The sequence below is a fragment of the Falco peregrinus genome, chromosome 2 (genome assembly GCF_023634155.1).
Source record: "Falco peregrinus isolate bFalPer1 chromosome 2, bFalPer1.pri, whole genome shotgun sequence".
Taxonomy (NCBI): Eukaryota; Metazoa; Chordata; class Aves; order Falconiformes; family Falconidae; genus Falco; species Falco peregrinus.
Window position 1 is genome coordinate 104,647,560 of NC_073722.1, and position 235,831 is coordinate 104,883,390.

Genomic DNA, 235,831 nt, shown 5'->3' on the forward strand with positions numbered 1-235,831 from the left:
AAAAAAACCCCGCCGAGGGTCCCTGTACCCCATGGCAAGTGTTCAGCTGTCCCATGGGATGTTCTGGCCACGTTCCCAGTGGCTGCAATGGCATAGGGCTGCTGACACCTTCGGGACCCCCAGCATCTTGGGTTTACGTGTTTGTTTTGGCATTGGCTAAACCACCACCAAGGTATTTTTCAGGGAGACGTGTTGCCACAGCAACCGGGGATGGAAATGCTGCTTCTGTGGGGTGAGTACCACCGAAAACATCTGTCTGTACCGGGGCGTCGCAGCGCGGGACGGGCACGGAGTGGAGCCAGCCCTGCTGGGAAGGAGCGAAGAGAGGTCAAGGACAAGTTAAAATTGGAAAGAAAACTGAACATGCTGTTTCATAGGACCTTGCTTGCTCTCATCTGCCAATTTTTTTCCACCCCTCCTTCCCATCGCCAGCAGGGCAGCGTGAGTATCTCTTCCAGCTGGTGGGGGCAAGGGGGTCCGTGACAGCCAAAATTTCTGGGAAGAGCCACCAACTTTCAGGGGTTCTTGGCAACTCTGACCATAGCAGGTCTCCTTTACACCCGCCGTCATATTTTAAATCTCCTTGCCGCCATGTTATTCCTCCCCATCCCCAGATCTGCAGCGTGCTGCACATTTTTGTGCTGAAATTCAGAGCTCTGTGCTGGAAGCTGCCAAGCATGAGTCTGGATTGTGTAATGAGCTACTTCTATTATTTTTATAATTCTCTCCCCCCCCCCCCCCCCCCCCCCCCCCCCCCCCCCGCCCCGAGAAGTTTTTAGAAAAGCAATGTCTGAGCGCTTGGAGAGACCTGGTAGCTTTTAACGCCTACCACAGCTTTGCTTTCCTGGGTGCAGGTGGGCTCGACCCCGCTGCAGAGGCTTTCAGACCACCCTCTTGGTGCCCCAGCAGCTCCTCCAGCCTCTGGGTCATTGTCCCAGCTTGAAGCAAAGATGCGCTCACATTTCCAAATGTCTCCCTTAAACCACCATTTTTTGCATTTTTCTCTCAACAGCCCCAAGCAGAGGTCAAGTTCATTTAATGGGTAGAGGGAAGGAGTTGCTTTTGCAGCCATGGATGGAGTCCTGTGCTAACCCTGTGCAGCGCTGCCAGGGATGCCCTTGGTGTCTGACCCAGCTGGAGCTGAAGGAGATGCTCACTAAGGCCAAGCCTGGTGCTGGGGACCAGGCAGGTGCTGGCTGACCCAGGATTGCATTTGGGAAAGCTGGTCCTGGGGCTTTGCAAGCCTGGACACACAGAGGCATTAGGACCTCATGTCTCTGCTTCGGTTTTCTTCTCCCATGGGCAGCGCAGCTAGATGGGCTCATTTTCCTTATCTCTACCTGGTATTGTCCTGCTCCACCCTGCCTGGTCCCATGTTTGCATGCTGCTCAGGTCAAGCCCAGCTCAGTGCTTTCTGTGCCTGGGCAAACCCAGCCTCGATGCCCAGCACCTGCTACAGCCCTGCTCAAGCTGCCACCGCTCCCCCAGCAGCAGCCACAGTCTTTGCACCTCGTTCCCCCAGGGTCTCATGCTTGCTCTGCTTGAAAGCAGCATGCAAAAGTCAGAGGAGACAACTGAGAGCTTATCAACAGCATCATACAACTTTGGGTCTGCAGGAACACAAGATAAAAACACCCCCAGGGTCACAGCTGCTGTGCAAGTGTCTGTGCAGCAGGTCATGGGCACTTCTCTGGGCTACACCTTAAACAATACACTTCTAAACCCCTCTTTCCACTAATTCTTTTTTTTATTATTATTTTTATTTTTAGGCATTACAGTAATGTATTTATGATTGCAGCAGAGTATTGCAAACAGAAAGCAAGCCCTGACGTCACACTGGGACAGCCCAGCACCTGAGCCGCAGCAGAAGCCATCACAGCCCTGTGAACTCAGCATCTCCCAGCAGGCAACTGCCCTGTCTGGGCAGGTAATTTAACAATTTAACAACCCAGGTAGAGCACTTCCCCACGACAGCCACCTGGCAGAGATGGGGAGGTATGCTAGCAGCTCACGTGGGTTATCACTGGAGAAGCAGCACCGCAGCTGGGGGGGAGCAGGATGCAGGTCCGGCAGGCGGCCAGGCACACTGGCCAGCTGGCACTGCTCGCACAGCCCTCGTCGCTGTTGTGGAGCCAGGTAGATTAGCCCAAAGCTATAAAATTCCCTGTTATAAAGTCATTTAAAGAGTGGCAAACCCAGGGCTGGTGTAGGCATGGGAGAGGAGTGAGCGATGGTGGTGTGCAAGCCCACGAGGGTTTGGGCTCTGATTTTTTTTCAAACATTTGGGTGACATGGCTAAGGTGGTGCCCATGCTGGGTGCTGACAGCAGCCAGGAGAAGACCCAGGCCCCTTGGGTGCTCCCATGCTGGGGTCCCCTGCTCCCCACATCACCCCGGATGCGTCCATGAGGTCCGGCCCCACTCGCCAACTGCAACGTGGCTCCAAGAGATACTAAAATGGGAGATGCGTATTATCTCCCCATGGAAAGTATTTTAGCTAAATCCATGCTATAACCATTTTATTGACTCCAAGTACCAGAGAGAAGGTTGGAAGTGACTCTTTTACAAGTCATTTTGCTGTTAAATTTAGCTGTCCTATTTTCATTATCCCCATGGCTTTGGCAAGGGTGAGTAGCCTTCCCTAAAAGGCCTCGTTTCATACAGTAAGTTATTTGCTTCTCTCCTGACAGATATCTAAGCTTATAAGGTTTTTCTGCTCTGCTCAATAGCAGTATCAGCCTTCAATCTTATATGATTAGCATCAGCATTTCATGTTTGCTTTTGGCTCCCCGTCTGACAGCTTTCCATGTTGCTGAGGACTGGGGCGTTGGGATGGTGTCACGTCACTTGTAACGTGGGATCATCTGATTTTGATTCCCAGGCTTCATGGTAAGAGCAAAAGATTTGGATAAATGGTTCATCCGCTTTTTTCCCCCATTTTCCCTATTGCCCAGCAAAGATAATTGATTTGTTCCACTCATTTCGTGGTTGTCAGGTCTGTAAAATATTGAGTCGAAAGGTCAACATGATGCCAAGCAATGGGCAATTGAATGTGAGAGGTGGTGATGTTAAAAGTTCTGGAGAGGGAAGATTTATCCCAGCAGGTTAAAATTTTCCATATTTTCAAAATAATTTCCCCTGCAGAGAGCGACCTTGTCCCAGGCTCGGTGGCTGCAGAGAGCCAGCCCCTCTTCCCAGGTCACGGAGGCAGCAGATGAACCAGGGCTCACGGGATGGAGCCTGTCCTTGCGGGGAGTGCTGAAGCTGCTGGGCTCTGGGCTTTTTGGGGAAAACATCCTCTGTTTCCCCCAGCAACAATCCTCCCCAGCCCCAGCGCTCCCCAACAGAGCTGCCCGGGGGGGTGCAGCGCAGGTCCGGGGTCCCCCATCCACAGCCTCTGCGCCTTCCCCAGCAATGAGTCATCCCCACTACCCCCCAGCTTCCCCCTGCAGTGATGCTGACACCCAAATTTCAGTCTGGCACGTACAAATCCAGCCCCTTTCTCAGCGATATTCACTTAAGCAGCGTCTGCACTGCCCTGCCGAGCATCCCTCCGGTGACCCTGGCAGGGCGGCCGGCCCCGCTCACAGCCATGGCTTTCAGGAAATGCTGGAAATGCTGAAAATGCTTCGACGTGCGCCCAGCCCAGCCCTGTGCAAGCACTGGGAACCAGCCAAGCCCCAGCTGGGCGGCCTCGCCATGGGAGGGGGCCAAGCCCGGCGCCCGGCTGCCCTGTGGATTGGCTCCGAATTGCTGGGCTGGGGGTTCTGCGCCCGCAGCCTCCCCCCTTCCCAACCCTTTTTCTGGGGCAGCCTTTGGGGGACAGAGGAGGACATGGGTTAGGGACACGAATGGGAGACCCACAGCCTGAGGTGGCTGCTGGAGTGGGAAAGATGATACCCCAACCCCAGTTCCTAAAATCGTCTCCCGGGACCCCCACCATCTCCTCCATCCCACCATTGCCCCCAGGATACCTAGTGGTCCCTGCTCACCCTGAGCCCTGCCCGCAGCCCCTCTGTCCCCAGGGAAGGTCCCTGCCTGGGCGAGGGTACATCCCTCACGGGCAGGCAGCTCCGTCCTGGTGGCACGTGGGCTTGGCAGCGGGGTGGCCCTGCACCCTCCGCACCCCGTCCCACCCCCGGACCATGTAGGGCACCGGCTGCTCCTCGTCCAGAGCTTATAGGAAGAGGAAAACCTCGTCCCCACGCAGAGGAGGAAACCCGACAGCCCAGATGTGCACAGAGCAACAAAGCCGATAGCATTTTTATTTTCTTTTTTTTTTTTTTTTCCCCCTCCTCTCTGCAAACAGAGGAGTTGCTTGAGCTGCAGCGGGCACAGCCCAACCCACGGCGCGGCGAGCGGCAAGGCCGGCGGGAGGCTGCGGCACAGCCCTGGCGCAGCCATGGGGCAGAAGTGCATGGAGAAGGTGTCCTCCTTCCTCTTCGAGTATGATACCCCCAGGATGGTGCTGGTGAGGAACAAGAAGGTGGGACTGACCTTCCGGCTGATCCAGCTCATCGTCCTGGCATACATCATCGGGTAAGGCTCCCCGGCACCTGCTTTCCCCCAAATTAATGCTGTGCCACCGGGTTCAAAAGCAACGGAGATGAAGGGGCTCCTTTATCACCTATATCCCAATGCAGGGGTGGTTATCGCTGGTGCCATCGCATCTCCCTGGCCATGGCCACATGCAGCTCAGTGTCCCACCGTGGGTCTTCCAGATGGCTGCTTGGTCCCCACATGCTCCCCAGCAGCGGCTGCGTGTGCAGGCTGGAGGCTCATCCCTGCCCAGCCCCACTCTGCACGCCGAGGCCCCGTCTCCTCACTGAGCTGCATCCAAATCCCAATCGAGCTGCTGGACGGTGGCCTGAGAATCTGTTGTTATTTTTATTTTCATTTATATTAAATAAGAGGCAGCTGGGGCCAGCACTGTGATTTGTGAGACCCAAGCGGCTCAAGACAGGACCATAAATCTCCCCCATCCACCACCCCGCCGGGGAGGCAGGGCCAGCCCAGCGGCTGGGGCCAGGACGGAGCCTTGCTCCAAATCCCTGCTTTGCTTTGCTTATGGGAGGCAGCTCTAAGAGCAGCCACGGTGCAAGAACAGCTGCTTAAAAAAGGCAGTGAGTGGAGGCAGGCGGGCGCAGAGCCGTGCGAGGATGCATGTCCTCGGGTGCCCTGGGGCTGCTGCTCCTGCCACAGGGATTGGGTCCCTGTCCCCTCACTGTGGGATGATGTGCCATGCGATGGGATGCCATGCTCGATAAAAATCTTCGCTGTGCCCCCATAGTTGCTGTGGGCTCAGCCCTCAAGACAGACTGGCACCCTTCCATCAGTAAAGGTCCCAGGGCAAGAGGTCTGCAGGGAGAGAGGGTGTCTGGCCATGAATTGGAAAAACTGGGTGTTTTTGGAGTGCGGGGAGCCCAAAGCCTAAAGGAGAGGCAGTAGCTCCCAGGGCTCGGTGAAAGAAAGTAGCTGTGGGGAGCAGCAGTGCTCAGCCCTGCTTTTAGCACAGATCCCCTGGAAAGGGGGGAGAACTTCCCAGGCAGTCACTGTGGGACCCCCACATCGCACCCACCCACCTCACCAGCACTTTGGATCACCAGGGTAATCCTCACTCCCAAACTGCTGCTGAGCCAAGGTCTCAAAGGATGCTCTGTTGCAAAAGGCTTTGCACCGGCCCAGACTGGTGTTACTGGGAGCAGCACTGGCTCTACTAAGGGCTGAGCCCATGAAGCCCCAGGGCTCCAGCAAACCCAGGTAGGGGCGGTTGCTCCTGTGGATGGGGATCTGGCAGAAATGGTTGCCCAGGGCGGGACTTTCTAGGAAATGTGGCTTAAGCAACCCAGCTAAACGGAACAGGCAGCCAGGAGGCAGCAAAAAGAAAACCAGCTTGGAGGTCAGTGGCAGAGGGGAGGAAGTTGGCAGAAAGTTGCTGTAATTCCTAAGTTTTTACTGGTTTGGTGGGGTAGGGCTCCGCTAGCCGGGGGCTGCCTGTGAATGCAGCTGCCCATAGCCCCACCAACCACTGGCATCCCCTGGCTGCCTGCAGCACTGCCTGCGCTCCCCTGCCTGCACTGAGCCATGCCGGAGATTTTGTCTTCTTTGAAAGCAAGTTTGGCAAACAGATATTTATTTTATTTACAATTACCCCAGCTTTGGTCCCCCTTGGGGCAGCAGGCATGGGATGCTCATGAGGATGCATGCCAATGCGTGGCTGTGCTGGAGGGATGTGTGGCAGTGCCATCAGTGCAGAGGAGGGATATGGGACTGATGTCACCAAGAGACCCTTCTCACCCTTGGGGAGCCGCTCTTTCTGCTGATAATGCTGAGATAAGGCGGTATCGCTGCTGGCTGGGTGATGCCAGGCGCTTCTCAGCTGAACTTTGCTTTCTGGCTTTTGTTTCCTGAGAACACCACCACGTGCGAGGGGGCCGCGGGCTGAGCTGCAGGATGAGGTCAGCTTGGTGGCTTGGTGACTCTGCCACAGTGGGGAGCAACACCAGGGGACTTTCAGCACCCAGGCAGGGCTCGAGGGGGCATTTACAGCATGATGATGAGATGACACCTCGTTTGCCATGACCATGGCTCAGTGGCAGGGTGGGGGCTGCAACCTGTCCTGCCAAGGGGAGGCTGTGTCACAGTGGGGGGCTCTGTGTGCCCACAGTCACCTCTGCCAGGGTGGGATGAGGTGGCCATGGCAGAGGCTGCTCTGGAGGCAGATTTAGGGAAAGACTCCACCGTGGTGCTAGCCAGCTCACAGCCTCCTGCAGCTACAGCGGGGAAGATGCCCAGCGTAACCAGTGTAACCCAGTATGGTCCTCTGCCTTGTAGGAGGTTGGAGCTGGGGGTCTTAGCCGGGGTGGCAGCAGTGCTGAATTTCTCCTCCTGTCCCCAGGTACTGGGGCAGATGCCACCCCCGAGGTCCCCTCACCCCCTGTCCCGGGATGCTGATGGGGCTGCAAGCCAAAGTCCACCATCCTCACGAGGTTCCCATAATGTCCATCACCCCTAGGGCAGACCTCTGGACAGCACCTGGGGTTCCCCCATTTTCCCCTGTGCCCATCAGTCTGGTGCCCGAGGATGAGCTGACACCACAGGCTGTCCCACAGGCAGTGTGCTCCTTCTGTCACAGCCAGCAGGACCGGTGCCTGTGGCAGCAGGGACAAAAACCAGATCACTCCTTTTTTAGTGCCGGGAATGCTCCGTGCCGCCAAGAGCGTTACCCGAAATGGTTGCTCACCCATGTTTATAGTCTTCCTGAGTCAGAGTTAATCCAGCGACAGCTTGTTTATGCCATAGGTTAAATAGTGTCAGTGCCCTAATGGCTGCGCAATGGGCTGGGAAATGCAGGGAGAGCCCCATGCCAGCCACAGCAGCGTCCCCAACCCTGCTCCTGCAGCCCACTTGCCCCCATGTGCATGGGTGGGTGGGTTAGGGGGGGTTCCTTTTGTCCTGACAGCTGATTTTCCCCATGTGTTGGGGTGCAGATGGGCTCCTCAGCACAGGCTTTCTGTGGGACTAACCATGACATGGTGTCCCTGTGGTGGAAAGCAGGTTGCTTCTGCCACAAAGGTTCCTTTTGCTGGGTGGGGAACAGTGGCCCTGGACATGAGCCATGTCCAGGCATACCCCTGCCTTGGCCCTGGAGGCACTGATTTTTGGACAGTGCCTATGAAGGGGGTCAGGAGGGTCTGGGTGGGTCACTGAGTCCAGCAAGCTGCCAACCCACCATAACCTTTAATCCCAAATGGCCAACGGCCACCCTGCACCACCTGCCTTCACACACTGACCACCACAAAATGCATCCCTGTCCCCAGAATAAATCATCCCACCATTGGAAGCCAGGTCCCACAGGTCCCACATGCCTCGAGCAAAGGGTAGGAAAGTTCAGCCACGTGTCCCTTATCCAGCTGGAGAAAATTTGGCAAACAAGCCCCCAGGTGATACTTGGTAGAAGACAGTGATGTGCTGGGACCTGGGCTCCTGGGGATGAGCCTCAGTGGCCGTGCTCACTCCACCACCTTTCCCTATCCAGGTGGGTTTTCCTCTATGAGAAGGGCTACCAGTCTCAGGACAGCATCGTCAGCTCGGTCTCGGTGAAGCTGAAAGGCCTGACGCTGACCAACGAAAGTGTCATGGGCCCTCACATCTGGGATGTGGTGGATTATGTTTTTCCACCCCAGGTAAGGAGGCATGGTGGGTGGGTTAGGGGGGGTTCCTTTTGTCCTGACAGCTGATTTTCCCCACGTGTTGGGGTGCAGATGGGCTCCTCAGCATAGGCTTTCCGTGGGGCTAACCATGACATGGTGTCCCTGTGGTGGAAAGCAGGTTGCTTCTGCCACAAACCTCTGCCCACATATCGCCCCTGGGGAGCATTTAGTGCTTGGGACTCACCACGGTTGATGGGGCACGCTTGAGGCTGCATCCAAAAGGATCAAGGCTCCTCCGGTGCCTCTGGACAAGCATCTTAGCAAAGGGGTCCCCCACTGTCTCTGGTGCTGGTGGCACTGCAGGTCCCCAGGGCCACTCCCAGCTTCCCAAGCTGTGATGAAGGATAGTGGATGACCCAAAATTAGAGAGAAAGGTGCCGTCTCCCTGCGCATGCCCCGGTGGTTTGGGTACCCTACACATTGCCCCAGGGAAAGGCTCCTCGCAGAGACTCCATCAGAAAACACGGTGCTGGCTGTGAGCTTGTTGGCTCTGTCTCCACAGGGGGACAACTCGTTTGTGGTGATGACCAACTTCATTGTCACCCCTGGACAGAAACAAGGCAACTGCCCGGAGGTAAACACACTGGCTTCCTTCAGCAGCCTCAGCTTCTGTAATTTAGGGGGGGTTGTGGTGGTGGCACTGGGGAGGGAGCTGCTGGCGTGGGGAGGTTTGATAAAAGCCTGAGCCTGGTCCCGTACTGTCATTCATGACTTGCGAGCACTACGTGAAAGCTGTTGTTCTGCTGAAAAACAGCCGCTATCCATTTAAGTTTTCTTCTTTCTGAGATGATCGAGCAGAGCAGACTCAAGGCTTAAATAAAAGCATCTGCCTGGAGTTCAAAAAAGAAAATCCCCCTTTTTTCTGCTTAATCTGGGCATCCTTGGTTGGGAAGCGGTGTACAGATACGGCTCTGCCTTCAGCTGAGCGGCATTGCCCCTGAGGACAGTGCTGCCAGGCGAGGCAGGAGGGACAGAGGGACCGAAACAGCAGGGTGTGATGCTGAGGGGCGGCTGCCTGCTCTCCCCAAACAGCTGCCGGACGCGGGGCTCTGCACACGGGACAGTGACTGCAGCCAAGGGAAGTACAGCCGCCAGGGACAAGGTACGGCACGCGGCCCCGAGGGGCTGGCACTGGCGTTTCTGGTGGGACATGCTGAGCACAGCGTGCTCTGGCAAAGCGGCGTGGCTGGGGTGCCTGGCAGGGGGACCCGCTTCTGACCACCAGTTTGGGACAAGCCTCTGACATGCCGGGTGAGGGTCTCACCTGGGCTGGTCCTGCTTGCTTGTTCTGAAAGGTACCTGAGCTGCAAAAAGCTCTGCAGACAAAAGGTTAATCAAGACCAAACCATTTCCCCACTTTGCTATCCTTCTAACAGCTCGGCCTTTTCTGAGGTGTATTTTAGCAAGAAAAATGCCCAGTTGCTCCCCTGTACGATAGTGCAAGAGAAACCACCGCCCCACGCCGAGAGGCCACAATTAATTCCTCTTGTTACAAAGGGGCACCAAAGCCCTGAGTATTTTGTGTCTTGGATGTCTGCAGCATGGCTGAAGTTCCAACCACATCCCACCCATCCCAGTGTGAGGCTGGGTTTTCCCGGTGTCCAGGAGCGTGAGCAGCTGTCTCTCTTCTCCACAGGGCTCATGACAGGCAAGTGTGTGCATTTCAATAGCTCTGTGAAGACCTGCGAGATCTTTGGCTGGTGCCCCGTTGAAGTTGATGACCACATTCCCAAGTAAGGAGTGATGTGGTTGCTGACTTTTTCCAGCCCGATCCCATCCCAGCAAGCGCAGAGCAGATCAAGCCAGGGCTCTGCAGGATGCTGCCAGGACAGCCTGGGTCAATTCAGACCCTGTGGCTGTACATGCTGCCCACTGTTCCCAGGGGGTTTGTGCCTATCCTGACGTGGTTTTCCTCCCAACCTTGCCAGCAGCTCACCCCATGTCTGCTGGGTGCTCTGTGCACGGACTAGCAGCTCCCATCCATCCCGTTTGCCTTCAGAGTAAAGTTGTGCTCTGCCTGTGAGATGTTCTCCATCTCCAACCTCCATGGCCACTGTGAAGCATATCCTGGTAGATGCAAAGTCCTTGTCTTCCTTGCCTCCCCTCCTCGCCGGGCAGCCGCAGGGACAGCCAAGATCCATCAAGGAGCCCAGGGAAGCATGCAGAACCTTGAGCTCTCTTCCAGCCACCTCACTGTGCTTTTGGGGTTTCTTAACTGAAATCCCAGCTCCTAACTGCCTGTCTGTCCCCTAACAGGCACTTCCATCCTTCCTTGGGACTTTTCTGAACCTTGTTGGGATCTTTCATGCAGAAGGGAAGGGATGAGATCATCAGTTTTTCTGGGTCCTACTTGACCCAGTTTGGATGAATCCCCACCAAACGGGGCTTTCCCTAGAGGCCAGAGAGCCAAGGGATGGACACATGTCAACACTTGTGTTTTTCAGCCCTGCCCTGTTGTCAGAAGCAGAGAAGTTCACCTTGTTCATCAAGAACAGCATCACCTTCCCCAGGTTCAAGGTGTCCAGGTAAGGGGACATCTGGGGGGATGGCTTCTGCTCGGTTCCCCCAACCGTGTCCCTCAGGGAGGCCACGGGTGTAGCTGGATGCTTGATATCGAGGATGCTATTCCTCACCAGTGAGACCAGCGCTACTTTAACTGCTGCACTGATCACCAGATCAGCTTATGGGAGCCGAGACATTTCCCTCCCAAATCTGTCCCACCTCAGCAGGTACAGGAAAGGTTTCTGGGATTCGTGTTCCCTGAGTTACCCTCTCACGATGCATGTGAAAATACAGTTTCTCTGATTCTTCATTTTCCTTCTCCCTTTTCCTCCCTGAAGAGAACAATAAAATACGAAATGGCCCAGTGGGGTGTGAGCAGCCAGGACAAAGCCTGGTGCCCAAAAATGAGCAGAGGCCCCTCTTAACATCACGGTTCTCGCTTGCTTCTGCAACAGGGTGTAGGGTCGCCCCCTTCCAGGCAGCTGCCTGAAGGCGCACACCTAAGAGGATTTGCGATGACACTGATTATATATCTGATTTGGAACAAATTAACGGAAGCTCTTTGTGCTGAAGGTGGCTGATTCCTCCCTCTAAGCCGATCGCATCCCTGCGCTGCAGCCAAGGTTAAAGGCCCTGGCAGCCGGCACGCTTGGCAAAGCCTCGAGCCGACCTTGCGCTGCACCCCGAGAGGTGGCAGGGAGAGGGGATCCCCCACCAGCAGCATGGAGGGCTCCAGCGGGGGCGAGGGCAGGCAGGAGAGGGGACGTGGTGGAGGAGAGCAGGTCCCGGGAGGTGGGGTGGGCCAGGCTGGGTGCTGCTGCAGGGGCTGAGCCAGGGCTGGATGGGGTCATGGGGGAGCTTCCTGCCTTTGATCACTGCTGCTAATGAACTGCTGAGCATAAATTATGGGATGGGGTTGAGCAAGGCACAACTTTTAGGTCATTTGGGTCAGGGAGGCTTCACAGAAAGACTATTTTTAGGCAAAAGAGCAGAGCAGGGTGGAAGGCAAAATGCTGTCCTTTCCTTTTCACCCTTTCTGGAGGAGATAGCAAATCCAGATAATTCTAACAGCTGTGGGATGCACGATCCATGAACTTTCCCAGATGAAAACTGTTGGTGCACAGAGTTGGTGCCTGGCAGAGCCCATAGATGAGCTGAGATGTGGAGAGGAGAGGCAGCTGGGAGGGATGGTGGAGGCCATGGGAAGGTTTCCAAAGCTGAGGAAGGAGAGAGGGGGCTGCTGGAAGATGTGAGGCCAGGCAGACATGTGCTGCGTTTGGGCAGCAGGCAAAGCAGCAAACCCAAAGCAGAGGTGGAGATCATTTGCAAGAAAGAAAACAGCAGAGGCTTCCTCCGTAGGAGGAGGTTCAAGGGAAATGAGTAGCTGATGAGGTGGGAGAGCTGGAGGAAAGGACCCACTCTCCACGCATGAGGTCTGATGAGCATGTGGAGCAGGAGGAGGTGGCCCTGGCCTTTGACATGACCTGGCTTTGAGCAATAGGTTGGACCAGAGACATCCAGAGGTCCTTTCCCCACACAAATTATTGGGTTATTCAGACTCCTTCTCACTGTCTTTTCATTCACAGGCGCAACTTGGTGGAGAGTGTTACCAAACAGTACCTGAAGAAATGCACCTATCACAAAGTCACCGATTCCTTATGCCCCGTGTTTGACCTGGGCTACATAGTGAAGGAATCGGGTCAGAATTTTACCTTCCTGGCTGTTAAGGTACTTTAATTTCAAATTATGTTCCTTGCTGACGTGTTGAGGGGGACGCTGACAGAGCTATCATCCCCAAGCTGTTGAGACACGAGGGATCTGCTTTCTCAAGGACTTGAGAGGCAGTGTCAGAATTAGCTCTTGAAGATTATGAATCTCCTTGGACGTGGCCTAATATTTAAGCCTTTCTTGGAAACTCCCCTGTAAGATTGACAAGACTCGTCTCGCTGGCAGGAAATCCAGGGTTCAGTTTGTTTTAATTTGGGCAATGAATAACTAGAGCTGTGTGGCCAAATCCCGTCCAATTGAGCTTGGAAACCTTGGCTGGATGGTCAAGTATTAGTCATCGCACAATGTGAGCTGCAGCATCTCCCCAGGCTCAGAAAGGCAGCTTTGCCCAGCGCTTCTCGGGGTGGTATGCAAGAATATCAGCTATTTATGCACTGTGGAGCCTTAAGCTAACTTTGCTAGGCAACAAATCAAATCAGAGGCTTGCATATATTTAAAGTGCAAAAAGACGAGCCTCTGGGGCACAGCTGGTTACAACCTGGAGCGAGCTCGGGAGGGACTGCTTCATTTCCCAACAGGTGGCCACTTCTCTTAGAGGTTTTCTTCTGATTTTCATGGGTTCGTTTCACTCTCCTCTATGACCGTGTTAAATTGTCCTTGATTTTCCCTGTGACGTTAATGGTTTGATGGCAGGAAAGGCAAATTTCATGGGCAAGCTCAGGCTGTCCTACAAGGGCTGGGGGTAGGGGTGGGGATCTGCAGGGAGCACTGTTTCTCAGGACCATGCCTTGGCCACGGGGTGCTGACCAGGAACAAGAGGGCATGAATTTAGTTGTGTATCCAACATTTAGGGCAGAAGCATGTACCTCCACATAGGGTGATGTATAGGGCACAAAGCTGAGGCTGCCCAGGAGGGCTGAAGCAGTGGTGGGGTCCATGTACCCTGGAGAGCCAGGACACCTCGTAGCATCGAGAAAGGCCATGTATGAGGAGGGAAAGCGTTTCTCCGTGCGGGCCAGGTCCTAGAAGGGCTAACCTCATGACCCCCCTCTCGGTTGCAGGGAGGAGTGGTGGGCATCACCATAGACTGGAACTGCGACCTCGACTGGCCCGTCCGGTACTGCAAACCCATTTACCAGTTCCATGGCCTTTACAATGATGACAGTAATGTTTCACCGGGCTTCAACTTCAGGTAAGGAGACCCCTGTTAACTCTCCAGGCAGAATTCAGAGGTGACACCTTTCAGGATTCCACAGCACTCAAGAGGTGGTGGAAGATCGGGGACCGTTCTCTGGCTACCTTTGCAGTGCCAGACAGCAGTGCTGTCTTTAGAATGGCAAGAGAAAAGTGATAACCTGTCTCTTGGCCTCAGAATTACCCCATTGGCTTTCCCTGTACATGTCCTCCCCCTCGCAGACTCTCCCACTCAGCTGAGATCTCACGAAGCCTCTTGAAAGACTGGAGATGGTGCAGGGTCATCTCACGTGTTCCCATGCTTCGAAACATTCAGCCACAGCATGGCATTTAGGCATAAGCTGCTGCTGTAGCTGCTGCTCTTTGTGAAGCTGCCACTAGTGCTGCACTAATATCCACTGTCACTTGGGTCATCAGGTACCAGCACTGGCAGGAGCTTTAACTCCAACTGGCAGGAGGGAAACTGAGGCACAGAGGGCAGAGGTGCCAACAAGCAGGCTCCTTTGGGGGGGTTAAGGAGAAGGTCAGGAGCAGCCAGTGCATCCTCAGATCTTCACCCTGCTCTGCAGCCCACTAAGATGCCAATGCCCTCAGGTTGCAGGGGGCTGTTAGACACCCTGGCAGGCCACTAACGCTCACCATCCAATTCGACAGATACGCCAAATACTACAAAGAAGATGGGATGGACAAGAGGACGCTCTACAAGGTGTTTGGAATCCGGTTTGACATTTTGGTGAATGGCAAGGTAAGGGTTCACTGGGTTCGCCCCTGGATCCCCAGGACAGTAATGCCATGTCCTCAGGAAGGTGCCAGCTCTGTAACGCAGCACCAGGGTCTCATGGGGCCAGGAAAACCAGTGTGAGTGGTTTCCTGGGGTGGTGGCCCGCTTACCGCAGCCCTTCGGAAGGGCCAGTGAGGGGAACACAGAGGGGAAGCCCGTTTTACAGGTCACGTCAATCAGCTGCAGTTTGATCAGTGGTTTTGTCCCAGAAAACATCATGATGGGTTGGGGGGAACTGTGGAAACTCAGAGCCTTTTACTGATATTTCCAAAAGCTCCACATTTGTACCTTTTTATTTTGTCTTTTTCTTCCCACTGGGAGAGAAGGCTTTCCTTGTTGTGTTCCCACTGGGGACATTTAAAGGGTATACTTTTTTTTTTTTAAATTAAAAATACAGGAAGCAAAATAATTTCAATTTGTGTCAGCCCAAAATTAACCTACCACATTTTTCTGTTTGACCAATGAGTTTAAAACCAGCTCTTACTCAGCTCCTGTTTCTCTCCGTGCTGTGGTTGTGGTTTGGGTTGCTGCAAGGCACTTTAGCTGAGCTCCACCTACAGCTACGGCACCCTTTCCCCCCCCACCCCCCACCCTGGGCTGATTGTAACATATCACCTATTTTCTCCGATTTTATTCAGGCAGGCAAATTTGACATCATCCCGACCATGACCACAATCGGCTCTGGAATTGGTATTTTTGGAGTGGTAAGTTCAGATATTTCCAGCCTTTGTATGGAGACTCTCAAATTATTCTCCTTGCCTGTGACATCTGTGGGGAAGTATCCCTGAGCTGCAGTGAAATGCTGGCTCCCGCTTAGGCAACAGGGGATGGGCTAAAGTGGGGAAGGAGATGCTCTCCTGCCTCGCAAGCTTAGGGAAGTGGATTCCTGCTGGCCACTGGCTGATGTGAATTCTGCTAACGGGAGCTACTGCCCTGTGAGCCAGGGGAAGGCAGGACCATGCCTTGGTACCTCGATAGTTTCAAGTTAGAGCTGGTGTGGAGGGGGCTTTGGAGGTGATGGGCAGTATTTTGTGCATGACAGAAAACCAGCATCCTATTCGGTTGTGATCATTAAAGACTTTGGCGTGACCCGAAGGGTGCTGTGCTCTGCATATACCTAAAGTGGAAATGCTTAATTTCTATTGACTTAAATTGCCCAGTATTGAACCCGGTACATTTCACATATGTCCTAAATGGATATTTGGGAACTCTACGCTCTTTAGCTGCTACCACGTTGTGGGTTGAAACAGAAGTGACCCTAATTTGTGGGGCAAACTGGAACAAGCTGGAAGTACGAGGTGGCACAGGTGAGCTGGGAGGGCAGCCCCAACCCTACCTGCACTTTGATTTAAGGCCTCTGTCCTCTGCGACCTGCTCCTGCTGCATTTTCTCCAAGGACGGGACTATTACAAGCAGAAGAAATTCAAATATGCAGAACAAGAGCCTGTAAGTATCAGCGAGTCCCTCCCCTGCGGAGGCTCTTGCGGGTGAGTGAGTGTGGCTGTGTGTGTGAGTAATGACGCTGTAACACAAACATTTGTATCGAGGAGCAACCAGGCGCCTTCTGAGCTAGTGGGAATCCTGAGCCTTTGGGACTGTCAGAGACTGGGATCCATGTATCTGCTCTCCAAAATTAGAGACCTTCTGTGTGACTCGCTGTTAATAGCTTTATTCTCTCCCTTTATCTGCTGATATTCCAGTATCTGGTAACACTTGCATTGCTTTAAGGGAAGCAGGGGCGGACTAGTGCTTTAGAAAACTGGAAAGTGTCCCCTTTTCTGAGGACATCTCCATGACCATGGGATGTTTCGTGGCATTGCATAGGACACAAAAACAGCTGCCCTCAAATTAATCTGAAAATATGCTTATACATCGGAGGTTAGAAGTTGCTGTTTGACCACATTTTTCCTTGGCATTAGAAAGGGGCAGGTCTGTAAAAGAATCATCGTTTTCTCTTGTTTAACCCCCAGTCGAAGTCACATAAGAAGGAAAAGGAGCTGGACAACACACAGTGAGAGGTGAGTCGTGTTTCCCCAGACGCTGCTAGCATGTGGCTTGGGGTTATCCCAAGGCCCCCGGGAAGGCAACAGGGCTCCAGGGAATAGAGGAGATCTGAGTTGTAGGCTGTAATGTCCAACCTGGAGTAAGTGTTTCCCAAGGCAAGCAAGTGCACACAGCAGCACTGGGCATGAGATGTGGAATTGATATCGCATCTTCAATGGCAGCATCACTTGGAGAGGGGCAGTGGGGAGCAAGACACCAGAAATCACCATGCACCTCTCTCTCTTGGCAGAATCCACACTGACCAACAAACCTACACACTCTTCCTTCTCCTCCTCTCCTAAAACATGGTCGTCATCCCCTGTCACCACCCTGCGCCAGCCCCAAGGCCAGTGGGAGCAGCGTCCAACACCAGCTCATGGGAACATGCTGCCCTGCAGCCAGGGCAGGGGCCGGCTGGCCCGGCACCCTGCCTCTGGTGGGACACGCTTCAACACCACGGGTGGGTTACACTAGGGGACCCTCAGGGCCCTCCAGCAGCCCTGCTGCAGGCCACGGGGGTCTGCAGCCTTTGCAGGCACTTCTGAAGTGCTCCCGTTGCACCCTGCCCGGTGTGCTGGGGCTGTGCTGAGGCATCCCGCACCCGAAGCCTTGGGGAGAGCATCGCTGCCTCTCCTTCCCCGGCTGCACCCTTGGACAGCTGCAAATTGAGGAGAGCAGGAGGGAAGGAGAGCTGGCAAGAACCATACCCAGTCCCTCAGCATGGGGTAAAACCGGTTATTTTGTAAGGATGTATTTTATTAAAAAAAAAAATAAACCTTTAGTTTTTCTACTACATCCCTTTGCAGTGCCCATGCTTGCCGCGTGGTGCAGGTGTCGGCACTGGGGGTGGGGGGGGTGCATGCAAAGCAATTCTGTGAGTCGGCCAGGGCATGGAGCCTTCTGCAACGGGCTGAGCACAGGCTCCCGGGGGCTCTGCCTTCCCCTGCAAGGCCCCTGGGCCTCCGGCCACGAGCAGGGGCTGTTATCAGGGTTGTCACTCGGGTTTCCGCCTCAGCCAGGCGGGCTGACAGCGAGCGCTGGCACCCTGCCGGCCATCATGACCGGCTGCCTTGTGCCAGCTCGGCCTCCCGCTGCCCACGTCGGCCAGCATTAGCTGGTCAGAACCGACCTTCTCAGCGATAGCCTCACAAAGCAGCTCTTTGCACCCAGCAACGAATCTTCCCCTCTCCGCGAGAAGATTTGCACTTCTCACTCGTGCAGTTGGGCATCATGAGCTACGGCCAAGCCCCACATGGCTACCAGCAGCCCCTGCCCTGTGCTGCTGGCTCTGTTCATTCTCCAGGATGCATCAGGATTCTCTCTCTGAGCATTGTTTTACACCCCTTGGAGGAAATTTTGCCTTGGTCACTTCAAAACTGGATACCAGCTGCTGAGGGAAAGGCAGTGAAGAAGCTACAGGGGTTGCTCTGCCTGTGGCTGCAAGGCTGCTGGCTGCGGTGGGAGCGTGAGCAAGCAGCCTGCAGGACGGACGTGCGGCGGTGGGCTCGTAGGGACATGGCAGCATGTGCCACAAACTGTTGCAGGTGATATTTGGTCACAAGCTCAACAAACGTTTCAAGCCATACATTCCCCATGGGGAGGTTATTTGGTCTCGGAAGGATGCCTCAGCTTTCACAGGAAGGGGTGCTTTTTGTAAGATTATCCATTTGGCTGATTTTTTTCACGATGCTGACCGCTGTTAGGAGAGATGCTGGGTGCTTATATTAGAGATGCAGCGATGAGGGTGAGGAAAAGCTCCCCAGTCTCTGGAGGGGTTAGTGCCTCCTTAGAGGGCACTGAGGGCATGGGGCTGGTGGCATCCCCAGGCAGCCGGTGTCTTCTGCAGCGCTCATTGAGGCGAAGCACCGCACAGTCGCTGTCTTGTGCAACGGTGCAGCCCTCCAGCAAGCTGCAACCAGCAGAGGGGACTGGGAGACCATTTCACACAGGCATGCCTGAGGAAAATTGTCGTCAAACAAAGCCTTCAGGTAACCTTTTGCACCCACTTAAACTGGGTCAATCTCCAGTCATAACTTAAAATAACCGGTGCAAGGCTGCAGGTAGAGCAGGGGGGTGTTTCTGGCTGCTTAATATTTCAAGCTGCTTGTAAGGCAAAGCCCCTATTCTTTCCTAGGAAGTATTTAAAGGCAGAATAGGAAATTAGGGAAAATGCTACTTGTAAATGATCCCCTGTAGTTGCTATTCAAAACCTCTGAGCTGGGATTCCTGAAAGTCCCAAGACTGCTTTAAAAACCATTGGAGGATTTATCCTCATCTCCTTGCTTGTTTTTAAAAATGCACAATCTTTGGGGATCCTTTTGTTTGCTTTTCATTCACTAACCGTTTCTGCAAACGGCGGAATGTGATATTGTAATTTGAATTCTTTCACCAAAACAAGCTCCTTCTCTAAGGTAGGGCCCCCAGGACCCGTGGTTTTCAGGTGGGTGCCACGCAGAGCAATAGCTGTCTGGGGGAAACTGAGCATGTGTCTGATTTTTTTAAGTTACACAGATCCTCTCTGTGGTATGAAAAGGCAGGGAAAGCCCATGGCAATTGTTTTGGTCTCTCCTCTTGGCAGAGGGCTGGAGCTGGTGTTCAGGGGTGGCAGAGCGAAGAGGAAGGACTGCTCAGCCCCCTGGGGAAGCCTTGGTTGGTGTGGGTGCCCTGTTTCTGCACTGCAGCTCCCAGCTCCTTCTCCCAGTGCCTTGCGGTTCGCTGAAATTCATGCAAAATTACTGAACGCAGGGTAGTACACAGCAGTTAGAAGTCTGCCTATCTAAAGCACTGAAAAAGGGAAATAGTGACCGCTTGAAGATTTGCCCTTAAGGGCAAAAGAGAAAGGCTGGCTGCACCCTGCAGTGCACTAGTGCTGCTAGTGAGCTTGTTGCGCGGAGGGCTTTCAGCCCAAGTGCCCATGGGGAGGTGTGGGTGACCATCAGGACCACACTCCTGGTCCTTTGGGTTTGACCTGACCTTGCTGTGAGGGTTAGGGAAGAATTTTCTGTGCTTGCCATGGGTTGTGGCCAGAAAGCGCCTGTATTTGAAGCTGTAACAAATGCGGACAGTGTACCCTGCTGCTCTCTGACCTCTGAGCAGTGAGCCAAAGTGTCACAGAAACCCAAAGGGATTTAGTCATTGTGCAAAGACCCCTTCAATGACAGTTGGCTGTGTTGCTTCCTAGTTACGCTGTGGCAACTGAGGGTTGTCAGGTTGTTGGGTTTTTTAACTCCTTGTTTAGTTGCGTTTTGGATTTTACATGGTTATTTAGCTAATAGGAAAACACTAATAGAAAAGGAACCTTCAGCAAATCAAACATTGCCTCCAGTCCTTTCAGCCAGAAAACACAACAGAAAGAATATATCTTCTCCAGCTAATCCCAAATCACTACAAACAGCACTAACAAGCCTTTATGTGTGATGTTGTCAGTATAGTCCTCTAAGGGCCTTACAGAGGCCTCCTGCACCGATCATGGGGGTTAGATAAAGAGCGTGAGCCCTGAGTGCAGTGTTACTATTCCCGTTTTACAGAAAGGGAAACCAAGGCACCAGCAAATAATTTCTGAATGCCTATGCGAATGTGGTGAACAGATTCTGCTTCTGACCAGTTGTTATCTGTGAAGGTTACCAGGTTGGACCTGGTACAAATATATCTTTTCATCCCCTGAGGTGTGGTTACTCTGAGAGAAATCAAGTGGCACAGATATTCCAGCAGAGCAATTGCAGAAAAATTATTCAGCAATAATTATGCTGGTTAGTAATACTGCAGAGATGAGGAATTATATTTCAACCTCTGCAGAGCTGGCAACATTTAATCATTATGTTTGCGCACAATTCCCAGCACAATGAGGCCCTGATTTCCACCTGGTGTTTCCAGACACTATAACAATGCAAATTAAAAATGAATAACACTAAAGAAAGAGAGAGCTCCTATGCTGTGCAATCTCTCCTATCTACAAGCCCACTCGTTCTTTCTCTGACACAGCAGACTCTCTTTTATTTTTAACCCAATCTTCCACTTAGGGCATTCTTGGATTTTTCCCTAAAAAAAGCATCTGCCTTTCTGGTTACACTAATTCCCTTTTTCTTTTGATGTGGGAGCATGTTTTCAGTCGGATAAATCCTCTGGCTGGCACATGGTGAAGTGCTGACATTTACATCCTCCCAGCCTCTAAAGGATGCTTTTATTTCCTTCTGTCCCAAAGATGTGCATTCTCAGGCCAGATTGTGCTGGGTGGCAAAAGGACCCTCTGTCATGAGAGCGCTAGACATTTGCAGCTCAGCCTGCAGCCATAGTCCCGGTGACAGTATGGCTGTTACAGTTCATTTTTGCTGCTGCCAGCTCTGTATTAATTATGTCAGGCTATTTTCTTTTCCTTTCTTTGGTGAAGTGCTCTCTCCTGTTATCTATTTCTAATTGCTTTATTGCCTTATTCTAGAAAGCGTAAAAGTCAAAGTGTCCAAATGGATTCTGAATATAGCAACAGCACAGTCAACCGATGGGCTTTTTAACAGGGGTAAGTCAGGATCATTTCAGTTAACAGAGCTTTGCCTCCTGGTACCAAGCACAGATCCTGCTCAGCTTTATGGCACCACAAAGAGATTTGCCCCAAGCTGTCCTTAAAAGAAATGATGGCTTCAAGTCTTTTTTTTAATCTAAACATATTTGTGAAATGCCTGGGGAAATGTAAAGTCTCCCTCTCGTGACTGTAGTAACTCAAGGTTAAACACCCTCCCAGTCCTTGCACCCAGAAAACACACGAGAAATAACAGTAACCAACCAACTGCACCCGACTGCTATCAAACAGAAATACCAAAGTCTTGTTCTAATGTTATAGCCCTCATATCTAAGCTTCAGAGAGACGTTATTTGGGACTGTTTTTGCACTGGTCATCGCTGCTACACACCTGTGTATTATGAAAAGGGAAACTGAGGCACGTGATTGTTTTGTTCTGTTTTCTGGAAGAAATAGCAGCTTCTGACTGAGACTAGCTAACCAGGTTATTTCATTAGGCCAAGTGCTAGCAGACTTTGCCAGAGGCGATACTTTCAAACCCTGATGCTGGTGCTAAAACCGTGCTTCAGACGTCACTGGTGATTTAAACTGCCTGATGCTAACGGAGACAGGTCTTTAGGGGACAATCCTCAGCACTTTCCAAACAGCATCTTCAAGCCAAACATGAATCAGCCCACATGACTTCTGGAACGCTTGAAAATACTTCTCAGCAGTAGTTATGGCAAGAGGAGCAGAAGGCTGAAAGTTTTCCTCATTGCTCAAGAGAAGCTAAGCTGTCCCTGCATGAGCAAGGCCCTGCTTGGTCAAATTGACAGCCCTTGTGAAACAGGTCAGTGTTTTACCTTCTGTGTGTTACGGTCTTTCAGAGCATCTCTCGTGCCCCACAGCCACAAGAGCACGGTCTCTCCATGGGCACAGCCACATTCCTGGGTGCTGAGCACTTATACCTGGGCATCCAAGAAGGAGGTTGGTGGGGCTCTAACTGCTCAGGGCTGGGAGGAGGGTTTGCTTTTGCTCATAGCCATGTCTTACTTTCCTTGAGAGTCCATCAGGACCAACAGACAGCCCAGGAGCTCAGGCTGGTGGGTGTCTTGAGATGATATCTCATCGGTGATTGCAGATGAGCAGCCTTGAGATGATATCTAATCAGTGATCATTAGGTAATATCTGGCGCTGCTGGAAGGAGGCAAAAGCTTTGGAAGCATGAACTCCAGGTGATAAGGCTCTCTGCTGACCTGTTACAATCCTAGAATCATTTATGTTGGAAAAGACCTTTAAGACTGAATCCAACCATTAACCCAGCACTGCCAAGTCTGCCACTAAATCATGTCCCTAAGTGCCACATCTACATGTCTTTTAAATACCTCCAGGGGTGGTGACTCAAGCACATCCCTGGGCAGCCTGTTCCAGCACTTGACAACCCTTTCGGTGAAGAAATTTTTCCTAATATCCAATCTAAGCCTCCCCTGGCACAACTGGAGGCTGTTTCCTCTTGTCCTACCGGTTGTTAGTTGGGAGAAGAGACCAACCCCCACCTCGCTACAACCTCCTTTCAGGTAGTTGTAGAGAGTGAGAAGGTCCCCCCTCAGCCTCGTTTTCTCCAGGCTGACACCCCCAGTGCCCTCAGCTGTTCCTGGTCAGACTTGTGCTCCAGCCCCTTCCCCAGCTCCGTTGCCCTTCTCTGGATATACAGAGGAACCAGGGAACTGCCAGAGAAAGACCAGCCAAATCCTTGCTCCTAAAAGCCCTGGGGTTTAGCCAAATGAAGCTCCACTGCCACGAGCAGAGACCAAATGTGGGCTGGAAGGGAGAGGTCCCATAAAACCCGGGCAGCATGAGATGCTGGAAACCTTTTGTGCCAAGCTTTGGTGTTGAAAATAAACCCTAGCATTTCCTTGCCTTCTTAGTTCTGTCAGAAAGGCTTTCTGCATGGAAAGAGAAATGAAGAAGTATTTCCAGCTGCTGGTGATTGGTCCAAGGGTGGAAAGATGCTGCCCCAAACACCCTCCTTCAGAAACCATGGGCCCTCAATACTTTATATTTTTGTTTCGGTTTAGGTGCTCTAGCTGCCGCAGGAAGGAATTTTGTATACCTGAAGTGCAAACCTGAACCAAATAATATTTAAGAGACATGAAAACATGGAAAAAACTGTCACAATTGTGAACAAAATATGCTCAAGGAGACTGACAAATTGCCAATGGTAAAACCCAGAAAATGCGTTTTCACACTAAAACATGGCAGGCTCTGTTACCCTCCCGCTGTTTTATGTCACACTGCTGTTCACCTGGTCCAAGAGCCCTTCTCTGCCCCAGTGTTTCCTGTTCATGAAGATCTTCTCTGCTGGATTTTCTCTGTGGCAAGCTGAAAGAACAATCCTTTCCATCTTTCTAACAGGGATCATTTCACTGAATGTAGTAACTCTTTAATAGTCAAGTTTAGAACCACACAAGTGCTGGAATTTTAGTTTGCTAATGATAAAACCACTTTGTTTGTTTGTTTGTTTTCTTCCTTGCAAAATAAATAAGGGGACAGAGCATGTTGTGATCATATAATTGGATCCATTATTTTTTACCAATTCAAAGATTAACTGTAGGCAAATAAGGTCTCAAAGATTTCAAGCTAAATTCAAAACATTTCAGTTCAAAGCATTTTTGACTGAAAACTGGCAAGTGGAATGGACAAATAGTTTAGGTGGAAGTGAAAGGGCGTTAGCCTTGGATAAACCTGTTCATCCGTAGAGAGCTGCTCAGCTGCCTGTGACTGGCCAGGGTGACAAAGCACATTTCTGCAGCAAACATTAAGACTTGGTTGCACATGGTAAATTGCAGTATGGTATGTCTGACTACAAGACACATACCCACAGAATGAGTAAGTGAAAAAGTTCACAGTCTTTGCAAGGCTTACAAAATGACTTTGGTATTTTAATGATTAGTGTCTCTTAATTACATTTTGATACTTCTCTAAACACAGTGACAACCTGAGCAAGGCTTTTTGGGATGGGAGACAAAGTTGGTAGCAAAGCACAAGCTGCATTATTAATATGTTGAGTTGTTTTGAGATATGAAACCCATGGTAAGAAATTAATTTGTTTCCAAAGCGGAGGACTATTTCAGGACCATTGGAAGGAGGCACAGGCATTTCTACCCACTTGTTCTCACAGCGGGAAGGAGCGGCAGTCTGCAGTGGGTTGAGTCAGGACATGGATTTAATCCAACTCTTGCTCTTCTGCTAAAGGCAAGATCCCCTGGTGGCGACCTGACCACCAGTGGGGAGCCCAGTGAAGCCCGGCTGCAAGTCACTTGTCACAAAATGGACATCCTCACAAATCCCACAGGAAACACACTTCACAGCTGGGTGCAGGGCTGCAGTGGGAACCCCTTGACCCAGGGGCACGGTCAACCGTGAGCCAAGTAGGTAAAAGAGAGCTGGAGGGAAAAATAAAGCCAAAGCATGAGTCATAAAACATGGCGGGCATCTGCTTGTAGGACTTCCTCGAGTGATGGCAGTGGGATTAGTTGACGTGCAGCTTTTCTCCCTATTGCTGTAACACTTCAGAAAATGCTTGTGCACATGGTCAGGGTTGACTGTAGAGCCAGAGCCTGGCTGAGGGGACACCTGGCCACACTGAGGGTGCACGGGGACCCCTGGGCAAGCACCCGCAGAACAAGGCCGCCTGCCCCAGGAGATGCGCTCTCACGGCCTCCTTGGAGTCAGGGCACCATGAAACCACCTGCCCCCACTGCCTGATCGCCCACAGCCCAGGCAGCAGCCACCTTGTTACCTGTCCCCCCACCGCTGGTCTCCCCCCTGCCCGCCCCCACATCCCTCGCCTGGTGCAACCCCCTGGGCCCAGCAGCGCCTCGGCTCCCTGCCGTGCCAGCACCACTTTGCCTGGTTATATTGCCAAAAATCCCGGTGTTTTCACCCAAAAGCCCGCCCTTAGCCCAGGTGTGCTTCTGCTTGGGCACCATCCAGCCGCACACCCCCGAAAAAGGGGGTTTTTGCCTCAGAACCCGCGGCCGCGCCCGCCCAGCGCCGCCTCTCCCTCACAGCGCCCGCCGGGCAGCGACCGACTGCCGCCGTGCGGGCCCGGGGAGGCGCGGCCGCCGCCAGCCAATGGGAGCGGGCGCGCGGGGCGGCTATTTAAAGCCGGGGGGGGGGAGGGAGGGCTCAGCCGCCGCGCGGCCAATGGGAGGGGCAGGCGGCCGGGGCGGCGCACGCTGATAGGGCGCGGGCCGGGCAGTTTCGCCGGGCGCCGCAAACAGTGGCACGTTGGAGCCGGCGGTGCCGGGCGCAGGTGAGTGGCAGTGGCGGGCGCGGGGTGGCGGGTTCGAGTCCCCTCGGCCTCTCTCGGCGCCCCCTCCCTTCTGAGGGGCCGCCTAGGCCGCGCTGCCCGCCCCGCGGGTCTCCCGCTTTCAGCCCTGCCGGGGCTGGCGGCACCTCCCCGGCCTGGGGCAGGTGCCGCTGCCGTGCGGCCGCGCACACGCGGGTTCACCCCGTGGGCAGCGCCCCGGCGGGGGCGCACGGCGGGTGGGCTCCGGAGGCGTGCGGCGGCCGAGGGCCGGCTGCCGGGGCGGGCGCGTTCGGGCAGCTGCCTCGTCCCCTGGGCTGCGGGAGCGGCGAGGCCCCAAAGTAAATGGGGGCGGGGGACGGACAGACCTAAAACCGGGGGTCCTGAGCGGGCTGCCCGTCGCAGCAGTCGTGTCTGTCCCTTTTCTAGCGGGGGAGCGGGGGCAGAGGGGGCGGTAGGCGGTGTGGGGTGCGCCGTGAGGGTTGCCGCTGGCTCCGAGCCAGGCTGGGGCCCGGGGGGCCGGGCCGGGCTGGGGCGGGGGGGCCTTTACCCGGGTCAGCGCTGTCCTGTCCTGGGGGCCGCGCTGGGGCGGGGGGGCCTTTACCCGGGTCAGCGCTGTCCTGTCCTGGGGGCCGGGCTGGGGCGGGGGGGCCTTTACCCGGGTCAGCGCTGTCCTCCCCTTTGCACCAGCCCGGCCCGAGGGGGGCTCAGCTCCCCTGCCCCGCTTACCTTGCCAGGGAGGGAAAACAAACTGCGGCTTCCACAGGCCTGTGTGCTGTGAGCAAGGAAAACTGCTGATCCTGCAGGGATATCGCTTTCTTCAGCTCCTCTGATGAAGCTAAAATTACCGTTCTGTTGTAGCTGTAACTTAATGGAGCAGGTTTTGTTTAATAGACTGTTGCTCTGCTATTTACAATACTCTGTGGTTCCAAGTCAAGCTTACGGTGCCGCTTCCCACAACGCGTTAACCTCCTCCCTGCGAGGCATCTCTGGCAGCTTCAATTAGTTCTGGTGTTTGACATGGGATGGCTTTGAAGTGTTGCTTTTGACTGGATAAGGCAAGCAGAGAGCCGTTATCTTGGTTGCTTGAAGAGAAAAAGCAAAGCCAGTGCGATGGGGCTGTGCTCCAACACATCCCTGCGCATGGCACAGCTCGCTGTGCTGTGCCCCGTGCTTGGGCTGGGGTGCGTGGTATGCATAGGATTAATCTCCAGGCACAGCAATAAAATGCTTTCCTGGGCTTGCTCCCATGGCTTTTGCCTGGAGAAGGCCAGATCTTAGCAACCAGGAGTGTAAGCACCAGCCTGTTTTTCCAGCGAGGAGTTCAGGCATGTTATTGCTCAATACGGTATGAAGGCTGGGCTTTAAGTCACAGTAGGTGCTGGCTGCTGATAGCTTTCTTTTTTTGAGGTTCACTGGTATGAAGTGCCTTCAATCTGGAGCTGTCTCCAGCTATTTCTTCTCCATGCTTTTGGGATGTATCTTGTGGGTTGGAGTGGGATGTGTGGGGGTGCGTACCCTCCCAGGACAGCTGCTGGCCCAGAGAGGGTGGGCAGAGCAGCTCACCCAGCCTCTTCTGGAGCAGAGCTGCAAGGGGACCTCGCCTGCCCAGCGTTGTCCCGAGGGACAGTGAGATGCCCCCATCACTTCACACAGCCTCTTGGTGCTTGACGTCTGCCATGGCCTTCAAAGCCTGTGCTGCTGGGGCACCTGTGCCCCTTCATTAGGATGTTCATTAAACACTAAAGGCTTTTGCCTGATGAAATTCATTGTCCTTGCACTAACCAGCCTTTCAAGGCTCAGCTTCCTTTTGCTGGGAAGGGACCGTGGGATTTCTGTCCCCTTACGGGCTCTCATGGGGTGGCTACAACGGGAATCTCTTCAGCCTGCAGCAGAGATGCTTGGAAGGACGGCATGGCAGCGTTCTGTTTGCTGGAGGAAGAAGCACTGTTGAGGTAACGGTCACCGCAGGCACTTCTGTGGTTTGGACCTCAGCTGCGTTTGAAGAAGTGCCACTATGCTGAGTGTGTCACTGTACCTCAGACAAGGGTCTGCTCGCCAGAGTACAGCATCTCTTCTTGCTGGTGTTTGTTCCCTGAAGTTACCTGAAGGGTGTATTTAACCCAGTTGTTTGTGCCAGCCTCTCTTGAGGACAGCCGTGTCTGAAAACCAAGCCTGCAAGTGTCACTGCTGACCTTAGGAGAGCCTTGACAGGGTCATTGCTACCCAGGAGCAGGGGAAGGAGAAACCTCTTTTGTAAGAGGCTTCAGAAAAAAGCTGGGGTGCTGGCTGGCCTCTGTGGGCTATCAGCAGGGTGGTTTGGCTCTCCAGAGGACCTGTCTGCCTGGCTGAGGGGCAGAGAGGATAAATCTGATGCAAATCCGGGCAAGCAGAGTTGGGGGGGGGGGGGGGGGGGAAGGGCATGTGTTGGTGGGGAGCTCAGTGTGAGAATTCTGCCTGTGCTGGAGTTGTGGAAGGCAGTTTGTCTGACAACATCTGAAATCAATATGTGCAATTACTCTGCCTTGGGAAGATGCCTGGAGAGAGCATACCCGTTACTGCCCTGAAGTGCAGGTGGGTGATGAGCAGGTGGCATGTCCATGGGTCTGTTCAGCAGCTCAAAGCACCAGCACACACTGGCTGCAGGGAGAGGCAGGCTCTGCTCATTTGTAGGTTTTTTACCCACCTCTAATTTGGGTAAACGTGTACAGAAGCAACTGTTGACATAACTCTAATTTGGGGTGGGGGGAGACTTCTTCCTGCACAGCTTCTGGCAGATGCCTGCTGGTACCTAGCCCTGCTGCTGAGGTTTGGCAGTTGGAGAAGATGGGCAGCTGAGCCTGTCCCTTTGCTGAGAACCAGTGAGGAGGCAGGTTACCCCTTTGTCTTTTGGACAAAGCTGCCAGTGTAAAAGCGAAGTATAGAGTTGGTATGAGATAAAATCTTATTGCCTTGTGCCTTAAGAGGTAGGGAAGCAGACACATCTGGGGAAAACTAGGTACACAGTAACCCCTGTCAAAATTCTTCCTCTTACGTCTTTCTCTTCATGGTTTCTCTTCTGATCTTCAGTCCTTTATTTTTTGGCACAGGATCTTACTTGCTTTAAGAAGCAAGCATCCGACATGCAGGGAGGTGACCCAGTCATCAGAAGATACGTGGTTGGAGAAATGAATGTGGGTAGCTGGCTGTAAAAGTGGTGGGGATGATTGACGTGTACAGAAGCAACTGTTGACATAACACAGTCGTCATGGCAGATCTGAGGGTTGGTTAGTGATGTTTGTGATAGATAAAGCATCAAAGCATTGGGTGAAGCAGATAAATGACTTTTATCAAATAATGTCATGTTGTCAAGCATGTTTTAATTAAGACAGCTGTTAAGCCTAGCATGGTTGGAGAAAAATGTCTGAAGCCTTCTAAAGAAGAAATTCTGCTAATGGATAAATTGGGATAGAATACTAATGTAAAAGATAATGGTGGAAAGAAGCTGCAGTAACTTTCATGGATGCGTGGGAGAGTGGCTGCTGATTTGTGGTGGTGGGTGAGGTGTAAGTGTACATGCCTGTTGCCAGCTTTTCAGAAGTTCAGATGTTTCTCAGGCTTGTGAAGCTGACCGCAAGTGGTGGCTTTAAGGACTGAGTCCCTAATCACAGAAAACCATGCTCTGTTAGGGACATCAGCAACAGGCCAGGATGCTGCAGATCCCTTTGGAGGTTGTTGCAGTATTTTTGAGAAATGGAGTTCCCCAGGTCCTGGGTGACCAGCAAGTGTAGTGTGCCTCTGGCCCAGAGCTGCCTGCCTTTGGTCTTGGTCTGGGTGAGAAGTGGCACCTGGTGACAGGCACGGGGAAGAAGGGATGAAACCAGAGATGTGATGAAGCAGGGAGGTCCTCTGTGGGTTCCCAGAGAAGGCTTGTGCCTTACTTGAAGGGTTGCTTTGAATTAGCAAGTGTAGCTTTTTTTTTTTTTTCCTGGAATCAAACATCAGGGTTATGAAAAAATCCATCTGGAAATCAGACTCAACCTTTCCTATATTTCTGGTTTTCATCCTATATTTCTGGTTTTCAGCTACTGTGTTGCTTTCCAGTCTAGTTTTTAACCTATACAAATGCAGTCATTTTATAGAGCTCCTAATTAATGGTGGGGTGCAGTCAAGCACTGTGTAACTTGCAGTTCTAACTTGCTTAAGAATTTGCAGTCTGGATTTCTTGGTCACTTTTCCTGCTGGGCTAAGTCTTTAGAAATATATTCCTGTTCCGTTGCAGTCTTCAGTTTTATTGTTGACATAAGTGATATGAACAGAAACAGGGAGAAGCATAAATACTTGTCATTAGTGTCACATACATGACATCAGAGAATTTTGTTTTTTTTTAAATTCCTTTCATGTGCTGGTGTCCCTTGATGGGGAAGTTTTCCTGAAAGGTCAAAACCTTTTGGGGACACGGCTTCTCAGTGGGCTGAGGCTTGCAGCTGGAAGGGAAGGCTGTCCCATGGCAGCTGGGAGCTTCTGAGCCCAGAAACCTGCTGGTTTAGGGAATGAAACCTGGCTATAGATGAACCCTTCTATTTTATTTCTTGGTGGCACCAGCACAGGAGCTGAGTCATGCCTTGTGGATAAAGGTGTGGTTTGTTGAGGACTTGTTTCTTTTGGGTTGCTGCCCTGGGCAGGCATTATTTTAGGGTGAGTACCTCTGAAATAGTTGTTCTTTTTGCCAGAAGCCATGTGGGATTAATTTAGCCTGTTTGTCTCTGGGGTGGTTTCAATGTTTCTGCAGATTGGTGGCTGTGTTCAGGGAAGGCTGTGAAATGTTGCGATTAATTCTTCAGTATTGTGCAGAGTTTATGGTGAAATTGTTAGCTGGTTAAGAGTGACTGCTCTAATTATGCTGGTGTGAGTGTAAACAGCAAGGCTGTGATGTGCTACTGTCTGTTGGAGCAGCACTTGAATATGTGTCTTGCTGAGATACGGGCATCCTTCCCCTTTTTCCTGTTCCCTTGCTGGACTCTCTGCAGAGTAGCCATATGTATGTCCTGGACAAGAAGAAAGCCATGGAAATCCAGCCTTCCTTTCTGCTGATGCTGAGTGACAACTGCTTCCCTAAAGTCAGCAGAGCCAAACTCATTACCTCGTGTTTTTTTTTGCTACCATTTGCAATTCACTGTCTCTGGTAGTTTCTTCTCACTGCAGTATAAGTGAGGAGGACTGTGTCCCATCCTTTTGAGCTGGCAGCGGAGCCTGATGTTTTGATGAGAGTCCTTGTTGCAGAGCAGAGGGGTCTGCATTAAGCCACCAAAAACAGAGCTGTGTGCCGTGGTGGGAGGAAGAGCAGCTCCCTGAAACCTGCAGTTCCTCTGCAATATCCCGTGGTGGTTTCCATGGTGTGCTGATTGTTTTTTTGCAGCCAGGTGGCTCCATAATTGTGTGACCTTGTGAGGACAAAGCATTAATGACCCATTTTGGATGGATGTTAGGTCCCTGTTCCCATGGGGAAACTGTGCAGGGCAAGACTCCTGACTTTGCACAGCTGTGCAGGTAACACTTTCTTCAACTTCAGAGGGGAAAAAACTCCACCTTGCCTCTGGTATTCTCACTTTACATGGATCTCTAGTATGGCTGTTGAACTCTAAGTATGCTCTGTAGAAGCAAGTCCTGCAGACCCACAAGGCTTTCAAATGGAGAGGGATGATTTGGTATGTAGGCTGCTACATTAACATGAAGATTTGTTCAGTTGTTTCCTCTGGCTACAGATTTCCTTGGTAACCTGGAGCTCCAGTTCACAGATAGACCCAAACATTGAGTGCTTAGCATAGCTGTTAAACCAGGAGCAGACACGAGAGGCTCAGCTGGAGTGGGAAAAGGAAAATTAAAGAAGCCCAGGCTGAATAACACCTTCTGAGGGTGCGTTAGTGTTGATTTGTGACTGTGGTGAAAGTGTGAATCAGTTGTACCAAGGGGTGTGAGATCATCATGCCCTAGTGACCTGGCCTTTATTGCTTGCATTTGACAGTTTGCTGCTGTATTGGAGCAGTGTTCTGTGGTGAGATGCTGCTGTCCTGGTGGCTTGTGTTTCTCAGCTGTCCCTCTGCTGCAGAGATTGCTCACAATTTTATCTTGCAGTTTTGAGTGCAGCTGTTCTGGTTTTGGCTGGGATAGAGCTAAGTTTTTTGCCTGGTGTACGTATTAACTCAGAATATTTTGCTGTTGGTCCCTTGTAGTCATGAGAGACTTTATCATAGGTTTCTGTCTTTTCTTCCCCACCTTCCACTCTAGACAGTAGTTCGAGTTTCTATTCTATATAATAAAGCAAGTCCTAAAACCACAAAAGAGCTGCTGAGGGTAGGATTTTATATATAGAAGTAGCATGGGCACAGCCTCATGAAGCCCACAGTTGCAGGCTGTCGGATCTAATGGATAAAACTGAAGGAACTGGGCAGCAGCGGGGGGAAAAAAAGTGCCAGCACTGCTTTGCAGAGTGCTGTGCATGCATACCTACCTGAGGCTGGCTGTAATTACCATAATTACCAGCTCCCATGCTGCTGCATCGAGCTCTGTCAAGTTACTCTCAACTAGCTCCTGCCTTTGTGCTTCCTCGCCATGGTACTGGCAACACGCAGGCATTGCTGGAGCTTTCCTCCTGCCTCTGGACCTCCTCATGTGCTAGAAAAAGCTGGTGGTCTAAGTCTGATCTGCTGCTCTGATGTGGGCTCTCGGAGAGAAATTGGGATGCTCAAAGGAAGCCCTGCTAGAAGATCTGTAGCTGTTGCTTCATGCTGGGTGTCTGCTGCCCTCCCTTTCCTTTGTCCAACCCCAGCACCTGGTGCCTTGCTCGTCTGTGGACAAGAAACTGGAAGATGTGTGAGCTGCCTCCTTGCTGGGAGTCTGGGATGGAGGTCATCTGAGGATGAATCACAATGCCATTAGGGAAGGAGGCTTCCTTGCTGCAGCATGTGAAAAGTGATTGATGGTAGCATGAAAGGAAGAGGATGGATTTGCCCCTCAAGGGAGCTGAGTGTTGCCTTGGAAAGGTGTATTCTGCTTCTTCAGAGCTTCCCTCCCCGTCTTTTATGAATGGTTACAGATCAGTGTGGAAGAACTGGGAGGGAAGGAGAGAGAACCGGGTTTGGATACTGGTGATATAGAAGGTGGTACCCCCATGCCAAAGAAATCAAAATCATTGGAAGGCAGTAGGATCCTGGTGCAGTGTTCCTGTGACAATTATAGTACGCATGCATAAGCTAACCACTTAGACAAGTCAAGTCTTGATTTTGGTACTTCCTAACACCCGCTACTACTGACGGTGTCTGGGTAGTGCTGTTCTGTGGTATTGTTTGTGCTGGAACCAAGGGTTTCAGTCTGCTTGTGCCGATGCTGTGCCTGCCTCAAGTGGTAGTATGAGGACAGAAGATTCACCCCCTGACCTCTTGGCTGATGAGATGCTATGGTGCTGAAGTCCAGGCTGACCCTTCTGTAGCTGTCAGGTAGCTGAACTGGCAAAGGTTAATGGTATCTGAGGCTCCCAGGTACAAAACGGACCTGAGATGAGGGTTTTTTTGCCTGGTTCTGTCAGCACCGCATCCTCAGGCGGAGAGGCATGGAGCAGTGGGTGATGGCTGGGTGCACCTTGTCAGGCCAGCCCTGGCTGGCTGCAGAGGGACCAGGAATGTGTGTGTGCTGCTGCCATGGGGCTGGGCTGGGGGTTACTGCGTGTGCAGGGTGGGATCTGCTGGAATGGTGAGAATGAGGTCATCTGTCTCAGCTTGCCTAATGGGCACAGCACTGGCAGGGGGACGGCTGGGGAAGTGTGGAGGAAAGAGGCAGAAGGAAGGGTTTTTTGGAAACTTGAGAGGGCTTATAGCTCCTTGACAGTGCTGTCAGATCAGTGCAATGCCTTCACGGGTGTGATGCTTTGTCTGCCTTTGTTCTGTAGTAGTGGTCATGAACTTCGGTGCTTTCAGCTGGCAAATCGGGCCACGTTACTACTATGCATTTACATGTTCAAGAGATCAGGCGTCTCTTCCAACATGTTTCCATACTCTAATCAGGCTTCTGCTTTTTCCTTTCTCATACAGTATTGATGTGAGCAGTGCTTATAATCTGCCTTGAAGCAATAGTAAAAAGGCATGGTTTATTCATAGCAGTTGCTGGGAGTCCATTACTTAATGCCAAATAGATTGATTTAAGTCAGACTGCAGAACGGAACTGGCATTTTTTGTTAATTTTCATTTTGCTGTTTCCAAGGAGTCAAAAAGTGGCTGCGCTTCACCCAAATGCCACTGTATGCCTGCCGTTCGGAATGATTATCACAGCAGCAAAAGAGCAATATAAGATTATGCCCCACCTGTGGGAATCTGTTCTTCTGCGGCATGTCCTGAAAAAATGGGCAACACCATTATGGCTTTCCTCATGCTCCTCCAAACATCTGTCTGCTGGTGGCATTTTTTCTTGCCTTAAGAGGATAAACCTCATGGCAGGGACCAGTGTTTTCTCCGTACAGCATCAGGCACAGGCGATAACTGCATCTGAAATACCACAGCAATAGAAAATAAGCCTCCAGATCTGAGTCAAAGAACTGCAGGTGCTCTGGGGATGCAAGGCCAAAGGGCTGGTTGTTCGTCTACGATTTGACTCCAGAGTAGCATGTTGCTGTGTCGCCTTTGGTTCGGTGCCTGCCCAGCTTCCCTGTCCCCTCATTCCTCATGAGGTCCCTGGCCCTCAGGGCTGAGGCTGCTCGCCCTTGTCACAGTGTGTGTGCCAGCCTCCTGCTAACAGCACGGCTGTGATGCCAAGGTATTCTTGAATTTCTGCTGTGATCTGTGTAGAAACACCTGGATGCATTGAGGGTGTGTTGGGGTTACTGCGAGGTGCTAAGAGCCTCACTCCACTAAGGCTTTGTGGAGGAGAGTTTCCAGAGTATTTAATATTCCATGCTCTTTAGGTATGAATAAATATTTCCTTGGCCTGAAATGTTCTCTGCTGTGAAATCCATTCCAGTCTTTTTGTCTAAGACAATCGGTCTCATTCCTTCCCTCTCTTCTCCCATGCCCCAACTTTTATTAAGCTAGAAATACATTGACACTTCACCGTCAAACTGGTTTCTAGCACATTAGGGAGCTCTGCAGAGCATCTTTGCAAGTTGTCAGTGTAGCTGCGTGGAAGAGAAGAGGAAGATGGTTCAGAGGTGTGGATCTCTTGGGGAATCTGATCTTCCTAGCTGATGGCTTTCTGCAAAATCATCTGTCCATGTGTATCTTTTCCTCTCTAAAGGAAGGGTGTGGAATCAGGGAGTCAATGAAGAAAGATGTTTCATCGTTGTGCTTTAATACATTTATTTTGGCAGTGCTCCCTCCTGTTGCGAGTCTCTGTCCCACCATGCAAGTGTGCTTGTTTTGAGCTTCTTTGGAGCTGTCTGTTCTGCTGTCATGACCTGTGGATCACTTGGTGCCTCTTCTAGTTTCTTGGCAAGAAGCCTGTGGCTCATACTAAACCCTTTCCTGCTCCACTCCCCCGGAGGCTGAGCTGTCTAACGCTCTCGTAAGAGTTTTTTGGTTCACCTATGGGATTTCTGCAGTCCCCTGATTTGGTGGCAGGAGGCCTGAGCCAAGCCTGTGTGTTTTTTCAGGAGCAGGTACAGGTGACCGCACTGTTCAGGATGGACCCAGCTCCTGCCAGCAGCTGAAGGCAGCTTGCTTGGACCTGGACAGCCAATATCTTGAAGCGAAGTCATCCCAGCTACTCCTCACTTGCTGATATTGGGAAGCACCATTTCCAGCAGCAACGGGACTGTTCCAAAGTCCTTGACCTCTTCTGCAGCTGTGGTACCTCCCAAGCAGTGCCGGCAGTTGGGAACTCTGGTGTCCAGGCTGAGGCACTTGCAGTCAGTCAGCAAATGGCATGTCCGCTTTCCCGATGGCTTCCAGCCTCACAGGGCCTGGCTCCTCCTGCCCTGGCCAAGCACTCCTGTGGAGATTCACCAGAGCCAAAGGCTTTCTGGGGATCGGCTGAGTGGCTCCTGGAGGCAGGAAGAAGCCAAGAGCTGGAGCACAGGCTGCTGAGCAGGATGGGGTGTCAAGAAGCTTGCCCAAAAGGGGCTCTGGAGATGCTCTGAGGTTGCCGTTAAGTCAGAACAGCCACAGCAATCCTCAGTTGGGACCCTGACCTGCAAAAGCTGGAACCTTAAAGATGTGATGGGGAAAGGAGTGAAGTGCCCCTCCATCGTGGTGAAGACCAGGGCTATATGGTGGTGGGAATCCACATCCTCCTTGCCTTGTTCATGTGCAAAGCTGGGGCTGTTGGGAACGTGGTACAGCTGCTGCAGTGGCTGTCACCATGACCAGCTGAAACTGGCCAAGGAGTAATTGTGACACCAGCAAAATCCCAGAAGTAGACCAGTCTTCTGATTGCTGGATCACTTATTTAGAAATAGAGCTGGGTGCTCTCTGGGCTTGTCTGTGGGAGGTGGCTGCCTTTGACCACGTGTAAACCACAGCCTTGCCTTCATACTGAAACTGCCACAAGCTGCGATCCTGGTGGAAGGGATGTCCAAAGTGTCTGTGGGCTTTGGACATCCCTTCACTTTAAACTCCTCTGAAAACTGCAGCAACACCACCACCACCTCCCAGGCATCTGGGGGTGATGAAAGGAGGTTCCTGGCGTTACAACCAGATGGACTGAAGGTGCTTCTTTGTGTGTAAAGCTGGAAGTTGTGCTTGCCATGCCTCCTCTCGGGTGCTGGGGAGCAGCTGCTCCTTCCCCTGGTGCTGGGCAGGTCCTGCATCCAGCTCTGCCATGTATTAAGCCCAACGTGCCCTGATTAGGGTGGGCAGAGTCTCTCTGCTGTCAAACTGTTTGTTCTGGCTATAAATTTGTCTGCTTGGAAACCTGTCATCTTCCAGCCTTTCAAGCCCACCTCCCAGAGAGCACGGGAATTGTAAGTATTGAGACATATAATAAGAATGATGTAATTAAAATCCTTGATTTTGTTTTTTCTTGTTTGAGGGTTTTTTTTTAATGCCTTTGATTTAAAGGGTGGTAGTAGCTAATTGGATTCTGGGCCAGGCTTGCATAGGCAGCTGGGGGGAAGGGACTGCAAATGAGCCCAGCCAGGAAATTGCACATTTAAATATAGTTCTTGGTAGGGTCAGCAAAACACCCAAGGGAAAAATTAAGTATAAAATTTCTGCTGTAATGTGTTCATTTAGCTGCAGACATTGTCTTAAGGGAAAAGAATAGGAAACATGGGAGTGAGGGGAGCAAACTGAAGGGTAAGTGTCCCTCCAGCAGTGCATTTGTGTACCACTGCAGGTCTGTCCCAGGCAATAGTATCCTTCAGCTAACCCAGAGGGCAGGATTTAAAGAAGTAAGTAAATTAAAAAAAAAAAAAATAGTAAACCATTGGCCAACTTAAAGAAGAAACCACCGAAGGAATTTCTGGCTTTGAGGGGGGGTTGGTGATTTCGCTGGATGATGAAAATCCATAGCTCACTTAACACTGGGGCTGCCATTGTTGTTAGCAGCTTTGACATGGATCACCTGGGTCACTGTTCATCAGGTGCTGGCGAGACAGGACCACCCACCACCTTGTTTGCACTCTTTGGGTTAATGGGGGACCACTTGCCCTGTGAGGCTGCTGCGTTCTTCCTGAATGGGTGGGTGGGATGCTGCTTCCACTCCCATGGGTACTGACTGGTTTCCCTGAACTGGTGTACTGGGAAGGTGACTGGAGTCAGCGACAGGAGGTGGATTCAGCCTGAAAAAAGTGAAACATTGGATTTGTCCCTTTAAAAATCTGCAGCCTTGTGTTTTTAGTGTTAGGACCTGTGGCCCTTTCAGCAGAGGGACAAGATAGTTGTCCTCACTGTGGACATGAGCGAGGAAAGCAGTGTGTAAAGCAGCCAAAGCCCAAGATGCAGGGCAGAACATCTGGAGTAACCCCTGGCTGAAAGCCAGCACTGCTCTTGAGTTTGACTAATGTGGACATTGGTTTTCCAGCCCTGTTTGTCCCTTGATTCCCGCATGGCTGGTGGCATGTGCACCAGAGCTTGCCTGCTCCTGGGTGGCACGTTAAGAACAGCCTGAATTAGTCCTCAGCAACTTTAATTCCTCCTTAAGGCCAAGATAAAGAAATACTGCTGGTGATGGGAGATGCGGAAGAGCTGCTTGGTTTGTGTTTCCCAGGACCTTGGACCCAGCCCTCAGTTCTCTCCCTTTTCGTTTTGGCTGTCTCCCCAGAGGAAGGCCACGTGCTCGAGAGGCAGAGCTTGTCAGGAATAAGGCTTGGTGCTACATCCCTGCCCTCTCCAGAGGGCTGCAGCATCCTTGGCTGTTGCGTCTAGCTGGAATAAGATTTCACCAAAGCTGCGCACCCATGAAGGGACCCCAAAACCTGGAAGATAAATTAAAGAAGGCATTAAGGAAGGAGCAAAATGTCTTTTTTTTTTTTTTTTTTTAAATCTAGGCATGCCATTCAACTACTGAATGGTCAGTATGTCACAGATGCTGTTATATTATATGAGCATTTTGAAAAACCACAGCTCAAATGATAACCCTGGGTCATTTGGTAGGGTTTTCCTTTGCTTCCATTTCCTTGCTTTTCCTTTTCCAACATAGCAGGCTTGTTTGTGCAGGTGCCAGCTGGGGCTGGACTTTCAAGGGAGTTCTGCACTGGCCTTTTGGGGGTGATTTCTTAAGCTTTCTTTTTAATGCCTGCTTTGATTAGAAGTTGTTTGAGCCAAAGCTTGCTTTTCAGTGCGCCTTAGAGCATTTATAGCGAGGCAGTTAGCTCTATATTAATTGGTGCTGTTGCCAGGCTATTGAAAGGTTGTAATAACCTGGCAAAATTTTCAACTGTTGGTCTAGGCTCTCTGCCTGGATGTCAGGGGAAGCTAATTACAGTGCGAACCAAGGAGAACAGGCTGGCCTGAAGGAAATTAAGGTTTTCCAAGGGCCCCGGTGTAGCCTGTGTCAAATCACAGCTGCATCAACCTCTAAATTTCTTCTTCCTTCAGTTAAATTACCACCAAGTGATTTCTTGCAAGTGTAACCACCTTTTATACCAAGAGAATGAATACTGGCTGTTTTCTCTAAATCCAAATAACAGAGGTTGGGCTGGGATTGCAGAAGCAAATAGAGGACAGCTGCTTCCCTTGCCCTTCCTTTCCTTCTTGCTCTGTTACACTGTACAGAGTATTTGTGGCAGCTTCTTGCTGACCCTGTGTTGGGGTCTACCATGGGGCAGTGAGTGTGTCCTCTCTGGCACTGAGAGGGGTGTTAGGGGTGCCTGAACCTCCCCGTGTGGCCAGCAGGTACGGCATATATCCTGCTTTCTCTGCAGTGCTTGTCACATCGCAGAGCTTAATTCCTTCCAGTGCTCTGGAGGCTGAAAAAATAAATAGCATCAAAATGTGGTAGACAAGTTCAGGGATGCTCTCTTGGGGCTCCCTGAGTGACTGCTTGAAGCTGGGAAGTGCTGTCAGGAGGGCAAACTCTAATTTTTTTTTTCTGATTATCATTACTATTTTTAAGCTCTTAATTTTGCGCCAGCCACCCCTCCAAGCATCCAGTACTGGCCCCTGTTGGAGACAGAAATCAGGGCAAGGTGGATGCACGGCCTGACTCAGTGTGGCTTTTCCTATAAATGATCTGGCTTGTTTTCTAGAAGCTCTTGACCTACATCTTGGGTTTAGTGCTGGTTCAGGAAGGAAGAGCCCTCACGGGTCCATACTGCACGCGAATGTGGATTTTCATCGTTATCTCTTGCAGCTCTTTCTCAAGACTGGGGGTTTTGGTGTCAGTTGGGGCCAGGAGGTGGGACTAGAACCATGTATGTCAGAGCTTGCTATAAAAAAAAAAAACAAAAAAAAAAAACTAACTTGGCTTCCTTCTGACACCAGACCCTGTGCAAAAGGCAAGCCAGACATCTGCTGTATATCTCTGTCTGCCAGTCCTGTCTCCCACCCTGCCACCTTGGCCACCCAGCTTCTGGAGCCTTTGTCCTCCTGGACTCTTAAGTGTCTTGCAGTGATTAAGGCTTCAAAGATTTGTTACAAATTTTTTTGGAAATGGATGGCTGGGTAGAGGAGGGAAGATGTTACGGTGAGGGAGAGGTGAGGCGCTCCAGTTGTGAGTTCTGCTCATACCAGGAAAAGGTGACAATGCTGCTTCTGTCATCTCCAGGCTCTTTCCTGCCATCCTTCCAGTGACATTTGTCTCCTTTGCCTGCCTGCAATACTTCATCCTGAAGGATCCTTGTCCTGTGGCTGAGGCTGAGCAGGGACTGCTCTGGTTTGGGGCAGGGCTGCTGGTGGGGGGCAGTGCTGGTCAAAGCTTTGGATGTTTTGGAGGAGCGGTGGGGCAGCGATGCTGGGACATGTGGAAATGGAGCCTTAGAACTGCTGCATGTTCTCTGTAATGGCGCAGAGAGCTTGGGGAGACTGGCGTGTTGGGGGCCCAAGGTGCAAGTAGCTTTGATGACAACTTAGTACAGAAACCTGAACCCTAAGAAGTCACCTTAGAAGCCTTCACAGGACTGCCAGCGAGGTCAGCTTGCATGGTGCCGCATGGCCGTGCCGTTGCTACACCAGTTCAGTTGGTGTTAGTTTTCATTCTCTAGGATGGCCCATCTTGAACTGTGGTCCTGAGCTTTTCTGAGACCGTTTTTCCCTTTAAAAGTACAGATGGGGAGTAAATCTGGGACGGAGAAATCCCTGAAAGATAGATAATCCTCCAGTCTTCAGCTGGACATGGTTCCCCGGTGCCGTGGTGTTCTTTTTAATGCGTTGTCATCCTCCAGCTGTCCCTGGGCAGGCAGTGCGGAGCCTCTGTGGCACAGAGGGAGGAAGATGGGAGGAAGAGGCTGTGTTTTGAGGTCAGGGTGGACTGAACTGTGTCAGATCCAGGCACAAAATTACCTGTATGTCTTGGGTCACAAACCGCGGAGGGAGTCAGTGGGATGTTTGCATGTGGGTAAGGAGTGGGCAAATGCAGTCGGACTTGGGTGCTGGCTAATAAAGAGTGTAGCACAGAAAATAAAATCCTCAGAGGAGATTTAATAACTGGGGAGAATAATTGTAAAGTACTTCAGAATATTAACCAATGGCTGAATGTGTCTAATTAGCTTAATGAAGCTGTGTGGTTGGGTTCTTTTTTAATCAAACAGATGGGCAAAACATTATGCACCAAAAAATGAGATCTGAATACAATGAGCACATTTAATTAGCAAATAAAAGACAGAGAAAGAGTTTGTTTTTCAACTTGAGAAGTGAGAGATTCTTCTTCACTGAAGGCTCAAGAAGAGCCTCAAACATCACAGTTTCAGGTTGTAGGGATTATTTCTTATATTTTGGGTGTGGGGGATGGAGACAGCCTGGCTGCACCTGCGGGGAGGTGAGCGGGCGCGGGTGGCAATGGTGCTGTCCCAGCCCGGTGCTGTGGCGCGGAGCAATCTGTGGCTGCTTGTCTCCGGATGGGTTCCCAAGGGCAGGCTCAGCAGCAGTAATGCTGCTTAACCCCCTGCTCCGAAGCCTTTTATCTAAGCATTTATACGCGAACACCTCTGTTTTGCAGAAGGGGAAAGCGAGGAAGCAGTAGCTTGAGGTTAAGCAGGATCTAAGTTCGGTGTTGAATATGTGGTGCTGAGCAAGGTGCCCTCAGTGTTCAGGACACCTGCGGAGCGCTTCCCCGATGGTCTGCGCTTACGTTGGCCGTGCCTGGAGTTCCTGCAGCTACCTGCCTGCTGCTGCTGGCCCCAGTCGATGGGATCGACTCCTGCCACTGCTGTCACTGCCCTTGCTGCAGTGGCGGCTCCCATCCCTGTTGGTGCCCGGTACAACACGCATGCACTGCTGTAATCTGTCTGACCAGCTCTGCTGTGCCATGGGAACCTGGTGCAAATCAGTGCCTTACCTCTCCAGATGGGAGACTCCTTTCCATAGGAACCTCAAGTGCTTATGTAGGTGTGTAATGTAGATCCATAGTATCTCGGAGTCTTGCCAAGGCTGGGAGCGTTTGCTTCAGTCTAATGTTATAAGCTGAACAAACCATTTTGATATTAAGCCTATAATAATAACACCTTGTAGCTAAAGAGTGTGTTTTTCCCCATTGGTGGATTACTCAGCTCTGTTCTTTTGAGGCAGTGTTTAATAAAAGCAGAGACTTTCCCAGACGCTGTTTAATTAAACAGCTCAGAGATCTCTTCCGCTTCATTTCAATGCTGTGACGGTGCTGCTCTATGGTTTCATCTCTGGGGCTGTTAGAGATGGAGCTTATGCTGTGCCAGCCTGGAGGCCAGGCAGGTCGCTGCCTCCTGCCCAGCGTGCCCATCCTGGGGGCGTTGTGCATCCAGGGTCCCCCAGGCTCCAGCTACTCTTCAGTCTGGTGGGGAACGTGGTGCTGGGGCTGAGCCACGTGGCCGGTTCCAGTGGCAGCTCAACTAACGCGCTTGACATTGCAACTAACATTTGGGGTCCTAATTTCTACCTGCTTCCTTTTTTTGTTGCTAATGTAGGTGTAGGAGCATTTTGATCCTGATGGCTTGGTTACAAACAATTAGCTACAAAGTGAAGACATTAATTTGAAGCCTCCTTATTTTTGTCTTTGGAGGGATCTGTGAGCAGATGGTGATATGCTCTGGTTTTGCTTATTATTGCAGATTATTTGCCAGATAATTTTTCTGACTAATCCTTTGGCCTCTAGACTGTTGAAAATCCTGGAGTCGGATTTCTAATAAAAACACTTGTGTTTGCAAATTTTAAAATCTGTTCCTGTGCCTGCTTGCTCGTGTCGTGGTGAGCAGGAGACTTTTCTCTGGGTGGCAGATGCCCTCTGCTCCACGGGAAAGGGGCATCTCCTAAAGCAGAACCTCCTGCCCAGTGGTAAGGATGGGAGGTAGCACCTTCGTGCCTGGTTTGGGGTTTATTTTATTTTAAAGCATGGTATGGCTGACTGCTTAACCTCAGCATCTGCTGAGGTCGCCATGCTCTGTCCTGTGGCACGGTGCAGAGGCAGTCCTGCTGACCCAGAGCTGGCGTTTTGTGCAGGTGATGCTGCATAACTTCACTTGCACAGAGCAGCAGCTGGGTGATTTGCTAGTATGTAGCTGGGCAGGACACTGGTAGCAGCGCTGATGGGGGTGCTGCAGCCGCCAGCACAGCTCTCCCTCTGCTGAAAGGCAGCTGTGATTTATTTCTTTTATGTTTATTATTATTATTTCCCCTTCATCTCTTGCCACCTCTCCCCTTTTTTTAAAAAAAAAAATATTCTCTTGGATATCTCTGGAGAGAGAGCTGGCTCTGGTAACTGCTTGACTGATTTATTCTAGTGTTTTAACATTTACTGGATTTACATAACAGCCAAACAATCTGTTTCAAGAGTTTAATATAAACCCAACTCTAGTGAGTCACATCCATGTTAGCAATAATGCAAAGAGAGGCAGCTGGGGGAGTGAGGAGATGACTTTTTCTGGGTTTCTTCATGGGAATATCTGGCTGCCTGAAATATCTCTGACACCTCGTAGCTGAGTGATGCTGCCAGTTCTCCTCTGCCATCAGGGATTTGTTCTGAAACTTTGAAAGAGCAATGGGTGCGTCGCATCAGTGCTCACATCGCTGCTCCTGGCCGAGCTTGGTGGCCTTTCCAGAGCTTCCCAGGCATTGCTGCATGGCCCTGATGCTCTGCAGCCTCGTGCGGTGTTGGGTACCTTTACCTGGTGCGTGCATGTTGGAAAGAGAGGGGAGCTATGAGAGCTGCAAGGTAAACCTATAGTGATTTGCTGCTTGTGTTTTCAATTAAAAACCCACGAAGCCTTTGTGCCAGAGCTTTGGGAGCCAGGTGCTGGTGGTAGGCAGATCAGCACAACACCAGGTGGGATGCTGATGGTACCAGCACATCCTCCTGGGATCTGGTGACCTGGTTTTGTGGCCAGAGTGGGTTTGAGCCCAGCCAGGTGAGAGCTGTCCCTGTTGAGCCACAGCGAGACAGCAGAGCTGTTGGGATCTCCCTGCCCAGGCATGAGCCGGCTGAACAGGGCTCGTGCCTTGGGGACAGCAGCAGTGAAATCCATCAAGATGATTGATAGCAGGGCTTTCCCAAACTGTGGTGGGGAACCTGCTGCATCAGGTCCTGTCCAGGCAGAGTAATTTTGGGACTTCCTCAGTCATCTTGTACGGTTGTATGAGTGTAGCAAATCTCTGGAGCAACTCTGCCGTGGGCAGCCTGCCCCTCCCCCCGCCCTGCTCCCGAGGCTCTGTTGCCTCTGGGGGGTGGGGGCTGTGATGTGGTCAAACAAAATGGGTCTCCAGCTTGAGCTGTCATTTGCAAAGCTCCCAAGCAAGAGGCAGCAGGAATGGAGCCGGCAGGTTTGCATTTGCATTGCTGCCTGGGTTAGGGGTTGGCTGCTCAGCTAAGCAAGTGCTTCTCTTGCTGCAGCTTGCTTATTTGAATTCTTGTCTTCAGAATGGAAAATAAATGCTGGCTGATGACATCCATTATAGCACTAATTTTAGAGCATGCCAAACACTAGGAAATGGTTTGCAATCTTCAGTCTCATTTCTCCTTTATTTCCCCCCTCCATTTGTGAGAACCGCCTTTGTCATTCTTCTAAATGCCCAGTGATGTCCTGCTTACTGGTGCTTCGGGCATCAGCCCTCTTTTCTGATGACTCTTCGTTCAGCCACTTGACACTGGTGCACAGAAGCTCTTTCTGGGGCCTCAGGCAGCCCGTGGGCACGCTGGCCTGATGCAGTCAGTGAGCGCTCGGCCAGCTGGTGCGAGATGCCAGCAAAGTCCCCTTCAAGGCTGGGGGGAGCAGGGGTAGAAGCATCAGAGTGGAATTTCTTATTCTTGGGCACCTGGGGCTTTATAAATCTTTCCAGCCCCACCCCAGCCTGCTTTCTTGGTGAGCAAGAGGGAAAATATGAATTTCCCTCTGGTCTGCTGAGGAGTTCAGGAAGCAGTCCCAAAGCTTCAGTGTTTGTCCTTGGCACTAATGCAAACCTGAGTGGTTGCTAAAGAGGATGGAGCAGGCGGTGAGTTAAGAATCAAAATGCTTGGCTAGTGCCGGAGGAAACAGCAGTGCACAAAATCTAGATTTTTTTATTATTATTTTTTTTTTAAACATGATTCCTTTTCATCAGCTGGAAGCTCGCACTGGTCTGAGAAGAGCCTGGGTGCCTAACTTGGTTGTCTTCTATGAAACCTTCAGGATGGCTGCAGACACCAGTGCTCCCTTCAGCACTGCTCCTGGCTTGCCGTGTTCAGCAGAGTCTGACTGAGCTCTGGATTAAAGTTGGTGGCAAAAGTCCAATAGTTTCACCCCATGCAGTTTTCAGAGGCTCTCTGGAATACGTGGGTCATGGCTTTGGCAACCAGACATCCCTGATGGCAGCTGCTGTGACCATTAGCAAACAGATTGCTGAAAGATGTGGTGCCTGACCTGGTCGGGGGCTTTGAAAATCTTCACTCGCCTGCCCCCAGCTCCCTTACCCTTCTCTCCTCTGGACAGCCCAGCCTGCTGGCAGCCAGCAGTGGCTGTATCTTGCAAAAAGAGCTGCCGCTTGGCCTGGCTTCTTGTGCTGGTGAGTGGTAAGAGGTCCCTACTCCCGGCAATTACCATTTCATGCTTCCCCGGGCGCGCTCTGCGCCCTGCGGCTGCTCAGGGTGTCAGCCCGTGGGAATTCGACAGGCAAATGTCTTCGTAGTCGGCCTTTGTGAACATGACTGAGATAAACCCTTTACTGAACTAAATGTGGTAACAGCTAATCCCTTGGAAACAGTCACCTGGGCCCTGTGCGACGAAAAGAGGCTTTGCTGCTCTGATTAACAGCACTGGCAAGAACATTAACTCACTTTTCTTTGGAAATGAAAAGCACCTCTCCAGGAGAGTTTAAAGGATTAGGCACCAGCTGGAATATTAAGGTAGGTGGGGGGTTTTTTGCACCTTCCTTCTAAATGTGTAGCTTAAAAACCTGTTCAGCCCTGATGGGATGGGTGATGACGGCTGAGCATCGCTGTGCTGTGGTAGAGAAGAGACTTGCCGCGGTGCAGAGACCAGCGTCACCCGACAGGCTTCTCTGAGGAGACGGCAGCGGTGAGCAGCTTTTGGCACCCTTTGCCCACACTGGGGTGTCTTTCGTGACACCAGGGCTCAGTGGTGTAAATTAACCCCTGTCGGACTGGCCACTCCCCATCTGAAGGGTAAAGCTCATTCAAGCCTTGCTAAAAGCCAAATGATACTGACGCTTTCCAGCCCCTTCTTTAGCAAATGCCCAAGGCATTCCAGCTGTTTTGACAACTCCACTTTCCTTTCTGGGAGGAGATTTGCACTGGTTTCTTTATTTTATTTTTTTTTTTTAAACACAACACTTGGTTTCAAAAGCCTGAACTAGAAATTCCATCTCAGTTAAAAGCAAAGCTCTTGTATTTCAGTGAAGGCTGCTTGGGCTGTATTTTTCAGGCCAGGCTTTTATCTTGGTGCTGGTTTCCATGAGGCTGCATGCCCAAGCTCTGCCCTGGCAGGGGTGCAGCTTGGTCAGCAAGCATCACGTGTGATGCTTGCTGATGAAGGCTGCTGCCCAGCAGCCTGCCTGGCTGAAGGGGTTCAAACGGGTGTATAACATTTGTTATAGAATAATGTAAGTTTGAGAAAAGATGAAACACTTGGATTAAGTATTCGTTGTTCAGAGCAAGTTTGAGTGCTCAAAATGCTCCCAAAATCCTGTTACCTTTCAACCTGTCTTTCTCCTACTGAATTTTCTATTTTAAGTAAATAGCACAGAATTAGCTCAGACAGGAAGAAGATACAAGTGTCACTGTCCAAGGCATGCTTTACTGGTTAGGTATTTATGGGAGACATCCAGGAAATGATCAAACACTTGAAAGTGCATGTATTATTCACTGTTGTAGCTGATTAGTTACCACTTGAAACCTTTGGTTGGTTTTACGGCTCTGTATGCTCTTCACCAAGCAATGTATATGTTGGCATTTGTCCCAGTTAAAAGTTGCCGGAGATGGAAGTGCCGCAACTGAGTTATGAAATTGGGAGTTAGAGCAGTGGAAGGTGACAGCGTGGCAGTTGGTGTGAGCACCGGTGGAAGTGAGAGGTCTGCAGGTGGATGGGACAGTGAGATGCTCAGTGATGGCTCAGGCCTCCCAGCACTGGGGTGAGGAGCTGCTGGCCCCGTTTTGTGGAAGAGCAGCGAGGTGAGGTCAATGTGTCTGGCTCTGTGTGATGAAGTGATGACAGTCAGGAGTAAAACTTGGCTTGCAAGCTTTGGGTTGCCAGCAGGACCTTGGACTCCCTGCTTCTACAACAGTGATTCCTCCTCTGGACTGGAATGGAAAAGTGCACAGTAACTGCTTGAAAAAAAGAAGATGACTCTTACCTGTCTCAGATGTGCAACTGGTTCTGAATCTATGAGCATGCAGGGCATGCTAGCTTCTCATCCTCCCTGGACCCATCGTTAGATGTTGCTATAGGTAAGACCATGCAGCAGCATCTCTCTTTCTGCCCAGGTTCCTGAGCTGTGACTGGAAAATCTAATTCCCATGAAGCCCACCTGGAGCACTGGGTGAGCAAAGCAGCGATCCCATCCAGCAGTTCTTCCCTAAGCAATACGCATACTCAAGCATTTGCTTAGCTTCAGCAAGACCTAAGCAAACAAAGTATGTGTAGAGATCATTATTTAGTTCTAATCTGCACATCTGGAGGAAAAATTTAAAATCACAGTGGAAGGCATGGTGGGACTCCCTCTGCCTTCAACAAAGTAGATGCAATGCTCAATTGCAGCGGGGGGGCTCCGCTTTGCCTTGCTGTCACTAGTGTCACTAGAGAAGGTCCTTCCCTCCAACCTTGGCTGGTCCCTGCAGGGATGTGCTCGTTTAACCCTTCTGCAAAAAAAGTTTGCAGAATGCTGCAATCAGAAAAGTGCCTTGATCAAATGACTCCTCTGTGGGAGAGGAGTGAGGGGGCCTGGAGAGCAATGGAGGAGTCATAAGAGAGATGTAGGAAAATGCTTTTTATGGAATGAATAATTTTTGGTGCAGAGGCGGCAAAGTCATATTTAATTCTAATTCAGGGATTTTTTGGGAGCGCATGATTGATGCCCGACGAGGGGCGCAGGATGTTGTTTCTCGGCAGGCTGTCATTCCCACGCTCCATTTACCTGTCAGCGCTCCTGTGGAGACTTTTTTTCTCTTTGGATGCCGTTAACCCACTTCCCACAAACACATCCCTGCAGCCTCTCCCAGGAGCCGGCAGCCCATGAGGGGCCCCGTCCGGTCCCCGCAGCTGCAGGGAACTGCTTTGGGGCTGTGCTTTGTCGTGTTCTCGGCCGTCCCTTTGCCGCGCAGGCGAGCAGGAGCCTTCCTGCCATCCCTCTATCGGTGCCTTGTTGCCCATGGGCCAGGCACAGCACGGTGGCCGATGCCCCGTCGGCTCTGGGCTTGCTTGCCAGCACAGCACAGTTCTATCCACCTTGCATACGGTCACCCCTAGCTCTCCTCTCCCTGCCATGGCTGTCATCTCCCTAGGGAAGGACTGGCTCTTGTACGTGGGTTGGTGCCTGGTGTGCAGCAGCAGGTCCCTGCTGGGTCCAGGGAGGTGATGCTGGCGCCGGGGCTCCTTTCTCTCCCACGCTGGCTTTGCTTGGGAGAGCAGGGACTGGTAGCCCTACCCTTATAAAAAGGGCCATTAACAGTTTTGTTTTGCTGCAGTATAAATTTCAGCCAGACTCTTCCTCATGTCCCTGTCCCCTTAATTAAAAGCATGTATGTTAAATGCTGTGAGCCCGAGAGGAGTCTCATTGCAAAGTAAACGGAGAGCGGAGAGCGTGGGACTTAAGTGAGCCTATTGTTCCCGCTGTACAGGGTTTATGCTAATAACAACAGCGGAGATTGAACCCAATCCCTGATGAGCTTTCCCAGAGTCTGATTAATCTGTTTAACAATGGATCTGGGTTTTTGTTTTGATCTTGTTCATGAGAGTTAGATTTTTGTCCCTTTCAGAGTAGCTGTGGATCATGTAAGCACAGCAGTATTGCTTTGCTAATTGGCATCAGGTTTATCTGTATCTATTATGTTAAGGGTTTGTAAGAGCACCCGTCACCATGGCATCAGAAGGCTTCCTATGCCAAAAATGCTTGATAAAAACATACATATACGTGTGCACACCCTTTTTTGGGGGGGTCTGTTGGAAAGTGCGAAGACATTCTGCTGGAAGATCATGGTTTTGCATAATTGTATTCCCCAAATAGTTAGCTTTGCAAATAGCTCTTGTCTGCTCATGCTGGTATTATGGCTCTGGTCCACATGCCATTGAAGAGAGAGACAACTTTCCAACGAGCTTTGGACCAGACCCTGTACAAGCATAATTTTGCATTTCTGTTGTTTATGGTTCATACTGTGGGGATGGGGATGGTGCCCTAAAATAACAGAGTCAGCGAAAGACCCTGACTCAAAAACTTAACTGTCTAAAGGTCAAGATGCAGCAAGAAGAGGAGAGAAGGCTGGGAAAGCAGGGGAAAGAGTAAAAATTTTTAGCCAGTGAGATTAGTGTCTCCCCGGGGCAGGCCACAAATGCTCTGGCTGGCTCTGACTTTTTGAAAAACAGGCAGCAGTACAGGGAAGCAAGATATTTAAAGTGAAGATGCAGATGTTGAAGGTAACAGGATTTAAAGGCTGTGTGACACAAAATACAATGTGGTGTAGAGCCGGAGGAGCCAAGCTACACAACGTGCACTCAGAGAAATGTTCCACTATTTATAACAAAGCTTCTTTCTTGATTTCGCCTCTTCTTAAATGCGCTCAGTGATTGCTTTTCACATATGAATGCTTGTAAAAACGGAGCTCCCTAAGCAGACATGAGATGTTTATATGAGTTAATGACTTCGGAGAACTCCGGTTGTTTAAGAAGAATGGTGATGGAGTTGCCTTGATCGCAGTCAGCAGTCCTCCACGGAGCAGGTACAGTGCTGGCGGCAGGGCAGCGCGGTGGTGGCTGCGCGCACATCCATCCTTGGGCAGCTTTGTCATTACTGACTTTACTGATGTCCTTACTGCAGGGTGGGAGGGAGTCTTCCCGGGGGCTGAGAAATCCACGTGAAGTGTGTAACCTCTCTGGGATTCGTGCTGTCATGGAGCAGAGGGGTGAGTGAAATCTCGCCAGCAATTTCCAGTTGGAGCAGGGTGAAACCCTTAGCCTGAAACCAGGGATTTGTCATGGGTGGGTCTTTATAAAGCATTTTATTCTGTGTGTTCTCCTAGTGCTTCTTTGCTCCCTGCAGTCCCCTTTGAATTCAGCTGCCAGGAGACAGAGCTGCATTAGTGTGTTGCTGGTTACGTCGGGAGCAGACCTGCCTTGCCCACAGGTTGGACGCAGACAGCTGAGCGAGTATTTCCAGGCGTGAGACTGTCCTTACACCTCTGCAGCAGGCTCCTAGAGAAAGGGATTAAGGATAACAGTAAGCTCCTTTCTGCCTCCCTCTCTCTTTCCCCAAGGTACAGCTATTTGTCTGCTGAAGGGACCTGTCTGTCTTTGGGTTTGCTTTTCACTGGTGCCAGAGGTGTAAGCTGGAAGCGCTGCAGCAGTGTGCTGGTCTGTAATCCGTGAGCAGCTAGCTTGTGCTGGCTGGGAGAGCTGGAGGTGGCCGGTGAAGTCTTGCTGTCTTGGACAGAGACAGGCACATGGAGCGATTATCCCAACAGGGAGCAGACCTTTCATGACGTTGTAGCTGTAGCAGGAGAGCTGGTAATTACCCTTTATATTGAAGGGTGCCTTTAGTGTGGGAGAGGGGACGTATTTGCATCAGCGTGAAGCGGATTCACAGTGGAGCTGCTGTGCACTCTGCTTGAAGGCCGTTGGGTTTTCCTCCCTCCTGGAGACCTGGTTTGTACATCTGATAGGATTGCCGTGGAGAGCAGTAGATGATGAGGCGCTGGTGGGATCTGAGCTGTTCGCTTACATTTGTGTGCCTGTGTGTCCCTGAAGGTGCGCAAGTGCATGTGCCACCCTGGCAGCTGCTGGGCTGTGGTCACAGCTGAGCTGTCGGGCCCAGGGACCTCTGCCTGAACCCTTCGGAGGTGTGTGTCAACCCACCTGCAGCTTTAGCAGCATGTGCTGTAATGATGCTGAAAAGCGGCTTATCCTTTGCTAATCTTGTACCTGCACCCGCAGGCAGCTGTTATCATGAGCCTGTGTGGAGTTTTTCAGCGCTTTTTTTATCCTTCTCATCAATGCTGGCAGCTTCTGCTTTGTGGTAATTTTGACTTGAGTTGTAACATCCAGGTGTTTCTGGGCTGTTTCTTTGGGTGTAAGCCTCTCTCTCCATCCTCAGGCCAGCAAGTTGCCTGGGATCTCTTCCCTTCTGCTGCCAGAAATGGCTCATTGTCCACGTTAGATGATTTTGGTGGTGAAGCTGAAGCTCTTGGAGGGAAGCAGGGTGTGAAAGGTGGCCGGGAGGCATAGGCAGACATGGGCTAATGTTTCAGCTGAGGAAGGTCACTGCCACACTCAAGCACAGCACCTCTGGAGCCAAGGCTGACTATCTTTATGGGATAAAGTCTCGTTATCTGACCTCAGTTTGCAAGAGGATGAGTTGTGGTCACTGAATTTGGCACAAAGGGGTGTAAGGCAACTGTTCACACCTTTAGGCCAGCACAGGTGAATTGCAAATTCACTCCTTGATAAGAAATTGCTATTCTTTTATATTTGTTTGTATAAAGGCAGATGCTCACAGGGCTGACCTGTTAGATAAAAACCCTGGCTGTGTTCTCCTGCGAGTCTGTTGAAATATTCAGAAAACCTAAAAACTGTGGAAATTCAATACCAAGACATTGGTTGTAGTGTGATGCCAGCGGTACAGTGCAGACCAATTTAAATTCTGCAGTTATTCCACTTATAAGTGTATTCATTGTGCTGCGCTGATGGAACATGGAGCAATTAGCAGCCCCACAGAACAGCTGTGCACGGGGCTGTAAAACAGATTGAACAGACTTCTGGGGATGCCCAGGCTGTTTGTTGGGTGCATTACTGCTGCTTTGCTGGTGGCTGCCCCGATGGAGCACGGGGTGCCAGGAGCCTTCGGAGGAGACACTGCACCTGCTGACTGGTGTCCTCACCTGGATTTTAGGAAGAGGGCAGAGGGACATCTGCTGTAGACCTGCTGTTGGATCTTAAGCTAGCAGTTCAAAGGCATCAAGGTATCTGTTGGGGTCTGTAAGAAGGATTTATGGGAATTACACCTGCTCCTCAGTGCTCTATTTCCCTGCCGGTGAATGTATCCCACAGGATGGTTGTGAAGGTGAGTGTGTCTGTTTTGCGAGGTGCTTGTATCCAGAATGGAGAGATATTTAAGAACCGTAAGTGGTTTAACTTAATGCTTTTTCAGCGTCGTATAGGAGCTTTTGTGAGAGTAATAGAAGGATGTTGCAAGAGTTTGGCTGCAGTTCTGGCACCTGCCAGCGCAGAGCCCCTGCCCATCCCTGCTGCTGGGAGCAGGGCTTGTGCTTGCATTTGCAGTGTGCAGAGCGGTTGGTGCCAGCGACGTGCACACACTTAACCCACGTGTTAGCCGAGGTTGGAGGCGTTTTCAAAACACTTTAAATGCAAACTCACGACACGGTTTTCCTCTGCTGTTTCAGCACAGGGCTTCCCAGTGGTGTTCTGTCATCTTAGCGTGACAAGATGAGCGGCAATTACACTGGCATAGGAAATGGGAGCCCCTTCCTGACCTTGGAGTGCTGCTGCATTGACATATAAAATGGTCAAGTGATTTAGGTAGTGAGATGGTTTGGGTATGGTGATGGATTGAATGAGACTTCTAGAGCCAATGTGCTTACTCATCAGATGACTCGCGTCTTAGTCACTTCTAGAATAAGTGCTTCTCTTTCTGGGTGCTTCCAGAATGGCATGGGTAGAGGGGAGCTTAAAATTTCCACCTCCCCCTTTGATAATTTTTTAAAAAATTTCTTAAAAAAGAATGATTGTGGGAGGGAAGTCAAATCAAGGCCTTCGGAAAGAACGTGATGGGATGGTTTATCGGACAGAAGAGGAAACAGTTCTATACGACAAGTAAGGTGCATCCCAAAAGCTGAGTCTGAATTCTACAGCGCTGTGAAACTTCAATTAATTTTGCTGTTTGTTTTCTGGTCAGGCAGAGTGATCTCATGCTTCAAACCAGACTTCTCAAGCCTTGTTCTCAGGTTACTTCAGTGAGTCCATGCTGTGGGTAGCTGCGAGTCTGAAGCCTATTCCAAATTCCTGTGCCACCAGCAGTATGTAAAAGCATCCTAGATGGAAGCTGGCCCCTGAAACGATCTCAAGATTGCTGTGCAAATAAACCCCTGCTGTTGTCAACTTTTATTTATATGTAATTATATTTTTCCATTACCAAAATATTGGAGAAGTCGACTTAAACCAGACTGTTTAGAAACGTGCATATGTTTAAGCAAGTGAATAGCATGTCTGGGAACCTGGGAGAGAATGAAAAATTGCCTTGTAATCCACTCTAAGCTTTATATAGCAAATAAACTGTGGAGTGTTTTTTTCTTTCTAATCTCATAGTCATCCTGCAATAAATATAATGTGGGCTGTTCCTGATCTAACAGAGTTCCTGATGAATCAGTTGAGCTTAGAGTGGCACAGTGTGATCTCTGCTGCTTATTTGACCTGTGTGGCTGGGTGGCAGCTGGAGTGGGAGAACCATGCAGGGAGTGACACGGGGTGTTGCTGCTGGCTTAGGCATAGGTTTTGTGAAACTGGATGTGGTTAAACTCCTGCTGGTGCTTCAAGTGTTGAAAATGGGGATGCAGTGGCTGTCAAGAACAGGTCTGTAAGCACGACTCCAGTGCAGGCGTTTTGATTTGTGGCAGGAATGCTGACGGTAGTGTTGCTATAAAGAATGATGGTGATGTTAGGTCTACTCTTACAATGGTGTATTCAATTATAGGAAGAGTACAAAGGCGCGTGAAGGAGCCAGAGGTCGGGAATCAGAAATTTGGGATTCTCTTACCAAGCGTTGCTGTGCTAAGTGACTGTGAGCGAGAGTGTCTCTTCCAAACTCCTCTCTGTAAATGTTCTTTCGACCTTTGGTGAATAGGCACCATCTGTCAGACACGGGTAGGTCGTGGCAGGTGACAGATACTATGTAAATGAGAATTTCCCACTGAAATGTATCAGGCTACAATTTCAAAAACAGGAAGCTGAAGAATAGGGTTTTATCGTTAAACTGAACTGGTGAAAGGGAAGTCAAAAATAGTTTTCTTACAAGTGTCCTTTGTCAGGTACTAGAGAATAATTCACAGGCTTGTAGGTTATAAGGTGCCTCTAATTGTCTATGCTAGGTCTCCTGGGTCACAAGCCGGGAGGACTTTACAAGCAGTCCCTTTTGGAGAATTCAAGTCCAGAGGAATTTATCACTACCTTAAGAAGTTTTCCAGCTTTTTGCCTCTTTTAATTACAGAAGAAGTTTCTTTGTGTTCTCTGTTTTAAAATGTAACTACTTTACGAGATTGTTGGTAAACCTCAAAGGCAAAAGAATTATGCTAATACATGATAATAATAAGAAAAGGCAAATGTTAGCGATTTGGTGGTGTTACTGCACAGAAAACCTTCCACATCAGGTTAGTTCATGGGCTGAGAATGCAGATGAAGCTGCCTCCGAGTGGGTTTGTACTAATGCTCAGTGTTTGGTTGATGATATTGGGTGTTTCTGGGATCCCTTTCCACGTGAGTGTGTGTGTGTGCCTCCCAGATACCAGCAAGCAATTAGGAAAGCACGGGAGATTACCATGCTCCCTGCACCCCCATGTGCATCTCATGGGCTCCGGTGGCCACAGAGGGGACAGCCACGGTGGTTCAGGGATGGAGAGGGACAAAGCAAGAGGAACTGCGTCCAAGTGTGGTGCTGGAGCATCTTCAGCCTATGGTGGGAGCAGCAATTTTTGGAAGACTCAGTCTGAGTGTAGCCCATCTCCCCAACCGGTGAGACCTTCCTACAGCCCTCTGCAACTCCACACTGGATTGTGTCCTCGCTCCCTGTGCTCGTGTGCTGCAGGCAGCTGCAAACTTGCCTGGATGGAACCCAGCCCTGCCTCCGTGGTACATGTGGTGCCCCAGGGCTGGTGGGGAGGGCTGGTACCAGGGCAGTGGAGCTGCGGTGCTTTCTCCTCGTCGCCATGCGGTAGGACGCAGAGCTCAAGGTGGCTGTTTGTGTGTTGCAGCTGGCACGGGTGGAAGGAAGAAAGCTGGGTAGAGGTGGGACCCCGTCTAAGAGAAGGGATGCAATGGGAATTATTTCTGATGCTTCCTTGACATGAGCCCTGCTAGCCTAAGAAAGAGCTGTAGATGGAAACGTGGATGAAAATGCTGTCATCCTGCTTCCCTCCTGGGAAAGGAGCCCTGGGATGGCTCCACTGTAATTGGGCAGCTCTTATGTTTAGACACGTGTGAAACACATTCACCCAGACACTCACATATGAGTATTTCCACATTTTTGAAGCTTTGATTTTCAGTGTTGTTCACACTTCAGCACATGAATGTTGGCCCTTCTGATGTCCTGAGACCGTAAAGTTCAAGTATGTGCTTAAGTGTTTTGCTGGAGTAGAGCCGACGTCTCCGTTGCAGAGAGAAGCAGCGTGTTGGGAAACTTGGGGGCTGCATACAGGCTAATTGTTCTGACATGCATCCTGGAAGGTGCTGAGCACCCTGGCTGGGAGCCAGCAAGGCTTTTAAACACTTGCTTTGCTTATTTTTTCACATTGTTAGAGTTTCCTCCTTTGATTTCTTTTCCCCTGGCAAGGAGGGAAGGATACCTGAGTAGCCAGAGCAGTGTAATTCATCTGCCAGCAATCCCCTGACCCATACCGAGGGATGCCTCACGGGACAGGGGAGGGCTGGTGGGGGCAGGTAGTGCTACCCATGCCCAAGCCAACTGGCTTCATATTTTCTCTTCTGCATTCTCCTGCTGGGCAGGGATGCATACCAGGCTGCATGAGCAATGCTCAACCTAGATTTGTAAACCGCATCCCATCTTTCCACATGTCTTTGCTATTAAGCTGCACAGATGATATTTCCTCCCTCCCTTTTCCTCTTTGACTGTGTTTGCCTTTCTCTTGCCTTGAAAATTTTGGCGGCGAACTGCCAAATTCAGGTTGGACTTGGAAGTGGCATCGTCTGCAGTGGAGCCCAGGGCAGGGTGGAGAGGAGCCTAAAAATCCTCTGCAAGTTGATGGCTTCTGACTGCTCTCAGGTTTGCCAGGCGTTGTTCTCTGGGCTTGCCAGCTGCATGCAGGAGGAAGGTGCTACAGCCCTAGTCAGAGACTGGGAAGGAAGCTCTGATTCTGCAAAGAGATGGCTCTGTGAGCGCTGCTGTCGATACCAGCTGTGTCCCCTCTCTGTTCCCTCTGTCCCTATGTCTTCAGCCCAGGCAGCTCCTCCTGCAGCTCAGCATGCCACGCTGGGGCATGTGAAGCAAGACTAAAATCCTGTGTTGCCATCATAAACTGCACCTCCCTCAGCGAGGGACATCTTGCCAGCAGATTTACTTCCCATTCTGCTCCTGTAACTGCTGACTTGGTGGCCAGAAAGACGCCTTTCTCTGCTCCCCTTGCTGCTCTACAGAAGAGACAGCTGTTGGGTGGGTTTGCGTCATTTCTAACACTTCCAAAAGGGTCCAGCTGGTTGAGAACAATGCACAGGAGTTGTCCTGGGCCACAGAGAGCAGGGGGGCTGCTTTGGTGTCCCAGGGTAGGCAGGCACCCCAACGGTGGCTGCTGCTCAGCCCCAGGCTCACTGTGCACCACAGCCGGAATGGCTGGGGTGCAACCAGGGTGCCCCAGGGGGGCATTTTCACATTGCTTTTCCAAGTAAAGCTGCACCTAGAAACTTTTGTTGGCCCTTTGGTGCTGCGAAGGCTTTTTCGTGCTCTGACAAATGCTGATGTTATCGCTAGCCTAAATTTTTGGAATAGCACTGCAGTGACTCAAAAGAGCAGCTTTCTCCCCAGCGGCCTTTCCCAGGAGACTGGCTGCATAATCTCCAGTCATTGACCTTGGAGCTTTGAAAAGTGCAGTTTGGCTTAAAGTGCTAAAGCTTAAGGCTTCAAAGGAATTGGGAAGCCTGCTACCCTTTCCATTTCCAGGCAGCATGGGTTACGTGTGCACAGACAGGCGTAATCACAGGGGTGGTTTAGCTGGGTCTGACCCCAGCGGGAGCTGTTGCTCATCCCCGGGAGCCTGTTCCCTCTGTACACAGAGCCTCTCTGCCGCTGCCTTTGATTTTGTGCAGGTCAACTGAGGCAGTGTTTTCCAGTCCTGGGGTTTCTAAAGATGGGAGTTATCCGTGTGGAAATACAGCAAATACTTTGACCTCAGAATCTGAAGTCTGTTTGTCTTTTCCTTACAGCGTTCCCTGCTTTCTGTCCTGCCCTCTCTAGTTCTGTGCTTTGCCTTGTGCCTTGGGGTGCGCAGGCTGGCAGAGCTGTGAAGACCTTCAGCCCATGGGCACTCAGAGATGGGTGCTGGATCGTTTCCCTCGTTAAAACTCTTTGCAGTGATCACCTTGAATAGAAATCTCTACCCGTATTTGAACCGCTGGGAAGAAGAAAGCCCGCTGTGTTCTGTGCTGTACATTTTTATTGTAGATTGCCAATCTTGGAACAGCTGGAAAAGTAAAGTCTTTCCGGCATTTTAAAAACATCAATTTCACTGCAGCTGGCTTACAGAATGAAGCAACTTGATGTATCATCTGAAATACCTTCTGAAAGCTTTTAGCAGCTGAAAGCTTTTTCTTTATCTGGGAGGAAGATAAACCTCTAAGATGGACATGTTTAAATGTGAACTTGTTCTGCCTGGTGGCTTGTTCGGTTTCTCGTGGCTGTTTTTTAAACACAAACTTCAGTGCTGGTCTGCGCTGTGAGATTTGAGGCTGTCAAAGGTATTTGATGCCGTGTTACTTTGCTGTGTTGAGGATTTATATGTGTGCTTTCCCAGACCCCACTTTGCTGCTCCTGAGCTACACCAGCCTTGTTCTGCAGTGATTTGCTTTTCTGTCATTGAATTCTTACATGCAGCAATAGGAAACCTGAGCATCCGTGAGCACCTCAAAGGCAGAGTGAACCGTGGCAGTTGGTACGGAAGGTGCTAAAGGGTCCAGAAGAGGAGGTGGGCAGGACTGAGAAGTTTACTGGTGAATTAAATAAACTGGAGAGGAGGGAAAGAAGTGGCCTGGAAGCATGCAGGCTTGTCTGCTGGGTGCTGAAGTGCCGCTGTGGGCTGAGGCACTGCTGCTGAAGCAGCCTGTCTGCACAACTTCAGGTTGCTTCTTCCCTCCTCCTTAATTTATTTACTAGTGTATATCATGGGCTCCGCTGAGGAAGCAGGATGCTGCTCAGGCTCATGGGGCCCTGCTGCAGAATATATTCCAGAAATTTGGGAATGTGAGTAGGAAAACAGCCGCAGGCTCTGGGCTGAGCTGGCAGCATTCATGGTTGGGAAACCTCTGGGTTCCCTGTGTAGGTTTGGTGCAGAGTGCTGAAAGCAACGCCACTTAACCTGTTTTTTATAAGACTTCTGTAAATTCACCCTGGGAGGAGGAGGAGGGTGGTGTGTCTTCCTCTCTGCTACTCCCCTCTGCAGCTTTTGAGTCTTGATGGGCAGAGGAGGAGCCCTCAGAAGCGTGAGGTTCCAGCCTGTGTGCTGGACATTGGCAGCGATAGGGATGGCCCTGGAGGAAGGCTGGAGGAGGTCAGCTTCACATGTGTAAGTGACTGATGGGAGAAGGCTGGAGGAAAGATGGAAGCAGATTTGTCTCAGTGGTGCCACTGAACAGACAAGAGGCAATGGGCACAAACTGGAATAGAGAAAACTCCATTTAAAAAAGAAAAAAACCCACTTGTTTCACTTTTTTTTTTCTTGTCACTGCATAGCAGGCAGCTGAATGGAGGCTGCCATCCTTGAATAAAATTTCCCTTGGGAAGGGAGCAGGCGGGCTGTTCCTCGTGGTCCATGGAAGGTGGGCGCAGCTGTATGCCATGTGTGGCCCTTGTGGTCCTTGGGGCTTCTGGTCTTTAGTTTCACATGTGCAAGCACCTACCGCAGGCTCCTGGTTGCACTCTGGTGCAGGAGGGACCACATAGCTCCACCAAGGAGCAATCCCAGATGATCAGCCGTTACTTTACGCTTGTTTTTCTATTCTTCAGGGGCACAGGCTGGTGTGTGAGTGCTGGTTTGCCTGGTTGGCAGGCTCCCCTGCTTTTCTGGAGCCTTTGCTGCAGGCTGGGCTTATCAGACTTAAACCCCAGTCCTTACACTAATAGCAGCGGGCAGATGCCCTGTGCTGTGTCTGTTCATGCAGGTCTGTGCATGTGCTCACTGCTGTGCATTGTGGGTGTGGTTCTTTTTCTCTTATATTCTCTTACATTCTCTTTTCTTTCTCTCCATGCCACAAGAGACGCTTTCTGTAGGCTGCTTGCTGGTGCCAAGACATGTCCCGCTTCGCCACGTCACCTTCAAGTGACTGTGCAGCAATTGCAGTGCTTTAGAACCAGGTTTGATTGGAGTGCTCGGTTCTGCTCCCATGAGATTGGAGGGAATTTGGCCGTGGTGGAGGGTTAGACCTTGCCCTTGCAGACTGATCTGCTGTTCAGGTCCTCTTGATTTCTTTGGTTTTGGTTTGTTCATACTGTACTGTCTTCTATGCCAGTTTTGAGGTATCATTACAGATTGGCTCATCTGAGACAATTTGCCTTAGAACAACTGAAAAACCTTTTTTCTTTAACCTGCCGTTTACCTCGCCATGGTGCAGACTTTTGAAAAGTCATTGCAATGAAGACCCTAAATATTAAAGACTGTAATTCTGAAGTAGGTAGTTTGCTCATGAATCAATGGAGTCTGGCCTACTGCCTTCCTTGTTAGTATTTTACAGATACTCTTAAGCTTTTCAAACTTCAGGTAATCTGACATATTCTCCGTTATTTTTTTGAAGCACTCCCTCGCCCACTGTTTAAATGCCACCTCCAGCAAGCTGTGCTCCCTGCTGCTGCTGGCCCCTCTCCTGGGAATCATGCTGCCTCTCAGCTCAGCAAGTGACAGCAACCATGATCCTTCTTCCTCCTCTTTCTCCTCCTCTGTCCTCTTTCTCCTCCTCCTCCCTGCTCAGGTTCAGCCCCAGGAGTCTCCTCTCTCCACTGCACAGATTCTGCACTGACCCTGCGAGGAACCTCCCTGTGTGAGTTGATGTTGCCCATGCCCACCTGTGCAACCTCCAGCTCTATCAGTACGTACTCATACATGGGGGTCAGAAGGCTGTTTTCCCACTGGATTATGAAGTTCAGCTTTCCCTGTGCATGGTGCAAGATGTATTTGGGGTATTTCCTGCACTTTTAATGGGTATTGGAAGAGGAGGTTGGGGTAGGTAGGCTCTGAGGTCTGAGTCAGCATCGGCTGAGTGCCAAATGGGAACACGCACAGAGTAGCTTTGGAAATGGGGTTCTCCTGGGTTTTTGCTCTCTTCTGCCATCAAACTGAGTGATTCAGATGTTGTCCAGTCTGTGTATGCATATTAACAAGCTCAATTCCTTCTTACTGCTTTCCCTAGTGTCAGTTGGAGGTAGGGCAGACAATCTGGTATGGCTAGGGACGTGCTGGGATGTCCTCTGCGTGGTCATGTAGCAGGACTGGGCTCGGTGTGTTCTGCCCACGCTGATCTCCTCCATCCTTCATTGCTGCAGTGTCAGGGCTGATGTCAGGCTGGCACAGGGGCTGCAGTCCTTCCCCCACAACACTTTTGCATCCTTTGTCACAAGGGCAGATGGGATTTGTTATAACCTGAGCTCAAGTTGTCTGCAGGGACAGTGTGGATGTGTGGAGCTGGGTGTTGGGATATGCTGGGTTTGTGGGATGTTGCAGAGATGATGAGTTGAGGCGCTTCACATCGTTGCTGGAAAAATATGTGGGATATTTGGGCGAAGTGCCTCTCACTGACCACTCCTCATGCTTTCCTGACTGTAACTTGCAAAATAAAACCACTTACGATGCTCATATACTGATAAACAGCTTTAAAAGATTAAAGCAGAGTTGAATATGGTCCATTATCAGGGTCTCATGCCCACAAGTCTTGCTGAGCCTCTGTCTGCTATAAAACATGGGTTTATACCATATAGAATGGTTTGCCTTGGAAGGGACCTTAAAGACCATCCAGTTCCAACTCCACTGCCATGGGCAGGGACCCCTTCCACCAGCCCAGGCTGCTCCCAGCCCTGTCCAGCCTGGCCTTGGGCACTGCCAGGGATGGGGCGTCCATCCAGCTGCTCTGGGCAGCCTGGGCCAGCGCCTCACCACCTGCACAGTGAAGGATTTTCTCCTAATATCTAAAACACAGCAGCCAAACCTAAGTAGTTTGTAGCCAGGGCTTGAGTACAAAGGAGCACAACTCCTTCGATGTATTGGTGTCATCCTCACCAAAGCTGTGGTTAAAATGTGCCAACATAGCTGTACCCAGTCAAAAAATGTTCTGGCAGGGCTCCTGTGTCACCAGCGTGATCTGGAGCCTTTGATGTTAATGTCACTCTCGCTTAGATAGATTTGGCACTCCTCAATGTTTTCTTGTTACAGGAATTTCCTTAAGTAGAAACTTTTTCTTCAGAGTAATTTTTGGTTGATTATTGCTTATATATGCAATTAGCGTAATTGCATCTGATTATGCAGATTTATTTAATCATATAATTAGAACAGGGCGGGATGAAATATAATGCAGTTGGGAAATCTTTTGTAAAACTTCCTGAGCTCGGTACTCAGTGCGCAAGGTGGTTGTTACCTCTTGCACTGTAGGTTGGTAGACTGGCAATGCAGTTCAGCATCCTGGCTAGTTTCAAAACATATTTAAAACATGCTGTTAATAGCTCTTAAAATTGTTTACATGGCCTTCGTGGTGTGAAGGCATGTAACTTTTTATTTTTCACGTGGTAATAACAGGAGCAGGCTGCTGAGCTCAGCCCCGCTGTCCCACACCTTACGCCCAGGGATTCGAAAGCATCGGACCGGAGCCCTGGATCCTGTCCTCAGCTGGGATCTCTCATGGGGAAGAGAGGGAAAGCAGGACAAGCACGGAGCGGTGCACCTCGGGGTGCTCATCCTCTGTAGCTCAGAGGCTGAACTGGCCATGAAATCCATTTTGAAAACACCCTGCCTTGCTAAGGACTAAGGAGGTGAGAGAGACAGTGCATTTTCCAGATTGTGGTCTGGAGAGGTTTGTTGTTGTTCCGGAAAGCTGGCAGGAGTGTGGGCCTCGACCCGCTTTTCAAATTCCTCATGCCGTGCTTGAATTGCAAAAAAAAAAATAATACTGTTCTTTGTCACTCAGCGGTTACTTTAAAAGCTGTGCTAGGAGCTTCACAGGAGTAATCAAAGCGCCTCGCGTTTATGATCTAATTTTCAGCTGTGGCACAACAGCCAGGCTCACTGCCAAGAAGTGTGGAGAGAAGAAGGGAAAGGACTGAGATGATTGCAGCAGAATCGAGTGATTTCTCAGTGAGACACGATTATCTGTGCTCTGAAACAAGAGCCTCATAAGCCGCAGGATAAAGCAAACATGTGGCATGTGTGCGTAAAGCACAAACAATATATTCTTATTTATTCTTTGGGATGTGTTAACATCTCCTGCTTTGAGTCAGGAATCGGTACAAAAAGTGATTATCATCTTCCCGGCGAGAACAGAGTCCAACTGGCTGGTCTGGTGTGCATCTGTCATGGTGGTCCCTGGGGGGATTTGCTTTCTTTAGGGCTTCACAGAGCTGCAACTTGTTCTTTGCCACTGGGTTTGGGTGCCTTTTGGCCACTGGGTGTCTGAAAGTGCTTTGCAGGGATGCCTGGGAGCCCGTGCGCTTCTCTGGGGCTGGATTGCTGGCAGCAGCAGTGGGAGCAGAGCTGGGGGGCAGGCACCTCACTGGCAGACCCCCTGCTCGGTGTACTGGCGGGGGGCAGAGCTGAGATGAAGGCCAGCACGCTCTGAAGTGAATTGCTGCAGGAAAAAATGAATCCACCGGCTGCTCTCCCACCGCAGCAATGGGACTCATCAGTGGCTGGCTCCTTACACCTGAAGAGCCGTGTGTTGCAGACCAGTTTGTGCTTCTGGCAGCTCAGATGCTGCTCTGGTGTGTGGCTGTGGGGTGTAAGCCCCCCTTAAGCTTCTCCAGACCAAAGGTGTCGGAGGGAGCTGGCTGGGCTCCAGACAGGTGCTTCCCCCATCTCGAAGAAGTTGATGGGGTCAGGGTGGGGTGTGTGGAAATACCTTCCCTGTGTCAGGGCAGCGGACTGATGCTGAGCCACCAGGGCTGTCCTGCAGAGCCAGCTGCAGATCCAGGAGCGTGGGAGAAGCTCCAGGATGGAAATAGTCACGGGCTGTATTTCTTGGGGTGGGGAGAGAGCTCGGGCTTTGGAAGGGACTTGCTGACCTCATATTTCAAAGATGTCATTCGAGGAGCTGTTCAGGACTTGGCAACCCAGCCCAGGACTTGCTGCTTCTCTCCTTAAAGGGAGTTTCTGGTGCCGGCTGACAGCAGTCAGAACAGATTCTTCATTGGGGCAGCGTCTGATGGAAACACACCACAAGCACCAGGTGATACGAGGTGGGGCTGGACGTGCAGCCCAGCTCTGCCCACAGGCAGGGCTGAGCTCCTGGGCGGGGGGCTGACCTGAGCTGAAGGATGCTGGTGATGGAGATGACATCCCCTCCGCAGGCAGCCTGCCCTGGTACATGGCTAGCTGTGCCATTCAGAAAACTGGGGCTGATTCCTGACCTTGCCAGCGTGTATTGAAGTGGCAGAGTAAAGCCTTCTGTGACCTTTGGGACCTCTCTTTGTGGGTCTTGCGTGGTCAAGAGGCACCTAATGGATGTTGCCTTCAGACAGGGTCTCAGTGTGACACCCCTGCTGGTCCCCACGCTGGCACGGAGGGTGCCATCCACAGATGTTTGAAGAAGTCTCCAACTCTGAGCAGCAGCAGAATTGCTGCTTGCATGCTATCCGTGCAAATGCTCGTTACGGCTATTATTCAGCGTGACTTATTTTACTGCAAAGGCACTTGATGCCTCCGCGCAGAGCAGGTATGTCCTCAGGGACAGAAAGGGGAAGTGGGAGGAGGTGGGCTGGGGGCAGCGTCGTCCCTCTTAACTGGGGAACTGCGGCAGAGGAAGCTGCAAAGTCACTTTTCTGGGTAGCCTGTAGCAAAATCGGAAAATGAAACTGGATTTGCAGAAGGCCAGGACCTTTTCACCTCCCCGTCCTTGCTCATAGGAACACTTCTAGTGAGCCAAATGGATGGACCAAGCAGTAAACTAGATATACAATTTTTTATTTTTCAAACAACGCTTTGAAATGCTTTGAGGAGCAAACATAATTGCATTCACTCATCTCCCGCTCCCACGTACAATACAGATTTTTTCTAGAACTGTATTCCTTTCAAAAGGGTGTTTTTTGTACCGTGCTGTGCCCAGTGCCTGTCTGGGAAACCTGTGCAGCAATTTGATAAATCTATTGTGAAAACCACCGTTGAAGTGGCAGTCTGCATGCAGCAGAGGAATAGCTACAGTGAAAAAAGGTAAATAAGATAGGTGTAAGTAAATTAATTTTGCTCATATAAGCTTGTTTGCAGCTTTAGTTCACGTCTGCAGCATAATCCTGGGATCTGCAGCAGGTGTTTGGAGTTGGGGGGGATCAGGCTGGTGACCGCATGAAGAGCATCAGACCCAAAGCTGTGGAGGTGCTCACAGAAGGTCGCGGTGGTGTCTCTGTTGTGCTGGGATTTCCCATCACAGCAAGGTGCAGTTGTGTTACAGCCTGCCAAACTGCAAATCCACCATCGATTTTTGCCTCTCAGAAATAAATAGTTGCCTTTTATACTGAGTTTTATGCACAGTAAGACTGATTTGCTTGTTCAGAAACCATTGCTTTCCAATATGCTTCTGGAGGATTTATCAGTGAAAAGGAATCCTTCAGAACAGCAGGACCTGAAACAAAGCCCAGGTCTCAGATGAACAATGATTTTAAGTCTTGCTGGATTTTTTTTTTTAGCATATTTTAGCAGCACTGTATTTGTTGTGATGCTGCACGGGTCTATTTGTTTTGATTGGATGAACTGATTTCTGGGGTTTATCTTCAGTTTATCTATTTAAATGGTCAATTAGCTGAAGATTTATTTTGCAGCCTGAGCTGTGGGTTGGAGCTGTGCAAGCGTGCTTCTGCTTTTGAGAGGGGGACAGCCTGGGGTGCCTGGTCTGGGCAGTGAGGAGCCGTGCAGGTGGCTAACCCGAGCATCGCTGTCTGCTGGGACCTGGCGGCTGTTCCCAGCACTCCTGGCTTTTTTTCCCTGTTGGCTGAGCAGTGCCAGGCACCCAAGTGTTCTCCATCCAGGTGGGTGATTTGTGGGCTAAGGTGGGCAGGCGCTGTCCTCCCCTCGCTCCCGCGTGTGGGCAGACCTCAGGGCAGGAGCAGGGAAGAAGGCAGGGGAGCTGCGGACCTCAGCTCTGGCTTGATTTTCTTCTTGACGCTCCCCAGGAGCGACATGAGCTCTGACTGTCCAGAAGCTAAAGCTGCTGCAAGGAAAGGCCTGGGGTTTGTTTCTCTGTAGGCAGAAGAGCAAAGCCAGGCTTTTAAGGCAGGGTGGAATCAGAGGTTTCCTCTTAACCCTCGTGCAAGCTGGATTAAATGGTGAAAGCATTTTTACTCCCTTCGTTTTAAAGCAGTTTTCCTGATTGAAGGAAACATGCAGGCTGGAGTGCAACCCCCCCAGCAGGCGAGGGCTGACGGTGAGGATGCTGAGTGGGGATGCTTCCCTGGTGCAGAGCAGCCCTGGGAAGCCACAGGGCTGGGGGCTGGTCTGTGCTTCCCAGCGGCCGAGGCGCTGACCTTCACCCAAGGCTGAGCACACAGGCATCTCACAAGGAATAAAAATCCTGGGAAACGTGCTGTTCCCCACAGGCTCTGGAGTGCCAGGAAAGCCTCACCAGAGAGAGCAGGGTGGCCACAAGGCTGCCGGTTGCCCTGACCTGATGCTCCCAGAATCTTTCCAAGTGCAAACCTCGCATGAGCGTTTTGCAAACAGCAGACCCTCTGTGGGCTGCCTGCAAATCTGTTCCAAAGGACGGGATCATCGCTGAGCCGCTGCAGGGCTGCAGCTGGCTTTCTAGCTTGAAAAAAAAAAAGGGGGGGGGGGGGAGCAGGGGGGGTTTAGCTGGGGGGAGGCTTGTGCTGGTTTGCCCGTGGGTTTGCGGGACCACGTGCCTATGTGCTTGGCCGAACCCTGCGCCCCTTCCCTTGCTGCCACGAGCCGCCCCCCGGCGCTTGCCTCCTGGCTCTGAAAGGGATTTGTGCTTTGGGATTGAAGGGTTTAAATATAGTTTTAATAGAAGCTTTTAAAGCTGATCTCACCGTTTCATTACTGTTTTGAGCGAGTGACATTTTCTGTTAATTTGTTTCCAATGAGCCCGCAGAAAAGGCAGGAGGAGGGGGGAAGATGCTACTCAGGTGGGGAAGGAGGCTGTGGGAAGGGATGCGTTAGATCTGGATGTTTCCCTTTCATGACATTGAATGCCCAGCGTGTCCCCCCGGTGACTGGCACGCTACCTAGGGTGAAGCCTCCCATCCAGATCTTTTTTCCTTATGGATATAAAAGATGGCTTGAGCTCGGCTGCTGCGCTTCAGCGGGGGACGTGGGCTGCCGCCTCTCTCTGCGGCAGAGTTCAGCTGTGGCAGGTTTAACTGAGCATTGCTGGGCGGCTTTGAGCCAGGCTCAGCCTCTGCTCCGTGCCCTCGAGGGGTGTCCCCTGGGTTCCCAGGGTGATGCTGGAGGGGACCATTTCAACTCACTCACCCCCAGCCTTCCTCATGTAAATTAAAGGTAGCTAGCGTGAAAACAGGGCGATGCAAGCATCACCGGGCTTGCGGGGATTGTTATGCACAACCTGCTTCGCATGCAGAAAACCAGAGGCTGCAATATTTCGGAGTGAAGCCTACCCTGGTCCTCACTAGATGCAGTCCAGGATTGCTGGGAATAAAACAAAGTTCTCCCCCGCTGTCCCCAGGAACGGGGCAGAGGGATGAGGTGGTGTGTCCTGCAGCACCACATCTTCAGAGGTGATGAAGGGGGTGACGGCCGTGTGTCGCAGAGGAATATTTTCTAATCTGGACTGTGCTGGGAAGACTGAAATCTGGTTTAAACTGAGACTGAAATTAGCATCCAGGAAACAGCAATTTTTATTCAGCAGTTTTTGCTTTGTATTGCGTTTTTGTTCTGTAGGGCTTTTCCAAGGGAAAAGCTGATTCCCACATGCTGGTAATCATTTAAGTGTGGTTGGTTATAGCTCAATATAGCTTTTATACAGGGTGGGAAGCAAAGATGCCCTTTTGCACACAAGCTGCCACTGGAGGGGGGGGCCGGGGTGACCCTGGAACCAGACTTGCTTTTAAATTTTGCCTTTGCTGTTGCCTACCTTGCAAATAATCGAGAGCGTGGAAGTCACCAGCTGTGGCTTGGCTTCTAGTCTGTTCTGTGACACCCTCCAAGGTCCTACAGGGCAACAGAGAGACTACTGTGGAGCCCGAAACGGCTGTGGGTTTGTTGTGTGCGTTGGGTTTGGATATGTACCAGAAGCTCTTGGGCTACAATAAATTCAAGAGGTCAGAAGTTTGACCCTTTACCCTTGGCTTGTTAAGAAGCTATATTACCTTTAATGTAAGCTCTGGTTGACCGGCGGTCTAGCTGCAGGAGGAGAAGTTCTCTTGAGCTGTGTCACTTGTTGCACATCAGATAAAACCTAGTTTTTATCACTTTCAGATCTAGCTCGATGCTTGGGTTTGCCTGTCCTTCTGAGCGTTTGCAGTTTGTTTACAGCCTGCCAGTGGTTTGCCTTCATTTTTTCTTTTAATGTTGGAAGAAGCCAAAGATGGGTGTCTTGGTCATATTTATGCTGAGTGAATGTTATTATTCAGTTTCCTTCTGTTTGTATCTCCTTTTAGCTACTTCATGGAGAGACTCCTTTGTGCCACATGCTGTCTGTGAGCGCTAGTGTCACAGCTATCTGCAGTGCCATCTGAGACCATACGAGCTGGCCGCAGCGATGGGGGACTCTGCAATGAATGCCGTGGATGGAGGCAGAGAGACGTGCTGCAAAGACACGCAGACGGAACTGGCAGAGCGGGTAGCAGCCATCGATGTGGCTGTTGGCCCAGACAGAAGTGGCCGAAATGGTGAAGACCCCAGGGAAGAAAACGACACGGTCTTTTCTGATAACATAAAAGACATCCAAAGAAATGGAGTCAACAGTGATGTGGGAGTGAATGAATTTCTGCCTTCCCAACAGTCAGAAGATGCTCACTGGAGACACGTTCCCAAGAGACCTCTCACTAGACCAGTCCTTTCAAGTAGGAAGTTGTCTCTTCAGGAGAGATCATCAGGAGGTTATTTGGCTTCTACCAACGCTCCAGGTTGTGGTCTTTATGCCACAGGGCCATCGCCACGTATAATGAGGAGACCAACGATAGAATCCAATCGGGTCTCCATATCAGATTCTGAGGTAGGCATGTTCTCCCTTGGAGTTGGGGTGTTGAGGTAAGGTAAGTCTTTCTTAACTGGCAATGGCGGTCTTCAGCTTTTTGGAGCAGTGGGTCTGAAAGCACTGGTTTTTCTAAGGGAAAAAAAAAATAATCCCTGAAACCAGGGGTGCTATTAGTTTGGAATGGCTGAACGCCTTGGCATCCACCCCCCAGACCTCTGCTGGGTCCTGACATGGGGCCCCTCCAGCCCTCGCCTGCCTGCGATAGTCCTGTTCGGGGGCCAGGACCGATGCTGTGTGGCGGGGGCATGCAGAAGGGCTGCCAGGCTGTGCAGAGAGCTGCAGCCCAATTGCTTTGCTCTCGTGTCCCTGCTGTACGTGCCCTTTGGGAGTTTATCAGTCACAGCAGCTTTGCTGATGGCATTTTATGGATTTAAGCTTCTGGAGATTATGTATCTCCTATTGTGTTTTGCCGTTATTGAGGGCATGATTTAATTTTATAAAGAGCTTAAATGCACTGGTGTTTCGTACTCCCGTCAGGATTTTCCTTTGTCTTTAAAGTACTTGTAAGGGCAGCGGTAACCGCGGGCTGTGACCCTCCTGTCCTTCCAAGAAGTGTCTCTGGGTGGCTGTGGTGGCTCCCGCCCTCTGTCCTGCGGCTCATCTCCTGGTACCAGAGCTGGGCTCAGACTTGTCCCAGCATGTCCCCCACGCTGCAGTGGTCAAGTGGCCCGATGGAAGCAGCTGCTGGTTGCAGATCCCTGTGCTGTGCCATCATGGGGGGCACAGGGACCAGACAGAGGCTGCTCAGACCCCGCTGCCCAGTGTCCTGCTAGAGATGTTGAGCCCGTGGAGAAGGGGCATGCAGCAGGGCTTGCTTTGGAAGCCAGGCATGATGGAGGTAGCGTAAAAGGGGTGTTTCTTGGAGCCAAAATGTTTTGTAAAGTGTTACTGGCTGGGGGAAGGTTTTTAAGTGGGGAATGGGCTGTCTGGAGTACTGGGGAGGGAGCATCATCTTGGCACTGGGAGCTGGTTTGGGAAAACACACAGATTCGCACCTGAATTATCCCGCAAGCCCAGACTGTGCCTTCTCCTGAGACTTTTATCTATTTGTGGAGGAAACCCAAGTTTTCTACGCCTTGCTGTTTTTCTCCAGACTGAATTTGTTTCACAGTCGTATTTGTCTTTTGTTTCTGCTCCTGGGGAACAGAGCAGGGCAGGGCAGAGGGGTGGGCGATGTCTGTGGGTGCCACAACTCCACGGTCTCGCTCGGAGGTGCCGTAACAGACAGGAGGCAGTGTGCTGGAGGGAGGAGCGGCAGAGGCATGGACGGGCTGGCCTTACCCTGCAGGGAGAGGCATCTCCTGCCCTGGTGCTGCAGGAGGTGAGCCCAGGTTCATCTTGTGACTATGAGCCTTGTTCTGGTGAGGGATAAGCCACTTCCATGGGTGGTTTTGGTCTCTTTTTCCTATAGAACTAGCAGTACAGAGATGCTCACCCATGAATTTCACCTCTGCTGCTGTGCCTGAGCACTGAAGCGCAACAGACGCAGTAGCCAGGAGCTCAGGAGCAGTTCCAGTCTGACCCTGTCTCACCCAGTTGATGGAGAACATGTTGCTGAGCATGGCTCTGCCGGTGCCACTGTGCCAGCATACTGCCCTCGGGCACCCTGGGGCTCCCAGACACGATGCCTAAATCCCACTGTGCTCCTGCCCTGTGTTGTAGGGGACCCAAGTCACTGGAGTTTAGACTTTTGCCATGTGGCTCCAAGTGACCTGGAGCTTAACATCTGTGTGGCTTAGTGTTTCCCTCCTGAAAAGTGGGTGTTTTCCCCTCGCACACCTGAGAGGATGGGTGCTGTGCAGGAGCAAATCAGCCGTTGTCCTCTGGGAAGGTTTGTAAGACACGTTGGCTGTGAGATGGGTTGTGGCATCCCCATCTGATAAGAGGGTATCTGCAGAAGGCACGCTGCGGAGATCGCAGCTTCTTTGGCAGCAGCCATATGCTTTTCTAAGGGAGATGGGGAGGGAAAGGAGCCAGTTCCTGGAAGCGGACGTGCCTGGTGTGGCAGCTCTCCCATCCTGCAGTACTCGGTGCCAGGCTTGTCTGGAACCTGTTTCGAAGTAACTGCGGTCGAGCACGACTAGCACATTCCCATCTGCAAGCCAATGCAAAATACTCCGTCCTCTTCCACAGCACCTGCAGCCTGGGGAGCAGTAGTTCCTGCCCTGGGGGTGGGAGATGCTTAGTTCCAAACGCAGATGCGAAGCTTCCCACCCCCCACCCCATTTTGCCTGCTCCTGCAGCAGTTCTTTACACGCAGTACTGTGTTTTGAGTGGTCACTTTGATGTAACTATTTAGAGCCCTGCTCTAGGGCAGCCCAGATGCTTAACAAAGCTGGGCTCATTGGAAACCATTATTCATACTAATGGGGAGACATGGCAGGGGGAGGGGGAAGAAGGGGTCTAGGCGAGAGCTGTGTGTGTTCGGAGGGGGCTGCTCACCCTTGCAGCTCTGCTCCTGGGAGCCGTTCTTCCTCTTCCCAGCTTATAGGGACAGTATCAGTGTCCTGTAAGGGATAGCAAAAGGTCTGGGAAGATGCGTGCATGTTTATAGGATAAAGTTTGAGGCTGGCCACCAAATAATGAGAAATAAGTGTTAGGTGTGTGGCAGCAAGGTGAGCGTGCAGCGCAGTGCGCAGCCCGACTCCAGCGTCCTGCGTGTGACCTGCCAGTTGCTACCAAGTGGTTGTTGCAGGGTTGTTGTGTTCCTGGCTGTGAGAGGCACTGCCAGTCCAAATCCAGGCTGTACCAGGAATCCAGAAGAGAAATGGAGAGCAGATTTTCATGCTGTTTTGTTTTGGGTTTTTTTTTTACATGCATTTGCTCAGTACATTTGCTGTAAGCAATTAGTCTTCCCTGCCCACATACAAAGCTCTGCTGAGCAGAACTAGGAGGTAGGATTTATGGGGGACTCCATGTTGAGGCTTTTGGTGCTGGGGGGGATAAAATAACCCTGTTATTTTATAGAGAGAAAGACAATCATGGTATACTTAGCAGCAGCTGCTTTTGTGTCTTCTGTTGAATCAGTTTGGTGTGCAGACCCTAATGAGCAGGGAGGCTGGTACTCTGACAAGGTCCAGCTCAGCCACTGCGGCGTTGCCCCTGGTCTCCATGGAGGTTACTCTGACACCGTCTGTACTTGAGTCCATGCCTCTCACCTGCTTAAAGGCATTTTGCAGTTGCTCCTTTCTCCTTGCGTTGAGGATGGGGCATCACCAGTCAGTGCCTTTCAGGTGGCAGGACATCCATCACTGTGGCTCATGGCTGCTGCCCGAGGGAGCTACAGTCTGTGCAAAAATGAAGTTCACGAGCGTTCGGGCTTTATCAGTGGCCCACGTGCAGGTGCTGTCCATCAGTAGCAGAGACGGATGGCACAGCTGCATATCAAAATTCCCTGTGTTGTGCCGATAGCCATCTAGGATTGAGGCTGCTTTCCCTCCCCAGTGATAGCAGGAGCGGCAGCTCACTGCCTTGCTGTCAGCGGTTCTGTATCCTTAACTGATCTGGGGAAATAATGGGGAGATGGGATACGGGCTATGGCAGAGGTGAATTTTCTGTTGTTCTCTGCTGAATTACGGAAGAACCGTGTGTTCAGTTAAAGAGATGCTGCTGAGCTTTTTAATGCTGGTTTCGTACTTGTTCGCAGGCTGGGAGGAATTCTTGCATTCAGGGATCAGAGGGCCAAGAGCCGAAGCCGTGCCTGTGGTGCTGTGGAGGGTTCACCCGGTGCTGGGAGCAGGCGGGGAATGATGCTGTCCTGTCCCCGGGACCGATCCTGCAGGCACCTGCCTTCAGAGCGGCGGTTCTTGGGTTTCTTGTTGAGGAAGATGGTGGCTCCTGGGCTGGCAGGGCTGCAGCAGAGCTGAGGGCTTGTTGTCTTGCACAGAGGCAGTTCCTCATCAGCCCTTAGCTAATTGCCCTGGGACAAAGAGCTGGCAGCTGCTGGTGTCTTGCAGCCACTGCTGACAAGTCTTCATCTGCAGGATCAGCTCTGCAGGAGAAGTAACCCGTTCTGCTCTCCTGACAGCGTTGCTGTGTACTTAATTAATCTGATCTGCCGTATCTCTGTTAAATCTGATCTGTAATTTTAAAAATTTCCTGCCTGTTCCCTTCCTTCTTAGATTATTCATGGATTATGGCCTGGAAGGTGCCTTCAGTGCTACCTTCTCCAGCAGGAGTGCCTACCAGGCTGGTGGGATTTCTGCTGCCCATCAGTGCTTCACTCGAACAGGGGAATGGCATTACCTTTAGCTGTGGCACAGAAGTGATTAAGCTGAAGCTATTAAGGGTATTTAACTCTGCAGAGCTGAGACACAGGCTCCAGCGTTTCAGTCCCTGGCCCACACTGATGTGAGGTTCCCAGCTCCTGCTCGGTGCTGACAGCACAGAGAGGAGAGGGTTTTCCTGGGGCTGCTAAAAGCAGCTTCTGCTTTGCTGCACAGATGATGCGCTGGTGCTTGTATGTACTAGGGCAAGACTCCCAATGAACACGTTTGTACAGACTGATGGTCATCTTGTCACTTGACAGAGCTTGTCCCACCTAAAATGGCAGGGTTTGTGTCTGCCAAAGGTGGTGCTGCTTGTTGGAAAGTGGCATTTGAAAATGCAATGCTGTTTTTGGGGTTTTTTTTATTCTGCCATCCCAAACCAACCTTTTTAGGTAGGCAAGAAAAGTCTTACTTGGACAGTTAAAGCTAGGAAGAGCTGCTTCTAGCTAGTAAGAGCTAGAAGGATAAATGATGTTTTTTTCCAGGCTTGCTCCCCAGACCTGCCAGCACGGTTAATTGCTTTATAATTTCTCTTCTCCAGTCTCTTCTGGCTGAATCGTCCTTTTTCACATGTTCCTTTTCCCTCCCTACATCCACCCACCCCTTGGCATCCCGGTTCCTGTAGCCCCAGTGCCTGCATGCTCTCCCCATCCCTTGGGACCAGCAGGCAGGCGTCCCAGCTGCCCGGACAGGCGCTGTTGTGGCACTCAGCGAGGCCATGTGTGCTTCAGCAGGAGTGGAGAAGATGAGTCAAGCCAGCGCGTTCTCCCTCCTTGGTGCTGCTGCTGGCCCAAGTGTGCAGGGAGGAGGACGAGCTGACAAAGGGAATTTTCCTACGCTCGATGTCCATGGCTTATTCCAGAGGCACAGAAAATAAATCACCACTTTGCCCTTTCTTTCCTTGGCTTTTCGCATCTTTATTGTAGGTCTCCTGCTTGGCTGGCCAACTGGTTGGAAGCAACTGATGTCAAGAGCTGGAAGAGGCAGTGCTTTGGCACCGGGCTGATCTGGGTTTTGTGCTCCTCCAGTCTCTGGGAGCTGCCTGGTTTTCTTCATAAGGTCATAATTTCCTTGCAGTCCATGAAGGTAAAGCCAGGTGGGACCAGGGCAGTGGCAGGGATGGAGCTTCTGCACAGCGTGGGCTGGAGACCTTCCCCTTCCAGCCCACGAGTCCCCCAAACCAATTTCTTCTAGAGGTCTTGCTGCGGTGCTCAGATGAGAGCTCTCTTGAAAAGATCAAAGATAGGTGGAAAACATTTTTTTCAAAGACAAATATCCCACAGGCATTGCTAATTTCTTTTCCTTGGATTAATTAACCTTGATGAGAAGTTACATTTCCAATTTGTTGAACGGGGAGGTTAGAGAGCAGGAGAAAGCCCAAAGCAGCAGCTGTGGCGGGAGGGGCTGGAAGGGGGCTGCCTTCATCCCACCGGTCCCAGCCCCCTCCTGTTATGGCCCCTCTCCCGGTGGTACCCCAGGGACCCGGTGGGTGCATGGCCTCCTGCATCCAGCTGCAGGGTCTTGGGTGGGTGAGCCCGGACGGCCGTGCTCACTGTTGCACTTTCTGCCCAGCCGTGGCCAGTGCTCCTTGCAGCAGCCACTCGTGGTGCTGCACTTTCTGTTTTGCATCTGTTTCTGGATGATGTTTAAAAATCTGTTTATTTTTCATACCTCCGTGAGCTCTGGGCTTCCTGTGTGTCCTTCTCTGTCCCTGAACTGTTTTCTAATTTGCATTCATTGCTGCCCCTAATGCCCCTTTTTCTGGTTTTTATTTTAATTTTGTCTGGGTTTAGAACTGCTTTCACTTCCTCTTCCAGACAGGATGAGTTGCAACCAGTGTAGTCTCCATTACTGGCTTTTAGTTCCCAGTTTTCTTTCCTGTGCCTCTCTTTAAATATCTCTGAATTGTTGAAACATATAATTCTTTTCAGATTGGTGAATTTGGCTTCTTTTAGGGGGCAAAATTCTCCATTATATATGCATGTACATATGTAGTCTGATTGTTTTCAGAAATGTCTGTCTTTGAAAACCAGTTCTGGCTCTTCCTTCCCATTCCTGTGTCCCCTTGGACCGCAGAGGCTCAGTTCTCGATGTCTCGGGGTTGCTGTCACCCAGTGATGGGAGCAGTGGGTTTATGGAATTGAGCCTGGGCTCTGGACTTCAGTGTGCTTTATGAATTTTTGGATCCATTTTTGTTTTCTGTGGCGTTGATTTCCCCCTCTCTTCAGTAGTACCTTGGACTTGGTAACAAATGGGGCATCTTGGTTTTTTTGAGGCAGAACAATTATTGCACGCTTGGACAGGCACACCGGTCACATTTGCTGATAGCTTTTCATTAAAGGTTCTCATTAAGGTTCTTGCTCTGTTCGTATTTATCAGCAGTTGCAAATGCATTGACGTGATGAAATCAAGAAGATCGTGCAATGTTATCTTTAAGCAACACTTGGCCCAGAGGTAGGTGTTTTTCTCCGATAAAGGAACAGTACAATTATCCTGCTTCCTGCAGGAGAACCAAATAACATAATAACAGCCCTGACCGGCTGCAGCAACGTGTGGCGGGAGTCGCTTCAGCTGGGAATTATGGGCTTTCTGCAAGGAGAGACAAAGGCAGAAAGCACCTATAACCTGCTTTGATTTTTGGGGCATTGGGCTCAAGTGCTCAAAGCACCGCAGAAGCTGAGAGTGCTTCTCACCAGTAATTAATTACCTGAGTGGAGAGCAATGGAGGCACGGACCAGGTAGGGATGTGGTGACAGCGAGTGTAGACTCTGGGAGGCTGTGCTGCAGACCCTGTCACCGCCTTTCCCTCGGACCCTCTCTGGGTGTTCCCATCCCAGTATTTATCCCTCCCTTTCAAAAAACCATCCCCCAAAGGCGGGTGTCTTGGCGTCGCTCACAAGCTCCATTCAGCAGCAGTGAAGACCAGAGGGATGCTTCAGGTGATCGGATCCGGGGTGGGATAAGAGCAGTAATTTCGAACCAGAGGTGAGAGGGGTGGTGGGAAGGTGATGGTCGGGGTCAAAGGCATTGGTGCCTCGGACACGGACAAGGCATGGTCCCTCCTCAGCTGCACTAAATGCTTTGTAAAGGGGTTTGCCCAGCTGGATGAGCTACATCCCGCACAAAGGACTCTGCTCCTTCAGGAAAGAGGGAAAAAGTGCTGCTGAGGCTTCCTCGACACTGTGCTGGCAAGAAGCCGTGGCAAATGTGATGCTTTGGAGTTGCCACCTTGGCTTGAAACAAGGTACTGAGTCCAGACCAGAGCATCTGTAGCTATGTGTAGAAGGCTGTATTTACTTGTGTGAGTAATCCCTGCTTGGGGGAGGAGGCCTGGTGACCAGGTCCTGTTATGGCAAGCTTGCTGGTGTGAAGAGCAGGAGGTACCAAGGTGGCTGGAGGCTGGCTCAGAGGGGTGGTCACTTTTGCCACCTGTCTCAGCCGCTCTGGTGAGCATTTCCCCATCTCTGCCGTTTTGCACAGCACAAGGCGAAGCTGAGCACAGGGGAACACCGGGCAGGACACCACAACAGAAAGCTGCTCCTGCATAGCTGGTGAGAGTCACCACCGTGCAAAGCACAGCATCACGCTGGGGGGTGGATCTGCTGGCGCAGTGCTTGCAAGGGAATCCATCCTCCATGTGTCTGTACCCGGGGTTCCTGCTTGCTGCCCACCCTCCTTTGGGGAGGGGAGTCCTTTCTACAAAATTCAATGGGATTTTTCTTTTCCATGTATTTCAGTGGCCTTGGGCTTTACATCTTGGCTTTTGCAGGGTCATGCTCTCTCCTTTCTTGTTGCTTCCAGTTCTGATGGATTGCTTTTTGATTTTTGGAAAGATATGTGGTTTGCTAGCAGCAGTTAAAACACTGCTGTGGCTCCATTACTCACAATTGGCTTGTCTTCCCTGTTAGGGTGGTGGAAAAAAACCTTCTTTCACTGGAAAAAAGATGTAAGATTTAAGTCATTCCTTGTATTCCTGACAAGCCATTGCTTGCAAGCTTAAAAAGTCATCAGTTCCCTGTTCCTTTATTCTCCTTCACTGTGACCATCACTGGACTTAGGAGTGTTTTCTGTTGGTGATGGTGAAAAGTCAAAATTATCATCTACCCCATCAGTGCTCTAATGCGTCCTGTGAGGGGGGTGGGAGCATTGCTTTCCGTGGGGATGCTGCATGGCACCAGGGCTGTGACACCCCCAGTTCTTACAAACGGATGGAAGGTGTCCGGCACCACTTTGCTGTCCCGGTGCTGCTTCTGTAGATTTCAGGGCTATTTTGAGGTTTATGGGAAGGCTAATCTACCTGTCTGCGAATTTTTATATCAGCTTTGTTCCCAAAGGAGTGCCCGGTGCAGAGGCTGGAAGCAAATGTCCAGCTTGCTTTAGTGCTTGGCAGCCCTGGAGGAGAAATACTGTGTTCAAAACTGCTGGGTGGGGAAGGGGGTCCCATCGAAGGCTCAGCCCATACCATGTGCTGTGGTTGGGAGCTCCCCCCTTGCCTCACCCCCCTGAGTCTGGGGCTCTCCCCTCCCCTGCAATGCAGTTGAGTGCTGTGCATTTAGCCAGGACCACGTGCATCCCACGCTCCTGCTGCCAGCGCCGCAGAGTTCTCCGCAGGAGTGCCCTTGATGCTTTGCCAGGAGCTCTGTGCTGCAGCCAGGTGGGTGCTGCCCTCCCGCAGCCCCCATGGCGGTGGCCACCAGCAGGTCCCCCCCTGGTAGCCGCAGGGAGAGCTCGGTGCAGGCAGTGCAGGCTGCTCCCCCTGTGCCCATCGCCTGCAGCCCCCCGTGCTCCTGCGGCGTCCGGGATTGGCTTCTTGTGGTGGCGGAGGGCAGAGGGCTCAGCTCCAAGGGGAATGGAGACGTGGAGGTTTTGCTGCTGCTGTGGCAGTGTTTTCCTTTAGGTGGTACAGCACTGAAGGAGGGTGGCTTTAACATCAGGCGACTGCCTGGCTCTTCTGTTCCACCTCGCTTTCCAGCGGTCACTGCCTGGGGCCAGCATCACTCCCTGCAGCACTCTTGGTCCATGGAGTAACTCAGCACCCCATCGTTGCACCCTCGTCACAGCTTGCTGGGGGTCTGCATCCACCACCTTCCCATTCCTTGGGATTTCAGTGCTAGGGAGAGCTTGCAAACAGAGATCAGACCTGCCTAGGGGTAAGTTATTTTAGCAAATACCGTATCAGCCTAAAGGGAATCCATTACTGTTTGTGTTGCACAGCGAAGCAGCATGGCTGGATCCAGGTGAAGGCTCCTCAGGGTGCAGCCACAGCCGTGCACGGCCCGCAGGGGGTCCCTGGCTTTGCCAGGGTGCTGGGAAGGGCAGGGGCTCGTGCTGTGACCCTGGGGGGGTGGGAGCCTTGGGGAGCTGGGGGCGGCTCTTTCTCTGCTTGGTGCTGAGCACAGTTCAGTATAGACGGTTAATGCAGAGAGCCCAGAGGCTGCTGGCAGGGTCACGGGGCTGAATCTGGAGCGATGCCGGGGATTCAGGCTGGAGGGACCAGCTCACCGGAGTCAGAATTCAGCCCGAACTGCTTTGTGCTGAGCTGTCAAAAAAAACCCCACCAAAACCAGCAAGCAGTGCTTATTGTGTAACATACCAGTTTAAATAAGATTTAGTCTTTCATTATTCAGCACTCTGCCTCTACTTGATATTAATTCAAACTCAGTCATTTCTTTAAACCAATACTCTAATTATGTTCTCCTTTTGATCCACAGGACTGCGTGCAATTAAACCAGTACAAGCTGCAGAGCGAAATAGGCAAGGTAGGTTCCTGGAGCCTGGGTTTGGCACGAGCAGAATGCATGCACACGAGGACAGGTGGAAAGACTGTGCCAGCCCAGGAGATCTTACTGGCCAAGACTCCTTGTAACTGTTGTTTGTTTTGGGGTTGTTTTTTGTTCGAGATTTTTTTCCTTATTAGTTTGAGAAAGTTTTGTTCAAGGTCAAAGTGGAGCTACTTCCCCTGAATTCTAAATTTCTTTTCCTTTCCTCTGAAGGTGGTGATGCTGGCTCCCTTCCAGGGTGTTTGCTTGCCAAATGTAACACCGAGAGCCTTTGCTGCATTAATACAACCCAACAAGGAAAGAAAACCAAAAAAAAAAAAAAAGACCAGGGCAGGTGTTTGATCCCCATCAGCACTACTTTAAGTTTTTAGGTCCGTGAATGAAATGCTGGTTTAATTCCAGTCAGCATTTAAAAGCTGCAGAATGATTCAGAAGAGATTCTTCCAAAGTTATTTAGAGTTCTGGGCTGGTGAGCGGTTCAGACACCTGCCCGCTTGGCCGTCTGCCACCACTGCAGATGGGTCCACGGTGCTGCCTGGAAGCTGCACCTACCTTTGCAGTCAGAACATGGCAGCCAGGAGGGACTGCAGCCTGAGCTGCAGAGACCTGCACTGCAAAATTTGTTAGCCCAAAGTCCTCTCCAGAGCGAGAGGCCGTGGGAGGAGGCACCCTTGCTGCTTGTGCTTGGCTGCTGGGCAGCGTGCAAGGCTGGAGACACCACCACCGGTGGTACAGCAGATGTCATCTGAAAGCCACCCACCGCTTCAGACCCACTCATGGCTTTGACATTGGCTTAAGTAGGTTTAAGGAGAGCGTGAAGCCTTCTCTCTAGTGGGTTTGCCCCTGCCTTCTCCTTCCCTGCCGGTCACAGCGAGCACGTAGGCACCCTGAGGCTGGTAGAGGGTCTGCTGGACCTGCTGTGCTTCTGGATCAGCCAGGTGGCTGGTCAGTCTCCTTTGAGACCAGGACCCTCTTTCCAGCTCTCAGGGAAGTCAAGAGAAATGTTTTGAAGGCTCTAGTGTTCATCCCACTCATTTATTCAGCAGGCATCTGTCGGGGATGGTACCTAGCCATGGTGTCGTGTCTTGCTTGCATAAAATGTATCATGTTAACACAGAACTGTGGGGAAAATAGGGATTTGGATGGAGTTTGGCTTCAGGCTGTCACTGGAGCTGTGAGTACAGCAGCAATTCAGGTCTGCATCCCTGGGAAAGCAGGCAGTGGGTCTGCACTGAGGTCCTGTATGCTATCGGGAGATGGAGAGGGTTTGTGCTGAAAATGGTCTTGTGCAGAAGTGCAGGAAAGGTGTTCATGCAGAGTTTTGAAACTTGCACAAAGAAAGTGTGCTTGAAAATTGTTCTCTGCTCCCCGCTCACGTTTAAGACAGACATGGTGGCTTTGGCTCAGGGCTAATGCTCAGCTCCTCCAGACTCTCTTAATCCTCAAGCACCCCGTGGCTCCAACAGAGCTGCCAAAATGTGCGACCTCACTTTGGGGTCACATCACTGCAGGCTTTGCTCAGGGGGAAGGCACAGCCTGGGGCCTCGAAGATTTATTTTTTTTTTTTTTTTTTGGGGGGGGGGGGGGGTTGTTTTGTTGGGGTTTTTTTCCCTCCCCCTCCCTGTGTAAGGCCTCAGTGTGCCAGCCTGCAGCAAGGAGATGAGATGAAGCTGCTGAACTGACTGTGCAATTTGTGTTTATTTTTAGGGTTCCTATGGTGTTGTGAAACTGGCCTACAATGAGAACGATGACAAGTATTACGTAAGTGTCCCTCTCCTCCGCTCCTCACTGCTGCTGCTGCTCCTCATCTCCCTTTGCCCCCCCTCCCTTCTGAGCACCAGGTCCCCTCTGCCTGGCTGCTTTTAGCACATGCATTTCTGATTTGGGTGGCATGCAAGGAACCAAATCTCCCTGCTGGGCATGGAGCTGCTGCCTGCATGCCTGCTGGCGTGCAGCCCCGAACAGGAGGGGAGTCAGGTGGGCTGCCTTATCCAGCAGGCGGGGATCTGGGAGGCAGGCTGCAGAAGCGTCTTGCTGATTTGTCTTGACATTTTCCAGCTATGAAGCAGGTCACCTGAAAGTAGAGGCGTGTGGGTGGTGGTATTTAGCACCTGCCCTTGCATGGGAAGATTGGCCTGGTACGAGCAGGCATGTTTTGTAAGGAAAAGGGGGCATCTATCAGAAAGATGCTGGGCAGTGCCTGGCTCCCCTGCATCTTACCCCCTGGCAGGATGCCTCCCTCTGCACCAAACGGGACCTCGCTGTCAGGGTGCAGGGCAGAAGGCAAACCTCAGCTTTTAAATCCTTTGCTGAGCTGAAGCCAGAGTTGGAAGGTTTCAGATTCAAAAAGGCTGCTGACACTGAAGGCTCCTTCTCTCTTCCTCCCCTTTCAGAGGCAGGTAAATCCTAACCATCCCAGCCAGAATTCCTGCAAAATCTGTCTGCAGGTGTGCCCGTGTCCCTGAGCTTGGAGCTTGCCCAATGGTTTCGCTCAGGCTGAGAGCAGCAGCTGGTCGGCTGGCAAAAGGAAAACTGCCTTGCTGTGTGTGGCTGTGCCTGAGGCTTGTAAAAACAACTTTCAGCAGGTTCTGGTGGATCCCAGGGCAGGAATCTGGTGAGCAGAGCTGGGTGGTTGCAGCGCTGTTGAACCTGAACCCCGGCTGCCCTCGACTCAGCCCACCCAGTCCAGCCCTGTGCTTCAGCTGCTGCTCCGCTGCCCTTGGTGAGAGCGGTCCTGCCTTCACTGCCACCGTGTGTGTGGCCTCATGTGGGTGTCAGTGGGGCCATCGGGGCACCCAGGCAGACTTGTGTGCTGCTCCCTGTGCCAGTGCACGCAGCTGTTGGGCTTGGTACAAAGGGGAATAAGAATGAGCTGTGGGGGTGTCGAACATGTTGGTTCCCCGCTGCTCCCCAGCCAGCCTGTCCTCCATTACCCTTGGATTTACAAGCACTATACGGGGTTGGAGGCGTCGGGTGGGAACTGTATGCCTGTTAGTACTCGTTAGCCCTCCCATGCTTCCAGCAGCCATGAAATTGCAGGAGAAATGTCTTGAAATGAAGGATGGAAGAGATGAGACAAAAATCTGGATGCAATGCCCTGGAGCTGGCCAAGCAAAGGAACCACAAGTCTTTCCATCTCCCGTCCTTTCCAAGCTGACTCACCCACCACCCCAGCGCGGCTGCTGTTTCCAATGCTCCCTTGCCCTGCTGCCCTTCGAATCCTCCCTCCCGTGCCCTGCAGGCTGGGTTTGCTCCACAGGGCGCAATGATGCTTCCCTGACCCTCCTGTCCCACCCGTGTGGGCAGTGCCAGCACCAGGGACACACGATGGGAATGCATTGCATCACATTTATTTCCAGCTGAAAATATTTTTGCATTCAAAAATACATTAATTTTTTTTTTTTTTACCTTTTGGCGCTGCTTTTTTGCTGTGGGAATCCTGACACGGTGCCGGGGGATGCCCAGGGCGGTTGTCACAGCTCGGCCCGAGAGAGCTGGGTTTCAGTTAGCATTGCCTGCTGCGTTCTTGTCCACGTTTTGGATGTGGATTAACACCATGGATGTAGGTTTAGCTGGTCAAATCAAAGCCAAAAGTGAAAGCCCGTGTCCAGGTTAGCCTGGTGTGTGTTAGTTAATCCCCACTTAATCTCCATTTCTTTTTCTAATCTTAGCAAACACTTTAAAGCTACTGCAGCCTGCAAGCGGCTCCCGTGCCTGGGCAGTGTTTCAGCCTCGCTACCTGAAGAGGGATGGGGCGTGCAGACCCCCTTACCACCACCAGTGTTGCAGGGGACGTGATCCTTGGTTTGCCCTCATCCTCCTTTTGGGGAGGGGATTGAGCCTGGGATCCTGGGAGGTGTGTGGAACGCTACCGCGGGGAGAGATGGCACCAGAGCCAGAGCATCGGCGCGGTGGGTGTCAGCATGGAGGAGAGGAGGGGGCATGGTGGAGACACCTCCACTTTTCCGAGATGTTAAAGCAGCCCAGGAGCTGGCAGACCTTTTAAAACTTCAGAGAAATAGTAGCTAATTGCAAAACTGTCTGGTGATTGCTTAAGTCCCCACGTGCCCTCCCAGCGCTGAGATAACTTCCCTGCTGCTCTGCTGATCCCTCCTCTCCAAGGCTGTGTCGTCTTAGACCCCCGAGGTCCGACCCCCCAGGGAGGATGCCTAATGCAACTGCCTGTTACCAGCAGTTGGTAGAAGATTCTGGTAGTCGGGGAGGGTCTTTTCTGCGTGTTTATTTCCCCCCCCAAGTTTAGCTCTGGAGGGTTCTAGCATGAGGCCAGGGTGTTGCTGCCTGCTTTGTTTTCTTTAAGCTAGCGTGCTGCAATAAAAAGCAGCAAAACTTTAAAGAAAGCGGAAAATTTTTATTTTGAAGTATAATTCAGAGTGTGGCTCCTGATTCTTGCTGAGGCATGGGGCCCTTTGCTAGCTCTCTTTGGAAAGGAAGAGTTTATAGGTACCAGGAACTGAATCTAGCTCCTGTCAAAACAAAAGGAAAGATTTCTATGGCTTTAATGAGTTTTGGATCTGACCTAGAATTAGGAAAAACTCTCAAGGAAAAAAAGCTGATCACCACATTGAAGAAAAATGTAGATGCCTTGTGTTTACTTTGTGTGGTTTTTTACCTTCCATTAAAGATGAGAGAGAGCTTCCAAGAGCTTTATCCTTCGTTTCTGCGAACAACTGCAGTGCGAGGAGGGCTCGGAAAGGTGCTGACTTGCATCAGCAGATGCAGGGAATGTATTAGACCTAGGAAACTGAACTTTCAGCACCAAGTATGTGACCCACTGCTGCCTCCGAGGAGGAGATCCCGTGAGGGTGAGGAGCTGGCTCCCAGAACAGAGGTCCGTGCCACTGCGCTCAGTCCTGGCTGCCGCTGGCCATGTGTAGCTGTTACAGCAGCGTTTGTGGGGCTCTGCTGAGGAGCCTTTTACAGCTGGAAAGGTTTCAGTGTCTCAGTTTGCAGGAGGTGCCTTTGACAGTGACTAGGGAAAAAAAGAAGAAAAGCCAAGCTCTGTGAAAAAGCAGCAAATAAAAAGCAAAGGCAAATGTGCCCAGGCAGAGATCTGGTTTGGAGTCAATTGCTGATGGAATTTGATTCTGTGATGCCTCAGGTCATGTCGTCTTCCTATTTTCCATCTCTAAATCAGCTTGCGAAGAAAAGTGGTTATGATGTACATTTGTTGTGCTACTTCTGGACAAAAGCAATAGTGTTGTAGGTTGTCAGTGTGTGTCTTTTTTTTTTTTTTCCCCAATTTTTTTTAATCTGGTTTCCTAAGAAACAAGATTTGTGTGCTTATGCTCTCTGCCTGTTTTTACCTACCAACCTGAGCACGGAGGGCTTTTTTCTACCAACTCTGAATGCTGGGGAGAAATTCCTTCCAGATTTATGAAAAGAGGGCTGAGCAAAGTGCTGCTGCTGAGGAGCAAGTGGCCAGCAGCAAGCCTGGAACTTCCTAGCCCCTGGAGGCCCCACCTGGTCTTCCAGAACTTCCAGGTGGGAAGGGAAGGCACAGCTCCTGTGTTTCTCATCCCCCAGTTCACATAACAGCTACTGAACTGCCAGCTACGCTCCAGCGTGGCAAGGACCGAGGAACCAGCCTCTGATTTCCTTTAGCAGCCCGTGCTGCTCCACAGTGGGGTTGTGAGGAGCTGGGACAACTGGGATAAGAGCAGGAGCCTCCAGCAGGTGGGCACGGCTGCGCTGGGAAGGCATCCCTGCTGTGGTGTCACAGCGTGGATGGGAGCAGCCTGTCGATGTCATTCTGCTGCCGCCAGGACAAAGGGCGGACAAAAGGTGATGAAAGCAGGAGCAGGATTTTAGGGCCGTTGCAGCTAAGCCTGGCTGGCTGAGGGTTTTCTTGCAGTGCGTGGCACTCCTCTCTCCCAGCAGAGCTTCCCCCTGAGCCGCTTCATCTGAGGGGTGTCGGACAGGACAGGTGAGGAAGGGCTGGAAGTGCCCTCCTGTCTGCTTGGCATTCCTGCAGGGTGCCATCACTCACTAGCCAAGGATGTGGGTGGTTAGTAGCATCCTCTGTGCAACATCCCACTCCCCTGGGAGCTGCAGGTAGGGTCTGCCCTTGCAACGCAAGTCTCTGTCGGCAAATAAAATGATATTCCAAGTGCTGTGAAAGCGTCATGAAGGACAAGGGATGAGTTCCATTGGCTCCATCCATTTTTGTCACCCTTCCCTCCCACAACTAATGGCCGTTTTGCTGTTGTCATTACCAACAGCAGGATGCAGGTTCAAGGTCCTGCTGTTGTGGAAGCTGCTGTCCCGGGCATCCCTCCTCTCTGTAAACCTGGCATCTCCTTTCCCTTGGGCAGCTTCCCAGTGGTTTCCAGCTGCAAGGTTGCTAGGAGAGAAGTAAACTTGGATAATAAACATGCCTCAGAGAAAAGGGCACGATTTCAGCTGCCTTTCAAAGGAAAGGGTCAGGACTCATGCCCATGCGTGAATAGTCGGAAGGAAGGTGGGTGCAGGGGCTTGTGTGGGGGAAATCTTCTGTAGGCTCCCTTTTTTCCTGAGGAAGCCAAAGCAAGGCTTACCAGCGCAAAGGGAAAATCCCCTGGCTTGGCTCTGTGCTGGTTCTTTATCAGAAAGGCATTATCTGGCTAATTAGTTCTGCCTGTGAGTACAAATGTCTTTGGCTCTTTCATGCAAGTGAGCCTGGAAGGAGAGGTTTGCTGAAGCATCCCTGTGTTGCTCCCGCATTATGCACAGGTACAACTCCGCCAGGAAGCCTTGTCCTGCCAGCTCGCGCTGGGATTGCCGTCAGCCTTCGCCGCCGTCTGCTCTTGCCTCTGCTCTTGTGATAATTAAGTGGCTGTGGCCCGTTGCGCGCTGAAATTTGCTCTTCATCCTCTGTTTGCGTTTGAAAGCGCGGTGGGACGGGTCCTCTCTCCTGATCCAGCCCTGCTGGTGTAGCAGCAGATACTGGTGCTTTGAAGCCGTTCCAGGCATATCCCGGTGCTCCTGGCACAGCAGGAGGGGTGGTTTACAGCCACCTTGCCTGCCATACGCTAGCTGCCACCCATCGCCCCGTCACCCCTTGTAGCATCCTTCAAGGAGTTCGGGTGCCAGCAGCAGCTCTTGTTCCCTCTGTTTCTGTCCCCCAAGAGCTTTTCTTGTCTCTGCTATTGCTCCATTCCGAACCTTGCTGCTGCCTCCAGCCCCTGCCCAGAGCCAGCACGTTGCATCTCTTTCTTCTTCTAAAGCTCGTTGCCATGAGGCAGGGAGGACTCAAGGTGGGATGGGAGCAAGAGGAGCCTTCTCCTCCCGGGCTGGCGATGGTTGAAAGAAAAATAGGTGTGCTGTGTACCAATTCCTTTGATTATTTTTTTTTTTTCCCTCTTTAAATTTTCATTATATATATAGAAAAAAAGCAGGCAGTGTAGGAAGTCCTCCAGGCTTGGTCCTGGCCATCCTTGGAGGTGGTTGTGCACATCTTGGATCCTCTTTCAGCAGACCAGGAATCATTTGGCTAGCTGTACTGGACGCAGCACTGTGCTAAGCAAAAGATAAGCACTTCTGCGTCTCTCTCAACATTGTTGTTTCCAACAGTTGGCTGGGGAGCTGTCAGGCAGGATTGAGAACTACAGTGTCTCATCTCAATTACACGGGTGCAAATCCAGAGGATTTCACTGGATCAGTACCAAAAATAACAATCTTGTCAACGAGCCGTGAACCTGGCTGTAGCGGGAGCACTGGCGGGAGGCGGGGATCCTGGGGTGTGTGGTGGCATTGCCTCCAGGAAAAACAGCCTGGGAAGGAGCTTGCTGAAATGTTTTTGGTGACCTGTTCCTGGTGTATGTATTAAAAACAGGTAGCGTGCAGAGAGCCAGCCTCCATGGTATTAATGCAAAATTCCTTGGCATTTGACTGTGTCCTGCAGGAGTCCTTGGTTAATTATATGTCACAGGGGTGACTCCAGCATGAATTACAGATTTGGATGCTTAATGAATAGGAGTAACTACCTATTCTAGGGGAAGGAGCCAGTGACCATCCCATCTCCTGGGAGCATAGACTATTTTTCTAAGCAAATTGTCCCATGAGCTGGTTTCTTATGAAGTATTTATCTGTTGGGCCACTCAGGGCTGTTTGAGTGACCCTCAAAGGGTTATTAATGCACCGAGCAGATGGAGGCGCAGAGACAGTTTATTAAATTCAGCTTGCCTTTTGCCACTGTGCTAATGCCAATTGCATGGCAGAAAAAATAACCCTGACCCCCTCAGCTGCCTGGGTTCGCAGCGGTCCCAGCGTGCCACCAGGTATGAGAAGGGAGGGAAGCCACCAGTAAAATCCTGCTTCCCTCCCTGCACCTTCGCCGTGCTCCTGCACGGGGCTGGCCTCGCCGTTCCTGATGGTGCAGGGACAGGTGTTCAGCAGCTTGCTTATGGTCTTGGGCATGGTGCTGGGTCACACTGTGGGTGCTCTCTATTGCTCTGGCAGCGTGGAAGAGGTTTATGGGGCAAAAATAGTCTCAGGGAATACAAAAAGCCTCCCTGGGTGGCGCAGAGCTGGTGGAAGGGCTGTGTCCTCACCCTGTTCCAGGTCTGCGGTGTCAGCTGCGAGGGTGTTAGCTGTACGCCTGTGAGATCCCAACTTTTTTGCTTCCTAGAGCCTCTGGCAAAGCAAAACGTAAGGTGGAGCAGCCTTGAAGTGGCTCTGACTTGTGGCATGCCGCAGCAGCAGGTACATGAAGGTCAGCTAGAGGAACCCCCCTCTTCCCTCAAGCTCTTGCCCCAAATGCGGAACTTGGGCTCCTTTTTCTTTGTCTCATTTAAAATAAATCAAACCCATTTATTTTTTTCCTGGGAAAAGAGGAATGAAACAGATGGTTAGCAGTGCTTTTAGCAAAGCCTGTATCAACGTGTATCTCTGCTGTGGCTACCACTGACCAGGAGACTTCTTCCCTAGGTTGAGGAGCAGCCCTGAGCCAGCCCCTGATGCCCAGCATACTCTCAGGTCACAGCAATGAGCACTTTGGCTCTTGTTCAGTTTTAACACTGCTTTTTCTTCTCCTTTCAGGCTATGAAAGTCCTCTCCAAAAAGAAGCTCTTGAAGCAGTATGGATTTCCACGTGGGTATCTCACGTTTAGAGGTCTGCCCATTGTCCTCGGTCAGGCAAATATCTCTGTAGAAACGTTGTCTGCAAGGGCTGCAGAACTTGGCCTCATTTGTAAGCTGCCCAAGTAGCTGGGGGCTGGTTAAAATGCAGCGGATAGTGAAAGGGTGGGCACAACCGCAGGGAACTCCAACGAACTTGGTAATTAGGTTCCTGGCTTTGATTTTCTGAGTCTCTTTGAAGTGCTGACCCTTCCGTGTTTACCATCTGTGAAGCCTAATTAAGTGCTGGAAGTTAGGCAAGGTGGACCCCCTCCTCCCAGGGGCTCTTCTACCCCCTCAGGTAGCACCTGGCCCCAGTGGCTGGGCCACTGGGCTGGGAGGAGCTGGTCTGAATGGGGCTTGGAAATCTCAGTTCACCAGCACCTGGTACGCAGGAGTGAGCAGCCATTGCCCCCTCTGCAGATACCTCCGGCTGTTCGGGAAGATCTCATTACCTTGTTATCGTGCTTGCAGGTCGTCCTCCTCCCAGAGGGTCGAAAGCATCCTCCGGAGAGCAGCCAAAGCCCATGGCACCGCTGGACAGGGTCTATCAGGAAATAGCCATCTTAAAGAAACTGGACCATGTCAACATTGTTAAGCTGATAGAGGTGAGCCGCTTCGTCCACCCCGAGCTAGACTGAAACAAGTTGGATTTGTATTGCAGCAAGAGGCTCTTTCTTCAGCCACCCCTATTTCAGCCAAAATTGTTTTAAAGTAGTTAAGAAATGTAGAAATTTAGGCTGGTGAATCCAAGCAAGATCGTACTGATTACGTGTGACAAAGTGACATGCTTACCCTAGGCTTTGGGCTGGTGCCCAGGAGAAGGCGGCTAGCTGTGCCGATGGAAACAGCAACAAGCTTTGAGCAGTGAAACATGCGTAGACAAACCTGGGAAGGTGCACTAGTGCAAGACTTCAGTGCTGTTCTCATTGTTGCCTGAGGTCAGAATAGGACATGCAGTACCTTTATTAGTAAGCTGTTTCTCCAAACACAGGCAGAAGCCCAGATTTTCCTGGAGACAGGAAAATCCGTGCCCTTCAAAGCCCCTCTCTCTGGGAACCTTGAAGTATTAGCCTAAGTCATCCTCAATGCTTTGCTGCTCAGCACAGTGTACAGGGAGCAGTAAAATATTACTTGATTTAAAATCTCTTTGTTTTCCTGCTGTTTTTTCTCCTTTCCCCTTTTCTCTCTGTTATCCATTACAGGTCCTTGACGATCCTGCAGAGGACAACTTGTACATGGGTATGTGACTCGTATACACGAACAGAACCATCTGGGCTTAGACCTAGCGATGCAAGTAACACGTACCGGGGCTCGGGGTCGATGCCTGGAGGAAACGTGTCCCAGCTTCAGCAGACTTGTTTTTTTTCTGAAAAGTGAAATGCCTGTAGAGGCAGCTGGGATGGAAGGGCCCCTTGCAGTAGGGTAAGGCAACTGGGGGTCTTAGTACAGCTGTGCACATCTTGCCATGGGGACACTAAAAAGACACGATGGCGGCTCTGCCCTCCCCTGTGTGTGTGTCGGTGCTGGGGCCAGGAGAGAAGGGAAGGGTGAGGGATGGGTTCTCCTCTTCCTGGTGCGAGGTTGGTTTCTCCAGACTTATGTAGGCTGTGGATAGTGGTAGAGACTCTGGGAAGCAGCATCGTCTCAGGGTGTCCCCTCTGATGCCTATGGAGACACGGAGCAGCCTGCCAAGCCTCGGGAGCTCCTAAGGGAGCAGCGCTGCTGCCTTTGGCCTCTGAACCCAGACCCTGCCGCGGGGGGCTCGGGTGAGGGATTCCCACCCATTCCGTCTTCCTCTGCCCCCAGCCCTGGAGGTGCCAGCCACAGGCTGACCCCCAGTCAGGCAAAACCTGGAGGGACAGGCCAGGGAGGCACTGAGGTGCCCTCTGAGGTGGCCCAGAGGAGTGGGATGTGTGACCCTGTTACATCTGTTTCCCAGTCAGATAGGCTCCAAGGCTGCTTCTCATGAAATAATTATGGGATGCTTTTGAAGCTGCCTGTGCAAGGGGCCTCTGCTTAGCAAACAAAGCTATTTGCCTTTGAAAGGCCACTTTTTCCCTTTCTGCTGAAGCTGCAGGGGCATTCTGGCAGCATCGTAAAGCGGCAGCCCAGGCAGGGGCAGGTGCGGTGCCGAGGGTGGCTGGGGCTGATGATTAAAGGCCTGAACCCCTGGGGATGGAGAGGAGGGGGAGAGGTGAGGGAGGAAGCTTTTTTGTTGAATGAAAATAAATGCATGAGGAAGTCAAAGCTGCAGAAAAGAAAAAGAAAAAAAACCCCAACCCAACAAAACCAAACCCAAGTTCTTGCTGTGGAACAAGATAAGGGTCCAGAAATGGCAGCGACAGCAGCAGGGCAAGTGGCACGTCTCCTGGTCCCACTGGGACCTTGGGGAGGGTGCACTGGGCAGCAAGCAGTGGCTGCATCCCGGTTGTCCATGCCCCATCACCTCTTTGCTGTGCCTGGGATCTCGTGAGCGGGTCTGGCAGAGTGACGCAGGCAAACCAAGCTTCTGCCTTTGCAGTTCCCTCGGCAGCAAGGGGATGCTGTAGGTGCTCAGGACTGAGCCTGTGGGTTTCCTCCTCCTGCTGCTGACCCAGCTGATGATGAACTGCACCTTTCTCCTTTGAAAAATGCCCCCGCTACAAAGCAAAACCAAAGAAAGTGGCGTTTGCTCTTTGCTAATCACTGCTGGGGTGAAGGACTGCTGTGAGCTCTGCTGCACACTCACAGGGAAGGAAGCAGGGGGTGGAAGGTGCCGATGGAAACCAAACGACCTGCAATGGCGCAGGGTGGTTGAGTAACGAAACGCTGCCACAAACTGCAGCTTCTTCCGCCTGGAGAGCAAGGAGCGGCAGTGCAGGCTGGCTTGGCGCGTTGGTACCTTCAGCTGGTCTAGCAGCACAGCTGTAAGCAGGGCTGCTGGTGCTCTGGGGAGGGCGATTTGCTTGCATTTCTTGGGGGGTGCAAGAAGTCCCTTAGCAGTTCATGAGGAAAGAGCTCTCCCGCTAGACAGAGGCAGATCCTTCTCCTGTTTGCAGACCAGGTCAGACAGGACCAGAAAAACACATTGCCACTAACCCCCTAATCAGACACAAAACCTCCTGTACTTTACAAACCTCAACTCACACCAAGAAATCTGCTCCAATTGCTCCTGCCCGGGAGCGTTTACCTCTGACAGCCATGTAGCTACGTTGCTGATTGACACAGCAGAAATGGAGCAGTGTGTTCTTACAGCATCTCGCTCGCTATCAGCCATTTAGCAGAAATATCCTGCCAAACACCCTCCCTGAAGGTACTGAATAAGATGGGTCTCAAAGCAGCAAGGGCTGAACACCGGGAGCAGCAGAAATATGGTTGATAAATAAGCACCCGCTGCCTCTCTGCGTGGAGCTGGCGGGAGGTAGGGATATTTGTCTTGGAAGAAATGAATATTTTCATTTTGCATCCTCTAGTGTCCTTGTCATGGGTGAGGGAAGAGAAGCGAGTGGAGATAAATTGATTTTGCAGGTGTGGGAATATATGTGGGTTTGTAGGTGCTACAAAATTGATAAGCCCGGTCCCCTTTTCTGATTCATTTATGGTGTGATTTCCTTTTCTTGCAGTGTTTGACCTCCTGAGGAAAGGGTAAGTAGCCCTCCTGGGATCCCTTGTGTTGAAAATTTGTGTGTTCATCATCGGCTTCCTAGGTGAAATGGAGGGTTGATGTGTACAGTGGGGCAAGCGCGGAGGCAGCAGCATCCAGCGCTGGTACAGCCCAGAATGATGTGGTGAATAGTGATGGGCCGGGAGGGCACATCTGGGTGCCAGGCTGTGATCCAGAAAACAAACTTGGTGCCAATTCCCCATCACATGCCTGGAAGAAAAGGTTTTGGTAGCATTACCCTGCTGGGGTGACAGCTCTGGCAGAAGGGGTGCGGGGTTGCATCAGTGTTCGCTTGCCACCCGCTGCCTTGTTTTGCCCCTAGCGCTAACATATCGTGGGAGGCTGGTTTGTTGGCACATTTTTCTGTAGCAGGAGAAGTGATGAGGTGGTGGGAGAATCCTCAGTGCTTTTTGCTACACCTGTGCTGATTCTGCACCTCTGCGGAGTCACAGCGCGGCCAGGAGACCTGTGCCCAGGATGGGGGAGATTCCCAAAGGGCTTATTTATCTCTCTGGCCGCACCAGCAAGCCTCTTGCAGGCTGCCAGCTCCAACAGGTTGGTGAGAGGCTCCCCAGTCTCCCTGGTGACCAGGCTGATGACTATCCTGTAGGAGAGGGGGAGGGAAAAATAAAACCCACCCTCTTGTCATCAGCTGTGGCCAGGGAACATGCAGCGCAGCCTGCCTGCCTCTAGCAGGAGGCAATTAGACTCCATTAGTGGCTCTGTCAGTCCTGCCGGCTGGTTTCAGCCGCAGAGAGATGTGCCTGAAGAGGGAGGCAGAAAAAATGCAAACGGGAGCTGAAGGTCATCAATCAAGTGGGCAGCAAGGGAGAAGTGTTGCAGGAAGGCTTTGCTGCTGGGTGCTGAGGCCACAGAGCCTGGCTTTGGCAAAGGGCTGTTCCCCGCCAGGGTTTGGCTTGCAAGGACAGTGCCTTGGGAACGATCATTGAAATCCAGCTCAAGTCAGTGGGCGTATGTCCAAATGCAAGGTCAAGCTGCTGAGCACAAGCAGGATTAACCCCCAGCGCAGTGAAGTCCTTGGCTCCTGCCATTCATCCGCTGGGGAACAGGAGGTGCTGAGTGGCTCCTGCATCCTCTTTGCCCTCAGCTTTCAGCAGGCACAGGCAGAAGAGGAGCTTTTAGAGGAGACTGCATCTCTCAGCAATGCCGGCATACAAAAGAAAGGAGAGGACAAGCCGACCAGGTAACCTTGGCTGTTCACAGCTGAATGGCTGAGTGCCAGTGGTGGCTGAACCCTGAACAGTTAAAGAGGTTTTCGAGCAGTTTAGCACAATGCACTGGAAATATGCCCACTCAACCTTTAAGCCACTGGTTCATCTCTAGATTCTGCGTTGGTTTAGACAAGCTGCACGCTGATGTTGCTTCAGGACTGAGCCCCAGCAGGCATGATGTCCAGTGCACAGCAATGGGCACTCTGTCCCTGCTGCTGCTGGGCACCTGCTGGTGATGCTGGTGTTCGCAGCCATGAGCAGCTTTAGCAAGAAACTGAAGGCCAAACCCAGTTTGGTTCTTTCTCTGTATTTTTTCCCATTAGGGCTCTCAGCGTTTGCCTGATTTTGTGCAGACAGAAGCAGTTAATCATGGTGATGAGGGGTGGCTCACGCTGGCTCAGGGACTGCGCAAAGCCACCTGTCAGTGCTAGCCAAGCTCACTGACCTCAGCGTCACCGTGTCCAGAAAGGATGGCTATGCCTCCCTCCTGTGTCACAGCACCCAGGACCTCTCGGGAGCCTGGCCCTCACGCTGGGGATGTGGTGATGGAGAACATGAAACTCCTCCAGCAAGGAGCGTTGCTGCCATTCTGCAAGGTGCTGAGTCCCTCTCCTTCTTCCTTACAGCCCTGTCATGGAGGTACCGAGTGACCAGCCCTTCAGTGAGGAGCAGGCTCGGCTCTACTTCCGAGACATCGTCTTGGGCATCGAGTACTGTGAGTACCCCCAGCACTGGCGTGCGTTGGCCTCCTGCTCAGCTGGGGAGAAGCCTCTCGGCTCTGGTGGGCTGTCAGCTGAGCCAGCAGGTCCCCCCTCATGGCACGGGGTGGGCTTTGCAGGTGGCGGGGGCCCCACTGGGCTTAGCTGTAACCAGGCAGTGTCACAGATGCTGGGAGCAGGTGTTCCTCAGAAAGGATGTTAGGAAAACAGCAGCTTCCCTTTTCTCTTCCACTTGCTTCTTGCCGAGGAGCGTCCCTGAAGGCAATAGCAGAGCCAGCAAGTGGGTGTTTGCAGTGACACGAGCGGTCGGCTCCAACTGGGACAAATCCCTGTCTCTAGCTTAGCAGGGCCAGCGCCAGCTGTGGGGAGAGCTGGGGAGCAGCACAGGGAGGGTGCCCGTCCTCCGCACCCTCTGCGCTGTCACGGGTGACTCCTCGTGGCTCAGGGCTCCAGTGTGTTCCCAGGCTCTGGCCGGAGACTGCAGCAGTGGGGTTCCTCTTCTTCGTAGCCCATTTGATCATTGTCGCCTTATTCTGGTAAGTCTTCTGCCACAACTGAGGCCAGATGCTTTGCTGAGCACCTGCCCTGACGAGCACAAGGAAGCCCTGACGGGTCTGTAAATGATGGCAGGGAATTTTCTGGCCCCTCTGGAGTTGACGTGGTCCTGCTGGCATGACGGGTAGAAGAAGAGGAGGGGTCCCTGAACCGAAGCCACAGGGTAGAGCGGTCTGTGTGCTGGTATGTTGTGAGCGTGAGCCCTGTGGAGCATTGAGGACTGGGTGCCGTTTGCCCTGGTGGACCCTTAGCAGAGCTGGTGTGTCCATGTAAGCTTCTGCTCTCCGCAGCGAGGGATGTCTGGCCGTCAGGTGGTGCATTTTGCTCGCTGCTGATCTGCAGTCCTTGTGCTGCTGGCTTTGTGGCTGGGCTTCTCTTCTGACCCTTGCCAGCAGGTTGTCCTCCTGGTAGAGGAGAATCAAATTCTGCTGTCCTCCTGGTAGACAGCCTTCCCTAGAGTTTCGCCATCTCATCGTTGACTGCTGTCTCTGCACACTGATGCACTAAAGAACCGACCATGGCTGGGCAGCTGAATGTGAGGACGAAGAGTCAATAGAGCTCTTGCAGAGGGAACTCCTGCCTCACAGATCTGTTATCTCTATTTTCCAGAGAAGACAACAAACGTGTAGATAAGGTGATCCTGTTAGTACATTGTATTTTGATTACCAAACAGCTTTTGATTAGGTTCATTAACAGTAGCTCATAAGTCCCTTCGGTTGGGTGGCCTTTTGTGGATTAATAGCTAGACAATCAGGAAAGTAGGAATCCAGCTTTCGCAATGGAGCAAAGTCACGGGTGTGGTTAAACAGGAATCCATAATGCGGCCTGGATTGTTCAATATATTCCTAAATGATGTGAAAAAGGTAGAGTACAATAAGGGTGATGACATCTAGTTATTCAGGATAGTCATTGAGATGGGTGATGACATCTAGTTATTCAGGATAGTCGTTGTCAGAACCAACTGCGAAGGCTGGCAGGAAGATGCTGTGATCGCAAGTGATGGCATGGTAAAATGGGAGATAAAAATCCATGTTGCTGACTGCAGGGTAATGCATGAGGGGGACAAACACTAAAAATCTGTACATCGTGATGGGCTCTCAATCAGCTGTTCTCACTCGAGCTTGGTTCCTAATAGTTCTCTTGAAAATGCCAGCCCACTGGTGATGTTCAACAAAACTAACAAGATTTGGGGAATTAGGGGGAATGAAACAGACAAGAAAACAGAAATCCAGTTATTTGGATCTGTAAGAGCTCCTAGGTATAGGCAAGGAGTACCTTGAATGTTTTGTGTGACTCGGCTCAGCCTGTCTTAGAAAGAGCCCTCTAGAGCTGGAAAAGGCCCGAGAAGGATGGTCAGGCTGGTCCTGGAACATCTTCTGTACAGAGATGGAACATCTTTTGTGCAGAGAGAAGACCAAAGCTCTTAAGATTTGAAAATTATCATGGGAAGGGGTGATATGACAGAGGCTTATAAAATCTCAGTGTCGGGGAAGTGATGAACAGGGAAGGAATCTGCTCTGTCTCTAGAAACACAAGAACTGCAAATAAAAATAATCAGGGAGCCAGTTTAAACCAGAAGGAATTACCCTTTCATGTAGCGTGTGAAATTCAGTGTTAAGGGAGCTAGGAGGTGCCGGAACCAAACAGGCTCCAAGCGAGGAGACGGATCTGTAGAAGAAAAGTCCATCAAGGACAACAAAATATGAGGACACGGGCAGAGTTTGCCATTGAGCTCCCCGAAGCAGGGAGCGTGGCTGCCAGGGGTGTCCCATCTTTCTGCTTGATGCTTTTCCCCAAGCTATTGCCCCTGGCAGGAGATGGGGTGCCGGGGCAGGTAGGTCTCTGGTTTGGCTTCTCTTCCATCCTTGCCTGTCCTTCAGCAGCTTGTCTGCATTGTCCTTGTGGTTGTGGCTGTGCTGAGCTGTCAGCAGAGGCAGCTGCGCTACGCCGGGTTCTCGGGACGGATCTAGGTTATCTGGGCATCTTGGGCTTGGCAACCTTCTATAAACCTGGCTGGCTTTGGCAGTGCCAACGCACGGGTTTGGTGGCAGATCCGAAGTCAGGGTGGCCAGGAGAGGGAGGGACGAGGATCGTCATCCCCAGTCAATGAGCAGTGCAAAGTGTGAAACGTCAGACGTGCAAGATGGAGCTGTGTCACCCTCCCTGCTCGCTCCAAGGTGAGATGTTTCCAGCTGTTTCAACCTTAGGAAATAAATACCTGCAGCTTTCACAAACTCGAGGGAATTGTTTCAAATGTGCTTACAAAAAGCCAAGGTGTAGGCACATCAAACTCAAAAGTAACGTTTCGTGCTGCTGTCATGCCACGTCTGCCTTAATTTTGCCCCTCTCTGGTGGCTCCTGCAAGCTCAGCAGCTCCTTGGAGCCAGAGCAAGCCCCTTGCTTCTATAAGGCTTTTGTTGAAGACTCATCTGGATTCAGCAGAGAACAAGTCTCTGAGCACACTGCTGAAGCAGAGGGAGGTGGTTTGCAGCACCCTGGTCCATCTCTGCATTGAATGCAGCATCACCTCATTTTTTGGCTAAAACCCGTCGCTGGGAATAAAATCTTTGCAAGTCTGTGACAGTCCAGAAGCTTCCAGGTAGTGCCCAAATCAGTCGGGTCACCCCTGGAAGTTGGTGGGAAATCCATACATGAAGGGGAAGCTCGAGACTGTTTTTCAGCAGTTTGAAGGGCGAAGACTGCAGGTTTTTATTTTCTCATTAGCATTCATATTACAGCAGAATTTGTATGCCTCAGCTGGGAGGAGATCCCAGCTCTGCTGCGCTGGATGCTGCTGGCATAACAGTTCCTGCTCGGAGAAAACTTTGACTTTAGAAGATAGTAAAACATTAAAAAAAAAAATAGTAGTAAAATTTGGGTAGTCCTAGGCAGAGGGAGTGAAATTGGGCAATAAACTATAGGATGCCCAAGTATGCCCAGCAAGAGGAACAATAGGATGCTTTATTTTGGGGTATTGAGTAACCACTTATTTTATTAGCAAATGAAAGTTAAAAATGGTCTTCTCGGAACTGCTGGGTAAATGCATGGCAATTATTATGTAATTAAAAGGAAAAGCGCACTGTTTGTGCATGCTGAAGGAAAAGTGTTGCCAGGCAATCTAGAGATTGCAAGGTAATTTTAATGTAAGCGTACATAATTGTTATGCAATTTGGGAGTCTCAATAACCATGCAGATGGTTGCAGCTCTCAGTCAGCACGGCAGCAAATGCAGCATTGCTGGGTAGGTTTTATTAAATTAGAAGTTGCAAACAATTCCTGTCAGAGCCTGCAAGGCATTAATCCAGGCCAGCGTGCTGTCCTTGGTGCAAAGGGTCTGCAGTGACCGGGAAGGGCTGCAGGAGCCCAGCAGGTGGGACACGTGGGCTGGCCTCCTCGATTACCGGTGGGACACGCGGGCTGGCCTCGGTTACCAGTGGTGGCCTGTGGTCCATGGCCGCTGTGTGTCTGTCTGTAGGGACTGGACTTGACTGGTTATCCATGATGCGTGCCTGGGATGGGGACCTCCTGCAGGAGGGCTGGCTCTGGGGAGAAGCATTTGGAGGAAGGCAGGGCTCGGTGCGAGGAGAGCAGAAGGATCCTGTGCCGGGTGGGAAGCCTGCTTAGGCAGGGGGGGATGCCCTGGGGGCAGCTGAGAGCTCCCCATCCAGGCAGTGGCACGGTCAGCTGCTTCTGGCTGGGCTTCTGGGTTTCATACATTTAATACTGGGAAGTACGCACAGTCCCAACCTCATTCACTGAACGGTGAAGAAACGGAGGCAGGTTCAAGGTGTGAGAGCCGGGGAGGTCTGCGCATGGTAGAGCATCCCTTCCTCTGGCCCCCGACCTGCTGGGAAAATATTTTGAGCTTAAGCGTGGTGGTATCACGGGTTCACATGCTCTGGGTTTGTGTGCCTGTCTCAGACCGGGGGCTCTATTGTGCTGACTGTGTCAGGAGTTATTTACACACATGCAAACTTTAATTCCCGTCCTCATGAAATGGGCCCTATGAAGGAAAGTGTTTTTGCTCCCGCTGGCAAGATTTCCCCAGTACTGAGGGCATTGCACGTGTGCACCAGGGAGCCAGGCTGTTGTCTCTGTGCTCGAAGTACCGCTGGAGTGGTAATTTCAGAACATGCTTAAGTACTTTGGATGGAAAAGTTCTGCTGGATTATTTGTGTCATTAACTAAAGCATGTGCTTAAGCGTCTCTGAACTGGGGATATGTGCAATTACCTCCCTTTCCACTTGTAACTTCCCTCTCATAGTGCTTATGCGGGGTTATTTAAGGTTCAGTCTTCCTTCTAGTAAGGCAAACGTTGCTTTCTCAGTGATGCTCAGCAGAAGTAGATGTGGTGGATAGCGAGGAGTCACCGAAGGACTTAGCTGCCGCAGGAGGAGTCAATCCTGGAAGCTGGGAGGTGACTGTGGTGATGCCCCAGGGTCAGCCCAGGGTGCCTGGCAGTGGGACCCACGAGCAGTGCCAGCCAGATGGGTGCCCAGCCGCTCACCCTGCACCCTGGGAGCAGTGGCCCAGACATTTCCTCAGCCAAAGGTTGTGTCTTTGTAGTTAACAGCCTGTGATACTGTTACATTCGTTTGTTCGTTTGCTTTTTGAAGTTGTGTGTAAATCCTCAATGTCTGCTACCCCTGCTCTTCCTAACTCTCTTCCCAACTCTCTCTCTCTTCCCTACTCCTGTTATGCTGTGGGAAGCAGTTCCCATTGGGGGTTCAGGTTGATCCTGCAGGTCTCGGGTGATGCCAGCAGTGACTTGGGAACAATCCTGCCCACTCTGCACCACCCCTGGTTTACAGACCTCTGTCACACCTTCGCAGGCAGCTTTCCGAGGCTGCAGAGTGCTTGTCTGTGCCAAGTGTCCTTTCACCCCTTCGACCATCTGTTAGAAAAAGTCCTGGAGCCCCCCAAGCCTTGTTAATTAGGGGCACAACTGTGTTTCAGAGTTGTTTTGTACAGTAAATGTGGCTGAAACGGCTGCAGGCATTAGCATATCCCTCCCTGCGACAAAGCCTACGAAGGACAAAGGTGGATGAAGGACTTTGCTGGGCAAAGGCAGATATTCTGCTGGTTTACTCCAGATATCCTGGATGGGGTGATACCCAAATACAGGTTTGACTTCTTAAAGGCAGTAAAATTTCCGTCTGGATCGACTCAGTGGTGACTCACGTTTAATAACTGCATGGTAAATAGGTTCGAGTGATGGTGAATTTGGTGTCATCCCAGTTTGTTTTGGCAGATGAACAGTGGAAACCAGTACCTCAAACTCCTCTCCAGTGGCAGGAGATGGACATGGGAGCCACAGGAGAGGTGGTGAAGGAGAAGTGCACTGCATCAAAAGACAGGAGGGATATGCCAGGCAGGTATCCCAGTCTGGTTTTAGGACTGGGACATTTAGTAAGAGCCTAAGAGTAAGAGTGAGCAGATGGGAGGTGTGTGTAAGCAGGTAGCCTGGCTGTGATGCTACCCGGGGCAGACGGCACGGAACGCGCACACAGGCTTGACCCAGGGGAAAACCCTGCTGACTTGCACAGTCCAGACGAAGCACAGCAGCTGCCCCTTCTGCTGTTGAGCTGCAAGCTCGGTATTTTATCTGGCTCAGGAGAAGCTGAAACAGTTGCTATCAGTGTGGCTGAAAGGAAGAAAAAACATGGTTTCCTGTGTTCTCTGTAGAAAATGCCTAATTTCCCTCCTGTGACTGTGCCTAATGACACTAAGGGTGGCAGTTCTGGCCCCTCTGCAGAGCATGCTTGTCTCAGCTGAGCTATTGGGTTGAGGGGAGGGTCGTGACAAGTGGCTAAAGCTGTTGGGATGTCACCTTTCCAGCAGCAGGTCTCTGCAGGGCACCTGTAGGGATGCCTGCGATGCTCCAGAGCCCTGCGCGCTCAGCCTGGAGCAGTAACAAAGTACCTGATGTGCAGATCAAGGCTGGCTTTTCTGAGATAAGACTCAATCTACTTGATCATCAATATGTGAGTGTAGTTTCCATTATCTTAAAAGGAAAATCAAGCAAATATATCAACGTCTGAGTCAACACAGGCTTGTCTCTTCTGAAGGATATCTACTGCAATGTAAGCTGGGGTAGGTGCGGTGAAGCATCAGTGGTGTAGATGGGTTTGATCTGGTTTGGCTCTGCTCAGAGGTGAGTTCCTTGGACCTCATGTTGGTGTGGGCCAGCAGAGCTGGAACTCTACTGTTCCTAGCAAACTACTTGATCCACCTGTGCCTCCATTCCCATGTGGGAAACAGGGACCTGCTCCTTCTCTGCTCCTGCCTCTTGCCTGCACAAGTTCCGAGCTCCTCGAAATGGAGCGTGTTGATGTGACACTGCAGCCACCACTGCTGAGTGCTGGGTGTTATAAGTGACACCACCAGGAGAAGAGGGACTGGCTTGCCTGGCTTGTGTTTTATCACATTCAGACAAGCTCTCTTCAGATGCTTAGAAAACCAAACAAAAAACCTTTCATGTAGCTACAAGTGTTGCTGATACTGATCGATGAGGACTTTTGTCTAAGAGAGAGTTAATGAGCTGGTGGAGCAGATCAGAGAGATGTGTTAGAGCCTCTGAAGGAAGATCAGGCACTTTGACTTTTGTTGTTTGAAGCAGTTCCACCAGTGCTTGTGCTCGGGGTTAGAAGCAGCCCATGGCACAGACTGTGCAGGTGGTTTGGGCAGCGCTCGCTGCACGTCCCTGCTCCTCACCTTCCCAGCACGTCCCTTGACTTGACGTGTGTGTCACTGGCAGCAAGCTCTGCGTGTCCTCTGTGACCAGTGATACACGGTGTGCTCGTGTGGGTTGGAGCACAGCGGTAGAAGGGCAGCCTTTGGCCTCACCTTCCTCTTCTCCGTTGCTTCCTACCAGCAGCATCCCACCCCTACTGCTTCTGCCAGGAGCAGGCAGTCAGCTGGGCGCTGGAGATGGAGCCCGAACGGGAGCTGAACCCTTCCGAAGGGCTGTGTATCGGGATCCCCCTTTGTAAAACCCTCGCTTAAGCAACGTACTCGAGTAGCAGAGGTTTGGTGGATGCAGCAAGAGAGCTGCAAAGTAGCGAAACAGAGCTGAGAAGATCAGAGCTGGGATCCTTGCCCCTGCTGCTACACCAAACCCTGCAAGGAGCTGAGCATGGGAGGAAAGGTGTTCCCCTTGCACTGCCCGCTACATCCCTGTCCTCCGGCTCTCAGCGGAGCGTTGTGGGCAAGGACAGAGGTTTAAACATCCAGTTTGAGCTCTGGATGGTGGTGCAGCCGTTTCCTTGGGAGGGTGTTAAATCATTTCTTCGCTAGAGGGGGGATGTGAGAGTAATACTAAGCAGACTCTGCAGTAGCATCGTCTGGATTGCTTTTGCCCTTGAATGGGAATGGGATTCTGGTTTTAATCAAGGATAATTCAACATTGGCCTCAGTAAATAGCAGGATGTGTCAGCGCGTTGAGAAATTTTATATGTATAATTTTTAAATGAGCTTTTAGCAAGTTGGTACTAACCTGCTGGAGCTCAAAGGTTTCCAGAAGGGAATGCAGTGAAAAGCACCTTTTTTTAAAGGACCAAGCACTTCTGTGTCTGCTCCTTCTTGGTCTTCACTGGCTGTTCATCTAGTCAGACAGTTCCCAGGCGTTTGCTTCTGAATGAAAAGGAAAATTTGTTTAGCCTCTGAGTAGCCTGCGGCATCTAGAAATGAGGAGCATTTGTGAGATGAGTTGCATGTTCTGAAAAAAGCTGCCTTGTCCCACTGAAGGCACCCAAGGGACTGATGAGAAAGAAATGATGTGCTCAGTGGGGCTTTGCTGAGGAGCAGCAATGGAGCAGGGAGACAGGGTGGCAGGAGCCCTGCAGAGAGCACAGGCAGGGCTGGATGCAGCAGAGATCCTCCCCAAAACCTGCTCCTTTCTCCAGCCCCATCTACTGTACCACAGCTACTGGGGGGTCACCCCTGCCTGGACACTGCTCCAAGATATGAATGCTGCAGGATTTTTAAGCCACAGCACAGTTTAAAGCCGTGATGCTCCGGGACCCTGTACCTCCCAGAGGGGCTGGGGTGCACTCCGGGCAACGTGCATGCGAACAGCAGCGATGATGCTTGGGGTGCTGACTTTCTGCAAGAGCTTCATTTTGTCATTGAAGTCATTTGGCTCTATTGCAAGCTCAGTTCTGCAGGGATGCTGACCCCCATTCAGAGGCACGTAAGCCTGTGCTTTCTTTTCATACCATTCCCACATCACCTGATGGCTTTTCATGGAGACGATGGTCAGTGGGTTGCCAAAGCAGGGTCCTAAATGGCCGTGTTTAGTGACCTGGAAGTACAAACCAGCTGCTTGTTCCCTGGACAGTCAGCACCCAGAGTGTTGGCAGGCACCGAGTACCACCAGAGGCTTGGAGGCACCAAGTGCCACCAGGCAGCTGTGACAGTCTCTTGGCGTGAAAGACATGCTGTCTTATTGTCTAGGGCCAAGGATGAGAAACCATGTTTGTGCTGCGGATGGCGGGGAGAAGTGGGTGCAGGCTGCCTGAAACTGCCGATAGGATGCGGGTCATCCATGTGTGCCACCGGAGAGGTGTTCAGAGTCCATCCTGGGACAAGGTCTGCCCTAAAGACCAGCGGCACAGTCACAGGCAGCTTTTCAGGAATTTTCAGGAAGCTGCGGGTGCTTTTTTCTGCCCCTGTTGTGAAGGTGGAAAGCAGGAGGACAGGCAGCCCCAGCACGGCTCACCCCACATCCCTATTGCTCGGAGAAACTTGGGATGACCCTGGTTTGGACATAAATACTCCAACTATTGTATCTGTGCTGCTAATACCAACTGAATTAAAATACATTGTGATGAAGAAACAGAACAAAACCCTGAAAAGCCAGATTTTCGAGGAGACCTTTTATTTTGGGTAGCTGTTCCATCTGGGCTCAAATTTGAACAGCCCAGTACAAGTTCATCCCAGCTGCTCTAGGCAGGGGGTGCAACATTACCTGCTAGAGGCTCTGTCTGAAACTGGGAAGGAGATAGTCCTTTCCCAGTTGTTGCTCACACCCTGAGCACTCTGAATCCTCCAATGAGGTTGTAACTCTGGACCACGTAGCATCAGCCTTCAGCAGGCTTTTCATAGGTGCCTGCTCTCCATGCCCAAAGTCAGGGCACAGCCCAGAGTTTTAGGAATGATTTCCCTTGTTTCTGAGCACCTCGGGGCTCTAGGGCTCCACTTAGTCCAACTTCACGTGTGCCTGCTCAAGCTTTCTAACACAAGCGGTGATGAAAACGTAATAAATGGGCCCTCAGCTGTCCTGCCCGCTTGGTTCACAGGGTGGCTGTGAGGTTTAGCAAACAAGTATTTTGTTAGCAAAGCTAATGTGCTTTGGGATCTTCGCCTAGATGCTCCAGAAATCCATGGGATTGATGCAAATATGCCTGAAATAGTTACCTTTCCACTGCAGTGACAGATGGGTCCCCTAAAACCGAATTTAACAGAGCGCTGCAGAATCAGACTTTCTTCTAAGGGCTCTGTAATAATTTACGTTGCCTTATTTTCACTATGAAGAGGTATCGATCCCTTCTTTGAATCCGGTCTGTCAGCACAGAAAGTGCAGAGGATCTTCGAGCCCAGGGGAATTGTTCCAGCAAGCTTTGAGAGCACAAACCTCTTCTCTGAGAGCACAGTCCTTTCCAGGGAAAAGCTACGCATGGCACTATTTTGTCAGGTTGCTGAAGCGGCTTCAGCGAAGTGCTCTGCTTTGTCCAGCTCAGCATCAATGTTAACAGGTACATTCCCATCGGAACGGGTGATTTTTAGCTGTTGATGTCACCCTTGCGTGTGGTGGTGGGGAGCTGGGAAGGGAGCACCGATGGGATGGTCCTTCCTAAGGCTGCGTGCATCCAGCAGCCGCGTCCCCGTGGCTGGGTGGTGTGGGTCTGAGGGCAGGCTCGACAGGGCTGATGTCTGCCTGCTTTGTGACTCTTTCTGGCATGGCACAAGTGAAAAACCCAACGCCTTGCCATGGCCGGTCTCTTTGAGGATGCAGAGTAGCTGGAAGTTCCCTCGAAGGCGCAGACTCAACTTAGGGGTCCCAGCTGCCCCATTAAGGGGAGGTCATGTTAACCCATTAAGGGTTGGTTTAAAATTCCCAAATGCTCATGGAGCAAGTTTAGGTGCAGCGATACAGATAGTGATTTCGCTTATGTTTTTTAAAGCACATTTGAGGGTTTGCTTCAGGTGTTACAAGTGTTTTTCCTTCTCTTCTGTGCCTGCCGCAGCCCTGCTCCTGTTGTTAGCGGTGGTGTCGCAACATGTCCTTAATCCCAAGGACAGGACGAGGGTTTTGTTTCTGGGACCTCTAGTCCTGGCTTCCAGAGACATTGAATAGCGATCCTAACAAAGGTGCCTTCCTGCCTGCTGCTCTTACATCTGGAGAGGGAAGAAACTTGCTCCCAGGTGCTTCAGGCTGATGAAATTAGAGGGTTAATTTGTGCTGGTGATTGTGTTTGATTGAGGCTGTCACCTGCTCCCCTTGGGTGGCTCAGTGAGTTGTGTGCTCCTTGGCGGTGTCCCTTCTGTACAGTTATTAGCAGTCTGGAGGGTGTTGTTAGTGACAGGCTTTATGCCTGCGATGCTCAGCCATCCCTCTGGAGTTCTGCAGGGATAACACCATCTTTTCCTTTGAGTGTTGTGCTGGAAATGTAGATCACGCTGGTTTAACAAGTATCTTTCCTGCAGGAGGCTGTCCCCGGGCTCCTTTCGGAGCGTGTGGCAGTGATGCTCGTGTCACTGCAGGCACATCCTGCCACTTGGCCAGTCAGCCTTCGGCCAGCCCTGCTGAAATCATTGTTCCCTGCCCTTCTCCCTGCAACGCCTTATCTGCAAATGGTCTGAACTTGCCGCAGAAGTTGGTAATTTGGAAAGTTTTTCTGAGCTTAGTCGTGTTGGTGTCCTGCAAATAAGCTTGCTTGCTGCAGCTCTCAAACAAGCCAGGTTTTTACCTCTTGCCTACAAGAAGACTTGGCAATGATTTGGGGGAATCTTTTATTCTTTCTGCAGTCCTGTGTTGTACTGAACTGCACCAGTGGTGAGGCACAGCGCAGGAGAGGATCGGGCTGTGCATTGTGAAACCTGTTTTGGATGGCTGTGCAGGGGAGTGCGCCCACAGCAGCTGGAAGACTGGGACCTTAGGAACTGTGTTTCTTCAGAGCACGAAAGGGATTTCAGGTTGCCTTCATCAGATTAGCAGCTCCACACCAAATCATTTCTGGTTAGACGGGAGCTCTTGCTGTTAGAATTTTTCCTTGTTCATTTACACCAGGTGGTGCTCAACGTGCTGTTCCTGTCCCCCATCCTTCTCCCTTCATGGCTGTTGCCTCTGCACAAGGCAGCTGGGTAGGGAGGAGGATTTGCAGACAGCAAGAAGCCTGTTGAGCCAGCTGGCACAAGGCTTTCATTGCTGTCACCCAAACAGCACGGCAAAGCAGCACGGCGCGTGGGCTGGGCACTGCTCCCAGCGCTGCCGGTCCTGACCTGGCCGGCCACTTCCCTCCACACCCATCTCCTTCCCATTCCGGTTTATGTTTTAAAGCAGGTGCCAGGTTTGCAGAAGCACCTGGTTGACATTGCATGGCATAGGCCTGGGATACGGGCTCGCTTCTGCAAGTGCAACCTGTGCTCCTCCGCCCTGCAGGCACTTGTGCTGATTCTCTCCTCTGAGCTGTTGAGGTCAGGCGATCACTGGCCCTCACGATCATGTCAAGCACGTGGATGTTCTGGTCTGGGAAACGCAGATGTGCATTGATCCAAGTGTTTGATGGCTTTGAGTTTTGCAAAGGATGTGGTTTTGATTTTTTTGGTTCAACAGTCATATTGCTGCTCTGCGTAACGGGTACCCTGCCCTGCTGGGTACCAGGCTGAGATGGGTGCTGAGCAAACACAGGGCATCTGGCAAACTGCCCGCATTTTCACTCTACCTTCGTCAGATTGCGCAAAGGCAGGGCATGTGTTTTATGAAATAAAGAGTTATTTGACCAGGGAATTGGTTTGTGGTTTCGGTTTGGGTTGTTTTGTTTTCCCATATGGAAGAAATAATAAAAAGCCTGGAGTACCTGCTTGCCTAGTGTAACCCCCTCGGTTTTCACAGGCTTAGCTCCAGAGAGCTACTTGTATAGCCCACGTATATTTGGAGGGTGTATATTTTTTAGAGGCATTGGAAATCTTAGCCCTGTGGTATCAGGCATGAGAGCAGACACCTGCTTGATAGGCAGCTCATCATCTCCTGAAGGGAAACTTCACTCCCCCCCATCCCTTTTCTTTTTTTTTTTTTTTTTTTTTCTTCCTATATTACCATAATGAAATGTCAGCTTGCCACCAGATTTGCTGCAGAGCAGATGTGTCCTCGTAATTGCTGTTGCTGCAGGGTTTTCGGTGTTTATCCTGACTGTCTGGCTGGGCTGTTGCAGCATTAACGGGCTCACATCGCAGCGTGGCCATGCAGTTGCTGTGCATCTGGAAGGAGATGGAAGCACCGGTGCTCTCCAGCAAGTTTTTGTCTGCTGGACCACCAGATCAGCTCTTTAATGTGCCAAGGACAGCATTCCCTGACAGTCCTTTAAATATCAGGAGAGGTCCTTTGAAGGAAAAGTATCTGCAAGCGTGACTTCCCCTCCCCAGACACAGCCTGCTGGAAGGTTGGCTTGAAACGAGCAGAGCAGTGATGTGAAGTTTGTTCCTTCTTGGTCCTAAGACACAAACTGGGATGCTCCGTAGGGCAGGCTGCCGTTGGGGCAACGTGTTGACCAGGTTTGTAAAGCAGGAAAGGGTTAGAGCAGCATTTTCTTCCACCCCATTGCCTATTTCCTGGGAGATGTGAAAAGTGCTCGTGGGGAGGTATAAAAACCAACATGCTCCGTTTGCAAGAAGGCAATGTGAAAATAGTGGTTGGGGCTGGGGGAGGAGGGAGGCTGGGGGGGTCCCTTCACCTGGGAAGGGCAGGAAAGACTTAGAGGATTTCCTCTCCTGTGCAGTGAAGTCTCTTGATTTTCTAAAGTTCTGCTTTTGGGGTCATTTTGTGTTCAGAAAGTTGGTTTTTTGACTTTTACATTTGGTCTCCAAGTTTCTGAGACGTCAGCCACTTTCCTACAGCCTCCTGCTTCACTCGGTGGCCCAGAAATGGCCACACTGCTTCCCAGGTGGCTTGTAACGAGAGGGCTTTTGTCATCGCTGTTTTCAGTGCATCTCAGCCTCCAACCTCTTTGCAAGGATTTATTTTCATTTTTGATGTATGAGCTCTTCAGCCGGTGCCCGCAGCTGGCCTTGTGGCGCCGGGACAGAGCTGGAGTCTTTGCTGCAGCCCCATGGAGTGACGGGTCATGCCCAGGAGGGTTCTGAAGGACCACAGCTCTGGGTGTGAGAGTGGCTGGAGTGGCTGGTGGCTTTGTGTGGTGGGGGGCTTGGGGTGATGCAAAGCCAGATGAGGTGGTTTCTCTATTTGTGGGCTCCGTTGTGAAGCATGGCTAGAAGGAGACTGCCTTTTTTTTTTTTGGGGGGGGGAGGGGGGCTGGCACCAGCCAGCTGGTGATTGCTCCCTGGTCAGAAGCATCTTTTGAGTTGGGAACACCCACTGATTCCGAGCTGTTGGCTGGAGCTGGCACTCAGCTGCTAGTTGCCTAAATCCCCCCTCTTGGATCTGTTTTGTTCTGCCCCTTTTGATTAGCTTTGTAGCTAATGCGAAATAAACCCATGAAAAATGAACCTTTTTATTTGGATCCTGTAAACTTTTAATACAGCGAGTTCCCTGACCCATCAGCTGGTCCGATGAGGCCAAGCAAACCTGCAGGATTTTCACAATTTTCTTCTCTAGCAGCTCTGCTCGGTGGGGCGGCTGCTGGGTTTGTGTCTGTTCTGTGCATAATTCCTGGGGACTGATGTGTTTCTGAGCATCGTGCTCTGGTGTACGTCCCAGTGAGGCGCTGCAGAGAAATGGTTATAGGAACTGGCACTTCGACTGTGCTATGCTGCATATCCAGCAGCAGCTTTAAGTGGGGTGCCTGAGCTTGTACCTTTGTTTTCATCCTCTTGGAAGGGTTTCCCCTGGTTGCCATGACAGACCATGCTCCTGGTTTTGTGGTTTTTTTTGTAGTGCACTACCAGAAGATCATTCACCGGGACATCAAGCCTTCCAACTTGCTCTTAGGAGATGACGGGCACGTCAAAATCGCTGATTTTGGAGTCAGCAATCAATTTGAAGGGAACGATGCCCAGCTTTCCAGCACGGCAGGGACACCAGCCTTCATGGCACCAGAGGCCATTTCAGACACTGGCAAAAGTTTCAGTGGAAAGGTAGGTCTTTGCTGATGGCTGATGCCTCCTGGGACCCCCAGCATGGCACAAAGGGCAGCACCACACCTGCATCCTTTGTATGTTGCCCACCCAGGGATTGCAGTGCAAATCAGGGTTGTTATTAAGTAAAACTGAAGCTCTGATTTTGTGTTCAGTCCAGGCAAAACCCTGGATGTTTTTGCAGGCAGACGGACTTTGCTGCAGATCCCTGGCCAGGCGGGAGCCGTGTTAGAGCCCTTCCTCTGCTCCAAGGGAAAGGAGGAATCTCTTATGGTTCCCTTCCAAAATAATTGAGGCACAGAGGGCTGCTGGGCACCAAGGTTGTATCCTGATCCCTTGGAAGTGAGTGGCGCTGCAGAGGGCTGTAATGCAGACATGGAGATAGGGCCTGATGGGCGTCGCGGGGGGGGGGGGGGGGGTCGGGGTCGGGTGGTGCCTGGAAGAATTTGAGATTCAGCTTTGAGTGGTGCAATCTCCTGCAAGAAGGGGCTGCTGGCTAGTCCCTGCACTCCACAGCAAGGACAAGGAAAGCAACATCTGGCCCAGCACGGTCCTCGTTCCCCAGGTGTGCTACAGATGCCTTTAGGAACCCAACTTCAGAGAGACTCTACGCAGTAAAATAGAAAACATTAAACGCGTACAAATAACGGTCTGTGAATCAGTGGGGAAATTCAGCTCATTCAGATCATCTCTGCGTTGTATCTCATTTACTGCCTGTACATGCTTTCTTTCAGGCACTTGACGTATGGGCCATGGGAATTACGCTGTACTGCTTTGTTTACGGGAAGGTAAGCTGGCTTGTCGATGCTGGAGCCTCTGCCTGCCTGGCTTTTGACTCGTTCCTTTCCAAAATAAAGGCAAATATTAGAAACAAAGATCTCCTGCAAGCTCCTGTTTTCCTAAATCACCATGCAGATGGGAAGGGGCTGACGTTGTGATCTGTGGAAAGGAGAGTTTCTAGAGCTGGTAGCTGTATACAGAGCTGTTCGTTCTACAAACCCAGAGCAGCATCAGCAGCACCACCAGCAGCAGTTTGCTGGGAGGTTATCCACATTGCCTCTATTTAGAAACAAGCCAGAGAGAGCATGGAGAGAGGCATAGGTTTGTGATCCCAAGCGACTGCAGCGCTTTGGCAAACCAGATTGCAGAGAGCTCTGTCTGCCAAAGCCAAGTGGGGCCAGATGGAGCCCCTTTGGCAGAGCCAGCTCTCCAGAGCTGCCTTCTGCAAACGCCATGTCTTGTCGTGGCTTTTCCCTCTCCTGTGGCCAGAAGCCCCCCATCCCAGCCACTCTCTCCCAGGACAAGCAGTACAGCAGGTACATGTGGTCCGTGTGTGCAGGTATGTTAGCTGAACCTCCTGTGCAAGCACGGACCGCTGCAGGTCCCACCACACAAGCATAAAGCATCCAGCTGAGGGGTAAGAAGTGGCTGGCGGGGGTGGCAGAGGCAGAACTATCTCCGTTGCTGGGGTGATATTGCTGAGCTGTGTCAGGATGGAAGGTATTCTCTGACCTGTGTCTATAATGATGTCTCATTTGGGCCAAATCCTCAAGTGAAAGGGTATAACCTTGATTTTTATATTGTGATGTAACCTCATGGTGATGTAACCTCTATGGCAAGCACTGGAGGAAGGAAAGAGGGGGGATATAAAGCCAAGCTCAGGAATATGTTTATCTATTCCATGTGACCCTATGCAGTAAATATTGTACCTTTTGTTCCTATTTTATATTTCATAACTTCATTTGGCCAGGCAGGCTGAGACAGGGCCCACCAGCAGCCCACTAAAACAAGCATAGATGCTCCAGTGTTGATGCAGATGTTTGTAGGGGCTGTGGATATGCTGCTCCTGCATCCCCTGCTGCTGCCCTGCCAGGTGGGAAGAGCCAGAATCTAGGTCTAAATGAATCCAGTGTAAAAAGTTGTGCTGGAGGAAAACACGCTTTGAATCTAGATATCTGAATTCAAAGTGGAAATCCAAGCATTTTTAGAGTAATACTGAGCTCCAAATGATGCTTGTCACACAGAGACGTGAACGCAGTGATACACGGCAGCTGGTGTCTGTGTCTTCATTTTCCAGGCAGAAGTGGAGCAAAGAAAAGGAAAACGAGAAGCTCGTGGTCACCTGGGAGGGTAGATGGAGGGGCTATCCCCATCCAATTATGTATTACTTAAAATCCCTCTGCTGTTCCGCATTTATTTTTTAATAAGGAACAAGTTAATTTATTGTGTGTAGGGATATTTTATTTATTTCCATCTCTGTGTAAAATGGAGAGAGTCTGCTGTTAGATGCATGATAAATGTCTAAGCAGTGCTGGGGTCTCTGACAACTGAAAAATCTTTTGTTTGTTTTGCAGTGCCCTTTTATAGATGAATATATTCTGGGTCTTCATAACAGGATCAAGAACAAGCCTGTAGAGTTCCCAGAAGAGTAAGTAAACTTTATTCAGCTACTGTAAGATAAAGGTCCGTATGCAGCGTTACTCCCTGTGCAGCGTAAGTGCCAGTAGGTCACAGCGGAGGGACGGACAAGGGGGGTGAGGTGCTTTGCCTTCTCCTGGGTCCTTCACGTGCGTTTTGTGCTGCTGATGTTGTCGAGGCGTTACAGCTGCCTCTGCTGCTCTTGTGTCCATGTTGTGCAGACACGGACTGAAGGAAATGGCTCTTGAAATCATGGGAAGTGAAAGGGTTTCGGTATGGGTCTCACGTTCTGCCCCAGCTAACTTGATCCCGGGGGTGCTGGATGCATGGTTTGGCTGGGGTTCTGTGTTTCTCCCTGTGCGGTAGCTATCAGAATGATTCAGTGTATTTGTTTTCAAAAGCAATGGTTTATAGACCTCAGGCTCAGTCTAAATAAACACACGCTGCTTCTGTGGACTTGCCTTGGAGCTGGGGGAAGTGTTTGATGGAAGGATGCTTGTCCTGAGGTACACAGCCACAGCACCCCCACTCCTCTGCCTCACCCAACACGCTCCAGGAAGATACGGGTTTGTCTCGTGTGCCGGCAGACTGGAGCCATTTATGGAAAAAACCAGAAATGAATGTACCCATTTGATACTGAGAGGCTGCCACCCACCCTGCTCTGGTCAGGGAAGGAAACCCATGTCGTCCAAGCCAGAGCTGTTGGTGGGGACGGCTGGGCTGGGCTAGCGGGGGTGACCAGGAGATGGTCACGCTCAGCGTGTGCTCGGGCTCTGCGCTGCGCCACTGTGCCTTTCCCCTCCTGTACTAGCCGCTCCTTGGCATTCCCTTCATTCGCAAGCCTCACGTGACTCTCTGTTGGTGATTAATTATTCTTCTCCTGGTTGCTCATCAGGTGAAGTAGCCAAAGCTGGACTCTTATTTTCCTTCCTGAATCAGCACAGTAGTCAGGCAAAGCATTTGTGACCTTCTGGACCCAGTTGCTCATTCTAATAAAAACAGAGAGATAAAATGACTTGATTTAGAACAAGCACGGATAAATTAAAACTCTAATGAAAGGCCCATCTGGTATTAGGGAGGAAGGGAGGGATGTGGTCAGGCAGCCTGCGATACATCCATGTATCCACCATCGATTACATTAATTTTTGTGAGATGCTGGCTGAATTTTTGGGCACCTACAGCAAAGGGCTGCGCCTCTGCCTTGGCAGGCCCAGGCTTCCTCCTGAGCCTGCAGAAAGCACGGGGTGCTCGGGCTGTCCTATTTTAGAGATGTGCTTCAGATGGGATGACTCATGTCCCAGGCTCCGTGGGCTGCATTAATCACCTCTCCATTCCCATTCCCACTCTGCAGTGCAGCCGCTGCAGATAGCTCGGGCAGAGCCACCTCCGCTCCGGCTGCTGGAGCCCGCGCTGGGGACGGTGTGGAGCACACAGACCAAGGACCCGCGGCCACAAGCTCAGACCACTTGTTAGATGGCAAACACGGTCCCCGGGCGTGGGTCTGGAGCAGTTCTGGCAAGCCAGCCCCATGCTGGGGGTGAGGTGGTACAGCTAGCCAGGCTCCAGGCATGAAGGGCACGAAGGCTGGTTGTGCTGCGTGACTGCGTTCCCACCGGCTGCTCTGTGGGCAGGGCAGGACTTTGTCTTGACAGCACTGCAGCAAAAAAGGAAAAAAAAAAAAAAAAGAAAAAATTGTTTATGTATCCCTGGCAGCCTTCTCCCTGCTTCCCTGCTTGCTTGGGTCCTGGCAAGATGCCCACCCTCTCAGCCATCATATGTTTGGGTTAGCAGTCAGCTTACAAGGGACGGTTCCCATCTGGCTCCGCTGTAGGTTATTAACATTTAATGGGCTAACTGGGTTGTGCTGAGAACCTTTGCTTCATTCAGACATTTCCTTCAGCGACCGTTCCGCCAGCGTGATTTATTTGGATTTCTTGGTGACCTGCTCTCCCAGTCTAAAAAAAGCTGCACCCTTGGTTAGGGTGCTGGAGGAGCAGACAGTTACTGGGTGTTGACGGCTGTCTAAGCTACATCTATTTGTTAGGTGAAGGCAGCAGCAGAGATGCACATAAAACTGGAATTCACTGGAGCGGATCCACCGTGACCTCCCACAGAATTAGCACCTCACTACAGTTAAGATTATTTTGGTTTCAATTTATTTCACCATGGCTACAAAAGACACATTCCTGTTGGCAGACAGTCCATGGAAACTCGTTGCCTGTTTCCTGACAACCTTTAGGACAGAGATGGAGCTGACTGTACCGGCGTCGTTGTCCCTTCCCTTCCCTTAGAGACGCTGGGATAAATATTTATCGCTCTGGAGTTCTCATTCATGTCAGTGAGTCCTTGGCATGACAGGAGGTAAATGGGATTAGCTCACACCCTGACGATGCTGGCATGACTAGAAAGCAAGCTGGAGAAGTTTCTGTCCAGACATGTGTTAGGAGAGCCAGAAGTTTCCCTCCTGGTGGACAACTGAAGTCCAGGACAGTGTTCTGCAGGCACCCTGTAAAATGATCTGTGGTGCTGGCAACCCTCCCCAACGGGTGCTGAGCTCCACGATGCTTGGTATTTTCCTGAGAGCTGTTACAGGACTATGACTGTGAGAAAGTCCAGATAGCACGGGCTTTTCAGAGGAAGAACGCTGTGGGGTACAGCATGCCCCCTGGCAGAAGGGAGAGAGGACAAGCAGAGACGGGGTGATGCGATCTGTTACCTGGCCACAACCCCCCCGACGCTTTGTGACCCTGCTTACTGGGCTTTGCCTTATAGCATTAAGCCTGTGCTGTGCAGAAATCCATCTGGTGCCCAGAAATGTTTGGTGGTTATCCTTTCCCTCTCTTGTATTTTAAATAAAGCTGTCACCAGTTTGGCACAGGTCTGATGTTAAAGTATTTTAAAAACACCATCTCGCCTGCAGCTCAGTGTGGTCCCGCCGTAGAATTCTGTTCATTCTGATCTGCTGAATGTGCTGTCGCTCCCCAGAGCTGTTCTTCTGAGCCTGGAGCTCATCTTGAGAGCAGCACGGTTCTTCCCATTCCCACCTAAACCATCACTGGGAAGCGGGACGCCTCCAAGGACTCATCCTGCCATTCCCCTGGTCCGGACCATATTCCCTGCATACTGCAGAGCCTTGGTGCAACTCCACAAGTGTTCAGACTTTAAACTGAAGCCATTTTCTGTCCCTTCCCACCGAACAAGCAGTATTTCCTTGTGGTTAAGGATCCCCTAACCGACGTCCACACAAAGCATTCCTAAATTATTAAACTGCAGCTCCAGTTTTTGTCAAACTACACTATCCCTTACTGTGATGTGGTCTTCATTTAGGATTATGATAGTTTCTGCCCTCCTCTGCTTGGGAGGGGTGCAGAGGTGGGCACAGCACCTGGTCCTCATCGGTGCTTCCAGTCTGAAATCCAGCCCTGCTGGGCTGTGACAGTTTATGCCACCCAACTCCATCTCCCATCACAGCTCCTCAAAAGCCACTTGTGATGCAGGCTTTCACTACAATTCTGTTACACGCTGGCATTTTATTTCAATATTTTTATTATTTCAAAATTTTGGTGGTACAGATGAAGTCTGTTTAAAAGATGTTGCCGGTATCATTAGCAGCAGAAGTCATGGAAGCCTTTGGGCCAGAGGGACAGACCGCAGGACCAAGGGTTCCGTGTGGATAGAGTGGCTTCAGGCACTCTGGTGTTTAGATCTTGGAAAGAGCGTTCAAAAATTAAATGTGTTTCTCTTAGTCACATCTGTGATTTTCCTCCTTTTGTTACACCAAAGCTGAGCTATCCAGGTAGGAAATCCCGAGTTTCCGAACGGGTCCGCATTGGTGGCAGCGATGTAATTAGGGCAGCCTGCAGGCTTGGCTGGGAACCTGAATGCCACATGGGGATGTTGTGTCCAGCTCGTGATGCGGATTTGGCAGATCAGGTTGTGCCCTTCCTTATCACAGACACACCGCCAGTCCTGCTCAGCACCACTTGGTTGTCCCAGAATCTGCCCTCTGAAATTCCCCTGAGAGCTGTCTGTAGAAGTGCCCTTAGATCCATTCCCCTGATCCCTGGTCCTGCATTTTGAGCATGTGTGGTGGGCAGAGGGGGATAACCAAACCCTGCAGCCGTGACCGCGGGGCCTGTGGAGGGACCGAGCCAGCCAGCCCTTTCTTCTCAAGCCAGGTTTGTAGAGAAAATGTCTTCTGAGGGGAGCAGGACCTGCACCTGGTCCCCTTGCTAACTGTGTGCTGCTCTTTTCTTTACTCAGAACACAGATAAGTGACGAGCTCAAGGAGCTGATCCTACGCATGCTGGATAAAAATCCAGAAACAAGGATAACTGTCCCCAGAATTAAGGTAAATTGGACGTTGGTATTATAGTCTTTTGTCTCCTCTGCTTTTGTTCTTCCTTTGGTACCTTCTAACGAGGCAGAGCTGTTCCCAGTGTTTGTTTTGGGAGCTTTCTCTGGCATGCAACCTCAGAAGGGGAGAGCGCGCGTTTTGCGGCATGTAACAGCTCCGTCGCTGCTGCTTGCTTGGGGAGTATCGACAAGAGCTTTCTTGTTTCCTTATTTAAATTGAAATTACTCAAAAGCTGGCTGATTCTCAGTGAATTTCCAGGAGAATCAGCGTTGCCGTGGGCACTGCTAGCTGCAGGACCTGCGCTGTCAGGGAGGGACCTGTGGTCAGCAGCCTCGAGGCAGCACGTTGGTTTCTAGCAGTGTTACGTGGGAGATGCTTATTAACAGGAAAAACAAATGGGCCTGGTAGAACATCATGCTTTGTAGGGTTTGGCTTCATTCTGGTTTTGCCAGGGCTTTCTGTCCTCCTGTCGACCCGGACCTGCTGGAGAATCTCAGCATCTCTGCAGAGGTCCATCAGCATCCTCTGCAGGGCACACAGCTCTTGTGCGCTTTGTCTCAGGCCACCACCAGCACTTTTGCCACTGAAGCAAATGAACTCCAAGAAAGAATGGGACATCCCTTTCCCTCCCTGCCAGGAAGCCACAGCCAGCGATGGTGGGAAGCCCCTCAGAGCTGAACATAAGGGACTTCACGAGGCAGCTGTTGGTGACTGTGGGGTGACGCCACCATGGCTGAAGGCCCTGGCCGGAGGAATCCAACCTAGAGAGGGCAGGCGAGCCCGACACAGCCCACGGGGATGGTAGGCTCCCTCTGTACCGGTATTCACAGACAAACCCCGAGGAGCTGCTTTGCCCTGCAGAGCATGTAGCAGGGCTCCAGCCTCAGCTTCTTGCACAGGCAGATGTTTCAAAGTGGTCACTCCAGGCTGCTGCTGCCACCTCCTCCCAGGGTTCCCTCCCTTTCTGTTTTCCCCTGTTTTCACACTCCTCTTTCTTTTTCACGTCCCTTACTTGTAAGATAAAATCCTGACGTGGCTGCCAACATCCTCCTGCTGGCAAGCATTAGCTCAACGCTGCCTCTCCTATGTGATTGTTTCCCCTTGATAAATCTCTGATGTCTACTTTGAAGATAAATGTGGCAAAAGCTGGAAGAGGGAAGTAAAATTATAGAAGGGGGTTAGGCTGGACAAATATCTTAACTGCTCCATCCAGCTGGCTTTGGAATTGTTGTTCACCATCAAAACAAATGAAGCAGATCGTTTCCTATGAGGAACGTGAACAAATGGCTGGACAGCATCCTTGCCTAGCTGAAATGTTGACAAGCCCCAGGTAGGCTGGAGGGTTTAGTGCCCTCATTTCGCTTACGGCTGGATGTGGTGACATGCCTTGGAAAAGTTATTACAAGCGTGATTAACGATCTTTGGAAAACACACCTTAATTAAGTGCTGTAAAACAGCTCGTCACTTAGCCCTTGGAGAACACTCTGGACACCTGCATCCAGCTGGAGTGGCAGTAGGCAGTGAGCATCCACCCTAATTAAACTCCTCGTCCTGGAGGGTGAAGCAGGCGTTTCTAAAGGCAGCACCCATCAGCTATCTCCCTGACAAACATCCCACCCCGGGTGTGGGTAGCAGAGACCCTCGCCCCCTCCTGCCCTCAGCTGCCTTCCCCAGCGGCAGTGGGGAGGGGTGGTGGGAAGCTGCCTGCTCTCTCCTTCATGGGTACAGAGAGGTTTACGTGGTGCCCAGGTGGATTATTTTGCTATTTCCAGAGGCAGGAGGCTGTTGCAGAAGCATGAAGCCTTGACGAGCGCTCCGTTTTACACAACTAAACCCTCATTTGTGCAGATGCATAAATGATCTTGACTCTCCCCGGCAGCAAGCACCTGTAACCCTAGATGAAGTGTATGCATAGGAGAGAAAAAAAAAAAAAAGATGAAAATGCTCAGGATAACTCAGATTTCCAAAACGTTTCAGATTTGGTTCAGAGGGTGTCGGTTCCTCCAAGATGCCGGTGGGTGCGACAGCACCAGGCACTGGGGGATGCTGTCTGGCCAGGCACCAGATTGCACCAATTTCCAAGGGATGAAGCACGTTGCTGAAAGTGGAAAATGGAGCAGTACCGGCACTTACCCCTGTCATCGGTCCTGCGCTCCCATTTCTCTCCCATCGCCAGCACCACAGCCCCTGCCCTCTCTGTGCTCCTCCCCACACAGGTGCATCCGTGGCTGACCAGGGGCGGCCAGGAGCCTCTCCCACTGGAGGAGGAGCACTGTACCGTGGTGGAGGTGACAGAGGAGGAGGTGAAGAACTCGGTGAAGACAATCCCGAGCTTGCCAGCTGTGGTAGGTATAAACCACAGCCACATCTTCTGCATGGGTTGGGAGCGTGGTACTTTGCTGAAGCCTTCAGCTAGTGAAGGAGGTTTGGAGAGGGTCCACATGTGTTCCTGGCATGAAAAGCTTGGCTTTTCAACCCAGTGTGAACTTTTTGTGTCTCTGAGCACTACAGCAGCCTGGTTCTGCTGGGCCTGACCCTGTGAGCAGTTCTGTTTATATCGTAGCTGCTCTCCTAGGAGCTGCAGGGTTTGGCATCCACCCCCAAAGTGTCTGGCATCAGACATCCCAGAACACCAGAAGCATCCCAAGTGTGGTTTGTTTCACTAACCTAGAGAGGTTATGAGGCACCTGATTTGGATGCTCAATGAAGGCTCCAGACCTGGAGGTGACCTCGCCAGAGAAGCAGGGAGAGGACATCAGCCACAGAACATATAGCTGGCACTTGCTATATATTGTGGGGGGAGCACAAGTGGGTGTTGGGGGCTCTCTCAGCAGCTTGCCTGTAGCCAGCTGGAGATCTCCTACGGGCAATTATTACGATGTAGGTGCCTTTGGGGGATTCCTCATGGGGAGAGAGTGCTGAGCACAACAAGGACCCATTTGCACAGCTCTTGCGGTGTGATGTTAACATGGGCCCTCGCCCCAACAGCCGGCTGGGGGAGGTAAAACCAGCCTTTCCCCTGGATAGCAGGACCTGCCTGGGAGGATGGCCCGAGAGAGCTCCGGTCCCTCCTCCTCATGGGCTTGGACTACCATGGGTGGCAGGCAGTGGTCAGCAGCATCTGCTTGGCCTCTTGCTGGTGATGGTGTGCCAGGGGTCTGAGCTCGCCACCTGAGGGAATGCTGTTGTGGCTGCCTGGAAGTCCAAGAGGTTCCTTCAGTTGGTGCTGTCACCGTGATGCTGTCAAATGTCTGCTGAATTATTGAAGGACCTGTTGTCAGACTGCTGTGAAATAGCGTCAAGGAGCCAGCCAGTCCTGCTGTTCTCACCGGTCTGTTTTTCTTCTTCCAAGATCCTAGTGAAGGCCATGCTAAGGAAACGCTCCTTTGGAAATCCATTCGAGGTTCAGGCGAGGCGGGAGGAGAGATCCATGTCTGCTCCAGGGAACTTGCTGATGTATGTATGTATGGCCTTGCCTGGCTCAGAGCAAAGGCGTGTGGGGAGGGCGAAGGATGCGGTTGGCAAATAATTTTTTTTTAGCATTTGAGGACAAAACTCCCTTCTAAATCAACCACTGAAGATAAAATCTACCTCCGGTCCTCTAGGATTAAATTACAATGCATTAAAGCAGCCTAAAAAGTCTTCTTATAGATGCAGTTCTCTCTGTAAGATGGGTTTGGTCTAAACGCATGTAAGGTGCTAAACTTGGGTTGGGTTTTACCTGTGATTAAAGATCCGTTAGAGATTGGTGAACTAAAATAAGTTTACTTGCAGGCTAGTCTAGATATGTATTGGAGGGTTTAATTCTCAACAGATAAGGTGCCAGATGAGCAGTTTGCAGGTTTTACAATGTCAAAAATAGGATGATGTGGTTTGTCTGTGGTCTGGGACCCAAGTCGAGGCAGAGACAGCCCGGAGGCACGTGGGCAGGCAGTGGAGAACACTTTGACATTGCTTTTTCATTTGAGAAAACATACGGTATTTTTTCACACTTCCAGTGAAATAGCACATTGCAACAGGCTGTTTTGGAGGCTGGGTACAAATGGCTGTATTGGGATTAAAAACGGAATAGACAAATGACTGACTGACTGATCTAATGTTGATGAATCGAATTCGTCAACAATTTTTAAGCGCAGTGGTCTTGGATGTACAGGAGTGGGGGGAGGATTCCTTTCTCCTTTACTTGGTTCTTACTCTTTCTCCCTCATTTTTGTTACTGGTCCTTTTTGGAGCCAGGATTCTGGGCCATCACCCTCCTAAGTAACAGCTGGACCATCAGCCTGACTTGGGACAATTATCTTCGTGTTCTCACCCCACAGGATCTGTAAGGCTGCAGTTCGCAACGCAACTGTGTTGTCCTAAAACGTTCCTTTTCCACCCAAAATCCCAGTACCGTGCCTAGCAGACTCCCGTGAGGGTGTGCTAAGTCTCTGTGCGCCTCTGATGATGCAAATAGAGTCTGGCTGTCACGGGTGTGCGGGGATTTCAGGGCACAGCTCAATTAAGGATGATAATGCTTTAGGGCCCAGCTGTGTATTGGAGACTTCAGCAAAGGCTTTACCTTGGAGTCCAGGACCAGTTAGTGTTAGACACTGGTTTAACATTTAAACACCGCGCACGCGAGCGCTGCTGCGGGGATGTATCTGAAGAGCGCGGCAGTCACAGCTCCCATGCCAGCTTAGCACCAGGGGTTTGTTCTCATTTGTTTCCCTTGGCTCATTGCCTTCCAAATTAGTGCTAATTTGACACACATCCCTCCCTTTATCTTTGCTGTCGTTCCTGGCCACTGCGTTGCTCTAGGATGGTGGAACTTTTACTAATTTTGAAGAAAAATTTATTGTGAGGTTCCCACTGTCTGGGACAGCTAATTCAGAGCAAAGCAGGATTTCTTCTTTATAAACCCTGCCTCAATTGATATTTTAAGGTGGTCACTTCTTCTGTTAGCCTGAACCTGTTTCCAACTCCCTTTACCTTTGGGAGACTCGTAAGCCCATGCCACTAACCAGCTGGTGGGAATGCTTCTGGACCCTTGATGCTGTGGTTAGTGCCTGGAGCCGGGTGCTTTGTGATCTGCTCAAAGTTCATTTGATCTCACGTGGCTGTGATGTTCCTGATTTGCCACACTGTCCACGTCTAATCCCTTTTAAAATGTTTTTAGGCCTTCAGGATGAACTGTAAGCCTCCACTTTTATTTGTCTGCTTTCTAAAGGTGCTAGTCAAATTCTTCTCGGCTTATACAGAACCAGCATCTTCCCCTGTCTCTACTCATTTCAGTCTCTGCTTGCACTCAGGCTCCTTGTACAAGACTGAAAATATATAAAAGTATATACTAAATATACGAAAAGTATAAAAGTGTATAATTTCCACTGTTGCATTGCTGTGCCCAGTGCCCTTGGGTTACAAAGACATGCCAGGTCAGGGATGGAGCTGCAGCCGTGCCAGGCTGGTCCCTGCCCAGCAGTGCAAGCGCTTAGAAATGTGCAAAAAGCACATGAACGGGCCAGCCCTGCACTGCACCAGCTCCTGCACTTAATTTCTCAGCCTCAAGCCATCGGTGTCAATTTTGGGCAGTAACAGTTGACTTTATCCTAAATTAATTCACGTGCAACTGGAGCTTTGAGAACTGATCTCGAAACCCTTCTGTTCAAAAGACAGACATTGGCTAAATCTCTTCAACAAATAGTGTCGTATATTAAACACTACAGCAGGAATGTGGTTGGTTTGGGTTTTTTTAAGGAATGTCGATTATTATTTCCAACTTTGAAAAATGCTAGACTGATTGAATCTAATGAAAATTACTTCAAATGTAAATAGATTTGTTGAATCTAATGACATGGATTTTATGTAAACCGAGTCTAAATGGGAATGTTCATTGTTCGGTGAGTTACAGTGGGACTTCCACAGGGGCAAACAGAGGCAGGTACTAAGCCCATCCAGTTCTTAACTCCTAGTGAGTTGTTCTGTAGTAAAACCACCCTTAATACACATATAAAATATAACATCCTTGCAAATGTTGTGAATAGCGCTGTGTTGGTTAAATATTCAGTGTTGAGTAAGTCTGGATGACTATAAATTTCTAGGATCTGGCAGAAACAGGTAATACCGTTGTAGCATAAAGGCTCTGCAGGGTTCCTACACGTCAGGCACCTTTTCCAGCCCTGCAACTGGATGGGGGACCCCAAAAGTGGGATGTGTCAGAAGGGCAGTGCCCACAGCCACCACTGCTCTCTGGCCACGCTGCTGTGTGGTTGCTTATAAGGACCTGAGCAAAAAAACAAGCCACAAGTTCCCAAGCTCTCTGCCACAGAGCTTCTCCTCCCCAGGGGCAGCGTCTTTATATAGAGAGAGAAATCAGCTTTTGTAATATTTCATCTCCTTCTGGTTAAAGGTAGAAAATAACTTGTGCTTCTCTATAGGCAAAAAGAAAAGCAATTGGAAAAGTCCGGTTTCACATTCCATTTATTAAATTAGGCTGTTTGAAATTGCCAGAGCCCCCCTCACTGCTGCTTCAAGGATCGTACATCTGTGCCCGTACTGAGTGTGTATTTTGCCGGAAATCCTCTGTCAGCTGAGTCTGCTTTCTGGTACTTGATGCCTAATTGATGGTTCTTAAAATGGATCTGTCCTTTAAGCTCAGTCTTTGGGATTTGGCGAGGAGGAAACTGAATCATGTGCTCAAACCTTTTTTTGATTCCTCCCTGCATTACCTATACCCAGTGCGCTGGGCTCTTCTTGGCAATGCTTCGTGCAGAAGCTGCATGGGCAGAAGCCTTTGCGACAGCAGGAGGTCTGTCACGTTTGTCACAACCGTTGTTCCTCTGGAGGGACACCATTAAGGCACCGGTGACTTGAGATCGTTCTTAAATTAGTGCTGGGAGGAGAGAGGGCTCTTTTGAGCACACCTTAGACCTGGAAGAAGCAAATCCTCTCCTGGGTGTTATTTATTGCTTTGTTTAATAGCACTGAAGAGTTAAAAAGGCAGCTGTTAAAACAGCAGGCACGTTCCCTGGGTTGAAGGGAACTAAAAGGAGGATGCCCCAGTGTAGCAATTCTTGTTTTGCAGTGGCTGCCTCTCCCCCGAGAGCATACACACACACCTAGAAGCCGTGTGCGAGCGCTGCCAGCTGTGCCTTTACCCTGGGAGCTGCACAGCAGTGGGGTGGCGCAGGGTCCTGCCTTCCGTGCGGGATCTCCCAGAAGATGCGGTGATTCATCGAACCTCACAGATCCTGCAGACCATGGCCAGGTTCAAGCCCTCATTAACAGTGGCTGCAGAAGCAAATGATCATTTTCTAATTTTGCCAGTTACATTTTTGAAATTCACAGTGACGTTCTGGGTTTCTGTTAGTGCTACGTTTCTTCTGCCTGCTCCAGATTTCTCCTAATTGAGTCAGCACTGGCTTCACCACATTTTATTGCTCTCATTTGTTGCAACTACTACCTATCAAATTAATTGCTGTGTTTTGACAGACCCAATTTACCTTCCCATTATGGCTCCTGTTACTATTGATGAAATGTGGTTGTCAGCTGCTGTACGGGGGATCAGTCTGTATTGAGAAAGCCTACCCTGTTTTCCAGCCTTCCCAAAAAAGACAGCAGAAGAGCCCTTGGGGCCATACTGTCAGTGTAGGCTAGGCACGAGGAAGCCAGCGGGGACAGGGAGGTTAGAAAGTGGCTGACCCAGGTCTCCAAGCAGAAGCAGCTTCTCACAAAGCAGCTCACAGGTACCTGCCTCGTGGGGGCTTTGTGCTGAGAGAGTCCCAGGGCTCGGTGCCGTAAGCCTGCTCTGAAATAGGGCGACCAGGTTTACAGCATCGTTTTTGACTGCTGTAAAGGGGAGTGGCTGCAGGGTGGGTTTAAATTTGCTAGATGTTTCTGCTAAAGGTGCTCCCTTGGTCTCTGCTAGTGCTTGGTGTCTGTCTCTCCAGTCCCAGGAAGGGTTTGGATAGGTAGCACGTAGGTGCTGTCAAAATAAACAACGAAAATCCGTATCAATTGTCACTGCAAAGAGAACTGCATGTCTGGTGGGAAGAGCCATGCCCCGTGGTGCAGGTGGGCATTCCCCGAATCCACCTAAGGACCGAGGCACCGGCTTGTGGCACAGGATTTTCCTCTGGCAAAGACCCACCAGCCAGTGGCCCCATGCCTGTGTGGCTCTACTGGCACTGAGCTCAGCCGCCCCACGGCACGCGGTGGGGGTGCCGTGACTGTGGTGGGACACAAACCCCCCAGAGGTGCCAAACGACGTGGACCAGGGAAGCACAGCTGGGCACCAGCGGTTGCTGGAGGCCCTCTGGAGCTCTCGGCAGTGGTAGGGGCTGGAGTGGGTTTGTACCAGTGCTACCAGTGCCCATCCTCGGCCATCCTGCAGGCTGCAAGTGGATGTGACCGATGCTCCATCCTCCATTTCACTAGGAGGATGCTCGCTAGGCTTGTTCGGTACAGAAATACAAGCTTCTTTGCCTGCTGCCATCATCTTCATGATCACTTTCTTCCTTTGTCTCATTGTTTTGCTCTCAGGGACAGGCTCCTCTTAAACCCATCTCTGTATTTGCATCCGTCTTTAAGGTAATTCAGTGTTCGTGTTTCCCCTGGGTGCTATAGAAACGTGTGTCCCCTCCTCAGCCTGCGTGATTTGTGTGGTAGCGAGAGTGTTCGGCTCCATCCTTCCTTCCTGTAGGAGCAATTTTACTGCAGTAATTCCGTGTGCCTGACGCTAATGCGTATGTATGCTCTTTTTATTAGGATTATTTGTGGTTCTTTGGCGTTTGGAGAGGGAGGGGTGGAAAAAGCCACTTGGGTTTTAGCAGGGACTGCTGCTCGGCCCCACGTTCGTGGAAGGAGTAGCCACAGAATTTCGGAAAGGCTGAGTTTTATAATTCAGGCTCAGGTTTAATGTTTTAGGGGTTATGCAAAAGAAAGAGATGCCCATGTTGGCTGCTCCGTGCCAGCACCATCCCACCTCCGCCAGGACCTCACTAAAACATGGTCATCTGTGTCCCACCAGCTGCACAGCCCCTTCTGGGGAGCAGTCAGTCCAGTTAATTCTGTTAAATAACAAAACGACATTCCGTGCAAACCGTGACAAACTGGTTTCTAAACATCTGGGTGCGAAGTCTCAGCATCCAGCGCTTAGGTGGGACACAGCCTCCCCCCAGGCCTGGGGGCATCTGGGCTGAGGCACCAGGGAAGTCACCAAATACCTCTGGGAGCAGTGCCGCCGCGCTGGAGGCTCGGGCTGGCCCGGTTCATCGCTCCAAGGTGAATGGATGCACCAGAGCCAGCGTGCCACCTTCTCCAAGGGAGGAAGGACTTGCAGAGATTCTCCAAAAATAGTTAGGAGAAGGCAGGAGGAGGAGGATGGGGACTGACGTGACTGGTGCCACTGCCTGCGGCTAAATTTCTCATGGAGAACTTTCCAAGAGGACTTCACCAGCCTAGATGAGGGCAGATTATTGGTACTTAATGGGTACTCAGTGGAGGAACTAAGCACTTACCAGGGTGTGTTTGTGTGTATATGCTGTGATTTGGCTCTTTGTAGGTTGTCCCACTCCATCCCTGTCCTGTGCTGCCTGCGTTTCAGAGGGAAGTGCTGTGAGGCTTGTTCCTGGCTGGGCACAAAACCCTGTGTAAGATACTCAGTGGTGGTGGTCTTCCCGCAGCCGCTGTGGTTAGCAGCAACATGGTCTCCTGGATAGTTGCACAGGTTAGGCTTCACTCACCTGTGCTTTACAAAATGTCACAGAAATCCAGTCTTATGTCTTAAAAAGAGTTATTTCATGGAAATTCATGTCTAGCGGCAGGTCTCACAGCACAAGCCCCGGCTCCCATGCAGACTGCAGAGCACTGACCTCCCACCTTACGTGCAACCCACGTTTAGCTGCTATTTGCCACTGTGTGGGTATCGTGTCACCCTGTTTTGTGTTGCACCCCTCCTGCTCTGCCAGAAGGTGTTTGGAGAGGCAGAAGGTGCTTGGAGCAGGGGGAGCACTGAAGGCACCGCAGGCACAGGCTTGGCCGGGCAGGGAGCAGTGCTGTGCCAGAAAACACCGCTGCTGCTACACGGGGTGATAAATCGTTTCAAGAGGGTGATGACAGGCTGTTCCTCAGCCTCCCCTACGGGGAAATGGTCCACGCTGCAGGTTCAAGGTCAGGTTTATCACAGGGCTTTGCTGGAGCAGAGAAGGGAACGTGATTTTTGATAACGTCTGTTTTTTTCAAAAATCCGTATGCACGGATGTGTGATTTCAGTGTCGTTCCCAGCCAGCCAACAACCCCAGAGCCCCGGCTCCTGGCCGCTCTGTGCTCCAGGCACACACAGCGGCGCTGATCTCCGCTGCCGAGCTGGCTTCCTCACACAGACCGGTTCTCCCGTGGCCGGGTTGGGGTGAGCGAGGCTGGACACCCCGGGGGATGCAGATGCTCGGGGTGGCATCACCTCTGGTGCCCTGCGGATACCGTCACGCCTTCGTGGTGGAGAAACGAGCGCGTTGGGTGTGAGTAGCCTGCCTGCCGCGGGTGCATGGGTGGCACCTGGAGGTGTCACGTTTTCTCCATTCAGCCTGGAGCAGGGACAGCTTTCCCTGGGCAGATCTCAGTCACGGGCTGCCTTATGGCTGGCTGGCCTGGATGGAGCTGTTCCACCTCAAGGATGCCCCGGAGCGCGATGCTGCTGTGCTTGTGGCTGCCAGCGCGGCTGGGGCTTGGCGCTGGCTTTGCCAAACGGGCTGGTGCAGCTCACAGCCCTTCAAAGATGCCCAGCCTGAGACAGCAAAATGCTCCATCAACCTCAATGTCTCCAGTCATGCTTCAGAGTGATGCCCTCAGGAGCTCTGAGCCTTCCTCCTGCTGGCAGGGGTAGGGTGTCCCATCCCATCTCTGTCCCATCCCATCTCGGTCCCATCCTGCTGCAGCAAAGCTCAAGCCTTCTACATAAGCAAACATCAGAAATTAGGAGTGGGAGGAAAAGGCTGAAGGTATCACGGTGTACCTACAATGCCAGTAAGTTACCTCAGCTTTTTGAAGGTGTTTTTTAAGGTGTGTTTTAAGGACTGCTGCTCTCAGGTGCTGAGCTGTTTTAGGGACCAAGCAAACTCATAGAAACTGAAATCAAACAGCTCTCATGTAGGGAAAACAGGGTTCTGGTAGAGCCATTCCATTCTTACTGCCATTTACAGTGGGGCTTTGGAGAAGCAGTTTATGGTATCGAGCCATCACTCTGATATTTAAAAAAAGAAAAGAAAAAATCAGATTAAAGGAAAGCAAACCAGAACTCCCCAAATACAGACCAGATAATTTGGAATCGTTGCTGCTGCTCTGCAAGACTCCCTCCAAGAGCCAGGTAACTCCTCATGCTGCTGCAGCCAGGAGAAGGGCATTGAGGGGAGTGCAGAGCTCAGCCTTCAGGGTGCGGAGACCCAGCCAGGGCACAGGTACAAGCTGCCCATGCTGCAGCGCATCGAGCTGGGATGTTGCTGAGCTGTTTATGCAGTACCAGCACGACAGGCTGCTTCATTGCTCTTCCCTCTTAATACTGATGTTGTTGACCCGGGTTGCTCATTGGAAAAAAACACCCCCTGCTTTATATCTTGCATTGCTGTGTGCCTATAATCTCTTTATTTCGTGTCATTCGTGTAGAAAACAAGGGAGCAGAGAAGGCAGCAGGGACCCGGAGCTGCCCGACGTGTGTGAAGATGAAGCTACATCCTGAAGCTGCCTGGCTGTGCAGGCTGGTCACTCACGTGCTGCTGCTGTTGTATCCATCATGGTGTTGTCTAGCACCCATCTGCCCTCATCACCAAGTCTGGGGCCTGCAAAGCAAATAAAAAAAAAAAATTAAAAAAAAAAACCACCACAACCCAAAAACGGACCAACCCAGAAAACCAGAAAGGAGGAACAGAGCAGCAATAAGGAAAAGAGGAGCCCTCGGGCAGCATGGCTGGCAGGGGGCTGGCTCGGCCTCGTGGGCGGCTGCGTTCTTCATGCAAGGTGTCCGTGCGCTCCTCCGTGTGTGCCTTGCTCTCCACTTGCGCTTCACGTGTGGGCTTTGTAGTTGGGTGTCTTGGCCGATGAATGCGGTTTTATTTGTAACGCGAGGAACCAAACGTCTCACGGGTCGGTCGCCCTGGAGACTTTTTTTTTCCTTTGCTTTTTTGCATTCTCTATTTTAAGCATCAGGAAAAAAAATCATTACATCAGAGTCAGGTTTTATATCAGAGGGTAACTGTTTTATTTAATGCACGGGTAAAGCACTTCTGTATATCCGGACACGGTCCTGCTCCTGTTGGAGCTGATGGCAGAATTTCTATGGATGGTCCTGCTCCTGCAGAATTTCTATGGATATCAGTTAAAGGAGGATGAAATCTTGCTGTTGGAGCAAATGCTGTCACTCTCTATGCCTTTCCTTCTCTTTTTTTCCCTTCTCTTCTTACCCCTCAGTTCTTGCACAGTGTAAATCCTGCCAGCGTCGGTGGCTTTAGTCAGGGCAGCGTCATCAAACAGAATCACTCGATATTCCCAGTAACGTGCAATGAGCCTTGGAAGGTCACAGAGACCTGGTGCACTGGGATGTGCTGTGGCGTGGAAGGGCTTAGTGCACCCAGGGCATCTGCTAGCCAGGCATGCTCTTCCCGAGGGGCTGGGGCTGCCCTCCATCCCCTGCGCCCAGCCCTGTGCGCACGGACCTTGTCCTCAAAGCTGAAAAGAAGTAGCAGCTTTGGGGTTTATTTTCCTGAAGGATGATTTCCTTCCCCTCACTCATCTCTCAGCTCCTTTTAAATTACGTACCTGGTGCTCGTCAGCTTTAATTTCCTGATAAGTGACCCAAACTGGGAGAGCTCCCTGGCATGCCAAATGTTGGTAAAGGGTTTTTAGACTAAGGGAAGTGACAGAACACAAATGAGATCAAGACTTGATCTTTTGGGTTTTTAAGGCTTTAATTTTTAATTTTATTTTAAGACTGTCATTTTGATGCACGTGCTGATGCTGCTATTTTATCCATAGTTTGCTTCTAAACTTGGGATTAGAAGCTTCATCTCTACAGTTTGATAACAGGTGAGAACTTGCACTTAAAAGGGCAAAGGCAGCTTTTTCAGTGGCTGTTGACTATAAGGAATTTCACTCCTACACTCAGAGTAAAAACCAGTAATACCAATCCATCAAAATATCCGTTAGCATTTTCCCTTGAGCTTTAGGGGGTTTGAGCATGCCCCTGGGAAGCTCATGGGATTGGACTCTTATTTTATAGTACTTAAATAAAGGACACGACGAAATTTGGTTCCTACTTCATCATAGTGTCTTTTTTCAGGTTAATCCTGAGGGTTTGGGACTTTTTTCCGGGACTTTTTTCCCTAATTTTTTGTGCCGGGGGATACGTGCACGAGGGTTGTTGGTAGCGGCTGGTGTACTGGTGTTGCTGTTCTGTTCACTGCAGCCGTTGGGTGGTTTGCAGTGTTTCTGTACCAGTGCTACCAGTGCCTGTCCCCAGCCTGCCACCTCGCCTCGCTCATCTTCAGCCACCTCGGTGGTATGACCAGAAGCAGTCACCAGCCAGAGCTCTGCCCCACATCTCACCTGTAAATATTGGCAAATGGGGAAATAATATCGCAGCGAGTGTGTTTTGTCAAGGGGATCTTTTGATTTTTAAAGCAGGCAAAAGTGTTGGATCCTGTAAAGGTTACTGCTCAGGGCCTGCGCTCTGCATTGCTTGCAGCCGGGTGGCAAATCCTGCCTGCATTTGTGTGGCTGCAATGGCTGTGCGCTCAGCATCCTCCGCGGGCCCGTGGCTCTGCTCCGGCTGCGTGCCATGATGCATCCCGCGGGCTGGCGCTTGCATCCCGCTGCCTTGTGATGAAGATGTAAGCACCCAGAGGAAGGGATGGAAGATGGTGATGAGGACTTGGCAAGCCTGAGAGCGCAGGGGGGGCTCTGCAAATGTGGGAGGGGGGACTGGCCAGGAGGAGCCATTGCCTGCGGAGGGGTTGGTCTCTGGATGCAAAGTGGTGTGTGCTGGGGACAAAGCGCTGGGATTGCCACCAGGTCCTGCTGCACGCCAGGGGCTGAGCTGAGCAGCCCCAGGGAAGTGGTGGGAGCAAACTGGTTTGTGGAAAAATGGACCTTCTCCAGCGGGTGTCCTGGGGGCTGGGGCTCGGGCTGGCTGTGGCAAGGACAGGCTGCTGGCAGTGGGAGGAAGGCTGTGGTGCTGGGTGAGTGCCCAGCCTGCGTGGGGAAGTGACCTTGGGTCAAGGGCATGTCTCGGGAAGTTGCCTTACCCCTGGGAGAAAAGGCAGTACCTGTAGTCCTTATCCCCATGGGACTTCTGAGGTCTAAGCAATACTGGAGTCGTGCTCAAAGAGCTCTAAGACTGCAAACATGGGGATATTTATTGTATTTTTAATATATGGTAAGAATAATTTGCTAATTCAGTCAGTGTTTGTGGTTATTCTCATGATGCCCAAGAGGCTGGGAGATAGGGGGGCAAGGCTGCTGGAAGGCTGTTCTCAGCCTCAATTAATGCAACCAGTTTAATTATAATTTACTGGTTATGTCATGCTTCTGTAGTGGTAGCTGAAATGTCATTTCAGTTTTGGAGAGAATGGGTATTTTTTATGATTATCCCCAAATTGGTTTTGAAACAGTTGCCCTTTCGGCTGAAAGAAATAATTCTGGAGCTGTTCCCAGAGGTCCAGGGAGCGACCAGGGCTGCACAGCTGAGCTGGTGTCACACCTTGGTCCCCAGCCAGCCCGCCAGCCTCTGGGGTCAATCCTTTACCTCCCAAACTCCTCTGTATTGCATTGCGGATGGCAGCCTGAAACCTTGCCTGAAATGAAATGAGGAAGGTGCAGCAGCAGCAAGAGAAACGCTCGGATTTATCCAAAGGCTTGGTAAGGCGACTGTAAAAACACGCATCTTGCTTAACTGCAATGAAATTTTTATGTACGCGCACGTTAGGGCAACTGGGAGCAACTCTGTTTTGCTCTGAAGAATGGAAGAGGCTAAAGAGATGGTATTTATTTGAAAATAAACATCTTTGGCAAGCCAGTCCTTTTATCTGTCGAGGAAAGTCATTCTTTTTAGCTGGATGGCTAAATACTTGTGAACGTGGGGACGGGGTCTGGCATGGCAGGGCAAATCTGAGCTGGCATGGGCACGCACTGATACTTCTCTGCATACCCTGCATTTTTGCCCTCCAAATCCTTGCTTGCCCCTGTTATTCCTGGAGTACCAGCATCCCACAAAAAGAGGTACTGGGATGCTCTGCAGTGTGTCAGCGGGGTCTGTCGTGGGGAGGGCTCCTCTTTCCCCCCGTGCGATGGCAGGCTCGGCTCTGGTCAGCTTTGGTGGGCTTTCCCAGCTTGGGGATGGCCTGGAGCGAGAGGCCCGGAAAGAAATTTCTCTTTTGGGGACATGGCATACCCTTTTGGTCTCCAGGATGTCGATTTCTTTGTCTTGTTCAGTTCAGTTCAGGAGGTAGTGCTACGTAAAAATCCTGGTTTAGTGTCTCCTGTCTGGCACGGAGGGATGCTGCAGTGATATCTTTAACCCTTTGGGCAGGAATGTGTCACTGTGAATGTCACACGTTGCAAAGAAATGAGCTTTTCAGCGTTTTAATGATGCATTGCAGCATGTGAACACGTGCACAGATCACCACTCACGGTGTTTATACCTCAGCTCCCCAGCCGTGCCCATGTAGGGGCTACGTGCGTTTCCCAGTGGTGTAGCCTCCAGACACGGCAGTGTGGGCAGACGTGGTGCAGTTGTGTGATGTGGCCCCGGAGCGGGAGCAGGTCCCTGGAGCGGGTGTGTGGAACCGAGAGGGTATTTGCAGCGAGCCTGTGGCCGGGGGTCCGTGCTGCGAGGGGCAGAAGGAATCCCTGGGAGCTTTGGCTGCAGCGCCGTCGCTCCAGCCCGATCCATGTAGGAGCCTCTTCTCGCAGGAGAAGCTAAACCACCTGCAGCAGTCAGTGCGACCGCGCCGTGAATATTTTTTTAATTTTTTTCAGTGCCTTGAGACACAAGAAGCAAGCTGCTCAGCAAAAAAATGGGCTTTCTGAAAGGTCAAGTGGCACATGTCTGTGACATGCTTGTCAGCCTTCGGAGGGTGGGTAACTCAGGCGTGTCCTTTGCCAGTCACGGTGGCATCAGTTGCTCTCTTGTTTGTGTCACATCTGGGGCCAACATCTCCTGCCCGGGTGGTGGCTCACTTTTTGCATCTTGCAGGTTGCAGATTTGAGAAATTGTTGCGTTTCGGAGCCAAAGGCGCACGTGGAGATGCGTGCCGAGGTCACTGCAGGTTTGCAGGCACAGGGGGCTGCAGCCTGCCGCGGGTACCAGCACGGGCTGCTGCCCTTCCCTGCTGCAGAGAGATGCTGGGGGGCTGGAGATGGGAAATGGGGTGGCTTTGGGTATCTCCTCCTTGCATGTCCCCTGTGATACACCATGGGGGGGACACCTGGTAAGTGCATGTCTGGCGAGCCCAGCATGCTCCTGCCACTGTGCCCCATTCTGTGCCTGCCCCGTCCGCTTTGGCAGGTCTCCATCTCCCCTGCTCCGTGCCAGAATTTGGCCCCTGAGCCAAGCAACAGAGTGCAAAACCCACGGAGGCTAAATACAGCCCCGGCTCCTTGCAGCGCAGTGTTGCTAACCCAAGCTGTGTTGTTTTGGGGGTCCTAGGGAGAGTGGTTTGACAAACGCTGCCCTGGAAAACATTCCCAGGGAATAAAACAGGGAAGGTGGGAGCAGCCAGGGGTTGGCCATGGGAAGGCTGGTCTTGTGTATGGCTGCATCCGAAGGGAGCCCAGCGGGGGGACAGCGTAGCTGTTCCCTGCAAAACAAATTGCAACTCCATGAAATGACTCCCTGGATGGGGTTTAATTCCTTCTTTATCGCCAGACTTGCAAGGGGAGCTGGTGGGAGGAATTTTGTGTTCCTTCATCACAGCTCGATGTCCTGAAGCCGTTGGCAGCCCTGAGGCAGGGGCTGAAGGAGGTTTTTCCCCATCTCTGTGGTGGGTGGCCAGGAGAGCTCCTTCGCTCCCTCTGGCTCAGCGCTGTCCTTCTTGTATCTTCTCCAAGAAAACCAGGAGATTTGTCCTGCCAGCCCAGGGGCTTGGTCCCAGCCCCTTGGAGACCCAGGCTCTCTCTAAGGGTCCCACCTGCCCTTGCTGGTGCTCAGAGCCCCTTGTCCCCCACCAGCTGCAGCGAGGAACAGCCCTTAGCTGGTGCTTTGGGCTCTCTTCCACCGAGCAGCGCAGTCGGGTACATGAGAAGCTATGGCATGATTTCAAGTGATGCTTTGATGGTGCAGCTAGTGCAGGAGATTCAGAACAAACGCGGCAAGGACTGTTGTTGTCTCTCTGGTGGTGTCTCTGGGCAGACTGGCTGAGCGAGCTAAAAGGGTCATTGGTGGTCCTGGACAGCTTTATCAGTGATTTCCAGACGTAGAGCCCACGTCTGCTGTGTTTTGCTAGGTGCTCAGTATCGGTGTTCTGTTCTGCTGCAATAAAAGAAGGTCCGTCTCTGGGATGGGCGATGTGACCTTTGTGTGGGATGGGGACAGCGGGAAAGGCAGGCTCCGTTCTGCCCCGAGAGGATGGGGATCTCACTAAGTGTGACAACATTTGCAAAGGAGGAAGGACAGTGCTGGGGGTCCTGCTGAGAGCTTGGGCACCTTGGGTACCTTGGGTGTCCAGCAGGATTACTGGAGCCTGGAAGGCAGATTGTTGTTTTCTGTGTGTGTATATAACTTAGCTTAGGTACCAAACTTTGCTCTACCAGGGCACACTCTCAGTGGTGTTTGCTGAGCACAGCACTGAAAGGGATTTCTTTTCTGGCCCAGAGCCTCCCACAGCAGGCCATACTTGGACCAGGTTCCTCCCAGCCTGAATTAACCTGGATTATCCCATGACCCTGTTGCTCTGAACGCAGCCTTTCATGGGACGAGGGAAGGAAAGGATCTTGAGAGTTAGTTGCTGCCTGTCACCTTTCCTTCCTGAAGCAAAGCCATGTATGCTCAGGGTCGCTGCTAGCGGACACCCAGGCCCCAGGCAGTGACCACAAGCCATCAGTCAAAGCATTCCAAAAAAACTGTGTAAATTCAAGAAAGAGTAAATTGCAACTTTTGAGGATATAATTGGGATCCTCTGTGCCGTAATTTTGCTGCTGTCTTTGATTTACAGGCCTGTTCTGTTAGGATTTAAGTCTCTCATTATACTTGATGTTAAATATATGACTCTGTATGTACTCTGCTATAATTCAAGCATGACGTATATGCACTCAGTACTGTAATGGCACGTGGCTGTTACACTGTAAATATGTACCATGAATAGAGAGGCTTATTTTTTGCATGCTTTTGTACTCTAGAACTGAAGAGAAAATGACAATAAAGTCCACAGAGATGACAGTGGGTGTAAGTGCAGTTCCAAGAGGCGCTTGTTGCTGGCTCTTGTGTGCTCTCTGCTGTTCGAGCCCTCTCTGTGCTTTGAGCTACAGCAAAGAAGGGGCTTAGAGGGTTCCCACCACTCCTTTCATCCCTGCCCTTTCCTTGTTGGGCTTTTCCCTGGACAAAGAGACTCAGCGACCCATTGCGCTTCGGTACGGCATCACCAACGGTTACAACATCTCGCTGTAACGGAACCTGTGAGGTTGGTCTTGCCTTAATGGCATTTGGTTCCAAAGGAACATGTAATTTGCTTTGGAGGGAATTGCCTAGAGCTAACTCAGCATGGTTTGTGGAAACCTCAGCAAACCCTGGGCTTGCCTGGTGCTGCTGGGCAGGACTGGGGCGCTGAGCCCACGGTGCTCCGGGGACCTTGCTCCAGGGCATGCAGAGGCACCATGCCCATCTCATTCTTACAATGCTTATAAAAAAGAAGAGGAAAAATAAAATGAACCACAAGGTGAAGGCGTCTGTCTCATCACCTGTCATTAGTGTTCTGCCCAAACAGGCAGCTCATTCACGGGTATGTAAATGGCTAGTGCCATTTTCACATAAATGAATGTGAAAGGACCCGAGGGACAAAGTGGCAGTGACCCAGCTCTAGGGTCTTCTCTGCTCACCGAGATGTCCTGGGCTTTGCTGGTTCCCCTGACACCTTGGCAGCCTGTTGCCGGCACCACAGTGAGCTGCCCAGGAGGAGCCAAGTGCCCTGACCAGAGGGGACAACCGGGCGGTGTGTCCCTGGCACAGCCCAGCGCCGGCAGCACGGCATCCCCTGCCTCGCTGCCCTCGCTTTCCCTCTGCCATCAGCGGTCAGGGGACAGAAACAGGGACACCAAACCCTTTCCAGCCAGGGATGGTCTTGGGTCCAGGTCTGCAGAACTGACCCGACAGCAGGAGTACACAGAAAAAAGAAGAAACCTGGAGGCAATGTATCCCGAGGTGTGTTTTGTCGGTAGAGCTGTGCTGTTGTCAGGAGGGTATGTGCTGGGGGTGAAAGCTCAGTTTTGCTGGACCAACATTGTTTCTAGATGCTTCAGCAAAGTCTCCAAGTGTGGGCAGAGCTTTGCAAATCCCCACCTTCCCCTTCCTCCTGCCCCGAAGAAAGCAGGAGCCCACTTTGTGCTATAGCCAGTGGTCGTGTGCCGGGAAATTCATCCCATCAGCAACATCCCTGCCTGACTGCCTGAGCCAGTCCTTCCCTCTCCCCCGACAGCTGCTGGAGGATGGCAAGGCACGTCCCTGCCTCATGTTAGGATGTTACAGCTTCGTTTTCAGGTCCAGCTCGCAGCAGCTGGCTGCACACCGCAGCCATGACTGGTGCTTCCCAGCCAACCCCACTAAGCCAAACCCTTGCTATTTATTTTGCAAACGCTGAGCAAAAAGCACTTCGTGGCCCTGTCACTTGTAACGAAGGACAACAGCAATTACCAACTCCTAGGTGCAGCCCCAATTAAAACAGAGAGGGGTTTGGCTTGCATTTTATAAGCCACGTAGCTTTATTTATTGCCTGGGGATGTTTCTTTCTAAGAAGTCCAGTCTTTGCATTTTTTGTTCAGGGAATGGCCCTCTCCGGGTTGGCGATGGGAACGGGTGCCTGCGGCTCTCTCGGATCACGGCAGGGATGGCTGGGGCTCAGTGGCTGCAAGGGGCACAGGCTGACTCGCTGCTGGAAAAGCGGGGGGGAGCTCCATCACCAGCTCCTGCGGGCTCCAGGCAGCCACTGAACATCACTGTAAACTTTTATCCTCCTTCCCCCCCTGCCCCAGTTGTGTTTCCTAGCTTGTTTCTGGCACCCCAGCGCCAAATGAGTGACCGACAAGCTGTACCCTGCTTATGTGCCGGGTCACTCCGTGCTGCAGCGATCCCCACCAGCTGGGTAAGGAAGGTGCCGCTTCGCCTTGTGCCAACGGAGAAGTGATTTGTGTGATAAGCTCAGAAAAACACGCTCAGATGTGCCCCAGTGCCACAGCAATGGGGCTGGACCCACCGCAACCACTACCAGGAAAGGACGGAAAACCGCTCGGTAAGAGGGACCGGCAGGAGCTGGGGGTGCGAAGGGGCACATCGAGCATCACTAACGCGCCGGCACTTTTGCTGGGTTCATGCGATTGCCCACGCCCGTGCCAGGTGGACTGATACCCCAGTGTTTGAAGTCACATAGTCGCTTGTTCCCTGGGGATGCTGCATCCTGGTCCCACCTCGGCAAGGCACATCGCTGCTACCGTCACGCATCCAGCCCTGAGATGCCATCAGTGACGTGTCCCAAGCCAGTAAGTGTTCCCAGGGTTTATGGTCGTGTTGGGATTTCACTGGGACTCGGTCTGGGGTTTGATCCAGCCAGGTAAATGGCTTGAAAGCCACCCCTCCTCATTTTCTTCTAAATGGGCTGCGTTTCCAAATGGATTTCTTGAGCAGTAAATTATAATTTAGTGCTTAGTATAATATTCATTAAGAGCTCACTTCTGCTGTAGCATTATACCAAATACTAATTATTAGAAATTAAGGTGACAGGAGGGAATAATACTCTGAGTTGTGTAAGTAGGAGTAATAACAGCCTGGGAGGGATAAGCAAAGCAAAGCAAAGTGGGAGAATTTCCTTTCTATGGGGAAATGAGAGGCAACAAAACCCCCAAAGCAGGCATGGAGCCACGGCTGCCTGGGCAGAGGGTATGCTGTGAGGTGCCGGGCAGGACAGCTGCTGGGGGGAAGGGGACAAAAAATAATTAAGTGGAGGAGTCACCGTTGTGGGATCATTGGGTTCCAAGTGTCCGGTTTTGGGGCATCTCTGCCTGGCAGCATCCATACAGGGAAATGAGCTCCAAAGGTTCAATCTTGCCTTGACATTATTTTTCTGCTTCGTTTGCTTAGTTTATTATGATTTTTTTTTTCCTCTTCAGGCTGAAATTAAATTTCCTACAATGATTTCCAGCAAAACACAGGAAGATGTTTCTGCTGAGTCTGGTATTAGATGCCAGCATGTGTCCTTACAAGCTGCAGGTTTGGGTGCTGGTAAGCAGGTGCTGCCTGGGTTTTGGGCATGGTCCAGCTACAAATGGGTGGTGGTTTTAAAGCAAAAGTTACAGCCCAGGTGGAGCTACACCACATTTTGTTGTGCCAACTTTGGCCACTACCGCCACTGAAAACTGACTGCAGCATCGGTAGGATGGATGAGGGGCAGGATGAGAAGCAGGGGAAGCACCCGAAGCCAAGCAGGGCTGTGCGAGGGACGTGTATTTTCCTGTCCCCAGCGAAGGGGGAGTCATCAGCCCTCAGAAGACACAGCCCCAACCGAGTGTAACCCCGTTATGAACTTCACCCTTTATTATTCGTGCTGCTCCACACCAAGCTGCACAGCCGCCTCCGAGGCTCCCCTCCAGCGCAGGCTGTTTAGCCAAGCTCCCTTTTTCCTATGGTTTAATTAGGGGGAAAAAATGACCTTGTATGTGAAAGTGATCCCTTTGTTGCCAAACATTTCCAGGTTTTTTCTTTTCTTCTCGAAGTAGGAAAAAGCCATTTACTGTGTTCTTTTCTACGGCCATTTCCAGGGAGGTCCAGCAAACACAGCCAGGAGCCATCAGCAACCAAGCCCTGACCGAGTTTCTTCGCTTGAGTAAATCAGTGTTTTGCAGCTAATGTGCTCCGAATGCCCATTTTCTGTGCCCCATTTATTTTCACGCAGGGGCTGGGGTGCAGGGGAGGCAGCAGCAGGGCAGCTCTCCGTAAATCCCACCCAGGCCCTTGGTGCTTTTGCTCCCATCAGATTTTATGGGGTGTGATGTGCAAAAACATTAGGGGAGAGCTGCCGGGCACACCAGCCCGGAGGACCTCACGTCGCCCGTCTCCCTCCCTCCCTGTCAATCTGTAATTTTTTTTGGCAGGGGAGGTTTCTCAGGGCTGTTTCAGGAAGGGAAAATGCTCTTGCTTAGCCTGGGCCAGCCAAAATCCCTGCAAAAGAGATTTTTTTTGGCATGATAGGGGTTTTTTTCATCTTCTCCCTGTCCCATCGGTCCCTTCAGCCCCGCCGCGGGATGGGGACGGCAGCCCTGAGCCCTGTGCCAGCGAGGGAGGGACTGACCCGCTGCCACCTTGAGGTGAAGCAATTAAAGCATGTGGCTGCCACCAGCGTTTCCTGACTGTAATTAAAGCTTTTAACGAGGAGACATATGGTAACCCCTCCCCCCCAGCCCCAGGCTGGCATTTTGCCAGCTGTGGGTTTATTAACAGCTGCTAATTACCCCATCATTCAGCCTATACCTAGAGGAGGGCTGCATCGCCTGGCCCCAAGTGCTCAAATCAACTGTGAATGCTGCCCAAAACAAATATTTTATATCTTTTTTTTTTTTTTTCCCTTGCATTGGGAACTGAACCCCCAGGCACTTGCAGGGCATTTTGGGGACGTGACCACCCCTGGGACACGGTACCGGCTCCTTCCTCGCTGTACCCGACCCCCTCCTCCCTGCGCAGGCGCTGCCAATCTGACTGCAGGTCCTCGCAGCCAGCGAGCTTTTTCTGTTCCCTGAGGTGAGTTTTGCTGAAAACCTGACCGTACCGGTAGCTGCAGTGGGTTTTGAAGCCTTCCCTCACCCTGAAGACCCCCCAGCCCCAGCGAGCCTCGGGTCTCCTGCGTATCCCCGGACCAGGAACGCGTGTTATCCTGGTAAGAAAACTGGTGGCTTTGTTCCCCCTAGTCTCAGCTCTGCTGCTGGGGTGTTTACTGGTGACAGTGGGGCTGTTTGCCCCCTGCAAAAGGCTCTTGGTAATGCATTACAACAGCTGGTTCTGTTTTTTACGTTGGGTCTTGTGGAGTACCTGGCTCCCAGCCTGGGGCTCTTTGAATCTTCCAGCTCCACGCAATTGTGTAGAGAAAACGAGGATTAAAATCAACCAATGGAAGTTTCTTTAAGGGCCGGTCCCAGGTCCCGCTCCTGCAGCAGTTTGGTGCCATCCTGTCTCTGCCATCCTTGTACTGCACCGCTGTCACCGAAGGGACATGTGTCACGGCCATCACTGCTCCAACGCACTGAATCAGCCTCTGCGAGGGTTGGGAGCCCATGGAGAGCGGGGTGAGGATGGACAGAGAGGCCACTGGGGATGGAGGTGGGGGGTGCAGAGCTGCTCACCAGCATCTGCACCCCAAGGGGCCCCACGGACACCTGAGCACAATTCAGGGCTGGGAATGTCCCTCTGGCACTGTCAGAACCAGCAGCTGAAGGACGAGCCTCTGCAGCAGCAGGTGAAGCTGACAAAAAAACCCTGTGGCCTTCACCAGATGCAATAACGTTGCCCGAGAGTGTGAGGTTAACCGTTCTTTTAAAATATTTCATTATGATCGCTCAAATGTTAGGAGCGCTGGTGACAGGACACCATTTTTGGGAGCAGGAGGCCGTGAGGCACCGAGCCCGGTGCTCCCTGAGCAGGTCTGTTAGATATCCGCACCAGGAGGGCTGAATGTTTCAGATCAAATTTACTTATGTGACATATTTACCTACTTAACGATACAGGGGATTTTGCCTCAGTAGCACGAGACACTGAAATCACACATGTCGTGGTGTCCAGGCAAATCCATGACCCCCTGCTCACCCACCACTCCAGCTGGGAAGACTATACTGGAGAAGACCTTGGCATTGTGCAAGCTGTCAGTCAGGAGAGGAGAAAGTGCAAAGCTTTGAGCACAAATGAGTGAAAATAATTAATTTTTGAAGGAAAATACCCTGTATGGGTGTACAAACTCAGTATGTCCTGATCCAGCTTTCTGCAAACATGTGTGTCGTCTCTCTCATGGCACATAATGCCTAAGAAAAATGTCTCCTACAAATTAAGGGTAAAAGGTAAACCAACTGGTTTATCTGAGGAGACACTTGATAATTCTCAGTGACTTTTAAGTTACTAAGTTGTTTTCTAAACAAGCAAGTTAATTTTTTACCCGATTCCCTATTTTTTCCTCCTCTGAACTCTAGCCTCTAACAGTCACTAAAGAAGTCTAGAGCTCAACATCAGAAATTAAATTTCCTCTGCAAGGATTTCAAGTGGCCACCGAGTCTCATGGGTTTCCAGGTGCACATCAAGGCAATATATAGTGGAAGATCCTGGGTTTGCCAAGCTCGTTCTGTGTAAGTCTTCAAGCACCAGGGAAGAAAGAATTGCCAAGTGTATTTTATGCTTTTAACACATTTTATTATTATAATACCTTCTAAATTATTCACAAGTTTAATACCTTTCAAACACCTACACTAGCAAAGCAGAAATTAGTATTGATACTTCATGATACGCCTGTACAGGAGATTCAAAAGCTGCTGAGGCAAATGGACAGATGCACACAGACCGTAATGTATTTTGAATCAAGTACAGATAAAATAAGGTTATTTAAGTGACTTCAAAGAACTCAAGCACATCAGTCAGTCTTCACAACATTTTTACAGGAAAATCTGGTTAAACATGCATAAAATGAACTTTGCTATTTAGTAGAAGGACACTGCACAACAAAAATAAAATCACCTAGATCTATAAAGCAACATAAGCTAACACAGGACAAAATGATCAGATTGCTCATTCACTCCAGTGGCTTCAAGATCTTCGGTCTACAGAGCAGCATGCTGTCCCTGCTTAAAGAAAACACAAGCTACCTCTTTGCAAACATACATGGAGTGGTAAATAACTCTAAAATTCCAAAAACTGGGCTTAAATTCAGTATTGATGTTAACAGATCCCTTTCTCTTCAGAGCCCTGACAACAGCATCAGTCTTACTCATCTCTACGTGCATCCCAGTTGTCAGATGTTAAAGCAGAGTGAACAGGCACCTTAACGAGACACTGCCTGCGCCACACCGCTCCTTCGGCAAACTGGTGCAAAATCCCAGTATCCTCACTGACAAAAACACCGACTCATGTTACCTGAGCTGGTTTCAGGCTGGAAACTCACACATTCTTACAAATCTTACTTAAGACATTCGTTTTTTTTTTCTAATAATCCTTAAAATAAACAAATGCTACATTGAGTTCAAAATTAACATTCCTAAGGTCAGGAAGGTACCCTTACAGCCAGGTTATCCAACCCAAAATTTGCTTCCAATCACCAGTTTCAGAGTTACATTTTACAGGTGTTTTTTCTCCCCCTGGTGCCGTAGGGGGATGTTAAACAGACACAAACTGACACAATTCAACAGCTTTTAGTCTAGATCTTGACAGGATTAGAGAAGTAAGCCATTAGGGCAGATGCTTCTGGAAAGATAAGCCCTTATTATTTTAAGCAAACAGTCTAAATTATTTTTGTTGCCTTTTCAGAATTTTCATTACAACAACTGATCATACTTTTTTTATTTTCTTGCTTTTCTTTTCAACATCATTCAGTATGTCTTGCAGTTTCTTAGAGTTCTGTGCCAAGAAAGTAAAGCTTTCTTTGAAGCTGCTGATGCCATACTTCCTACAGGTATTCTCCAGCCCATCAAACCACTGCAAAATCTTCTCAAGCTCAGCCTGAACAACCTTTTGTTCTTCCAGTTCTGCATGCAGGGCCTGCCCAGCGGCCACCTCAGCCCTGTACTGCTCCTGCAGCTGGTGGACCTCATCCTGAAGGACCTGGAACTGTTCTTTGCTGTAGGGATACTGCTCGTGGACCTTGTCCTCGGGCAGGAGTGTGTTCTTAGGGATGTTTAACACCAGCTGCAGAAGCATTTCTTCCATCGTACTGAAGAGTTTATCAAAGCGCTCCTTCATGAAGAGGAGGAATTTCTCCGTGCTTTTCCGGAGTTCGAAGGGGCTGATTTTGCAGCCGGGAAACTCGTTCAGCTTCTTCAGCATGACGCTCTCCACCAGCAGCATGGTTTCAAAGAGATAGTCCTGGAAGGCGATGTAGACACGCAGTATGCACGTCTGGGGAGTGAAGCCAAAGAACTGCGCCTCGTAGGCCATGGGATCGACCGACATGGCGGCGGCCGTACAGCGGTACGGCAGGGAGCGAGAAATGCCGGCGCCGGGGAGACGGGCCTCGCTGGCGGCGGGAAGGCCGCGCCCGCAGCTGAGGGGAAGGCGGTTCCCACAGGAGGCCCAGCGCAGCCCCTACCTTCCGCGCCGTTCGCCGAAAGACCAGGGCCGCTCCTCCCGCCCTACAGCCGCGGGCCGGGGCCGGTGACAGGGACCAGCGATCGGAGCCGCCGCAGCCGCCCCGTTCAGTCACCACTTCCCGCTTCTTTCGAACCGCCTCAGGCAGACGACCTCTCCGCCAGCCAATTAGCGACGGCGAGGGGAAATGCGCCGCCCAATCACCAAGCGCTCCAACCCCCGGGGCGGGGAAAGCGCGGGAGCAAGCGGTCGCTCTCGCTGCTGGGCCAATGAGAGCGCAGCGCGGCCGCGACCGCTACCAGAGCCGATTGGCTGCGCCTGGAGATGGCGGCGGGGGCGGTGCCCGCAGGCGCAGACGCGTGGCGGAAGCGGAAGTGGCGCGAGGCGCTAAGATGGCGTACCAGACCTTCCGGCAGGAGTACCTGCAGGTGCCGCCCGTTACGCGGGCCTACACCACGGCCTGCGTCCTTACCACCGCCGCCGTGGTGAGTGCGGCCGCCTCGGCCCCTCTCCCTCCGGCCCGCGCTCCCGCGGCGCTCCCTGGGGCCCGGCCCGTGCGCGGGGACCGTTCTGTGGGGCCCCGGCAGCCGCCCGCCTCCTCCCAGGGCCGCGGGGGAGTGGGAGGCTGCGTGGAGGGCGTCTGGGAGGCGCGGTGAGGGTGGTCCGGGCCCGGCCGGCGGGCTGGGCGGAGCAGGGTGCTTGGGAGCCGTGGTAGGGGTTACTTCAGGCGCCACCCGTCCCAGGGCCGGGGCTCTGCCCCGCGGGGCCCTGGAAAGCAGCGCTGCCGCAGCCAGCCCGCCGCGGAGCCTGGCAAAGGCAAAGCGCAGATGCTAACAGCAGCGTGAGGGGGGTTCCTGGGGCTCAGTTTTGCCAGAACGCTGTCTGTGCTGACTGAGAGCTTCTCGGGCTCTTTTTGGTACAGAGTAAAGGGGTGTGTATGTTTTTTTCACGGTGTATTGATTCCATCAAATGTTCTGTTCTTTTTCAGCAATTAGAACTAATCACACCCTTTCAGCTGTATTTCAACCCTGAATTAATATTTAAGCACTTTCAAGTAAGTGTTTTCCGGAGTATGGGAGGTTTTTAAGTACGCTGTTGAGTTTGTAAATGCTTGTCCTCTCAGTTTTAAGAGTTACAAATGACTATGACTTTTCATATTGGAGATGCATTTTTAAAAAACATGATGAAGCTAGAGTGAAGAGCACTGTATCTTAGAGTAGCCCTTAGATTCCCTGACTGTAAAGGAAACTTCAGTTACATTGTTACTTGCTTTTCTGTTCAGACAATAATAAAAATAAGCTGTCATGTTTAAACTCCTTGTGTTTGTCTTTCCAGGTATGGAGGTTAATCACAAACTACTTATTCTTTGGACCAGTTGGCTTTAATTTTTTATTTAACATGATCTTTTTGTATCCTTCATTAAGTTTGTTTTCTTTCCCTGGAAAGCAGAGCTCCAGAGTACAAACATGTTGGTATACATGCATATAGACAAAGGTTCAGTTCTGCTCTACTGTGAAGTTCCTGGGAATTTAGCAATGCTGACTTTGCTGATGCCATGAATGGACATCAACAGGATCTCCTTCATAAGTTGTCAAGAATTTTACCATTTTATTTTTTGTCATGTTAAGACTTTGCTGTACAAGTCTGATCCTTCAGGTTGGTTGTGACATAAAGGAGAAAATCCCAAGTAACTTTTTTTTCTCCTGGGTTATCCTCTCCACTGAGTATCCAGAAAGAGCCAGTTGATGAAATAAAATGATAAAAAGCTTGCATCTGAGCTGATGTATAATTGAATTCTTTTCTGCTTGGGATCTTTCTTTAACCTCATTTCCAATCAAATTTTCCTGACCTGCAACTTCAGATATCGTTACTGCCGAATGCTTGAAGAAGGCTCTTTTCGAGGTCGGACGGCAGATTTTGTATTTATGTTCCTTTTTGGAGGACTCCTAATGACCGTATCCTTTTTTTATTCCAAACTGCATTAGTAAAGCTAAAGATAGGTGAATGAGAACTGAAACAGTGATGTTACTTTTATCTTAATTCCTAGGTGATAATATATTTTGTTTGTCCTGCAAGAAATAATGGTATTTGTTAAAGTAGTTTTGAATGCTTTGTGTGTGATGCTGTTAAACACTGGGGTGGTCTTTCAGTCAAGCCTGAATTATGGAAATTATATTATCAGATAAAAGGTGACTGCTCAGTGTGTAATTGTGCTCAGGTTGTCTGAGAGAAATGCTGATGCTCCAGTGATTTCATGCTAAATTATACTTTAAAGATACCATTCATGTTGTGGGTACCTTGAATCCTGCTATAGGTGTTGAATTTGATGGACAGTAGGCTTAACTTACTTGAACCTGGGAATGGAAAGTTAGCACTTGAATGGAAAATACTGGATTACAGGTTAAGCTGTGAAATTCTTTTGATGCTTGACCTCCCAACAATTACTAAGTGAACTGTTTTCTTTAACTACCCATCGCAGATTTTTGGCCTGTTTGTGAACTTGGTTTTCTTGGGTCAGGCATTCACGATAATGCTTGTGTATGTGTGGAGCCGCAGGAATCCCTATGTCCGTATGAATTTCTTCGGCCTTCTCATCTTTCAAGCCCCATTTCTACCCTGGGTATTGATGGGCTTTTCACTGCTTTTGGGGAACTCCATCATTGTGGATCTTCTGGGTAAGCAATTGCAAGAATCACAAGGACCTGTTCCTGCTAATGTTTTACATGAAACACAAAGTGTGGAAAAACCGAAAGGCTGAATGCCTTTTACTTAGTATTTATTCATCTAGTATATTTGTAGCAGGCTCTTCTGATCTGTAAACATCATAGCATATTCTGTGCTCTAAAAAGTTGGAAAGAGCTTCTGATGCTTTGGCTTTTTATTGCTTGGAATCAGACCAGGTACATAACCCGATTGTGGGCATTGGACTATTGAAGTAAAATAGCTTATCTTACTGGTTTTATCAATTGTGAATAAGCCGTAACATCAGTATATTTAATAATAATGACAAGCAATTTTCCTTGTATTAATGGCCTGTAGTGTAAGTTAAGCTTTTTGTCTGATGTTAGTGTGCTTCGTTGGTTTGTCTATCTATATCTCTTGTTGTATTCTTCTGTGAAAGAATTAATGTGTGGGTTATTTTCTTGAAAACTATGAAGCATTTCAAGTTGTAAAGGAGAAGTACTGAAAAATCACCATTTGTCTTTCCTTTATATACTAGGCATTGCTGTTGGGCATATATATTTTTTCTTAGAGGATGTCTTTCCTAATCAGCCTGGTGGTGGAAGGCTTCTGAGAACACCATCTGTCCTGTAAGTATTGGGGTCTGGTTTGGAACAGATGTAGGAAATGTGCTTGTATGGAAAACTTCATAATTCAGTCACAGCACCTTCTGGTGAATTAGGCAGCTTGAAACAGAATTGTGGTGTGTCTGTACTTACTTTTTTTTTTGTTGAACTAATGTGTTGCAAACAAAGGAAGGAGGACCTTATGGATGTGTAAGTGGGAACTACTTCAGGAGAAGGGCAAAAGGGGTTTTTATAACTTTTGATTTCTTTGGTAATGCTTCTTAGTCTTTGCCGAGTTGCCTGTGGGTGGCACCAAAGATGCATGTCTGTTAAAGAGTCCTGTTGTGTATGAACAGTGTGGCTGAGGTATTAAATATATTTAATATTTTTTTCTTCTGTAAATCATCCTCATTTCACAATTTTGGTAAAGATCTTCAGTGTTTATAGTATTGAGTGTACTGTCCCTACTTAGCTCTCTCTTGTGTAGAGGGCTGCAATAATCTGTAACGCTGTACAGCAGCCTGGGTGAGAGCAGCTTGCCTAAATGACAGGGCAGCTGAGACACACCGAAAGCTGGGCTCTATGAGACTCTTAGAATTGTCTAGAGCTGAACTAATTCTCTTTGTTTTTGTTTGAATGGTCTGCAAAAGCCTGGATAATTAAAATGTCATATTCAGGCCCATGCTTAGTTTAACTGATGGGTCATAACCTGTTTGATTGGAGAAGTACACTGACACTGATAGTGTATTTTTGTTCGGTATAGGCTTCATCTTCAGGAAGTAATTGTACCAGGTGATGGGTGCAGCTGTGGCTATGCTATTCTAACTTGGCCTCAGCAGCTGAAGGCTGTTTCTGGTGAGGGTTACCTTCATGTAAATGGAACTCTAGACAAATTGAGTGTCCAATTACACATGTGTGGTAAGGGTGTATTTGAGATTTCCCATTTTCACAGGGTATATGCACCTAGGCGCATGCAGGAGGAGTCTTAAGGCTGTTCGAGCAATGTGTGCTGTCTCGGTAACTCTTTTCTTTGGAAAAAGTGTCAGCCTGTCTTCAGGCTACCATTTAAATCCTTTTACGTGTCTGTTCAGAAAGCTGCTTATGATTCTTGTCTGGGTCTAGAACTGTGGATTTTTTTCCCTAGATGCTTTAATTTTCTTTGTGTTAGCTGTAATCCTGTAATACCCCTGGTATTTTCTTTTTTGCTGTTCTGACATGTCCAGTCACTCTGGGTGAGAGAAATAATCCCTTTAGCTATTCTAAGAACTGTCTGGTTAAGCACGCTGTACTTTCAAGATGTGTTGGATATAATGATTGCTTGTGTACAGCTTGTGATTTTTTGTTTCAAAGAATGTACTACCGTTTTGTTTCTGGATAAACAAATCTGTGGGGAGAGTACCTCTAAAACTAGTTTTGAGAGTGGCAAAATAGCCTATGAGATTAAGCATGATTCTTGTAATAAATTGGAAAATCTGAGTCTCTGATGTTGTCTCAAATGCAGTCTCTTCTGTGGATTTTAAGTCTGCTTGTCACTGCCTGCATCCTGCCTGTGAGAGACTGAGATAATACTGCCTGTATTTGACTCGTCGTTTGTCTGCTTCTCAAGATGTGAACAGCTCTTCAGTATCACATACATGTTTTGCTCCCTTATCCTGTCCTGGGAGCGCAGCACATGCTAGCTGCATGAAATTCTGCCTTACGCTGGAGGTGGAATTTCAACTTTCAGCTGAATCTTGTCAGTCTGGGTTGATTTAGGCACATAATTCTAGACCTTCTTCCAGATGGCTCCTAATTGACTTGTGACTTGGGTGTAGAAACTTTGGCAGGCTGTTTCAGAGGGAGGTTGCCTTTACCTGTGCAGAATTTGAGCAGTCTTGGTCCTATTATGGAACACGTATTCTAAAGGACCAAAAATAAAAAAAACCTTTTGTTTTCCAGGAAGGCAATATTTGATACACAGGAAGATGATCCTAATTACAATCCTTTGCCAGAAGAACGACCGGGAGGATTTGCATGGGGAGAAGGTCAGCGCCTTGGAGGCTAATCAGTGTTTGTGCCAACACCCAGTGACAACTGGGAGAAAGTGACCTGAATGAAGTTCCATACCGGGGACACTCTCATTCCCCGTCGCAGAAAGGACACTTTTCGACAGCTCTATGGTTTTGAATACAAGCACTTTATGAAATGGCAGTCTAGTCTAAGACACTTCCAGGCTACCAGTGTCTTTCCCAGTCAGGGAATATATATTGTGCTGGTAATGAAAATACTAATCCAGTGGAGCCAAAAACTTAAAACTGGAAACAATTTCCTGTCAACTTCAGTTAACAAGACTATGAGTACTTGTTTAAAATGATTTCTAAAGCATTTTTTTCAAGTTATTTGATACAGGAAACTATATGGGAAACTTTACAGGGGACAAAACCAACTTTTGGGGATTTAACTAATTTTTTTATTCATGGAAAAAACAGCTGCAAGTTGGTTGCAAGTGTAAGTCCCTGTTTTGGTGGCAAAAGGTTTTTTAATCTGAGATGCTATTGACTCCAGTCATGTTTGAATTGTAAGCAATACAACACGCAGCACAGTGCAGGCTGTTCGGTTTGCCTTTTGGGTTTCTGGAATGTGCCTCTGTGTGAATACACTTGCAAGGCTGAGACTACGTTTTGATGGCTTTTCCCCCCCAAAGACCCTGTGTTCAGGTGTCCAGGTTTGTCTGACTGGTTTGTTTAAAAAAGCAGTTTTACAAAACTGACCTCCCACACATGCACACTTCTAACAGTTACTAGATGACTTGGAAGAAGTTACAGAAGAAAACTTGGCTGGAGTCAGAACTGTTCAGATATTTCAGATGATGAGTTGAATAAAATGTCTCATGAATCTTTTTTTTTTTTTTGGTTAATCCTTTGTATAATTCTGTAGTCTTGATGCAGCTGCTGAAAAAGCAGAGGTTGGAAAAAGCCAAGTCCCTGAAGAGACACCATTAATGCAGTCTTTTCCCACAAGTCTCTCTTCAGAACTGCTCAAGGTGTTAAATGAGTGATCTGTGTATGAAGTATGTTGCAGAAGGACTGAGTGTCCAACACGGGTCAGTGACAGTGGGTATTAAGCTTGAACTTATGTTGATTATAAATAGCGATATGAGAGGCCACATAAGGAATTCAGAACACAGCTGAGCTCATGTTCAGTCACTCCTGAGACGCTACAGACTGTACTGGGTAGCTCTTTATTGATTATCTCATGGATAAAAAGAGATACTGTTGAAACTGCATCTTCCTCCTAATTTGGGGAGGATAGGCTTACCCCTGACACACATGAGACTATTTTGTTTAGTCTCAGATTTTGCTGCTCTTGAACACTGGCTACAGGTTTTTTAACTTGTTTGTAGTCCTGGAGATGAATGTGTTGGGATCTCATGGGGAAATGCCTTGTCCGCAAACAGTGTATTAGATTCTGCATTTTATCTGTTAAAGGTTGTAAAAACTGAAGGGAGACTTCCCCCCCCAAAAAACCCATGGACTTTAAATCTTACTCTCTAGGTGTACTAAAAATATTCTGGGTATTGTTGCTTCAGGGTGGTTTATGAGACAGGAATTGGATCAAACCCTTTTCTTTTAGTTCAGTGTTTAAGAGCCTCTTAGTAGTTTGCTGGTGGGACGTTAGTGGTGATGAAACCACCTGTAAATGCAGAGCAGACCAGGTGATGTGCCCCTTCCTGACTGTGGTAAGACAGCTTGTCTGTCCTCGCTCTCCCAGAGCTCCCTTCCACTCCAGCGGAGTATTTAAGATCGTGCTCTGTTCTGTAAAGAGTAGCACAGGTCTGGGAAGAACTCTGAAGAGGTGCTTGTACCGCGGGGCAAGAGTGACTGCTACTGCCAGATTGCTGTCTAACCCGGGCTTTATTTGTCCTTGAAACCGTTCTCGGGCAGCCTGTCCCGCGAAGTGTGTTTGAATACCACTGTCCCTTCTGGAGTGTGTCCTGTGTGCGGTGACAGTGTGTTGGGCCGGCAGGTGACGATGTCATAGCACGGGGCTGGAGCCTGCGGCTGTGAGGGGCTGGTCGGCGCGGGCCCGGGCTGGGGGTCGGTGCGGGGCCTGCCCGGTCCTGGCTGCGGCTGGGGGTCGGTGCGGGGTCCGGCCGGCCCTGGCTGTGGGTGGGCCTGCTGCCCGGCCCGGCCGGCCCTGGCTGGGGGTGGGCGCGCTGCCTGGCCCGAGGAGGTCGGTGCGGGCCCGGCCCGGGGGGGCCGGTGCGGGGCCCGGCCGGCCCTGGCTGGGGGTGGGCGCGCTGCCCGGCCCGGCGGGGTCGGTGGGGCCCGGCGCGGCGGCGGCGCTGACCCCGGGGGCGGGGCAGGCCAGGCCCGCATCTCCCATCGTGCCCCGCGGTGGCGCCGGCGCGGCAGCCGTGAGCAGGCCCCCGCGGCGCGGTGAGGCGATGCCGCAGGCCGGCGGGCAGCCCCCGGCCAAGCGCCTGCGGGCGGCTCTCCCCCCGCGGCCCGCCATGCTGCCCGCGCCCCCGGCGCCGCGCCGCGTCCCGCCGCACGCCGACTCGCAGCGCCGCAGCCTGCCCATCTTCCAGGCGCGGGGGAAGCTGCTGAGCCAGCTCCGCGCCCTCGACAGCGCCATCCTCATCGGTGGGTGCGGGGATGGGGGCGGCCTTTCCTCGGGGGGCGGCCCGGCCGCGCTCCTCGGGGCCTGACCACGGGGCTGCCCCCGGCGAGCCCGGCCGCTGCCCACGGGAGGGGGGAGGCGGGCCCGGTGTCGCTGTCCCCGGCGCGGGGCTGGCACCGGGCCCGGTGGCCCTGTCGGGGCCTGTCAGAGGTGCACAGGAGCGGTTTGGGTGTAAATCTGGAACGTGGTTAACTCGGAAATGTTTTTATTCTTCAGCTTTGATGGGTTAAGGCAGCTGGGGACTTAATTTTTATGGAGAGGGCAAAAGTATATACAATCTTCTTTCCATTTCATCTGGATTTAGTCAACTTAAAGCCAAATGGCAAAACCCTACTCTCTGGGGGGTGCCTCACCAGCTACAATTTCAGGGGTATTCACTAATTTCATTATGCTTTCGTTGAGTCCAAGCTAACAAGCTTTTTCTCTGACTTTCAGGAGGTGAAGACATACAGCTTCCCACCTGGAAGTCTAAAAGCTCAGCATTTATTAGAATTGAATGAAAACCGCTATGTATTTCACTCCTGCAAGCAAACCCTTAAAAATAAAAATCAGTCGTAGTAACTGATAAATGCGACTGTACTTACCTCCTTTCCTCTGCATAATCCTGAGGTTGTCATTGCTGCTTGCTAAATGTACGCTACAATACACCACTTAAAATTTTGCAGCTGTAGGGTGAGCTAAAAAGCTCACTTGTGATTTTTTTCAGCCTGCGGCTGCAGTGCTTACAATCTGGCTTGCCAATTCTCTGCTTGGTGGCCATCCTGAATTTTTCATGCTTCTTCCTCCTCTTGTTAGTTCTCACTGCACTGACACAGTGGCCTCTGTGCTGTTGCTCTCTTGCAAGGATTGAGAGTACAGGGCTCTTGTTTCCCAGCGCCTCACGCTCTTTCATGTAGAGAAATTCTTGTAACAGGCCAATAGAAAGCTGAAGGGGATCTGATTTGAGTTACAAATGTGTTTTAAGCTGTAATAGAATGTGCAGGAAAATGACAGTGATGTTGATAACATTCTCTGCTCTTCCATGCATTTGTGCTTCAAGAGGGTTTCACTTGCAGTGCCTCTAAGCACTGTTCTTTGTGCCACGTTACGCTGTGCCTAGTAAGTTACGCTTTTTGTTGCCAGGGCTGTGGCCGGTGTTGATGGTAGCTGTCTGTGTGCCTTTGCTGGTTGTCATCTTTGGTGGAGGGGTCTACACAGGTTGTGTTGGAAATACACCTGGGGGGAAATGGGATAGTATTTATAGATGTGCCACCTGCAGTGTGGATGGAGAAGATGTTCACCTGAGCCCGAAGGGATGGTCTCTGATTTCAGGAAGGCACAGAGAAAGGCTTGCTGGCTTGTTGGAGCCCAGAGTGCTCCTCTAAGAAAGTCTCAAACTTTAATGTGCCGCTTGCTGTTGTGGCAAAATTTTTTTGCTTGAATTTGCTTACAGCTTTACTTTGAAACTTCCTAGTGCGTAGTGTGAATATACGGATAAAACTAAATCAGTGTCTATTCCTTGCTCTGCCTGATTATCTTTTTAATGTGTGCTGTGTTACACAACAAACACTTTGTATCTGGACAGACTGAGATATGTTTCTAAACCAGAATGTGGCTGGAGAGAACCTGGGTGAAAGGAGTTTTGTAGAGGAGAGGTCACGCAACTAGAGCGAGGCGTTGGGTTGTATCTCTGGCCTGCCACAGCTTCATGGCGTGACTTTGGGCAAGCTGTTGAACTTCTTCCTGTCTTCAGCCTCCCCATCCTAAAACATGGTTAAAAGTTAACATAAAAAACCGAGTTGGAACCTTTCATTTGAAGATGCTATAAGTGGGAAAAACTATTCCCTTGATGTTCCTTAGGAGAAACGGGCTCAGGGAAGACCACTCAGATCCCTCAGTACCTCTATGAAGTGGGAATTGGCCGCCAAGGCATCATTGCTGTGACCCAGCCTCGCAGAGTAGCAGCTATAGCCTTATCTACCAGAGTCTCAGATGAGAAGAAGACACAGCTGGGGAAACTGGTAGGTTGCTTTACAGTGTCTTTAGAAAGTTGGTTTAGTACCGCAGTGTCAATGAGGCTGTATCAGGGCCTAATGGGTAAGATAAAAAACAGCTGCAGGGGTAATAGGCACTCTTCATTTAATAATATGCCTGAATGGAAAAAAATGGCTGTGTACCTGCTTTTGTGGCTCGGGGGTGGGGGGTGTGTGTGTGTTTAACTCTGTTGTATTTTACTACTTGATTATTATCTGTGTTCCTCTATTTGAAAAAAATAGTTGTTAATGAATAAAACAAAAAATATAGAGATATTGCCCTCTCTTGTTGCTCCCAGTATCAAAAATCACTGTCAAGGAGAGCAAAGTGCTGGATCTGTGCAGATCTGTGAATCTGTGGGAGAAGAATGGAGGAGAAAGATTTTACCTAATGTAAAACCTTTGGTGAGCCTCGAGCAGTTTCTAGCAAGGGAGGAAGGAAAGCAAACTTGGAGCGTTCTAGTTGGGAAAAAGCCAGTTGGGGTACAGCGTTGAGAGCATCCTTTGGGTGGATTTTTAGATTTGCAAGAGTAACTGCTCACAGACTGCAAATACACTGTTACGCTTTCCAGAGCCTCCTCGGGGTTCTAGTTGGCTCTGTCTGAAGCACTGACCAGGGTGCTTTGTAGTCTTTCCTTGTGTTACAATGGTAATGAGAAATACAAGTAACTTTGTGCTTGTGCTTTCTGTAATGATGGCTGCCATAGGTTGGCTATACTGTACGCTTCGACGATCTTACATCTGATGAAACTAGAATCAAGTTTCTAACAGATGGAATGCTGCTTCGCGAAGCTATTGGGGACCCTATGCTGCGAAAGTACAGTGTTGTCATCCTAGATGAAGCCCATGAGAGGACGATCCATACCGATGTACTCTTTGGAGTGGTGAAAGCTGCACAGAAGAAACGAAAGGAATTGGGCAAACTGCCACTAAAAGTATGTGCATCCAGGACAGCAGCGAAGGGCAGGGATGGGGCTTGGACTCTGAGTGCAATGGGTATCGCCTGGGCTTTTCCAAAGTGTTTGAGATTTCAGTCTTGACTGTTTTTCTGTTCCTAAAAAATCCTTTTTAATCTGAATAATTAAGGCTGGCCAATTTACAATGTGTGGGCCTGATATGACACATCTGAACAAGGTATCTGGTCACCTCTGTGTTGCCTTTTTTCCTAAGAGCTGTTGGCTAGATGCATTGCTGGGTGCTCTCTGTCTGATATGACAGCTGTATGATATGCTCACACTGGGGAAGGAGATCTGTGTTGGGTGGACATGTAATGGATAAATTTGTGAGTACATGATGAAGTGTGTGAAAGCATGTTGGTTTTGATGGGGAAGGCATGTAGCGAACTGGTAGGGTCCTGGTACGGTCTCATTCAACAGACTGTTCTACAGCCTAGCTTTGTGGGTACTCAGCTCTCTTTATTAAATGTCAGAAAAGAATTTTAACGCGTCTTTGCTCATTTTATCATACCTACACGTTACGCACAAGTAATATCAAAGCTGATAGCTTTAACAAGGTAAGATCACTCTCTTCTGTCCCAAACTGTGTGTGCTTCTTGCTGTTCCAAACATGCAGCAGTCTCAGGAAGCTGAGTTTTGGCTAGTCTTGACTTGTAAATGTCCTGCTGGATCAAAACTGTAGTGGTAACCCATCTTATGCTTCATACTGAAGGTGATCGTCATGTCAGCTACGATGGATGTTGACCAGTTCTCCCAGTACTTCAATGGAGCTCCTGTTCTTTATTTAGAAGGCAGACAGCACCCTATTCAGATCTTTTACACCAAACGGCCTCAGAGTGATTACCTCCAAGCAGCACTGGTGTCAGTCTTCCAGATCCACCAGGTATGGCGGTCTCATCAGGTTTGTGCCTCTCTGGGGGTGTGGATTGTTGACAGGACAGGTTACTGTGGCAGAAGAGGTGGCTTGAGCTTGCTGCTACCAAATCAGAGATGTCCCTGAGGTGCTCACTGCATCCTCCAGGAAAAGTGGATAGTTGGTGAGCATCTTGGGTTAGTCAATTGGATTGGCTCAGGGGAGGGCTTGACAATCGTTGGTGTTATTCCAAAAGTGAAAAGAAAGATTGGAAGCAGTCAACTGTAAAGAGCCTTGGGTTGTGGGGGATAATCCAGGCATAAGGTGACAGTAGTGTGAAGGTAATTCTAATTTACTGTCGAAGTGTAACTGCAGAGCAACTAGAAACCTACTAAATGGCTTATAGGCATTTGTGACTAACGTTTGAATGCGAAACTGCCAGATGGTTATGTAATTTAATTAAACCGCGCTTAATGCTTCAAAAGTAATGCTGCTGTTAGGATTTTGGGACTTGTACATCAAGGCTGGAGTTGAAAGGAAGCTGCTAAGCAAAGCTCTCTTGATGTCAATTCATACCTAATACCTAAATGTTCTTCTGACCAGAGTTCTCTGTTTACTGGCTTGTCCCTGGGTGCTTCCTGGCTCTCTTGTTCGCATGTCCTGGACAGTTATTTAATGAAACAGACACGTGACTTTAAGCGATTCCTCCATCCTGCTAAGACTCAGTCCTGCAAAATGCGGTTTACTCTTCACTTCTGGTGAATGCATTGGGAACTTGAGGCTGTTGCATACCTTGCACCACATGTGCATCTCTTTTTGCTTCCTTACCTGCTTTGCTGACTTGCTGTCAGGCCGACATCTCTTTACAATCTCAATTCTCCCTCCCTGTCCAAACCATCTTAATTCTCACTTGCATTTTCCTCTGGCTCCAGGAAGCACCCCCTTCTCAGGACATCCTGGTGTTTCTGACTGGTCAGGAAGAAATTGAAGCAATGACCAAAACCTGTCGAGATATCGCCAAGCATCTCCCTGATGGCTGCCCACAGATGATAGTGATGCCTCTTTATGCTTCTCTGCCCTACTCTCAACAGCTCCGTGTCTTTCAGCCTGCCCGCAAGGTGAGGGAATGTGATGGGTAAACAGGATGAGTTTGCTTGCTTGCTTGCTTCTGTGAGCATTTGGAAGAAATGTGGAATTTAAGGGGTTAAAGCAGTCAGCAGTGATAGTAGGTAATAGTCTGCACTGTCCATTGACTTTAGGCTGAATGGTTCCAGTGTGATATAAGACAGTGCAACTGTGATGGTATGAACAGATGTATATGATAAGTCATCTGGGATCATAAAAAGAGGGAAGGATTAAGGGGAGTGAAAAGGGCAGAGGAGTTGAAATGTGCCCCATTTCAAAGGAATTTTATGTCCATATCACAAAAATCTAGAGCAGTTAATGAGAAAAACACTAAGAAAGCTAAAAACCTGGGCATATTTGGCAGGGCCATGAGAAAAGGAAATTGTGCTGCATCAGGTCCTTTTGTACCTATTTGGCAGATAAATAAGAATACAGGCCTTGTACTTGTGCCAGAAATGAAACAAAAATGGTTTAAAGGCATATTGGTAACAGCTGTCCTGAGTGGTGTATTTTATTGCAAGTGTAAGCACATATTTTAGAAACTGATTTGAGATTATCTTAATTTATGAGAGCTGGCATAGCCAGCATAGTGTGTGGTCATAACATGCTGCAGTGATATGTAGGTTTGGCCCATGCTGGCCAAAAGTAGCAGTGTTTCTTCATTGCAGCTAATCTAAGGTGGCTTTTGACTGGCTTTAGTTTGCTTTTCCTTCCAGGGCTGTCGCAAAGTGATCCTCTCCACCAACATTGCAGAAACCTCCATCACCATTGCGGGAATAAAATACATTGTGGACACGGGCATGGTCAAAGCAAAGAAGTACAGCCCTGGTGAGGAATTCTAAGGAATGATGCAGAGATTGTTTTCAGTTTTGTAGAAGTTACTTGAGGCAATGAGCCCCACTGAGAGCTGATTTAAAACACCCTCTGCACCATCTAAATTAATATCCTAGGTTGTAGGTGTGGATTTTGGCGTGGGTTTGGTTGTATTTTTGAGTACCAGCCATGTGGGGGGGTATAAAACCTGTCAAATACGAATCTCTTCTGTCGTGTGCTGTGTCCATGAAGTTAGCTTTGCTTCAGGGTTCTTACCGAGTAAAGTCTGAGCAGTATTTGAATGGCAGGCACTGGGATTTTTTGTTGTTAATCCTGCCTGTTTTTCAAAGCTGTGCTTTATACAGACATTGACTGAAGTGATGCTGTTCCATACACAGAAACTGGTCTGGAGATGCTGGCAGTCCAGCGGGTGTCGAAGGCCCAGGCTTGGCAACGCACAGGGAGAGCAGGGCGAGAGGACAGTGGGATCTGTTACCGGCTCTACACAGAGGACGAGTTTGAGAAGTTTGACAAAATGACAATACCTGAGATACAGAGGTGAGGACAGAACCCTGATACTGTCATACTTCTTGCCACGCCTTTTTTATGTACTGTTACAGATGGAGATGTGTAAAGAACTGAACAGAAAAAATGGATCTAGGGTCTGGCTGGTTGACTTTTAAGAAAATTGAACTGTGGAGACTAAACAGATAAACTAGGAAGCATTTGCTCAGGGTGGATAGTTGGTCTCTGAGTCTGAATGCACGTGGGCAATAGTTCTTGACTTTCCTCCAAATCTTGGACTCGCCTCTTACCTTTCCTGGTTTAGGAATTAAGGCTTCACCAGCCAGCATTGCACTAGTCTCTGTCAAGTTGCAGCACGGATCTGAGGACTCCATCTCAGCTTATAGGCAAAGAGAAGAAAAAAAGGGATTTTTTTTTTTTTTTTTTTTTCCTAAAAAAAGGCGAGAGCAATCTTAGTTGTTTATTCTGCCTGTGCAGGTGTAACCTGGCCAGCGTGATGCTTCAGCTCCTGGCCCTGAGGGTTCCCAATGTGCTCACCTTTGACTTCATGTCCAAACCATCTCCTGGTAAGTGGTTACAAAGGCAGCCTTGGAAAAAAATGACAAATAAGTCAGAGGAATTTCTTAAAACTAATGTCTTCAGGCAGGCCATAGAAGATGGAGATGAAAGGTCAGAGCTGTGAAGGAGGAGCAGTCTTCTCTGCTGCATCTTCTCCTGGTGGTCCAGAAGTCTCAGACTCATTCAGTGCTCACTGCTTGTGCTCAGTCTCATCAGAGCAGCCATAGTTACGGCAGAGAGCTGGAAATTATAGCTTCCAAACAGGACAGGGAGCGGTTCTGAGTCATAAAGAACATGAAGGTGTGGCTTGACTGCCAAGGAAAGCCGTAGAGAATCTCACACAGCCTCTGCTCAAAGCTAGAGGTGTCAGCTTTAGTTTTGCCTCTGTTTTTGCTACCTAAATTGGAAAAGGTAATTGTTCCACTGGATAGAGGGGGATAAATGATAGTTTGGGGCATTAATTTCTCTAAACAGAAAGTACTTGTCCCTCTGGCTAGGGGAAGGAGGCAGTGATGGTACCAGCTGATCCTTCGCAGCCCTCACAGCCTGAACATCCTTGTTTTGACAGATGCTGTTCAAGCAGCGATTGAGCAGCTGGACTTGCTGGGAGCTGTGGAACGAAAGAAAGATCAACTTGTCCTAACCCCTCTGGGAAGGAAGATGGCAGCCTTTCCACTGGAACCAAAGTTTTCTAAAGTAAAGGCTACAGAAAAATTAGCTGATTTTTATCTCATGTACTCTCCCCAGTACCACTGGCATTTCCCTTTTAAAACTCTTTAAACGAGGTCTGGAATTTGGGGTGCCTGCAGCTGTACTAGCATATTTGCTATACATTAGTGAAGCACAGCTTTATTTACAGCAGCTGTGCTGGTTTGCTTGTCATTTGTTTAATTCAGGGAGATTTTTTAAGAGATAATTTATTTCCTCTGGCACCTCTGAAGCTGAAACGAGACTAATTGCCTTGCAATTTCCTGGATGGCTGGTAGCACTGCTGAGCAGTTTCATGAGGTGTCTGATGCTGTAGTTGATTTTGGTCACCATGTTTGTACTGTAAATGAACTTGCCAGTCTCAGGAACAAGCATGACAATTGTTGTTAAAGGTGTGTGGTGGGTCCGTAGAAGGACTTACAGTTGTCTCTAGGTCCAACTGTTTATGAAATTGTCCTAAACAGTGCTTGGTAAAGTTCCTGGGCTGCCAGTGAGCAGAAAAGTCTGCCCATCTGAAGTGGATTTGGTCGACCAAAGATCAGTTTTGTTTTGTGATTTGCAGACCATCCTCGTGTCCCCCAAGTTCCACTGTACAGAAGAGATCCTGACCATCGTGTCCCTGTTATCAGTGGACAGTGTCCTTTACAATCCCCCTGCCAGGCGGGATGAAGTGCAATCCATCAGGAAGAAATTCATCTCCAGTGAAGGGGATTATCTTACCCTGCTCAGCGTGTACAGGGCCTTCAAAAATGTTGGTGGCAACAAGGTAGGATGCTTCTGGGGATGCCAGTGCTGTCTGAGCTCGTGGTGGTGAGGAGCTTTTTTTGGCATACAGTGGAGTGATGTCTGCATCTTTCATGGCTAATGAAGTATGCATCCTTCTAAAGCAAGGAGAAGAGAGGGCCTACACAGCCTTTACAACTGGGTAATTGGAGAAAGCTGTTTGAGTGCCAAAGGTTCCTCCAGAAAGCCGTACCAAAACTCATTATCAAAGCTTCCTGAGGCCAGTTCTGTAATCAGAGCCTTCTCTTCCTTCCCTGGTTCCAGCTGGAAACAGGAGGGAGCTTGAGAGTGTTGAGACTTTCTGATAAATACCTAAACGTGCTTTTTGGCAGGATTCTTTGCAAAAACACTGAGCATATTTGCAGGCAGATTTTGATTTATGCTACCCTATAAACTTGTCAGTTTTTATAGATCTCTAGGCTTGTGTACCCGTTCCTTGCAGCATCTGTCATTCTTATGTCATTTGTTTTCACCACCTGTGGGATAGCAAGCGTTGTTTTGCAGCACTCAGTGGTCTTGCAGAGCAATTCTGAGCGGGAAGAGAACAACATGCTGTTTCTTAGCACTGTGGGAGGGAATGTACACAGAGGAGAGTAATCAGGAGTAGAAATATGGCCAGGAAATGGGTTAGCACCTTTTCTCTGACAAAGATTTTGTGCTTGGAGGATTCTACTTTTCACGGTGTCCAAGGACTGCCGTGCTGCTTGGGTGAAGAAATGGCCCCTTCTAACTGCTTGTGTCTCTGCTGCAGGTATGGTGCCGAGAGAACTTTGTCAACTGCAGGAACATGATGCTTGTGTTAGATGTCAGAGCTCAGCTCAGGGACATTTGTGTAAAGGTAACTTGTTGCTATACTGTATTTCTCTGTTTCACCTCTTTGTCTTTTTTTGTTTGTTCCCAAACTGATTTTGCTGCGTAATAGGTCCTGGGAGTGAGAAAATGTGGTTACATTTCCAGTCTCCCGTGAATAGTCAGGTAAAATTCCTGAGTCTGTAGCTGCATCCCAGAATCTCAGAGCTGCAGGGCTCACTGTGTCAAGGAGACGTGGAGAAGCAGAGCTCTGGCTCTGGGAAAGCCTCTCAGGTAGAGGACAGTTTTTCCTAGCGGGTTTTGCTGCTCTAGCGTAGATGTGACTGTGCTGTGTGTGCCACTGAGTGATGTCAGCCTCAGCAGCCCATGCTGACTGGCTTCTTCACAGAGCCAGGCATTCAGTTGGACAGCAGCTTTCACATCAGCGCTGTCCCTGCCAGTCACAGAGCGTAAGGCGCAGCGTGGGAGCTGCTGCTAAATCGCTTGCAGCCAGTATGTGACACGGAAGCCACCGTTTGGCATCCCTGTCCCACTGCAAATGCTAGTTGGCCTAAAACTTGCTCCCAGAAGGAAAGTCTCAATCCATTCCATGGCACATCTTTTGTTTGCTATTAGTCTGGATTAGCCTGAGGTCTTCCTGAGCTGAATTCCTAGCGGTCCTTTTGTATTTCCCATGCTAGCAGGGTTTCTGACCCAACAGTGCCGTGGGGCTGCGCATATGTACTCGCTTACTCTTATGTCTCTCGCTGCTGAACAGCTGTCGATGCCCATCGAGTCCTCCCGCTCAGACACTGGGAACATCCGCCGCTGCCTGGCTCACAGCCTTTTCATGAACGCCGCGGAGCTGCAGCTGGATGGCACCTACAGGACAGTGGACTCTCACCAGCTGGTGGCCATCCACCCCTCCTCTGTGCTCTTCCACTGCAAGCCCGCCTGCGTGGTTTACAATGGGCTGCTTCACACCAACAAGTGCTACATGCGGGACCTGTGCGTGGTCGATGCAGACTGGCTGTATGACGCAGCACCTGACTATTTCCGCAGGAAGCTCCGAACAGCCAAGAACTGACCTCTGAGTCTGGAGCCAACAGGGCCAGGGTTTTTAGGCTCACCCTAAAAGATTCCTTTTTGTTTTGTAGTGAATATATGGGAGCAGTAGAGCTTTGCCTTGCAAATCAGGTAAAAACCCTACAGGAAAACAGCTTCTCTATGACAGCCAGACCTCACAATCTCTGTGGCTTAGAACAATCGTTTTTAACAGTTAATCCATAAAAGGGGAACGTAGTACTCTGTGCGTGTATGTGATAAATCTATATGGGGGGCGATGGGACGGGACAGGGAGCTGATATCAGATTCCAGTTTTTAACACTTACTGAAGTTTAACAGGCTTGTATGTAAGGAAGTTAAATCCTAAGAGCTCTTCTGAGCAGACTTGCTCTTTTTGATGACTATGCTTGTATCCTCAGCAGGTTTTATTGGGGGGGGAAAAGGAGAAGATGTTTTAAATGTCTACATACAGGGGAAAAAAATGCCTTTTTTTACTATTTCTAGAAGGGAGGTTCTACTGTCTTTCACCTCATCAAACATCTTTCTGCCTGCGTGTCATGTTCACAGTCTTATTTGGGACCATATGAAGGCCAGTAGTGGGAATGCCTGCTTGCACAAGGCCTTTGCTGCTTGTGTCTAAGCCTCAGGGGCTGGCAGTGGTTTCTTGGAGTGGTTGTCCAGCTGCCTGCATGTTTGGCGTCATCTTTGTTGACCCTTTTGCTGTTAGGGCGTGGTCTTCCTCAGCAGATACTTCTGGCTTTTCTGACTCTTACCCGTGCAGTTCTAGCTTTGGAGTTGGCACGCCATCCACAACAGCTAATCAGGCTAACTTGAGGAAGACTGAGCAAAATGAGAATGAAGATGTGGTTTAGAGATTGGACTTCCTTTAAAGGTCCGTGATTCATCAAATCTTTGCATCTTCGGCTCTGACACCAGTGCTGCTTCCTCCTTCTGCCTCCCCCAACCCTTGCCAGTTATACTTTGGTTTTCCATTAGAAATTCGGAGCTTGATGTTGTCAAGAACCATAGATATACTTGTGTCTGTTACTTGGTTTTTCTTCTACATTCCCTTGGCATCTACCTGTCCCTTTTTTTCTTGTAAGAGAAAAGTGGCAATTCCAAACTTAATAGCCATTTTAAATACTGTAATTAAGAAACCAGTTCCACTCCAAAGGAAGAACTTGTTCTTTAATGTGAAGGAAAGTTGATTTATTCCATTATCGCTTTGTGTTGGTGGGGGGAGAAATGCAAGTTGTTTTTAAATGATATCCTTTGTGCTTTTAAAATAACCTCTCTGGCAGAGGTGACTTCCAGTTTCAACAGCGTCTGTTGACATAGGGTAGTAATTTATATAGATTTTCGGGTGAGTTTAACTAAAGCAGGTTAGCTGTCTGCAAGGGTGGGAGGGGAAGCTGCTGTGCTCATCGTGCAGTGCCATTCTATAAGACAGTGGGGACAGTTGACGTGGGCTGCGATAGGATGGTGGTGTTTAGTCCTTGTATCCCTTCAAATAGCAATTAAAAAAAAAAAAGCAGCGTGTAACACACTAATTAGGGCTGCTCAGGGTTGCAGTCATTGGGTGTTGGCAAGCCCTTACTCCAATTGCCCGATGGGGAAAGCTGGTGCCCTTTGCTTGTGATCTGTGCGGACAAGCAGCATTTGCTGTGTAATAATTTGTCCTTTCTGGTCACACGCGTCACAGTTACACAACACATTGTGTACTGTGTCTTTTCTTTGAGCTCCAGTATTGGCTTACCTTGGTTTTATCTTTGAAAACCGAACTGGAGCAAATACCTCTTTGGTTTGGTTTTGTTTCTTTATTATTTTTTTTTTTAAACGGGAATGTCACTTGTGCTGATCTGCAAATTGCTGTTTCCCAAAGAACGTAAGTAGATACCCGGCATACCTGGAGTGGCTTCATCTCTCAGCCTGTTCCTAGGAAGGGTGATGCTGAATGTCTGCGAGGGTGCTGTGGAAGCAGACACACATCCCTTTGTTTTGTCCCTTTGCAATATTGTCCTTTGGTGGCTTGAAGAAAAGGAGGAGGGAAAAAAAAACCTGAGTGGGGCATAGGCAAAACTTGCTGCTTCGGTATGTTATGAACAGCTGCAGTTTTAGATTGGTATTTCAAGAGTATGCAATGCTCACGAATTGCAGGGAATTACCAAAGCATTGTATCCATTTCTTTACAGACTCTGTAGGGGAAAATAGAGTATAAGCACATCTTGTAACTGTTTAAGGGAGGGGGATGGGTGTTTATTTAGAACTGATTTGTATATTTTTCCCAAAATAAAAAAAGTTACGGCAAAAATCCAAGGTCTTGAGCAGCATTTTGCAAGACAAAAAGGCAGTGCGGGTGGCAGGACTCTCGGGTCCAAGTCCCAGCCTTTTCAGTTCTTGTGGGGGTGTCTCCAGGGTTAGCAGTGGGGGTGTCAGCGTGCGGGGGCAGGGGGGGTAAAGGTAAGATGGGAAGGTGGGTGGCTGAGTCTGCGCTTCGGGTGCGGAATGGACCCTGGGGTTGTGTGTGCCGGGCTCAAACACCAGTGTGGGGCTGGGAGTAGAAATCCTGGTCCTCTGGTGCAGGGAGTGGGGGGATGCCTCCGGTGCGGGGGGTGCCGTCGCTGCTCTCCTGCTACAGCCTGGCGGTGAGCTGCAATGGGCCTTCCCTGCTTCCATTCAATAGAGCGCAATGGCGCCAGCTTTTAGACTGAGGGAGCGCTTTATGGCAGGGTAGCAGTTCGGCTTAGTTAATCTGCCTTCTCAATTATCTATTGCTAAAGAGGAAAAGAGAATAAAAATGTTTTTTCTGAACGAACTTCTGGGGTGGTGCCCGACCATCGGGGCGATGTGCGGCGTCCCTGCCCCCCCCCCCCCCCCCCCCCCCCAACTCCTGCCCATCTCGTTTCTCATTGTAAAACAGCAGCCGGGACTCGAACCCGCGTCCCACTCCCCGCCGCGGGGGCCGCCGGGCCCGGAAGTAGGGCGGGTGGTTCCGGGGCCGGTGTCCTCCGCCCGCCCCGCCCCACCGCGCCGCCCTGCCCCGCCGCACCATGCTGCTCGCCCGGGCCCTGCGCGCCGCCGCCGCCCTGCGCCCGCCGCCCGGCCGCCTCTTCTCCTCCTTCTCCTCCTCCTCCTCTCCCCGCACCCTCCTGCCGCCGCCCGGCGCCACGCCGCCCCCGGTGCGCTCCCTCTGGCAGCTGGGCGGCGGCGGGTGGCGGACGGCGCTGCTCCGCCCGCGGCGGGGCTCGGCCGGCGGCGTCTCCTGCGGCTGCGGCGGCCTCCACACCGAGGGTGAGCGGGGGGGCGGCGGGCCGGGGCTGAGGGGAGCGGGGGCGCCGTGAGGGGGCGCCAGGCGGGCACGTGCGGGGCGGGGGAGGGGGAGGGGGAGGGGGGGGGGCGCCTGCCCTCACCGGCCGTTTCCCGCCAGGCGACAAAGCCTTCGCGCAGTTCCTGACGGACGAGATCAAGGAGGAGAAGAAGATCCAGAAGCACAAGTCGCTGCCCAAGGTGTCCGGCGGCTGGGAGCTGGAGGTGCACGGTACCGAGGCCAAGCTGGTGCGGAAGGTCGCCGGGGAGAAGTAAGTGTGGGCCCGGGAAGGGCTCGCCTCGGCGGCCCCCCGCTCCCCGGCCTGGGCCTCCCCTCCCCCAGCCTGGGCCTGGCCTCCCTGGGCCTGGGCCTGGCCCTCCCCCTGCCCCCTCCGGCCTGGGCCTGGGCCTCCCCTGGTCTCGGCGGCCCCCTCCCCTGGCCTGGGATCCCCCCTCTGCCTTGGTGACCTTCCACCCCCATCTCAGCCTGGGCTCCCCCTCCCCAGCCTTGGTGGGCCCCCCCCTGCCTCTGCAGTAACCCCCCGGCTTTGGTGCCCCCCCAGCCGTAGCCATATTGCTGCTTGTGCTCACACTTTCTCGCTGCCTGTCCGGGCTGTGCAAACCAGGTGTTGCAGAGGCTACTTGTTTTACCACCCTGGGTCAAAAGTTTCTTTCAGACTTTTTGTAGCTTTTTTTTTTTTAAATACAAGCTTGCTACTGTCTTGTGTGTTACAAAGTTTCGTGTAGTCTTCCTGCATGAGAAATAACAGTTCAGGCCACTAAAACCTGAAAAAGGCTGGTTTGTGAGAGCAGTTGGAGGAAGCCAGCTCCGTTCAGGTGTGTGTCTCGGCCTCTAACTGCAATACCTAGTTTTGGTCACGGTGTGTGAGTTCAACACCAGCAACGCTGTTCCTCCACAAAACCTTCAAATAGAAGAAATTCTAATGGCTGTTTTTTGAGGGTGTTCAAAGTAACTGTTTCTTTTGAAGGGTAACGGTCACGTTCAACATCAACAATAGCATTCCACCCTCGCTTGATGATGAAACACAAGAAGAGCAGAAACCTGATCAGCAGGAGGTAACTCGGTCTTGATGGACACGCAGAAGGAAGCCTTAAGTGTTCAGGGTTTTTTTCACCTCTCACTTGATCTTTGGGAGCATTAAGTCACAAAATGGAGATTTTTTTCTGGGTAGTGGCTGTGACTTTCCTCTTTGCAGCAGAAAGGCAGAGCAGGGTGAGAGGGTTCTACGAGGAGAAATGAGAGCAACTCTTGAGACCTTACAGTGGCCTTCCAGTACCTATAGGGGCCTTCAGGAAAGCTGGAGAGGGACTTTTTACAAGGGCATGCAGTGTTAGGACAAGAGGGGAATGGCTTTAAGCTGAAAGAGGGCACATTTAGATTAGATATTAGGAGGAAATTCTTTACTGTGAGGGTGGTGAGGTGCTGGCCCAGGCTGCCCAGAGCAGCTGTGGGTGCCCCATCCGTGGCAGTGCCCAAGGCCAGGCTGGATGGGGCTGGGAGCAGCCTGGGCTGGTGGAAGGGGTCCGTGCCTGTGGCAGGAGGGTTGAAATGAGAAGATCTATAAGATCCCTTCCAGCCCAAACCATTCTAGTATTCCTTGATCTTTTTTTGCCTTTGCAACCCCCTGCATTAAATATACTGTGGCTTTTACTTAGTGTAACTCATAGTGCTGGGGTAGGCAACGTCAATGAAACACAAAGCTATTCACCTGACGTTACTTGTGTGGTTTTGTTGGACAGAAGTGTCTCACTCCTGTTTAATAAAACTCTGTTAGTAAAAATACTGGTAAAAACTGTAAATGAGCAATATAATTTGAGGTAGATGGCTTCATCTGCAGGGGTACAGATGCCGAATGAGTCAGGAGTGCAGCTGCACCGTGTGTGGTTTGTAGCAGTAAACCTTGCGCTTCCTGAAGGGCACCATTTATTCCAGTGCATCGCACTCAGCTGGGTGGGATGATGCTGGGGACAGTCATATGTTGCTTCCCCTCCCAGATGTGGCTCTGTCCACCGAGAAGGTGCAGTGCACCCATACATGCGTGTGGCAGCCTCTGTGCCCTGCCTAGTTTCCTCCGTGAAGGAGGGCAGGCAGGAGCTGCTCCTGCTGTCAGAACAATCAAGAGTCTCTTACCAGTTCCTGTCGCTTTGAGGGCCCCGTCCTGGTGAGCTGCAAGCTCTCTGGGTTGTCGGGGAATGGCAGGTGCTCCCACCTGCTATTTTAGACATGTGCTTAGCTGTGGAGAAGGGGCTGAAGGGCTGCAGGCGAGGCTGAGGGAAGTTGGGGTTGTCCTGGCCAGGTCAGAGACTCCAGAAAGAGGGTAATGGGGAACAACCTGCGCTGGATGGGCTGTGTTGCTGAGCTGGGCTGTGATTGCTTTGACTCCTGTTCAGATTCTAATGCTGATGCAACTGTTCTCTTATTTAGCCTGATCTTACATCAACTCCAAACTTTGTCGTGGAAGTAATAAAAGATGATACAAAACAGACCCTTGTTCTTGACTGCCATTTTCCCGAAGACGAGGTGGGTATTAAACTGGTCATGTGGCAGCCACAGCAACTCGGCTGTGACTTGCTGCACATTTCCTGCTTGGCTGTAGTATAATTGTGCTGCTTGTCTGAATCTGCAGAAAAGCAGTCTTTTCTCACCACTCTTTTTTTGTTGGTTTTTTTTTTTTGTAACACTAAAGAAAGGCTTTGTGTTTGCAAGAACACTCTTCAGGCAGATGTTCCATTGCATTCCTCACATCCTGACCTGGTGTTTCTGTTCAGCTACTTACTGGCCTGTTTTTTGAATTATATTAGAGAAGGGAGGCATGGCTAAACTTTGCCAGAATGGCCAAAACAAGATAGATTTGGTTTAGTGTGCCAGTAACTTGCAGATCTTGTTGTTGTGAGTTGTCACAAAGAGAAGTAGGGATTAAAAAAAAGGGGGGAGAGGGTAAAGTTGAGGGGCTTTGGTTCATGCTGATTTTCAGTTTATTTTGTAAACCTTAACAGATCATTTACACAGCCTGTCCTAGCTGACAAAGGTTAGACAGATGTGTGAAGACAGATCCAGGATAACTCAAGAGGTTTTTACATTTTTGTGAAAATCAAGCTGCTGATTTACGTTGGATTGCTTCTGGTAGCACAAGCCAGGGGACTGACCCCTTGGAGGATTTCCTGCATTCTCCTGCATGTCTGTGCTTGCCTTCACAGGCACATGTCGAGAGCAGAGGCACCTCTGCTTTAGTACTGGTCTTGTGGTTTTGCTTGCAGTGTAATATTCCTAGCTTTGGGTTGAGGTTGTTGAAGGTGCCCGGTGATGAGAGCTAATTGTACGACTTGCATCTCATTTCATGTTTCAGGTTGGCCATGAAGGAGAGGAGGAAAGTGATATTTTCACAATTCGGGAGGTCAGTTTCCAGCCCACTGGGGAAGCGGATTGGAAGGACACCAACTACACTCTCAATACAGATTCCCTTGACTGGGTAAGCGCTGCTAATAGGGCTGGGGGCTGCAGGGGGCCCTTCAGCTCATCTCGCCTGGGTGGCTGTTTGCTCCCAAGTTACAAGCCCTGTCCTGGATGTCTGAGATAGGGGATTCTCCCACTCTGCCCTGGCTTGTCGTGACATAGCGGTTCTGCTGCAAACTGAGGGTTAGTAGGTGGTCCCCACTATTGTGCAATGCTGGTGATGTGACTGACAGTCAGAAACGGACATGTTGAAACTTGTTCTGTTCCAGGCTTTACAGGTTGATTTCCTAGCAGCTATATTACACTCTGTAGATGTTTTGACACTTGCTCAAACATCTTTTGATCTCTGTGTTTAACAATGTAGTTTACCAGATGCCATGTGTAGATGCCTTTGTTTTCTGGGTTTTCCAGGTATTTTTTAATAGTTTTGACACTAAAAACTAGTATGTCCAAGAATCTGGCATCTGCTTAGAAGTTCTCGATACCAGGCTTTCAGAAGCGTAGCTCTTAGTTGGAGGCTGTGTATCATATGGTTAAAACTTTACTCCTAGAGTGTATGTCTCTTTGGGACGCATTCATGTTAAAGTTGGTTAGTGTGCTTTAGAACATCCCATGCTGCTTTTATTTTTCTCTCCCTCACTTGACTTGAGACAGAAAATGAACTAAAAATGTGTATGATTTGTGATCTGCTTTGTGATCTACTCAGTGATCTACTCAGATTACAGAAGACTGGAAAAAAAAACCCACAAGCAGAAAACTCAAAAAAACCCTCAAGAAGGGCATGACTGGTATTACTTACCATTACTGTACTAAACAGTGATAATGACTCTGTTCTCCTGAGGAGCAAGGGGGGAACCCACAAGCATTAACATGTGGAGGAGTTACAACAGTTAAGTAGGATTAAAAAGAAAAGAAGCTGATGCTTGTAAAAGACTTAGTCTTTCAAATATTTACATCAGATACCTTTCCAGGCACTTAAACCAGCTCACCCCCAAGGCCATAGCTTTATCCAGAAGGGACAGGCAGAGCTTGGCATGTGTAACCTTTAACAGACTTTACCTGTGGGCTCTTGCTGTCAGTTGATATCTCCAGGGTGCAACTGGTTTGTAATGTTGGGTTTGGGTTCCTGTGATTGAGTTTGGATGGCCTGTTCCGTGGCCCCTTCCCTCCTGTTAGACCTGAGGCCAGGCCTGCCGAGAAGGGGATGGGGAGCTGCCTGCTCTCCTGGGGGAGGTGGGCCTGATCTTCCTGGGAGAAAGACATGCCAGCTGCAATGGGACACTTTAAAAGCACCCCCTATCCAGGTGCACTCTGCTAAGGAAGTTTCCTGTTCGTTGCTTGCAGGCTCTGTATGATCATTTAATGGATTTCCTGGCTGATCGAGGAGTGGACAACACCTTTGCTGATGAGTTAATAGAGCTCAGCACTGCACTGGAGCACCAGGAGTACATTAAATTCCTTGAAGACCTTAAAAGCTTTGTCAAATGTCAGTAGGTTAGGCTAGGAAACTTATCTTCAAGTGTGCATATTCCACAGCGCTGCTCCAGCCAGCAATACCCAAATATATCTTTACAGCAGACACAGAGAGTGAGTAACTTTGGAGAACAGAAGAATGAGGATTCTCACTTGTATATGGGGGTTTGTATTTATGTTGCAGCCCCGATCAAGATCTCTGACATCCTGGTTTGGAATTGCCTCACCCTGCCTGGTGGGTTTTGTACAATTAATGAATGTGAAGAATAAAATCTGTTCAACATATCACTGAAAACTGGTGGTTTCTCTTCTTCCTGCTGTTCCATTGCTGACCAGAGAGCTGCTGTAAAAATAACACTAGCGTTTATGCTTGAGCTGGTGTCAGTACAGCTGCTCACAGAGCTGTTGCTGCAGCCATGGTGTGTGCTGGCCTGGAGTTTCCTCCAGGGGAGAGCTATTCCAGTCCAAGGCGAGCTGTGAGATCACTGATGCATTGTTAAAGACAACATGAAGGCTGAAACAAACCAAGTATATTTATTTCAAAACATACTGTGCCATGAAAAGTGCAGGTCAAGGCATTACTACTGCCTTTCCGAGTATTTTTGACACAGCAGTTACAAGTATATACATAAAAATATTAGCAGCTCTGGGTGGGGTTTTAGTCTTGAAGTCCCTCCAATAAAAAAGTAGCAGCAGCTGAATCGGCTTACAGGAGAATCGTCCAGGAGTCACACACCTTTACAAAGGTAAGTGGAACAGAGAAGCTATAGTAATGCATAAAATTAATTACTCGTGTTCAAAATTATTTGAAGCGCTTTGCTCCTAACACTGCCCTCACAGTGATTTTACATAAGCAACAAAGCTAAGAAGGTGACAGTTGTAGCTGGAGCCAAAGGGATGGTGTGTGTTTTCTAGGAGGTACAGGTGAGGCTTAAACGCAAGTAATTTTTAAAAAACTTTTGTGAACCACTTATCAGAACAGATACTCCACACAAGACTTGGAAGTTGCTGGTTAAGGTGTGAGAAAGATAAGGTACTAAATTTGACAGCCCCTTGGAAGATTCCCTAATCCAGCAGGTTTTTATGGTTACTGGTGGCCAAAAGTAAAGCCACTTCCAAGGAAGTTTGTTGAAAAACAGCAGTGCAAACCCCTGGGATCAACAGACTCGTGGTTTCTGCATATGTAACGGAGAAGTGGATCCAAGCAGAGATCCTTTCCAGGAATGTGACATTTCGACTCACCGGACAGCTCATGAGAAGACTGGCTCCTTCCTCCATTCCACTGGTAACAGCAAACTCTGGGTTGTGAAAGCACCTGTGACTGTGCTCTGTTAGTGTGTTTTCTAGAAGCACCCGAAGCTTCTCTTCGGTCATACCCTGAGGAAAAATGGGTTAAAAGATCTTAAGTTGCTGGCTATAGCTTAAAGCTGCCTCTTTGCAGCGGCTGACAAAAGTGGTCACATTTAACATGTTACTCACAGCACAGCTTACCTGTGTGCTGATGTATAACCCACACTGGCAAGAAACCAAGTGATCGCTCACGGTCAGGTTATTCCTAGGAAGAGCATACAATGGGCATCGTCACAACAACCAGTTAGCAAAAAACCTGTTAGATTCAGGAGATCATTGCTCACTTTTTTTACTTTGTGGGAATTGCCACTAACAGCAGCCTCTCTTTGCCCACTGTTTTTGCCTGTTTCTAAGCCCAAACTGCTGTAGGGGAGCACAGAACCTCATGCCAACACCAAGGACTTTCTTACCTCCTGCACACAGGGCAGATGACCTTGTCACTAGCATCCAAGCCATCAAGCATTGCATTGAGACATTCTTCATCAAACTGCAGGCTTTGCTCATACTCTTTTATAACCAACTGTTCTGCAGCAACACAAGAAAACACCCTTAGGCATTTCTTATGAACTTAAAGCAGCACATGTATAGCTGCCAGGCAGAGGGAGACGGGGGCAGCCACTAGTTTCTAACAAGTTTTCTTTCTTTGGATCAGATTTCTACACTTGAGAAACCCATTCCTGCTAATCCAGTTCTTCCTACGGCTCGATCTTTAGCCCATGTCCAGCAGGTGAGTCTACGTTCCACCCAACAATTTAGAAACATTCTGAGTTGATTTATATGGGTTCCTATGGCTCCCGAACACCTCAGTCCTGTTCCTCTAGTCTCCTCTTACTAGCTTCTCACAGACCTTAAAATGCCACTTAAACTGTCAGAGAGGGTCTTGATGCATGAGAGGCCACAGAGAATTTCTGAGGCAGCTCTTCCCCTGTATCACTTGGTATACAAGAACCAAGGAAGGCAGCCTCAGCTGGTTTGGATTACTAGGGAGTCAGGAATATGACAAATCAAATAGGAGTCAGAAAAAGTGTAGAGCCATTACCTTGCAAAATCAGCTCTTGCTGGATCTCTTCCAGTACCGCTAGCTCATCGGGGTCCTCTAGCATCTGAAAGGTGCATCGGTCAGTGACTCTCCCATTCTGGCTACTTTCTCACTTAACTTCCAGCACCTGACTAAGCTGTCACTGTAATGTAAATTCACTCTGCTTATTATTCTGCCTGGTAAAGCTCCGTATCTGGAAACCCACGTGCTGTGGAAAGCGATCTGTGCTATAATCACCTGTGCAAAGCCACCACAGATCAGAACACAGCCTGTCCCAGAACTTGCTTTTTTAAAACACTGAAATTTTACTCCCGTTCTCAGGAGTGGAAAGCAAGAGACCAGCTTTAAAAACTCCAGGTGAGGAACCCACCCTCTGCAACCTATGAAGAAAACGAGGACGCTGCCTACCCGTGAGCCCGAAGGCGAGCCCTCCCACGGCACGGCACAGCACCCCGCTCCAGCTGTGGCAGCGGGAAACCCCGACTCCAGGCAGCGAGAGCGCGGTCGCAGCTGCCGGGAGATGCCTTTGCCGTGCCTGCGTTAGGCACAGCGCACGCCGATGCCCCCCGTGTGCACTGACCTGCACCAGCAGCTCCCCTCCCCCGAAGGCCGGCAGGCTCTGCCACTCCTGCTCCATCACCTCCTGCACCAGCAGCGCGCCCGGGCCGTGTCCGCCCGCTCCCTCCCCGGCCCGCCGGTACCGGTCCAGCAGCTTCGCCCGGCTGCTCCTCAGCCTCTCCATGCAGCGCTTGGGGGGGGAGCAGAGCACAGGGAGCCCGTTAGGGTGACGGGGGGTGACAGCTCCCGGCCGGGAGGCGGCCGCGGCCCTCACAGAGGGGTCGCCTCACCCGCCCGGCGGCACCGAGGCCGGGAGCGGGCAGAACCCCCCGCTCCGGCACGCCGGGCGGTCCCCGGGTGCGGGCAGAGCCCCCCGCCCCGCCAGCCCTACTCACCCGGCGGTAGGTCTCCTTCCAGGGCGGCACGGCCGGGCCCCCGCGGTACCGCCGGCGCGGCGCCTCCATGGTGGGCCGGCAGCCGCAGCGCCTCTGCCGCGGGGCACGCCGGGAAATGTAGTCCGGCGCGCGGCGGGGAGCGCGCCCCCGCCCATGGGGCGGTGCGGCCGGGGGCGCGCGGCGGCGGGCGATGGCGGCCGAGTGGGGCCCGGCGGAGCAGTGGCGCGCGGCCCTTCCGCAGCACGCGGTGCTGAGCCGCCTCCGCGAGCGCGCGGCCGCCCCCGGCGCCCGGCCACCCCTCATCCGCAACCTCCTCTTCGGCCTCGACGGAGACCTCTTCCTCTGGGACGGCGAGCACAGCGCTCTCCACACCATCGGCCTCCGCCGGCTCGGCGGGCCCGACCCCGCGGGGCTCAGCCGTTACCAGGTGGGGCTGAAGGGAGATGGGAGTTGGGGAGCCGCGAGGGGCCGTTACGGCGGGAGGGGGGCTTAGGGGGGCCCCGTTACGGCGGGACTGGGCTGAGGGAGGGACGTTATGGCGGGAACGGGGCTGAGGGGGCCGGCTGTGAGGGCTGATGGAGGGGCCCCGTTACGGCGGGAGCGGGGCTGAGGGGGCCGCAGCCCCTGTGTAAGCGGCCGGCTGGAACGGGAGGTGCGCCGCGCTTCTGTGGGCGCTTTGGGTGGCTTGTGCTTAACTAACGTTTGTATTTTCAGACCCTTATCTGCATAAACCCGCCCCTTTTTGAGGTTTATCAGACGCTTTTAAGCCCCACGCAGCATCATGTGGCGCTCATCGGCACGAAGGGGCTCATGGTGCTGGAGCTGCCTAAACGCTGGGGGAAGAATTCAGAGTTTGAAGGTGGGAAATCCACGGTGAACTGTAGGTGGGTGAGACCTCAGGCAGTTAGCCACATCCCTGTGCGGCCTGCCCCCCCGGGGGCCAGGCAGATATGGAAGGGCTCGGTTGTGTTGGGGCTGGAGGGGCGATCACAAAGTTATTTTGGCTCAGGGGCTTGCCGATTGCCAGCTGATGCAAATAAATGACCTTCTAAACCTGTTGCAGTTGCTGAGGAGCAAGGTGTGTTCCTCTGTGTAGTCTCTACCCTTTCTGGGGTCTTTTGGCTGTAGCAGCTAAAAGCATGTGCCCAGAGGGAAATAACAAAAGGCTTCAAATTAAAGCTGCCCCTTCAGCTTTTAAGAATAATACAGCTAATGGCTTTGAAACCTTTCAGCTGGGTTTCTAGCTCTCCTTGCCTCCACTTCCCTTTAGAAGCGACTTCTGTGTTTCTTGTAACGGCGCCTATTTCTGCTCTGTTTTTCAGTACTGTTCCTATTGCGGAAAGGTTCTTCACTAGCTCGACATCTCTGACTTTAAAGCATGCTGCCTGGTATCCCTGTGAGACGTTAGAGCCCCATATTGTGCTCTTGACTTCAGATAACACTATAAGGTAAGCCCTGTTTGTAGTTGATTATCTAAGTAATTTTTTGTCATAGCCAGTCTAATTTTTTGCTAGTTTGTGTGCTACCATTCTTACCAGGACTACTAATAAAAAATAGGATGTGAGAAATTTTAGACAGATACCAACTGATGTTCCTGCGCTGGCAGGGACATGTGCAACACTGCCAGCTGAATGAACATTGCCGGTGTTTCTTTCCTGTAGGTTTTACAGTCTGAAGGTGCCTCAGACACCCATCAAAGTGATCGCTCTTTCAGACACTGAGGAGGAGACCCTTACAATCAAAAAAGGGTTTGTGTGGCTTCTTGTATTTTGAAATGTCTTGGCAGAATAAGCTCTATTCTTAGCTGTGCTTTTAATGAATAAGCGATAAATCTGCCTGAAGATCTGATGTGATTTTTTTCGTGGACCTCTTCAGTGTGAGGACTTCTTCCTAGCACAGTAACTGCACTTTTTATTTTCTTTTTTCCCATCCTTCCAAAAGAAAGCAGTAACAAACTGTATAGTCGAGTGTTTGTCAGAGTAGTCGTTAAGGTGGGGATAAGAAGGCCTTTTTGAGTGAGGAATATAGAAAATAGATCATCTTTTTATTTTGCTCTTGGCCTAGTCAGCAAGGAAAAACTTGAGGGTCTACTAGTTGAGTCACAGGCTGATGTACTACACAGCAAATACCAGCACGCCCTCATCTTTTTATCCTGTGAAACTGGGCTGGCTGGTGGTTGTGTTGCAGAAACGAGGTACTGTAAGAAGGATGTTACTTGCATGCTTTTGCTGCTGAAAAGAGGATGCGTCAAAGGACTGATGGAGAGGTGTTTAGCAGTAATTTGTCAGCATGTACTGATGGACCTAAATGCTTGTGTCCTCGCAATCACTGCTGACTTCAGGTCTTGTTCTGACTTGTCCCCAGGAGAGCCTATACAGCGTCACTGGGAGAGACCGCAGTGGCGTTTGACTTTGGCCCGCTGGTGCCGGTCCCAAAGAACATACTTGGGCAGCGAGGGAGCGAAGAAGTGTTGGCCTATCCGCTTTACATTTTGTATGAAAATGGAGAGACATTCCTCACCTACATCAGCCTGCTTCAGAGGTGGGATTGCATTCATCATCAGGTTTCGTGGGGTGCTTGTATGTTTGTACAATGTTAGGGTCGGAGAGCCATCTCTCAGTTTGGCTGAGACACTGTCTGCAGCGGGTGCCTGGCTGAGTTTTATTATATTGCAGCCTGTTCTGTCTCTTTGTGGCAGTGCTAACAGATTGAAATCCAAGAACAGTGTGTCATCCTTTGTCATCCAGATGTTAAGGGTGCACTTTCCACTTCGGAAAATCCACTGTCCATTATTTCCCATCAGAAATCTGAAATGAGGATGCCAGACTGTTAAAAGATCAGTGGGTCTAGGGCTGTTAAGTGTATTTTGGGGCCTTCAGTCCGCAGCACAGACATCTTTAGCTTTGGATGAGGCTGAATGAACCAGTGGCATCTTAGAAAAAGAAGTATTTTAAGATTGTAGAAGGTTCGCAGGCATGTTCTGTAGTGAAAAGTCAAGAATATGGATCAAGAATATAAACATGACATGAGAAGAAATGACTTCAGAAGACTGAGAAGATGCGGGAAAACTTACAAGTTAGAGCTAATGTAACTGAATATTAAAATGTGTGGTATTTAGATTAGAAACAGTACTGTTTGCATGAGAAACGATGCAGCATTCAAGCAGACCTGTCTGTAGGCAGTGAAACGGGCTCAGTCCTTCAAAAGTTCTACCCAGAGAAATGCCATGCCACAAAATGCTGCTTGTAAAGTGCTTTAATAAGCAAGAAACCAATTAAGTGATAAAGATAATTAAGTTGAGCTTCCCATGAGTACTTTGTGTTCTTGTATGAAAATGTTTCTTCTTGAATTTTTTCCAATTGGTAGCTTGGTTGCTTTCAAAGCATAAAACATTATCACTGAGCTCCGATTTCTTCTCTGAGATCTCCATCAAGTAGGTGTAGTTCAGACTTTTAGTTTGCAGTCTGGGTTGCTGCTGTTTAATGAAAATTAGACAGAACTCCAAACCATTGGGTGGCTTGGGGTTTCTGGGAGTTTTTGTTTGGTTGGTTTTTTTTAAAGCATCCTGATTTTGTAGTTATTGCGCAGCAAACTCCTGCAGGCAACCATGGGGAACTCTCCTTCCACAACTTGTGTTGTGAACATGTCGTCTTTATTCCAGCATTGGGAATCTTGGGAAGCTGCTCGGCCCTCTGCCCATGCACCCTGCTGCAGAAGATAACTATGGCTACGATGCCTGTGCTGTCCTTTGCCTCCCTTGTGTTCCAAACATCCTGGTGATCGCCACTGAGTCGGGAATGCTTTATCACTGTGTTGTACTGGATGGAGAAGAGGATGATGAGCAGGTACCTTGTCTCATTTTTTTTCTGTATGCATTTTTGTTTCTTTAGTCAGAGTTTCTGGCTGCAAGATGCCTGGAGGTGAACACCAAGTTCCAAAGCTGCATTCTTCTATAATGAGGTAGCAAGCTTTCCTCCTATTCCAGCCAGTCCCTGTGACCCTCTGATGCTTTTATTTTAAATTCCACTTCTGTGTATCCTGATGGTAGATCACATTTTGATCAAACTTACTAAGAGCTATTTTAAAGAGGATCTTCTAAGAAGAAACCCTGTTCCTGAGATAAATTTTTTTAAGTAAAAAATGAAGGGACTTGAACTACTTTCCCTGACAATTAATACCTTACCTGTATTATATAACTCTTTCTTGATGCAGATGTTGGCATTTTTATTTAAATGGTCTCACATTTAAAGATGAATTCAATGCTCTTTACAGTCAGAAAAGTCATGGGACCCAAGATCTGATCTGATTCCTTCCCTGTATGTGTTTGAATGCGTTGAGCTAGAACTTGCACTAAAACTGGCATCAGGAGATGAAGAAGAGCCTTTGGAGTCTGATTTCTCTTGCCCAATCAAATTGCATCGAGGTAGGGTTGTCCTTCAGGTTGTTGGCTTTTACTTGCTTTATTGCATGCGTTTAGGATCAAGCTATTCACCGATTATCGCTGTCGTCAAGCAGATGGTGGTACTAGAATAAGGATTTGCTTAATGCCTTCAATAAAGTTGTGGAAGGAGCAAGGCTGGGAGGTGCTTTGGTGTTTACTCAAGGGCAGGTCACATACGGTCACATAATACTAAATTCTCTCAGTGGTGGATTATAAAGCAGAAGTTGTAAGCAAGTGTTGTGGGGCTGGCGATCCTGAGGGAAGAGCTGGTATCTGCTTATTAGTCTGTCGGATGTAATTGTGGGGCAGGAGGTCGGGTAGGACAAAGCGTTTGGGTCTTGTCAGAATGCTCGCCTGCTGGCTTTAACTGGTCTTCCCTTTGGAATCTGATGGATTGATACAGATGTGGTGTGATTAGGGATAGTTCAAAACAATTCATCGGGTATTTCAAGCATGATTTAATTTTATACAGAACTCTAGTAACGTGGCTAATACATCTAGCTCAGGTTTCGGATGGGGACGAGTTAGTACATGCAACGAGATGTTAACGCTGACTGGGCAGTAAGTTGGTACATGTATTCAGCAACACAGGTCTGAGGGTTGAGTTTTTCTCAGTTCAGTGCCTTCTCTGACATTTGCTGTTTAAATTTCAGATCCCAAATGTCCATCTAGATACCACTGCACGCATGAAGCTGGTGTTCATAGCGTGGGGTTGACATGGATCAATAAACTACACAAATTCCTTGGTTCAGGTGAGTGGGGAGCCTGTTGCATGTTATGGGAGGAGCGTATTACCTGAACACCTACATTTTTGCTATTAACAAGCTGGTGGATGCGGGTAGTACTGAGAATCCCTTACCCTGCAAAGTGGATCTGATGCATTTCAACAAATCTCTTCGCAGATGAAGAAGACAAAGACAGTTTACAAGAGCTGGGAGCAGAACAGAAGTGCTTTGTTGAACATATTCTTTGTACAAAACCATTGCCATGCAGGTAAAAACCAAACCCTTTCCATTGCTTCCAAATCAGTGAGTTGTTGTGGAAAATACTTAGGACTTGCCTTCTTTTGCTGCATTCTTGCCATTAAAAACAACGAAGTCGGCTCAACAGAATTCAGATAATACAAATAAGCGATTTGTGCATCAGGGTTCTTAATGCACAGTTAGCAAGGTGAGCTTAAATTCCTGTCTGAAAATCATCTATCAAAACTACAGAAATTTTTACTGCCTTTTAGGTGACCCTGGGCACCTCTGAGGCTTGCTTTGGCTAAGAGGCTTCAATGCTGACGTGTTTCTTTTATCCTTGTGTTGAGGATCAAACAGTGCCTCAAAAGAACATCTGATTTTTTTTGAGTGTAGTCAGGCCTAAGAGGCATCATTTATTGGGCTACATAATATATCATCTGCTTTATTTTCTCACTTTTGTAAGGCCTAATCATATCTATAGACTGCTGTGTGTTAAATACACTAAGAAAATGCAGAAAAAAATCTTTAGGAGTTAAGTGCTCTAATCTCAAGGGCTCCCTAGGTCAGCACAGGGAGTGCCTCCCCAGTGGCGGTAGTGGCTACCTGGGGAGAGGGCGTGGGGACCGAGAGGGTGGTACAGGCAGTAACCATGTCCCCTCCTGAGGAGGTCTGTGCCTCGCACTAGGAGTGGGTAATGCTTCCCGGGTCACAGCAGTTTGTTGTTTCACGGTGAAGTGGTGCCAGTGCTCCCCATCTCCGGGTGGGTGACTCTGCACTGGTGCCTCTGACTGCCAGTCAGATTGTGTGGGATGAGGAAAATTATTTTGCAGGACTCCCTCTTGAGGGAGTCTTGGCTGAGCAAAAGGTGTCTGGCTTAGGCCCATGGCTAGAGCTTTTCCAGAAGAGTGAACTTGACAACTTCAGGACCAAAGAACTTTTTTGACTGTGGAATTCTTGCGTTTTCTTCCCTTCAGGCAACCTGCTCCAATTAGAGGATTTTGGATTGTTTCGGACATCCTGGGGCCCACGATGATCTGCATCACAAACACCTATGAGTGTATTACAAGGCCTCTCTTGTACGCGGGTCTTAATTGGTTTGAAATCTGTGACTGTTGCAGGAGAAGGATCTGAGGAGATCTTTTTTTTATTACTATTCTTAGTAATTCCTTCATCCCAGACTTTGGCACCTCTTATGACAGAATGAAGTTTGCCTTCTGAACACTCCCTGGCTGAGCCCTTCAGTGTTATTATAGTGGTTATTTATCTACTGATAAGGTGTTTGTAGTGAATACAATTAACCTAATCACTCCTAATGAGTACTGGGGACAAGAGCTGCATCATTCTTGATGGTGTCATTGGGGTTTTTTCCTCATTTCTGTAATGAGGAACATGAAAATCTGAAGCTTGTTTACAGACAGTAGTACAGCGGTTCTTAATGGGCACCAAGGTTACATTTGCGTGAAAGGGGAGGGAAAAAAGTGGGTTCTTAAAGTGCTTTAAAGTCATGGGATTTTAGCAGCATTTCCAAAGCAACCTTTACTTTTTTTTGGGGGGGGTGGGTGGTGGGAAAGGTGAGAGACTAGCATTTGCACAATTAAGTGAACATATTGAGGGGAGGGCACCATTTTCAGTTTGTGTATTGCTGAGAACAGTTTAAAGTATGACAGGTGCCTTCAGCAGAGCTACTATTAATGTCAGGTTCTCTTATAGTCCTTTTATTTTTAAACCATTTCTGCAGTGTTCTTACAAGTTTCCTCACAGCTTGTTTAAACCCCATTATTATCTGACATGACATAGGTGGACAGTGACCTAGCAAGCTGCTTTGAAGAGCCGGTTGTTCTGCTGTTCAGGCGCTTGCTTGCCTTGTTAGGGAACTTTCTCCTCCTTAAGTGAAAGGGTATTTATGATTCTCGCTAGTTTCAGCTGTGGCCAAACAGAAAGACGTTGGGATGTGAGCTCCACCAGCTTTGTTCAGAGCTGGTTTACCACACAATTGAAATGGTTTCTCTTAAAACACTTCCGACTTACCGCTGTAATATAACCCCACAGTGGATGAGTTCCTCACTTTTAACTACCAACTACCATTTAGACTCTGACATAGTTTAAGCCAGAAAAATTTAATGTGTTCTCCAATTTGATGTTCTTCGGTAGAAGTACAGTCCATCCTGCGTCCCCTCCTCTGCTGTGTACCAGAGACGACAAAGATGTTGCCGTTTCCCCTCTCCGGATCCTGGCTGAGTCACAGCATTCATTCGAGAAGCATATCCGAAGCATCCTGCAGCGCAGTTCTGCCAATCCCTTGCTTCTGAAGTAAGTAAATCCTGAGGGAAGCCTCTCAGGAATAGTGTGTGTTAGCTTGGACATAGCAATAACGGGGGCACAACTGCAGCTGCCCTGTGCCTCCCTGTCCGTACACGGATGGCATCGCATGCAGTAACAATGCAGGCTGGGTGGGGAGGGGGTCACCTTGCCACAGTCCCTGCACAAAGCAGCCCTGACCTCAGCTGATGGGGTTGCTCATCACTTGTTCTCTGGGTTTCTGAGTATCTCAAGATCCCTTGGGATGTGCTCCTGTAAGGAAAATGATTTGTAGTGAAGGGATTTAACTACAGTCCCTCACTTCCGTAACTGAGCCCGCCTAAGCCCTTACCATAAATACTGTGAAGTTGTTTAACCTTTCAAAGGAACATGTTAGAGTGAGATTGCAAAGCCCTCTCTCGTGTTCTGAAGGTCTGCTGATAAAGATGCTGCTCCTCCCCCTGAAGAATGCCTTCAGCTTCTTAGCAGAGCCACGCAGGTGTTCAGAGAGGAATACATACTGAAACAAGATCTGGCAAAAGAGGAAATTCAGCAAAGGTAATGCAGATCCCTCGTACATGTGTGCTGAGCCGTGTCTCTGGGAATCCACAGCACGAAGCCCAGCACCAAACCTCCTCGGCTGGACTAACCCTTGTACATGAGTGAAACGTACTCATGGAAGAGACTAATGCGATACCAGAACTGAAAGCTGAGCTACTAGGGAAAGCAGGGGTGAGCATAGTAAGTCATCTCTATAGTGGCTCATCGGGGAAATAAGAAAAAAACCCTACACACATACATAAAGTATTTGTGTCTTGCTGTTGCTAGTCTGCCTGTACCTGTGGGTGGCAGGAAATCCTTTGACCTCAGCAATAATCCTGACAAAGGAAAAATGCATTAAGTCTCTGCTGCTGCAAATCGTATTTACTTACAATATAAAGTTAGGACAAAACGGAAGAGTGTGTTCTCACCACTGCCCGTTTTTCAGTGTCTTTAGTTCTTCACACTCCCTGGAGTATTAGTCACTTTTGTCATATTTTCTATGGCATAAATCCTGATTTAGCTGTATTGCTGTTGTGGGCGCTTTGATTTTATGTATTTACTTATTTAAAGAGTGAAGCTGCTGTGGGGACAGAAAAAGAAGCAACTGGAAGATCTGAATTACTGTCGAGAGGAACGGTGAGTATAAACTGTCTGCTTTTATCAAATCAGGCATCAGGAATGATGCACCTTTGTGCAAAAAGTGCTTTATACAGGGTCCTGCGTGAAGCAAGCCAATGCATTTCCAGCTGTAATTGAGCATGTAGCTTCGCTCCATCCTCCAGCTTGCTTTCTCAGGCTCCTTGTCCTGTTCCCCCATCCAGACTTGCCTTGCACGTAAATCTAAAGTACATAAACATTTTTCACTTGCATAAAGGAAAAGCTTGCGGGAAATGGCCGAGCGCTTGGCTGACAAGTATGAGGAAGCTAAAGAGAAGCAAGAAGACATTATGAACAGGTGAGTGCAACCCACACGCTGTTCCGTCACAGATCACTTGCTGTTCAATGGATGTTTGCAGGTGCGGCACAACAGTGGGCAGCAGGTGCTGCGCTGGTTTGTGAGAAGACCTGGCTTCTGCATTCCCTTTGTTGGGGCTCAGTGGTGACCTTGAGGCGCAGGCGCAGTCAGCCTGCTGGGCAGGAAGGCCGTGTGGGACGAGCCGAGAGGGGAGAGCAGGGGCTTGAGCCCCTGAGGCTTAGGAAGAGCAACAGAAGCGCAGGGCTGTTGGTGTCTTAGCACAGCTGCTCTGATAGGTAAGTTAATTGGGCAACGTTTCTTGCTTTGTGCATCAAGGATGAAGAAAGTACTTCGGAGTTTCCACTCTCAGCTTCCTGTTCTGTCGGACAGTGAAAAAGATATGAAGAAGGAGCTGCAGACCATCCATGACCAGCTGCAGCACCTGAGCAACGCCATCAGACAGGTGGGTAACGCCTTCCCGGGGGGCAAGGAATCGGCACCACCTCGCTCACGCGGCAGTGCTGACAGAACGCAGTGGTGTGCTTCTGTTCAGTCAGCCACAGCACACTACAATAACTTCTGATCCTCGTTAGCAATACAGACAGAACCTCTGCGACCCGGCCTAAACCCTGAGAAAGCCTGTGCATCTTCCTCAGCCTAGCAGTAACCTTCTCTCCTCTTTGTGGGAGGAAGAGCGCACAAGCAAGCTGATTGTAACCGGAGAGAAGTCGCTGCAGCACGACACGCCCAGCTGTCACTTTGGCAGGCAGCACCAACACTAACCGGGGTTGGCTTTCTGTCTGTCACCTGCAGGTTAAGATGAAAAAGGAATACCAGCAGAAAAAGATGGAGAAGGGCACCAGCCCCCGCAAGCCCAGCATCACCCTCAGTGCCTACCAGAGCAAGTGCATCCAGACTGTCCTGAAGGAAGAGTAAGTTAAAGCCTGGGCTCCTCTGTGGCACGCAGGCCCTGGCGTGTACCTGGGCCACGCTAATCAGCCGGGGGAGTGATTTAAACACTGCTGCCTGTGGGGCTGACCGACCACCTGCTGGAGCCTAACAAAGGTCCCAGTCCGGACAGCAGCGCTGACATCTCGCGCTGCCACCAACGTGGGTTGGGTTAAGGCTGCTTTTTGCCCCAGGCTCCCTTGGCGGGCCCTGTCCAGCCTGTAATTAATAAACCAACCCGCAGTGGTGTGGTGCTCCCGGCCTCCGCTTCTACCCCATCAAGTCTTTTCCTTCCTGATCAGTTTTGAGCAAATATGACTTGCGGCATTTTGACTTGGATTTATTTTTCTTGAAGGGGAGAACACATAAGGGAAATGGTAAAGCAGATCAATGACATCAGGAGCCACGTGAACTTCTAACGTGCCCCCCCTGAGAAACCTGCACCAGAAGGCTGGACGAGCTTTAATCTTCCCCGGTATTTCCCCTTGTATATTGAACATTTGTATGTGGAACAATACACCTTTTACTTCTTATTTTGTAAAGAGGGACTGGGAAATAAAATACTTTTGATAAGACTCCTTTACCCGCCGTGTGCTTTGCGGGAAGGAGAGTATGCAGCAGCCGTACTACGTGATGTACATTCTCGTGGAATACTCACAGCTAGCTCGGCAGGGTGGGAATTGCTACCCGCAGCACACTCCCTGGGGTGACGGTGGGGGCCAGGGCATGCCTATGGCCTGCGGCAGAAGGCAGAGCAGAAAGACCAGAGAAGCGCACGCACTTCAGCAGCTTTTTTTAATTTGGAACACTTTCTTCATAAAGGACACACCTTCAATACAGTTAACAAATGGTTACACGCGGCTCCTGCGGGCAGCAGGGCTCTACACCCACGGTCGTCGCACAGGACACCACCGGGATGCAGCATTCGCTTCCAAACACGCAGTTGGCCGGTAGCAGAAGGGGGGTGGAGTCCCGTCTGATGTTACAAGGCCAATTAGCGATCTGTAGATGAGCTTTAGCGGACCATCGATAGCCATCGTCCCCTTCCCCCCGCCCCTCAGGAAAGGTGAGAGGGCCAAGCTCAGTTTTGGAAGCGGTACTGCACTGCTAGGGAAGGGGGCACGGTGCGCAGTGCCAACGGGAAGCTGGAAGGGAAGGAGGGCTGGTAGTACCCACTGGGTAACGAGGTTACCGGACATGCTGCACGAACACTTGGGTTTGTACAGATTAAGACTACACAGGCAGAGGAACGCACACAGAACTGACCCTTCACGGCTACGCGAGCAGAATCTGGGTTTCTGACCCACTCACCCTGCGCCACAGCCGACCTGCCGGGCTGGATCTGTGCCTGTTCCCAATCCCTTGCTAAGCCAGGGGAACCTCCCACCCGGCTCCAGTCAAGCTCCAGGACACCAGTGACTGGAGGGAAGTGCGTTTGTTCTGACATTTTACAAGTGGTAACACCATAACCCATCCTGTACATACAGCCAAGAGCTTTTACCACACTTCAATTAACAGCCTTGTTCTGTTTGCTCTGCTCTCACCCCCTTCTGGTTTGGTTTGTTTCAAAAGGCTCCTTGAAGTGTCTGAAGTTGAATTCAGCAGAAGCTTGTGTTACTGCTGCTGAAGCTGCGCTTTCCTTCCCAGGGAGGGACGGCCCCACCACGACGGCTGCCTGCAGGGAGCCCATCGCAGACTGTCAGGTTTCCAATTTAAAAATAAGACAGTATTTAAAAAGGTAACGGTCTGCCATTAGTACATGAACAGCAGTAAAGGTGCTCGGGGGCCTGGTGGAGTAAGGTGGTGAAAAGGCAGCCAGCCGCGCAGTAACGGCACCCCCTTCCTCTCCAGAGCACACGGTCCTTCCCTGCTGAACTGCGTCCACCTCCAGCCTCCTGCCAACTGGCCCAACGTGCCATCGCTGTCCACGGAGAAAAATACACGAGCATGCACACAGACACGCACACACACATGCAGGACTCCACTCGGCAGCTATTCCATTACTGTGTCTGTGAGGGATCACAAACGGTTCACCCGCTCGCCTCTCTTCCCTCTGGTGCGCAGAGAGCCCCCCTGCAGCCCTCACCTGCCACCGCTGTGCCTACAGAAAGCTGCGGCAACAATCTGTTAAAAATGCCACTGGGGAAAAGCCCCCCAGCCCTGTACTGCTTGAAACCACCGCGGTGGTCAGCCCCGGCCGCGGCCGTTCCCAGCAGACGGGGAGCCAGGGCTGCTGTGAAGGGGCACCAAGACACAGAGCAGCCAGGGATGCTGCAAGGCCACTAACAGCCACGTTCCTCGCTCTCTTGCACTAGGACAGTCCAGAAACTCAACCAAAAATTTCTTCTCTGCCTAAGTCTTCAGGTGCAGTTCCTCAAGGATTCAGCTTGCTGAAGAGACGTACAGGATTTGTCACGGTTTTGCCATACAACAGTCACCTTCCTTAACCACTGCCGCGCAGGCTGAGTCTCGGCAAACAGTTACAAATTAGTTTTCGGGAAGGAAGGGAACGCAGGAAAAAGCTTTTTGCTCTGCAGCTCCTAATAAAGACCTACATTTTTTTTTTTCTCCAAATTTACTCAACAGAACACGACCCTGACCATTGGGAAACTGAATGCAGAACATCTGCTGTTGGATTTATGCATCAGGACGCAGCTGCTGTCACCTCACCGTTCAGCAAATAGTAAGAAAGGTTAAGACCCCCAAAATCTGGCAACAACCAATTAATAAAGAACCGAACCCACATTGCAATTTCACTTCTAAGTGAAATTAAGTGTCATCTCAAGAAGATACAACTCTGCCACCTATTAGTCTAGTCATTACTAAGGGAGGAAAAATGGCTTTTGGGTGTCAAGATTATGAAAAGTATTAATTACTAGGCTGAATTAAATGCTTTAATTATTGCAATGAGTGACAAGGGATTGAACTTGGATGCTTCTTTTTGGCTGTTTTTAAGGCATTCCTCTTCAAAACCACCGTTCTGACTTTATGTTAGTAGCAGGATATACACTGCTAAAAAGATTTAAGCACTTAAAATACAGTCACGTGCATTACAGTTTGGGGCACTTTCTGCCACTTCTGGTTTTCTTTATCACCTTCAGATCTATAACCAAGTACGTAAAGAAAAAACGATCGGCAATGGAGGAAAGTCTGAACTATAAATTTTGGACAGTCATCTGCCCCTCAGCCTCCCTTCTTTTAATTGAGTTGTAAGCAGGGGCCAGATCAAGAACTCAGTTTGCAGCACCAGTACTATCAACACCTTGCAACCGTACACGGAACCGCTGCTACCCAACCGTGCACACAGAACTCCAATGAAAGGAGAAAAAGGAGGAGGAACAGTCGTGTTACCACCATACATTTATAGAACCAGAAACCCAAACCCAGCAGCTGACTGATCACAAGAATTTCCTGCCTCTGCTGTCATGATATATAGTGTAATTTAAATGTACGGTTACAGAAATATGGGACAGCGTAGGAGTTGACTCTGAGCAATACCATGATACCAAACTTTAAAGTAAGAGATGCACTGTACCTTTCAAACTTGAGCCAGCAGAATAACGCAGCTTCTTCGCATCTGTGCTCTGCGATCGAGAGCGCGATCACCATTTTGCATATTATTAAGCTGCCCCAGAGAGGTGGGTCCAGCTCAGCGCTTCACTCAGCATCTCACTCAGATACTTCCCAGTGAAAACTAGAAACTTTACACCTGGTGTCATCCACCACAGCAAAGCAGACCTGCATAAACTCCACGCACAGGATTTCTACTAGTTTGAGTTTTTTGTTTGCTTTAGTTTTGGTTGGGTTTTTTTTGGGTTTTTTTGTGGTTGGTTTGGGTTTTTTTGGGGTTTTTTTTTGTTTTTTTTTTTTTTACATAGAGATGGGATTACAGGTACTGCTCAGCTTTAGAGATGAGAAAGAACCAATTGTAGTTCCATATTCTAAATTACATTTCCGAAAAGAGATTATACAAAACAGTGCATTTCTTGTGCTTTTCTTGAAGTATCAGAATCCAACAGAAAAATTTCAAGGAGCTAAATTCTCAGTACATTTTTCATTTTTTTGGATTAGCATTTACATGATCAGGAGACATACGGCTCACTCATGTCCACCACATTTCAGCAGCGTTCAGATTCTTCAACACAAAGTCAATGGTTTAAAAAAAAAAAAAAAAAAAAAAAGCACTGAGTTATGAAATAAGGTCAATATCCAGTGTCCTGCTAATAAAGTCATATTTTAATATAAAATATTCATACAGCATACTCTACACCTCATTCTCTCTGCTAGCTGAATACTGTTACTGACTATTCAAACAGAAAAACTTCAACCACTTTGCTCTTCAATGTTTTGGAGGGACGATACAGTTTCCAGCAGCTACTTTGATCACAGTAGTGGGGGGAAAGGAAAGAGGGAGAGACAGGGGGTAAATGTTCCAAAACTCTATATTAGGTTACGAAGTCGGCTGAAAGAGGGGAAGTTTTTCAGAATGTAAGGACTGATCCCACTCAGTGGAACACGAAACACTGCACTCATTAGTGTTTCCATTAGAAAGTTCTCCTTCCTACACTGCAAGTCACCCTTGTGCTCTCTTCCTGCCCAGTACGAAACCTTTTTCCCTCTAGAAATAAAACTTAGTCATTGCTCCCCTCTGTTGTCTTCTGCTCTTTCGGTTAGAGTTAAATAATAATTAATGTTGCTATAAAGATGAGTTAAAAACCCCAAATGCAGCCTTGGAGCCCGCTCATCAGGGTGTCATGTTTCAGGAAGCTGATTAATGTCCGTCAGTTTTGTGTCATTCAGGATTGCACGGATTCTCTCCAGGGAATCTGCCTGCCGGATCCGCTCCAGCTGCACCTGCAGAAAACCAACAGATGCCATTGAGCAAAACGTGCTGGTGCGAGACCTCAGACCTGTAACCAGAACTGAGCCAAAGGCCACGTTAGCAACGCCTAGGACCTGTGCAAGCAGAGGAGAAACCCAATTATCAGCTGGAAAACTCAGAATCAAGAATGGGAGGAAGGAAGACGTAAGGCAGGTGTGTTTTTACAATAAAAAGCCACTTTCTGGGGGGCTCAAGCAAGCCTTCATCATCACTCCACGTTCTGCCTAATAACCGGGCACTGACACCACACTGGCCAGGCAGACTGGAGATGTGCAAAGCAATGAAAACGTTCACAAAAAAAAATGTAAAGGAAGTACAGATCTGCCTAACGTACACCTTCAAGCCTCTCAAGATCAAAGCTAAAGCGCTCTTTGAGGAAACGTCCCATTTTCAAGCTCACTTGCTTTTCTGATAATCTATCAAGCTATTTCTTCTTGTGGGCTGAAAAAGCGCCCAGCAGAACTGTGCTGAAATGGATGCAAAGAGATCACCATTTTTTTAAAAAAATTATTTGTTTTAAACATTCCAACTTTCACATTCTTTGTATTAGGAACCAGGTTTTCAGCTGTAAATTCCCAACTAGTTGTTAATTTGATTTTTAGCCCTTCCCCTCCACTGCTGATACCTAGTTTGACCAGTGGACACCCCACACGGGTGATACTCACCCAAGCTCTCACCGATAAGGTCAGGGAAGGAAACAACCCTGCCTGGCTATCAAGAAAGCAAACCCCTCATTCAACGGTAAACTCTCATGTGACACAGCAGATCTTGTACACGAAGACAACATAAACCATTGTTTAAACTGAAAGCACTAACTGCTGAGGAACTTCTGTGTAATAGCTGCTTGGGGGCAGAAAGAACGCACAAAATGCAGAGCTACCACACGCCTGCTGAGCTCGTTACTGAAGGCCTGCTAAACTACCTGCACGTTTTGGGAGAGTGCACCACACATCTTCAGAGTGGCGTGTGTGGTTTTGCTCTAAGAACTGCATAAATCAGGGCATGTGAAAGGGTGATGGGGGAAAAAAAAAAAAAAAAAAAAAGGCAACTTCACTAGCCAGGACGATTCAATAGTGTCCTTTGTCCTACCTGCTCCTCCAGAAAGAGCCAGAACAACGGACAACAGCTCCCTATGGTCTATCCAGCTAAACTCTGTCTAGTAAACTATCTCCTATACTCCTCTTTTAGTTTTCCAAATAAACCTGCACACTTGACTCCAAAAAACTGTATTTTTCATTCTGCTGAATTTCACTGACCAGACTGGCCAAGAAGTCAAAGTGCTGAAAATTCAGCACCTCCTCTCTGAGCACGATTTCTAGTACGCTGGAGCGTGAGGGGAGGTGCAAATTCTAAACAGCACGCACTCAAGGGGAGACCAGCCCAGTCTGGCTTCCTGAGCAGACACGTTAGTCACCCCGCAAACACAAAACCTGCAGGTCCCTTCGTGCTCTCTGCAGTTAACAGAAAGAGAGATCCGCCTGACAAACTGGAACTGGCCTTGGTGAACGGCCCTACCAAAACTCCTTCCTCCAGCCACCTTTTGGTATCTCAACGTCAACCACAAGTTCCACTTTTTGGAGAAAATACAAGTCTCGCAACAGTAACAACAGCAAGTATAAGACTTAGATAGCATAAACAGAAAGCAGTAAATATAACAGAGAGAACCATTTCATATATTCTCATTAAACAGTACAAGTTCCTTACTTCATCCTCAAGATATTTGCACCGTGATGATTTGCTATGAAAAGTAACATAGTGGAAAACATCAGGAGATGGACGCTGAAATACTATGGTCTAAAGGTACCGTTAGTTACGGCTCTCTGTGGTTCCTTCTAGTCCAATAATTGTGTATTTTTGCTGCTGAGAATTGGTTGGAATCAAACAATCAGAATAAAATCCTCAATAGGTTTTAATACTGGTATTATACTAGGAATACTTGACCATTTTATTATACTAATAACTAAAACCAGTTCATAAACACCAACTTAAGAAAATTTACAACTTTACATAGCTCTGGAGAAGTAAAGAAACAAAAGTTGCACCTTACAAATGGATTGTACTTCTCTTACCTGAAGTGTCTGAGAAAGCTTTACAAAATCTCTCTGCACTTGCTCGCTGACATCTAATTCAGTCTGCAACCGCTGAGCTTTATTCTTCTCTTCAAATACCATCTGTTCAAGGTTTGCCTGAAGAGAAAAAGATTTTTTATGCTATGCTTAAACTGAATAAAAAAGGAGAAACTTGTATAAACTGATTATAGCATGATACTAGAAAAAATAAGCATGGCTATTCTCAGAGTCCTGGCAAGAAATTAAACCAATCACTCTTCCTACCCCTTAATTTTCCTAACTGCAGAATCAGGGGCTACTACCCATCAGACACATCCTCATTAGATTGTTTAAAGCATGAAGAAGTCTTTTACCAGCACTAGATTCAAGGATCTCAAACCAAAAAAAGCAGATTTCAGAGTTTTAATGAAACACGACCGTAGCTGAAAGGCAGTAATCTGCTGGCAGAAATACAACTATCTTGCTGTCTTGAGTTTTAGTCAAAGAAGTCCGGGGGGTGGGACACAGTATGAGAGAGAGAGATCACAATTCATTCCTCTGACTGCCAAAGCAGGGCTCCTTCCTACAGCAACAGCAAAGTGGCAGTTATTCAAACGTATCAAAGCATTCAAACCCAAGGTTTGGTTAACCAGGAAGGAAGATTTCTATAAGCAGAAACGTTCCTCAAGCCTAACTTCAGAGGGCAATCCAACAGAGATACTCAATTAGCAGCAATTCAGATCCACTGCTTTACAAATGCAAGTGCAAAGTGATTGGCATAAGGATTTAAAATTGCATCCAGTGGACACTATTTCACTGCCAGAATCTTATCAAAATTCAAAAGCTTCCTTTTTCACTCTAATGTAGCAACACATTCTCTGACCCCATCATAGAAGATGCGTATATACATCATACCCAGACATCACAGCTACCTTTGCTGCAGTCTCCCTCTTCAGCTGTTCTTCTAGAGCGTTTTTTGCTTCCTGCAGAGTCTCCAGCTGCTGCAGGTTTTCCTGCGAAGAACTTTCCAACTATATTAAAATAATAAAAGAAGTATTAACTAAATCTCCTAAACGTTTCAATTTCTCACAGTTCCTCCATACAGGAAATATAGCCTACGTGTCTTTCCTGGGACTCAGAAATACACCTAAACAACCTCTCCGAGGGACACAGAAAACACCTAAATAACATCTCCTCTGCATTTATTTCTTTTTAGAGCTGGAGAGAAATGGCCAAACCTGACATTTACATTGTTATCATTAGGTAGCCTAATATTAGTTAGAAATTACTTAACCCAGTATTTAGGTTACATTTTAACAAACAGACAAAACACCTTTTAAAGAAAAGAACTAGGGACGTGTCCCAGTCCTACAGTGGCATCAATTCTGTGCCTTGGAGCTCCAGGCATGACCTTACGTGTGCTTCCTTTGAAACAGTCACAGAAACTACACAGGTGCCACTACAACACAGGCGCACCTACACTCTTAGTGATACCAAGAGTTGCAACAGTCTGAGAGTGTCCAGCGCAGTGCCAGAGCCTTCAGCAAGAAAATCTGTGCAAACGCACAGACTAGTGTTCCTTCTTAAGGAAAGGTTCTCCACACCAACAAGCCAGCCCTCCAGCACCCCAGAAGCACGCTGAGATGAAGGAACAACAATGTTATGTGTTTCACAATTCTCTCCTTAGTTCAGCTCTTTCCCTCCCAATACTGGGCACAGTAAACACTGTACAAAAATATATCTAAAGTGTTACTGAAACTTCAAAGGCAGATGGGGAAAAAAAAAGTTCATTTTCTCTGATAGCAAGAGGTTGATGTCAAAGACAGCAACACAGTGTCGCTGACAGAACCAGCAGAAAAAAAGAATCCTAATAGGATTGTTTAAAAAACCTGCAAAACAAAACAAAACCACAAACCCCAAAATCCCACAGTGAAAGGGCTCCTTACCTGTTCTTTTTCCACTTTTATTCTTTCCAGTTCAGCTTTTAAACTGGAAATGGAAGCTGAAAAACAAGAATAATAAAGCTTAAATGCAAGAAAAACACAGGGAACTGGACATACCCTGTTTACCTCTGTTAATATTTAAAGCAGAATTAAGCACACGCTACATCAAAGGTACCTCAAAGGTAAACAAGTAATTCTGCTTTTGTTTTCAGCTGCACAGCTTTGGTGTATCTGCTATCAAAACCAGACAGTATTTAAAATTCAGGTAAGTCTACTTATGATGAAATCAAGTCTTCACTTACCTTACTAATTCCTAATATTCCTATTTTGAGACTGGTTTACCCTTGCTCACCTATTTCCTCTTTGCAATTCTCTATTTCCAGCTGTAGAGTTTCTTCTATATTTTCTTTCAAATATTGCTCAGCTTGAATCTGCTCTTTTAAGAATAAAATCTCCGCCTTAAGCTTCTCTTCAAGGTGATCTGCTGCTGTCCGCACACTAATGATGTCTTCACGATATTTTAAAATCAGCTCACGGAGCTCCTGAATCAATGATTAGCAAAGATTTGTATTATGATCTCCAGATACACACAGTGCTCTATTTATCAGCATACAAGCCAAAGACAAAGTTATGCTACCAGAGGTCTGTCCCACCCTACCAGATCCTGCATCCAGCAAAATATCAAAACAAAACTGCAGTTTGCTTGGCCAAAGTACATGAAGAATGTGTCAAGATTCATGTCTCCACAGGCCTATGACACCACCCCCACAATCTTTTAATCTTGATGTGCTCGAGTGTAAGCGAGCGGCCGTGAAAAGGATGACAAGGCTTATCATTATTCTAGGCTCAGGCTTATTACTGGTCTTAACACCTGGACAGAAACTCAAGTGACTGACTTAGCTTGATTTATTGAATCAATATCTAGATCAGAGCCATGGTGACTGAACACTTGCGTGCCCAGTTGCAAAATACAGCTTAAGCTGGCTGAACTGGGATAAATTCACACGCTACTGACAACAGAGCAGCTGTCAGGCCATAGTTAACTCATTTTGTTATTGTCCTTCCACGCCTTGAAGCATGCTCAAGGCACAGTGAGATCAGACCGCTGATTTTGTACATCACAGACTCACAGACTCAAAATCCAGAGATTATTGTTCGCTGTGCTATTTGAGCCAGCTTTCTGAAAAAGGAGGTTCTTCCAGTGTGATCTAGTCACACGCATTGTTTGTGTTAATGGTTTAAAAACATTTTACCTCTGCTGCTTCTGGTAGAATGAAATCTTCGGCTTGCTGTAAAGACACATGCAAGCTATGTTTTCCTTGAAGACTTTCGTTATCTTTTTGCAGTCTCACCAACTCTTCTGAAACCTGCTCCCTTGACTGCGTCAGGACAGCCTCCAGTGCAAAGAAAAGCATAAATTCACATTTAGGGTCATACTTGAACCTCTTCATGCCCCGGTTCTATCATTACTAGTACCATTACTGTCATTCAAATTGATATTCTTAGTAAGGAAGGGAAACAAAGTGATTGTGTGGATCAACATGAGCCCTCTTGCCTGGCCTATGCACCAGAAATAAAGGCAAGATCGTGGTAACTGCACAGGCAGCTAGGAGGAAGCAAGTGATAAATACACCACCGTTTAAGTCTCCCAGTTTTCTTCCATATTTATCCATTAGCTAGCTGTACTCATGCAGGGGAGGCGGGGGGGGCAGGGAAATCACATGTTTTGGGAACTGGCAATGATGTTTATTAAAACCACCTCCTAAGAACTCAGCTGCAATATCAGATTATTCAAAAACCTTCAACATTCATTCTGAAACTTTCTATGGTAGGTGTCTGCCTCCCACTGTCTCTTTGAGGAAAAGATCAAAACCAGCTGACCTCTTGTAAAGAAAAAGGATTAAGAAAACATAGTTTTGCTTGCATTACAAAAGAAAAAAATCCAGTCAAATTTTCTGAGAGGAACAATTGCTTTGGAGTGGGGAAACAGGGACTTGAACTCTGACAGAAGCTGCCCTTTGTATTATAGGCGAAGGGCATATTCAGATCAATATATTTTCTGAATCTCCTGCATCTCCATTAGGCACACTCTCATGCAGAACAAAAAAAAATTTCTGCAAGCGGTGCCCTGATGTCCTACAGACAATCCCAGGCCCCAGGAATGCAATACTGGGCTTCCCGAGAATGAACGCTCTTAGTCCCCGCAATGCTGCGCGAGAGAAGAAACATAATTCTAATATAGAAGGGAATGAACAGCTCTAAGGAAGTTCGATTTTGCTTTACCCTAGAAAAAGAGCCCCTATTCCTATTTTCTGGCTTAATTCCTGCAAAATGCTCATAATAGTTGGTTTTTTTTTAAAAAAAAAAAAGTAAGTTCCCATACATCTCTCTTCCTGGGTGTTAGGGCTGATAATTTAAGTCTGACCTGTAAAAATGTTGAGCATTCATCTCTAAAACTCCAGAAAATAATTACTAGGGATGGTACTTTCAATGAATCCTAAAAAACTGTCTAGAGAAAATCTAATCTATCTCCAGATCTGAGGTGAAATAAGATACTAAATGGGCATGGCATGTACATAATGAGTAAGGGGGAAAGGAAGCTGACGAGTCATCTCCATGCTCATCAGCATGCATATACACAGAAAGTATGACAGACCAATGCCACAAACAGCACTTGCTATCAGGGCTCATTCAATCACCGTCTTTACGTGTCAACACGCACAGTTGTCGGCTGGGTGGCAAGACAAAGCCTTTGACAAACACACTGGGCTCCAAAGGTCAGACAAATAGTGCTGTTCGAGTGATCTCTGGGCTTAAGCTGTCTTACCATTTGCTCCTGGACACTTCTCTTTGCTTGCAAAAACGCCTGCTGCAGTTCGCCAAGGAAGTTCTCCGACTTTTGACATTTAGCCATAAGCAAAGAGATCTGGAAAAAAAAAAAAAAAAAAAAAAAAGAGAGAAGCCACACAGACAAAGATATAAAGCATGAAACAGAGTTGGAAGAAGAAATAACTACTGAAGTTCTCTTGCCTCTTATCAATACTAAAATACACTTTGAAATGTCAAGCTAATCCACTGAAGTTTAGTTAATTCCTCGCTCAGTAAAGCGTTTGTGCAGCTCAAGTCAGTAAGAAGAGATGCTGTGCTTGTATGCCAATAATATATTCTATTTACCAAACTCTAAACAACAAAGAAACAGTTAATTCTAATCAAACTTAAATGTAAGCCAGTTCAAAGACACTGAAGGGAAACTGAAAAGCTACTACCTAAGTTTTCAGCATTTGCTATAAGGTAATTTTTTGTATCATACTCTGAACGCACAGATCTTCAAAAACTTGACAGTTAAGTTGTTCTACAACACATGCTTGACAGTAAGAAGAAGCGTTACTTCATTAAGAGCACCCCAGTACAGCCAAAAGAACAAATGTATAAACATATTCCTGTTAAGACAGACTTTACCTAATAACTACTGTTTCCTTAGTAAGAAGAAAATACTGGGTGGGATGGGAGACAGAAAATTTTACTTCGCTTGAGCTGGAAGTTCAAAGCCTTGTACACAGCATTTACCTAATACTGTAATCTTTGATGGGCCAAAGATGATCTATTTTATTTTATTTTATTTTAAAGCTATGACTACTACACATCTTGTTTGGCTCTGTTGTTCCAGGAGAGTTATGCAGCCCTCAGTCTGAGAAATCTATAAAATAACAGCCTGCTGAAAAGAAGTCTTTTTGGACCAGCTACTGTTACCGCCTGCTCAGCTACTCGTTAACTGTATGTCTCCACCACAGGTCCATTAATTGGCTGTCAAGTGTGGATGAGAGCAAGTGGTATGAGTACTACCACTCTTCTACCGGCAAGGACACAGGACTACTTTTGCATGTTCGGGTGATTTTATACACAGGTCACCTCAAAACTCCAACACTACTCAAGTTCCAATTATCACCTCTGTAACGGATTTCAAAATTAGAGGTGAAACTTTAGGGTCAAAATTGGATCGGATGATATTAGAGGCATGTCAGACTTATCAGGAAACTGCGGCAGACTCAGGCAGAGCATAACTAACTAGAAACTCTCATTTTTGTTGCCTCTGGAGCAGGTAGTCCCATCCACATCTAACAGAAGACAAGATCTAGTTACATATCTTTGAATAACATTCATAATTCCTACCATCTTGATTTCAAAATGCTTGTACCTGATTAGAAGAGTCTTCAGCACTTTGTTTCATGTAATCTTCCAATTCCTGTTTATCTTTCATTGTCTTTTCCAGCTGATCATTAGCCTGCCTCAGCATCACCTGCAGCTTTTTCACCTGTGTCGTTATAACAAAATAAATTTTCCATTCTTTTGAGGAGCATTTATTTCCTGATCATAAACATAACCTACCCCATCGCACCCCCAAACCACAAAACAAAATCCCTCAAAAACCCTACGCAACCCAGAAGCTCCTTCGTTGTTCTTCTGAAACACCCTGCATCACAGATTACACCTATACAGAAACACGGGACATCAAACCGCACTGGACCATCACCATGTAACAACTTCAATCACTTCTTTCAAAGCAGAATGTGACTCATGCCCTCTGTACCCATCTGAAAATTGTTCTTCAGTATATGGCAGGAAAAATACATCCTCCACTACTTTACAGTCATTTTACGCTGCGAGGATGAGGTCCTCTAGTTTTCCTTTGCTGTTAACAATTCTTGCAGTATCAAAGATAATAGAATTTAATGCATGACAAGCATTTTAGAATATAAATTATGAAAGATACTGACTTCAGCATGAGCACAATGCTTTTTATAGAAGAGTGCCTTTACTGCTTGATCTTAGAGCACTGGATAAAGTGACTCTAAGGTGAATCCTTAAGAAATACATACATGTCGTGCTCATGACCACACACCAAAACCAAATCAGGTTATATCGATAAAATGTCAGAAGTTATTCAGATTTTAAAGCATGTTGACATTGTTCAATTAAAGCCAATGAATAAAACAGCATTGTTGCATCCTTAGTAGTTCAAATAGCCACAAAAATCTTGCTAAAGCTAGAAGAGAAATCCCACCTGGTCTCTCGTTTCAGCCTCCTGAATCTGGATACCTTGCAACTGCTTCTCATAATTCGAGCACATATCACAGCGTCTACCCAGCTTGTTCCCTGCATTCTGCACCTGCAGAACACAGAGTTATCACCTGCCAGAAAGGCCATAAAATTCTTCAAGGAATGCAGGAGTGCTACATACTCTCAGGTGTGTTGTGTGATCACAAAATGTTACAGATAAAAGGCAGTGGCAGAATCAGGTAATGGCAAGATTAAGTTGCTCTAGAAGTAAAGGATAACGTAAAATCAGCTGCAGGATATCAGCTTTTCCTGGCATGAGTCCCACTATTAGCACAAAAGCAATAAGCCATGACATGCAAGAGTTCAAGTCCCTCAGTGTGTCCTTTTGAAATATATTACTTAATTACCTGTACAGAAACAGACATCTCTGAGAAAAGCCTTCAACAGGCTGTAGCGGGTTTTCATGGAATTATTTTGTATTACAATCAAACTACAAACACAATACTATGGTGTTTGGTTGTAAGGGTTTTGTGTATGTGTTGGGGGGAGGTTTTTTGTTTTGCTTTTGGGTCTTTTGTGTGTGTGTGGTTTGGGTTTTGGGTTTCTTCTGGGGGAGTGTGTGTGTATTTTTTTTTTAAATTAACACAAAGCAATTAAAAAGCAAGTCAGTTCATCAGGTCAAGACTTTCTTAAATCTTCTTTGTCCTGCAACTGAACTCTGAATATTTTTCAATGGCACATACTGGTTTTGTTCTGTAACAGTCATCAAGCTTTATTCACTTTTTAATATCCTCCTCCAGTACGGCTCAGTAGACTGAATAATCAGCTAGAAGAACAATTGGGAAAGAATAAAGTAGAAGACAGGCAGATCTAAAAAAAAATAATAATATATAAATAGGAGAGTTTAAAAAAAAAGTAAGTGTTGGGGTGTACAGCAGGGATACAAAGACTAAACCAGCTGCCACTTTGAAATTGTCATGGTTTTGGCCAAGGGGACAAACGGAGATTTTACCAAAGCTCCAGCTGCAAGTCAGGTTTGAGCTGTATTTGTTGCCCCATGTCCCACCCACAGAGTGCCACTCACATACCCTACCTCCAGAAGCATGGGGGAAGCAGGGCGTTTCTGTTCGGAATTCTGCGAAAGGGTCTGAGTAAAGTGTCAGTGAAATGTCAACAGGGCAAGGAAATACTCAAGAGGAGAGGATTTAACTCAGCCTTGAGATTACTACACCATAATTTCTCCAGATACTACAAATTAGTAGCAACACAACAAAAAATAAAGCAACTTTACAATAGTTTGGAAAGACATCTTAAGTAATGATTTGCAGATTCAGTTGAATTCCAACAAGCTGAAGATATAAAATATTGCTAGTTCTGAATTTCATCTCTCCTTTGCTTGGCCTCTTCTCTTTCGCTGCATTTTTACACTCCTTTCGTGCCCTTCCCCCCACCTTTTCTTCCTTTTCACCCATTCTGGATTGCTATCTCCTCCCCTGTCTTTTCTTCCCCCTAAAGTGTTGCTCCTTGGCCTCTCTTCTTCTGAAAGAGTAACCACAGCAGCCCCACAATACTCCTCTTTTCAACAACAAACCAAATGCAAGCTTTTAACTGGCATCATGTAAAGCTGCTGAAAAACTGACAGGCAGAACACCCAGAAGCAACAATTCTTGGTGACCCACACTGGAACTGGCACAGTGTTAAGTCTAATCTGCTGCTTATCCCTCTGAGAAATTGGTTTCTGATGAAGCAAGTCCCCAACAATTTTCTGAAGCTTCCTTTGTGGTAGCTTTGTCTGTTACGCATATCTTGGCTGCTCATTTCTAAATTGCCCTCCATGCACAATCCTCAGTAAAACCCTGGGTTGTACACTCTGGTTGTACAAACCAGGTTGGCTCTGCTCCTTCCATTAATCTGCACACTTTTTTGGTTAGCATCAGCGCCACTAAAACAGCCTTTCCTTAGCTTCCTGTTTTCTCCTTTTCTTTGAGTTCTCCCATCTTTTTTCACCCTCTCACATCGGTGCAACACCAACAGCACCTCTGCCAGACTCTCCCTTAACTGCAAAAATATCCTGTAAAGCTGACTTTCCCTGGAGCAGGGTGAGCCAACGTGGTTTTCATCCGATGTGCTTTACCTACAGAAGTATTCCAAGAGAGGAAAGTGAACACGCTAGATATGATGATGCCCATTTCCTTCCACACCTGCCTGTGTAAAGCAAAGGAGGAAGAGCTTTCACCCAGCGGGCAGCCCCCAACACGCAGGCTGCCTGTGCTGTGGGTACCCACCTCCTTCTGCAGCAGGTTCCACTCCGTCTCGCTAACCAAGCGGTAACCGCTAGGAGATACGTAAGCACTTTCCACCCCTTGTGTAACGCTGGAGAGAAGGGAGGCAGTCTCTTCTTGCTCTGGTGTCATTGCTTTGATTGCTTTTTCCTGATCTTTGGTTAACATGAACCCACTTGGCATTTGCAGAGACCCAAGGGAAGCCGTATCAAAGTTCTCAGACACTGAATCTGCTCCAACAAGTGGTCCAAAATCTGACTCATCCAGGTTCCCAGCAGATTTTGCTTTGTTGTTGTATCCTAAAGCTTTGGACTGTAAAGATCCAGAAGTCCCTAGACTGTCTGTTGACTGTGCTCTCCGTAGTCCATCTTTAAACATATCATTATCTGATTTATTGAAAGATTCGCCAGAAGAAAGAAGCAAGTCTGCATCCAATGAGTGGACTGAGCCATGGGTGCTATTTACCTGCACCTGGAATTGAACAAACAAGGAAGAAAAAAATTATATACTTCATTTTAGAAGCATGGTACAAGAAGAATGCTGGACACTAGTTGCCAGACATGGCTGAAGCAAATTTCAATTGGCTTTGGCAACAGCATACAATCAGTAAGCTTAAGATAGCAGAGAAAAGGAGAAAGAACTGAAATGTAGAATTAAAACCCAAAACAAACAAGGGGGGGAAAGAAAAAAAAAAGAAAAGTCTTATGTTAACAGAGTGCTTCTGTAAGAATCTGTCCTCCTGCCAGACAAGCAAGGACACAGTCACCTTACATCTTCCAATATTGGAAACAAGGTCTTTCTTCTTCCACAAAGGTATACATGCAATAGCACTTCTAAAACTATAATCTACACAACAGAAGAAAAATACACCATTCCACAAGTAAATTCAGCAAAAAAATTACATTAGCATAAAAATAAATGGCAAATATATACTTAAAATCTACTCTATACTGACAAGTGAATATTCTTCAGTTTCTTGTCAGACACTCAAAGCAGAAGAAAAATATTGTAAGAGAAAGAAAGTTTTTCTTTAAAAGATTATTTTATCTTTTAAAGACAACAAATAAAGGGAAAAGGTTGGGCTTAAACAGAAAGGTATCCTGGGGAATGCCAATACCAAAAGCCACACTAACTGTCCTGTGATGTATATAAGGCACATTAAGTCTACCGATCTATTTTTATTTATGTGTAGCACTGAAAAGAGAGCAGTAATGCTTGATTTAAAAATTATGACTGCTTTCAAAATACTTTCCGATGTATTATGTACTTCTGCTTTGCCATTAAACATGTAAAGAAAACAACACTGAAAACAGGTCTCTTGAGAAAAACAATCATTTCTGAAATAGGTCCAGCAGAGACCAGCAGGCAGCTGGTACTTCCATATAGGTGTTTATAACTATATCTTATGTACTACTGTTTTTATGACTGTTGTAAATGCCTTGTTTTAATAATTCTTAGGTGTATTATTTCTATTTACATGTATATATACAAGTTTGTAACAAAAAGTCAAGAGAAAAGAGACATATAAAACTGCATCTTCAGACAACTGTTTGGCAATAGTTAACAAATCACTTGTTTTTATTGCAAACCGGTCAGTAAGAGAAGAGTTCAGAAGTCAAATTATGACAAGTTGCAAGACATAACCGATAACACAACTCGTAAAATACATTCTGTAGAGTTAAAAGGAGGTCATAAATAGCAACAAAACCAAATCCATAAACAAAACCAAAACCACTCTGGAAATTATGCCCTTTCTCAACATGTAAAGTTTTCCATTATGTATAATTCCTAGAATTAAATAAATGTTGTGATTGAGGGACTAAAGAGTATCCTAGAAACCAAGATTAAAGAAAACATCAGAAGATAAAATTTTTGTTCACCATCAGTATGTCTCATTTGCATATCTGGATACAGAAGTGTTAGCATACGCAGAATTTGGAATAGGAAGTTGTATCATTACTGTCCTTTCTGTGAGATAAAGGGTAGAGCTACATCTCAGCTGCATTTAGATGTTATGATTTTGAACCTCTTTCTGCATTTTGAAGTGTTATAAATAATTCATAAGAATAAAGGACAGACTCTAGAAGTATATCCCTTCAAAAAGGATAAGCAAAACATGCAAAATACTGGCTCACTGCAAATCCTCAAATCTCTTGAAGCTTACATAAGGTTCTATAGCACAAAACTCAGTTTGTTTTTATTAATTTGTCCCTATTTTGACTTACAAAACCAAAATAGAACCTGTCAGATGATCAGATAAACAAGTGAAATGCAGTCAAAAAGGAGAAGTAACCGCCCATTTTGATGCTGTTTCCAAGTTCCAACCTGTGTGCTCACTGGACTTGTTTCCTCACAAGTGAAAAGCTTAGGCAAACTGCAAATAAAAATTCAGCTTGTCCCAGGGTATGACTACCTACAACACCCAAATGGCATCCACCAGCGCTGCTTTTTTCTGGCTGTTACAATGCGTTTACTTAGAGTAACTTCAAGCAGCTTCTGCAAAACTTGGTGCTGAGCTCCAGCTACGGGTTTTGCTAAAAAAAGCTGATTTATGGTTGCTAAACACGTGTGGCCAAAAACCTCCACTCGCACAGCTGGATGTAGCTTAATACATACAGACACATACATGACACTATTTTGCACATGGTGAGCAACAGCCTAACTTCACAGTGACCTCAGACTTGCCTAACCAGTGTAAGTTTAGTACAGAATTCAACAAGCAGGTTAGTAAAGCAGCTACAATATACTTGCTGAATGTTCAGATATAATTGGTTTAATTCTGAACGTTTAGGTGCGTTAGAATGTGGGTTATAAATCCCAAGAGAATTTAACGGCAGTTAGCAACCAGAATGCAGAAAGCGAATTACAGATTTTAATAGCACCTCGCAGGATTGGGAAGTATTGTCTTCCACTCTTTATTATAACTTACATATTCAAGTGCAACTCCAAAGACTTTTCATTGCTTAGTAAGAATTACAAACTACATGGAGTAAATGGCACCAAATCTGCATTTGTATTTGGAATCAACACCCCGAGGAATGCATGAGTCCTCAAAGTCAGTTTGAGCTACCCAATCGTTTTACCTCTTCATTAGAGAGCTGGGTAAGGGTTTCCTCAGGGGCTAGAGAACATGAAGCTTTCGTTTCATCATCTGAATCTTTTTGCTTCTGCTCCTTTCTCTTGCTAAGCCTTTGTTGGTCATCTTCTTCCTAGAAATCAGTGTGTGATAGAGAACACATATAAGAGAGATCTGATTTTGCCAGAGTAGTCATGACATTAGCTTTCATGATAAACTAAGCTACAAAGGCGGCACTCAAAAACATTTCGGTTAAAACACCAGTATTTATCACACAAGGATTCTTTTGGTTGAAAATCTAGTGTTCATTTCACAAAGCACCCAAACTGACTTAAATGAGAGCTTAATTTTCAAGTTCAGCGGCCATTTTATGTTCCGGAATAATTTTATTCTAAGAACTATCATCTAGACCAAAATCACTACTACAGGGATTACCAAATAAGTAACAAAAATAGCTCTTATGCTGGCTATTATATAGAATGTGATAATATATTTGCATCACTAATGGCCCCATTAACAGCCATTATACAAGCATGAACATTAGAACAAAATGTGAAAACAAGAAGTGCCTTGATCGCTCTAATCAATGGGATATAACATATGGAAAAAGAATCCAAAGAAAGACATGATAGAACCTTAAGTCATAAAGCATGTATACAATCACTTGCATAAGATAATTTAACATTAAGCTCTTAATTTATGCCTGAGCTAGGTACTGTATTGGAAAAACCTAGAAATAAGTGAAATGTGCTATCCTAATATCCTTAACCCAGATGTTTTGCATCACAGATGACTGTTTCTTCCTCCAAGATATAACTTCTGGATATTATTACCTTTTCATTTAACAATATTGGCAACTTCACTGTTAAGGTTATGATATATGTTAATATTAAAATATTGCACAAATAGAGAGTTTCTTTTATAACTTTTGGCTGTCATTCAAATAAAGAATTTCTATTGAAACTGTCAGCTATCATTTTTTGAAATATTAACACACTTAAATAACTTGTCTCCAACATGTGATTTCCATACTGTTATACCACATTACATCTACAGTATTTAAAAAAAAAAAAAAAAAAAGCAGCAAGTAACCTGATCCTTTTTTTTTAGTTCTTCAACCTGTCGGAGCTGCTCAGAGGTCAGAACAATTTCCATACGCTGCATGTCCCTCATCAGTAAACGCTGAGACTCCAAGAACTGGTCATTGGCTTTTTGCCATGTGTGTTTCAACTGGTTGTGCTGTTGTCGCTCTTGCTCTAAGAGATGGCACACTATTCAAAAATAGAGAGTCATTCTGAACCAGAATTTTTAACCTCTTTTCCAAAGAGAAGCATTGTCATGAAGAAAAGTAATTATCATTCTAAGCAAGAACAGTGAAGCTTTGTTCAACAACTATTTAGGATTAAATAAGACATTTTCTTAATTCCCAAACTTGGCTTGTGATTAGGGATGTATTACTGACAGTTAAAGATTTCCCAATTAGATAACTAATGCCTTAACTTCATGCATGAATTCTAATTGTTTGGTTTTTTTTAGTGCTGTCGTCTACCTCCCTATTTATTTCAATAGAAGGTTCCGGTTTTCGTTCCTCTGCAGCAATTCTGCACTGTACTGGCATGCACGTACATTTACACATCCATCCCACCACCAGGTATTCAGAATTGACATACCTCAGGGTGACATATCAATACATTGTGGAAATAATGCTCAGAATCACACACAAATAAAAGACACCAGTACTTTAATAAGAATGAAGCTTGCCATATTGTAAGAACTTAGCAGAAATTCAATAGCATCCCTTGAGAGAATGAATGGTTCTGTTGTTTTTCTCTGTCGTAAAAGAACTCCACACAACTCTTCTGTAAGCATTTAAGGGCTTTCACATTTAAAATATTACTTTCTCCCCCCACAATTTCTTTAAGGCCAATTCAAATAAGAAATCAGAAAAGAATTAACACCTATCTTGGTTTTTTCATCCTTAATATAGAAGAGTCAAAAGGATTATTATTAGATATACCTTCATGCAGTTCTTTCCGCAACTTCTCTGCATCTTCTTGCAGGACTGATTTTTGCGTGTTGAGAACAGCCACATACATTTCTAGATCTGTCCTACATGACTTCTCGGCTTCCAAATAATGGTTCAGTTCTTTAACCTGAATAAAAAGAGGGAAATCTATCATCTCAATGGGGGAACACTCTCAGGCATTTCCCTTTTGTTAGAAGTTACAGCATCGCCTGTTTGGGTAATGTACAGGTGCTGAAGGACACGTTTATTTCTAGAAACCACAAATATTCAACTACCAGTGTGCAAGTAGCACTTGTATTTATTTGTAAGTTACTCATTAAAATTCTGCTAAATCAAACATATCAGTATATCACAAACATAGCAATTGGATCATAACAGCAGTGGCACAGAGATGGGAAAGAGGTAAATATCTAAGAAGAGCGGACAATGAAGCAATCCTTTAATAAGCTTTGATAAGCCAACAACTAAGTAGGACGTGGAGAATGTTCAAAATAGAGGCACAAAGGTAGTCAGAAAACACGACTGCGAGGCACACCTGACCTAAACCAGGGATGGTATGTCTAAGAAGAGAGAAAACGGGACAGACAAGAAAAAAAATCCAAAACATTCAAACTCATGAAAGACGGCTGCAAAGAAAAAGGAAAATCTGTCAATGAAAAGCTATTACATCAAGAAAAGACTGAAGAAATATACTAGGAGCTTTTTTTTTTTTATTTCTTGTTTTTTAAATAGCAAGGCTAACAAAGAACTGGAATGAATGTCCTGCGGAGATTGCAGAATCTCCAGTGAGAACCTTTTAAGCTAGGGTTACACAAACATCTGTCAAACGTGGTGCTCATAAAACGGAGCCCATCCTGGAGCAAGGAACAGGTTGAAAGATTTCTTTATGGCACTATTCAGTTTTAAGGTTTGCTGAGTCAGGAATCACAAGGGTTTTTCTATTTTGAAAAAAAAAAAAAAAAAAAAGCCTTCAGGCAATCCCTAACTGGCTCCACAGAGCTGGTGTTCGTCTTCCTCAACACAGTACAGGCGCCACAGACACCAGCTCACGAGTTCAAGATAGCCCTTTGGCTTTAACTTGCCATTGATGGTGAGGCGAACTTGTCCTGCCCTAAGGTACCAAGTCTCGTACCTACTGGCCTTTTAGCCTTGGAAGCGGAGGTATCTGACTCCCAGAGAACAGCCCTCGGGAAGGATGGAACAGGGAGGGGGGCGGGGAGAAAGAGAGAGAAAAGACAGCATTGTTTCCCTAATCCAGCTAAATACTTGACACTGAAAACCAAAATGGCATGACTCAAGCAGATCTGCTGGGTTTCATCATGACCAAAGCCAAACATACTACTCATTCTGCACGTCAGCCCTCATATCCATCTAATATAAAACGTGTCAATAATACCTTGCACTTCTACAGCACTGTACATTGAAGTACTTCAACAACTTCCTAAATTCATGCTTAACCAGCTCCTTACTAGATATAAAATAGCAATTCTCTCCCATTAACTGAAAAAGGTGACTTCAAATAGGACTACCAGCGACTTCAGACAGAAGGAATAATGAAGTGGAATTGACCATAGGTAAGAATTAACGGCCCAAGTTATTTTCTTTGCTAAGAATCACCATATACAGTTAAGATTTCTTTAAAAACAACCCCTTGATAAACTAGAAGCATGGATAAAGTGATTATTCTCTTTTTTTCCAAGAGATGTGTGCTTGTGTTCTACTCATTCCAGAGTATGCTGTGCTCAGATTTTAGGAGACCGACAGAGACCCCAATGCAATTCCTGAAGGATCATCAATTTTATTCAGGCCCTGCCTCCAAGAAAAGAGGGTGACAAGAATGACCTATCATTTTTATAACCAAATTAAGCAAAAAAGTTCTAAGGGGAGTTCTAGACTACTCTTAAGAAAAGGAAAAAAAAGATTAAAAAGGCGGGGGAGGGGGAAAAGCATTTTGAGAGCAAGCAAGAAGAGAAGGTTCACATTTCCTCATCTTCCCCCGTTCATCCTGGCAATGAAAAGGAAGTATTATTTGCGTCAAGAGAAAAAGCAGAACTATTATTTCTAGGAACATTTCAATCTCAAAAATTTGACCTATAAAGCACAAAGAATCTATGAAGAAAAACACTCAAGCTTGGACTGTAAATCTAGTAAAATTTTTTAGACTGTTCAATGAATGACATTGTTCTTCCAAATCCCAGACAGACCTCCAAGTTGGAATAAAAAGGGAGGGGGAGAAATAATTCCAGAAAGCCACGAGCATCTATTTAAATGAGAATACAACTGATCCAGAAGACAAGGAAGGTATTTATTTGTATGTCTTAAAAACATCCACATGGCAAGTTACTTTGCAATTTCAGCCTATGTGACTTTCAAGATACAATATTTGTTACAAAATACCTCTTCATTTCTGTATAAAACAGTACATTAAATGCAACTATCTTACAGTGATGTAGATATTATTTACCCTTCACAGCTGCTGAGAAAGTTCCATACAGGTTCTGGCATTTCTGAAGAATACAGAAATGCTAAATAAACACTTACATTGATTTCTGGGCAGCTATGACCAATGTATCCCTTTCTATGAATCCAAGGTTTACTTAATTTTAGGACACAAATTCAGGCCATACTGCCTCAGTATTATGCCCAGGATTAGAAGATGAAACATAGCAGATGCTGGATGGAAGTAGATTAAAGGGATTCTGCCAAATGTAAATCTTTCTGTGACTGCAAGCATGACAATAATCTAAAGACCAGGCTGTTGGAAAGGTGCAAAGCAGTTATTTTTCTAGATCTTTTTTATTACTAGTAGACCTGAAGCCACGCAATTTAAGCTAAGCACAGATCACACACACACCACGTAATGTAACCCTCAAAACTAAGAGATGGCAAAACATATATAGACCAAGTATGCTATTTGGGTTACAGAAGAAAAGATGCATGAAGTTTCGCAAGATACCTTCTTCTCTCTTACAAAATTTTACTTGACTTATCTGCATCAAACTAGCATCATGCAAGATATAAATTAGGATACAGTTACAACTTCACCTCACCTTTGATGCTTCTAATTCTTTTATTTTTTCTTCAGCTCCTGTCAATTTCTCCTTTAGCGCTGCAATCTCTTTCTCCATAGGCATCACAACTGAACGCAGCTTCTCCGCATCTTCCTGGGCCTGAAGTTAACGCAATAAATTATGAATAACACATTACCATAGTTTTCACCGCAACAGTTTCCATTATCAGAGACATTTGGAGAAAATATCTGTACCAACAAAAATAGCTGACTAAACTTCTGCTTTCAATACTCGTCTTACTGCTATTTATTTAGTTCAGCAGCCATCTCTGCAACAACTGGCTGATGTTACTCCATTCGCAGAAGGCAGCCAGATTTTAAATCCATGTATGGATTAGGCCATGAATATCTGCTTTTAAAAAGAATTTTAGTATATCTATCACTGAACTAGAAAATTAACAGGTCAAGCGTTTTAAAATATATACATTTTTCTGTTATTAAAAGCCTAACTGTCCTGCAACTTGTTGCCACATAGCACATATAAAAAAAGTGTAACACAAGAACTGCATGGTCAGTTATTGGCCATTCATTTACTCATGAAATTAAGAGAAAAAGGATCTGTGCAGTAATGCATAGCATAGCCTTGCCCTGTTTTAGAAGACCATTTTTTAGCTTTCAATTACTACTGATGTAGTACAGTAACACCAAAACCCAGTGCTAAGTATTTCAAAATTATATACAGACAATTTATCAAAAAAATCCATTATTTTTTTTCAAAAAGTACTCCTGAAAAGTTCAAAACAGGACAACAGAACAATAAGACTGATGGGCGCCAGGGGCCGTTGAGCCAAGAAAGAACCAGGTAAAAATAGCAAAAATTAAAATAAGAATAGCATTCAGTGTTGAAATTCAGAACTGCGCATGTCAAAGGGTTGCCTTGACGTCCCCATTTCTTAAATGCTCTGGCTTTCCTTAAGGGATGCACTAAAAACATTCCAAGTGAGAGTAACCACTTCCATAGATTCCACAACAGCAAGCAGAACACTCAAACATCCACAGCAGCGAAATTCTTCAAGCCACAAAGAATTTAGGCAACCTAATTCAGGTGGGGTTTATGTACGAAGGCTCAGAATACTCAGTTGTTCTCTACCTTCTACTGGAGGATCTCGGCAGGGAAGGAAAAGCTGTGTCCCAAAAGCTGAAGTTTCAAACGATGACACTTTTCAACCCTGATCAGCAAAGACAGCCACCAAAGACAACATTCACGTCTTGTTTTAAATCAAGGCTAAAAGGCGGGTCTTAGAAGCTACACATTGGATTTTCAGTTTCTGGTAAGCTTATTGACAATGGTATTCCGAGCAAGACTTTCAGCAAGAAAAACAGACAATATTTTTAACCACTGAAGTTTTCTAAACTTAAAATTAATAGATAAAACAAAATAATATTGCTATACTTGTCAAGTATACAAATGCTACCAGGCCCTTGGGCTCTAAAAAGCTTTGAAGAAAACTCTATAAACAACAACAAATTTAAATTTCTTCATGCTTCATTCACTTCTGATATTTTTTATATATATATATATATATAGTCACTGCTAGTTTGCTTGTCCGAAGAGTACAAATAAAATTCATGAGGAAAGAGAGGGACATCACATGACACAGTGAATTCAATATGAGGGACATGTGACATGTCACACATACATGCATACCCTGTCACCTGCAGCCAGCAACTCATCAATCACACTTTTCAAACAGATGGGAGCAGTTCAAAGATTGCTTTATATCTCATGTATTGTACTGGTTCTATTCATTTAATGCTACCTATAGCTCACTCACACAGACTAAAGACAGTCGAACAGTTTTAGGACTGTCGAATAAGCTTTTTCCTAATTAATCATAACTGCAGGAATATTTCATCACCAGTCTGATTTCACACAGTTCAACACTGAATATAGAGCAACAAATGCATCCACGTTGGAACCAACTAGTTCAGAGAAACAGAAAGTTCTCGGAAAGCAAACTCAAGAATGTGGAACAGCAACCAATTGGAAAGACAAAACTGTATCAAATTCCACCTGGCAGAAAAATTACTCTAGCTTGTACTGCTTGGTAAACAGAGCTGAAGATTGATACTATGGTTGCAACATACTGCAATCCTTTCTTATTTTATTTTTTTTTAAAAAAGGATGGGGGGAGGTTGGGGGGCAAGGATCCACATTAATGGTCAGCGTGATATTGAACAAAGCACTTAAAACAGCCTTTATCTGCTAACAAAATGAGTGCTGGTCACTGGGTCTGCTTTTGAAGGTAAAGTATAATTATTGAGACTCCCAAACTGAGGTTAAAGCTCCCACTCAGTCTTTTAATAAAATATTATCTATCCTGTCAAAAAATGCTACATAAAGATACTGTCACACATGGCAAGGGGTGCCACAGCATCACATTTCCTGTATTAAATGCGTTATTCAGACTCTTCCAGAGGTGTGATCCTTAAAACGTTTATTTCCTTCTTTTTGCCAGACTAACTTCACTGTCAAAGAGCAAGGTTTTACACATTATCAGCTTGTATCTACTCATCACCTAATCAAAAACTGCTTCTGCCCCAGCAAAACCTGCTTCCCCAGCACAACGGCTGAAGAACATGCTGCAAGGGACCTACAGACCAGTGTGAAGATGACTCCACAGAGTGGACATGCTCAAACAAGTCCCAGTCACCACACAAACCATTGCATCGTTAGCCTGATGGCTAGCTACAGCAATCCTGAACGTCCTTTGCTGTTACTCCAGCCAGCACTTTCAGAAGAACAAAATACCTGGCTGAAGAAATCTCAGGTAATACTGTACCTGGATTTGTTCCTTAAACATGAGACAGAAACACACAGACACAATTTGAGAATCTCTCTTGAAAGCAGGAGTAAATCATTTGGAGTTCCTTCAAATCTATCCCACTGCTCTATCACCACCAACTAATGCAGCTGACTGTATATCAGCTTTTATGGCTAACTCTCACAGAAAAGAGATTACTCTCCCTTTCCAGTTTCCCCACTTCTAACACATATACTTCATAACAGGAGGGTTGTCCTTGCCCTCTCTACATGCAAAACACCTGCTCTGTAGGCTTCTGCTAATCAGTCTGACACAACTGTGCTAAGAAGAGTCTCCATGTTCATCCAACAGCAAGCCAGATCCTTTCCTGAATGGAAAATGAGGTCTGAATAAAAAAGGACTAGCCACATTTTGCCAGTGGCAAGGCTCATCCCCACCAAGTCATCATCCAGAAGGAGCCCAGCCACTATTTAGCAGAGAGCTTGCATGGAAGTACACGCTGCTATGGCTAGACTGCTTTTAGCATCTGAGATAACAAAACTCCAAAACCTAGCTGGTATTACAGCGCAGCAGGAAGACAGAGAGATTTTTATAAATCACCAATACGTATACTCAAAGATGAATCACTAGGTAAGCATGCTTATCATCAGAACTGCCCTTTTGAGTCAGGGAGATCTATAGAATTTTCAGCACAGATTTTTTAGAAATCGTTGCTTTATGATAAAAGTAACAGAACACACAAGTTTTCTACAGAGACTTGACAATTTCCGACCTGAAATATATTTACATAGAAAAGCAAAATAGGTGCTTCCAGACAGGTGCATGTGTTCCACCAGTCATGCTCTTTCTGACGAGAAGATGCTCAAGAACACCAAACACCAGGTTTGCAGCTAGGTTTGGATACCTCTGGCAAAGTAGTCACAATCTAGTAAATACAGCTCAAAATAGTACGCTTATCAAAACATTATCCACCCGCTCTAAGTGCTCCCAAACAAGGATAAATAACATACACAGTGGAAGCCTGACAGCATACATACCAAAACCATACACTCAACCAAATAAATAAACTTTGAATTCAAAGAGAGGTTTACAGAATTTGGAGCAACATTTGTTATCTACCATTCATCTCTTTCAGGGGAATAAGTATCCAAACAAGAATAATCGTTAGTGATTACGTGGATGCAGTATTAAATTTAACAGGTTTTTCTTTGTAGTTTAAAATAGGTTTTACAGGCATATTGAACACAACTGAACTGAGAGATGATCCAGTCAAGACAGCCAAGAAGATTGGCGCCCTGGACTGAAATGTATGGCTTGCAGTCTTGTCTCTGCTCTGTGCATTCTCACCTCTCAATGAGAAGGCTAGACAATGGTATGGTTTTCTGCTAGTTTTAAGAACTGTGACATATTATATGCTGGTACAGCATCTACTTACAACCCAGAAAGCAAAGTACTTTTTTACTCCTTTGAGATGCTTGGAGATTCCCTACAACTGGCTAGAAGATGCAGGTATTTTTAAAAAACTCTTTCCAAGTTTATGCCTTAAAATAAAATAAATCCATCCTTACAATGGAGCATAAATACAACATTATTGGCTGGAAAAGCCATTTTGTATGAGGAATTGATCACAAATCTTCAAACAGCACATCCCAAGAAAATTCCTCCTTTCTCACTGACTGCTGAGGCATGAATATTCAATATTTTGCTAGGCAAACACAACTTATGGGCTTGGGATCTGCTTGTGTTTGTTTTTAGTTAAAACTGAATGTCCTTTTCCTAATTTTGATCTAATTCTTAGTCTCTCTGAGGAAAAAACTCACAGGTTTAATGACAAAGAAGATTAAAAAAATCATGCAAAGCAGTTTAAGCAATTATTTCAAGCTGCACTCCAAAGATCAGATTTCCCCCTCCCCCTCCTATTACATAACGTACATGTTCCTCTGCTTTATAAAGGAAGCTAATAAAGGCCTAAAAGCCTCCCAAGCTCCTATTAATGAAGTGATTAATAAACTGATCACCTGTTCCTTCAGGATCACAAGGGAATTATTTCCCTTTTAAAGGGGTATAGTTGAAAGTGTTATTTCTCTGATATATTAAACTTCTAAATGCTAACTGGCACATAGCAAAGGCACTAAGTTTAGGTGAGGTGCGCTGTCATCTGAGCAACTTGTAGCTCCAACTGTTACATGATCAGTACGTTCAGATTTAAAAAAAAAAAAAAAAAGAATGCTGAGATTTTAGTTATTGGAAAGACTCTCTCGGTCGAGAGAGATTGTTTTCTGAAAATTCTTATGGCAATTTGTTGGTAATGCCTTGCCAGGACTTTCACACTACGAACTCTGCATCTTTTGGGTTGTTTCTAGAAGACTCACCACGCTGATCCAATTTTGAACCTTCCAGCTTCAACCAAAGTCTTTTTTCTCTTAAATTATGCCTTAAAATTCCAGTGGCAGTAATTCTGTAGTCAGCACGTTGGCAAACAGGCTTTACTCTCACTTCTACCTTTATCAATCCAGACTACATGAACAGCAAACAGCACACGGCAATTATGCAACCACAACTAGCAACATTCAAGAATCTCATTGCAAGTCTCAGAAAAATAATTCCACTTTGCAACCTAATGCTGATTGCTTGTTACAACATAGTAAAAACAGGTAAAATAGGTATTATGTGGAATGTTTGGGATATTCAATACTGCATTTCTGCTGACAGCAAGCAGAAACAAGGAAATGTAGTTATGTGGTGGATTATCAGACATTAATCTACTCCTTTACTGAATATAGGATCATTTATTACATTAAAATTGTCTTCAAATACTTGAAGACTACTGTAAGCCTGCTGAGAAGACAAATTCACTTAAATGCAAGATTTTATAATAATCAAAGTTTCCAATATATTGATCTATTATGACAGATTCAATTTCCCCCCTGACTGAAAGAGAAATACACCAAATCTTCAACCACAAGAACAAAAAATAATCCCAACTCAACACAAGGCACCTCAATCTACTTCTATGAACTCTTTTTAAGTCAAAGGACTTGGAACAACAACAGCAGCAAAGTATTTCCAAACTCCAGGGCAATTATCTTTCATCTAGAGCCTGTTGTTTTGTGACAGCAAGGTTTTGTATTTCCTAGGAAGCCAGTAATACTGTGTTGCACAAACACGGCTTACCTTAAAGAAAGACGAAAGAGACTTTAGATATAGTGCACATTAAACACCTCAAAAGAAGTTTATAGGATCTGAGAAAGGGAACAAAAGTGCACAAGTGTAAAGGAAATTTTGTAAGTCTGCAGTCAGTCCAGAAAAATCTGAAGTGGGCTTCGACTTCATTTGACGTTACATCAAGAGACTTTACAAGGTCTCCTGCTTCTACAAGCTGAAGGCCAAACCTTACCATCTTCTCAGGTGCAATCCTCGTACCGAATCCATGTAATCAGGTACAATACCTCTGCAGATTCAAATGCAGGACTAGGTCACAATGACTTCCATGAACAAAAGAGTTGAAAGTTGGCAGAACGAGGCTATGTGTATTTCTGAGGAACTACAGCAGGCCATAGAAAGGAACTCACACATAACAACATAAGTGCATCTTGAAACAGAATCTGAAAAACTAGATCTCAATGTACCTTTTTCATTTCATTTTCTAGGTTTTCTTCCTCTTGACCTTCAGACAGTCGCCTTCTTAACTCTGCTATTTCCCGTTCTACATTTTCTCGATATTGATTCCACTGAGCTCGCTCTTGCTCCAACCTGTGATGATACTGGAGCTCATAGTCACGAACAGTCTCTATAAAACAGCATTTTCAAAACTTATTTTCAATGTAAGATAAAAAACAGAGCTTTAGGAACTGCCATTTCCAACTAGTCAATGATTTATCATAACTGATCAAAACTAGGACAACAGCAAACTCTCCCTTTCTCTTTCTTCCCTTTGATTCTTGCCTCAAAACCCAACCACGTAAGTAAAAGCTCCAAAGGAACTGCATCCTAATTTGTACCATCATTAAAACACAAATAACCCCCCCAAATTGTGTAACTCCTAATTTAAAAATAACATACATGTCTAAAATCCTATTTAGCAGCCCATTTTGTACCTCCAAGCACATCATCCAAACAAACTACCAAAACCCTACTTACTTACTCCATAATTCAAAGAAGCTAGAACTTCTCACACAGCTTTCATTGCTCTGTTATTATTATTACCCCTTCAGGTAAGGAGCTGTCTTTGTTTACATAGGGACAGCAGCTGGCACAAGTGAGCCTTAATCTAGGTTCATGCACTATGTAGATCATAAATAAACAGCAATTTGTGTACTCAATATACATGAAGATTTGTCTTCTCTGGGGGAAAAGCATAATCAGGTGATGGAAAAACTGCCAACAGGTTGTAGGGTCAAGAAATTGTGATCCTGTTTGTGAACATTTAAGAAAACAGCCTGTTATGGCAACAGCCTGTCCCCAGTTTACATCCTGCATTTGGTTCCTTGCACATTGTTTGTCTGAGAAATGTCAACAGCTGGGCAACATGCAAACATAACAAAGAATAGCTCAGAACTATCAAGGAAAAAAAAGGAGGGGGAAAAAAAAAAAAAAAAAAAAAGACACCCACGACTGACACAGAGCAGCAAGTTCAGTTACTAGCCTGGGGAAAAGTCCATGTGACAGTACTGGAGGGACACAACTGTCTGACAGCAGAACTATGTTTACACAGAAGGAAAGAAGAGAATCATGCTGTCAGCCTAAAGCTGTTTTCAGGCTTGTCAAATTACATGCATCATACTTATCTTCATGGAAGCATAAAGTACCACATTCATAGTCCCTCAAAAAATGCTTTGCATATATGTGGGAGTTCCCATTGCCATGACTCCTTCTAAAATCTAATCTCATATTTACAAAGAAGAACCACCAAGTTCCTTTCCACACACACTGGGGAACTACGCTTCATCCACCATTTCTGTGGCCCAGTTTTGCCAAGGCTTGAAAAGCAGCTACCCATACTCAGTGCAAGAGCAGGCACGGATCACTAAATGCATACTAAAGAGGTGTCTGAGCTTAGCCGCAGCGGCTTGCCTGCTTGTTACCTTTCATAATAGCTTGTAGCGAAGCTACTTCTTCTTGCCACTGTCTCTTCACCTCATCAATAGCTTCCTGCTTTGTATTCTCAGATACTGTAGCTATAGCTTTGATGTTCTCCATTTCAGCATGAGCCTCCATCAGCTGGGTCCGCAATTGTCCCAGGTCATCCTGGGCTGCTTGCAGCACTGCATTTTGTCTTTTCAGGTCCTCTGAAAAGTAGTTATTATTTACATTTAGCTTGATTAATAAATTCAATCTGAAGAGTATCCATAGTTGCTATGGCAAAGAGAAGCACTCTAATGAAGGAGTGAAGGAAGCACTGGTGTTAAAGCATCTACCCATAAAAACTGAACAAATGTTAGCAGGTATCTTTTAAAGGAACATTATTTCTTGAATTTGCTTGCCTGCCCTTGCCTTTTAATAACAAAGTACCTTCTCATGGGCACAGCCACAAAGCAGACACTGTAGGTATAACCTATGAAACAATATACCTGATTGAAGCGAACTGTGCTTTTAATGAGTTCATCATTATGTAACTCATTCTGATAATGAGTCTGAAAAAGATAACAACAGACAGGAAGACAGTTCTTCCCCCATTTTTGGCACCAACTTGGTCCTGAATTTGGATAGAACCTCATACTTCTTGAACAGAAACACTGTGACCACTACATTGAGCCCACACAAGAAAACTATGCAGCCTAATTTGCTTTTTACCATGGCTCTGATAAAACTGAGGTTCTACTGAAAAAAGGGTTACATTCAATGGAGCATCCACTACTTCTTTAATTGTTGCAACTATGAACAGGAATTTCACATCATCCTCCTGAGTTTTCAGTTAATCTGAAGCAAAAAGCTCTGGAGGGTATGTATTATACTATTACCTCCAAAAGCACTACCACAAAATAGTTTTATGCCCACATAAGACTATTCCAGTGGCAATTGCTTTTAGCAGAAACATCTGGCCACTGTACAACAAACACCAAGCTATCTCCATGTATCTCCCTCAGACCCAAAAACTTAAATCAAACCTGGTGCCCAACACCTTCCCTCTTGACAGAGAACATGGAATTCAGAGGCAAATAGGTACTCTAAAGGGCATTAAACCTTGTGTGTAAAAAACACAAAAAACAAAAAAACCCACACCCAACCAAAAAAACCCTACAAGATCCTGTAGCATTTATATTACTTAGTTCTCAAACAACAGTATTAAGGATGGGTTGCAACAATCCCAACATACATTTAGGAAAGGGTCTTGGAGTAAAGGAAGGGGAAAAAAAAAAATCTTGGGGGATGAGGGTGGTGGAAAGTAATTGCTTGTATATCCTCCCTGGTATCCTTTTGATTCAGTACATGTGAAAGTTGGATATTTTTTTCCCCTCATCACAATTTATTTTTATTTTCTATTTTTTGACTGTTCTGAAAAAGAGAGAATTATTGCTGATCTCACCAGTTGTGTCTCGTATCTTAAATTTCCTTTCATCCAGCTGCTAGAGACACAAAGAAATAGGCCTTCTGTGTGATCTGATCTTCATTATGCCTGTTGTATTTCTGCTCTTATAAGCTTATACAAGCAGCTGCAGTCTTAATGCATTATTTTCTGGCTCTGCTTTCATATGTTAAAGACAGGAAAATCATCAGGATTAGAAATAAATCAATTTGGCTCTCAGAACAACAGCTATCTCTCTACTGTCCAATTCTTCATCAGATATTTGAGCTCATATGTTTCAAATTTTCCTCTAAAGAGTGTTATTGAAACAGATGCCCTTGGCTGGTATTGAAACTTTTATAATGTTTGCTGCTTACATTCTACCTCAGATGGAAATTCAAGACAAATTAATTCTAAATAGAAAAGCCAGCCACAAACAGCACACCATCTAGACTAAGCCTTTCTATTTACCAGATCAGCTGCTGTTCAGAGATAATGAGCATACCATGACTTCAGAAAGTTAGTACTGAAATTCAGTGGTGCTGCTTCTGCACGTACATCAAATTGCTCTGCTGACTCCTATCCACGCAGGCAAATCTTTAAATTTAATTCTGAAAGTTCATTCTAGGAAGCTAAATAGCCACCTACTGAATTTTACTCTCTGCTTGTCTCTTAGGTTCTTACTATATCTACTTAAAAGGCTACTGTTACTTTTCCATTTTTGGCAAATTAAATACAATACCTTATCCTACTAACCACGCTGGATATGCAGTCAACTATCCCAGCAGAAAACCCCCTTAAATCCTAATTACCCTTAAGCAGGGGAAAAAAAAAAAAAAAAAGCAGAGCAGCGTGCATGGGCAAATGGGGAATTGCAGTTTGCATTACAAAGGTTATTCTTCACACAGGGATTATTTGAAGATGATATTTAATAAACTTTAGAATAATCCAGAGAATGGAGAACTTACCTTCCTTTGCCAAGTATAACTCCTTAAATTTTGCTCTCTTTTGATTAAATTCTTGCTCAAGTTGCTGTTTTGTGCGCAGAAATTCTGCATTGACCTTTTCCAATTCTGCTACCCGTTGTAGAAGAGCAACTAAAAATAAAACAGAAGATAAAGTATGTCGATAACAGTTAAGGCGTTTCATTCTGCAAGTTTGAGGCTTAGTCTTTTCAAAATATCTTTACGCATTAGCTCCGCTGTTGCCCCACGATACATCAGGACAACTAGTAGGAGTCCTTCAAGCAACTAAGGAAGATAAGTTTTCTTAGACTGTAGCACCAATTATAACTGGGTATCTTTGCAGCACTAGAGGTGCATGTAGGAGGGAATTCTGTAGAAAACAATAAATCTCCCAAAGAACACCACAATTTTCTATATACAATGAAGGAAGAAATGGGGGGGAAAAACCCACCAGTGCCAGAATTATTTCTATTGGCGCTTCTTTCCAAAACACTGGGAATTTAGTCGCAAGGCAGAGGAACAGTGTGTAAAGGCTGAGCAACAAAGCACCAAGTTCTCAAAGGCTGAGGTCAAAGAAAACAAAGTGACAGCTGCACAGCTAACAGCTATAGAAGAACAAAGCACAGAAAAACCCGTAAGCTAAAAATTAGGTGCCATTATCTTTCCTCTCATCAGTTCTGCACAATCACCAAGAAGATGAACCAGACTATACCCAGTGAGGTCTACCAAAAGATTATGACAATCTATGAAGAAATAACTGATCGTAAGATTAAACTCTCCTCATTTCCAGCAGGCAGAAATCCTCAAGGGCGCACATACATCACACTGTTTTCCAGTATTTACCACGTTAGCAGTTGATCTGGTGGTACAACAAAAGGAGGAACAGTAGGAAGTCCACAAGGCACCTAAAGACTGCTATGATGCAGTTGTGTTGAAAAAAAAAAATACAATGCCATTGTATGATGCTATAAAGATCCCACACAATCACCGACCTTGTAATATCGATCTTCCTGTGCAACTAACTTCTTTGCACCTCAAGAAGTATAGGCCTGTTTTAGGTGCCAGACAGTTTTATGTTGCGCACCTCTGAATTCAAATACAAAACAGAAACAGAAGACAGAGGAGCTAGAACAAAACCCATCTCCATGCTGCGATGCACTGAACAAATAATGTTCCTCACCACAATTCTCTATCTGTTCTGCAAAAGCATTTTATGGACACATTCCAACTCCGTTGTGCAAAGCTGAATCACTTCGGTTATAGCCTCTACACAGCACAGACTAGATACATAAAATCTTGATCCATCAGGAGCGTCTACGTATCACGCCCAACAGGCTTCCCACCAAAAATAAGTAGCAAAAACATAGTACAAAGGCTACAAGATGTCAGTATCAAACATTTAGACTTACAAACAGCCAGAACTGGATCTAGAGCTTACAGTGGTAAAACACTGGATGGTCAATGCCTCTGAGACTGGGTGAGTTATATTTATTTTTAGCACCAGATGACTTAGAGTAAGAGCAGACACAAACAAAAGGATCTTTTAAAAGCACAGGTGTGTTTTACCAATTGCTGGTTATGAGGGGTTATGGTGTTACAAAGTACAGCACTTACACCTTTTATCTGATAGAGTTGAACAGATTATCTCTAGATACAGGACTAGAGAAACTTTAACATTGCTTTTTAACTGAAATCCTCATTTTGTTTTTCTATAACCTTAACATCAACACATCAGTTTTTCTGGCCAGCAACCCCTACCTGGATAGTGCAAAGCCAACTGCACAGTATTCTCCAGAAAATGCAAGGAACCTGTAGCAAAGACGACACACCGAGAGCAAAGAAAGAAACAGCACACATGGAGCCAGGCTCTGCTAGCAAAACCACTTCCCAAGGCTAAAGAGTTGCCTTTGATCTCTTGCTGAAGTCTTCCAAAGGGAAATCTTCCAAGTGCTTGACTATATTTCCGAGGGAGGGTGATGCTGCCAGCGGCGCCAGCACCTGCTTTGCACCTCCGAGCCGTGAGGCGCCATGCCTGCCGCGCAGGAGCTGGTTTTGATCTCACCCTTTCAGCTCTCAAGAGGCAACCATCAGAGGTGCCCAAGCCTACGCCAGCTGCCTGCCGCGCTCAGGGGCAGGTCGCTAAAGCCACCGGCAGCTCCGTGCCAGCAGGCCTGGCACCACACGCTGGGGTCCAGAACACAGCAAGGAGTGAGGACACTGCTCCCCCTACAAACACCGTTTGGAAGATTCAGACACAAAATTGTTCAATTCCGCAATTACAAATTCTGAAAGTTAACAAATCAACTGCCGCCACCAGCCAACTCCCCGCCCCCCCCCCCCCCCCCCCCCCCCAGCGAAGGCTCAAGCACTCCTTGTCACTTGTTTCCCTTCCCATCTTTCTTTGGTGGAGAGGCGGCAGCAGCTGTGCTACTGCTCCCATCAGAAAGCTGTTGTACAAAGCGACTGAGGTGCGTTTCTTCCAAAAGGAGAGAGTTGCTTCTGCTGAGGATGGAAGGATGAGAGGACACCACAAGAGCAGAAACTTCAAGCACTTCAAGTTGGGGGAACAACAGGCTCATGCTTTTGAAACCCTCCCACCCAAACAAAAGAGGAATGGTGGTCACCAAGCAGGAAATGCAATTTAAATATTTACCATTTTACAGTATTACCCCTCTGCAGCCTAGCAGTTATGTGTAAAAAAGTAAGAGATAAATAAATAAATAACCAACCCCCACCACAACAGCTCTGGCAGGTGTCAGCACCAGCTGTACCCATTCAAAAAACGAACAGTTTAAGGTCTCAACTGCAGGTCATGCATCACTGCAACTGTGTATTAACATGATTCTTTCTCTTCTGCTACTAAGTTTAAAGTGGTTTTACTACCTGTGCTACATACAGGGCTCAGGACAAGCCTTGGCATATCCACACAGTGAGACATGGCACAGAAACTTAAGGACAATAAGCTATGCCATACATCAACCTCTTAAAATGCACGTGTGTAAAAAGCAAAAGATTTCTTTCCTAAGACAGCACGACAGCTACCGCCTTTCTCCCAAGTATAAATGATTAAGCTTACAAAAAAATTTTCTTCTTCTCCAGGGGTACGGTTTGTACTATGGCCATACAGATACTCCACTTCCCAAAATGAAAGCATGAACCCAAGCTGCCAGCTGCAGGTAACGGCAGGCTACACCACAGACTGAAGCCTGCCTGGAAACACATTGATGTCAATGGCAGGAAATAAGCTCATTCATAGATTTTTCAATTAGGTCTTTGGCATTTATAGCTTGCTTCTTGCTCTGAATTTAGGTCCAAGTCACCCTAGGTCAGTAATGGAGCTGAAAAAGAAAACTTTTTATTCGCCATCAGGCTATCAACTTTTTTTTTAAAAAAAAAACAAAACCAAATCTCCAAACCAAACCACATTTTGCAGTGACAGTATTAATTAGCTTGCTGGAGTCGCCGTCTCTATGCTCCTATTTCCATGCACAGAAATGCAGCTATCAATGTTTAACACCACCAACGAAGTATATAGTAAACACGGCCTGATAGATGGTCAGTTCTGGTGGAGCAACTGAAACAGGATCTTGTGTTACATACGAGATCAAAACAGGTACAGAACATGCTGTATTTCACAAGAGCAGTAGTGTGGAAGACCTAATTCCTTAATTAGGCCCCTAACTCATCAAGAAACAAACCAAAACGCTAAAGACCTGATTTCTTAACTCCTGAAATAGCACTGAAAAAAATTTAAATTAAAATTGATATCCCAAACTGAAAAACAAACAAGCAAACAAGTAGTCCTTTGGGCCAACAGTTTATTAGCTGTAAATAGCACTTTTTATTCCAGAGTATTAGGGCAAATAGGCTACCGATGACAGACATGCCAATCAAATTATTAGCTTTGTTTCAGACATGTCAATCAAATTATTAGCTTTGTTTCTAACAGACGACACAGATTTTGCAGAGACCTTTCAGGTCAGAAGCAGGGATCACCAATCTCCCTGTTTAACACCAACACTGCAGCGAAGTACAGCATATGCTATTATGTGGCTTAACCAGGTAGAAGAACTCAAAAGAAAGGCAGCAAAATTCATTTCAGAGTCATCAGCTTACAGAACTACGACGACTTGCAGTACACAAAGTGAAACTCTTGTGAAAAAGATAAAAACTTTCTCTTAACCCACTACACGGCAAAATTTCAGTTCAAGGAAAAGACAGGAACACACACACACATTTCTTCCTGACTAGTTACTTAAGCGCTGTTCCACAGATCAGCTCCCAGAAGGATTAAATTTTGTGTTTGACAAAGTTTCCAGTTACACAAACACGTAGTGACCATTCCAGAACTAAGACAGACAAAGCCGATTATCAATAAGACTATTTTTGAGTACTGGGTCTATTTATAAAATTAATGCCACAAAGCTTTCTACTTGATATTTAAAGTGTCAAACGTGACATCAAGAGTTCAGTCCTACATAGCCGAAATCTAAAAAATAATCAGAAGTGATACACACTATAAACTTATCGGAAGGAAAAAAAAAAATTAAAAATAATCACTTCTGCCATACTTACGTCATTTTCCACTTTTCTTTTCCTGCCATGATTGCCCGAGACAGAAGTATGAAAAAATAAAAATATATGGCTGCTCATTTTTCTTTATGCTCATTTCCTAAGAGTACTAATTTCCATCTATCATGACATCACATTGGAACCACAGTTATGTTACTATATAGATTTTTAATCCAAGAGTCTGCTACCAGGACATGTATTTAGACTGCAAACAGATTTACTTAATTTTCTTCAAACAGGATTTGTTTTTGAAAAAAAACCAAACACAAAAAATATCCCCTCAAAACCCCAAATTAATCCTCAAAACACCACATTCTTTAAAATATACCCCAATACAGTTGTCCTGTAAGAGGCACCCAGAAGTAAAAGGAATAGATTATGGTTCTTTTAATAAGCACGTTGAACTGAATTCCTGACTTACCAAATGATGGTTGCTTTATTTTCATAGAAAAAAAATTTTGCCTTTACATACAGATATTAAGCAGCAGCAGACCAAACTGAAGGAAAAAAAGGGAAGAAAAGAATTATTTGCTTTTCCCAAACTAGCATTTGGAAGCATCAAGCATTTTATTTACCTGGACAAATGGCTGAAGCTTGCTGGTGAGCACACTCTTGCCTAGTTTTATTTGAGGACAGAGAACGACACCAGACTTCTCACTCGCCACCTTCCTTTTCAGAGTGGCAACAAATCTGCCTGGATTATCACACCTCTCCTTTAGAGCATACTGCACTACATGCAATGATGATAACTAAGCTACAGAAAGGGAAAAGAAGAAAAAAAAAAAAGAAAAAAAAAAGGGAAAAGATTCTAACCTACAGCTGTGCAATGTGAGACATGCCGTGGCTTGCCAGTATCACCACCAGTAAGCAGCTCTGCAGAAGTTACTCTCCAGCAGTTCCCCATTTTGGGCAGAGTGGTGGCTTTCAGAGACATTGTTGCATTCATCCAACAATTTCTAGTTTATTGCACAGTTGAAGGTTATTCGACATCCACAATGTGTTCACTATTGACTAAACATTCATCAGCAAACAATCCAGTACAAATTTAATGCTATGTACATCAAAACTTGTGTTGCTGACAAATGCAGCTATCGCTTACAATGCAGAATTGAGCCTTGCTGCATCGGATCTGTTACAAGTAGCTTTTTATTTATTGCAGTAAATCGATAATTGCAAGATCAAAAATATTCAACTGAGCACTGCATGTTAGAAACATCTAACCACACTGTAAATATTATACTAACATCAAGTGGAAATTTGCAATATACTATTAAAGTTTGAAAGTAATACTATTTTTTCATCGAAGCTGAATGACTGAAGCATACCTTGCCACTATAACTTATGGTCTTAGTAGTGCCTATTCCTTCTCTATTTTCCTTTTTTTTTTTTTTATGTTAAACACTGTATGACATGCTACATTAAGGACATCAGAAAAAAAAAAGCCATCACCAAATTAAAATTATTAAAATCTAAAGAAATGGAGGTGCATTGAATAAATGGGAGGATTCTCTTTATAATACTATCAAGAAGAGAACAAAAACAAAGGGAAGAGAAAACAAGGGTTCTTTAAATGGCTTAATCCTGCACAGTTGAACAGCCACAAGCAATAACAACTAAGTAATGTTTGGCATGATATTGTAAAAACTTGCATAATTGTTTCTATGCCCATCTTCAGGGCATTTTGCATGAGTTGCCGGCATTTCACAGGTACGTCGTCTCAAAGATCATGTTCCTGCTTCCACCAGCTGAGGTAGCTGCTATTCACCATGAAGCATTGCTCAGCACCAAAGCTGCAGCTGGTGCTGCTGGTTTAAATTGATGCAGAAGTGTAGAGCAGGCAAATGAACATGACAGCATCTCCAAGATGAGGCCAAACACCAGTTACCAAAAGTAACTCAGTACTCATTAGTAAAACAACGTACTGTCCTGCATCTGCAATGTGCAATCATTTTTACTGAAATCTTACCCAAAATACGTTTATACAGCAAAAAGTACTGTTTCTCCTTCCCCATTTAATTCCACTTCCCACTTTTTCTCCCTTTTCACAGCACTCACAACATACTAACAGCTTTGTTGCTTTGTTATTGCCTCCTTCGCCTTCTTTCTTGGACACAAAACCAGGCAGTCACGATTCTGGGGTCCAAATCTCCATCCCCTGACATTCCTGATAGGAATCACACCAGACTTCCTCCCAGTTTTGGTAAGCCCACTTCTTGTGATGAGTAATGCTCCTTACCTCCTCTACACGTAGTCATTCTGGCCCCAGGTAACTTAAGTCTAGTTTTAAATGTATGCTTAGTTAAACATTATTTATATTAGATTGCAATGGAACAGTGTTTGCCCACATCAAGTATCACAGGAACGCAGTTAATCACTTATGTCCATGTTGACAGTAATTTTTTTTTCCAGCAATCTCTCTTTCATTTGCTAAAAGCATTGTTTCTTCCCAAGGACAGTCCCTACCTCCATCATTACAGTCTGGCTTTTCCTCCATCCCTTATCATAGCAATTGGTTCTTTCCTTCACCATTTCACTAGAATAGCCATCAGACCTCTCAGTTTCGTGCACACACTTTTCTCCACTTTATGCATGAGGGGTTTTGCCATCATTAGTTTTTACCCCATTTCTTTTCTGCCAGTGATGTTTTGACAGCTGGGGAGAACAACCCCTCAGGAAAACACTATTTGTTAGCATTTTTTCAAGAGAATCAACCATGCTTTATGCCTCATCAATTCAGTGATAACTTTAATAGGGCAGCAGTGAATCACAGGTTTGGAAAAGTCAACCGGACATCACAACAGATCGTATCCTATAGAAAGCATTTTGGCTGCATCCTGCTGCTACCATCAGTGAATCTTCCCAGAAAAGCAGTGTTGGTAAGCTTGAATGCACATCACAGTATTTCCAAAGTCAACAGCAAGCTACCGTTCAGTGAACTTTGAATTCATCTACAGCAACACAAAATGGAGAAAACTGAGTTATCATTCTCATCACAATCATCAGCATTTCCCCTGCCCGCTCAGTGCTTGGAGCTCTTTTCATTTTTCATTTTCAATTTTTCATTTTTATAACCGCTCTTTACAAGAGGATCAATTTAAAAAAAAAAAAAAAAAAAAAAAAAAAAACACACTGCAGGAAAAAAGCTCAATGATTTCTTGGCTTTATGCAGGGTATATTTACCCTACAGGCTGTGTACATTTACTCAAACTAGTCACTGCTTGAGCAAACAAGAGCACAGTGATGACAGCACAAAACTCAGGGAAGGTTAAGTATCCAAGTACTGGCCAGATTTCTCTAAAAGGGCTCACAGCTTGTGCTGAGTGTCATTGCTGCTACAATTACACCATTATCAGCTCAAATCTAGCCTAGGTAGATCTACCTAGACTGTACCCCGCAGTCACAGCCTGACTTGATCCCTTTGGCAAAGCTTTTCGAGCCTTTAATACATCTAAGCTTCAACAATGCATTGGCAAACATGGCAGCATTCATGCACGCTTTCACCACTCCTTTTAGTTCATCAGTCTTTTCTACCTTGTTAACTGGTAAGCTAAATAGTCAACATAAGGTGTTTCAAGCAGGAGTGCAGAGGAGGCTCCTTCAGCCTGTACGAAGGGCTCCAGCAGAGCCACTGATCTCCCCTCCGCAGTATTTTAAAGCAAGACCCCCAAAAAGGCAAGGTACGTAACTCCTCCTGACCAAAACATCAAAAATATGAATGAGTCTTCGTATTCACGCAGGAATGCTTCTGCCAGGCTTTTCCACACTACCACATCTCATCATTTGCATGCTATAACCACAAAATCCAGAACAGATTAAACTACTTCACGTGGCAATTACACTTGACGGTGAGGTTTTCAGTCTATCTTGCCTTGCAAGAAAAACAAAATTTCAGTTAAAGATACTGTCTGTTTTAGTGAACCATCAGAAACCTGCTGTTCCAATCAAATAAGAATATTTCAGATTGACAGATATTTAGGGAAAGATTCTGACATGCACTTCACTATACAGGAGACCATATACACAATTTCTCACTCTCAACACCACTAGTATAAATGTTTTCTTAAAACGTAAACATTTGCTAGACCCAGATGAGAAACTCAGTACAGAATTTTCTTTCAAGATAATTTAATTGCTGACTCATTTTCAGTGGGAGGGAAAATAAAAATTCCTTTGACTCCTTATAAATGTTTATCACTTCGCCTACAGATTTATTAAAGGCTATCCTCTTTTGGGGAAAAAAAAGCGAATAAAGTATGACTCAGCTGACAGGGAAAAAGCAAAACAAAACAGAACAACCCTACTGCATTGTTCTCTTTGATAAAATAATTTAATAATTATTATATAATTATTAAATAAATAATTTCATTATCATTAAAACAAAACCATTCCATTAATTCAAAATTTCCCCTAGGTACCCTAGATCTCATGCTGTCTTGCTGTTTGCCACAGGGACAACAATTCTGGTGTAGCTTTGAGAGCATTCAGGCTACAGACCATTCCAAATACTCTGCTTCCCAATTTCTGAGCAGAAAGAAAGAACAAATTAGTGATGATTTAACACACCTTACAATTCAAAGGAAGGTAAAAAAAGTGAAATATTTAATTGGAGAGACGAGTACATAGCTAGATCAAGAAAACTATGCAGGGTAAACCAAAGAGAAGTCACTGTATGTAAACCAAAGAGAAATTTATGTAGGCAATGGCTTCTCTAGCTTACCATTGCTACAGGTATGAGACTGCCGTTTAAAGCATATCAGCATGTTTGTGGACATTTTCAAAAGCTGACATAATCAGTAATAGCGTGCAAACTCAATTCCACATGTGCAGCTACCAGACAGCATTAGTGCACTTTTACAGGTATGAGTAAAGCTTCAGAAACAGCAGCAATTCACACACATCCCAAGAGTTATGAATGTGAACAAGCACCACAAAAGGGATTTAATACCAGATGTCTTACCCTCTGTGGTTCCCTATCCCTTCTTACATAATTTGGCCACCCAAATTGGTAAACAGAGAATAAACAGAGAACGGGAACAGGTGAAGACTGACTTTCAAGGAATAGTAATTTAAAAGTATTAGTTGTCAGAGAAGCAGGTTGCAAGCATAAAAATATGGTACCTTAGAGTCATCACTTAAAGGATATAAATCTTAATAAATGGCCTGGGAAATATTGATGCCAGAAGTAATTATGGAGACACTGTGGTCATAAATACAGTATGACAAATAATAAATTATTAACATCTTTATTTGATAAGGAACAGTAATACAGTTCCTATCATTTGGAGTAAGGTTTCTACAGCAATTTAATAGTTTCCCTGAGAACAACAGACTACTACTCCCCCAAGCCTGTATAATCTATTTCTTGACAGAAAACACAGCCATCGTTCTAAATATTCATATTTTTTGCTACCACTTGTCAACCAAATGAGTTCCTAAACATTTAGAAATGAATAAAACTCCTCCAGCATGATTTTTTTTAAAAAAAATTAAATACACACGGTGTACAAGCAATATAGAACATGAAGACTTTACAAAGCCAGCAGTTATAATCATTTTAAATCAACTTAAGTACCAGTGGTCATCTGAAAGGGTAACTCAGCGCTCCCACCTCACCCCGACACACATGCTTTTATCCCTACCCACCCAGCTACAAGAGCCTTTGAGGCTGTGCAGTGACAGAATCAGAGAAGTGATACAGCAAAAAAGTTGAGGGGTAGGAGGGGGGTGAGTCAAAACAATTTTCAGCCAAACTAGGTCCCGGATCACGCTTATCACTTGGCTGGGCATATACCAGAACTGGCACAAACATGACAGCAAAGACACAGACTGGTTCAAACTGGGGAAAAAAAAAAAAAAAAAGTCTGAACGATACCCTTGGACACTCATATTGCTACTGTGTGGTCCAGCTCTAACGCTCATCTGGTCCTTCACTAAATCACTCAGACCCGTGAATGCAGCAGCAAGAAGTTCTCAACTGGGTGACTGCGCTGAACTGGCTCAGTGATGGGTCCAATGACACAAAGGAAATGACGGGAACACGACTATGGGCGCAGGAAGAAGAGAGCAGGGTCAATCCTTTCAGCAGAAGCAACCTTCTAGACTGGCTTAGCTGAAATGTGAAATGCCAGCCTATGGGTATAGTTTGATAAACAGTTTAAACCTAAGTGCACACTGCTGGCCAAAAGAGATAGCCTGGCCTTCCCTCTGTCCTGCACTCTTCCTTGTGGCAACCGAGATCGGTGTAGTTGTGCAGCAGAACATACTTTTTAAGACTGTCATTTGCAAATGATAAATGACCTTCCTCAAATTCTGATTTCCATTCCAGCTCTCCAGGGGAAGCTTACAGACTTAATCTGTATCAGAAAGCAAATTCCAAAGCTCAGATTTCCCATCAGTGTTTGTATACACATCAGTTTTGAAAAAATGCAACTGAAAGGGTGTCTCCAGTATAGATGTATTTAGACTGGTACAAAACCTAGAGCTGGAGATAAAAATATATCAGAAAACATTTGTATTCCAGAATAAGGTTAGGCTCACATTTACTTCTACTTGAAGGTAAATACGCTAGTACAAAACCACAGTTAGATTAGACCCAATAACATGCCGTTACAACCCTTCCTGATGTATCATCAACTAAATGTAAGCCTCAGTGCCTCAAATGAATGCAACCTTTGTAACATCAGGAGCTTCTACACCATTTAGAGATTTAGCATCTTTATCTCCAGTTCCACCTAAAACTCAAACAGAAGCTGTGAAGGCCAGACAGACAGCTATAATATGCTCACAGCCAGAAGCAGCAGTCAAGCACAGAATACAGTTTGTCTAATTGCTTTCCCGTTAATTTAGGGCTGTAGCTAGGGATGTGTGCAAGGAAGAAGATATAAACAATGAGAGCTGACAATTAAGAAAATCTTCCTTGAAACCAATCTTTAAAAGGAAACCTAAAAGATGTAGCACATGACAAAGATGCCAGCTCATCAGATGATTTGAACGAACAGAGCCAAATTTATGCTTCATATTTCACCAAAATAAACCAAGTAACACCACAGCTAAATTATCTCACAGTGATTTTGGCACAGAGTACTGTTAATGTGAGATGAATGTTCCAATTCCTGTGTATGAAGTCAATGGGAGTCTAACACAAACCTCAGCAGGCTTTAGGAAAGACATTTTCTCAAAGGGTACCAGACATGAAAATTTATAGTAGATTGTTAACATAATTACCGCTTGAGCAATAACTTCTAACACTCATCTGTGTTTCTTCCTATGTAGATTAAAGCCAATGACACTGAAAAGACATATGTATGGATAGTTTTATACTCCGTGGTTGTATCCAAGTTACTGTTTGCAAGTTAATGCATCTTTTCTTCTTTTAAGCAACTAACCATGGTGCTGTTCTAATCGTTTTGCATAGCACTGCTGTAGAATAGATTAAATGTAACACACAAATCATTTCTGTTGGTAAGTATTTTAAGTGTGATCACCCATGCAAATACAAAAAGTTACCCTACCAAGGCATGGGTGTGGTGGATAAACAGTTATAAATGGAAACACTCAGACAAAACCAGCGAGAGAACACTCTTTCTTCTTCCGTTTTGAATAGTTCTCGCTTTTGTTGCCATTTAAATAGCATTTCAAATCTTGTTGCAATTACCTGTATGTTAAAAACACATATTGAAAAGAGATGCAATAAAACCCTTACAGTCTACTCAGGTCACTTTATGAAAGGCATGGGCAACACCACTATAATAACAAAGCCGGTTTGGTTTGATCCTCAATCTTTCCTCTCACCTACAAGCTATTCCCTCTGGAGCACCACACAGTTAATGCTCCTGTTGTCTTCTGATCTGATCCACTCTGCCATGTATAACTTCCGTTACTGCATTTTTGCTCCATAGTTTTACTAAAAAACATTTTCAGAAACCACAGAATATAACAAGAAGATAAATATTAATAAAAAAATCCCTCCTGAATTTAAATTTCTTCTCTCAGTGTGACTCACCATTTTTTTGTTTGATTTTTTTGTTGTTGTTAGGTTTTTTAAATCTTCGTTATTTTTCAGTTCTTAACACTGGCAGACACAAGAGACAAGACAGGGCTCAACGACACACAGAACAAACCGAGCAAATCGCAGCAGTGTCAGTGTCCTGCCCTGCTCTCTACTGATACCAACTTGCAGAATGGCTCTGATAGCTAAGAGGTGGAACTCTTACATTTTTCTACCTTTCCAAGAGGCCTAAGTGAACTTCCACCAATTAATTTTTGCAATCTGTGAGGCCCTTCTCTCCTTTGGTTAGCCAACCTCACAATAAATAGGTAAATGAAGTTCACTGCCTGCAAAACACTATAAGCTGTACTGAGAAAAGACTCAGAACCTGAACATGCATTAAGACAGGGTTGAAAAGCAGAGGAGGACTTGCTCCACACCAAGAGTAAAGCACGAGAAGATCTTCCCTTCTCAGTAAACAAAAATGGAGAGATCTTTGTTTAAAGAAACAGATGCTTCAAAAGAGAGCAAACAAGCTAAGATCCAACATAGCTAGGGAGCAATGACGTTTGGCAAAGAAAAGATGCTATTCAGAGGAAGTTTGTACAGTCATGGGATTGTCTCTAGAAGAAGAAGAAGGGAGGCACGGAGGAAACTGGGACTGAGGGTGTGCTAACTGCAGGGCAGAGCAAAGACTGGAGCTGCCAAAACAAGGGCAAGGTACACAGGACAGCCACAGACTGGAGGTTGCATAAGGCCTGAGAGAGCAATATTTAAAGATGAGGTGATGGCTGGGAAGGAAGGCTGAGGAAACTGGAGGATTAGCTGAAGAGCAGTAGTTGCTTAAGACAAGGTCAAATGACTGGCTGTCATGTTGACCAGAGAGGAAAAATCTGTGACCAAAGGTCAAGTAAGGCCACATTTCTGCCACTTAACTATGTGGAAGCAGAAATTGCCAGGGGAGGCGGAAACAGATGTGAAGGGTGATTCAAAAGCTCTTATTTTTTCCTCTTCATTGTATTTGGAGGCATCAAGCCAGGGAAGACAAGCACAGGATAGGGACAGGGAGGAGAGAAGCACCACCACAAGTTAGCTGAATGCCAACAGGAGTCATGGCTCACAGAAGCAGGCATGAATGGGAAAAAAAAAAACCAAGCAAAACACAACGTACCAATACCTCATATTAGCAGTCATGCTGCGGTTTTGCATGCTTAAGGTACTCTAGGCACTGCTAATAAAGCAACAGGACAACCCACAAGTTTTCTCAAACACCAGGTATATTTCAGTGAAAAGCTAAAGAGGAAAGCTCTCCTTTCTGAAAGACACAGAAATATTAAGGGTACGCTGCTCACTTGTGCCTCCTATGTCAATTTATACAAAGATACCCACTGATTTAAATTTTTCCAGAGATAATTCATCATCATGCTTAACTGACTATACCGTGACTAAAATTACACAATGCTTACACTATTTATAGAATAACTTGCAGAGGCTAGTACCATTAACTCAGACACCACTAAATCAGACACTAGAAACAATTCTGCAAGACTATGAACCACTCAAAGAACTAGGCCTTTGGAGTGAAAAATGTTGCTCTTAAATACACACACAACGGCATTCATAGCTAGTTGTCTTCACCCTGCCCACCCCCCATCCTTGCTGTCAGAGACTGCTTAGAAGTCTGCTTAGTAAGTGCTGCTCATCAGTGTTACCAGTTCTTGTCTTGGAAGACTTCAGAGTAAAGCCATAACCTCATGCCTTCTGTTTGTTTGGGTTTTTTTTTAACCTACATATTTTTCTTTTTTAAAAAATGCCAAATATAATAAAATACCTACATGTAATATAGAAAACCTCACATCTGGGAAGTATTTTTTAATAAAGTGACTGGAGTGAAAACCCAGGAAGTCTGCCGTTCAGCTATCATACATTATGAAGTCTATGGGATTTGGTCCACTCCCATGCTGAGACATTGTTTGTTTGAGCTTCTTAAAAGTTTTAAAACAAAATTCCTTGTTCAATCACTTTCAAGGGAGCACACAGAAACTACTTCCACAGTGGGATTCTGCTCCACCCACAAAGGGCTATGGGAAAGCAACTAAGCATCTTGAGGCATCAGGCCAGAAAGCGACGAAAACAGTACTAAGGCCATCTTCTCTGTGACAATGGTGAAGTGACCAAGAAGTAATACAAACGGGCAGAGAACTTGTATTTTCCAGTGTTCAAAATGCAAGAGAGAGTCAGTCCACATGTTAAAAGTATATTCATTGTGCCTTCAGGCGAGTCAACAGCTAATTATAAAGAACAGGGTCATAGTATTTTTCAAAATTGAGAGAGAGATTTGGGACTTGGCTTCAACATGAAAACAGACACCCTGAACATGCGTATTTCCACACCAGAGCAAACTGACCTGCTGTGCAGATCAAAACTTCTTCAGAAATTCTAAAAGGTGGAAACATGTACGTTCAAGCTGTCTGTTTCACTCTTGAAGCCAAATCCCAGATTTTTCCACTGAACTGGTACAGAAAAACACACAGCTTAAAAAAAAAAGTTTCAAAGTTTGTGGGGTTTAATTAAAAATATATTTATTTAATAATATTAGTAACTTTTCAATAATAACAAACCGAGGACCAAGCAAAATGAAAGTGAGGGAAGAAATTTTTTGGCTCTGGGAAAGTACCAACAATTTTGAAGTTACTCCCCAAGAGAAAAAGAGTTTAACATTTGACAGTTACATCAACAACACAGCGTTGCACATCAGCCCGCAAAACCAGTCCCCTACCAACCACACCTAGCTTTTGAGATGAGTAATTGTGTTTTAGATACTTCAATTTCATTTAAAAGTGATACTTATAAGGAAAACAACTAGACATGTGAAATTGCCCAAGGCTAAAGTTTTGTTACTTCATTTTCTACGTGACATCCCAAATCCCTCCACCAGCCATGCTCAGCCTCTGGGCTATGTGAGAAGTACAGCGACAGCAAGTCTCATCTCTTGTCAGGATCCCAGATTACTGCCACAGGAAAACAATGCAGCTTGTGGCACTGCCAGTGGTACTAAAATCAATATGGCAACATCCTCCAATCTCCTCTGTACAGCTGAGCAGTTCTCTCCACTGAGAGCTGGCGTAATCTCCAACCACAAGAAACACACCATTTTCACCAGCCTAAGCAGAGGGGTTAAGAACAAGTTACTCCAATACTGTACAAATTCTTTCTGCTGGCAAATTCTTATTAAAATATTTGATGGCCTGTGCCATTAACAGCTTCTTTTATCACAGAACAATATCAGCGGATGTGCTAATTATCAGTCTGTACTAATGGCTTAGGTTTACTAGTGCAGTAAGAAGAGTTTAATAATTTGCATATCATTGTAATTAATTTTAGTCTTGAAGAATTAGTGTTTTATGTAACTGCAGTGTCTTCATTGTAGCATTTTCCAGACATCAGAAGGGGAATAATACTAAAGCCTGAGCATTTTGATAGGGAAAAACTATGCCATAATATTTTGTTTGGTAACCTTATTTTCAGAGATGGTAAGCATCCAGATCCAAATTATACCCAGGGAGGCTGAGAGCATACCACCTTAAAAAATAAAAATATTTTGAAAAATATGGCATTACTGTTCCAGTCATGTAATCTAGACAACGCACATCAATTAAAATCTCACAGAAAAGCACCCTGACCACAATCAATAAGAAGCACACACCTACTTGCAACACAGGTTGACATTAGCTAACAGTTCACAGCACAGTGCACACCAGCAGCCAAAGGACTCTGCACTTACCCTTTCTGCGATTGTTATCATATGGAAACTCTATTACCCTACACAAAAGAATTAGAGGGTTATTAACATCTATACTAAGCCAAAGTACAAAAACAGGGTAGGACCTGATGTCCATTCTTTTCCTATTTCTTTGTGCTATTCCTTTCCCTCTTCTTGGGCCCATTTTCATTTCAGTATGGGCATCAGAATAGAATATACATTCTATATGCTATTCCTCTTGTGTTGTTCTATTTATGTTTTTTCTACTGCAGTAGAAACAGTATTTCTTTTATACTTGCTTTCAACAAAAGAATCATAGTTGATGTGTCTTGCACAAATAAAGAATGCATATGGTATTTATAATCAATATAAGTAATCATAAAAAGCCACTGTTTTTCCTTAGGGGAACATACTAATCCAGTTCTATTTTGTCACACAATCTTAAATCAGAGGTTATACTACTCCTTCAAGCAATAAATTCTGTGCAAACAGCTAAAAATACTAAATAATTCCTTTCTTCAATATTTTCTCCACATTAAAATAGAACAGAGAAGTTTCAAGGCATACTTTTGCCAAGTTACTTAAAAATAAAACCAACACATACAAGGACAACAGTATAGTAACCAAAGTGGATAAAAAAAAACCAAACCGCTCCTGTGACTGCCAAAGGAGGATGGGGGAGAGGAGCCATTTTAGGAGCTCTAATTCTTTAGTGTAAGAACACAGCTACTACTTTCAGAATCCATGCAACTTACAGCCAGTTTCCCCCCACCATGTGCCTTCTTTACAGCATCCTCATCTTCCCACAGCTAGAAAGCATGAGAAAGACAGCAATCTGTACCTCCTACAAGAAAGACTTCATCAACCTATCAAATTACTAAATTTTCCTTGCACCTTTTTGCCTTCTTTTCAAACAACAACCACCAAAAAAAAATAATATCTACCTGACTTGTAACTTCTAATATACTACTAATAAAGAACTACCTTTCCTGGTCAAGAGGCAGCAAACATTTGCACAACGCACAGTTCCAGTGCACACCTGCAGTCAGCCAGTCTGCAAGAGCCAGGAAGAAAATTTGTTGGAAGTTGTTCTGTAGCTCTCAGAAGAACAAGCTAAAGAACAATAAACAATGGTTATTCACCAGAAAGTACACAAAAGCAACCCATACCAACACTGACCTTACAAGCAGGACAGCAAGGAAATTCACCTTCTCCTTAGTGCTCTAGAAGGACGAGCATGCAATCATTGACCTTAATGTAGGAAAAAACCTCCACAATCTAAACACCTTCATCATTAAAACTTTTAAAAGGTAGACTGAAATACTGAAATCCCTCAGGATAAGCGCTTTCTCACAGAACTCCACAAAAAAAAAAAAAGCCTACACAATTCCCTAGATACGCATAATTAAGAATATATCATTGCCCTTTTCTAACAGAGCGTTTTCCCAGGGAAACTCATCTGCTCTCTAAAAAAAGAGCGCTCTGGCATAGCCCCATGGCTGGGTAAGCACCTACCCTTCGAGGCTGTGCACATCTCTCTAGTCCTCCGATTTCTACGTTATGACCAGGCTCAGCTTCCATTTCTTGCTCTTTCCCCCCTTCCCCCCCATCGCCCAGGCTACTGTTACCTACAGCTCTCCTGACGCACACAGGCCTGTAAGCTATTCCAAGGGGGGGTGGGGGTGACAAATAAATCGTAATTCCTTGTCTGTAATTCCTCCCAAAGCAGAAACAAGTGACCTTTGCAAAACGCTTCAGGGCGAGCCCCGCTGCCTGCCGCAGGGGTAAGTGCCATCGTGAGAGCAGAGCTGTCGCCTCCTTTGTCCTCCCCAGCACAGGAGCCGCTGCCAGGCCCCGGCTCCCGGCCCCGGCCTGCCGAGGCGCCCTCCCACCGCTCCAGCCCGACGCCACCTGCCGCGGCGGTGACCAAGTCCCACCCGGGCCATCAGCGCCTCCGCGGGCACGGCCAGCCCCGCCCGGCCCCCGGCCCCCTGCCCCGGGCGGGGAGGCCTCCCCTGCCCCGGAGCCCCTTCCCGGCTCCGAAGCACCATCCTCCCCGCTGGGCACGCTGGGGAGCCGCCCTTGCTCCACACCGAGCGCATCTACGGGCGAACCGCACCTGCGGCCCCCTTCGCCCCGCCGGGCCCTTCCCCGCCCTCCCTTCCCTCACACGGCGGCCGCCCCCCCGGCCGCGCCGCCCCCCTGGCCCCGCAGGCCGCCAACCCGCGGGTGTCCCCCCTGCCGCCCCGCGCACCCCGTCCCGCCGATACCACCCCCCCGTCGCCGTCACCACCCATCGCCGCGGCCCGGCAAGGCCGCCTCGCCCAGGCCGCTGCCCCCCCGGCCGGCGCGGCTCCACAGGCGAGCCAAGGGCTGGGCAGGCCGCGGCCAGCCGGCTCGGCGGAGCGAGGCCGCCTCCCCCTTTACCGTCCGTCGGAGGACTCGGGCCGGGCTGGGCCATGGCTCCGGCGGGCGGGCGGTGCCGCCGCGGCCTCCTCCGCCTCCAGCCGCGGCGTCGGAGCGGGAACCGCTACGCCAGGGGGCCCCGGCGAGAGACGGGAGCTGGCGGCCCGGACCTCCGCCTCCTCCGCCTCATCCTGACAGCGGCCGCCGCCGGCGGGAGGAGGAGGAGGAGGAGGAGCGTCGCGCAGGCGCCCACGGTGAGACCACGGGACCGGCTGCCGCCACCGGGGCTGGGAGGGCCGGGGCGGCGGGGGAAGGGGCAGGGTGGCTGCTCCCGGGCCGGCCGGCTCCGCGCTGAGGCGCTTTGTCACGCAGCGGCCGAGCGGGGAGGCAGAGCCCGTCCCGGCGGGAGCGGGGCCGGAGCCTCCGCCCGTGGAGGGCAGGGCCGGGGCGGGCTGGCGGGGGCTGAAGGCGCCCGACCGGGGTCCCGCCGGCCCCAGCCCGCCCCAGGGCCCGGTCGTGGGGGCCGGCCCTCCCCGCCCGGCCTGTGCCCAGGGCCTCGGCCTCCCGGGCCGCAGCAAGGCCCTTCCCCGCGCCCGGGAGGCGTCCCTGGCGTTGCTGGTCAGGGGAGCCTGGAAGTGTGGTTAGTGTTTATTATCCAGGGCGTGGGCACAAGCGGCACCAAGGCTGTCCCCTGGTGATGCGGGAGGGGCGCGGGTGTGCCCGGGGGGGGTGGCAGAAGGAGCCCCGGCACCCGTGGGGCCAGAGCCTGTCACCCGTGGGGACCCAGCACCGCCACCCGTGGGGCCCGACCCAGCCACCCGTGGGACCCCATCCCCGCCACCCGTGGGGCCCAAGCCCTGCCACCTGTGGGGCTCCCTGCCACCACCACCCGTGGGACCCCAGCCCCCTGTGGGGACCCAGCCCGCCACCCATGGGGCGCTGCTGCCAGGTCATGGAGGACGGTATTGATCCTTCCGCCTAACCGGGAGACAGTGTCTAAACTTCAGGTTTTTACCAATAAGATGTCGATTTACAGCCTTCGAGCACCTGTAAAACCACAGAAAGCAGAGTTGGAGTGGAGAGGAAGGTACCCAGCCCCGTCGGGCAGGATCTGTTACGGCTAGCCTTTCTTACGTCTTGTGTACCCTAAAAATCAGTCAGTTTTACACTAAATCTCACTTGTTGCCACAGTTCAGGCCTCGCTATCAAAATACACAATGTGGGAAGGTATGGGGTTCTGCATTTCATGTTAGATTTTTGGCTCAGTTAAACCAAATACAGACTCAAAATAGGGAGTCTTGGAAAATTATGCCTTTATGTTTTGCCCATTTTGATTAGTTCAGGTAGATCTTCTCAGTCTTTGCTGTTGTAAAAAACAGGCTTAAACTAAAGGCTTAACTTCTCGGTGCTCCCAATTTGAGACATGTAGGACTGACTTTTCACAGGTATTTGGAGCACCCAGAACTGCCAATAGCTCACAGAACTGCTGCCTTAGTGACAAAGTGATCAAAGGGCTGAGCATCCATCACTTGCAGTACATTTATAATTTTCTTAGCTCCTGCTCAGGCTCTTTTAGAAGTAGCTGCATAGTACAAGCATTCAACACATAAATCCTTTTGGAAATCTAGCCCTAACTGGAAAATGAGCTCGTGAAACTGTCCTTGTGCGTGTTCACATGGATGCCCCACACCACCCCTATTAGCAGCCGCTTTCATCTTGTTCGTGTCAAGGCAAAACTCCCACACGTTTTGGTTGGTCTGGGATCAAACTCTTACGCGTCGTTCCTGCAAACAGCAAGCCTGATACCTTGTCATACCTACAGGCGCTTATTAAGACATGAATATCATA

The 235,831-nt window shown here is 48.2% G+C and overlaps 9 protein-coding genes across 15 annotated transcripts; 6 read left to right on the plus strand and 3 right to left on the minus strand.

The window, feature by feature from the left end:
* The first annotated feature begins 3,558 nt into the window (after positions 1 to 3,558).
* Positions 3,559 to 17,253, plus strand: P2RX1 (purinergic receptor P2X 1). 2 transcript variants are annotated; one of them, XM_005240482.4, is made up of 13 exons: positions 3,559 to 4,538; positions 8,038 to 8,185; positions 8,715 to 8,786; positions 9,245 to 9,314; positions 9,849 to 9,945; positions 10,657 to 10,737; positions 12,301 to 12,442; positions 13,504 to 13,634; positions 14,291 to 14,381; positions 15,056 to 15,121; positions 15,771 to 15,863; positions 16,388 to 16,435; positions 16,711 to 17,253. In XM_005240482.4, exons 1-12 carry the CDS (start codon positions 4,402 to 4,404, stop codon positions 16,430 to 16,432), a joined length of 1,173 nt encoding a protein of 390 aa, XP_005240539.1. In that variant the 5' UTR covers positions 3,559 to 4,401; the 3' UTR covers positions 16,433 to 16,435; positions 16,711 to 17,253. The 2 variants fall into 2 exon arrangements, with proteins under 2 accessions (XP_005240539.1, XP_027646917.1); XM_027791116.2 differs by having other exon boundaries at positions 3,560 to 4,538; positions 16,391 to 16,435.
* A 7,919-nt stretch (positions 17,254 to 25,172) lies between these two features.
* Positions 25,173 to 132,656, plus strand: CAMKK1 (calcium/calmodulin dependent protein kinase kinase 1). Of its 3 annotated transcripts, none has more exons than XM_055796738.1 (17): positions 25,173 to 25,269; positions 67,257 to 67,813; positions 77,835 to 77,882; positions 79,611 to 79,664; positions 86,940 to 86,991; positions 87,492 to 87,625; positions 88,223 to 88,259; positions 90,623 to 90,644; positions 92,522 to 92,610; positions 107,282 to 107,481; positions 108,216 to 108,269; positions 109,836 to 109,909; positions 114,163 to 114,250; positions 116,473 to 116,601; positions 117,609 to 117,712; positions 122,777 to 122,824; positions 125,894 to 132,656. In XM_055796738.1, the coding sequence occupies exons 2-17, from the start codon at positions 67,358 to 67,360 to the stop codon at positions 125,964 to 125,966; spliced, it is 1,662 nt and encodes a 553-aa protein (XP_055652713.1). In that variant the 5' UTR covers positions 25,173 to 25,269; positions 67,257 to 67,357; the 3' UTR covers positions 125,967 to 132,656. The 3 variants fall into 3 exon arrangements, with proteins under 3 accessions (XP_055652713.1, XP_027646888.1, XP_005240635.1); XM_027791087.2 differs by lacking the exon at positions 25,173 to 25,269 and adding an exon at positions 45,035 to 45,168; XM_005240578.3 differs by lacking the exons at positions 25,173 to 25,269; positions 122,777 to 122,824 and adding an exon at positions 45,035 to 45,168.
* Positions 132,657 to 138,847: 6,191 nt separating this feature from the next.
* On the minus strand, positions 138,848 to 140,896 carry MIS12 (MIS12 kinetochore complex component). The gene has a single exon (XM_005240577.4). It carries the CDS (start codon positions 140,616 to 140,618, stop codon positions 139,998 to 140,000), a length of 621 nt encoding a protein of 206 aa, XP_005240634.1. The 5' UTR covers positions 140,619 to 140,896; the 3' UTR covers positions 138,848 to 139,997.
* Positions 140,897 to 141,104: 208 nt separating this feature from the next.
* On the plus strand, positions 141,105 to 146,918 carry DERL2 (derlin 2). Its single transcript, XM_055796742.1, has 7 exons — positions 141,105 to 141,238; positions 141,742 to 141,807; positions 142,089 to 142,162; positions 142,615 to 142,708; positions 143,233 to 143,428; positions 143,974 to 144,064; positions 145,979 to 146,918. The coding sequence occupies exons 1-7, from the start codon at positions 141,146 to 141,148 to the stop codon at positions 146,082 to 146,084; spliced, it is 720 nt and encodes a 239-aa protein (XP_055652717.1). The 5' UTR covers positions 141,105 to 141,145; the 3' UTR covers positions 146,085 to 146,918.
* Positions 146,919 to 148,424: 1,506 nt separating this feature from the next.
* DHX33 (DEAH-box helicase 33) lies at positions 148,425 to 161,205 on the plus strand. The gene is made up of 12 exons (XM_055796736.1): positions 148,425 to 148,665; positions 150,542 to 150,702; positions 151,422 to 151,649; positions 152,383 to 152,553; positions 153,456 to 153,641; positions 154,365 to 154,476; positions 154,860 to 155,019; positions 155,464 to 155,552; positions 156,113 to 156,240; positions 156,815 to 157,018; positions 157,787 to 157,873; positions 158,603 to 161,205. Exons 1-12 carry the CDS (start codon positions 148,467 to 148,469, stop codon positions 158,909 to 158,911), a joined length of 2,034 nt encoding a protein of 677 aa, XP_055652711.1. The 5' UTR covers positions 148,425 to 148,466; the 3' UTR covers positions 158,912 to 161,205.
* A 701-nt stretch (positions 161,206 to 161,906) lies between these two features.
* Positions 161,907 to 167,428, plus strand: C1QBP (complement C1q binding protein). The gene is made up of 6 exons (XM_055796741.1): positions 161,907 to 162,180; positions 162,317 to 162,467; positions 163,185 to 163,272; positions 164,642 to 164,737; positions 165,564 to 165,686; positions 167,015 to 167,428. Exons 1-6 carry the CDS (start codon positions 161,940 to 161,942, stop codon positions 167,162 to 167,164), a joined length of 849 nt encoding a protein of 282 aa, XP_055652716.1. The 5' UTR covers positions 161,907 to 161,939; the 3' UTR covers positions 167,165 to 167,428.
* Positions 167,429 to 167,849: 421 nt separating this feature from the next.
* On the minus strand, positions 167,850 to 170,554 carry RPAIN (RPA interacting protein). Its single transcript, XM_055795105.1, has 7 exons — positions 170,486 to 170,554; positions 170,113 to 170,280; positions 169,533 to 169,596; positions 168,904 to 169,018; positions 168,635 to 168,698; positions 168,386 to 168,520; positions 167,850 to 167,879 (listed from the first exon to the last, which is right to left on the minus strand). Exons 1-7 carry the CDS (start codon positions 170,552 to 170,554, stop codon positions 167,850 to 167,852), a joined length of 645 nt encoding a protein of 214 aa, XP_055651080.1.
* Positions 170,555 to 170,639: 85 nt separating this feature from the next.
* Positions 170,640 to 181,210, plus strand: NUP88 (nucleoporin 88). The gene is made up of 17 exons (XM_055796735.1): positions 170,640 to 170,912; positions 171,200 to 171,369; positions 171,808 to 171,933; positions 172,147 to 172,233; positions 172,850 to 173,026; positions 174,147 to 174,330; positions 174,758 to 174,908; positions 175,580 to 175,678; positions 175,829 to 175,919; positions 176,866 to 176,967; positions 178,043 to 178,201; positions 178,622 to 178,747; positions 179,303 to 179,368; positions 179,607 to 179,687; positions 180,024 to 180,150; positions 180,501 to 180,619; positions 180,991 to 181,210. The coding sequence occupies exons 1-17, from the start codon at positions 170,676 to 170,678 to the stop codon at positions 181,052 to 181,054; spliced, it is 2,166 nt and encodes a 721-aa protein (XP_055652710.1). The 5' UTR covers positions 170,640 to 170,675; the 3' UTR covers positions 181,055 to 181,210.
* Positions 181,211 to 184,850: 3,640 nt separating this feature from the next.
* Positions 184,851 to 234,185, minus strand: RABEP1 (rabaptin, RAB GTPase binding effector protein 1). 4 transcript variants are annotated; one of them, XM_005240479.4, is made up of 19 exons: positions 232,757 to 232,784; positions 232,562 to 232,631; positions 215,259 to 215,387; positions 212,870 to 213,073; positions 211,415 to 211,575; positions 205,001 to 205,120; positions 201,942 to 202,077; positions 201,017 to 201,195; positions 199,932 to 200,057; positions 196,852 to 197,319; positions 194,571 to 194,675; positions 193,704 to 193,820; positions 192,336 to 192,434; positions 190,762 to 190,902; positions 189,861 to 190,050; positions 189,512 to 189,567; positions 188,498 to 188,596; positions 187,587 to 187,703; positions 184,851 to 185,489 (listed from the first exon to the last, which is right to left on the minus strand). In XM_005240479.4, exons 4-19 carry the CDS (start codon positions 213,000 to 213,002, stop codon positions 185,388 to 185,390), a joined length of 2,349 nt encoding a protein of 782 aa, XP_005240536.3. In that variant the 5' UTR covers positions 213,003 to 213,073; positions 215,259 to 215,387; positions 232,562 to 232,631; positions 232,757 to 232,784; the 3' UTR covers positions 184,851 to 185,387. The 4 variants fall into 4 exon arrangements, with proteins under 4 accessions (XP_005240536.3, XP_055652707.1, XP_055652709.1 ...); XM_055796732.1 differs by lacking the exons at positions 232,562 to 232,631; positions 232,757 to 232,784 and adding an exon at positions 234,005 to 234,185; XM_055796734.1 differs by lacking the exons at positions 232,562 to 232,631; positions 232,757 to 232,784 and adding an exon at positions 220,403 to 220,547.
* Between the last annotated feature and the right edge of the window lie 1,646 nt (positions 234,186 to 235,831).

What these genes read in the sequence shown, in the direction of transcription:
- P2RX1 (XM_005240482.4), top strand. Translation starts at nt 4,402, where the DNA reads ATGGGGCAGAAGTGCATGGAGAAGGTGTCCTCCTTCCTCTTCGAGTAT. An exon ending in GTACAGCCGCCAGGGACAAG is followed by an intron (nt 9,315 to 9,848) that starts GTACGGCACGCG and finishes TCTTCTCCACAG; the next exon opens with GGCTCATGACAGGCAAGTGT. An exon ending in CCCAGGTTCAAGGTGTCCAG is followed by an intron (nt 10,738 to 12,300) that starts GTAAGGGGACAT and finishes TTTCATTCACAG; the next exon opens with GCGCAACTTGGTGGAGAGTG.
- CAMKK1 (XM_055796738.1), top strand. Translation starts at nt 67,358, where the DNA reads ATGGGGGACTCTGCAATGAATGCCGTGGATGGAGGCAGAGAGACGTGC. An exon ending in ACATTGTTAAGCTGATAGAG is followed by an intron (nt 87,626 to 88,222) that starts GTGAGCCGCTTC and finishes TATCCATTACAG; the next exon opens with GTCCTTGACGATCCTGCAGA. An exon ending in TAACTGTCCCCAGAATTAAG is followed by an intron (nt 114,251 to 116,472) that starts GTAAATTGGACG and finishes CTCCCCACACAG; the next exon opens with GTGCATCCGTGGCTGACCAG.
- MIS12 (XM_005240577.4), bottom strand. Translation starts at nt 140,618, where the DNA reads ATGTCGGTCGATCCCATGGCCTACGAGGCGCAGTTCTTTGGCTTCACT.
- DERL2 (XM_055796742.1), top strand. Translation starts at nt 141,146, where the DNA reads ATGGCGTACCAGACCTTCCGGCAGGAGTACCTGCAGGTGCCGCCCGTT. An exon ending in TCCTTACCACCGCCGCCGTG is followed by an intron (nt 141,239 to 141,741) that starts GTGAGTGCGGCC and finishes GTTCTTTTTCAG; the next exon opens with CAATTAGAACTAATCACACC. An exon ending in TAATATTTAAGCACTTTCAA is followed by an intron (nt 141,808 to 142,088) that starts GTAAGTGTTTTC and finishes TTGTCTTTCCAG; the next exon opens with GTATGGAGGTTAATCACAAA.
- DHX33 (XM_055796736.1), top strand. Translation starts at nt 148,467, where the DNA reads ATGCCGCAGGCCGGCGGGCAGCCCCCGGCCAAGCGCCTGCGGGCGGCT. An exon ending in CGACAGCGCCATCCTCATCG is followed by an intron (nt 148,666 to 150,541) that starts GTGGGTGCGGGG and finishes GATGTTCCTTAG; the next exon opens with GAGAAACGGGCTCAGGGAAG. An exon ending in AGCAAAGAAGTACAGCCCTG is followed by an intron (nt 154,477 to 154,859) that starts GTGAGGAATTCT and finishes TTCCATACACAG; the next exon opens with AAACTGGTCTGGAGATGCTG.
- C1QBP (XM_055796741.1), top strand. Translation starts at nt 161,940, where the DNA reads ATGCTGCTCGCCCGGGCCCTGCGCGCCGCCGCCGCCCTGCGCCCGCCG. An exon ending in CGGAAGGTCGCCGGGGAGAA is followed by an intron (nt 162,468 to 163,184) that starts GTAAGTGTGGGC and finishes TTTCTTTTGAAG; the next exon opens with GGTAACGGTCACGTTCAACA. An exon ending in GCCATTTTCCCGAAGACGAG is followed by an intron (nt 164,738 to 165,563) that starts GTGGGTATTAAA and finishes TTCATGTTTCAG; the next exon opens with GTTGGCCATGAAGGAGAGGA.
- RPAIN (XM_055795105.1), bottom strand. Translation starts at nt 170,554, where the DNA reads ATGGAGGCGCCGCGCCGGCGGTACCGCGGGGGCCCGGCCGTGCCGCCC. An exon ending in GCAAGAGCTGATTTTGCAAG is followed by an intron (nt 169,019 to 169,532) that starts GTAATGGCTCTA and finishes GTGTTGCTGCAG; the next exon opens with AACAGTTGGTTATAAAAGAG. An exon ending in GGTTATACATCAGCACACAG is followed by an intron (nt 168,521 to 168,634) that starts GTAAGCTGTGCT and finishes ATTTTTCCTCAG; the next exon opens with GGTATGACCGAAGAGAAGCT.
- NUP88 (XM_055796735.1), top strand. Translation starts at nt 170,676, where the DNA reads ATGGCGGCCGAGTGGGGCCCGGCGGAGCAGTGGCGCGCGGCCCTTCCG. An exon ending in TACATCAGCCTGCTTCAGAG is followed by an intron (nt 173,027 to 174,146) that starts GTGGGATTGCAT and finishes TCTTTATTCCAG; the next exon opens with CATTGGGAATCTTGGGAAGC. An exon ending in ACAAAACCATTGCCATGCAG is followed by an intron (nt 175,920 to 176,865) that starts GTAAAAACCAAA and finishes TCTTCCCTTCAG; the next exon opens with GCAACCTGCTCCAATTAGAG.
- RABEP1 (XM_055796732.1), bottom strand. Translation starts at nt 234,038, where the DNA reads ATGGCCCAGCCCGGCCCGAGTCCTCCGACGGACG. An exon ending in GCGGAAAGAACTGCATGAAG is followed by an intron (nt 201,196 to 201,941) that starts GTATATCTAATA and finishes ATTTTTGAATAG; the next exon opens with TGTGCCATCTCTTAGAGCAA. An exon ending in AGAGGGAGACTGCAGCAAAG is followed by an intron (nt 187,704 to 188,497) that starts GTAGCTGTGATG and finishes TTTTCTCTTCAG; the next exon opens with GCAAACCTTGAACAGATGGT.